The sequence below is a fragment of the Geotrypetes seraphini genome, chromosome 2 (assembly GCF_902459505.1).
Source record: "Geotrypetes seraphini chromosome 2, aGeoSer1.1, whole genome shotgun sequence".
NCBI classification, from domain to species: domain Eukaryota; kingdom Metazoa; phylum Chordata; class Amphibia; order Gymnophiona; family Dermophiidae; genus Geotrypetes; species Geotrypetes seraphini.
The window spans coordinates 914,467-1,164,503 of record NC_047085.1 but is presented as its reverse complement, the minus strand read 5'-3'; the positions used below and the strand labels follow the sequence as shown (position 1 = coordinate 1,164,503).

At 43.7% G+C, this 250,037-nt stretch overlaps 1 protein-coding gene across 3 annotated transcripts; it reads right to left on the bottom strand.

The window, feature by feature from the left end:
• Positions 1–88,128: 88,128 nt before the first annotated feature.
• On the bottom strand, positions 88,129–248,944 carry GRINA (glutamate ionotropic receptor NMDA type subunit associated protein 1). 3 transcript variants are annotated; one of them, XM_033933235.1, is made up of 7 exons: positions 248,845–248,944; positions 195,448–195,805; positions 170,558–170,664; positions 138,847–139,047; positions 138,622–138,750; positions 135,328–135,471; positions 88,129–93,000 (listed from the first exon to the last, which is right to left on the bottom strand). In XM_033933235.1, exons 2-7 carry the CDS (start codon positions 195,773–195,775, stop codon positions 92,851–92,853), a joined length of 1,059 nt encoding a protein of 352 aa, XP_033789126.1. In that variant the 5' UTR covers positions 195,776–195,805; positions 248,845–248,944; the 3' UTR covers positions 88,129–92,850. The 3 variants fall into 3 exon arrangements, with proteins under 3 accessions (XP_033789126.1, XP_033789124.1, XP_033789127.1); XM_033933233.1 differs by lacking the exon at positions 248,845–248,944 and adding an exon at positions 226,745–226,862; XM_033933236.1 differs by lacking the exon at positions 248,845–248,944 and adding an exon at positions 223,646–223,666.
• Between the last annotated feature and the right edge of the window lie 1,093 nt (positions 248,945–250,037).

Below are 250,037 nucleotides of genomic sequence, written 5' to 3'. Positions count from 1 at the left end.
TCACACATAAGCCTCATCTATCTCCCACCCTCACCCCCACACACATACTTCAAACACCCCTTATTCATACCTCATACATACACAAACACAATAAACATACACAGTCTCATTTGTCTCCTGTGAATCTCCCACATACCTTATACACACACATACATGCCCACATAAACAGACAAACTTATTTATTTAAAAAATGTTTATACCACTTACACTTTACAGTCAACATCTAATATAATAAAACCCTAAGCCATGCATGCGCACTCTTACCTGAGTGCTCCCGTTTTCCATGCGCTGTAGGTCCCCGCAGGTAGGAGTGCGCATGCGCGGCTTAGGGTTTTGTCGGCTTCAGGCGGCGCGGAGGCTGTTGGCCGTGGCAGCTCTTGGCACCTGCAGGCCGCCACGGCTGTCGGTAAGGGATGCTGCTGGACAGGGGAAGAGACAGGGGGGAGAAAAAGGAAGGGAGGCCTACTGCTGGACGGGGGGAGCAGTAAAGAGGTGCTAGGGGGGAAGAAAAAGGAAGGGAGGCCTACTGCTGGACGGGGGAGCAGGAAAGAGGTGCTAGGGGGGAAGAAAAAGGAAGGGAGGCCTACTGCTGGACAGGGGACCAGGAAAGAGGTGCTAGGGGGGGAAGAAAAAGGAAGGGAGGCCTACTGCTGGACGGGGGACCAGGAAATAGGTGCTAGGGGGGAAGAAAAAGGAAGGGAGGCCTACTGCTGGACGGGGGACCAGGAAAGAGGTACTAGGGTGGAAGAAAAAGGAAAGGAGCCTACTGCTGGACGGGGGACCAGGAAAGAGGTGCTAGAGGGGAAGAAAAAGGAAGGGAGGCCTACTGCTAGACGGGGGAGCAGGAAAGAGGTGCTGATGGACAGGGGAAGAGACAGGGGGAGAAAAAGGAAGGGAGGCCTACTGCTGGACAGGGGGACAGGAAAGAGGTGCTGCTGGACAGGGGGGAGATTAAAAAAAGGGAGAAGGCTGCTGCTGGATAAGGGGAGCAGTGAAGGGGTGATGGTGGACACAGGGAAGGTAAAAGGAAGGGGGAATGAGTGGACAGCCGAGGAAAAAGAAAGATAGAAAGACAGAAATACAGAAAGCGGCTAAGGAGAGAGAGAGAGAAAGAAATAAAGACAGACACACACACATATTCTAGCTCCCGTTAATGTAACGTGCTATAAGACTAGTGCATACTCTACACACCATACACACACACATATAAAAACAGACATAACACACACACGCATATGCATGCACACACACACATTTTGATGTGGAGGCCTGTTATTGAGGGAAAGAGAAAGAAAATACTTACCTAAGCTTCGCTGAAAGTGTCAGTCTCCAGCAACACCTTCATCTTCTTCCAGAAACTGCTTTTGGCAGCATGACATTGGATTTTCTGTATAACATCTCAAGGATCATTTTCCCATTCACACAGAATGAGATAAGTGCGTTGATAATCTTGTCTATGTCTCCTGAAGGCTTCTTGTCTTGAAGAGCTTTACTGTTCCATTTTGATGACTTCAAGAGTCACCAGCACCAAGGACACCAGACACTTTACCATCTGCTTTTCCAGAAACTGTTCCGTCATCTCCCGAAAAGTGCCTGTTGCTATGAGCTTTACTGTTCCATTTTGACAGTGCCACCCATCGTGGCCATAAAGAGTCGCCACTGCTTAGTTGTCATGCCCTTTTGTGAGAACTTTCTGAGACTGCACATAATTTTGTTTTTTATATCATTTTTATTTTGTTTGAGTAGTTTTCTTGATTTCATTGATACATTTTTATCTATTGGATTTCATGATTTTATATTGAGACTTGATTGAAGCAGCCAGTTCTCAGGATGAATATTCTATCTTGATGGTTGATTTTAAGACATATAAATCCAGGTTTAGGGGTGTTAGGTGCAACTAGGTTGTGAGACCACTGGGACAGGTAAGGAAAATGCTTGAGTACCTCATTGTAAAACTGCTTGATAGGCGGTATATAAAAATCTAATAAACTTGAAACTTTCAAATTTTTCTCATAAGCAAAAACATTGTCCTCCCCTTTTACAAAACCACACAAGATGTTTTTAGCACCGTCTGGCACACTGAATGCTCTGCGCTGCTCCGATGCGCATAGAACTCTATGACCGTCAGAGCAGCACAGAGAATTGGCACTAAAAACATCTTGTGCGGTTTTTATATTATTTTTTTATGAGATTTATTACTTACAAATTATACTGTACATTGGTTATTTGATGTCCGTGGGAAGGTGGTTGGGAGGGAGGATTGAATTTTTTTCTAATTATACATTCCTGTTATTTGAACTGCATACTGTAAATTTAGGTCCAGATCTAGTTATGGGATGTTCCTAGATAGTTTTAATAGATTCAAACTAGCATCGCTAAAGAAATCTATGATAAAATAAGGAAAAAGAAGCGAAAAGGATAAATGGCAATGGTTATTACTATAAACTAGGTGTGGACATAATTTAAAAATACCATCATTGAAGCCCAGACAAGATGTATTCCACATATTAACAAAGGTGGAAAGAAAAAAAAAAAAAAATGAGAGCCGACGTGGTTAAAAGGTTAAGTGAAAAAGGCTAATAAAGCAAAAAAAAAAAAAAAAAACACAAAAAATCCTTTAAAGAATGAGAAATGGAGCCAAATGAAGAAAATAAGAAGAGACTTAAGCACTGACAATTTAGATGCAAAGCATTTGTAAAGAATGCTAAGAAAAAATATGAAGAGAAACTTGCAAAAGAGGCAAAAATTCATAACAATCTCTTTAGGTACATCAGAAGCGGAAAACTTGTGAGGAAATCTGTGGGATTGTTGGATGGTCAAGGAGCAAAAGGGGTGCTCAGGGGAGGATAAGGCTTTAGCAGAGAGACTGGATGAATCTGAACTGAAAATGGTTTTCAAGGGTGATGATGCAGAGGAACGAAAAGAAATCTCGGTAATTCTGGAAGATGTACTAAGCCAAATCAACAAGTTAAAAAGTGATAAATCACCTGGATCGGATGGTATACATCCCAGGGTTCTGAAAGAACTCAAACATGAAATTGCTGACCTGCTGTTAGTGTTCGCTAAAATTGTCTATAGTACCTGAAGATTGGTGGGTGGCCAATATTACGCCAATTTTTTTCAAAAGGGTTCCAGGGGAGATCTGGGAAATTCCCTGACTTTGGTGCCGGGCAAAATGGTGGAAACAATTATAAAAAATAAAATTGTGGAACATGTCGACAAACATGATTTAATGAGACAGAGTCAGCATGAGTTCAGCCGAGGGAGAGCTTGCTTCACCAATTTGCTTGACTTCTTTGAAGGTGTGAATAAACATGTGGATAGAGGTGAGCCAGTTGATGTAATGTATCTTAATTTTCAAAAAACTTTTAACAAAGTTCCTCATGAGAGGCTCCTGAGAAAGTTAGAGTCACGGGATAGGTGGCAAAGTTCAGTTGTGGATTGGTTATCAGATAGAAAACAGAGGGTAGGGTTAAATGGTCATTTTTCTCAATGGAGAAGAGTAAACAGTGGAGTGCTGTAGGGATGTGTAGTACCTAGGATCTTCTAGTACATAGGGAGGGGCCTTAGGTCCCTTCCTGGTGCATCTAGGGAGGGGACTAAGGCTCTAGTTGGCCCAGGTTATTTAAAGCCCCTCCAATATGAGCCTCGGGCCCCTTCCCAGTGTATCCCAGGATGCACCAGGGAGGGGAAGGCTCATTTTGAAGAGGCGGTCCAGCTGGCCGGAGGGAGTAGGCATCCCTCCGGTCAGCCATCTAATTCAAAGTACAGAGGAGAGGGTTTGGAGGCAGAAGCATGGTGTTGTGTGGGTATCTCTCCAGTGCTGTCACCGTACCGGCACCCCTGAACCAGTCGCTGATTTTTTTTGCCAAAAGTTGATGCCGCTCTTAGAAAATGGCTCGGCGATTTTTAAAGAATCCACCGGAGTGCTCATTTTAATGTTAAAGAGCCCATTTGCATGGCAGTGTCAGAGACTGCTAGAAACCTCACTAAAGACAAGAGATAAGCTGTTTTGATAATCCACCTCTAAAATGTGTGCAGGCTCAACCATCGAAAGCCAGTTTATTGACCGCGTCAAAGTTTTGAGAATCTGGGCCTAAGCCCCTTCCTTGTCATTACCTGATTATACTCTTCAGGTTTCATTTGTATTAACTGTTTGCTCTGATCAGAGCTTGTGAATTGGGATCATTTAAAGCTATAAATATTTATACTGACTGTGCTTATGCTTTGGGCCTTTCGCCAAATGGGCACAAAGAGGATTTTTGACTTCCTTTAAGTCCATCAAGCATGCTGAATATGTTCACAGTCTATTGGAGTCTATTAAGCGCCCAGCTCATACTAGAGGGCTGGGTCCAACCAGTTTGCAAATGAAAGTGCTGACGCAGCAGCCCTTGAGGTACTAACTCCATTTTATTTGTTGCTTTTGCACCCCAAGCTGCCTTCCTTCCCCTACCCCGAAGATGGCTGCACTGGAACAATTAAAAGGACAATTCACCTTGGCTGACCCCCGCCAACTGATCCTACAGCGGAGGGATTATGGAAAAAGGATGAGTTGGTTATTGGTTCGGATAAATTTCTTTAGCCACCTTCTGTTTATTTGCATTTCATGGGGGCCTTTTCTGTATATACAGGTCAATTACACCGAGTTGCTATTGCCAGAGGAAAATTCAAGTATTTGCTTGTTGCTGTTTGCAGGTTTCTGGGTGGATTAAGGCCTATCTCACTACCAGTCGCACTGCCCTCACAACTATTAAGTTTCCAGCTAACGGCAGGTGAGCCTTCCAACTCTACCCGCCTGCAACCTTGGGATTGCGTGTATGTGAAGGTACCCAGACCACACCCAGCACTTTCGGATACCTACCATGGACCACATCTGATGCTCTTCGAGGGACATTCAGCAGTAAAAGTGCAAAAACTTTTCACCTGGATTCATCTCTTCCAATGCAAGAAGACGGATCCACCACCATTCCTTTCAGCATCTGGAGCTCCTGCAGAGTCAGCTGCCATACCTGAAGAATCTGCAGCTGATGGCAGAAATTGAATCCTAGAGAGTCAGGTATTGTTTCAGACACTGTTGTTTTTCTGCTCATTATCTGGCCTGAGGACTTTCAATTAGGCTGGTGTTTTGTCTGATTTTGTTTTGTTTTGTTTTGCTTATTTTCAAACTTAGTGGAAACATAAAAACATGACGGCAGATAAAGGCCAAATGGCCCATCTAGTGCTTGATATTTTTACAGGTGTGATTCCCTGTGGGTGGGGTATCAGAGGACAGAGGCTGATGGCCCCAATAAAGAGCCCCACACCCCCACCCTCAGGAAATATACAGTATGAAAGATTTGTGAGAGCAGAGTTTTCCTTCACTGTGAAATGTTAGAATAAAAATTTACTGTAGAATCATATCCTTGGGGATGTTATGTTTAGCTTCGACTGTCCCTGAGAATGTTTTCAGTGCTCTGATAAGAAAATTAGAACTGCTTGTCTATGAAACACTGCTTAGACATTTGCAGAAATCATGGGGCTAAAGGTTATTAGGCTGAGGGGAGATAGGATTGAAGTCTACAAAATCCTGAGTGAAGTAGAACGGGTACAAGTAGATCGATTTTTCACTCCGTCAAAAATGACAAAGATTAGGGGACATTCGATGAAGTTACAGGGAAATACTCTTAAAACCAATAGGAGGAAATATTTTTTCACTCAGAGAATAGTTAAGCCCTGGAACGCGTTGCCAGAGGATGTGGTAAGAGTGGATTGCATAGCTGGTTTTAAGAAAGGTTTGGACAAATTCCTGGAGGAAAAGTCCAGTCTGTTAATGAGAAAAAGATGGGGGGAAGTCACTGCTTGCATGGAATGTTGCTACTTCTTGGGTTTTGGCCAGGTACTAGGGACCTGGATTAGCCCCCGTGAGAATGGGCTACTGAGCTTGATGGACCATTGGTCTGACCCAGTAAGGCTAGTATTAGGTTCTTATTTAAACAGAGAAAAGATTTGCTTTTAGGAACCGAGGCCTTTAGAAACTTTTAAATACTTTAGATGCAGGATCAAATATGCTCTAATATGTACTAATGACGGCCTTTACACAACTTCACCGCATCTGATCAGCTAGTTCTAGTGTCTATGTTTTGGTTTTGTCCTGTAAGGTAATGAGTTTTTGTTGACATGAAAATGGCCTGATAGATGGTTGTATCAGATGATATGTTAGAAACATAGAAACATAGAAATTGACGGCAGATAAGGGCCACGGCCCATCCAGTCTGCCCACCCTAATGACCCTCCCCTACCTTTACCTTGTGAATAGATCCCACGTGTCGATCCCATTTGGCCTTATGTTGATAACTGCTTGTGCCATTTTGATCTGAATCCTAATGAAAAAGAGAATTTTTGAGACAGACCTGAGAATTCAATTGCTTTTGAATTCTGCCTTTTGTTTGCGAGTGTGAAGATTTTTATCTCCCTTAGCACTCGAGACGGGAAACAAGGACCCTGGGTTGCTTTGGAGATCATGGAGCATTAAGGAAAGATATTCCACTAATCACCTTTTTATAATAAATCTCCATAATGGACCTGAATGTTCCAAGAGGAGGGGGGAACACAAACAGCCTGGCCTCACATCATTGGTCCAATCTGGTCTCCCTATCACACAACCCCCCGTTCTAGGTGCTCCATTTGTCCTGCTCATCTGGGTCACAGTGAGCTGTTTATCCTTAGGTACCTGTAAGCGCATTAGTGAGGCTAACAGGGAAAACCAGGACACTGGAATACAGACTTTATGTTATGAAAGCACTTTGGTTTATGAAATTTCTCTGTATTCCCCAGGCTCCAAATCCAAATAGACCAGGCTTGGTGTTAGTAGAATGGAATACAGTATATATAGTGAAAGTGGCAAATAATAATAATAGAATATCTAAGAAACATTCAGTCATCCACTATATAACAAGAGAATGATACCATAAAGCCAAAATATAGTATCAAAAACAAAGGGTGGAGAAAAGCTTCATACGTGGAGTATAGCACCATCTGGTGTCAGTAGATGGTATTCTTACTACTCCCAAAAACCACCAGCCACCTTTTAATCTGGTTTTATTTCTTTTTATAATCTTTTTTTCTATAGTCATTCAGTGCAAAAATTTATTTACATATAATATTCACTCAATAATATAGAAATATCAAAAATACCACCGTTTCAATGGTAGATTGGTAACATTCAAATCAATGAGAAACACTGTCCATTGTAGAGCAACAGATAAGTTATTCCAAAAAATTTCTTAGTTACTTAACACAGCCAGCGTTTCATGGTATTGTATTACAGAACACCGCTGCTAACTAACAAACTTTGGCATATGGAGAAGCTGTGACCTAGACTTAGTCATCCTGAGACTGAGGAAGAAATGACGGACGAGATTAAACACGAATACAAAGGGCGACTTCAATTATGTGGGATAGATTGGAACCTAGGCAACTCCAGCTGCAGTAGAGAGACCGAGTTCCTGAATGCTGTAGGCGATTGAAAGGAAATGCAATTCTAGACTTAGGGCTCCTTTTACTAAGAGCGTTTCTAGCGCATGCTAAACCCATGCTACACAGCTAGAAGTAACGCCAGCTCAATACTGGCATTAGCGTCTAGCACACACGGCAATTTAGCGCTCGCTATTCCGCGCGTTAATGCCCTAACGTGGCTTAGTAAAAGGAGCCCTTCATTCTAAATGGACTACGAGGACCGGCACAAGGTATAGAAGTAGAAGGGATGCTGGGAAACAGTGATCACAACACGGTCCACTTCAACCTAGACACAGGAACAAAAAATCAATCCAGAATGACAGCTATGGCACTGAACTTCCTAAAAGGGAACTACGAAGGGATGAGAGTCATGGTGAGGAAGAAGATTAGGAAGAGGATAAGCACTGTAAATACGCTAGAGCAAGCATGATCCCTTTTTAAGGACATAGTCACAGAGGCACAAAATTTATATATACCATATATCAACAAGGGTTCCAAGAGGAACATAAGAATTTCCGCTGCTGGGTCACACCAGTGGTCCATCCTGCCCAGCAGTCCGCTCACACGGCGGCCCTCAGGTCAAAGACCAGTGCTCTAAATGAGTCCAGCCTCATCTGCTTAGCAGGAACCTGTCCAACTTTGTCTTGAAACCATGGAGGGTGTTTTCCCCTATAACAGATTCCGGAAGAGTGTTCCAGTTTTCTACCACTCTCTGGGTGAAGAAGAACTTCCTTATATTTGTACGGAATCTATCCTTTTTCAACTTTAGAGAGTGCCCTCTCATCCTCCCTTAGAAAGGGTGAACAGTCTGTCTTTATCTACTAAGTCTATTCCCTTCAGTATTTTGAATGTTTCGATCAAGTCCCCTCTCAGTCTCCTCTTTTCAAGGGAGAAGAGGCCCAGTTTCTCCAATCTCTCATTGTACGTCAACTTCTCCAGCCTCAACCATTTTAGTCGCTCTTCTCTGGACCCTTTCGAGTAGTACCCTGTCCTTCTTCATGTACGGCGACCAGTGCTGGATCTAGGTGAGGGCGCACCATGGCCCGGTACAGCGGCATGATAACCCTCTCCGATCTGTTTGTGATCTCCTTTTTTATCATTCCTAGCATTCTGTTTGCCCTTTTCGCCGCCACCGCACATTGCACAGACGGCTTCATCGACTTGTCGATCAGAACTCCCAAGTCTCTTTCCTGGGAGGTCTCTCCAAGTACCGCCCCGGACATCCTGTATTCGTGCATGAGATTTTTGTTACCAACATGCATCACTTTACACTTATCTATGTTGAACCATCCTGCCAACTTTCCAGTGACTCACTCAAAGGCACCATGACCTGCCTTCTCTGCTAAATAACGCCAGGAAAATGGAACGCCACAAAACATGAACTTGAAGACTTCATCTTCCAGAACTCTTTAACCTCAACACATAACCTGTTCCTTGACATAAACCTCCACCTAGAAGACCACACCTCCAAACAAGTCGATGGTATACTCTCATACCTCAAAGCACTATCCTACCAAATTCTTAACCCTCAACCCACGCACGAAAAAGGCCACCAACTTGAAATTGCTGCATACATGATCCAACATCCCCATACACCAGATATTCATATCTCTAATGGGGCCTGGCATCCCCTCCCTCTGGTCAGACCACTACAAATTTACCTTCAACATCAATTACATTACATTACATTACATTACATTACGGATTTCTATTCCGCCTATACCTTGCAGTTCAAGGCGGATTACAAAAGATTTGACTGGACATTTTCCAGTGAAGATACAATTTTTTATTTTTTATTTATTTTTTTTTTTGACAGAAGAGAGATAGCTGGATACATTCCTAAGGGGAATTAGGGGTTGGATAGTAAAATGACAGTGCCGAACTGTGTGATATGGACAAAGAGAATATAGTTAGAGTAGGTAAGATTACCATCTAATTTTTGGGGTCTGTTTGCTTGGAAGGTGTTTAGGTGGGTTATTTGGGGAAGTAATATCTTGAGGTAGGTGAAGAATGGTTAAGATATTTGGATGAATTTTTTGAAAAGCTGGGTTTTGATTTCTTTTCGGAATGTTTTGAAGTCGTCCGATGTTATCAGCAGATTGGAGATGGTATGGTTGAGTTTTGCTGCTTGTGTTGCCAGAAGGTTGTCAAACAATTTCTTGCGTAGTGTGCCTTTGAGTGGGGGAAAAGTAAAAGGGTTTGGGGTTCTTCTGTGTCTTGAGGTGGAGATCTGGTTTAAGCGGTTGTTTAGGTAGGAAGGGGAAGAGCCATGTAACGCTTTGAATAATAGGCAGTGGAATTTGAATTGAATTCGTGCTTGTATGGGTAACCAGTGGGAGTCTAAGAAGGCAGTAGTTATGTGATCATATTTTCTGAGTGAGTAGATCAGTCTGAGGGCGGTGTTTTGTATGGTCTGGAGTCTTTTTATCATAGTGGCTGGACAAGGAAGATAGAGGGAGTTACAGTAGTCCAGCAGACCTAAGACTAGGGATTGGACAATTAGTCTGAATTGTGCTGGGTTGAAGAATTTTCTGATTTTACGTAGATTTCTCATGGTTAGAAAAGCTTTCTGGGTCGTCTTGTTGATTTGGGACTGCATTGTGCAGCATCTGTCTATTATAACTCCTAGGAGTTTTAGTTCGGGTTGTATTGGGTATTTGGTGTTTTTGATTTTCAGTTCTGTGATGGTAGGCGTTTTGGCCTGTTCGAGCAAGAGGAATTTTGTTTTTTCTGAGTTTAGTTTTAGTTTGTGATCCATCATCCATTTTTCTACTGTATCTAAGGTTGATTCCAGCTTTGTTGTGGTGGTGGTATTGGGCACAAAGCAATAATAAACATGAACCCCACAAAACTTCCTTCAAAACCCGTCAAAAAATTGAACCCACCACATTCTGGGACAAAGCAAACCCCGCAATCGTCTCCATAGACCCTAAAGAATTCATATGCCATTGGCGCACCTTAAGCGAAACAATCCTGAATGAGCTAGCCCCAGTAAAATCAAAACACAAAATTTGCAGGCCGTCTGACAAATGGTTCGATACCGAACTTCTCCAACTAAAAAGGCACTGCAGACATCTCGAAAGAATCTAGAAAAAAAAGAACCAAGAACACACCAAAGTAGCATGGAGAAGCCTAATAAAACAATACAAGATCAAACTTAAGAAAAACGAAAAGCTTACTACTCCAAACTAGTTGGCACAGAAGCCCCAGACACAAAGAAACTTTTCAAACTAGTAAAAAACCTCACCGATACCAAGCCACTCCTAGCCGCACAAGGAAACCATCCACCAACAGCCACCCAACTAGCAGACCACTATAAAAGCAAGATCACTACAATCAGAACCTCCTTCAACAATACACTAATCCACCTCGACGAGATAATAATAAACCCTACAATAGGAGAAGCCATAGCAGCAGACAGGACCTGGACCAACTTCCCAGCAGTACAATGGACTGACATGAACCAACTCTACAAAAAATACAGCCAAGCATCATGCGACTTGAACAACTGTCCCTCATATCTGCTAACAAATGCCTCCCCCAAATTTAGAGCTAGCCTCATGCAATGGATACAAACCACACTCACGGAAGGTCAATTCCCACAAGACCAAGGAGAAATCTTAATCACCCCAATATTGAAAGATCATAAAGGCCCAATAGATACCCCCTCCAACTATAGACCCATCGCTTACATTAAACTAATAGAAGGTCTAGTTGCACAATACCTCACCAACTACCTGGAAAACCACAACCTACTTCACCCCACACAATCAGGGTTCAGAACCAACCACAGCACAGAGACACTACTAGTAACTCTATTAGATACAGCCCGACAGCACCTTAGCAAAGGAAGAAGGATGCTGATAATTCAACTCGACCTCTCTGCTGCATTTAACCTGGTAGACCACACCATACTTCTTCAGATACTAGAAGCCATAGGGATCTCAGGCGGGGTATACAATTGGTTCCAAGGATTCCTCAAAACAAGAACATACAGAGTAAAAACAAATGATCTTACATCAGACCCCTGGTCTAACCCCTGTGGAGTACCTCAAGGGTCACCACTGTCGCCCATGCTCTTCAACCTCTTCATATCCTCCCTTGGTACCATTCTAGACAACCTAGAAGTAACTTCATTCAGCTACGCAGACGACATAACCATACTTCTCCCCTTTGACTCACCAGATCCCACTTCAACAGATAATCTGAAAAAAAAACACTAGAAGCAGTGGAAAAATGGATGATAGACCACAAATTGAAGCTGAACTCTGACAAAACAAAATTTCTATTGCTTGAAAAGGACAAAACCCCATCCATAACTGAATTAGAAATAAATGCCACCAAATACCTCATACAGTCCGCTCTCAAACTCCTAGGAGTGACGATAGATAGATGCTGCATACTGCAGGTCCATATCAACAAGACTACTCAAAAAGCATTTTTAACCATGCGCAATCTACGAAAAATAAGAAAATTCTTCGACAAACAGCAATATAGGCTCATAGTCCAATCCCTAGTCCTAAGTCTAGTGGACTACTGCAATATCTTCTACCTACCATTCCCCAAAAACTTAATAAAACAATTACAGACTGTACAAAACACAGCCCTCAGACTGATCTATTCACTTGGAAAATTTGACCACATCACCAATGCCTACCTAGATTCACACTGGCTACCTATACAAGCTCAAATTCAATTCAAATTATACTGTCTATTATTCAAAGTAATAAACGGTATGGCACCCACCCACCTAAACAATCGCCTAAATCGGAACCTTACAACCAGACAAAGGAGAACTCAGACCCCATTTTCCTACCCCCCATTCAAAGGAACTCAGTGCAAGAAAATGTATGACAACTTACTAGCAACGCAGGCAGTGAAACTAGACCCCTCCATCTCCAACCTGCTGACAGCAACAAGCGACTTCAAATCATTTCGAAAAGAAATCAAGACCCTGCTGTTCAAAAAATTTATCCAGATATCTTAGCTCCCCCCTTGCCCTTCCCCCTCCCCTGTAAAATTCCCCCTCAAATCTCTACTCCTCCTGTAATTTCTCCTCTAAGACTCAACTATGTAACCAGCCCCCTAAACTGTAATTTCCCTGTAAATGTTCAGTTTTCTTCTGATGTAATCCTCAATTTTCTACCTATCTTGTAATTTCTCCCCAAGACTCAATTATGTAATCAGCTCCCTAAATTGTAATTTTTCCTGGAAATGTCCAGTTATCTTCTGATGTAATCTGCCTAGAACTGCAAGGTACAGGCGGAATAGAATCAGTAATGTAATGTAATGTAATTTGCCATATCGATGCCCATTTCTCAAGCTTGATTATGTCACGTTGCAGATCTTCATAATCCCCCTGCGTCTTCACTACTCTGAATAACATCGTATCGTCCTCAAATTTAAACATCTCACTCGTCGTACCAATGTCCAGATCATTTATAAAGATGTTGAAGAGCACGGGTCCAAGCACCAAGCCATGCGGCACTCCACTGGTGATGCTCTTCCAGTCCAAGTATTGTCCATTTATCCCCACTCTCTGTTTCTTATGCTCCAGCCAGTTTTTAATCCACGCAAGTATTTCACCCTCGATTCCATGACTCGCAATCTTCCAAACTAAACTAAACTAAACCTTGGGTTTATATACCGCACCATCTCCACGGATGCAGAGCTCGGCATGGTTTACAGGAAGTAGGATGAGAGAGGAACTACAGTGGAGAGATTAAGAGTTAGGTGTAAAAGGGTGGGGGAAGGGGAGAGGCCTAAGAGGGGGGAAGTGTTACAGTTTTGAGAATAGCCAGGTTTTTAGGTGTTTACGGAAAAGTTGGAGGGAGCTTGAGATTCGGAGCGGGGAGGTGAGGTTATTCCAGGTCTCAGTGATTCTAAAGGGGAGGGATGAACCAAGTTTGCCTGCATGGGAGATACCTTTTGTGGAAGGGAAGGATAGTTTAAAAATTTGGGACGATCTGGAGGAGGTAGGGGTTGGGGAGTTCCAGGATAGAGGGATTACGGCAGGAAGGATGCCATGTAGGAACTTGCAGGCTAGGCACGCACATTTGAAGTGGATCCTGGGGATTACTGGGAGCCAATGGAGCTTAGACAGGAGTGGCGAGACGTGATCGAATTTGCCTTTCGCGAAGATAAGCTTAGCTGCGGCGTTCTGAATCCGCTGAAGTCTGTGGAGGCTTTTCTTGGTTAGGCTGAGGTAGATAGAATTGCAATAGTCCAATCTGGAGAGGATGATGGATTGTACTAGGACTGCGAAGTGTTTTTGGTGAAAATAGGGTCTTCCGAATTAGTTATTCATATGGAACCTTGTCGAACGCCTTCTGAAAATCCAGATAAACAATGTCGACTGGGTCTCCCTTGTCTATCCCTTGTCGACTGGGTCTCCCTTGTCTTTACTCCCCCGAAGAAGTGCAGCAAGTTCATCAGGCAAGATCTACCTTTGCTGAAACTGTGCTGGCTGGTCATTAGACCGTGTCCGTCAAGGTGATCAATGATGCAGCGTGGCTCACTGTAGCAGTGAAGGAAGCAATCAGAGACAAGAAGACTTCGTTTAAGGAATGGAAAAGGACAAAAATGAAAGAAAATTGGAAAAAGCACAAACAATATCAAAGCAAGTGCCATAAGGCAGTAAGAGGGGCCAAAAGAGACTACGAAGAAAAATAGCCAAGGAGGCGAAAAACTTTTAAGCCTTTCTTTCGTCCCCTTAATATATCGTTCTTTCGATATATTAAGGGGACACGACCTGCGAAGGAAGCGGTGGGGCCATTAGATGACCAGGGAATAAAGGGAGTACTAAAGGAGGACAAAGCCATTGATGACAAACTGACAGGGTGCGATGTTCAGTCTAGAAGAGGTATGCAGACAGATTGATAGGCTTAAAAATGATAAATCCCCGAGACCGGACAGCATCCACCCGTGGGTAATCAAGTAACTGAAAGGGGTTATAGCTGAACTGCTCCAACTAATAGCCAATATGTCGATCAAATTGGGAAAGATTCCGGAAGACTGGAAAGTGATGAATGTTACGCTGATCTTCAAGAAAGGTTCAAAGGGAAATCCGGGAAACTACAGACCAGTCTGACTTCAGTACCGGGAAAGATGGTAGAGGTGCTGATAAAGGACCGCATCATCGATCACCTTGACAGACAAAAATTGATTAAGATATGTTAAGGGGAAAAAACCTGCAAAGGAGACAGAAGGCCCTCTCGACGACCAAGGAAGAAAAGGATACATCAAAGAAAACAAACAGATTACAGACAGATTAAATTCCTTCTTTGCTTCTGTCTTTACCAAGGAAGATGCCACTTCAATACCCGAAACAGTGAAAGTTTTCAAGGGAGAAATAGAGGAGAGCCTCACCACAGTGAAGGTGGATCTGGACCAGATATACTATCAGATTGACAAACTAAAAAGTGACAAATCCCCTGGCCCAGATGGAATTCACCTGAGAGTATTAAAGGAACTAAAGGTGGAAATCGAAGAACAACTGCAATCCCTCACTAACATGTCAATTAGAACCGGATGGATACCAGAAGACTGGAAGATAGCGAACGTAATACCAATCTTCAAAAAAGGATCAAGGGGAGAACCGGGAAACTATAGACCTGTGAGTCTCACATCGGTCCCTGGGAAAATGGTTGAAGCTTTGATTAAAGACAGCATAGTACAGCATCTAGATAACCATGACCTGCTGAAAGGTAGTCAGCATGGCTTCAGGAAAGGAAAGTCGTGCTTGACCAACTTACTTCAATTTTTTGAGGGAGTGAACAAACAAGTCAATAGCGGAGAACCGGTAGACGTAATATACTTGGACTTCCAGAAAGCGTTCGACAAAGTACCTCATGCGAGACTTCTCAAAAAACTACAAAGTCATGGAATAGAAGGGGATATACTAAGATGGATAGGAAAATGGCTGGAAAACAGAAGACAGAGAGTGGGCATAAATGGGAAGTACTCAGACTGGAAAAAAGTAACTAGCGGTGTGCCTCAGGGCTCGGTTCTTGGGCCTATCTTATTCAATATCTTCGTAAATGACCTGGAAGAAGAAACGACCAGTGTTATTGTCAAGTTTGCAGATGACACAAAGCTATGCCAGACAATCAGGTCACAAAAAGACATCGAGGAACTTCAGAGAGATTTGAAGCAACTTGAGAGATGGGCAGAAAATTGGCAGATGAGTTTTAATGCAAAGTGATGCACCTGGGCAGAAAAAACAAGGAGCATGAGTATAAACTGTTAGGTATAACATTGGGGAAGAGCGAACAAGAAAAAGACTTGGGGGTACTGATAGACAGGACCCTAAAGCCGTCGGCTCAATGCGCAGCGGCGGCAAAGAAAGCTAACAGGATGTTAGGCATGATAAAGAAGGGAATCACGAATAGATCAAGGGAGGTCATAATGCCGCTTTATAGAGCAATGGTCAGACCACACTTGGAATACTGTGTCCAACACTGGTCTCCATACCTGAAAAAGGATATAACACTGCTGGAGAAGGTGCAGAGGCGAGCGACGAAGCTAGTAGAAGGTATGGAGAACTTGAGCTACAAGGATCGCCTCAGAAAACTGGGATTATTCACCCTTGAGAAGAGAAGACTGAGAGGGGATATGATAGAGACTTTTAAATTGCTAAAAGGAATCGACAAAATGGAGCAAGCTCACTCACCAGCAGGGGGAAAGGATGGAGAGCAAGAAATAGCTTTATTCACATTGGCGAATGTGACCCAGACTCGGACCAGAGGTCATGGCCTGAAGCTGAGAGGGGACACGGCCAGGACAAATGTCAGAAAGTTCTGCTTCACACAGCGAGTGGTGAACGCCTGGAACTCTCTCCCGAAAGAGATGGTGGAAGAAACTACCATTCTAGGATTTAAGGGAAAATTGGAAGCACATCTTCTTGCAGGACACATTGAGGGATACGAGTGACTAATGTATGCACCAGGGTACGCCTGTCTGAGCCTCCGCGTGTGCGGATCACCGGACTGGATAGACCCCAGGTCTGATCCGGTGCAGGCACTTCTTATGTTCTTATGTAAGATCAGCCAGCATGGCTTCAGCAAAGGAAGATCTTGCTTGACAAACTTACTGCACTTCTTCGAAGGAGTAAATGGGCAGATAGACAAGGGTGACCCGTCGACATCGTATCTCTAGATTTTCAGAAGGCGTTTGACAAGGTTCAGCATGAACGCCTACTCTGAAAAATTGTGAGCCATGGAATCGAGGGTGATATACTCACATGGATTAAAATCTGGTTGGCAGATAGGAAACAGAGAGTGGGGGTGAATGGACAATACTCGGACTGGAAAAGCGTCACGAGTAGAGTGTCACATGGTTCGGTGCTCGGGCCTGTGCTCTTCAACATATTTATAAATGACCTAGAAATTGGCATGACGAGTGAGGTGATTAAATTTGTGGATGATACAAAGTTATTCAGAGTAGTGAGGACACAGAAGGATTTCGAAGACCTACAAAGAGAAATAAATACTGTGACAAACCTACTGCAGTCCTTAGGTTTTTCACAGGGAAATAGAAGAAAGTATACAAACCCCGGTGCAGAAGGGCTGACCAGGTCAGTGCCCAGGACAATAACATAGCTGACTACCCTGTGACCTGTGAAGAAGAAATGGAAATAGAACAGGAAAGCTTTGACTTACCTAAAGCAGTCCCAAAACCAAGCAAGATGAGTCTGCCTTTCTATTATCCAGTGCCTGTAAGACAGAAAGCTGACAAGCAGTTTCCCCTCAGATAAACGGCACAAGCTGAGGAGGGAATGCCTTCCCCCCCCCCCCAACAGAAGCCAAGGGGACGTGGTTCTTTCCCTCAGCTTAAAACCAGGCTCTCAGACCCTGCAGGGCAGTTCAAGAGCACTGACTGGGAAATGAGTGAAGAGCAGGCTGGTAACTTATCTCCAGAATTCTTACCCCCAGAGCCGATGGTGGTGGAAGATAGTAGTGCTGTGGTTGAGAACTAGCAAGAGGAAATGGAAATAACTGAGTCAACTGTGAGTCTGTGAAAAAGTGTGTGGGGGGTCCCCTTTCTTTGGGAAACTGACTATGTGTGCTATCAGAGAAATGTAATCTTGAACTGCAGTGTTTCCACATAATTGTTTGCTAAGCTCTAAGAAAAGGGACAGTATTTTCCTCTGCATGAAACTGGGAGTAACTGAGCCAAAGCGCTAGTCTGTAGTTTCAGCCTGGTAAATCCTAAGGCTCCCTGGTTTCAGGACTCGTGAAAGAGCCCAGCTGGGAACTAATTGTCAGAGAAACTGTTTAAAGCAATTAGTGTGCATGCCTCTGAGAAATGGAGATAAACCTGCTCCGTTGCTTTTGTGGTTAAAGTCCAGCCCAGCTGGAGAGTGATTTCACTGCTGGAAAAGAATAGTCTGTCTCTTAAGCACTGCTATGAATGTCTCTCCTGTAGCTCTGCCTTGAAGAGCTGTTTATTTAAACTGGTTCACCACCAAGCATTATTAAAAGCTAAAGAACTGTATTTTGTTCTGGCATCAGAAGGTATGCCTGACTGTATATGATTTAGCTAACAAACCCAGAGCTGGTAATTGAGTTCAGGTGAATGGAATGAACCTTTTTCTTTTTTGTATTGTTTTCAGGGAAACCTGAGTTGCACTATGATCCTGCGGCCAGGGGCCGAATAAAGCTTATGTTTTGTACCAAGGCCATTCTGAAAAGTGTGTTCTTTAAACTCCTTGGAAATAAGCTAGGTTAGGCATTTGCCTAGTGGCGGCCAACTTGAAAGGATACCCTAATTCTAAAGGGACCACGCCAGAAGCAAGCAACGTGTCACTACCTGGCTGCTCAGGGTGTTCATATAGAGCACAGGTGTGACACTATGCTCGAGGAATGGGCTGCGAAATGGCAAATGAGGTTCAACGTGGATAAGTGCAAGGTGATGCATATTGGTAACAAAAATCATTTGCACGAATACAGAATGTCTGGAGCTATACTCGGAGAGAGCCCCCAGGAAACAGACCTGGGAGTACTTGTGGACAAGTCAATAAAACAGTCCGCATAATGTGTGGTGGCGGCAGCGAAAAGGGCAAACAGAATGCTAGGAATGATTAAGAAGGGGCTCACAAACAGATCTGATAAGGTTATCATGCCTTTATACTGGGCCATGGTACGCCCTCACCTGGAATACTGCGTCCAACACAGGTCGCCATACATGAAAAAGGACATAGTACTATTCGAAAGGGTCCAGAAAAGAGCAACAAAAATGGTTAAGGAACTAGGGGAGTTGCTGTACAAAGAGAGGCTAGAGAAACTGGGCTTCTTCTCCCTTGTGGAATCCTTGAGAAGAGAAGCCCTGAGGCTGCCCGGGCTAGCAGATGCTGGACAGGGGGAGCAGGGAAGGGAGAAGGGGTACTACTGGACAGGGGGAAGGTAAAAGTTAGGAAGAAGGGCTCCTGCTGGACATGGGGGAGCAGGGAAGGGATGCTGCTGGACAAGGGGGAGGTAAAAGGAAGGGAGAAGGGCTACTGCTGGATGGGGGGAACAGGGAAGGGGTGCTGCTAGACGGGGGAGCAGGAAGGGGTACTGCTGGACAGGAGGGAGGTAAAAGGAAGGGAGAAGGGCTACTGTTGGACAGGGGGAGCAGGAAGCAAAGAAAGAAAGAGAAAGGCCTCAGCACCCCATTGTGCTAAAAGTTTACACATCTATTCTAGCACCCATTAATGTAATGGTCTTAAACACTAGTGATGAGATAATCTATTACTGTGGGGAAAAATTGAAATATTGAAAACCCAATCCAGGACTTGCATCAAAACCAATCCAGGACATGATCGAAACATTTAAGATATTGAAGGGAAATTAACTTTTTAGAGAGAGACTGTTCACCCTCTCTAAGGTGAAGAGAATGAGAGGGCACTCGCTAAAGTTAGATGGGAAAAGATTCTGTACAAACGTAAGGAAGTTTTTCTTCACCCAGAGAGAGGTAGAAATCTGGAACGCTCTTCCGGAGGCTGTTATAGGGGAAAGCACCCTTCAGGGATTCAAGACAAGGTTGGATATGTTTCTACTGGAACAGAACATACACAAGTAAGGCTAGATTCAAATAGGGCACTGGTCTTTGACCTAAGGGCCACTGCATGAGTGGATTGCTGGGAATGATGAACCACTGGTCTGACCCAGCAGTGGCAATTCTTATGTTCTTATGCAACAATAAATCAAAGGTTTGACAAGACTTCCTGGATGGAACTTATACGTTGTGACTTAGGCGATCTAAAAATGGGTATAAGTGCCCAAAAGGTATCGAAAGTAACCATACAACCACTGCAGAGACCAGGTAAAGACCCCTACACACTCCCCCCATATTCACTGACCCCATTTCACCCCACAAAAATTGGAATAAAAACGTACATACCTGCCTCTGGAACATCAGCACCTGGCATAGGAAAGCCTAATAGAGCTGCACAGAGGTGGCTTAAGAAGTCTAGGGGATGAACCATAGAGAGGAGGACCCAGGCCCATAAGCCACTCTAACCACAATATTCATGGTAGAAAATGTGATCTCACAAAAAAAAAAACAACAACCCTACTGTATTGCCATATAGGTGGCCATATAAGGATTATTGGGATTGTAGACAGATGAGTAGAGTGGGTTTTGGGGGGCTCACCATAACATATAAGGGAGTTATAAAGAGATGTTTTATGTGGCACTATTTTTGTGAAGATCACAGCAGAGCCCCACTACTCTGTTGCCATGTCTAGGTGGCCAGTCCATCACTTTGCTTGTCCCACCCACGTCAAAAAGGTCTTGTTCTGAGCATTTGGGACTTGGACAAATTTTTGGTCGAGAATGTGTTATAAAGATAGATGACTTGGCGGTTTAGATGGTCAAATAGATGTTCAGATAGACGATTCTTGAAACAAAAAATATCTTGGACATATATATATATATTTTTTTTAGTTCAAACAGTTTTATTGATTTTATAAAAGATGAAATACAAAGCCAACAATATGCGTGCTCCAACGAGGAGCACATTATAACAATGTCATTAACAAATGTGAAGTGCATCCATAGTGAAATAATAGTCAGAAATGATTGAATGCATCAGAAATTAAATAGAAGTTGAAAAGACATTAGTTCAGGAAAAGGAAATAAGACATATGCTGTGTGACTATGACTGCTTCTACACATTCATACATGGACTTACCTGCCTCTCCGGATCGCCCCTCGTGGATTCCCCTGACTCCATCTTGGACATATTTTTTGATAATGGTCTTTGGACGCTGCCAATTTTGGGTGACTAGCATCCTAGGCCCAAAACGGACTTAGGCGTTTCTTTTGATTATGCCCCTCTACGTATGCATCTTCCTTGAATACAGACAATTGCCCCCCCCCCCCCATGTGGTGGAAAAGGAAAGAACAAACTCCTATTCACTTGACCAATATTGGAAAACCAAGTAATTATCTAAGCTTCCTTTAGTCAATAATATCTTCCATAATTCTTGTTAATATTAGCATCATTTTATTTACTCAGTTCCAACCAATTCTGTTTATAATCAATATTCAGCAATCATTTGAATTTATCATGGTCCTAAAAAAATAAAAATAAATGTAACAAGCCAATAGGCTGGGAGAAGCCCTAACACCCCCTTCTAAATAGGGTTTCAAGTGCATTTATTGTACAGCTTTTCTGTATAAATCGATTCAGACTTTTTATTTAAACCTAGAATTTATTTTTGTCTAGACTCAAAAAACAGTTCTCTCCTGAACATTTAAACTTGTTTTTCAATTCATAGGCTCTTACAATTGAGGGTAACTAGAAGCAATGCTCACAAGGTCTTGAAACTAGGAACATAGTAGATGATGGCAGATAAAGACCCGAATGGTCCATCCAGTCTGCCCAACCTGATTCAATTGAAAATTTTTTAATTTTTTCTTCTTAGCTATTTCTAGGCAAGAATCCAAAGCTCTACCCAGTACCGTGCTTGGGTTCCAACTACCGAAATCTCCGTTAAAATTGACCCCAGCCCATCTACTCCCTCCCCGCCATTTAAGCCCTCCCCAGCCTATCCTCTCCCAAACGGCCATATACAGACAGACACAGACCATGCAAGTCTGCACAGTATTGGCCTTAGTTCAATATTTAATATTATTTTCTGATTCTAGATACTGTGTTCATCCCACGCTTCTCTGAACTCCGTCACCGTTTTCTTCTCCACCACCTCTCTCGGGAGCGCATTCCAGGCATCCACCATCCTCTCCGTAAAGAAGAATTTCTTTACATTGTTCTTGAGTCTCTATCTCCACCACCTCTTTGGGAGACTGTTTCACACATCTGCCACCCTTTCTGTAAAAAAGTATTTCCTTAGATTACTCCTGACTCACAGGCATTTACATCACGTAGGTTTTAAACATCTCTATCAGTTAAAGATTGTGTTTATAAGCACTTTTTCCCAAATAATTTTAGCCTACCAGGTTGCATTATGGGAAAGGAATTTTGGTAAACTAATACAGTATTCTAGATCTTATCAGGTTGTTATAAAGGCATTGAAGACTTATTTGTTTGATAAATTTTATAAATGATTTTATAATCTGTTATGCTTGTATCATATTTCCCCTCTCCCGCCTTTCCTCCAAAGTAAGAACATAAGAATAGCCTTACTGGATGAGACCAATGGTCCATCAAGCCCAGTAGCCCGTTCTCACGGTGGCCAATCTAGGTCCCTAGTACCTGGCCAAAACCCAAGGAGTAGCAATATTCCATGCTACCGATCCAGTGCAAGCAGTGGCTTCCCTCATGTCTTTCTCAATAACAGAATATGGACTTTTCCTCCAGAAACCTGTCCAAACCTTTCTTAAAACCAGCTACACTATCCGCTCTTAGCACAGTATACAGATTGTGGTCTTTAAGTCTGTCCCCATACGTGGCTGCACAGTGATTGCACTTTGTAGATGCAGGCTCTGGGCTTGCACACTATCTGATTGAATGGATCCCACATGAAAATTCTCCCCTTCTTCACAAGAGAGCTGGATATTGTGAATTGCGTTAGCAGACACTCCTTTTAACATCTTGCGTAGTGCCTGGCATAGGGTTACCATATGGCTCCAGAAAAAGGAGGATGGATTGAGCCATCCGGGTTTTACTTCCATTGCTTTCAATAGAAGTAAAACCTGGATATCTCAATCCGTCCTCTTTTTTTCTGGAGCCATATGGTAACCCTATGCCAGGCATTTCAAAGATCACTGTATATCCTCAGTTCTGATTTCTCTAGATCTTGCATCCACTTTTGATACCATTGATCATCCCCTTCTTCTCAATTGACTAGAAACCCTCGGGATATCAGGCACTGCTCTACAATGGTTCCGCTCTTATCTGAATGATCGACACTACAGTGTTAGTTTCAACAACTCCATTTCCTCCTCAATCGCCCAAACCTATGGGGTTCCCCAGGGCTTGATTCTTTTGCCCCTACTCTTTAATATTTTCTTGACCCCTCTACTTACTCTTGCTCAAACTATAAGCTTTACCGTCTTCACTTATGCTGATGACATCCAACTACTTCATCCACTAAACTCCACATCCCCCGAAGAAATTTGTGATATTAACTTTAAGCTTGATCAAATTAACTCTTGGCTCCAACAAAATAGACATGCACCTATCATTTCCCAAACTACAAGCATCCTCTTTCCAACCTTCACAGATGAACATCTTTGTACCCCCATTAGCATTGCTTCTTCTCCCATCCAAATGGAAAGTAAAGTTAAACTTCTTGGCATTATCTTGGATAAAGATCTTACATGCCACCGACAAATCAGTGTTATAACACAAAAATGCTTTCATTAGTTATGACTAATCCGTTCTATCTCCTCTCTTCTTGACCTCCCCTTCAATCAACATACTAATTCACTCACTCGTCATCTCGATTCTAGACTATTGTAATGCCCTCTACCGAGGAATAATCCAAAAGGAAACCCGTTGCCTCCAAATAATACAAAACACTGCTGTTAAACTTCTCTACCACGCCAAAAAATATGATCATGTTACTCCCCTTCTCCGCAAAGCTCATTGGCTGCCCATCACTCACCGTTCTACCTATAAAATATTACTTATTGCTTTCAAAACAAAAAACACACATCAACCAGCCTTCATTGATAAACTTTTAATTCCATATGCATCTTGCAGAACCCTTTGATCTAGTAATCAAAACTTGCTCACTATTCCTGCAATAAGAGAACTCTTTTACGACACTACACGCAAATCCATCTTCTCTGTCACAGCTCCCACAATGTGGAATGCTCTTCCCACTGATCTTCGTCTAGAAAACTCTTTAGATAAATTCAAATCCAAACTTAAAACGTTTCTCTTTAAAGACGCCTTTACCTTGTAAATACTATTTCCTTTGAAATTCGATTATCCTTTACAGAAATCTTAAGTCAACCAAAACGCTTTTTTAGAAGCGACCTCCCCAGCCTAATTGTACCACCCTCTCCCATTTCCCTCTTATTTTTATTTTCATCTCAATGTATTAATTACTTTTCTATTCATGCGTAAATGTTTCCCCATTTTTTTAGCTTAGGCAAGTTTTTATTCTTTTTTAACTTTTACTACATATTATTGTAAACCGTTTAGATACCTGTATGATAAATGGTATATCAAAAATAAAGAAACTTGAAACTTAACCCTAGCCTGGCATGAATGCATACTGTTAAATACCTAAATCAGCCAGTTTTGTAAGTAAATACTGGGGTGTTCAAGTGTCATTAAAGTTTCATACAACGCCATAATGTCCCTAATTGGTCTCTGACACTTTCTGAGCACTTGCAGAGTTAATTCATTTAATATTTCACATAGCTCATTTGTGTTTTGGAAGCTAGGTGGCACTGTTGCACATAAAGAGACTAATCTAGGCAAATTATTAGCTTTGGTTCTATAGGAAGCCATTTTTTAAAATGAGGTGATTGTTACACAGCTGGGAATTAGGCTGAACAGACTTATAAAATTCCAGTGGTTTGTTTATTGCCTGTCTTTTTTTCTTATTTCTTGTCTAGCCAATCTTCACACTTCAGAGCGACTTGTCTTATCTCATATTTATTAAATGAACATCTCCCCATACTTCTGAAGCAGAGATCCCCAATTGTGTTGCTAAAGACGCACTGTACCAGTTCTTGAAAGATGGTAGATAAAGCATGGATTTGTTCTATCAGAACTGCCACTTGTGAATCTATGTACCTTGCCAAGGCTAGTCAGAATCTCCTGATGGCTGTTGATCATCCCCTTTATTGTCTCTAGAGTTAATTGGACCTCAGCCCAATTGCTTACCTATATGCATGTGTTCTCCACTAGAAATGCATGTTCAGTTAAATATGCACAGTGCATCCCCACTTCCCTGTGCAGCAGCTGTAGCATTCCCTCCTCCACCATTTTCGTGTTCAGCAGCATTTTTCCCCTCCCCCCACCCCACTGTGCAGCAGCCACAGCATTCCCTCCCCCTCCATTTCCCTGTTCAGCAGCATTTTTCCCCTCCCTCCCATAGAAACATAGAAACATAGAAATTGACGGCAGAAAAGGGCCGCGGCCCATCAAGTCTGCCAATACCAATGACCCACTCCCTCACTTTTACTCCCCTAGAGATCCCACGTGGATATCCCATTTTCTCTTAAAATCTGACACGTTGTTGGCCTCAATTACTTGCTGAGGTAGCTCGTTCCAATGATCGACCACCCTTTCAGTGAAGAAGTATTTCCTGGCATCACCATGAAATTTCCCTCCCTTCCCCCCACTTCCCTGTGCAGTAGCCACAGCATTCCCCCCTCTCCATTTCCCTGTTCAGCAGCATTTTTTCCCCTCCCCCCACTTCCCTGTGCAGTAGCCACAGCATTCCCTCCCTCTCCATTTCCCTGTGCAGCAGCAGGATTTCTCCATCCCCCTAATCTTCCCGCGGTCTGGCCGACTCCCTTGCTAGAGTTATTTTTCAGTTTAAAGGTGCCACCACGGCTCCTCTAACGATCCCCGCTTGCATTGGAAGTCTTCTCTGAAGCAGGTGCGGCTCGTGACAGGAGCTGTGGTAGCACCTGTAAACTGAAAAATAACTCCGGCAAGGGAGCCGGCCAACTGGCAGTTCAATTCGGAGCTTCGGTCTGCCCTGCTCCCTGCGTGCCTTGCTGTATTGTATTTTTTAGTTGAAAGATGCAGCGGCAGCTCCTTTCATGATCCCCACCTGCGTCGGAAGTCCAACGCAGGCGGGGATCGTGAGAGGAGCCACCGCCGCGTCTTTCAACTTAAAAATACAATACGGCAAGGCGAGCAGGGAGCAGGCCAGACCGAACAACAGGACAAAAAACAACCCTAAATAGAACCCATTCCATGCCATTCCATGCAATACCTTGAGATTCAGCATCACTCTAGCCCCTACCAGCAGCCAATATCTAATATAATAAAATGGTAGCCGCGCATGCGCACTCCTACCTGCGGGGCCTACAGCGCACGGAAAACAGAACACGCAGGAGGGAGTGCGCATGCGTGGCTAGTGTTTTATTATATTAGATAATACAGTGCAATGGTCAAGCATGTCCAATTATGTTACATAAAAAGGGAAGGTAAAAGTGGTAAGAAGAGAAGACAAGGGGGGTGAGGGAAAGAAAAGTAAAAGAAGGGAGAGAAAAAGAGTAAAAAAGGGAGGGGAGGAGAGGCTAAACGAAGGAAAGAAAGAGGAAGGAAAGGGAAGAAAAGAAGAAAGAAAATTCCTCAGAGGTGAAGAAGAGAAAGCTAGAAGAGAGAATCAAAGAAGGTTAAGATAGTCTATGAAGGCAGACCATTTTAGACAAGCCTTGGAAGACATGGGTGTATAAGTGGAAATCAACATTTCACGTTTATGTTGAAGAAGCACTGACTGAAACCAAAAATGGATTGAAATAGATTCAAATGACTTCCAATTAGAGAGCACAAGTCTTAATGCTATAATAATAAGTGTATCAAATAAAGTGTGTTGAGTTTGAGGTAAGTTAAGCATAGGAGCCTCGGGTTTTTTGGTAAAATAATTGAAGGAGAAAGAGCAGCTTGGATGTTAAAAATCCAACTAAGATGAGATCATATGTCCAACCAGAAGGATTGAAGCAGAGGACATTCATATAACATATGAAGCAATGTGCCAGGGAGAGATTTACAATTCCAACATCTATTTGATGGATGGAGACCAACAATATGTAGCTTTTGGGGCATCCAGTTCGTTCTATGATGTAAGAAAAACATTGATTGGGTCGAGTTTTCAGAGGAAACTGTTCTGATGACTGTAGACCAAAGAGTTCGTCCATTGCCTGTCTGATATTGGGTGTCCTACATCGAGTTCCCAGGTTTTACGTAGTGAGGTGTCAGTTTTCGTATAAGGGATGATAAGTAATTTATACATTCGGGACGCAACATGACCTGTTGTAATAAGCACGGAACAGTGTGAGAGCAAAGAAGGAGTTCCAACAACTACTGATTGTAAAATTTTTGATTTAGTGATTACACTAGATAGTTGTAACCACTGGGAAAAAGCCGAAGCCGGTAGAGCAAATTTGCTACTTAGTTCTGCAAATGTCAGCAATTGTAAGGCTGGCGTACAAATGTCATTGAGGGACCATATCCCCAATTTAGCCCAAGAAGACCAAAAAATTAGTGCTTTGTCAATAAAGAAATGCGGATTGAACCATAGTGAAGTTAAAGAAGAGATACAAATAGAAATTTCAAGTACTTTATCTAGCTCAAGTAGACAAGAAACAGATTGGGAGATGATATGGTTGTACTCGTGAAGTTTTGAGTGGGATGTCAGCAGTGCAATTAGCGACGGAGAGAAAGTACAGAGGGACAATAGTCAGAGGACAATGAAAACCATTGGCCTGATTGTTGTAGAATAAAAGCCTTGTGGTATGTCAGAAAATCAGGTAGTAATACACCTGCCGCAGTTTTGGGAGCCTTAAATTTTTTAAGGGCAATTTTTGGTGGTTTTGACTCCATAGAAAGGATGAAATATGATTTTCAATCGTTTTGTAAAACAAAGCTGGAAATAAACATGGGATCATACTAAGGATAAAATTTATCTTAGGAGCTATGACCATTTTAATTGTTTCAATTCTGCCCCACCAGGAGATATGAAGAGGGTGCCAGGAATGTAATAGAGTCTTGATATAAGCAATAGGTTTTTCACTATTGTGGTGTATTGTAGTAAGCAGAGTAGCATATAAATCAATTCCTAGGTATCTCATACTTGTGGGAGACCAAAGAAGATGAAAAAGTTGAACCAAAGCCAGTTGAGAATAAGTGTTAAATGGTAAAACTTCTGTTTTATGTTGACTGATTTTGTAACCAGAAAAGAGAGAAAAAGAACCTATTAAATCAAAAAGGGCAGGTAGAGATTGATCAGGATTAGTAAGATAAAGTAGTACATCGTCTGCATAAGCCGTAAGTTTATATTTAATGTTGTTATGGAGGATTCCAGAAATCCTATCGCAGGAGTTAATTGCTAGAAGAAGAGGTTCAAGAGCGATATTGAATAAATAAGGAGAGAGGGAACAACCTTGTCGGGTACCTCTATGCAGTTTAAAAGAGGATGATAGTATGTTATTGGTGATTATAGATGCTTTTGGGGAAGAGTAAAGGATTTTAACATAATTAATAAATTGCGGGGGAAATCCAAACCAGTGCATCGTAAGAAAGAGATGGGACCATTCCACCCTGTCAAATGCTTTTTCAGCATCAAGGGAGAGGGCTATACAAGGTTCTTTGAAGTTACGTGCAATGGAAGTAAGTTGGAAAAAGAGACGGGAGTTGTCTGTTATAAGTCGTCCTGGCATAAAGCCCACTTGATGGGGAGAGATGAGCGAGCCTATTGAACGTTGAAGTCTATTAGATAGTATAGTAGCGTAGATTTTATAGTCAGTATTAAGTAGAGAAATGGATCTATAATTTGAAATGAGGTGAGGATCTTTGCCAGGTTTTGGGATAACAGTGATAATAGCATCTAAAAAATGACTGTTAGATACTTTTTGTGGATCCAAGGAATTGAATAAAGCTGCGAGAGTGTGGGAGAGTTTGTCGTGAAAGAGTTTGTAAAATTCAACTGTAATGCCATCAGCACCAGGAGATTTACCAGAAGATAAATGTTTTATAGCTAACAGAATTTCAGAAGAGTCAAAAGGGCTTTGAAGTTTTTCAATGTCTGATGAACCTAATTTAGAAGATTGCAGCGTGGCCAGGAATTCTTCGGCACAGGGCGAGTGTTGTGTGATCTCAGAAGAATAAAGTTGAGAGTAAAAATCTTGGAAGGCTTGTGAGATGTCAGAATGTGACGAAAGGAGTTTCCCATCTGAATCTTTAATAGAGGAGATCTGTACTTTAGTTAGTTTTCGCTTAAGATAATTAGCAAGCATTTTACTACTTTTGTTCATCTCCATATAATATTTAGTGGAAGTGGTGAAAATGTCTTGTGCTGCCAAAGTTGCTAATTTATTATAAGTGTATTTTAGTCTATATATTTGGGGAAGAAGAGATTTATCATTAGAAAGAAAAAAGTCATGCTCAAGACTCTTAATTTGAAGTTCAAGATGATGTTCTTTTCTATCTTGTTTTAATTTAAATGCTTGACAAGAAATCAATTCTCCTCTTAATGAGACCTTGAAGGCCTCCCATATAAGTAGAGGATCCATAGAATCGGAGTAATTGAACTAAAAGAATTTGTCTATAAATTTAGCAATCCTCTGTCTAACAGATTCATCAGTTAGGAGGTGATTAGGCAATCGCCAAATGGGAGATTTGGTTGGGGTCACAGCATTCCACTTTAATGCAAGTGTTATAGGGGCATGATTGGAGATGACAATAGGATTGATTGAAGTGGAAAGTAGATTAGGCACTAGTGAGGAGGAAATAAGAAAATAGTTGATTCTTGAGTAGCTTTTATGGGGGGAGGAAAAATAGGTGTAATTTCTATCATCTGGATGTTGTAGCCTCCAGGGTTCAGTAAGGTCATAATGCTTAAGCAGGGAGTTTAAGACAAAATTAGCTTTAGAAGGTACAACACTGGAATAGTGTCTATCCAGCCAGATGTCAAATGGAAGATTAAAGTCACCGGCCATAATAAGAAGGAGGGTGACAAACTCAGCAATGGTGTGGAAAAGTTGAGTAAAAAATTCAGGGGAATCTACATTTGGGGCATATACATTAACAAGAAGAACTTCCTGTGAGAGAATATTTGCCTTAACTATCAACCTTCAGTATCATGTTTGACTTCCAGAAGCTGAACTGGAGTACTTTTGTTAAATAATATCGCTACACCATGTTTTCTACTGACCGCTGGAACCTCTGCCAGATAAGTCAGCCAATTAGTATTACCAAAAAAAGGGAGAGATTGGAGATATGTGTTTCCTGTAAAAAAAACAATGGAAGGCTTGAATTTTTTTAAGATGAGTAATGATTTTTTTCCTCTTTATGGAATGTCTCAGGCCATTAACATTCCAAGAAATAAAAGAGAGGTTGGAGAATGTTTTATCGTCTGCCATGGAATTGTAAAAAGCCGTTCATATGTACTTGGCACTGCAACTCAAGAAAGAATGAGAGAGAAAGAAAAAGAGTGAGAGACCTCTGAGGGAAAGAAAGAATAAGAGGCATAAAGAGCTGAAGAAAGCTCAGCCGGTCTACAGGAATTGTGAGAGAAAGGGGGAAAAAAGCAGATAGACAATGAAAGCCTGAAAAGAGGGAATCTTCCTATAGATGAAACATAATGTAAAGAGGCCGGAAATCAAAGAATCAAGAAGTAGTAAAAGAAAAAATAGAGTTGGGAATTAATCTTAAAGTCAAGTACATAGTTCAGGAGGAAAATAAAACAATCTTGTATGTAATAAAGAAATCAGTTATTGAGGACAAACAACGAAATCAATAGAAAGACACGAGTTGGCAATTGAATATGAAAAGCAATGCAACTAGCTGTCAGTGATATATCGATTATCAAATATTATAGAAAGGGAAAATGGTAAGTAAAAGTAAGAGATAAATAAATAGGGAATCTAAAACAGCAGAAATCAGATACAGCAATACACAATTTATATAGTAAAAGTGTAAATCTTGTGCTAATATAGAAATGTAGTTCAATAAAACTGATCATTAGAAACATATTGGTTCAGATATTCAAATTGATCTCGATTAATGTAACAGAAAAAAGTAAACAAAGGAATAATGTGGAATCAATTGTGATGCTTATAGAGGCAATTCATGAAAATTCATAATATATACAGTATAAAGTATTGTTAATTAGAGTAATAAAAGTAAATATGACATTGCAGTTGTAGAAGTAACAATTGATAAGTACCAAGAAAGAAATGACAGGGGCACTTCATCTATTAATTATGAATTAGAAACGACTGAGAAATCAATAAATTAAAGGCAGACGAAGAAAATTCATTGTACATATAGAATCAGTTGGAGATGGAACAATAATTGATTATCTGGAGTTGTAGATAAGAAACGAATGAGTATTTAAAGGGAAATGACAGAAGTAATTCATCTGTTAAGCAATAATTATAAACTATTGAGGAAACTAATTATAAAAGACAAAGAAAATTCATCATATATTAGAGTTGTGATATAAGTGAATTGTCATGAGATTAAATATTAAGTGAATTGAAGGACAATTGAGAGTTAATAAATTCACTGAGTTGAGCAATAATTAAAAAGGCATATAATACTAATAGAAACAAATTATAAAAGCAGATCAGAGTAAAAATAGACTAATGTATATCAATATAGTATAGTATTGAGCTAAAGAGGCAGCAAAACACCTAAGCCGCAACGAGACCAGCCACAACCACCGAGAGAACACAGACCCGATCCTACCAAGAGTGTGAACTCTTCCCCCCCCTGCAATCCGCTATGAAGATCGACTGTCGGCTCCGGGCGGCTTTCCCGCAGAGGAGAGAATCCTGCATTCATCGTGGGCCTCATCTGGGGCAGCCTCCTTGGAGCGGCTGGGGCACGGGCAGTGTGTCTGGGAGGGAATGCATGGATGGGAGAACATCGCAGGGGAGGAGACATAGGCATCCTGGGACTGTCGGCCAAGTCTCTTCCCTGAAGAAGCCCTTTTTCTGGAAACTAAAATCTTGTTAAAATGTTTATTTTATTTTTATTTTTCCTCTAACTCTACTTTTCACTTCTCTATTACCCTCCAGGTACTTTAGTTAGATTGTGAGCCTTCGGGACAGTAAGGGAATTTTTCAAGTACCTTTCCTATTTCTAATCTTAATGTATATTTTCTGTAAACCGCTTAGAACCTAACGGATGTAGCGGTATATAAGAAATAAATTACATTACATTACATTACAGAGTCTGTATCTAAAGCAATTGATTTTAAAACAGGAACTGGTTGTAAATGGTGATACAAGGTACAAGTTACTGAAGGTTTTGTTGTGATCAGCAGAATTAAAGACAGAAATATAAATAGTAAATAGTAAAATAATTAAATAGTAGGGGAGATATATATGACATCAGTGCAGGCAGCATGTGAGCATAATACATACAGATAACAAAAGGATAAAATTCATAAACATTCATCATTGCTGGGAAACCAAGAGAACATGAGGTGAACGTCATACACCGGGACTTCAGAATGGTAAAATCAGAAGTAAGGAGAAATAAACAAGTGGACAAGTCTGACGGAAATACAAACAATTGGTGGTACTAGCGAGTGAATATATATCTAAAGGAATATACCATAATATAAAGTAATAGTGGGACACCAAGAAGACAGTAAAAAGGAAAGGCAATAAACGAGCACACTACAAGGAAATGAACAGATGCAAACCTCGGGCTCTAAGGACCCAGGAAATCGAAACAGAAAGTCAGAGCAAACAAACATTAATGCAAAATTAGATCGATATCCAGAATCCATAGACAGACAATAAAAGAGAAAGAAAGGAACAAACAGAAGAGGAGAAAAGACAAATGTACACGTAATGCGCCAGTGCAAACAGCAAAAAGAGAAGCAAGCAGACGAATTAGAAAACAAATATTGAAATCATAATCAACTTATGAGGCAGGAAAGAGTCTGAGAAACATGCCATATGAAATATGCTATATTGCATATCAAAAAAGAAGAATCTCTGAGGTAGAGTGCAGGCATAGGCAAAACAGCTTAGGAAGAAAAAAACCCCAAAACAAACCCCAGTAAGGCTCAAAGGAAAGCAGGCACTGAGTGCAGAGAGGGGGAGAACAAATAATAAAGGGAAAGAAACATCAAGAATCAGGGTGCAATGATGACATAGTCTGCCACAAAATACAGGAGACACAGCAACACAAACACCAAGAAGTACATTGAAGCAATAAAAGAAGATAAAGAAATATGCACAGGGAGGGGAGTATGAAGGGAGATGCCACAAAAATCCAGGAAGAGGAAAAGCAATAAAAGGTTCAAATATTCATTTGTTAGGGTTCATCAAATAAAGTAAAAAGAAAAAATAATGGTAAAAACCTCGTTGTAGGAGAAAATCAGGTGAAAGAAAATGAAGTCGTATCGAGAGAGGAAGAGAGACAGAAAGCAGGAGGGAGAAGAAGGCAATTCAAAATGGTGGCAAAAGCACATGTAATAGATAAACAATCAGAAACTGTAAAATGCTGTAAAACCAAACAAGTGAACGAGAATTCAGCATTTGCAAAATTGTACACAGATATCCCAATAAGGGGAAAAGTCAAAACCAGTGAAGAAAGTTGAATTTTGAACTGTAGCCGAGTCTAACAGTGATACAGGACAGGCATCAGTGAACAGTCAGGTTCCTATTCCTTTGGACTGAATTTGATCCAGATGCTCTTGGAGTAAATCAGGTGAGTCAAAGACTTCGGTAGCATTGTGTATAGTAACAATCATTCTTGCTGGGTATTGCAGACCATATTGGGCATTCATTGATTTTAATCTGGGTCTCGTAGCCAGAAAGGACTTTCTTTTCCTGGCAGTAGTTTGAGCTAGATCAGGAACTTCCGTCGATGATCAATCCAGTGTGTGCTCTAGCTGGAGTATACGCAGAGCTTGTTGAAAGCGGAGAAATCTAACCACAATCGGGCGTGGGGAAGATTGATTTTGTGTCATTCTGGAGGGAACTCTGTGAGAGCGTTCAATATCAATGTCATTTTCAGGCTTAAGCGTGAGCGGACTGCTGGGCATGATGGACCTCTGGTCTGACCCAGCAGAGGCACTGCTTATGTTCTTATGTTCTTACTTTAGGTAACCATTTCTATAGAAAAGCAGTCATGTCAGACCCTTCAATTCCTTCCTTTAAGCCAATAATTCTCAAATTATTTCTACCACTGCGATTAGCCAGATCTTCCAGGTCTTGTTCCAGCTTTTTGAAATGTTTGTCCATAAAGCTTTGAGATTGTGCTGATTCCAGTGCAGCAGTGTCAGCACGTACTTCAAGCTTTTCAATGCGCAGCTGAAAGTTGGATAGTGAAGTATTAATCTCAGCCAAATCAGCTTTTAATTCTCTGGTAGCTTCAAAGTGTTTAGTTGTCAATTCTCTAAGGGTACGAAGTTCATCCAGTACAATATCACTTGCAGTTTCAGGTGAAAGTTTTTCAGGAGTTGGTGAATCCGGTTTGGTTCTTTTCATACCAGCAGGAGAGCCAGTAGCTACATCCATTTTACATGGTTTTGATGGTGACATTTTCCTTTATCTGGATTGCAGAAAAAAATATGGTTTTTGATGGATATGTTTAGTCCGGCTTTGATAGAAATTGAAGTAAAGGAGGAGAGCAGAGTTCAGGCTTCCATCTTGTCTAGAGCTCAGACACGCCCCCCTTTGCTGAGGGTTTCAACTTATCCTCAACATTGACACTTAGACCCAGCATCACATAGCTATAAGTTCCTCTTTCCCACATGCATCACTTTGCACTTGCTCACATTAAATGTCATCTGCCATTTTGAGGCCCACTCTTCCAGTCTCACAAGGTCCTCTTGCAATTTATCACAATCCTCTTTAACAACTTTATGTTATCAGCAGATTTAATCATCTCATTAGTTATTCCCATCTCTGATCTAAAGATGGAAATAACTAGTAAGATAATGAAATTTGCTGATGACACAAAGTTGTTCAAAATTGTTCAATCAATGATTTATAAATGATCCATTGATAAATATGTTAAAAAGCAGCAATCCCAGCACAGACCCCTGGGTAGGGTTACCAGATTTTCCGTCTGGAAAATCCGGCCCCCCTAGACCCACCACCAGGCCCATCCAGTCCCACCCATCCCCGCCCCATCACGCCCCAGTTTCATCCCATCACACCCCCGATCCCACCCCAGCCCTGCCTCCAATCCCACCCCTGCTCCACCCCCGCTGTCTGTTCTCGTTAGGCAGCACATCCGCATATGCGCAGATGCCCTCCTGCACGAAGGAAAGCTTTTCAATACCCGGACAAAGTGCCAGGTTTTGAAAAGCCGTCCGTATCCCCAGAGATGTCCCTATCCCTGGGAACCCTACTATTTACCCTTCTCCATTCAGAATATTGACCATTTAAACTTACGCTCTCTTTTCTGTCTTTCAACTAGTTCTTAATCCATAATAGAGCATTACCTGACTTCCATTTTATGTGAACACTATATCCTTACCCTCCTGTTATCCCACAAAGTTCTCCTAAAATGTTAATTCCAACATTATAAATATGTTAAATGGAACTGGTCCCAGTACAGATCCCTGGGGCACTCCACTGTTCACTATTTTTTCTTACAGGATGTACAGGCCTCTGTTATACCAGTTTTTTTCTATGTAAACCATCTTGGTTGTAGTCTGCTGGCCTGGATTGCAACTATCTGGCATGAAAACATCTACTGTGTTTCCCCAAAAATAAGTGTCTTATATTCATTGAGGCCCAAAAAGGCACTAGCTCTTATTTTCGCGTAGGGCTTATTTTTTAAAATGTACATGATCATCTCTCCCTTTCCTTCACCCCAATTCTTCCTCTTTGCTTTCCCCCACATGTGTAACATTTTTCCTCCCCTCTCACCCATCCCCTTGTGCCTACCCTCTGCAGCATCTTTCTATCCCTCCATCCCTCGTGCAGCAGAACCCTTGCCCGGCTTCCCTCCTTTCCATCCCCCTGTGCAGCAGAACCCTTTGCCCAGCTTCTATCTTTCCCTCCCTCCCATTCCTTGTGCAGCAGAACCCTTGAGCACCCACTGCCGCCCCTACCACTAAGCCAAACTGCTGATGACCCTCCATCCTTCCCTCCCAACTGATCTCTGCTGACCGCAACCATAAATACCTTGCTGCAGAGGAGCATCGGGCAAGCAGCACTCACAGGCTGGTTTGCGGCCTTCTTGATGGGGCCATCTATGTATTTATGGTCACAGTCGTCGGGGATCGGTTGGGAGGGAAGGATGGTCAGCAAGGGTTCAACGGTTCAGCTGCGCGACAGGGGGAAGTGTGGCTACCATGACTAGGGCTTATTTTCGGGGGTAGGGCTTATATTAAGACCTACCCTGAAAATCATGCTAGAGCTTATTTTCAGGGAAACACGGTATGTTCTTTTTGTTTTGTGTCTAACCTGAAGTGATTTTATGAGGCCAGAGGTTATCCCACCCCTCTGCCTATTTTATATGGCCTGGAGAAGTAACTTGGCTCTCAGTTTCATGGGCCTAAGGAAAGCGAAGCCCACTCAAGAGCTGGAGTAAAATGGGACTAGGGGGCATGCGATGAAGCTACTAGGTAGTAGATTTAAAACAAACCAGAGAAAATATTTCTTCACACAACATGTAATTAAACTCTGGAATTCGTTGACAGAGAATGTGGTGAAATCAGTTAGCTTAGCGTGGTTTTAAAAAAAGTTTTGGATCATTTCATAAAAGAGAAGTCCATAGGCCTTTATTTAGATGGCTTGGTGAAATCCATTGCTTATTCCTAGGACAAGCAGCATAAAATCTGTTTTACTACTTGAGATCTAGCTGGGCACTTGGGACCTGGGTTGGCCACTGTTGGAAACAGGATGCTGGGCTTGAACTTCAATCTGTCTCAGTATGGCAGTTCTTATGATTGATCCGTGTAGGAAGTCTTGGTATAGACCTGGATCCCAGGGAGAAAAGATGGTGTGTGGTGGATTGGAAGGGGCTAAGTTGCCCAGAATTCAGGATGTCTGTTGCCCAAATCAGTGACTGTACACAGAAGATCACAAAACACACATGGAAAGAATTTGGAGCTTTACAAAGATTGTTCAATGCTTTCCAACTGTAATTTATAACAGAACTATACCATTTTGCAGTTAAAAGAGCATCACGTATCTGTTTTGATTGCCTTTGAGGAAATTTCTATACCAGGATCATAAAGGGAAATTTCTTTTCCCCTGGAGAAAAATTATTCTCTAGAAGGAAATGTGTACTGAGAGTGAAGTTGGGAAAGGACTTGGAAGCCACATATATTCTGCCAGCCATGAACCATCCTAAGATTTGAACACCCTCTTTACACAGGTGTTTGGTTACTAAGAACCTTCCCCCATCCAGCTTCATATCGTAACCTCTCATGTTTGAACAAGGGAAAATGTAATCTTTATAACTAATATAATATCTCTACCATACACTCTCTCATTTGACTTTCTTGTACTGTACTGAAACCTTTTAAATATTAAAATTTTCTTGTCATCAGCAGCAGATGAATCCAGAGATTAGTGGGTTATACCCATCCACCAGCAGGTGGAGATAAAGAACACCAAACTGAGCTCTGTCATATATATATATAGGATGGTAAACCCCTTGGCAAGCCAGCATTCTCTATCTCCAGCAGGTGGATAGATGGTCATTGCCCATGCTTCTGGCTTTGTCTGTGGACTGGCTCATGTTTTAAATTTTTTTAAAATCAGTGAGCCAAGGGTTTAGTTTTCAGGGTACCTAACTTGGGGTATATCTGGTGATGCCAGGTTAATACCCGCCCCTCCCCCCAAATGCTCCTTGGTAGCTGGATCCCTATTTCCCTTCCTCCCTCCTCAAAAAATAACAGTTAAGGGAAAGAGTAAATAAAGGGGTTTTCCTAAAGGAAACCCAGTTAAACCCCAGGGGAATCAGCAGTTTTGCCCGGTAGTTAGTCTTCTTTCAGGGGGACTGAGGAATCGGTTCTGGCAGCAGGGGTAAGTATTTCTTTCCCTGTTTGTTCTCCCTAACTAGAATTCCCATGGCTATCAGCACCCCACATACCTAATTTATTTTTCCACGCAGTTAGGTTCTCAGCAGCTGATCAAAACAGCAGTGGTCAGGCATTCAGGGATGCAAATTGTGCAGCTGTGGTTTTGGTGGGAAGGCTTGAATAATGGTGACAGCTCTTGATTGGTGTGGCCCCACTGTGGGGATCAGTGCTAAGCACTGGGTATGTATTCCCACTGTTTCCCCACTGAGGAGAGCAGCGTTGAGCTTCGGGCATGTGCTCCCAATGTTTTTCCGCTGCAGAGTTAATAGAACCTCTTCGGACCATGGCAATGTTGACCTTGGAGAACCTTGACGGCTTCCTGCTTTTGAGATACCTGCTCAGCTACTGTTCGGTGCACCAGTGGTGTGCCTCAAGGCTCTGTTCTTGGGCCTGTTCTTTTTAACATTTTTATAAATGATATTGCTGAAGGGCTGTCGGTTAAGATTTGCCTCTTTGCGGATGATACCAAAATCTGCAAGAGCAGACAATCTGGATGGTGTGAATAACATGAAGAAAGACCCGGTGAAGCTTGAAGAATGGTCTAAAATTTGGCAGCTAAAATTTAATGCTAAGAAATGCAAAGTCATGCATTTGGGCTTCAAAAACCCAGAGGAACAGTACAGTTTAGGGGGAGTGGAACTTGGGTGTGATGGTATGTGATTATCTTAATGTGGCCAAACAGGTTGAAAAGGTGCTGACGAAAGCTAAAGGATGCTAGGTTGCATAGGGAGAGGTATGGCCAGTAGGAAAAAGAAAGTACTGATGCCCCTGTATAAGACTTTGGTGAGACCTCATTTAGAAAATTGTGTACAATTCTGGAGGCTGCACCTTCAAAAAGATATAAAAAGGATGGAGTCGGTCCAAAGGAAGGCTACTAAAATGGTGTGTGGTCTTCGTCATAAGGCATATGAGGACAGACTTAAAAAGATCTCAACCTGTATACTTTGGAGAAAAGGTGGGAGAGGGGAGATATGATAGAGATGTTTAAATACCTACCTGGTGTAAATGCGCATGAGTCAAGTCTCTTTCATTTGAAAGGAAGTTCTGCAATGAAAGGGCATAGGATGAAGTTAAGAGGTGATAGGCTCTGGAGTAATCTAAGAAAATACTTTTTTACAGAAAGCTTGGTAGATGCGTAGAACAGTCTCCCGGTAGAGGTGGTAGAGACAGAGACTGTGTCTGAATTCAAGAAAGCCTGGGATAGTCACTTGGGATCTTAGAGGATGAGATAATGGTTACTGCAGATGGGCAGACTAGATGGGCCATTTGGCCTTTATCTGCCATCATGTTTCTATGTTTCATTCCTTCAGCAGTGAGTCCTCATTCTCATAGGTAGGTTATAGGAATAGTCAGAAACCACTTCACAGATCATGGGCCTGATGGGCCGTCGTGGGAGCGGACCGCTGGGCACGATGGACCTCTGGTCTGACCCAGTGGAGGCAACTTCTTATGTTCTTATATCCCAGTCTGATGAATGGGGGAGCAAGGCAAGGCAGTAGTGTTCCTGCCTTTTGGTGTAGTACGTCATGGGGAACTGTCGCCCTTATTATAGGTTCCAGTCTGCCAGAGGTGTTCTCTTTGATCTAGCCCTGGCTCACATGTGCTCCCAGGTGCATTCTTGATTTGGATGCCGCAGCTTCTGCAGATGATATGTTTGTATTCAAGCCAGCTTGTTTCCCCAAAAAATACATTGCTGTGCTGGATTTCTGCTTCCTCTTTTTGTGGGGGTTGATCATCTTTTTGTAGGCAGAGCTGATTATCTGGTTTCTGGGTTGGTGCATGCAGGGAGTTTGCCCCCTGCTGGTTCTGTGGCTGCATCTGCAGTCACAACTGTCCCTATTTCTTCCTCCTCCTTAGAGAGCAGCTACCAGAGGATTTTTAACCAATCTGCTCGCTCTCTCTCTGGGCACCTCTCCCCTAGCCTTCTTGAATCTATGGTGCTAGAACAGTCTATCCTGTGTGACGGAGGATGCAGTGTTTTGGTTTTCCCTTGCTGTGTGACATTCTCCTGGACATGGGTTTAATATGGAGCCTGAGGTCTTGGGGCTCAATAAGCTGTTCTTGTTTCTAGCCTTGCTAAGCATAAGAGTGCTTTGCTGTGGATCTTTAGGGTGAGGCTATTAGGTCATCTAGTCTCAGTATCCAGCCACTTACTGTGCTTTTCCTCTCCTAAGTTCCTGTCAGAATACAAAGAGTGGCAGACTGCTGTGTTCCCAATCCCAGGTTAGGTCCCCCCCTTCCCATGGCTGTCCTGGTGGTCTTGGCAGGTTGCAATAGCAGCAACTATTTCCTTGGGGAATTAGGACATACAGAAGCTCCAGTTCTTGGGGTGATATCACACTGATGTTGATACCCTGGCCCATTTTCCCTTCGAGACTCTATTATCTGGGCTCCTCTCCACTGGGCTTCACTGTCTCTCTGGTTGGAAGCCATCTTTTCTCAGCTGTGGATGGCTCAGCCTGTGGCTTTCCCTATGTATTCTGGCTCTCCATAGTTCCCCTCTTGTTTCAGATGCTGTGGATGGGCTATTTGGCATTTCTTAGCAGTCATGTTTCTGGTTTTCTATGGTCTCATCTCTCTCTATCATCCTTGTCTGCTTTTGGCCCCTGCTACTCATTGTCTATGTTGGCTGTGCTCACCCAATTGAGATTAGTCTGCCAACACTGTCTTCTCGGGTCATGCACTTCTCTGTGCGAGGGTCCCTCTCTCATGGTTCATGGGACATATTTGGTGGTATGGACTGTATGGTACAGCCTGGTTCCAACTATGTCTCCTGTGATGCCAGCCATTTGGGGGGGGGGGCTTGGTCCCTCAGCATCAGCTTAATCCCACTAAAGAGCATGTCAGTGTTTAGCTGGGGCACTCCTATTTGTGCCAATTGAACGGCCTTTAGTTTTCAGATGCGAGGTTGGAGGCATTCTACCACTGACTAGCCTCAGGGGTGGCAGCATCTTCAGTTTCTTGTATGACTTCAGTCATTTAGTTCCTGTTCATTCTGTCTATCTTTTCCTGGGTCCTTGGCCTCCTCATCTAGGGTAGTGGTGAGGGCGTTGTAAGGTTTGTAGTGTGGCCCCCACAATGTATGGTTGGTGGGGTTATGTTAGGCGCCCTTACAAATGCCAGGTCCCAGGTTCAATTCCCTCACTGAAGATTCACCAGGAGTAGAATCAAATAAGAAGCACAGCCAGAGGTGATGGCATAAAGAATATATTATAGAAATAGTCTTACAGAAAAGCAATATTCATAAGCATTACAATTAAGCATTACAATTAGAGAGAGAGCAAAGAAGTTTCCCTGCCTTACAGAGTTCAGAGGAAAAGAGAGACAGAAGCGTAAAGTTCCAGGGAGATCCAGAGAGAGATTGAGAAAAGGGGATGGGGTGATGGTCTAAGCTTCAGGTTCCATAGATAAAGAGAAGGATAGACAGAGAAAGAGATAGAAGTGTGTTGCAGAGAGGAGGCTTTTATAGCTTGGAATCTTATTCTGAATATAGAAACTATTGTATTTCCCAGTATCTTTCTGTTTATAATTTGTAAACTGTTTGAAACAATGGTTAGTTTAATTGATAAGGAGGGTGTGACACTTGCAGGCATGGTAGATTGGATTAGTCTCTGGCTTTTTTGTCCCATTCAAGCAGCCTATCTTCTTGATAAACAATCCAGTCTGGCTGGATGATTAATGTGCAGGAGCCCAGAATTCTGCATCAACATTCCAGAGTCAGATTGATATAATTTCCCATAGGCCTTTGCTGACATTAGTTATGCCAACTGAAAATGCTGATTGCTAGCATGAGGTCAGGATTTCATTGTATTCTGATTCCTGTGTCATTAGCTGGGGTGTCCAGCCAGGACCTGTGTTCCTCAAGTCTTCTGCTCCAGGGGTAAAGTGCAGCTTAGTCATTTGCCATGGTTCCCTCTCTTCCTAGTTGTTCTTGGCTGTTTGTCTCTGGATGTAGAACTGGCCTGTGCTGGGCTACTCAGCAGAGCTCCATCTCTGGATGTAGGATACATTGTCTTTTCTGAATGCTGCCCATGACTCCAACTGCCTGATTGCCATGCCGCCACTTCTGGCTAAACAGTTCAGCTCTATTTTCCTGTTTGACTTAACTCCACTTTTAGCTCGGTTCCATCTCTGAATATAGGCAAGGCTCCTGCTGCCTGATCAGCTCTGCTCCATCTCCAGATGTAGAGCATGGCTCTGGCTGTCTGATCAGCCTGGCTCCATCTCTGGAAGTAGGACATGGCTCCAACTGGATGATTGAATCAGCCTCATCTCTAGGTCTAGAGTGCTGCTCCTGTGGACTGATTGATGTGGCTCACTGGTAGAGCACCCAGAGGTTGTGTGAGATCAAATCCTGGTACTGCTCCTTGTGACCCTGAGCAAGTCACTTAATCCTCCAGTACCCACCGCTTGAATGTTAGCTTTGAATGCCAAAGCCACTAAAAGGCAGTATACAAGTCCACATTCCCCTCATCTCTGGGTCCACAACACGGCTTCTCCAGCCTGATCGGGTTGGCTCCATCCATCTCTGGGTGTAAAACACAAACACATCTCTTGCGGTCTGCTCAGCTCGGCTCCATATCTGGACATAGAAAATAGCTCCTGCTGCCTGACTGGCTTGGATCTGTCTTTGGACATAGAACACAGCTCTTGCTGCCAGTTCAGCATGGCCATGCTCTGTTTGACTCAGTTCTGCCTCTGTATGTAAAGCGCCTAATTGGTAGGCCTAGTTCTATTGCAAGATGTGACCACACTTCTATCACTAGGGACCATGTGCATCTTCATAATATGAACTGAGCTCAGTCATTGGTGTTTGTGTGCAGCCCTGCTTCAGGCTGTCACACACAGCTAAGTTTCAGGCGTTGACAGCTGACCTCTGGTCTAGTAATTGGGCACAGCTGCATCAATGGCTGTTGCATAAGACACCTTCACTGATGTTTGAATGCATCTACTTGAGTATTGCTTCATCCTGGAGTCTGCCTAGGCCTGTGACATGGTGCGTCCTTGTTTCCTCCAGGTATTTTGTCAAGGCAGGTGTGATTGTTCGGCTCTACACTTGTCAGGTTTCCACTGGCAGGATTACTTTTTGTGCTGAGTGGGCCAAGCCTCGCTCTTGTGTAGCTTGGCGCATGGTGCTGGTCATTACCTCCATAGGTTGAGTCCTTCCAGTTTAGAGCTCCCTCAAGTGGGTAGTCTTTCTGTTGTGTCTTGGAGGCAGCAGTTCTACCTTAGCCTGTCCTTCGGTTCCCCTTGGTGTCTTATTCTTTCTAAGTTCAGTTTTCTGCCCCATCCTACTGAGGACTGCTTTGCTATATCCCACTCATCTCTGGATTCATCTGCTGCTGATAATAAGAAAGGAGAAATCATGCCTTACCTGATAAATTTTCTTTCCTTTAGTCACAGCAGATGAATCCAGAGTTCTACCCTTCATGTTTCATGTTTGTTTTACTCATTAGGGATTGGACTTTTGGGCTACATTGCTTTGGACTGGATGCTGGTTCTGTTTAGCAGGTGTGAGGAGGGAGTTCATGTCTGACTTGTTCTTCTTGTTGGTCTGGCAGCTTTGTTATAAGGAATACTGAATTGCTAAGGGACTTACCATCCTACATATATGACAGAGCTCAGTTTGGTATTCTCTATCTCTACCTGCTGGTAGATGGGCATAACCCACCCACTCGTCTCTAGATTTGTTTGCTGTGACTGAAGGAAAGAAAATTATCAGGTAAGAAATAATTTCTCCATTTCTGTCATATCTCTTCTTTACCTTCTTTCCTCTAGCACATTTGAGTTTCTTAACCCTTTCTAACAATGTGTTACCAATGAAAACCAGGTAGAGGAGTAGCCTAGAGAACCAGGGATCCCATTCCAGTGATGCTTCTTGTGAGCTTGGGCAAGTCAGTTATCCCCTCTGTGCCTCAGGGGATGTGAGTAGACTACAGGGAAATAATGCAGGCATTGGGTTTGGATTGAGAGAGGCAAATAATGAAATAAGTATTGGGCCTCATTGTTGGGTTTGTGCTTTTTCTGAACCACTTCCACCCTCCCAATGTCATTTGCAATGCAACAAAGGAGACAGTATCACCTGATTTTGTTGTCCCCGTGAATCCTCAATTTACCCCCGCAGCTCCCCCTGCTGCTTAATGACATTGACTGGTTACCTTCAGGTCACCGGAGATAGTCAGTCCCAGATCTCTTGTGGAAGAAAAAGAACGTAACACTAAGCACCAGCAGAAATGAGAAGATCATTTTCCTGAGCCCCCACCTGCCCACATCTTTGGAAGTGTGATGGTCTTTACTTTTTATTGCTTAGACTGTGTACAGCATTATGTGTACAGATCTTCCAGGCTGCACTCATCTCTGTGTTTGCTAATGGCTTCACCAGACAAATAAAGGCTTTCCATCTTCTTTGGCCAAAAACTGCAGACATCGTAGGAGAATGTGGACTTCCTTCAGGTCACTGGCAGGCACAGCAGAGCTCACATTTCTCTTCAGGACCTCAGGATCCAAAAAGGCATTCAGTTCGTTGCTACCTGGCTGCGGGAGCTCCTTCAAGATGCCATATGTGTTCACGAGGTCCTCTGCAAACTGCGGGTGTATCTTTGGGTCATAACCGTACTCTTGCAGTTTATTCATAATTTCTGTGTATCGTTTCATCATCTCAGAACGCTTTCCATTATCTACTTTATTCATCTGACGATTTGTGGAGAGCTTGAAAATAAAAACACAAAGCGTCATAGTGAAGAAGAGCACAAGCCCCTTTCTAACCCAGACTGCAACCTTGCGCCCCTGGCATCAACCCGTTTATAACAATGGAGCCTCTGGCCAGGTACTTGGGACCTTGGTTGGTCACTGTTGGAAACAGGATACTGGGCTTGATGGACCTTCGGTCTATCCCAGGATGGCAATTCCTATGCTTATATCACTTTGTAACCTCCCTTGACACCTCACCATCTATTTTGTGCAACTTCCCCACCACTTACAAGCTTCCCACCCTCTGATTCATCACATCCCTCTACTTACCACAACCAGCTGTGTCTCTCCCATTTGTAACCCTGCTTTTCCAAATTTAGGCTCCCTTTTTGTCTTTTCTGTTTGCATATCCTGTGTTACCTTGCAAATATAAGGACCCCCCCTTCTCACCTCATTGATTTTATCGGTAATGTTGGACACAGAAATACCATACAGTCTGATTCGGTCCTGGAAGACAAATGCTAAGATGCGCCGGTCTAGTTGAAAGGCGATTTCCCCCACTGTTCTTTCCATGCTGCGTAAATGTTGAGGCTCATTGCAAGCTGGAAACAACAGAGCATGCTTACAGTCTCATCTCAGGTTTTCTGGCTGTTACATCATCAACTCCCTAATGTTATAATTGGACACCAATAAAAATCTTCAAAAGCACATCTACTCTATAAAGTCAACAGAGGTGGCTTTGTGCTGCTACAGTAATCCCTGAGAGCACACAAAGCCTCTCACACAGACTTAGAGCTGCTGCAAAGCAGATGTAATCATTCGCAGGTCCACTACAAGGAGTTCTATAACAGAAATGCATTTTGGTACCAGGTAAGCAAGTAGATGTACCAGTTTAAGTGTAAGTGAAAGCCCCCATGGGGGTGGGTTTATGAAATATTGAACAGTAGTTTTAAAACCAGAAAATTATCTGTCTATGTTAAAAACTAAAAAGGGGTTTCTGCCTGCCACTTACCAGACTGCAGGAGATTTGTGTCCACTTTGAGAAAGTCATATAGAGAGAGGTTTGGTTAACACACTGTAGGATGAACATTCAGACACTTGGGTGAATATAAGAATAGCCTTACTGTAGGAGTGTCAAACTCTGGCCCGCGGGGTAATTAAATTTGGCCCGAGATTTGGCCTGCCGTTCCCTCCCTCCATCCTGGCTTCCCAGTCTCATCTTCTAAGCAACCTGCAGAGGATCGCCGGTTGGCTGTAACGATCCTAGCAGGCTGCCATAGCCTCAGCAGCAAGTTCCCTCTGCCATGGTCGCGTACGTCAGAGGGGCAGGACTGAAACAGAGGGAATGGGCCACAGAGGCCGAGGCAGCCTGTTAGGTTCATTACAGCTGACCTGTGATCCTCAGCAGGCTGCTTAGAAGATGAGACTGGGAAGCCGGGATGGAGGGAGGGAAAGAACGGCAGGCCAAATCTCGAAGGTGAGACCGGGAAGAAGAAGGGGGAAAACATGTAGGCCTTTGGGTGGGAGGGGCTGCCAGCGGCGGGCCCTGGTGTAGAAGTACACAGAGGGAGGGAAAGAGGGGTCCAAACAGAAGTGCATATGCCACACTGAGGATGGGGGGAGGGGAAGAAATAATGCCATAACACCTCCGCGACGAACAACAATTAGTCAAATTCAAGACTAGCCTAAAGACTTTCTTATTTCGGGACGCATTCGACTGTACTTAGATCTTCATTTTTCTTCCTTCTTTTTTTTTTTTTTTCTTCTTTCTCTCTTTTTCTTTTATTTCCTCCTTTTTTTTTCTTTAAGCAAGTATTTGCTTCAACAAAGCTCCCTTACCCCTTACGTTCTATCCCCACCCCACTTTCTCCTTTTCATCTAAATTATGTAACTTTTCCCCTTCCTTCCCTTTCACCCTCACCTTCTAGTTTGTCTAGTCTTTGTCATCTATGTTCACCTTATTTATTTTTTATACACCTGCTACTATTTTTAAATCTACCTTTTTAAATTTTATTGTTAACCTGCCAGACATTTGTTTGATGGTCGGTATATTAAAAACTAATAAACTTGGAAACTTGGAATGGGTCTAAAACAGAGGAGAGGGAGAGAGATGGTGGACAATGGTATGGAGGGAGGGAAGGAACAGAAAAGGAGAGAAGTTGGACACAAGGGATGGTGTGGAGGAGGGGAGATAGAGATACTGGATATGAGGGTAGTTGGGAAGAGAAAGGGAGAGATGGTGGACCCTGAGATAGTGGGGAAGGAGGGAGAGATGCTGGATGAAATGGTAGTTGAGAAAAGGAGAGATGGTGGATTTGGGGATGGTGGGGTCCATCACTTCAGCTGCGGGGATGGAGACGAAAATGAGAAAGATGCCAGACCTCCGGGGGCGGGAAGGGAAACTGAAGAGGAGGACAGAGATGGAAGATGGATGGTTAGCACAGAGAAAGAAGAAAACTACAAATGGGCAGGAGAACCCTGGCAAGCGAGTTATCAGAAGACAAACAGAAACCAGACCCTGGGACCAACATGATTTGAATAATGACCAGACAACAAAAGGTAGAAAAAATAATTTTATTTTCTGTTTTGTGATTACAATATGTCAGATTTGAAATGTGTATCCTGCCAGAGTTGGTGTTAGACAGCAAGCTTGAACTAGGACCTAAAAGAGAGGAAAAGTCTTTATTAAGGAGCGCATTTAGTGCGCGCTAAATCAGTTAGCGTGCCTTAATAAAAGGGCCCCTAAGTATCTTATAAAAAATTTGGCCCACGACTTAGCCTGTGTTTTAGATTTCGGTCCCTTATGTGATTGAGTTTGACACCCCTCCTTACTGGGTCAGACCAATGGCCCATCCAGCCCAGTATCCTATCTTCACAGAGGCCAATCCAAGTCACAAGTACTTGGCAAAAGCCCAAAGAGTAGCAGCAGTCTATGCCACCGATCCAGGGCAAGCAATGAAATGTTATGCATTGTAAGAGATTATTTCTTGAGTGGAAATCAAGCTTGTGGGCTCAAATGAATGTGGGGATATGAATTGAGCAGAGATGAATTAGAATAGGGGATGTGGAAATCCACTCCCCATGAATTCAAAGGAGGGAGAAAATAGTGGGGAGGCAAACCAAGGGCGTTGGGCATTGGTTCTGAAGAGTCTGGAATCCATGAGCTTGCACTGCATAGAGTTATATCTGTGCATTTACGAGGTAGCTCCCTTAATGGTAAACTCTGTTACTGGCTGACACCGAGTTCTTTTTAGAGCTGGCATGCTGTGCACCAGAGGCACTCTTGAAGAAATGGATTGGCAGCCCTTGGGAACAGAGAGCTCAGGGCAGAAGACCAGCAGCCCTTGGAAGCTGGGATCAAGGCAGGCAGCCTTTGGAAGCAGGTCAGGGCAGAAGAAAAGGGCCTATGGAGGCACTATTGGAGTCTGAGGGCCAAGAAGAGCAGAGGGAGCCCAGCAGGGAGCTACCCCAGAGGTTCCTCTCGAAGAAAGGGAAGACTACTGGAGTGCGGATTGGCACTAGTAACCCAGGGTGCAATCGGCAGCAGTTTCCCAGGGACAGCACCCCTAAGAGCTTCCATGAATTGGGTGAGAACTTGGGGACTGAGCGAGGGTGGATTGGAAAGGAGGGATGGAGGTACACAACCATTCCCATCTAGTGACTAAGCCAAGAAACTTGGGAGGACTGACAGTCAGACCACAGCAAGTGCAGAGGGCACACAACCAGGCAGACAGCAGGCACAGAGGACACACAACCACGCAGACAGCAGGCACAGAGGACACACAACCACACACCGCTAAAGGAGAGCAGGAGACCACAGCAGGTGCAGAGGACACACAACCACACAGTGCTAAAGGAGAGCAGGAGACGACAGCAGGTGCAGAGGACACACAACCACACAGCGCTAAAGGAGAGCAGGAGACGACAGCAGGCGCAGAGGACACACAACCAGGCAGACACAGCAGGTACAGAGGACACACAACTACACACCGTTATAGGAGAGCAGAAGGAGACCACAGCAGGCGCAGAGGGCACACAACCAGGCAGACAGCAGGCACAGAGGACACACAACCAGGCAGACACAGCAGGTACAGAGGACACATAACCACACACCGCTAAAGGAGAGCAGAAGGAGGACACAGCAGGCGCAGAGGACACACAACCACACAGTGCTAAAGGAGAGCAGGAGACCACAGCAGGTGCAGAGGACACACAACCACACAGTGCTAAAGGAGAGCAGGAGACGACAGCAGGTGCAGAGGACACACAACCACACAGTGCTAAAGGAGAGCAGGAGACGACAGCAGGTGCAGAGGACACACAACCACACAGCGCTAAAGGAGAGCAGGAGACGACAGCAGGCGCAGAGGACACACAACCAGGCAGACACAGCAGGTACAGAGGACACACAACTACACACCGTTATAGGAGAGCAGAAGGAGACCACAGCAGGCGCAGAGGGCACACAACCAGGCAGACAGCAGGCACAGAGGACACACAACCAGGCAGACACAGCAGGTACAGAGGACACATAACCACACACCGCTAAAGGAGAGCAGAAGGAGGACACAGCAGGCGCAGAGGACACACAACCAGGCAGACACAGCAGGCACAGAAGATACACAACCAGGCAGACACAGCAGGTACAGAGAACACACAACCACACACCGCTGAAGGAGGACACAGCAGGTGCTGAGGACATGCAGTCAGGCAGAAACAGAGGGATACAGCAGGTGCAGAGGACAACCACAGCAGACACACAAGACATCCACAGCAGATTGGCAAGTGGGCAGCAATGGAAGCAGCAGACAGAAGCAAGATATTGAGCTACCCAGTTTTCTGCACTGTCTGCCATATGTATGACTACCTCCCCTCCGGGATGTGGTCTTACGTATGCGCTCGATGCAGAGAACTGGAGAGCCAAAGAAACAAGTCAGACTCCTAGAGGGTAGAATACTGGAACTGGAGGCACTTCAAGCAGCGCAGGAGGGAGACAGAGATACAGAGAACATCAAGACAGAGGAAGCAGAGAACAAGACGGAGGATACCATCGAGGAAGAAGTCCGAGAGCTGGAGAAGTCCATAGAGGAGGCATACAGGGAGGCCGTGGAAAATCAACAGCAACAGTGGAACTGCTGAAATACACCTACAGAGAGTGTGGACCACCCAACGGACAACCACCAGGAAGAAATGGGTGACACAGCAGTGAAAACGAAGGATGCGGACCTGCGGCTGGAGACATGGACATACACCAGGGACACGGACCTGCAACTGGAGAATCAAGAGAAGAAAGAGAGGACAGCAATCGTTGCGGGAGGAAGACTGGATCAGCTGGTGACCCACCTACTGGGAGCCAAGGTAGAAGACATAGTGAGCCGCATCGACAGGATCATCGACAGTGTGGAAGAAGAAGATACGACAGTGGTAATCCATGTGGGGACGAGCAACAGGAGCTACAACAGGGAAGTACTGAAAGACCAGTTCCGGATGCTAGGAAGGAAGCTGAAGACCAGAACGCAGAGGATAGCATTCTCAGAAATCCTGCCAGTACCCAGGGCTGATGAGAAGAGGCAGATGGAGCTGCAAGCAGTTAACGCGTGGATGTGGCGCTGGTGTGAGGAAGAAGGATTCCACTTCATGCGCAACTGGACGACGTTCTGGGGGAAGAGCAAGCTATACAGGAAGGACAGACTCCACCTCAGCAGAGACGGAATGAGGCTACTTGCAAGCAACATCAAGAGAGAAGTTGAGAAGTTTTTAAACTAGGAAGAAGGGGAAAGCTGACAGTCGACCGAGAGAGTCAATGGTTCGGGAACAGGTATACCCAGAGGATACCGGGCAAGAAGATAGAGGGAAAGACTCACCAGATCCCAGGCAAGACAGAGGGACACAAGAGGAAATGAAATGCAAGAAAGGAACAGGCCGTAAACTCAAGTGTATGTACACGAATGCAAGGAGCCTTAGGAATAAGATGGGTGAATTAGAAGCTATGGCACAAAAAAATAATGTTGACATCATAGGCATCACGGAAACATGGTGGACTGAGGAAAACATCTGGGACACTGTACTACCGGGATACAAACTATAATGCAGAGACAGAGTGGCTCAAAAAGGTGGGGGCATTGCCATATATGTCAAAGAGGGAATTGAATCTACTGGAGAGAACACGCCACATCTGACGGACAAGTTAGAGTCTCTATGGGTCAGTGGCGTACCTAGTATATGTGACACCCGGGGCCTATCATTTTTTGACACTCCCCATCTGTACGAAAAACATGATTTTTAGTAACAAGCCACATGTCACACATGAGTACCTAGGAAAAGGCAGCATCTTACATACTGCAGTGAGCAGTACAACATCAATACACCCATTGTAAAACTAAACAAGCCAGACTAGTACAGATCAATCCTGTAGTCAATCCTAACAAAAAACCATGTCTTTTGAACACACAGAACACAGAAAACACCTTCGCCTAGTATGGAATATGTAATCGCAAACTAACCTGTTAGGATGGGAGGACATAAGAGAAGTGGAAAGACAGTGGTCTAAGCTAAAAGGAGCGATAAAAATGGCTACGGACCTTTATGTGAAGAAAATCAATAAAAACAAGAGAAAAAGGAAGCCGATATGGTTCTCCAACCTAGTGGCTGAGAAAATAAAGGCAAAAGAGTTGGCGTTCATGAAATATAAAAAAACCCAAGAAGAGGAGAGCAGAAAGGACTACAGGGTGAAACTGAAAGAAGCCAAGAGAGAGATACGTTTGGCGAAGGCACAGGCGGAAGAACAAATGGCTAAAAATGTAAAAAAGGGAGATAAAAATTTTTTCAGATATATTAGTGAAAGGAGGAAGATAAAAAATGGAATTGCTAGGCTAAAAGATGCTGGGAACAAATATGTGGAGAGTGATGAGGAGAAAGCAAATGTGCTAAACAAATACTTCTGTTCTGTGTTCACAGAAGAAAATCCTGGAGAAGGACCGAGATTGTCTGGCAAAGTTACACGAGAAAATGGAGTAGATTATGCGCCGTTCACGGAGGAGGGTGTTTATGAGCAACTTGATAAACTGAAGGTGGACAAAGCGATGGGACCAGACGGGATCCATCCCAGGATACTAAGGGAGCTCAGAGAGGTTCTGGCGAGACCTATTAAAGACTTGTTCAACAAATCTCTGGAGACGGGAGTGATTCCTGGGGATTGGAGGAGAGCGGATGTGGTCCCTATTCATAAAAGTGGTCACAGGGATGAAGCAGGAAACTACAGGCCGGTGAGCCTCACTTCAGTTATTGGAAAAATAATGGAAGTGTTGCTGAAAGAAAGGATAGTGTACTTCCTTGAATCTAATGGGTTACAGGATCCGAGGCAACATGGCTTTACAAAAGGTAAATCGTGCCAAACAAACCTGATTGAATTTTTTGATTGGTTGACCAGAGAGCTGGATCGAGGACATATGCTAGATGTAATTTACTTGGATTTCAGCAAAGCCTTTGATACAGTTCCTCATAGGAGGCTGTTGAACAAACTTGAAGGGCTGAAGTTAGGACCCAAAGTGGTGAACTGGGTCAGAAACTGGCTGTCGGACAGACGCCAGAGGGTGGTGGTTAATGGAAGTCGCTCGAAGGAAGGAAAGGTGACTAGTGGAGTCCCTCAGGGTTCGGTGCTGGGGCCAATCCTGTTCAATATGTATGTGAGTGACATTGCTGAAGGGTTAGAAGGAAAAGTGTGCCTTTTTGCAGATGATACCAAGATTTGTAACAGAGTACACACCGAAGAGGGAGTGGAAAATATGAAAAAGGATCTGCAAAAGTTAGAGGAATGGTCTAATGCCTGGCAACTAAAATTCAATGCAAAGAAATGCAGAGTAATGCATTTGGGGATTAATAATAGAAAGGAACTGTATATGCTGGGAAGAAAGAAGCTGATATGCACGGACGGGGAGAGGGACCTTGGGGTGATAGTGTCCGAAGATCTAAAGGCGAAAAAACAGTGTAACAAGGCAGTGGCTGCTGCCAGAAGGATGCTGAAGGAGTAGAAGGAGTAGAGAGTAGAAGGAAGAAGGTGTTGATGCCCCTGTACAGGTCATTGGTGAGGCCCCACTTGGAGTACTGTGTTCAGTTTTGGAGACCGTATCTGGCGAAAGACGTAAGAAGACTTGAGGCGGTCCAGAGGAGGGTGACGAAAATGATAGGAGGCTTGCGCCAGAAGACGTATGAGGAGAGACTGGAAGCCCTGAATATGTATACCCTAGAGGAAAGGAGAGACAGGGGAGATATGATTCAGACGTTCAAATACTTGAAGGGTATTAACGTAGAACAAAATCTTTTCCAGAGAAAGGAAAATGGTAAAACCAGAGGACATAATTTGAGGTTGAGGGGTGGTAGATTCAGGGGCAATGTTAGGAAATTCTACTTTACGGAGAGGGTAGTGGATGTCTGGAATGCGCTCCCGAGAGAGGTGGTGGAGAGTAAAACTGTGACTGAGTTCAAAGAAGCGTGGGATGAACACAGAAGATTTAGAATCAGGAAATAATATTAAATATTGAACTAGGCCAGTTACTGGGCAAACTTGCACGGTCTGTGTCTGTGTATGGCCGTTTGGTGGAGGATGGGCAGAGGAGGGCTTCAATGGCTGGGAGGGTGTAGATGGGCTGGAGTAAGTCATAACAGAGATTTTGGCAGTTGGAACCCAAGCACAGTACCGGGTAAAGCTTTGGATTCTTGCCCAGAAATAGCTAAGAAGAAAAATTTAAAAAAAATTAAATAAAAATTGAAATTGAATCAGGTTGGGCAGACTGGATGGACCATTCGGGTCTTTATCTGCCGTCATCTACTATGTTACTATGTTACTATGTAACCTCTCCCTCTTTTACAAAACTGTAGTGTGGATTTTAGCCACAGTGGTAACAGCTCTGACGCTCATAGAATTCTGAGCATCAGAGCTGCTACTACCACGGCTGGCACTAAAAAACGCTCCACAGTTTTGTAAAAGGGGGGATAAAATAGAAATACATAGACAAAGGTTAAATTGAACCAATAAGAAGCTGGACTCTGCATACAGTGCACCACAGAAACAGTGATACATGTCTCCTAAAGCAATAAATAAATAGAAAATTTTTTTCTACCTTTGTCTTCTGTGGTTTCCTCTTTCCTCATCTTCTTGTAACTCTCTTCCTTCCATCCACTGTCTGCCGTCTCTCTTCCCCTATATGGCATCTTCTCTCCTTCTATGCCCCTTCCAGAAACTATGCCTCTCCCTTCCATCTCCTTTCATCCCCATTGGTCTGGCATCTCTCTCCTCTCCTTCCCTCTCCCACACCTCTTCTCTGCAATCCCTTTCCCTTTTTTTCCCTCATTTTCCTTTTCAATTTATTTTCTGTATCTGTCTAGATTACGTTCTTACTACCCTCTCATCAGTGTCCTTTTTTACTGTCTACCTAAATTTGCCACCTCTTTCCCTCACCCCTCCAGTGTTTCCCTAACTCAATCCTTTTCTCCCCATCATGTGCCCTCCTTTTATTTATCCCCTCCTTCCATCATGTACCCTCTTTCTCCAACCCTTCCATCTAGTACCTTCTCCTCTCTCTGTCCACTTTCATCCAGCTTCTGCTCCCCTCTTTCTCTCTTCCCATTTCCTTCCTGCATTTGCTCCCTTATCTCTCCCATTTGCACTTCCATCCAGCATAGGCTCCCCACTACCATCCAATGTCTGTCCTTTCTCTCGCCATCCACCCCTCATCAATCAGCATCTGTCCCCTTTCTTTCCTTCCAATATCCTTGCCCTTTATGTCTCTCCCCTTTCTCTGTACATCGATTCCATCAGCACCACCCTTCCATACCACCCTGCCCCCTTTCTTTCCCTCCACCACTCTTCCATTCCAGCAATCCTGCTCCTTTCTCTCCCTTCATGCAGCAAGGTCCCACGATGACTGTAGCTGCCGGCTGCCAGTCCACTCCACTCCGACGTACTTGCTCTGGAGCGTACTCAGCAGCCGCATTCTGGAAGGTCCCGCGATGAATCGTCTGCTGCCTCTGCTCCGGAAGAAGTAAGTTACGTCGGAGGGGTGGACCCGACAGACGCAGGGAGTTGTGGCAAAATCCCGCAATGACTGCGACTGTCTGGTCCACCCCCTCCTACGTAACTTACTTCTTCCAGAGCAGAGCCGGCAGACGAGTCATCGTGGGACCTTCCGGCACTTCAGCACGGCTGCCGACTCTGCTGCAGAGAAAGTAAGTCAGAGGTAATATGACCATTTATTTATTCATCAAAAGGGGACATCTATTAATTGACTGTGTATCCTTTCTTTCTGCACTCAGGCCCAACAATTGTCCCTTTCTATTCCCTCCCTCCTTCCTTCCCATGTCCTTAGTGCCCCCAATGCCTCCTTCCCGTGTCCTTAGTGCCCCCAGTGCCTCCTTCCTGTGTCCATAATGCCCCCAGTGCCTCCTTCCCATGTCCATAGATATCTGAGTCCTGGCTCACGGATTCCCACGGGTGGGACATGGTCATACCGGGTTACAACTTGCTTCACTGGGACAGGGAGGGCAAAATGGGAGGAGGTGTAGCATTATATACTAAAGATGACATTAAGGTCACTAGAATCACAGATGTCTACTACACTGGGGAATCCCTTTGGGTAAATTTGGCCAGAGGGAAGGACAAATGCCTGTATCTTGGCGTAATATACAGATCCCCAAGACAACAGGATGACCTAGATATGGAATTAATCGGAGATATAGAGAATATCACCTTGCGTGGGGACACACTATTGTTAGGTGACTTCAACATGCCTGATGTGGATTGGGACACGCTTTCCTCTGCTTCCGGCAGCAGCAGGAGGCTATTAAACTCTATGAAGGGAGCAAGACTCAGGCAACTGGTGTTGGAACCAACAAGGGATCAGGCAATACTGGACCTGATACTTACCAATGGAGAAAGTGTCACAGAGGTCTCGGCAGGCGACACATTGGCCTCCAGTGACCACAACATGGTATGGTTCAATCTCAGGAAAGGTTTCACTAAATCTACCACACTGACCAAGGTCCTCAAATTCAAGGACACAAACTTCAAAGAAATGGGAGACTTCGTTCACCAGGCGCTACAAAGCCAAGCAGAAACCGATAACGTGGAAGAAATGTGGTCGACTTTGAAAGCCACCATACAAGAAGCAACAAACTGCTATGTTAAATCAGTAAGTAAACGGCGAAGGAACAATAAGTCACAGTGGTTCTCTGCGGAGATTTCGGACCTCATCAAGGAGAAAAAAAAAGCATTCATCTCTTACAAACAATCAGGGAAACAGGACTCTAGGGAAGTCTATCTGGCCAAGTCAAAAGCCGTCAAAACAGCAGTTAGGGAGGCCAAATTCCGCATGGAGGAGTCTCTAGCGAAGAACATCCAGAAAGGAGATAAATCCTTCTTCAGGTAAATCAGTGACAGAAATAAGAACTCAGGCGGGATAGTACATCTTAGGAAACCAGACGGAGACTATGTAGAAGCGGACTCAGAAAAAGCCCAACTGTTAAATGAATACTTCTGCTCAGTCTTCACCCGCGAGGCGCCAGGACTCTGCCCTCAGCTACAGACAAGGGTTGACGCAGATGACCCGTTTAGTAATTTCGAGTTTACACCCAGCGGTGTCTACTGCGAGCTGTCAAAGCTTAAGGTTAACAAGGCAATGGGGCCTGACAACCTACATTCCAGGGTGCTCAGGGAATTGTGTGATGTCTTGGCGGAACCGCTATCCGCGCTCTTCAATCTCTCCCTTAGTACGGGTAACGTACAGCAAACTACAGAGCGGTGAGTCTCACATCAATAGTGTGCAAACTAATGGAAACTCTAATCAAACGCCAATTGGATACGATCCTGAACGAGGAGAATCTACGGGATCCCCGTCAACATGGATTTACTAAGGGGAGATCCTGCCAATCCAACCTGATCAGCTTCTTTGACTGGATGACGAGGAAGCAGGATGTTGGGGAGTCCCTGGATATCGTATACCTGGACTTCAGTAAAGCATTCGATAGCGTACCACACCGCAGGTTGCTGAGCTAGATGAGTTTTATAGGATTGGGCAACACATTGACGAAATGGGTTGGGAACTGGCTTGGAGGTAGGCTTCAGAGGGTAGTGGTGAACGGCACCCCCTCCGAAATGACAGGTAATCAGTGGAGTGCCGCAGGGCTCGGTCCTGGGCCCGATCCTATTCAACATCTTTATAAGAGACTTGGCAGAAGGGCTGCGAGGTAAAATAACATTATTCGCCGATGACGCCAAACTAAGCAATGTAGTGGGCAAAAGCACAACAGACATAAATTCAATGTCCGACAACATGATGCACGACCTACTCCTACTGGAGCGCTGGTCTAGGTCCTGGCAACTCAGCTTCAATGCCAAAAAATGCAAAGTCATGCACCTGAGCAGCCAAAATCCATGCAAGACTTACACCCTTAATGGCGAGATCCTAACAAGAACTGAAGCAGAACGAGACTTAGGGGTGATCGTCAGTGAGAACATGAAGACTGCCAATCAAGTGGAGCAAGCTTCATCCAAGGCAAGGCAAATCATAGGTTGCATACGCAGGAGTTTCGTCAGCCGTAAGCCTGAAGTCATTATGCCATTGTATAGATCCATGGTGAGGCCCTACCTGGAATACTATGTGCAATTCTGGAGGTCGCATTACCGTAAGGATGTGCTGAGACTGGAGTCAGTCCAGAGAATGGCTACCTGGATGGTCTCGGGACTCAAGGATCTCCCGTACGAGGAACGGCTGGATAAGTTGCAACTGTACTCACTCGAGGAACGCAGAGAGAGGGGTGACATGATCGAGACATTCAAGTATCTCACGGGCCGCATCGAGGTGGAAGAAGATATCTTCTTTTTCAAGGGTCCCGCGGCAACAAGGGGGCATCCGTGGAAAATCAGGGGCGGGAAACTGCACGGGTACACCAGGAAATTATTTTTCACTGAAAGGGTGGTTGATCGCTGGAATAGTCTTCCACTTCAGGTTATTGAGGCCAGCAGCGTGCCTGATTTTAAGGCCAAATGGGATAGACACGGATCTATTCACAGAGAAAGGTAGGGGAGGGTCATTGGGGTGGGCAGACTAGATGGGCCGTGGCCCTTATCTGCCGTCTATTTCTATGTTTCTAAAGTGCGGAGGTGGCAAAAGGGGCTAACAGAATGCTAGCAATGATTAAGAAGGGGATCACAAACAGATCGGAGAAGGTTATCATGCCGTTGTACTGGGCCATGGTACGCCCTCACCTGGAGTATTGCGTCCAGCACTGGTCACCGTACATGAAGAAGGACATGATACTACTCGAAAGGGTCCAGAGAAGAGTGACTAAAATGGTTAAGGGACTGGAGGAGTTGAAGTATAGTGAGAGATTAGGGAAACTGGGCCTCTTCTCCCTTGAACAGAGGAGATTAAGAGGGGACATGATCGAAACATTCAAGGTACTGAAGGGAATAGACTTAGTAGATAAGGACAGATTGTTCACCCTCTTCAAGGTAGGGAGAATGAGAGGGCACTCTCTAAAGTTGAAAGGGGATAGATTCCGTACAAACATAAGGAAGTTCTTCTTCACCCAGAGAGTGGTAGAATACTGGAACGCTCTTCCGGAGGCTGTCATAGGGGAAAACACCCTCCAGGGATTCAAGACAAAGTTAGACAAGTTCCTGCTGAACCGGAATGTAGGCAGGTAGAGCTAGTTTCAGTTAGGGCGCTGGTCTTTGACCAGAGGGTCGCTGCATGAGCAGACTGCTGGGCACGATGGACCACTGATCTGACCCAGCAGTGGCAATTCTTATGTTCTTATGTTCTAACTGAGAGAGGCACAAAGGGTTTTGGAAATGTTGAAATTGAACTAAAGGTTAAAGGTTCAAGAGACTATAAACCAAGGGTTTGAATATCTGACTAGTATATATATACCGTTGAATTAACCGTGCAAGTATTGAAATTGTTGAAAGCTATTGACAGTTTGTTTAATGATTAATTCAAACAAATCTGTTTCATTCATTAGCAAACCTTGTTCACAACTTTTTAGGATTTTCCTATGGGGAGAAGAGAGTGAACCCTTCTGCTAACACTTCTTTTCCCCAGGTGGAGGCACCAAGCACTAATCGAGTGAGGGACCAACGGAGATTGTCTTTGGGGAACTCCAGCCAGGTCAGGCCAGAGATACCCTCAAGGGGGCATTACATGAAAAAAAGGAGAGAGATGAGTCATGAGACAGTGAAGAGGAGAGCGTTATACAGAAATAGAGAACGGAGGAAGAGAAGAGGCAGATTTAGTCTAATTTAGTAAACACTAGACTCTGAGGAAGAAGGGGTTACCTTCAAAAGCTAATTATAAACTATATTAAGTTAGTCCAATATAAAAGGTATCATTTATTTTCCTTTAGTTCTACATATTACTATAACTAATCAAAAATCACAAGCAGGGATCATCAGCTTCAACCACCTCAATACTGTATATGCAGCTGAGAAAAAGATGACCACATATCCTGGTCTACTTGATTACTTGCATAATTAATCTAGCATCCAACACAACACCCAAACACCTAAGTGGAGGAAAAAACCTGAACAATACATGGGGTGACACCGCTTGATCCCAACACCCAACCACTATCATTTGTCTTATCTAAATTTAATACCATTCACTCACCCACTCTCTCCAAACAAACCCCCAGTCTCTCTGCAAAACCACCCCCTAATCCAGAGATCTCAAAGTCCCTCCTTGAGGGCCGCAATCCAGTCGGGTTTTCAGGATTTCTCCATTAAATATGCATTGAAAGCCGTGTATGCACATAGATCTCATGTATATTCATTAGGGGAATCCTGAAAACCCGACTGGATTAAGGCCCTCAAGGAGGGACTTTGAGACCCCTGCTCTAATCCTACCACTAGGGAAAAAATCTGAAGATCATCAGTGTAAAACCTACAGCTAACTCCCACTTCTCAGAATACCTGAGCATAGCTGGTTTTAAGGAAAGTTTGGACAAGTTCCTGGAGGAAAGGTTCATAGTCTGTTATTGAGAAAGACATGGGGGAAGCCACTGCTTGCCCTGGATCGGTAGCATGGAATGTTGCTACTATGGGGATTCCGGAATCTACTGTAAGGGATTCTAGAATCTTGCTACTCCTTGAGTTTTGGCCAGGTACTAGGGACCTGGATTGGCCACCGTGAGAACAGGCTACTGGGCTTGATGGACCATTGGCTATTCTTATGCTCCTTTCCCATAAGTGTTACATAAATGTTGAAAACTCCTGCCTTAACTCAGTTCACAGAGGAGTCCCCCCCCCTCCTTAACCTGTTGTGATCACTCCCTAAAACAGGAGATAAGCCAAGCATATGCCTGATCAAGCATCCCCATCATATGCAATCACTCCAACGAAATCTCAGGATCAACGGTATCAAAGGCTGAGGAAATATTTAACATACTGAAACAATAAGATCTGTTCTTATCCAGACCATACCTCAGCTCATCCACACCATGTGCCTTCCTAAAACCAAACTGATAAGGATTCAGCCTCTATTGCACAGCTACAAAATCCACAAGTTGCACCAAAACTGCTTTTTCAACAACCTTGGCCACAAATGGCAATACTGCAATGGCAATTTTCAGCCATGATGGATCTAAACCCAGATTCTTCAGTAAAGGTTTAACAGTAGCTAATTTCACAGAAGCTGAATTTATCCTCTCACCAAGGGACATTGATTGATTTATTTCAATTTCTAGCCCATCGGACATTCACAATGTACACATTTCACAAAAGCTAAGGACATGACAGGTCATAAGGAAGTGGATACAAAGGGGGAGAGAACAGAGACTAAGGTCAAGATTGGTCATTAAATAAAGGGGCACATAGGAGGGTTACAGAAAAGGAGTCTGCTTAGCTGAAAAGGAGGGTCTTCACTAGACCCTGCAAAGCAGGATCAACATCCTCCATTAGCTGCCTAAAATGTTTCATGAGGGATTCAAGCAGCAAACATCCCTTGCCGTGTACAAGACGTAACATAACATTTTATTTTTATTCCGCAAAATAAGAAAACTGCACAAACACAACCCCTCCTTTACAAAGCCACGCTAGCATTTATAGCACCGGCCAGGGCGGTAACAGCACTGGCACAAATAGAATTCCTATGAGTGTCGGAGCTGTTACTTCCACAGCCCTATAAGCATTGGCATGGCTGGTTCTAAAAACTGCTATTATTTTGTAAAAGGGGGGGGGGGGGAGACAGTGAGCTACAAAATTGTAATCAATATAGCAAAATTTATTAATCAACCATCATTGCTTCCAAAGAAATTTATGAAATAAGTAAGTCTTCAGTAGCTGTCTAAAAAATGAGTCTTAATGGGCGAAAGATTCCCAGCTAGTGGCATGACAAGAAAGTAGTCGCCCCTGATATGTCTTGTAAACACAGCCTTTGGGCGAGGGAAATGTAAAAAGACCAAATTACACTGCGAATGAACAGGAATTTTAAAAAATGATCCATTAGAAAATTGGGTAGCAAACCATGCAACATTTTGTAGCAAAAAAAACCCGAATTTAGAAATAACCCGCGTTTCCACTGGAAGCCAGTGTAATTCGCGAAGGTTAGGTGTCACATGTTCAATTCTGCCCAAATTAAAAATTAAGCAATCAGCTGTGTTCTGAATCAAAGTGAGTCTATAAAATGCTTCCTACAACCCACTAGATAGACTATATTACACCAAAGTCTGCCTCAAAAGCTGATCTTTCAAAACAACTCCGAATGAAACGCAAGTTCCATAGCATATAAAACAATTTGCCTTCACTTGATTTTTGCATTGTTAGATTTCGATCTAAAAATACTCCCAAGTTTCAACACAGGTTCTAAAGTATATATCGTACCATTCAAATGGAGAGAATCTTGGATAAGTTTAGATGGAGTTGCAAAGAAAAATTTAGTTTTTTGAGAGCTGAGTTTTAACTTAAAAGATAGCATCCAATTCTTGATCGTCGATATCAATGAAGCAATCTGATTGATATTGTTTGATGATATCAAATCCAATGACAAGACATCCGTAATGTCATCTGTGTAACTGTATAATTTAATGCCCATAGTAGACAATTTTGTTCCAAAGGAGGACAGATAAATATTAAAGAGAATGGGGAGAACGGGGAACACTACAGGGATTACTCCAAGAATGAGAAAGAACACCACCTGATAAAACTTGGTATGCAAAAAATCTTAGAAATAATGAGGGCAGATAAAGGCCAAATAGCCCATCCAGTCTTCCCATCCACAGTAACCATTATCTCTTCTTCTCTTTAAGAGATCCCACGTGACTATCCCAGGCTTTCTTGAATTCAGACACAGTCTCTGTCTCCACCACCTCTTCCAGAAGACTGTTCCAAGCATCTACCACCCTTTCTATCCAACTGAGGGCTCTTATTGAGTGGCAAGCCCAGCAATGTATGTCCTGGGTTGCTATTACATAGTAACATAGTAGATGACAGCAGATAAAGACCCGAATGGTCCATACAGTCTGCCCAACCTGATTCAATTTAAATTTTTAAATTTTTTTTCTTAGCTATTTCTGGGCAAGAATCCAAAGCTCTACCCGGTACTGTGCTTGGGTTCCAACTGCCAAAATCTCTGTTAAGACTTACTCCAGCCCATCTACACCCTCCCAGCCATTGAAGCCCTCCCCAGCCCAACCCCACCAAACAGCCATACATAGGCACAGACCATGCAAGTCTGCCCAGTACTGGCCTTAGTTCAATATTTAATATTATTTTCTGATTCTAGATCCTCTGTGTTCATCCCACGCTTCTTTGAACTCAGTCACAGTTTTACTCTCTACCACCTCTCTCAGGAGCGCATTCCAGGCATCCACCACCCTCTCCGTAAAGTAGAATTTCCTAACATTGCCTTTGAATCTACCACCCCTCAACCTCAAATTATGTCCTCTGGTTTTACCATTTTCCTTTCTCTGGAAAAGATTTTGTTCTACGCTAATACCCTTCAAGTATTTGAACGTCTGAATCATATCTCCCCTGTCCCTCCTTTCCTCTAGGGCAGGGGTGTCCAACCTTTTCGCTTCGCTGGGCCACATTGGCCAAAAAAAATGTTTCTGGGGCCGCACAAACACGCAAACACTGCAGCAAGACAGAAGAAAGAGCCGGCAAAACGGTAAACACCCGGGGGCAGCAGAGGAAAACACTGCATCGTCCTCGAACGGGGCCACACAAAATACTTCACTGGGCTGCATGTGGCCCTCGGGCCGCAGGTACATAATCAGGGCTTCTAGTCTCTCCTCATACGTCTTCTAGCACAAGCCTCCTATCATTTTCGTCGCCCTCCTCTGGAACGCTTCAAGTCTTCTTATGTCCTTCGCCAGATACGGTCTCCAAAACTGAACACAATACTCCAAGTGGGGCCTTACCAATGACCGGTACAGGGGCATCAACACCTTCTTCCTTCTACTGGCTACACCTCTCTTTATACAGCCAAGCATCCTTCTGGCAGCAGCCACTGCCTTGTCACACTGTTTTTTCGCCTTTAGATCTTCGGACACTATCACCCCAAGGTCCCTCTCCCCATCTGTGCATATCAGCTTCTCACCTCCCAGCATATACGGTTCCTTCCGATTATTAATCCCCAAATGCATTTCTCTGCATTTCTTTGCATTGAATTTTAGTTGCCAGGCATTAGACCATTCCTCTAACTTTTGCAGATCCTTTTTCATATTTTCCACTCCCTCTTCGGTGTCTACTCTGTTACAAATCTTGGTATCATCTGCAAAAAGGCACACTTTTCCTTCTAACCCTTCAGTAATGTCACTCACAAACATATTGAACAGGATCGGCCCCAGCACCGAACCCTGAGGGACTCCACTACTCACCTTTCCTTCCTCTGAACGACTTCCATTAACCTCCACCCTCTGGCGTATGTCCGACAGCCAGTTTCTAACCCAATTCACCACTTTGGGTCCTAACTTCAGCCCTTCAAGTTTGTTCAACAGTCTTCTAGGAGGAACTGTATCAAAGGCTTTGCTGAAATCCAAGTAAATTACATCTAGCATATGTCCTCGAACCAGCTCTCTGGTCACCCAATCAAAAAATTCAATCAGGTTCGTTTGGCACTATTTACCTTTTGTAAAGCCATGTTGCCTCGGATCCTGTAACCCATTAGATTCAAGGAAGTACACTATCCTTTCTTTCAGCAACATCTTTTCTTTTGCCGGGGATGGTCTCTATAATTGTCCTTCATACATACATCACCCCCACCTTCTAGTTTAAATGCCTTGAAACATATTGTCTAAATTTCTCTGCAAGGTTTCTTTTTCCTGTTGTAGTAATATGTAGCCCATCAGTGCAATATAGCTTCTTGTCCTTCCATATATTTCCCCATCCTCCTATGTACCTGAAGCCTTCTTGATGACACCAGGCTTTGAGCCATCTATTAAAGTCCTCTGTATTTTTCACTCTTTGCTCTCCCTTTCCATATGCAGACAGTATTTCAGAAAAAGCTAAAGTCTTTACAAAAGGTTTCACGCCCTCACCAAGCTCCCGAAAAGCTTTCTGTAATGCAAGTGTGGAGTTGTTGGCCAGGTCATTTGTTCCCAGATGGATGACAACATCAGTGTTAAAATCCTTAGTTTCTTCCTTAATTATAGTCAGTATTTGCCTAGAACTCCTGGTAGCTGAGGATCCTGGAAGACATTTCACTATTTTGGTCTCCTCGCCCTGTGTTCCAAGGTTAATGCCTCTGATGATGGAATCCCCCAACAGTAATAGTTTTCTGTTTTGGGCTTTTTTATTTGTACTTAGGGTGCGCTTGTTCTCTTGAGTTACCTTCATTGGTTCCAGTCCCACCTCCCTTCTGTTTTCCTGAGTATCGCAGTGCACTAGTGGAGCGAAGGAATTCTGTAGAGGTAATATTAGTGAAGGTGGATGTTTCTGTGTTACATGTCGCAGTCTTCCTGAGCCTACTGTGACCCATTTATTCCTGGGCTGTTTTATTCTTTGAGGAAGAGGTGGTAAGTTGGTATGATTTTGTGGAGTGATGAAAGCTGCTTTAATTGTATTCAATTCCTGTTTAAGTTTGCAGAGCTCCTCCTTAATACTAGCAAGTTGAAGACAGATGGGGCAAGCCTTAAGCCTCCAAATAGTGTGTCTTGGAATTAAAACACCACAATGATTGCATAGAGTAAAGGTCATCTTGATTGGCTGTGAAGTGACTTGGTTTGAGTAGTCCTGATTATTTGGGTCTCTATATATGAAAAGTGGAACCTGGGTGGGTGGGACTATAAGTCTTACCCTTATTCCTATGAAGGGAAAGAGGAAATAAGATTTTAACAATAGAAAGAGAAGGGTTTATTTTTTTGTGGGGGGGGGGGGGTTTAAATAAGAAACAGGGAGGAGAAGAGAAATTAAGCAGATATAATGCTGAAAAACAGTGAAAAGAGCAGAATATGAAATGCTGAGCAACTTAGCTTTTAGAAGTTCACAGGGCAGCCTTGTTTACAGCACTGTCCCAAAGATAATGCAGTTAACCTTAGTAATAAATCAGAGCCCCTCCCTTCTACACCTAATCAGCAGAAAACAATGGCTGAAAACTAATAAGTCAGAAATGCAGGCCCTATACCAAATCAGTGGCTACCCTAAAACACAGGATTTTAAATGGAAATGCAGGCTCTATACCAAATCAGTGGCTACCCTAAACACTGGCTGTTAGATTTTCCCTACTTTAGTCACCCTGTGCCATAGGCACCAGGATTTAATTAGAGTTAATATAAGTCTTACCCTTATTCCTATGAAAAGGAAGAGGAGGGGCCTGATTGGATACCTTTGTTGCACCTTCTGTGGCTCCCAGGTGAATGACGGATGGAAGAAGGTTTGACTTCTGTCCGGACAACCATGGAGAATGGTTCAGGGCTTGCTGTTAGAGGGTAGAAGGGACTCTTGGTTTACTCCACTGCGCTATAACCAGGCAGGGATAGGGGGGTTTTTGCGGCATGGGATGATAAGGGCTTGGTGTGTGTGGGGCAGTTCTAGGATAATGTTAGGGGGATGATTAGGACATTTCTGGAACTCCAAGATAAATATCAATTGCTTTCTTGGGGTTTATTTCCGTACCTACAGGTTAAGCATTATAGTCAATCATCTGGTCTTTTATGGGAATCGGGAGGGGACAAGACACAGTTTGAGCAGTTTTTGGGCTCTGCACTTCAGAAGGGAGCTATTTTGTCCCTATATCGATGCCTTAATGCTAGGCGTGGGGCCCTCTAGCATATGTAAAAAGCCTGGGAGCAGGATTTGGGACGAGGGCTCACTGATCTTGATTGGGAAGGGATATGGTCTCAGGTGGTGTCTATGGGTATGGCAGCTCCCTTTATTGAAAATGGCTATAAGGTACTTTTGCGTTGGTATTATACGCCTGTGTTATTTGCTAAGATGGGAAGGGGCGGGGCAGGGATATGCTGGAGGGGGTGGGGCTTGTTGGGAACCTAGCTTCATATGTAGTGGGACTGTCCCTGGGTTCAAGTAGACTTTATGTTGTGCGTTGTTGTCTAGAATTTTGGGGAGAGAAATTCTAGCGGGGAAGGAGATGGCCCTGCTATGTAGATTGGATCCCACTCTGACTGAAGAGGAAGTGAGCTTTTGCAGACTGTTTTTTTACAGCTGCAAGAACTGTCCTGGCAACTGGTTGGAAGCGGCCAGACATGCCTAATTGGCGTGTAGTTGTGGATAAACTGCATCATTGGCATAATATGTATAAAATCACGGCCCTTAAGTGAGGTACTATGTGTGAATTTGACCACCTTTGGCGGCAGTTTGAATTGTGGGATTGGTCTTGATGGGGAGGGGGGAATGTATTTGTGCTATTTTGTTTTTGGTATGATTATGATTTGTGTTGGTTCCAGACAAGAAAAAAAAATAGATTTCAGATGTATTTTTTGAGAATGGACATTTTCCCTTTGCTGACTTTGGGTGTCTAGTGCCATACATCTGAATCGGGCTTAGACGTATCTTTTGATTATGCCCCTTCACTTCATTTGCAAAACTTTCAAAAACATGGACCAATGATTATTTTGAATCTGCGTACCACATTTCGGTGCAGATATGAGGATCCTTTAACCTTATGTAGCATTGAGGTATTGTCACCATATAAATCTTGCTTAGGATAAGATTGTTCTCAATGTGGTGTCCCAAGGCTGAAGAGGATTACAATTTCCTGCTCTGACAAGAACAGTATCAGTTCTAGCATAAGTAGAATCATGATGGCAGATAAAGGCCAAATGGCCCATCCAGTCTGCCCATCCACAGTAACCATTATCTCTTCCTCTCTCTAAGAGATCCTTCTTGAATTCAGACAGTCTCTGTCTCCACCACCTCTACCGGGAGACTGTTCCACGCATCTACTACCCTTACATTACTCCTAAGCCTGTCACCTCTTAACTTCATCCTACGCCCTCTCATTCCAGAGCTTCCTTTCAAATGAAAGAGACTCACTTCATGCACATTTATGCAGGTAAAGCCTGGCTCTTCTTCCAAGCCATGTCTGCACACCTTGTTACTAAGGCCAGTTCGTTAAATTTGCCTGTTAAGTTGTTTCATAGTATTAGGATCACATCTACATTTGAGAGTTTTGATGCAATCACCTAGTCCCTTTGGATTTCCAGGATATCCATACTGAATATTCATGAGTTAGATTTGTATGCAATGGAGGATATCCTGAAAACCCGAAAGGACTAGGTGTGCCCTGAGGACTGGGTTGGCAATGGCTGCCTATGAATATTAATAACAGTTTATATACCGCAGGACCATGAAGTTCTATGCAGTTTACAAAGATTAAAAGATGGTACAAGTTGAATGAACTTAACAATGCTTGAGTACCTGATTTGTAAAACCGCTTAGAAAACCTTGATAGGCGGTATATAAAATCCTAATAAACTTAACTTAAACTTAAACAGAGGTGAAAGATAGAGGTTAACAATTCAAGGGAACTATTATTGAAAAGAAAGAGTTATATGGGTCAGTTGTCTAGATACTTCAGGAACAAATATGTTTTTAGGAGTTTCCTAAATTCCCCATAAGTGGAAGGCGTGAGCAATTGTTCTAGATCTTTACCCCATTATGCTGCTTGGTGTGAGAGAAGATATTGGTGGTGTCTTTTGAGTTTACATCCTCTATCTGGGGGGGAAACGAAGCTCAGGTGTGTGCTTCTCTTATGTCTGTTGGCTGAGAAGGAAAAAAGGTCAGTTATGTATTGAGGGACTAGGCCATATAATGCTTTAAAGCAGAAACAGGCGAACTTAAACTTTACGCATGCCTCCATCGGTAGCTATCGGTAGTGAGGTGTCACGTGGTCGAACTTCCTCAGCCTGAAAATCAGTTTAACCGCTGCATTTTGTATTAGTTGTAATCGTCGCATATTCTTTTGAGAAATTGCTAAATAGGTGATGTTACAGTAATCAAGTTGACTCAGAACAAGGGATTGTACCAGAATTCTAAATGCTGACATATCAAAATATGCTCTAATGGATCAAAATTTCCATAAAGTGAAGAAACCCTTACTGATCAAGGAGCCCACTTGGTCTTTCATGGTTAGACACTGATCTAGTGTTACACCCAATACCTTCATAGTAGTCTGAATAGGATAACTAATTTTATTGATGCATAGTGGTGTTTTGGTGTCAGGCAGATGTAGTGAGGCTACAAAAAATTTTGTTTTTTTCTGAATTAAGTTTCAGTTTGAATTAAGTCATCCATTGCTCCATCAAATTTAGTGCTTCTGATGCTTTGGGGGTAACTTCCGAGAGAGAATTAGCAAATGGGATGATGATCGTAAAGTCATCTGCGTAACTGAATAATTTTATCCCCAGTTGGGTCAATTGCGCACCTAGTGAGGACATGTAGATATTGAAAAGCAATGGGGATAGTGGTGACCTTTGCGGTACGCCAGATGGATTGCTCCTGGTGTCTGAGAGATCATAATTGAAATGTACTTGGTAAGTATGGGACATAAGGAAGCCTCGAAACCAGTTCAGTACTCTTCCCTAATACCAATAGCATCCAGGCATTGTAGCATTTTTTCATGGTCCACTAGGTCAAAGGCAGAGCTCATATCAAACTGCATGATCAGGGCATTAAGGCCCTTGCTGAAGATGAAGGTGTTTCATCTGTGTTGACATCGTTTCATGTCGGCTCATTCCATGGGGCTCATTTGTCCTCTGCTGACATTTTTCTTCCGCTTGGTATTCAAAGCGTTTTAACCAGACAGAAACAGCTGTTGACACTTCGTCTGGGCTATATGCTCATTTTCCGTGGCGCTTAACCGTGACGCTTTAACTGAAAATTAGTGGTTAGCACCTAAGTCAGGGGTAGGGAACTCCGGTCCTCGAGAGCCGTATTCAGTCGGGTTTTCAGGATTTCCCCAATGAATATGCATTGAAAGCAGTGCATGCAAATAGATCTCATGCATATTCATTGAGGAAATCCTGAAAACCCGACTGGAATACGGCTCTCGAGGACCAGAGTTCCCTACCCCTGGCCTAAGTGAAAACAGACTCTTTTGAGGGTGTTCCAAGGTTACTAGATGTCCAGATTTCCCTGGACCTGTCCTGTTTTTGAGGATATGTCAGGGGGGTCAAGATGGCTTTTCAAACCTGGCACTTTGTCCGGGTTTTGAAAAGCCTCCTCAAATCGCGTCGGGCTGGAAGTCCATGAATGCACAGACTTCCTCCCTGCCTGACATGAGCAGGCAGCAGGGGGCATGGCTAGGGCGGGACTGGGGGTCGGATTAGGGCATTATAGGGTGGGGATGAGCGGAACTGGGCGAGTCTAGGGGTCCGGTTTTATGATTGGAAAATTTGGCCACTCTATCCAGGGATAGAGTCAACGCTTAACCGCTCGAGGTAACCTCGTAAATAAGACCACAGATAACATGCACTGCCCCATAGCCACTTAGGAGCTGAATGTTGACCTTAACAGACCACGTGTTAACGATGCAGATTCACTAAAGTCCACAAATCGATCCTATTCGTGTCCTATCCGTTTCTGAGCCATTCTGGCCGATCAATTCAGTAAAGCTTGTCCATGCAAATGATCGTTGATTCTGATGATGCTGGTTACTCTTTTGCCTCCAGTTTGGAAACGGGTTCCTGATGAAGGGACTTTTTGTCTCCGAAACCTTGCTTGGTTGAACCTGGAACCTGATTTCCAGGATGCACAGTGAATATGTCCTCCTGTTTTGACCACGGACACTTGGATCAATTATTAAGCTAAGTCTGAGTTTATTATTTGTTGGAGTTGGCTGGGGGGGGTTCTCTCAGCAGGACTCCCTCTTGTTACAGCACCTGTGCAATTTATAAAGTACAGTATTTATATCACCGTTTAAATTACTCACTATATTAGTTATTTTGAGCACATGTGAGGTGTCCAGGGATGATGTGCTGGCATGGGTTCGTTAATCTGTGCCTTCTATGTTAAGCGCTGGAGGTCGTCTCCCTTCGCTGACCCTACACACTGAGGACATCCCGTTTCACACATTTAAATGATAAGAACAGTTAGGCTGCCTTTTCCTAACCGAAACCTGGCTATCCTCCGACTCGGACCCTAGCATTACAGAATTCTGCCCTAAGGGATACAAACTCGAATTAGTCTGCCGAGAAAAAAAGCGAGGGGGCGGTCTGGCTATCCTAGTGAAAAACAACCTTACCATTACAGTCCTAGACAAACACTCCACCCCCCAATCAGACCTGCTTGCCTGTCAACTCTCCAGTAACTCACTCAAAGATACCCTAACTTGCATCCTCTGCTACATCGTTCCAGGAAAATGGAATACCACAAAACATGATCTTGAAGATTTCATCTTCCGGAACTCATTAACCTCAACACACAACCTGCTTCTTGGCGACATAAATCTCCACCTAGAAGACAGCTCCTCCAAACAAGCTGAAGGCATAATCTCATACCTCAATGCACTCTCCTACCAAATTCTGTATCCGCAACCCACACACGAAAAAGGCCACCAACTCGATATTGCAGCTTACATGGCCCAACACCCCCATACACCTAACATTCATATCACCAATGGGGCTTGGCACCCCTCTCTATGGTCAGACCACTTCAAATTCACCTTCAACATCAACTGGACACAAAGCACAAGCAAACACGAAACCCACAAAACCACCTTCAAAACCCGTCCAAAAATCGACCCCTCTACCTTCTGGACCACAGTAGACCCCGCAATCGCCTCCATAGACCACAAAGTATTCATTCGCCAGTGGCGCTCCCTGAGCGAAACAACCCTGAATGGACTAGCCCCAGAAAAGACAAAACACAAACTTTGCAGATCCTCTGACAAATGGTTCGACACAGAACTTCTTCAACTAAAAAGACACTGTAGACAACTCGAAAGAGTATGGCAAAAAAAGAACCAAGAACTAACCAAAGTAGCTTGGAGAAACCTAATAAAACAATACAAAGCCAAACTTAAAGAAAAACGAAGAGCTTACTACTCCAAACTAATAGGCACAGAATCCATAGACACAAAGAAACTCTTCCAACTTGTGAAAAGTCTCACAGACACACAGCCATTCCTAGCCACTCAAGGAATCCAACCTCCAACGGCCACCCAACTAGCAGACCACTTCAAGAACAAGATCGCTACCATCAGAGCCTCCTTCTCCAATTCACCGACCCTCCTAGAAGAGATCATAATAAACCCAACAACTGATGAAGCCACTGCAGCCGACAGACACTGGTCCAACTTTAAAAAGGTGCAATGGTGGGACTTTAACCAACTCTACAATAAATATAGTCGAGCCTCATGCGACCTGAATAATTGCCCCTCATATTTACTAACAAATGCCTCCCCCAAATTTAGAGCTTGCCTATTGCAATGGATCCAAACAACGCTCACGGAAGGCCAATTCCCACAAGACCTAGGAGAAATCATAGTCACTCCAATACTGAAAGACCACAAAGGACCAATAGACACCCCTTCCAACTACCGACCCATAGCCTCTATTCCATTTTATGTTAAACTAATAGAAGGTCTGGTTGCCCAATACCTCACCAACTACCTTGAAGACCACAACCTACTCCACCCAACTCAATCAGGGTTCAGATCCAACCACAGCACTGAGACACTGCTAGCCTCCCTTCTAGATACAGCCCGACAACACCTTAGCAAAGGAAGAAGGATGCTGATAATTCAACTAGACCTCTCAGCCGCATTTGACCTGGTTGACCACAGTATACTTCTTCAGATATTAGAAGCAATAGGGATCTCAGGCGGAGTATACAATTGGTTCCAAGGATTCCTCAAAACAAGAACATACAGAGTAAAAACAAAAGATCTAATATCGGAAACCTGGACCAATCCCTGCGGAGTACCTCAAGGCTCACCACTCTCACCCATGCTCTTCAATGTCTTCATCGCCTCCCTTGGTACCCTATTAGACAAACTCGAAGTAACCTCATTCAGCTATGCAGACGATATAACCATACTCCTTCCCTTTGACTCACAAGACCCCACTACAACAGATAACTTGGTAAAAACCCTAGAAATAGTGGAAAACTGGATGACAGAACACAAACTGAAGCTCAATCCAGACAAAACCAAATTTCTACTGCTTGAAAAAGACAAAACCCCCTCGATAACAGAACTAGAAATAAAAACCACCAAATATCCTATACAGACCACTCTCAAACTCCTTGGAGTAACAGTAGATAGATGTTGCACTCTTCAGGTGCAAATCAACAAAATCACACAAAAAGCATTCTTTACCATGCGCAACCTTCGCAAAATTAGAAAATTCTTCGGCAAAGAACAATACAGACTCATAGTTCAATCCCTAGTCCTAAGTCTACTGGACTATTGCAATATCCTCTACCTTCCTTGTCCCACCTACCTAATAAAACAACTACAGACTGTCCAGAACACTGCCCTCAGACTGATCTATTCCCTTCGAAAATTTGACCACATCACCAACGCCTTCCTAGATTCACACTGGCTTCCAATACAAGCCCGCATCCAATCTAAGCTATATTGCATAATATTCAAAACATTAAACGGAACGGCACCCTCCCACTTAAACAACCGCCTAAATAGGAACCTCTATTCCAGACAAAGGAGAACCCAGTCCCCTTTCTCCTACCCCCCTTATAAAGGAACTAAGCGCAAAAAGATGTACGACAACCTACTAGCAACACATGCAGCTAAATTGGACCCCTCCATCACCAACCTACTGACAGCTTCAACTGACCTCAAAGCTTTTCGAAAAGAAATCAAAACCATACTATTCAAGAAATACATTCTAATTTCCTAACCCCACTCCTCTCCCCTCTCTCCCCTTCTTAGGATCCTCCCTTCAACATGTGATTTAGACCTAACGCCTTTAACTGTATTCCTCTTCCTGAAAACGTCCAGCTATCGTTTAGATGTATTAGGCCCTACGTCGTTAATTGTATTCCTATTCCTGGAAATGTCCAGTTATCTTTTTGTTGTAATCCGCTTAGAACTGCAAGGTACAGGCGGAATAGAAGTCATTAATGTAATGTAATGTAATGTAATGTAATGATTTATTCTTATTGGTGCTCAGGTGCTGTACCAAGAGGGTTCACTCCCCCTTTGAGAACCAACACGGGGTGACGCCACTCTTGACCTAATCTTCAACGGACTAGAGGGGCCAGCAAAGGAGGTGACAGTATTAGCCCCGCTAGGTAACAGTGATCACAACACGATCCAGTGCAGGCTAGAAATTGGATCATCAAAGGGGAAAAGAACCACAACGACGGCACTCAATTTCAAAAAAGGAAATTATGATGCCATGAGGGAAATGGTGGGAAAAAAACTCAAAGGTAACATAGGGAAGATGGATTCCGTAGAAAAAGCCTGGACCTTACTCAAGGGAACTGTGCACGAAGCGCAAAACCTGTGCATCCCCAAGTTCAGAAAAGGGTGCAAAAAAAATAGAACAAAAAACCCAGTGTGGATAACAAATGCAGTGAAGAAGGCGATAAGCGACAAGAAAGCATCGTTCAGAAAATGGAAAAAAGACAAAACAGAGGAGAACCAAAAAGTGCACAAAGAACACCAGAAGGAGTGTCACCGAGCGGTTAGAAAAGCAAAAAGAGAATATGAAGAGAGATTGGCAGAGGAAGCAACAAACTTCAAGTCGTTCTTCAGATACGTCAAGGGGAAGCAACCGGCAAGAGAAGAAGTGGGACCATTGGATGATGGAGACAGGAAGGGAGTGGTAAAGGAAGAGAAAGAAATAGCTGACAGGTTAAATGAGTTCTTCACGTCAGTTTTCACGAGGGAAGATATAACCAACATCCCAGAACCTGAAGAGAGCGTAAAAGGAGACCAAGATGTAAAACTGGTCAATTTAGAGGTAAGCCAAGAAGATGTACTCAAGCAGATAGACAGACTAAAGAGCGACAAATCTCCAGGTCCGGACGGCATTCACCCAAGGGTACTCAAGGAACTAAAAAACGAAATAGCGGAGCCACTTCGACAAATATACAGCCTATCCTTAAAAACCGGAGAGATCCCGAAGGACTGGAAAATAGCAAATGTCACGCCCATCTTCAAGAAGGGCTCAAGGGGAGACCCAGGAAACTACAGGCCAGTGAGCCTGACCTCAGTCCCAGGAAAGATGATGGAGGCACTGATTAAGGACAGCATCTGTGAACACATCGAAAACAATGAGCAGCTAAAACCGAGTCAGCATGGCTTCTGCAAGGGTAGGTCATGCCTCACAAACTTATTGCACTTCTTCGAGGGGGTAAACAGCCAGGTGGATAAAGGGGAATCTATAGACATCATTTACCTTGACTTCCAAAAAGCCTTCGACAAGGTACCACACGAAAGGCTGCTTAAGAAGATATGGAACCACGGGGTACAAGGGGTGATCCACCGATGGATCAAAAACTGGCTGGCGAACAGAGAACAGAGGGTTGGCGTAAAGGGCCATTACTCAGACTGGAAAGGGGTCACGAGCGGAGTTCCGCAGGGGTCGGTGCTGGGACCGCTCCTGTTCAATATCTACATAAACGACCTAGAGGCGGGAACCAAGTGTGAGGTTATTAAATTTGCAGATGACACCAAACTATACAGCAGGGCTCAAACCAGGGGAGACTGCGAAAATCTCCAAAAGGATCTAACGCAGCTGGAAAAGTGGGCCGAAAAATGGCAAATGAGCTTCAACATAGGGAAATGCAAGGTCATGCACGTGGGGAAAAAGAACCCGATGTTCACATACAGAATGGGGGGAACACCGCTAGGGGTCAGTAACCTGGAGAGAGACCTGGGAGTGATGGTAGACGCAACACTGAAGGCATCGGCGCAGTGCGCTACAGCCTCAAAGAAAGCTAACAGAATGTTGGGTATCATTAAGAAGGGTATTATCACCAGGACGAAGGAAGTCATCATGCCGCTGTATCGTGCAATGGTGCGGCCGCATCTGGAGTACTGTGTCCAGTACTGGTCGCCGTACCTCAAGAAGGACATGGCAGTACTTGAGTACTTATAAAGCATTTGCCATTAAAAAAATCATTAACACGCATTGGCATATTTTACAGGTCCATAACAGCCTTGAACAACCTCCATTGTTCGCGTATTCCAGAGGTAGAAATCTGCGTGATCGTATGACCTCCTCCCAGTTTGTTAGCGTCTCAGCCAGAGAGCTTATGCACCCTATTGGACATTTCAAGTGTGGGCATTGTAGCACATGCCCTTATGTTTTGGAAACTACAAGTATCAAACATCCCACTTTATCTAAAACACACATGTTCCAGCAGTACTCAGATTGTGACACTCAAGGGGTAGTCTATATGATCATGTGTCCCTGCAATATGGTTTATATTGGCCACACCACAAGAAAAATAAAAACGCGCATCACTGAACATTTGAGCAAAATTAGGAGGGGTGATTTGGGGGCCCCCCTGGTACAACATTGGCAAGACACCTCACATCAATTGCAAGATCTCCGGTTTGTGGTTTTGGAAGTGTCTTTATTCTATGTCCCTTTGTATTGTGTGTGCGTCTGAGCTACATCCAAATACAAGCCACCTGCACCTAAATGTCACTTTCATTTGGTATGTACATTGGCTCATTTGTTTTTTGTGTGTTTGTGTATGCTTGTCTGTGTTGTGGTGGTTATATGTATTGGCTTGGTGTGCATCTGTGACTAGGAGCAGAGAAGAGGGCAGAAGCAATGCGAAAGGAGCAGTTTCTATGTTTTAGTGTATCAAAGTTTCCATTTTGCAGAAGCTAGAATGGTTTCTCTCACAGAAATATATTTGTTAATTTGGGGGGAACATTATCTCTCTGGACCCCCACCCCACTCTAGACCAATTTTTAACTCTATCTTTTTCACCAGCTCTTCTGCACCACACCACCCCTGCTGCCAAATGTGGTCCCATTCTGATAAATATTTTGCCCCCTGACACACATTTTCAGCTCATATATAATTTCTTTACAATAACTATCAGGAATAGAAGACTTGAAAATTAGCCCTCCCAGGATCCAAACGTATTTATGCTATTGAAAATGTGGTCCTACACGAGGCCCATAGCATGGTAGGAGAACTTTTGGGTCATTCATGCAAGAATCAGGGGATGGTGACTACATGTATCTCAAATTCAGCCCTGAAGAGTTCCAAAATTTCATAGAAGCAACTCTGGTTCCTGAAAAAATGGACTTTGAGCTGTGCATGTGACTTCAGAGACAGTGCATTTCACCCTGTGATAAGTCTTTCCATAAAGTTTGCTGCTAGTGACTTCTGCTTGCATTCTTGTTCTGATGTATGAAAACAGATTCTACTGGAGTATAGACTAGGCTGGAGAGTTTGAGGATCACTTTCCCTTCCCTCTCCACATTCCTGGTACTTCTGTAGAGATTCTCTTTGGAATGGCAGGCAAACTGGAGCGTTTTGCCCCTTGTATCTCTATGTGCGCTCCTACCTTTGAAGATTTTCTCCTCAACAGGCCGAGACTGGGAATGGTGGGTGTCTTTCTTGTCCAGGCTACCGGAGAGAATGTACCTTAGCTCCATGTTCTCCTGCATTAGTCCCACAAGCTTACGCAGCTCACTGTTTTCTTTCAACAGCTTCTCATTCAGAACTTTGATACTCTCCATGCTGTGGTTGGTTACAACTTCCATCATAACGAGCGACGAGTTACAAGGAAGGCTTGACTGCACGTGACAGTAAGGCTCCAACAGTATCCGAGAGATAAGGAGGCCTCCTGCAACCAACCAAGATCTTCCTGGTTCAGATTGTGAGGTCATCCATTTATTACAAAGCAACAGTGACATGGGAGGGAGGCCCTAAGCTGTCAGAGCCTAGAGGCAGGAGATAATCCTTCAGCAGCAGAGGGAGAATCCTTCAGGGACTATCACTCTGTCCCATCTACAACCAAACTCATGCCATCCCATCCAGACTCACCCTTTGCACATACACATAGCCAGCTAGAGCACCTAACTATACCTCCAAACCTATCACATCTACATACTCCATCTGCAGACCCTTCCCCTGACTACATCATCCTATCACACACTCCAACCCGTCCTATTCACACCGACACTCAACATACACCTCAGCCTATGCAATCAATACAAATTCACTCATACTATTCACAGAGCCCAATGTAATCTATCCACATACCCGATTCACAGAAGCCAACTAAAACCTCATTCAGCACACACCCCCTTGCTGTACACTGCCTGACAACCCAACATGCAAACCACATATACACACAACCTGACATCCTGAGGACCTGTTCTGACCAGTTACAGTTCAGGAACTGTATGTAGAGGCTTTTTTCTAAAATCTTGTTGTAAAGATGGTTAATGTAACTTGAACTATGATCATTGCACTAGAATTCAGTGAAGATTGACAACATATAATTTCCTCCAGTTTTTGACGTTACCTATAGGGGGTTACGATCGTATGTGATTGTACTGTAATTGAAAGTGTTTTCCATTTATGTTGTCTTGAACTATTGTAAATGTTTTATTTTGTTAACCACTTAATTATAGGCACAGGGCCGGATTTAAGCATAGGCCCAGTAGGCACGTGCCTAGAGCCCGAAATTGTGAAGGGGCCCACTCACCGTCACCTTTCCAATTTTTTTTTATGGTCATGACAGCAAGATCGGGCCCCCCTCCGATGACAGCAAGATTGGGCCTCCTCCCCCCCCCTGATGACAGCAAGATCAGGCCCCATCCCAGCAAGATCAGCCACAGCACCTGCAAGTGGTGTTCAGTCCAAAGCTTCCCTCTTGACGCGAACTGCCCAGGCAGAAACAGGAAGCTGCGTTAGAGGGAAAGCTTTGGGCTGAGCTTGCAGGTGCTGTGGCTGATCTTGCTGCCCGCTGGCTGTATGAGCGTTCTTTTCCGTGCCACATCTATGGGATGGAAGCAGAAGCCTCCGCAATAGGTGAGCTGAGTACTGTGGGAAGGGTGGCTCCAGGCGCTGGGATGCGTGAAGAGGGAGTTCCGGGGGGGGGGGGGAGGGTGTTTGCTGCAGGGTTTTTATGGTAGTGGGAAAGGAGGAAGAGGAGTAGCTGGTGGCGCGAAGGGTACCACAAACTGCAGCCCCTCCAAGGAGTCCATAGAGGGGGGTGCAGGGCCTGGATGCAGTGGAGATGAAGGAGCTAGAGAGGAGTGCAGGATGGAAGGAGGGGATAAAGAAAAAGGGCATATGCTGGATGGGGGGAAGAAGAAAGTTAGTGAGATAGTGGAGGGGTGAAGAAAAGGGGTGGCAATTTGTGGGTAGGCACAGTGAAAAGAGGGAAACTGAGGACTGAATAGTAAGATAATTTAATTTACAGAGAAGCAGAAAATAGAGGAGAGATGCCAGAGCATGGGGGGGAAGGGGGAAGGAGACAGAAATATCAGATCTGAGTGGAGGAAATGAGAAGAGAGAGGGAGATGGAAGGAGAGAGATGCCAGACCAAGGGGGCATGAGGAGAAATGGAAAGATGGAAGGGGGTTGGCGGACAGTTTCTGGAAGGGGCAGACAGTGGATGGAAGGAAGAAAATGACAAGATGAGGAAAGCAGAAACTGGGAGACAAAGGTTGTTAGGTGCCATCAACTCGTGCTCGAGTCCTAGTCCAATATTAGATGAATATTGGAGAAGAGCAAAGAATACTAAAACCCCCTATACCTTTGCTTCATCGACTACATCAAAGCTTTTGACTGTGTGGATTACAATAAACTATGGAGAACACTAGTGCAAATGGGAATACCCAGCTGATGGAGAGCCTATATGAAAATCAAGACAAAGGTAGAAAAAAAAATCTATTTTCTAATTTTTTTTGCTAAAGGATAAAGTAGTATTGGAGCTGTGTTGATAAATGTTTATAAATGGAAATATGGTGATCGTTTTATTGGACTAATTTTAATACATTTTTTTCTAACTTTTAGAGGCCAAATTCTCCTTCCTCAGGTCAGGAAAGAGGATTTGACCTCTGAAACCTAATTTAAAAATGTATTGTTCAATAAAATATTATTTTATTTTCCTTTTTTTTGTTTTATTTGCTAATTCGTACAGTGATTTGTTATTTCTCTTTTTTTCAAATTTATACCTGCTATTTTTATATTTTGTTCAGTATTGGGGGATATGCACCACTGTTTCTTCACCCCCGTTCCTTCGGTTTGTAACATAAGCCAGCATGCTGAATGCTCTGCACTGCTCCGATTGTCATAGAATTCCTACGATTGTCAGAACAGCGCAGAACATTCAGCCCGCCAGCACTAAAAACCTCTTCCATGCTTTTGTAAAAAAAAAAAAAAAAGGGGGGGGTGTTAGTTTGTGATTATTTATTCCTTGCTGGGTGAGGGTGGTTCTGTGTCCTGTGTGTATGAAAGATATGGTTTTCTGATAGCGTTGACCAGCCTTGTTTGGTGAAATGCAACAGGTATGGTTCCTGGGAGCACCTTGAAAAATAAACCTGATTTGAATCTCCTTATTGTGTGCCGATCTTCTTTTCTTCCACGTTGGATTCTTTGGTGGACTGCTTGCCTTGTTGTTTTGTTACAAATTAACATATATGGAGTGGTACGTACCAGAGTTACAGATGTGGTTGTTATACATATGGGTTAAAGTTGGACAACATAGAGTGAGGCAGTTGAGAAGAGTTGCAAACTTGGTTATTAATATAGACTTATGTTTTGGATAGTATTACTGCTGTACAATGCATTTGAACACTTTTATATACGTTTGGAAAGGGTTCTGAGTTAAAGTCCTGGGCAAGTAGGTGGGAAGGGAAGGAAGGGGGGATTTGTTCACTGGTATGGTAATCTTTGTTTTGAATTTTATAATAAAAGAAAAAAAGAAATACAAGTGGAAATAAAGAAGTAAATAAAACAGGTAAAAATAAATGGGGGCGGGGTGAGGGCAGGGCTAAGGGGCCCAGTGTATTTGTGTGCCTAGGGGCCCTCGAAGAATTAATCCTGCCCTGTATAGGCAGTGTAGAAATTTTAGAAATAAATAAATATTCACAAATTGCATGTGAATCCACACAAATCAACACACAAACATTCCACCCAGACTTTATGCATATCACTGCATTCGACCATTCAAACTCACACAGTTCCAGAGATGATCCAGGGAAATTATAGACTGGCGAGTCTGACGTTGGTGCTGGGCATAATGGTAGAAACTATCAAAACACAATTGTTTGTTAATGCTTTTATATAGGGGCTGATTTGTCCTGATCGAGAATTAACTGTGAACTTAAATTCTGATGATTTGTCCCTTTTTTTATACTGCTTTTAAGTATTATCTATGTGAATATTTTGTAAATCGCCTAGGAATTAGACGGTATAGAAATGTAATAAATAAATAAGAACATATACGTAAGCATGGATTAATGAGCGAAAGTCAAAATGGTTTTACTCAAGGGAAATCTTGACTCACCAATCTACGGCATTTATTATTCTATTGTCCCTTTATCATGGCCTTTTGGAAATCAATTTGTTCCCAAATTAATTGTTTATTATAGAATCATAAGAACATAAGAAGTTGCCTCCGCTGGGTCAGACCAGATCATCGTGCCCAGCAGTCCGCACCCATGGCGGCCCATCAGGTCCATGACCTTTTAGGTGGTCCCTGACTTTTCCTATAACCCATCTCTACTTCTGTCTGTACCCCTCAATCCCCTTATCCTTCAGGAATTTATCAAAACCTTCCTTGAACCCCCGTAGCGTGCTCTGCCCTATCACAACCTCCAGGAGCGCGTTCCATGTGTCCACCACCCTCTGAGTAAAGAAGAACTTCCTAGCATTTGTTCTAAACCTGTCCCCTTTCAATTTCTCCGAGTGCCCCCTTGTACTTGTGGTTCCCCAAAGTCTGAAGAATCTGTCCCTGTCTACCTTCTCTATGCCTTTCAGGATTTTAAAGGTTTCTATCATGTCTCCTCTTTTCCAGGGAGAATAGCCCCAGCTTTAACAACCTGTCAGCGTATGAAAAGTTTTCCATACCTCTTACCAATTTAGTCGCTCTTCTCTGGACTCCCTCAAGTATTGCCATGCCTTTTTTGAGGTACGGCGACCAGTACTGGACGCAGTACTCCAATGCGGGCACACCTTTGCACGATACAGCGGCATGATGACTTCCTTCGTCCTGGTCGTGATACCCTTTTTGATGATACCCAACATTCTGTTTGCTTTCTTTGAGGCTGTCACACATTGTGCCGATGCTTTCATTGTTGTATCCACCAACACACCCAGGTCTCTTTCAAGGTTACTTACCCCTAGCAATGATCCCCCCATTTTGTAGCTGAACATCGGGTTCTTTTTCCCTACATGCATGACCTTGCATTTCTCTATATTAAAGCTCATTTGCCACTTTTTTGCCCACTCTTCCAGTCTCATTAGGTCCCTTTGCAGGTCTTCTCAGTCTTCCGTGGTTCTAACCCTGCTGCAGTTTGGTGTCATCTGCAAATTTAATAACCTCACATTTCGTCCCCGTCTCCAGGTCTCCTATAAATATATTGAACAGGAGCAGTCCCTAGCATTATCATATGATACGATTCTATTCGGTACATCAATGAGAACAAGGAGTCAGATTTCATCAAACATCAATAAACTTTTATTGATTATGACAGGGGTCGCCATTCAAAATATCACAAATTGGAAAAACTGCAGTAGATTAAATTATACCTTTTGGTGGAATTTGTTATGTCATATTTAAACAATGGAAAGCATAATTGCTATTCAAAAAGAGTATTATAATAAATTTAAAAAGATCTGGGGGCCATTGACAACTTACTATAATGAGTAGATACCATTTTCTATTGAAAATATATTTGCAAATGGGGGAGGAGGGTGAATTAAAGTTTTACTATAGGTTTAATCAATAGAAAAATATTTATATTTGTATATTTTACGATTAAATGCTAAAGGAAAGGGTGGGTGGGAAGGGAATAAATTTACTTATTTGATGTTATATTAGAAAGAAATTCAAGTGATGTATTTAATTTTAAATGTTTTATTATTTGTACCCTTGTAAGATTAAAAAATGAATAAAGAATTTAAAAAAAAAAAAAAAAGAAAGTGAAGATTAGACCTGCGGGAGCGATTTTCCAGGTCTTCAATCCGTTCTGCTTGCGCACGGGTAAGTGCCCGCAGGTCTTGCAAGACTTTATCCTGCTCTCCAGAAGTGTCCTCCAATTTAGACACGTGGGCCTCTACTTCCATAGTGGGGCGGGTGGTATCTGCTAACGTTTTCTAGCCACTGTAGTTGGTCGGAAAGTCGCTCAATCCCTGGTTGCACCGCCTTGGTAACTGCCTGCGTTATGTCCCACAGTGCTTCAGGTGCGAGCTGAGTGACTACGGCTGAAGTTTCCAGCGCCATTTTGTCGGTCCCCGGCAGCTGCAGTTCGCGATCTTTTTTAGTATTGCGTGTGGCCATCTGCGGCAACGGGGACGCTAGAAATCTGTCCATGTGGCACAAGGTAGGGAAAATTACCTCTCGGCTGGCTTGAAATCAAGTCTGGGCAGCTGTGTAAAGTGTAAGGCAACTCGGGGCCCGGGAGCTCAGGCAGCACACGTCTGCCTCAGCCTACTGCATCACGTGATCTTTAACTTATTTATAAATGATCTGGAAATTGGAATGACGAGTGAGGTGATTAAATTTGCAGATGACAATAAACTGTTCAAAGTTAAAACGCATGCGGATTGTGAAAAATTGCAGGCGGACCATAGGAAATTGGAAGACTGGGCATCCAAATGGCAGATGAATTTTTTTTTTTAAAGTTCAAGTTTTTATTGGTATATAGTTATATAGAACAAAATAAACATAAAATACCTCAACAGCAGGAATACAAGTTAGTATCCAATGACTAAGCAAGAGTAAACATGCAGTTACATTAAGTAGAATCAGTGAAGCTTGGAATAGTAGCAATAATCAAGAAATTATCAAGTTCGCGGACGATACAAAACTCTCCAGCAGGGTCAGAACTGTTGAGTAATGCAAAGAACTACAGAGCGACATGAACAAACTGTGTGAGTGGGCAAAAAGATGGCAGATGAGCTTCAATGTGGAGAAATGTAAGGGAACCCCATGTACAGCTATATGATGGGAGGGAGGGTGCTGGGGAAAGGCAGCCTAGAAAAAGACCTGGGGGTATTGGTGGATACAACAATGAAGCTAGCGGCGCAATGTGCAGCGGCCTCAAAGAAAGTGAACAGAATGTTGGGCATTATCAAAAAAGGTATCACTACCAGAACGAAGGAAGTTATCCTGCCATTGTATCGAGCAATGGTGCGCCCACATCTGGAATACTGCGTCCAATACTGGTCACCGTACCTTAAGAAAGACATGGCGATACTTGTGAGGGTCCAGAGGAGAGCAACTAGGATGATAAAAGGAATGGAGAACCTTTCATATGCCGAAAGGTTAGACAAACTGGGGCTCTTTTCCCTGGAAAAGCGGAGACTGAGAGAAGACATGATACAGACTTATAAAATCATGAAAGGCATAGAGAAGGTGGAGAGGGGCAGATTCTTCAGACTAGCGGGGACAACAAAAACAAGAGGTTGTTCAGAAAAACTGAGAGGGGACAGATTCAAAACGAATGCAAGGAAGTTCTTCTTCACTCAGAGGGTGGTGGACACCTGGAACGCGCTTCCAAAGGAGGTAATAGGACAGAGTACAATACTGGGGTTCAAAAAGGGACTGGATGACTTCCTGGAAGCGAAGGGGATTGCAGGGTACAGATAGAGGGTTACTCTACAGGACATTAAGCGAAAAGCATATGAGAGTTTTAGGGTATGAGCACTATCAGGTCATGGACCTGAGGGGCCGCCGCATGAGCGGAATGCCGGGCACAATGGACCTCTGGTCTGACCCGACAGGAGCAATACTTATGTTCTTATGTTAAGAATAGTAAAACAGACCTACAGCAATAATACAATATGCAAACCCCTCCCATAGAAAGAGATTCTCAGTAGGGAGATAAAGACAAAACAAAAGAGCCTTCTGGACGCCCAATCGACTTGCTAAGCTTGGCCTTAATACCAGGACACATGCAGGGAGGTACGCTTAGACACGTTTTTGGATTGCCCTATGCTACAGAATTTTTGGAGTCAAATATAGAAGACGGTGCACGCAGTCCTAGATATTAAACAACCATTGTCTTTTCCTATTATTGTTTTGGGGGCTGCTGTGCATTCCATGTGCTGTTTCCATACCTCATGCTCTGTTATGGTAAGGACCTAGAACAATTGCTTTCGCCCACCACTTATGAGGTTTTCAGGAAACGTACAAAAACACACCTGTTCCTAAAATATCTAGACAACTGACCCTCTTCTCCTTCCCCCTCGATATTGATCACCATATCCTATTAATCTCTCTATCCTCAAAAATGGATTTCCTGTCCCACCAACTCTCTTTCTTCCTCCCCTTTTAAGTTCAATCAATTTGTACCTCGCTTAATCTTTTGTAAACCGCATAGAACTTCACGGTATTGGGGTATATAAACTGTTATTATTATTATTATGTGGATTGCTTATTTTGGCTCTGAAGGTAATTCTCTCTAATTGGAAAACTCTATATCTGTTACATACTCTGCTTCGTGTGCCAATGTTACTGTTATTATCAAATATGAAAGCATCCATGCTGAAAAATTTGGCTCTTTATCTAAATTTCGTGAGATCTGGGATCCCACAATAGACTATAGAATAAAACAAATAAAACAATAGAATAAAACCACGGGCTCCCTGCCAAATAAAGGAATAAAAAAAGTCACGGCTCAGCCACATGCCCCCCCCCATGCTCTGATGCCCCACAAAAGGCAGGAGGGGTGCCAACTCCCTCCTGCCATGTTAAATCCCTCCTGGCGTGGCCTGGCCCACCTCCCTCCGTGGCAAAATCTAGTCCGGCTGACTGGCCGGGCCAGGCCCACCCACCAAAAAACAAACTGCAGGAGGGATGCCAACTCCCTCCTGCCACAACTCCCCATCCACATTGCAGGCCCTCTTTCCACCCCCCTCCCTGTAGCTTGAATTATGCAGAGAAGAACTCTGCCCACTAATGGCCACAGAGGGAACACATACAACAGCCCCTCCGTTGGCCATGGTTGAACCAGAGCATCCAGGCCCTTGGCCTGACCGTCTCTGTGACAACTGAAGAAGCGGGGTGTTTTGGTGTTGACCCTTGTGGCCATCAGGTCCATGAGGGCTGATCCCAACTGCACTATCAACTGAAAGGCCATGGGGTTTAGACACCCTCTCCAGGATTGTTAGGGTGCTGGTCTTTGACCAGAGGGCCGCCACGTAAGCAGACTGCTGGGCATGATGGACCACTGATCTGACCCAGCAGCAGCAATTCTTATGTTCTTATGACTTAGGAAGTCCGCCTGAACATTCTCCACTCCAGCTATGTGGGATGCTGAGATCACTTGAAGGTGCGACTCTGCCCAGACCATGAGCAGAGTCACCTCCTGTGCCACCAAAGTGCTCCTGGTGCCCCCCTGATGATTGATATAGGCCACTGCCGTGGGATTGTCCAACAGAACCCTAACTTGCCCATCAGAAAGGACTGGAAGGCTAGCAACGCCAGACGGATAGCTCTGGTCTCCAAAACATTGATCGACCAAGAAGCCTCCTCTGTGGAGCAGGTGCCCTGAGCTGAGTGACCTAGACACTGAGCCCCCCTAACTGAGAAGACTGCAGCTGATCCTTGTACAAGTGGGGGGGGGTCTGAAACCACCAGCGAAGACTGCCCCATGCTAAGCCTAGAAGCGGAACAGGGTGATCCAGACTGTGCCTGAGACGACCACCTCCGAAAAAGAGCATACTGAAGAGGATGCATATGGGTCTGTGACTACCTCACTACATTGAGGGAGGCCGACATTGACCCCAAGACTTGGAGGAAATCCTGCGCCTGAGGACACCGGGATGCCATAAGCAGGCAAATTTGAGATTGCAATTTGCTCACCTGGGCTTCCAGAAGGAAGAACTTCCTCAAGGAGGTGTCAAACAAGACCATTCGTAAGGACTATACCAGTCTACCAAGCGATACAGAACTTTCATTTCCTTCAGTGAAGTACAAACTTTTATTTCCTTCAGTGAAAGGGAAAAAGCTTGTTAGTAGTATCTTCCGCTCCTTTTCATACAGGTTTATGATTTGGAATAAAATTCCTAGTTATATTAGAACTTTTTTCTCTCTCCAGATTTTTTGTAAATCGATGAAAACAATGCTATTTCATTAGTTTTTGGGAAATGGTATTAAGGAGTGTTAATTGTCTTTTAATAGTTCACGTTAAACTGATTTCCCTGTTTATTGAAGTCTTATGCAAACCGAGTCAAGCCCCTAACTTCATGAGATGATACGGTATATAAATCTAAGGCTTAGATTAGAACTGATAGTTCTTTAAGGTAGCATGGAATGTTGGTACTCTGGATTTTGGCCAGGTACTATGACTTGGATTGGCCACCATGAGGACGGACTACTGGGTAGTCTGACCAAGTAAAGCTATCCTTATGTTCCTAAGGAGCAATCCTTCTGGAAAAACCCTTTCCATGAGCAACAATGGAGTTCAGTAGCAGTAGGGAAGTTTACTGACTCCCAGAACTTAAGTAGTAGAAAAAATTCCCTAGATATGTCTGTCCATAGGTCTCCCAGTTACAGTTGTACTGACATTCACTGTGGCCTTGTTGTCTCTGCACTAACCCACCTCTGAGATATATACAAGAAAAAACAGTACCTTATATCCAACAATTGAACAGAGGTTCTGGCTCCTGGGCTCGCAAGAGGCAAATTTTTTATTGAGCTGAGAGCAGAGCCTCCAGCTAACACTAGATGTGGGCTAAGGTGGAACACAACAGGCAATCAGCCTTCCTCGGTTTACCGGACCTTCAAACAGCTCCCTGCTTCCCTCTTTATGTTCTTATGGAGGACTCACAATCCAAGTTGTACCTGAGGCAATGAAAGGTTTAGGACTAAATTCTGTAAATGGCGCCAATAAAATTAGCACTAACCCCCTCTTTTATTAAACTGTGCTAGCAGTTTGTAGCGCAGAGGGCTGCGCACGTAGAGGGAGAACGAGAGGGTACTCTCTAAGGTTGAAGGGGGATAGATTCCATACAAACATAAGGAAGTTCTTCTTCACCCAGAGTGGTGGAAAACTGGAACGCTCTTCCGGAGTCTGTCATAGGGGAAAACCCCCTCCAGGGATTCAAGACAAAGTTAGACAAGTTCCTGTTGAACCAGAAGGTACACAGGTGAGGCTGGACTCATTTAGAGCACTGGTCTTTGACCTTGGGGCTGCTGTGGGAGCGGAGTGCTGGGCACGATGGACCACTGGTCTGACCCAGCAGTGGCAATTCTTATGTTCTGTTTTGTAATACTGCCTGCAAAGTCCAGGAATGCACTCGATCTGCCCAGGCCCCCCCCCCCATGGCTGCACCCCATTTTCAGATCCACACAAAAATGTTACAAGCAAATGTTGGTGTCTAAATGTGTAGAAATTTAAATTAATGCCAATTGCCTCATTTATCACACTATGCACACAAATTAGCTGCATGTTCAAATTTCACCTGCAATTTTAAGCACCATATATAAAATTAGAGGGTGAGTTGCCCAAGATCTAGAGTTGCAGAGGGATTTCAACTTGGCTTCCCTGCTTCTCAGGCCATGGCTCTAACTAGTAGGCTACAGAGATAAGTAAACATCCAGATATGAAAAATATTGAAAGCACAATCTTGTTTACAAGTACGAAGTAATGTGATGATTGGCTCTAAAGAAAGACAAAAATAAGGCAATCCCGTATGACAGCATCAGGTGGAAAGTGACATCTCTACACGATAAACCTCTCACAAGTTTCTTGAAATATCTAAGCTGGAGAAGCCTTCTTGCATCAGGCTGCATGGGTGACGCCACCCAAGAAATAAGGGCTTGTTACTCCACTGGTCCTTGAAGAGATCCTTTTCTTTGTCTCTTAATGTCAATTTTTTTTCAATATTTCATTAAAAGTAAAAAAAAATGTCATCAGATATTCTCTTTCAGTTAAGTTCATATGGTAACGTTGTCTGAGCTCAGGCATTAGGATTTACCTACTGTATTTCTCTCCCCCCCTCCCCTTTTATAAAAAAAAAAATTAATTGGAATTCTATAAGCGGCGGAGCTGTTACCGCCGTGGCCAGCACTAAAAACCGCAGTATGGTTTTGTAAAAAAAAGGGGGGGGGGTATTAATTTAGACTTTTGGATGCTGTTTTTCAAAACATCAGTCACTTGATACCTCAAAACGTGTACATGTGCTTTATTCATCCAAACCCGTTAAACCAACATGCAAAGACGACTCTCATTGTCAACTGTTTATTCCACAATAAATATAAGCAATTTACTTACAGTACGTAGAATGGAATCAAAAGTCTTATTTGCCCCAGGGTAAGAACCTTTGACTTGAATATTCACTATTATTGATGGGTGAGTATGGAAATTCTGAAAAAGGAGTTGACTTTATTGCAAAGGTGTTAAGAGCCTCAAATGTTTACATGCGTATTATTCAAATAGTGTACTTCATAACAGTACTTCATAACATACTTATATGAAATAGCTAATTCAATTTGATTGGATTTATACTGTGCATAAAGGACAGCAAAATGTTTTTCTCTGCTTATAATGTAAACATTTCCCAGAACCTGCAACTAGTCTATGAAGTATGCTCATAAATTAATTTAAGCCTCACTGCATTGTGAATCATGTATGCTGAGTGTGATTCAAAGAGAGATCAGAGGTTGACTCTGCTCTTGATATGGCTGTCAGCACAGATGTGGATAACCGAAAGTCAGTGCTTGGCATTCACAGCAAGTGACAACAGGCAGTCTGCTCAATACAATCATAAGCATAATGATACATGCCAACCTGAGGCATTCATACGCTGTCTGTGATCAAGTTATCTTCATTGAAAAAGAGAAGACTATGGTAGATATTTTAGAAGTCAGAACATTCTTAAGGCTATGCAAAGGAACTGTGATCATAGCTTGGTAATGGCCATTGGAAGACCGGTACAATGTGGCTCCAGCAGTGGATGCTATACAATAATCCAAAGCATGGAATACATCCACCACAACTGATGCCCAGTGTTGTAGAGTAACTAGGTAAATGTAGTTAGTTACTGTACAGGAAACATTTGTTACTTTAACCAAAGTAATAATTTCATCCATTTGTACTGTTACATCTGATTCTTGCAGTTTAAGGTAAAAAATAAAAGCAAATGCAAATACAGCAGAGTGGTAGAAAACTGGAACGCTCTTCTGGAGTCTGTTATAGGGGTAAACACCCTCCAGGGTTTCAAGAGAAAGTTGGACAAGTCCATGCTACACTGGTGAGACTGGACTCATTTGGAGCACTGGTCTTGACCTAGGGGCCGCCGTATGAGCGGACTGCTGGGCAGGATGGACCACTGGTTTGACCCAGCAGCGGCAATTCTTATGTTCACTTATAGCCTAAGTGGTTCACATTCAGGTCCTCAAGTCCTATTTGTCCTGTTGGGCTCACAATCTGACTAATGTACCTGGGGCAATGGATTACAAGGAGCAGTGTTGGGCTTGAACCTGCAACCCTAACCATTAGCCCTCTCCTCCACTCCCATAGTACTAGAGTTTTTGTACACCGCTGTGAACAGTTGTATGCTACAGCCGTCTATCAAATTTTAATAAACATAAATGACAATTCCTCAGCAAAATCTAGAATAGGGTTTTCTTACTGCAAACCTCGCCACACAAACAGTGGATCCTCTTAAATTTGACTGTTTAATCAATATAGCCTCTGAGAGCAGTGGGATTTTCAGTGTTTGCTGAACCAGTTTCTGGTCTCCAAGCTAAACAGAACAGTGATGTTGGGTCACTGAAGCAGAGATGACGCTGAAGCTGGTTGCAATTCTTGATGAACAGACTGTTGGTCATCCCATGGCTGTCCAGTGGATTAAGAGTCTCTAAGAGAGAATGTCTTCTGGTCTGGCTTTAACTACTGAAGGGTTCTCAGACATTAAAAGAAGAGTTTGCCGTCAGATGAGACATTGTTAGAACAACAAACAATGATTCCAACTTTGTGACAACACGATGACGATAACAAAGACGAAGATAGAAGTGATGAATTAAACTGTACTATTTCTAACACAGAAAAAATGACAATGATGATGATGATGATAAAGTGATCAATATCTGCAGACCAAATCAGAAGACATCAATAATATTGCAGCCTGGCCTGGTTTGCAGGAACTTTTCATCAGACTGAACAATCCATTTCCTCCTAGTCCAGTTGAATACCTTGTTAGCTGTGCTGGTTTAATAATGACGGCCATCTTCAAACTTTAGTTTTACTAAAAGCAAAGCGGATTGAATTGTAGAGCAATAAAGTTGCTGGGATAAAAAGGTTAATGATACTTGAATTCATTGTTATTATGATACTTTTACTTTTTACTCAAAAAGCATTATGTTAGACAGAAGCTTTTTTTTAAAATTTCACTTAAGTAAATTTGTTTTTAATATGTTCTTCACTCTATTTTTACTTAAAGTAAAAATAAAGGTGTATTTTAATACTTGAATACTCTGAACAACTCTGCTGACGACCCTGTTTCAACTCATGAATCAAAGGACTGGGCCAGGTCTTTCAATGAGGTTTATCCTCGCAAAGACTGCTTTTATGAAAGCTAGCTGCCAGCACAATTTCAATCAGTACTTTGGGCTTTAAATCAGGCTTACTTCTCCTGACAGATCAGCTGGTACTTGTGCTGGCAGTTATAACTTGACAGAGAAGCAGGACAAAGATGGCATGACTGTTCAGACATTTGTCACACTCAACGTAACGATCAGTCAGGGGGATATTCTGTGTGCACCTCATGAACTCACTTGCTTTCTTTTGATTTTTTTCCCTCTTCCCTCACCTTTCTTTATTGTATTGTAAATTACTTACGAGCACATTCATGCAACAGATGGGATGTTAAATTGAAGTAAATAAATATCTTTGGGTAGGAAACTAGATGACAAAAGTTTTCTTTGAGGACAAGGTGTGTCAGAGATAAAACTTTACACCTAAGTTGCTGAAATAATTGAAACTAATGCACTTGACATTAGTAGAGGTGATTAAAATTCAAACTAAGGGAAATTTAAAAAAAAATGTGGTCAAGGAGAAGTACGTAAACTGAAATCGAGCTGATGCAGCTTTCTGTCCTCATCTAATGAAGAAGAAATGTGGGTCAAGCAGTATGAAGGAACCTTCCACAAATTCCTTACCAGCACAAGACCGACCCATGTCATCTGGGGTTCCATTGCACCTTATTTTTCAGAGTTCATTAGTCAGTAATGCTTGGTTTTGATCCTAGACTTGAGCTTAAGTGATTACAAGCCATTCTGCCTTTGTGTTTAGATGGTGATCTCCTTGTCACATGGGAAGTGATGACACACTGCTGGTGTTAATAATGCACGCATGCTGGTGTTAATGAGGTGTTCCTTGCTACAGTACACTGTCTGTGTGTCTACATACAGCTCACTTGTGACAACATGCTACCTGTTTATGGTACGCTATGCTCTTTCCCATCACACTCTTGCTAGGGAGTACAAATAGCAGAAGAGATGGGAGAGGAAGGAAAGCTAATGGAATAAGGGAAGGACAGAAAAGAAAGAGATTGCAGAAGGGAGACAGGGAAGGGGTGGAACCCCTGCAGAAAAAAAAAAGTGATGAATTTTGGAGGAAGGAAAGGTGTAAAAGAAAGAGGGCTGGAAAAAAATATATAGGGAAAGAAGAAATGGGGCAGAGAAGATGGGAAGTTGTTGTGGGTTACAAGAGGCTGTGATGGGGACTGAAGAGATGGGGGCAAACAATGAAGAGTAGGTGAGGCATGCTAAAGGGAATCAAGGGATAAAATGAGACGAGGGATGTGGAAAGAGAGGGTAAAAGGCAGGAGGAGAAGGTACAGAAAAGAACTGAAGGGGGAGGTGGGTGAACAGGGTTTGGAGAGGAGTCACTGAAAAATATTACTGGTGCTATCAGATGTTCGCAGCATTGTACACATTATACGCAGGTGCTTTCTCTGACCCTAGAGGGCGCACAATCTAAATTTCTGTACCAGAGGGTGAAGTGACTTGCCCAGGGTCCCAAGGAGCTGCAGTGGGAATTGAACCCAGTTCCCTAGGATCAAAGTTCTTCACTAGATGGGTGGTGAAGAGCAGACAAGGTGTATTCAAGAAGAAGAGACAACTGAGAGTTGCTGGGAGAAGGAACGGGTTAGAGTTTTAGAAGAGCAGCAAATGTTGTACTGGAGAAAAAACAGGTAAGGAAAATATCTAAGCAGTAGGTGAGGAGCAAATGAGAGGCACAGGAAGGGAGAGGCAAACGCATGCTGTAGGGAGGGAGCAGGTGCGATATCCTGACAAGGAGGAAAAAAGGAGATGGATATCGGCTATGAAACAGGAGGAAGCTGAGCAGTGGGTGAGGGAGAAGCAGCTGATGGAGGTTCGATTTTATTACTCGCTTTTTCCAAAGCAGAGTTCAAAGTACATTACAAGTTTGGGTGCATGAGTTATTTCCCTACCCAAGGGGGCTTAAAAGCTAAGCTGTATCTGAGGGAGTGGAATTATCACAAATTGCACAAGTTCACAAATACTGTATATAGATGGGAAGAGGGCTTGAACCCTGACTTCTCTGGATCCTGGTCAACTGCTCTAACCTTTAAACTACTTTTCCACCTGGAAGAGCTAGCACTTGGAGGGGAGAAGAATATCACAGAATACAATAGAGCATAATCAGGTACAGAAAGCATGCACTCAATTCTTGCCGTGCTAAGTTGACATGTGGAACATGATTTCACTAACACAATCGTTTTATTGTATTTAATGACTGATTCTCTGTAGAGTGGAAAGATTAGCTATATAACGTTAGAAGACAAATAGTCTAACCCAGCAAATGCTGTGCTCCCGCTCCAAGAGTGTCCATGCTAGGGCATGGGATGGGAAGATGAGGTGAGACATAGGGCATTCTACAGTGGTACACTTTCCAGGAGGCAGCTTTCAACAACTCTGCTACTCTTTGGCCCTGCCAACGATGGCCAAGATGTACAAGAAGATGTTGATAATGTCTGTGTACAAGTTAAGAGCAGCAAAAACATATTCCTCCGGACTCAGGGACAGCTGCTTGTTCCCCAGAATCATCTGTGTGTCAACGGCCAAAAACTAGAGAGACAGAGAGGAGAAAGGATGTCAGAAGTTCACATTCCCAAACCAGGTAATCAAAGGCTTTCGACAAACCTGCTGGGGGAAAGAAGAGCAATCAGCAGCTACCAGCTAGATCTTCTTCATCACAGCAGTAAAAACATTCTGTTTTGTGTTTGATTTTCAAACCTCGCTCACCCAAGGCTCAATCCTGGATTTGTAGGCTACTAACCAAGTCAGAAGGGAAACGTTTCACTTGAAGACTTTCTGGGACATCTTCAACAAGTCTTAAGAATAGATTTCTTCTAGATCCTTGCAGGCCATCTTGAAGCCAGCGAAACAGCTCACAATATATCTAATAAGCTTAAGGGGCTTTAAATTCCCTTAGCAACTCACTAACACTAAGTCTGCAGAGAAACGGGGACTATCTGTTCTTTTGCAACAAACACCACACATGGAACCTCAAAAGCAGCTTCTGCAACTTCCTACTACTTATCATTTCTATAGCACTACTAGACACTTGTTTCATTGGCTTCAGATAGTTCTCATATTTCCTTGCTGTTATTTTTTTTTCCTTGTCTTCTTATATCTGTGGACAAATGAATAATTATTGTAGTTTTGGATTTAATTCTATATTGCTTTGTTTGAGTAATACACTTCCCCCTCCATATTCATGGTGGTTTGGTCCCCTTGCAAATACGTTATGTCTCCTCCCTCTCACCTTCCAGACCCCTCCACATCTTACCTTAAAGCCCTGATGGTCTAGCGGTGAAGCGGGGCAGGAGTGATCTTTCTATACTCCACCCCTTTTAAAAGCTGTGATCAGAAATGGTTGTTGCGAGTTCTCACGAGTTCAAACAGTCTCACAAGTCTGCTGAAGGAACTTGGGGCAGCCATTTTGGATCATGGCTTTCACGGGGCAGAGTAGGATGATTGCTCCTGCTCTGCTTCACTGCTATACCACCAGGGCTTTAAGATAAGGTGTGAGGGTTCCGGAAGGTGGGAGGCTCACAAATAACTGAATTTGCAAATGCCAATCCTGAAAATATAGAGGGAAACCTGTATATGTCTTGATGATAACTGCATAAATGAATAGATAGATAGATAAGTGATTGAGAAAAGCCAGCTCAACCTGAGAAAATGTTTTATTTATTTAAGTATTTATATACCGCTTTTAACCTAAGCGGTTTACATTCAAGTACTCAAGTATTTCTCCCTATCTGTCCCACTGGGCTCACAATCTAACGTAGCTGGGGCGAAGGAGTGTTAAGTGACTTGCCCAGAGTCACAAGGAGCATTGTTGGGCTTGAACCTACAACCTCAGTGTGCTGAGGCTGCAGCCTTAACCACTAGACCACTCCTAGTAAACTGGTAGGTTTTCACAAGACTTTTTCTTTACAGTTCTGTAATAATTTATGAGACATGGAGATTTGTCAATTTTATTTGTAAGCAGTGCTACTCGTATTGTGGATTTTCCCCTCTTTTTCTCCTTTTGGATTATTTTATTTCAGTTACCCCAGTAGTGTCTGGATAAGTGTCACATCAAGACTCTTATCTCTATACTGCTGTTTTCTTGGCCTTCTTTTTCTATTCTTGTATTTTTATTCTACATCACATAGATCTCTGCTATGCAATACAGAGTTCCCCCGGTCATTCGCGATATTTTCCAACCGCGAGCCACCAACCAGGAGAGGACAGCTGGAGAAGCAGGAGAGAGTAGCCGTTGCACCGGTGAGTGAAGGAAATCACTCGCTGTATGCTCCGACCGCCTCTTCCTGCACTAAAGTTGGGCCTTACCAATCAGGAGCTGCTTTGACTTGCAGCTCCTGATTGGTAAGGCCCGACTTTAGTGCAGGAAGAGGCGGTCGGAGCATACAGCGAGTGATTTCCTTCACTCGCCAACGCTCCGGCTGCTCTCTCCTGCTTCTCCCGCTGCCCTCTCCAGTCTCCCCCACAAAAAACTGTATTTGCAGTCTTTCAAGATTCACGGGGGTCCTGGAACGGAACCCCCGTGAATATCGGGGGAGTACTGTATATCAAATTTAATAAATTTGGAAATGCTAGGGAAGTCATGGTACATGGGCTTTTCGTGCTATTGGGGCCTGCGCACATCTGAGAAGCTGAAAACTATGCCCTCACTACCAGCAGGGCCTCCCAAGGTGGACAGGTTTTGACGGAGATGTCAGACTAACAATGTACCATCCATCTGGGCAGCAGCAGATAGGCAGTGTTGGAGGTAGAGGATCGCGTTTGATGCAACAATGGCAATAACATCAAATTCATACTGCGCAGAAGGCCCGGCAATCTACTTCTGTATTCTGCCAGGAAAACTTATGATGATGATGAGACATAAAGAATTCATGTATAGTGTTGGAAGAAGGTTCCCAAGGTCAGAAGGCACTCACCATACTACTAGAGAAGAGCTGACCATCTCCCAGAGTATGCTCAGTGTTTGTGAAGCTGACGGACCAAAGTCATCAGGATGTCCTGATGCTGATGTTGCTGGACAGAAAAGGGAGATCAGAAGCTGTAAAGATATTCTCAATATAGGAACATGGAACGTACGAAGAATGAATCAAGGAAAATTGGAAATCGTTAAAAATCAAATGGAAAAAAAATCAAAATTGATTTGTTAGGGATCTGTGAACTCAAATGGACAAGACAGGGCCATTTTCAATCAAACGAGCATTGGATCTGCTACTCTTTTCCACAGAGTTCTTCCCTTCTTGTGTTTCCTGCTGTTTTTATCTTTTAGCTATTTCTCTATTCTTCCTCTCTTATTTCTATTTATCTCTCTTTACTTTTGCTTCTTCTCTACTTACCCATCCTGATGTTTTTCCCTTTACTGTCTTTCTTTCCTATCCATTATTGTATTTTCTACCCTCCTCTCCCATTGAGCGTAGTAAGTCTTGTATGTCTTTTATAAGTCTGCCAGTTAGTTCCCCTTGAATATTGCAAATAGTTTTTTTAATCATGTTAATCGCTTAGAATTTTGATTAAGCGAAGGATATAAGACTTGAAGCAGTCCAGAGGAGGGCGACGAAAATGATAGGAGGTTTGCACCAAAAGACGTACGAGGAGAGACTGGAAGCCCTGAATATGTATACCCTAGAGGAAAGGAGGGAGAGGGGAAATAAGATTCAGACGTTCAAGTACTTGAAAGGTATTAATGTAGAACAAAATCTTTTCCAGAGAAAGGAAAATGGTAAAACCAGAGGGCATAATTTGAGGCTGAGGGGTGGGAGACTCAAGAGCAATGTAAGGAAATTTTTCTTTATGCAGAGATTACACCTTACAAAATAATGGTGTAAATTTTTCTTTATGCCTGGAATGTGCTCCTGAGAGAGATGGTGGAGAGGAACATAAGAACATAAGAAGTGCCTCTGCTGGGTCAGACCAGAGGTCCATCATGCCCAGCAGTCCGCTCACGCGGGGGCCCACCAGGTCCAGGACCTGTATATTAACCCTCTATCTATACCCTTCTATTCCCTTTTCCTTCAGAAATTTGTCCAATCCCTTCTTGAACTCCAATACCGTACCTTATCCTATCACGCCCTCAGGAAGCGCAATCCAGGTGTCTACCACCCATTGGGTGAAGAAGAACTTTCTAGCATTGGTTCTGAATCTGTCCCCTCTTAATTTTTCCGAATGGCCTCTCGTTCTTGTAGTTTTTGAAAGTTTGAAGAATCTGTCCCTCTCCACTTTCTCTATGGCCTTCATGATCTTGTAAGTCTCTATCATGTCCCCTCTAAGTCTCCGCTTCTCCAGGGAAAAGAGCCCTGGTTTCTCCAATCTTTCAGCGTATAAAAGGTTTTCCATACCTTTAATCAAACGTGTTGCTCTCTTCTAAACCCTCTTGAGTATCACCATATCCTTCTTCAGGTACGGCGACCAATATTGGACATAGTACTCCAGATGTGGGCGCACCATCGCCCGATACAACGGCAGCATAACTTCTTTCGTTCTGCTTGTAATACACTTCTTGATTATTCCTAGCATTCTATTCATTTTCTTAGCGGCCGCTGCGCACTGCGCCAATGGTTTCATTGTCTTGTCTACCAGTATCCCCAAGTCCCTTTCTTGGGTACTCTCACTCAATAAAAGCCCTCCCATCGTGTGGCTGTATCTCGGGTTTCTGTTTCCACGTGCAAAACTTTACATTTCTCTACATTGAACTTCATCTGCCATTTCATCGCCTACTCTCCTAGATATAACTATCCTCCTCCCCTTTGACATTCAAGACCCCTTATCCACAGAACGCCTGAAAATAACAATGGAAACGATAGAATAATGGATGTCAAATCATAAGTTGAAACTGAACTCGGATAAAACTAAATTCCTACTACTAGAGAAGGAAAAAAAACCATCCTTAACAGAACTGGAATTAAACACAATCAAGTACCCAATGCAGAGCACACTTAAGATTCTGGGAATACAACTAGACAGAAACTGCACAATGCAGACTCAAATCCACAAAATCATCCAAAAAGCATTCTTCACAATGCGAAACCTAAGAAAAATAAGAAAATTCTTCAACAAAGATCAATACAAGATTTTAGTACAATCCCTTGTACTAAGTATTGTAGACTACTGCAACAGCCTCTACCTATCATGCCCAAACTACATGATAAAACAACTACAGACCGTTCAGAACACAGCCCTCAGACTCATCTACTCCCTCGGCAAATATGACCACATCACCAATGCATACCTAGACTCACACTGGCTACCGATAAAAGCAAGATCCCAATTCAAATTCTACTGTCTTCTATATAAAGTAACCCATGGAACAGCACCCAGCTACCTAAACAACCGACTATACCATAACCTCTCACCCAGAATAAGGAGAACTCAGAGCCTATTCATCTACCCCCCTCTCAATGGTACCCAACGCAAGAAACTATATGACTGCCTTTTGGCGACACAGGCAGCGAAGATTGACACTACCATCTCCAATCTACTGATCAAATCAACAGACATTAAAGAATTCCGAAAAGAAATCAAAACTCATCTTTTCAAAAAACACTTCCCATCATTCTAACCTCACTATAGCACTAGAAAATACTCTCATGAACACCACCACAGCAACACCTTCAACAATGTACAACTCACTACTGTATCCCGAATGTATTATTATTCATCACAGTAACCTATTACATACTTACTCTTTGCTTTGTAATTCTCCTGGAAATGTCCAGACTATCAATTGTAACTTGCTATATACATGATTCTTTGTACTGTAACGCTCCTGGAAATGTCCAGACTACTAATTTGTAATCCACTTAGAACCGCAAGGCTCAAGCGGAATAGAAATCACTAATGTAATGTAATGTTTGTTCAAGTCCCTTTGTAAACCTTCGCATTCCTCTATAGTCCTAGCCCCACTAGTTTGGTGTCGTCTGCGAATTTTATTACTTTGCACTTCGTCCCTGTTTCTAGATCATTTATGAATACATTGAATAGCAGCGGTCCGAGCACCGACCCCTGTGGAACACCACTCGTGACCCTCCTCCAGTCTGAGTAGTGGTTCACTTCTACCCTCTGTTTACTACCTGCCAACCAATTCCTGGTCCATCTGTGTACGTCTCCTTCCACCCCCATGGTTCTTCAGTTTCCGAAGTAGGTATTCATGGGGTACCTTGTCAAAGGCTTTTTGGAAGTCTAAGTATACGATGTCAATGGGGTCCCCTTTGTCCATCTGTTTGTTAATTCCTTCGAAGAAGTGCAATAAGTTTGTTAGGCACGATCTTCCCTTGCAGAAGCCATGTTGGCTTGTTTTCATAAGTTTATTCCTTTCTAGATGCTCCTCGATGGTATCTTTTATCAGTGCTTCCGCCATTTTCCCCGGAACTGAGGTCAGACTTACCGATCTGTAGTTCCCCGGGTCACCTCTTGATCCCTTTTTAAAGATAGGCGTAACGTTGGCTATCTTCCAATCCTCCGGGATCACGCCTGTTTTCAGGGATAGATTACAAACTTGCTGTAGTAATTCCGCTATTTCCTTCTTAAGCTCTTTCAGCACCCTAGAGTGGATTCCGTCCGGGCCTGGTGATTTGTCAGTTTTTAATTTTTCTAACTGCCTGTGTACGTCTTCAAGGTTTACTTCCATGAATGTTAATTTTTCTTCTTGTTTACCTTTGAAGATTTGCTCAGGTTCCGGTATGTTGGATGTGTCCTCATTTGTAAATACTGATGAAAAGAACGTGTTTAGTCTTTCTGCCACTTCTTTCTCCTCCTTCACCACACCCTTCCTATCTCCATCATCCTGCAGCCCCACATTATCCCTAGCTGGATGCATCCCTTTAACGTACCTAAAGAACGGTTTGAAATTTCATGCTTCCCTGGCTAGCCTCTCTTCATATTCTCTTTTTGCTTTTCTAACTACGAGGTGGCATTCTTTTTGATACTTCCTGTGTTCTTTCCAGTTCTCGGTTTTACTCTTTTTCCATTTCTTGAATGAATTCTTCTTATCACCATCGCTTTCTTCACTTCTTTAGTTATCCACGCCGGGTCTTTTGTTCGGCTCTTTTTGCACCCTTTTCTGAATCTAGGGATATACAGATTTTGCGCCTCGCTCACCATATCCTTGAATAAAGACCAGGCTTGCTCCGAAATGACGGAGGTGATTAGTGGAGTACCACAGGGCTCAGTCTTGGGCCCAATCCTATTCAACATCTTTATAAGAGACTTGGCAGAAGGGCTTCGAGGTAAAATAACATTATTCGCCGATGACGCCAAACAGCACAGTTACTTACCGTAACAGTTGTTATCCAGGGACAGCAGGCAGATATTCCCACATATGGGTGACGTCACCGACGGAGCCCCGCAGCGGACAGCCTCGAAAGCAAACTTGCTTGAAGATCTCGAACTTTCGAGTGCCGCACCGCGCCTGCGCGCGTGCCTTCCCGCCCGAACTAGGGGGCGCATCTCCTGAGAGGATCCTCAGTTCAGATACCTAGCCAAGAAGCCAACCAGGGGAGGTGGGAGGGTTGTGGGAATATCTGCTTGCTGTCCCTGGATAACAACTGTTACGGTAAGTAACTGTGCTTTATCCCAGGACAAGCAGGCAGCATATTCCCACATATGGGTGACCTCCAAGCTAAGTAAAAAGGGATGGAGGGAAGTTGGCAATTTACGAAAAAAGATTTTGCAAAACAGATTGGCCAAAATGGCCATCCCTCCTGGATAAAGTATCCAGACAATAATGAGAGGTGAAAGTATGAACCGAGGACCAAGTGGCAGCCTTGCAGATTTCCTCAATAGGAGTTGAACGGAGGAAAGCTACAGATGCCGCCATAGCTCTAACTTTATGGCCCGTCACTCGACCTTGTAGAGGAAGACCAGCCTGAGCATAGCAAAAAGAAATGCAAGCAGCCATCCAGTTGGAGATAGTACGCTTCGATATAGGATGACCCAACCTGTTTGGATCAAAGGATATGAAAAGTTGAGGAGACGTTCTGTGAAGCTGAGTGCGTTGCAGGTAGAAAGCCAAAGCACGTTTACAATCCAAAGTATGAAGAGCCGCCTCTCCTGGGTGAGAATGAGGCTTTGGAAAAAATACAGGTAGAACAATAGACTGATTGATGTGAAATTCTGAAACAATTTTAGGCAAGAATTTAGGATGAGTACGGAGAACAACCTTGTCATGGTGAAAAACAGTGAAAGGTGGATCAGCCACTAGCGCTTGTAACTCACTGACACGACGAGCAGAAGTGAGGGCGATCAGGAACACAGCTTTCCAAGTAAGATACTTGAGATGAGCTTTGTCAAGTGGTTCAAAAGGAGATTTCATAAGTTGAGCTAAAACAACATTGAGATCCCAAACCACAGGAGGTGGTTTAAGAGGAGGATGAAGATTGAGAAGTCCTTTCATAAAACGAGAAATCATAGGATGTGCAGAAAGGGATTTTCCATCCAAAGGCTGATGAAAAGCAGCTATAGCACTAAGATGGACTCGGATAGATGTAGTCTGAAGTCCAGATTGTGATAAATGAAGTAAATAGTCCAGAACTGATGTCAATGAAGCAGATCTGGGTGGTAAATTATGTGTAGAACACCAAGCAGAGAATCTTGTCCACTTTTGACCATAACATTGCCTAGTGGATGGTTTTCTGGAAGCAAGTAAAATATCCTGTACAGACGGAGAGAATTGATAAAAGTCTGTTAAAGAGAAAGGTACCAAGCTGTCAAATGTAGAGACTGTAGATTGGGATGAAGCAAAGATCCTTGATTCTGCGTGAGTAGAGAAGGAAATATTGGTAGAAGTAGAGGCTCCCTGGTGCTGAGTTGAAGTAGAAGGGAGAACCAAGGTTGCCTGGGCCACCGAGGAGCTATCAGAATCATGGTGGCATGGTCTGATTTCAACTTGACCAGAGTCTTGAGAATCAGAGGAAACGGAGGAAAAGCATAAAGGAACTGATTCCTCCAGTCCAGTAGAAACGCATCCTCTTCGAGACGTTGAGGAGTATAGATGCGGGAGCAAAATTGAGGCAGTTTGAAGTTGAGAGGGGACGCAAACAGATCTATCTGCGGAGTCCCCCAACGAGCAAAAATTTGGCGAAGAGTGGGAGAATTGAGTGTCCATTCGTGAGGTTGTAGAAGACGACTCAATTTGTCTGCCAAATAGTTGTGTTGACCCTGAATGTAAACTGCTCTGAGGAAGATGTTGTGGAGAATCGCCCACTGCCACAATTTCAGAGCTTCTTGACAGAGGGAGTGAGATCCCGTCCCTCCCTGTTTGTTTACATAATACATGGCTACTTGGTTGTCGGTACGTACTAGAATCACCATGTCGTGAAGAAGATGCTGAAAAGCTTTGAGAGCATAGAATATCGCTCTGAGTTCCAACAGATTTATAGGACACCTCCGGTCTGCTTGGGTCCAGAGCCCTTGAGTGCAAAGACCGTCCACATGGGCTCCCCATGCATACATTGACGAGTCGGTTGTGAGGACCTTCTGATGAGGAAGAGGGTAAAACAGTAAACCTCTTGAAAGATTCAAAGAGAGCATCCACCAACGGAGAGACTTCTTTAATGAAGGAGTGATGGAAATTAGTCGAGTTGGTGGATCCACTGATTGTTGCCATTGAGATGCCAGTGTCCATTGAGGAATGCGAAGATGAAGCCTGGCAAAAGGAACCACATGAACTGTAGAAGCCATGTGGCCGAGCAGAACCATCATTTTCCTTGCTGGAACAGTGGAAAGTTGGAAGAATTGTTGAGAAATTTGAAGGAGTGCATCCTGACGTGGTTGTGGAAGGTATGCTCTCAAATTGATAGTGTCCAGAGTTGCTCCTATGAACTGGAGAGACTGAGAAGGAGTCAGTTGAGATTTGGGAAAATTGATGTGAAATCCCAGACTTTGAAGAAAAAGAATAGTCTGTTGGGTCGCTACAATAACCTCTGAAAAAGAGGGAGCCTTGATGAGCCAGTCGTCTAGGTATGGAAATACTTGAAGACCCTGGTTGCGAAGAGCTGCAGCTACAACCACTAGGCATTTGGTGAAAACTCTGGGGGAAGAAGCCAGTCCGAAGGGGAGAACTCTGTACTGAAGATGAAGATTTCCTACTTGGAATCTGAGGTACTTGCGAAATGCTGAATGAATGGGGATATGAGTATAGGCCTCTTTGAGATCGAGGGAACACATCCAATCCCCTTGATCCATCAAGGAATATAGAGTTGGCAGAGTGAGCATTCGAAATTTCTCTTTGACTAGATATTTGTTGAGAGCTCTGAGATCCAAAATCGGTCGCAAATCCCCCGTCTTTTTGGGAACTAGAAAATAACGGGAGTAAAATCCCGAGTTCCTTTGGGAGAGAGGAACTTCCTCCACTGCTCGCAGGAGAAGAAGAGCCCGAGCTTCTTGAAGAAGAAGAGGCAGATGCGACTGATTTGAAAGACACTCTCTTGGATGGCGATCTGGAGGCACCTGAAGGAGTCGAAGAGAGTATCCCTCTCGTATGATGGTAAGTACCCAGATATCTGATGTTATGAGCTCCCATTGGTGATAAAATGTGGACAGGCGACCCCCTATGGGGAGGGGAGAATTTGGAAACAGAGAAATTTGAATGCTCAGGTCGAGATTGTCAAAAAGACTGAGCAGGCTTGGTGGCAGCAGGGGTCTGAGACTTTTGTTGTCGTTGTTGCGGAGGAGGCCGACGAGTAGGAGGTCTAGAAAAAGCAGGAGTTGATTTCTGCGGATAGCGACGTGGAGTTTGTTTGAAACCTCTAGTTGGTACAGGTTTAGGTTTTGGACGAATGAGGGAAGCAAAAGAGCGTTCATGTTCTGAAAGACGCTTTGTAGCTGCCTCAATAGAGTCATCGAATAATTCATTTCCTTGACAAGGAAGATTAGCCAATCTATCCTGAAGGTTAGGATCCATGTCCACTATCCTTAACCATGCTAATCTACGCATGGCTACTGCAAATGCCGAGACTCTAGAAGAGAGTTCAAAGGCATCATAGGAAGCTTGGAGCATGAAAAGTCTCAACTGAGAAAGAGTCTTAAGGATATTTTTAAATTCTGATAGACGATTGGTAGAGATGTCCGGGTAAAAGGAAGACAAAATCTTTAAAAAATGATTGAAATAGGACGTAAAAATGTAATTATAATTCAGAACTCTATTTGCCATCATAGAATTCTGGTATAAACGTCGACCAAATTTATCCATGGTACGGCCTTCCCTACCAGGGGGAACTGAAGCATAAATTTTGGAGGGATGTGCTTTCTTTAAGGATGACTCTACCACTAGAGATTGATGAGAAAGTTGAGACTTTTCATATCCTTTAGATGGAACCGTTCTGTAACGGGATTCCAATTTAGATGGGATAGCAGTGATCGAATAAGGAGTTTCCATATTGCGAGTGAAGGTCTGTTGGAGAACAGGAGTCATCGGCAATCTGAGTGACTCTTTAGGAGGATGGGGAAGCTCCATATCCGCCAAGTATTCAGGAGTATATTTAGAGTCTGAATGAAGGTCTAGCTTGAGAGCTTGGCCCATATCAAAAATAAATTTGGCAAAAGAAACTGATTTTGGGTCAGATGATTCTTCAGGAGAGTCACTGCGAGATTTAGGTTGAACTGAGTAGGATGGAGAATTTTCTCTAGAGTATGTGGAAAGGTCCGATTCCATACGCATAGTGACAGAAGAAGCTGTACTGTGAAGTGGAGTAAGAGAATGTTTCCTCTTCAGACTCCTGGATGGAGAAGTACCCGGTGTACGTGGCACAGAATGAGTCGAGGTGTGTGGAGAACTGTCTCGACGGACTGGCTTCGATGGGGTTCTGGATCGAGAAGGGCTTCGAGTAGAGGCTCGATGTCGAGATCCCTGCTTCGTCTTCGAAGAACGAGACAAAGAAGCCTCGGTATCCAAGGTCGAAGACTCCCTTCGAAGCTTGGAGGCAACATGCTTCGACCGATGCTTCGGAGGAGGTGAGCCCGTAGACAACTCCGATGAAGAAATGTTCTTCGGTGTTCGGGATCGGCTTCGGGAGACTGGAAGCTCCGGTTGAGTAACAGGCTGGTCAGCCCGAGGCAAGGTCGAGGACGGGACCAGTTGAGCCACTAAAGAAGTAATCTGAGTGGTGAGGATAGATTTTAACATTTCCTCCAGCATTGGCACCGAGACAGAAGATTCTGACCTCGTATGTGCAGCAGTACGCTCCGAAGAGGGCGACCTCGAAGGTGAGTATTCCCTTATCTTGGAGGTACGCTTTGAAAGTGAGCGCGCCGAGGACTCTGGTGGCTTTTTGGATACGGCACCTGAAAGGGAACTCGGAGACTTACCCCCCGTAGAAGGCTTCGTGGAAGACGTCGTCTTCGAGGTAACCAAAGTAGAAGAGGTCGAGGCCTTCGAGACCGAAACTCCAGCCGGAGTCTGGGTCGAGGCCTTCGAGACCACAGGTGTCGAGGTCGTCGGGGTCGAGGCCTTCGAGACCGGTGCAGCAGCTACGGTCGAGGCCGGCTCCGAAGATTGCTCCATACCGAAAAGTTGAAAAAATTGAGCACAACGCCGCCGAAAAGCTCGTGGAGTGAGGGTAAAGCAGCGATGACAATCTTCTGGGGAATGAGAAGAACCCAGGCACTGTAAACAACGGCAGTGGGGATCGGTGACCGAAATCACACGATTACACTGTCGACAACGTTTAAACCCGGTAAGAGGCCGGGACATGGAAAAAATAAAGTCCGTGTCGAACGAAGGAGCCTAGGCCTAGGCCCAAAGCTCGATGGCCGAACTGAAAAGGGAAAAAAGTATATACTTTTTTTTTGAAACGAAAAAGAAAAGAATAAAGAATAAAGATAAATTGAACACAGCGACCGACTTTAAAATAAAAGAAAACAGCCGCAGTGATGAGAAGGCAATGCTGCAGAGAAAGAAAACGTGTCTTCTTGTCTCCGCGGAAATAAACGAACTGAGGATCCTCTCAGGAGATGCGCCCCCTAGTTCGGGCGGGAAGGCACGCGCGCAGGCGCGGTGCGGCACTCGAAAGTTCGAGATCTTCAAGCAAGTTTGCTTTCGAGGCTGTCCGCTGCGGGGCTCCGTCGGTGACGTCACCCATATGTGGGAATATGCTGCCTGCTTGTCCTGGGATAATGAGTAATGTAGTGGGCAAATGCACAACAGACGAAGATTCAGTGCTCGACAACATGATGCACGACCTACTCCTACTGGAGCGATGGTCTAGGACATGGCAACTCAACTTCAATGCCAAAAAATGCAAAGTTATGCACCTGGACAGCCAGAATCCATGCAAGTCTTATACCCTTAATGGCGAGATCCTAGCAAAAACGGTAGCAGAACGAGACTTGGGGGTAATCGTCAGTGAGGACATGAAGTCTGCCAATCAAGTGGAGCAGGCTTCGTCCAAGGCAAGACAAATCATGGGCTGCATACGAAGGGGTTTCGTCAGTCGTAAGGCAGAAGTCATTATGCCATTGTATAGATCCATGGTGAGGCCCCACCTGGAATACTGTGTGCAATTCTGGAGGCCGCATTATCGCAAGGATGTGCTGAGACTGGAGTCGGTGCAAAGAATGGCCACCCGTATGGTCTCAGGACTCAAGGATCTACCATACGAAAAACGGCTTGACAAATTACAGCTATACTCGCTCGAGGAGCGCAGAGAGAGGGGGGACATGATCGAGACGTTCAAGTATCTTACGGGCCGCATTGAGGCGGAGGAAGATATCTTCTTTTTCAAGGGTCCCACGACAACAAGAGGGCATCCGTTGAAAATCAGGGACGGGAAACTACGAGGTGACACCAGGAAATTCTTTTTCACTGAAAGAGTGGTTGATCGCTGGAATAGTCTTCCACTACAGGTGATTGAGACCAGCAGCGTGCCTGATTTTAAGGCCAAATGGGATCGGCACATGGGATCTATTCACAGGGCAAAGGTAGGGGAGGGACATTAAGGTGGGCAGACTAGATGGGCCGTGGGCCCTTATCTGCCGTCTATTTCTATGTTTCTATGTTTCTATGTTACAGTATGCCATTTCTTTAAGCTATACTCAAGTTTCTTCTTTACCATTACCCTCATCGCTTCATAGTTACCCTTCTTGAAGTTGACAGTTTTTGCTGTGGTTCTCTTTCCCTTCGATATTCCTATTTCAACTTTGAACTTGATTATATTGTGATCACTGTTTCCCAATGGTCCCACTACTTCCACTTTCTTTGTAGGTTCTCTTAGCCCATTAAGGATTAGATCCAGAGTGGCATTCCCTCTCGTCGGTTCTCCAACAAGCTGATCCATGAAGCAGTCCTGTATAGCTACCAGGAATCTGGTCTCCCTAGCGCATTATGAGTTTCCAAGACTCCAGTCTATCCCGGGATAGTTGAAGTCTCCCATAATAATCGTATTACCACTTTTGCATTCTCATTTGATCTCAGCTTCCATTTCTTCATCGGCAGCTTCAGTTTGCCCAGGTGGACAATAGTACAGGCCCATCTTTATCTCGGGCTCTTTCCTTCCCGGTATTTTAACCCATAGTGATTCCAATTTGTTGGTCATTGCTGCTGTGTCCACTCTGATCGAGTGTATGCTTTCTTTTACGTATAGGGCTATTACTCCTCCTTTCTAACCTGACCTGTCTTCGCGAAAGAGTTTGTACCCCGGCAGTGCTATGTCCCATTTGTTTTCTTCATTCCACCATGTTTTGGATACTCCAATGATGTCTAGGTTCTCAGTTTTGGTCATGACTTCTAATTCCCCCATTTTGTTCCTTAGGCTCCTTGCATTAGTATATAAGCAATTTAAGTCCTGGTATTTTTTCGTCTTCATTTCCTTTTTCTGTGCTTCGATCTTTGTTTTCTTCTCCTGTGCTACGATCCTCTTTCCTTCCTCTTCCGGATCAGTCAACTCCTGTGTATTGCCCGTTGTTTCCTCCCAGCATTTTACCCACTTAGAATCTTCACGGGGTACCTTCTTCCGAATTGTTGACACTTGGTAGACTGTCGGCTTTCCCCTTCTTCTTAGTTTAAAGCCTGCTCTATTCCTCTCCTAACGTTGTTTGCTAGAAGTCTAGTTCCCGCGGTGCTCAGGTGCAGTCCGTCTCTCCTGAAGAGCTTGCTCTTGCCCCAGAATGTTGTCCAGTTCCTCACGAAGTGGAACCCCTCTTCCTTGTACCATCTCCTCATCCATGCATTTATTGACTGTAGTTCCGTCTGCCTCTTCACATCTGCCCTTGGTACTGGTAGGATCTCTGAAAATGAAATCTTCTGAGTCCTCATCTTCAGCTTCCTTCCCAGAATCTTGAACTGTTCTATCAGTGTACTTCTACTGTAGTCCCTCCTGCTGACATCATTAGTCCCGATGTGAATCATTACTGTTGTGTCTTCCGTCTGTGCTCCATCTAGGATCTTTCTGATTTTGTCAACAATGTCCTTTGTTCTCGCTCCTGGGAGGCAAGTCACCAGTCGATCCTCTCTCCCACCTGCTAAGTGACTGTCTATTTGCCTTAGGATTGAGTCTCCCACTAGGATCTCAGACTTTCCCTTCTTCAGCTTTTGCTCCGGTCACAGGTCTATGTCCTCTGAGTGCTTTGCTGCTTCTTCTGGGCATCGACTAGACCTTTCTTCCCCTTCCTGCGGGATTCCTCTGTGGGCTTCTTCCTTGGAGTCATCATCCCCTTGTTCCCCCTTCCATGTTGGTATGTCTTCATCTTTCCTCTGATGTTCATGTTCTTCCACCCTCCTCCTGTAGGCCTCCTCAATGAATTCCTCAAGTTCTCTGACTTCATCCTCAAAGTGTCTCCCTCTCGTGAAGTGCTCCGCTGGATCTTCTGTGATGTAGAGTTCTTCCAATTCCTGTATCCTGTCCTTCAGCTGCCTGACTTCCCTCTTCAAGCTTTTCAGCTCCTGACACCGACGGCATACATATGACTGCCTCCCCGAGGGGAGGTAGTCATACATGTGACAGACTATGCAGAACACTGGAAAGCTCATCTTCTGTATTCCCTCTATTTCCATTGCTGTCCGCTTCTTTGGATTACTCCCTTTTATTTCACTGGTTCCTTTATGCTTGTGTGGGTGGGTCTTCTCCTCTGTGTGTGTGTTTTCTTCTGTGCCTGTTTCTTGCTACTTCCCTATTTCCTAGTTATATGTATACGTACATTTGCACCCTCTGTGTCTGCTTTGTTTTTGCTCTTATGTACTTATTTGGGTATTTAGATGTGTTGTTTGTTGGTTTCCTTACCTTGTTGCCCTTACTTGGTGTCCTTGGGTGTGGTGAATCTGCCCTTCTTGAGGCCCTTCGCAAAGGCGCTCTTGCCAAGGCGAGCGCCTTTGCCGCTCGCCGAACAGCTGCGCGCCGTTGGCTCCTCCCCTTTTATGGAGGAGTTCGGCTCCGGTGTGCTGCTGATGTCGAAGGGGTGGGCGGAGCTATCTCTCACCTCTGCCCCTCTCTGTGTCCTGCCTGCCTCTCTCTTCTCTCTTCCTCGTGCTGATTTTCTGCTCCTGCCTGCCTGCCTCTTGCTCCGCTCTCCTCAGCCACCTCCCGACTCTCTCTGGCTGCCTTCTTCGCTGCTCACAGCGGTCATCGCACCGTTGGCTCCTCCCCTTTTATGGAGGAGTTCAGCTCCGGTGTGCTGCTGATGTCGAAGGGGTGGGCGGAGCTATCTCTCACCTCTGCCCCTCTCTGTGTCCTGCCTGCCTCTCTCTTCTCTCTTCCTCGTGCTGATTTTCTGCTTCTGCCCGCCTGCCTCTCGCTCCGCTCTCCTCAGCCACCTCCCGACTCTCTCTGGCTGCCTTCTTCGCTGCTCACAGGAAAATGGTGATGGAGTTCAAAAAAGCGTGGGATGAACACACAGGATCTAGAATCCGAAAATAATAGTAAATATTGAAGAACTAAGGCCAGTATTGGGCATACTTGCACGGTCTGTGTCTGTATGTGGTCATTTGGTTGAGGATGGGCTGGGGAGGGCTTCAATGGCTGGGATGGTGTAGATGGGCTAGAGTGAGCTTTGACGGAGACTTCAGTAGTTGGAACCTAAGCACAGTACCAGGCAGAGCTTTGGATTATTGCCCAGAAATAGCTAAGAAGAAAAAGAAAAAAAAATTTAAATTGAATCAGGGCAGCCTGGATGGACCATTCAGGTCTTTATCTGCCGTCATCTACTATGTAACAATCAAATTTTAAATAAAACTTGAAACACAGGAAAAATGATGTGGCATTCATCTTCAAGAATAGCTCAACAACTATAACCCTAAAAAATAATCTGCCAATAAAATCAAAACTGAGTTTTCAAGAAAAAACTGGACAGAACTCCAGTTCTCATGGAAAAAATGTTTAGAGAATAGAAAAACAGTAAAACTATTTTTAAATAATGGACATCAGTATGAGCCTTGGTGATGCCACACGAGAGATTATTTGGTTCAGGCAGATACTCATTAGTGACTAGCACTAGACCTTAAGTCTAAATAAGGACTGCCTCATACATCACATTGTCCATATATATATAAATTAAACAAACATTTTCTCCCGTGGAAATGACCATTAAATATCTCCCAAGACTAAAAAATATATAAAGTGCTGGGGTGCTAAAAGTAAAGTGCTAAAAAAAAGTGCAAAAAAATCTTAGAAAAAGTTGTAAAGTGCAGGTGCAAACACTTAAAAAACTATCAGGTTGAACCCAGTCCATAAATTATGTCTTATTCCCATGAAAATCTATAAGCATGAAAAGTCCATGTGAAATTTGATCATGCAGTAAAACATCAACGATAGAAAAGGTTAATAAATATAGTTCATAGCAAAAGCAATAGTTCCATTAATTAAAGATTATGTCTTCTTTGGCAATTCATATGAAAATTCAATAAAAATTTGTCCAAGGGCTATTTGCACATACAAAGTCCTTAAACTCAAAATACTTAGCTTCGTTTAGAACTGTATAGTCTGTAAAAGTCTCCACTCGACAGAGCTCCGTTTCTACACCTTCCTCAGGAGCGAGATTGATACAGATGAATAGTAAAGACGGCAAGCCACTATTGAAGCCGTCGGGCAACAGGCCACTATTGCAGGCCGTCAGCACTATCCACCAGGGCATGTGTAAATGAAGCTTTCAAAGACGGTACTAATGTACAATATTATCAGTGATAGGTTCATATCAATCCTTCTACAGGGAAAGCCAATCAATTTCACCTTGATCCAACGAGAAATGAGGAAGATGATGATGTAACTTCAAAATGTAATAGATCAAATGCTGAAACAAAATCTACAGATCATTATGGTGGACTTCAATGCAAATGCAGGAAGTACACCTGAAGATGAAGTGGATGGAAAGCACAGCATAGGAGAAAGAAATGAAACTGGTGATAACTTAGTACTATTTTGCAAAATGAACAAACTGTCAATCATGAATACACATTTCCAGCACCACAAATGTCGCCAGTACACATGGACCACTCCATATGGCATGTATCGAAATCAAATTGACTACATCTGCATAGGACAAGAGATGGAAATCTGCAGTTTTGACTGCAAGGACTAAACCAGGAGCCGATTGTGGAATGATGTGGAGCTGTTAGAAGACCAACGCAGAGCAAATAGCAGTGTGTAACAGAGACCTTTCCAAGTTCTGGACAGTGTGTGTTTGTGTGTGTATGTATATATATATATATATATATATATATATATATATATACAGTGGAACCTTGGTTTACGAGCATAATTCGTTCCAGAAGCATGCTCGTAAATCAAGTTACTCGTATATCAAAGCGAGTTTCCCCATAGGAATGAATGGAAACTCGCTTTGATTTGTTCCACTAAACCCCCCCAACCCGAGGATACTGGCGCCGCTCCATCACCCCCTCCCCCCCCCGCTCTAACCGGCATCGCAACCCCCCCGCGATTGCCCCTCCCCGCAAGAACCGCCCATCGCACCTCCGTGCTGAAAGCGGCATCCGCACGCCCTTCCTCTCAAACATGCTCCTTACCCCTTCTGCTGGTTGTGAGAGTGAAAGCAAGCTCCAGCCTCTTGCCTGGGCCAGACTTTGAGGGGGGGGTGCGATGCCGGTTAGAGCGGGGGGGGAGGTGCTCACATATCGGAACATGCTCAGTTTGCGAGGCAAAAGTTTGCTGAGTGTTTTGCTCGTCTTGCAAAACACTTGCAAACCGGGTTACTCGCAAACCGAGGTTCCACTGTATATTTATACACAAAGCTCAAACATGATAGAGTGGATAAGTCCAAACAAAGACTGGTGAACTCTTTCCACAAAATTCTTTATTCTATAATTAGAAGATGATGGCAGAAAAGGGCTACAGCCCATCAAGTCTGCCCACTCTGCTTACCCACCCCCTGTCTATGCCCTAATGACCCAATTTCCTTATCTTGACCCTCGTAGGGATCCCACATGGGTATCCCATTTATTCTTAAAGTCTGGCACGCTGTCTGCCTCGATCACCTGCACTGGAAGCTTGTTCCAATGATCAACCACTCTCTCTGTGAAGAAATACTTTCTGGTGTCGCCATGAAATTTTCCGCCCCTGAGTTTGAGCGGGTGCCCTCTTGTGGCCGAGGGTCCCTTGAGAAAGAAAATATCATCTTCCACTTCGACACATCCCATGAGGTACTTAAATGTTTCGATCATGTCTCCCTTCTTCCTACGTTCCTCAAGAGTGTAGAGCTGCAATTTGTTCAGTCTCTCTTCGTACGAGAGACCCTTGAGCCCCGAGATCATCCTGGTGGCCGTCCGTTGAACCGATTCAATTCTCCGCACATCTTTACTGTAATGTGGCCTCCAGAATTGCACACAGTACTCCAGATAGCACAGTTACTTACCGTAACAGGTGTTATCCAGGGACAGCAGGCAGATATTCTTGACTGATGGGTGACGGCACCGACGGAGCCCCGGTACGGACAATTTTAGAGTGATTGCACTCTAAGAACTTTAGAAAGTTCTAGCTCGGCCGCACCGCGCACGCGCGAGTGCCTTCCCGCCCGACAGAGGCGCGCGGTCCCTCAGTTAGTATAAGCCAGCTAAGAAGCCAACCCGGGGAGGTGGGTGGGACGCAAGAATATCTGCCTGCTGTCCCTGGATAACACCTGTTACGGTAAGTAACTGTGCTTTATCCCAGGACAAGCAGGCAGCATATTCTTGACTGATGGGTGACCTCCAAGCTAACAAAAAGAGGGATGGAGGGAAGGTTGGCCATTAGGAAAACAAATTTTGCAAAACAGATTGGCCGAAGTGTCCATCCCGTCTGGAAAAAGCATCCAGACAATAATGAGATGTAAAAGTGTGAACTGAGGACCAAGTAGCAGCCTTGCAGATTTCCTCAATAGAAGTGGAGCGGAGGAAAGCTACAGATGCTGCCATTGCTCTGACTCTATGGGCCGTGACAGAACCTTCCAGTGTCAGTCCGGTCTGAGCATAACAGAATGAAATGCACGCTGCCAGCCAATTAGACAACGTACGTTTAGAAACGGGACGTCCCAATTTATTTGGATCAAAGGACAGAAAAAGTTGAGGAACTGATCTGTGGGGTTTCGTACGCTCTAGATAGTAAGCCAGAGCCCTTTTACAATCCAAAGTGTGTAAAGCTTGTTCTCCAGAATGAGAATGAGGTTTTGGAAAGAAAACAGGGAGAACAATGGATTGGTTGAGATGGAATTCAGATACAACCTTAGGGAGAAACTTTGGATGTGTACGCAGAACCACCTTGTCATGGTGAAAAACCGTAAAGGGAGGATCTGCGACCAGTGCATGAAGCTCACTGACCCTCCTGGCAGAGGTAAGGGCAATAAGGAAAAGCACCTTCCAAGTAAGAAACTTGAAAGGAGAGGTAGCCAAGGGTTCAAATGGAGGCTTCATTAAAGCAGAAAGAACCACATTGAGATCCCAGATAACAGGAGGGGCTTTAAGAGGTGGTTTCACGTTGAAAAGCCCACGCATGAACCTGGACACCAGGGGATGAGCTGAGAGAAGTTTTCCATGGACTGGCTCATGAAAAGCTGAAATGGCACTGAGGTGGACTCTGATGGACGAAGACTTAAGGCCAGAGTCAGACAAAGAGAGCAAATAGTCCAACAACGTCTCCACTGCCAGGGAAGTGGGATCAAGATGATGAAGAAGACACCAGGAGGAAAATCTCGTCCACTTCTGATGGTAACATTGCAGAGTGGTTGGTTTCCTGGAGGCATCCAGAATGGAACGAACAGGCTGAGATAAGAGAGTATCATGAGATGTCAGCCCGAGAGATACCAAGCTGTCAGGTGTAGAGACTGGAGGTTGGGATGAAGGAGGGTTTCCTGCTGTTGCGTAAGCAGAGAAGGAAACAGAGGAAGAAGAAAAGGTTCCCTGGAACTGAGTTGAAGTAGAAGGGAGAACCAATGTTGCCTGGGCCACCTCGGAGCAATCAGAATCATGGTGGCTCGTTCCCTCTTGAGCTTGAATAAGGTTCTCAACATTAGAGGCAGAGGAGGGAAGGCGTACAGGAACAGATTCGACCAGTCGAGGAGAAAAGCATCCGCTGTCAGACGGTGAGGAGAGTAAAGTCTGGAGCAGAAGAGGGGCAGCTGGTGATTGTGAGGAGCTGCAAAGAGGTCTATCTGAGGAGTGCCCCATTGAGTGAAGATAGACTGCAGAGTTATAGGATCGAGTGTCCACTCGTGAGGCTGGAGAATTCTGCTGAGTTTGTCCGCTAAAGAATTCTGTGTTCCCTGAATGTAGATAGCTTTCAGGAAGAGATGGTGATCTATGGCCCAATTCCAGATCTTTTGGGCTTCTTGGCATAGAAGGCGAGAGCCTGTCCCACCCTGTTTGTTGATGTAGTACATCGCAACTTGATTGTCTGTGCACAACAAGAGGACCTGAGGAAAGAGAAGATGTTGGAAAGCCTTGAGGGCATAAAACATCGCTCTGAGTTCCAGGAAATTGATTTGATGCTTCTTTTCCTGGGCTGTCCAAAGACCTTGAGTCTGGAACTCGTTCAAGTGAGCTCCCCATGCATAAAGAGAGGCGTCGGTGGTGATAACCAGGTGATGAGGGGGCTGATGGAACAGAAGACCTCTGGATAGATTTGAGGATACCAACCACCATTGAAGAGACTGACGAAGAGATGATGTCACAGATATGTGTCGTGAGCAAGGATCCGTCGCTTGGGACCACTGAGTAGCAAGGGTCCATTGAGGAGTGCGTAGGTGAAGACGTGCGAGGGGCGTGACATGAACTGTAGACGCCATGTGCCCCAAGAGTACCATCATTTGCCTGGCTGAGATGGAAGGCAGTGAAAGTACCTGTTGACATAGAGACTGAAGGGTCTGAAGACGATTGGATGGCAGGAAAGCTCTCATGAGGAGTGTGTCCAGGATCGCTCCAATGAATTGAAGTCTCTGAGTAGGGATGAGATGAGATTTGGGTAGATTGATCTCGAACCCCAGAATTTGTAGAAACAAGATGGTTTGGTTGGTGGCCAGAAGAACTGCTTGAGCGGATGTGGCCTTGATTAACCAGTCGTCCAGGTAAGGGAAGACCTGGAAGTGATGAGAGCGTAGAAATGCCGCTACCACAATGAGACACTTGGTGAAGACCCTTGGAGAGGAGGCAAGGCCGAAGGGCAGCACCTTGTATTGGTAATGAGAATGATTGATCATGAAGCGTAGGTACTGTCTGGAAGCCAGATTTACTGGTATGTGAGTGTACGCTTCTTTGAGATCGAGGGAACATAGCCAGTCGCCTTGATTGAGAAGAGGATAAAGAGTGGCCAGAGAAAGCATCTTGAACTTTTCTTTGACCAAATATTTGTTGAGATCGCGGAGATCTAGAATGGGTCTGAGATCTCCTGTTTTTTTGGGGACTAAAAAATATCGGGAGTAGAACCCCTGCCCCTGCTGGTCTAGGGGAACTTCTTCTATGGCATTTAGAAGAAGGAGGGATTGAACCTCTTGGAGAAGAAGGGTTAATTGAGGACTGGAAGCAGACTCTTTTGGTTGACTTGGAGGAGGTAGTGACTGAAAGTTGAGAGAGTAGCCGTGGCGGATGATGTTGAGGACCCACTGGTCTGACGTGATAAGTTCCCAACGGCTTATGAAATAAGTAAGGCGTCCTCCTATAGGCTGTGGAAGTTGGGTAGAAGGAACAAAACTGGCTATGTTCTGGAGAATTAAGTCAAAAGGGTTGTGTAGACTTTTGCACTGGTGCAGGTTTTACCTGTTGTTGTTGCTGAGGCTGTCTAGCAGCCGGCCTTTGTTGTCTCTGGCGTCGTTGCTGGGGAGCAGCTTGAGGCAGAGGACGAGCCACAAATCTACGCTGGTAGGAGGATTGTGGACGAAAAGGTCTGGTTGTTGGCGGCTTCTTAGACTTAAGAAGTGTATCCCATCTAGTCTCATGAGCCGATAACTTTTGAGTGGTGGAGTCCATGGAATCTCCAAACAACTCATCCCCTAGGCAAGGTGCATTGGCTAGCCGATCCTGATGGTTAACATCGAGTTCAGAAACCCTAAGCCAGGCCAGCCGTCTCATTGCCACTGAGATGGCTGTAGCCCTAGAGGTCAGCTCGAAGGTGTCATAAATGGATCTAACCATGAATTTCCGGAGCTGGAAAAGCGAAGAACAAGTTTGGTGAAAAACCGACTTTTTCCGATCAGGGAGATATTTCTCAAAAGCAGAGATATTCTGAATAAGCTGCTTTAAGTAGAAGGAGAAATGGAATGCATAATTCCCTGATCGATTCGCCAACATTGCATTTTGGTATAGTCGTTTCCCAAACTTGTCCATAGACTTTCCCTCTCTGCCAGGAGGGACAGAAGCATACACACTAGCCCCCTTGGACTTTTTGAGGGTGGATTCGACCAAAAGGGACTCATGATGTAACTGGGGTTTATCAAACCCAGGGATAGGAAGGACTCTGTATAGAGAGTCTAATTTTCGGGGAGCCCCAGGAATGGTGAGGGGAGATTCCAAATTTTTATAGAACGTCTCTCTCAAGATATCATGGAGAGGTAACTTAAGGTATTCCTTTGGAGGCTGATCAAAATCCAGAGCATCAAGAAAAGCTTTGGATTTCTGTGACTCAGCCTCCAAAGGAATAGAGAGAGAGTCACACATTTCCTTTAAAAAGGAAGAAAAAGAAGATACTTCTGGTTTAGAGGAGGGCCCCAAGGCAGAGGTGTCCTCTTCACCAGAAGAACATTCTCCCTCAGAAAGGAGAGGGTCTTCTGAGTCGCCCCACAAGTCAGGGTCTTGAACTTGGAAGCTCCGGTCCCGAGAATCCGGCGTGGAAGACTGTAAGTGATGGGATTTTCTATGAGATTTCCCTGACCTGCCTGACTCGGTACCGGGGGATGTGACTGTATGCACCGGTGCCGAAGTCTGAACAGCTTGATGGTGGGATCTCGGCTCCGGTGCAAGAATCGGCATGGAGACAGAGGAAACAGACTGTACCGGTACCGACGAAGTGGAAGTTGACAAAGTAGGACGATCCACTGTCGGTACCGGCGGCTCAGACCGGACTGGTACCGGAAGACTCGGTACCAGGAGTGAAGGCAGAATGTGCTCTAACTGTTCTTTAAGTTGTAATTTTAGAACAGCAGCAATACGGTCTTCGAGAGAAGGCACCGGTACCGCCTTTTTCTTTTGCGGTACCTGCGGTGCCGCTCTACGCTCCGAGGATGAGGAACCCGATGTAGAGGGGCTCACCTCTATTGGAGCGGAGCGCTTCCGTGAGCGCCTCGAGGTCTGCAGGATTGGGCTCGCTGCTATTGAGACCGGAGGACGCTCCAACGGGGAAGGCTTCTTAGCCGGCTTACCTGGAGGAGCCGACACCGACGCGGTATCGCGTGGTGTCGACGATGTGGGTGCCGACTGAGCCGGAGTCGAAGTCGGTGCCGGAGTGGTATCGGACATCTCGGTGCCGAAAAGAAGTTTTTGTTGAATCTCTCTATTTTTAAGAGTTCTTTTCTTTAGAGTCGCACAGCGGGTGCAGGTAGACGATTGATGGTCCGGGCCAAGGCACTGTAGACACCAATTATGTGGGTCAGACAGTGAAATTGGCCGTGCACACCGCTGGCACTTTTTAAACCCGGGTTGAGGGGGCATGAATGTGAAGACGGCTTCAGCCAAATCGAAGGCCGAGGCTTCGATAGTGGCAGTAGGCCCCGCCGGGGCGAAACCGAAAAAAGAAAGAAAACTAAATCAGTTTTTTTTTTTTTTTTTTTTTTTTTAAGAAAGAAAGTAAAATAAAATGAAGGAAAAAAAACCTTCTAAAGACGTTTACGCGAGCGGGAAGGCGAAAAATGGAAAAAGTTTTCAACAGCCGTTGAAACGTGCGACTTCTTAGCTCCGCGGAAACTAAGAAACTGAGGGACCGCGCGCCTCTGTCGGGCGGGAAGGCACTCGCGCGTGCGCGGTGCGGCCGAGCTAGAACTTTCTAAAGTTCTTAGAGTGCAATCACTCTAAAATTGTCCGTACCGGGGCTCCGTCGGTGCCGTCACCCATCAGTCAAGAATATGCTGCCTGCTTGTCCTGGGATAAGAGGTCTCACCATGGCCCTGTACAATGGCATTATGACTTCAGGCTTTCGGCTGACGAAACTTCTATTGATACAACCCAATATCTGCCTTGCCTTAGATGAAGCCTTCTCCACTTGATTGGCAGTTTTCATGTCTGCACTGATGATTACTCCTAAATCTCGTTCTGCTGAAGTCCTAGTTAAAGTTTCTCCGTTCAAGAAGTACGTCCTGCATGGATTTCCGCTTCCGAGGTGCATGACCTTACATTTCTTAGCATTGAAGCCTAGCTGCCAGGTTGAGGACCAACTTTCCAATGTAAGCAGGTCCTGCGCCATATAATTCTGTAAACTGCATTCACTTACTATATTACATAGTTTGGCGTCATCGGCGAATAGTGTTATTTTACCTTGAAGCCCTTGAGTCAGATCCCCTATGAATATGTTGAAAAGGACTGGACCCAGGACCGAGCCCTGCGGCACTCCACTGGTCACCTCCGATGTTTTAGAGAGGGTACCATTAACCACCACCCTCTGAAGTCTGCCACTCAGCCAATCATTGACCCATGCATAATTCATGACCCATGCATAATTCAACATACATGGACTCGACATGCGCATGTTTCAGCCCAAATGGCCTGCTTCAGGAGTCTCACAAGTTTGTGTATGAAGCAAAAAAAACATCCAAAAGACAATTGGGCATCACATGATATGCGGTACAAAAACTGCCACCTCTTGCAAACTGCATACGGTGAAAAAGACTCTCCTGTGTATATATGCAAACATAATTTAAAAATCCTTATAAGAACAATTAACAAAAGATCAGGAAATTATATAGAGAGAGGAAAAAATGGAATTAATGGTAAGAAAATCATAGGAAGAATAATAATATATATAATTGTGTAACCTGCTAGTTAAGCAGAACTTAGGGAAAAATTGAGTACATAAAGACTTAAAATTATAAGAGTTCTTTTTCTTTCCTTTTGTTTAGCTTAAAGCAAACTTTAGTTTCCCACGCTTGTCCTTTGTTTAAACTGGTATTCACAGAAGGGGCCTCTAGACTTCTGAAGATATATGATTTCACATTCCTGAGCAAGGGCCGTCTGTATGCCAAAATCTTCTATATGTGCTTTAATAATTATTGAATATGGGAAACATGAATGTATGGATAATTTGGGATCCCAAAGAATGAAAGATGACCAGAGTAAAATTATATGTGTGATATTCAACTAAAAACTTTAGATATTTTATGGGATTTAAACTGGAAAATCCAGATGAGCTGGATTTTCCAAATATGTGGAGGTTGACCTAACTGACCTTTAGCAAGTCCAGGGAGTGTTGCTATGTGGAGGGGTTGGACTGTAGGAATGTGGAGGGGTTGGACTGTAGGAATTTCTCTTCCTATCCTAAAAAGTTTGAGCACTGCAACTTTCTTTGATCTTAATTTTATATTGTCACAAGCCCGATCCCAGTTCCGGTCTTGTGCCAGTGAAGAGCCCCAGAAATCGCCCAGTGAAATTAGTCAGGGCTGATCACTATGTGCCTGCAAGACGGGAACTAGATCAGGAAGCGCAGGCTGTGTTTGAGCAGGGTTTAGCTCATAGACTTGTGAAAATAGGTCTTACCCCTTTAAATCCACCATCTTGGAAAGGGCTGGTCAAACAGGGTAGAAGGCAGCCTCAGCAGAAGAAAGCCCTTCCCCCGAGTAGGGCTGGGCGTGGCACAGCAGCTCTTGAACACTTAAGAGAGCTGGCTGTCTAGGAGGAAAGGGGAGTCCAAGGAATCTCTCAGGTGGAAAGAGCCTCCATTTCATCCAGAGCTCACGGATGTGGAAATGCTGAACACAGAGCCAGAAGAAACAGCCTTGGTAAACCAGGAACATGAGGAAATGGACTGGAGTGCTTTACCAGAATTGGGACTTAATGAAGAAATAGATGTAAGCTGATGAATTGTGGGCTTGTGTTTTGCATAGCTTTCTTTTTGAGTGAACTTTCCTTTTTGGGTTTTTTGAATGTTTGACTTCTGGGACAATAAGTGAATTCTTTGAGCATACTAGCAGAGGGACGTATGATAGTACATTGTTTTGTTTGGAAAGTTTTTTTTTTTAAGTCAAGATGGCTGCTGCAAGCTGTGGCTTGACTGCAGTGAAGCAACACCAGCAGTATCCCTCATAGAGTTGGAAAACCCTGAAGGCTGGGGCAGGATTTGCCCAACATCTTAGTGGAGGGATCTGAGGGTTATTTTGCTCTTTGTCCTAACAAGGAGCTGATTTGGAAAATCTGCCAACCTTCTGCTATTGAACTCAGAGGAGAATGGAAGAGCTATAATATTGCAATGTGTTGTGTTGCTTTTGTTTGTTTGCACTGAAGATTATGGGAGACTGGACTGAGTTTGCTTCATGGCTCCCACAATGAAGCAGGACTTTGATGGGACATAAGATATATGCTTTTGAATCTTTAACCAGACCAGGCTGGTGAGTGCAGCATTATTTTGTTTCCGTTATTATTGCCATTACTTTTGGACTTTTGCTTTTCATGCATTTTTGGTTTTGCCCTAACTGAATGATAAATAAATTTGATTTTTTTATGATACTTACCTGAGTTGTGCCATCCTAACTATTACACACAGGGTAAGCTCTCCACAACAGGGACTTCTTCCCTTTTGGGGAAGCACGCCGGGGCTATATTGGGGTTGTGGGCCGGTCCCTGCTACAATATACTATAATACTGTATTAGATTTTAGGAAGAATGACCCTTATTTCCTTTTCATAATAATTAAGCATAAGTAGAATAAGTTTAAGATGAACAGTGAACCTTTTTGAACCTGGATCTTTCCGTTGTATGCAAGAAGTCTCTTTAGATTAGATTGTTTTGTTAAAACTTAAAGAAATGTAAATTGTAGGGAAAACTGGTGTAGCCTGAAGAAATAACCTTTAATCTAAGGCTACACTCTAGCAGGGAGTGCGGGTGGCTTTCTGTCTTTGAAGACTGTCAGTTTTTCTATGAGGTTGAGGATGGAGGTGAAGAAGAGAGGCCTGCACAGGTGTGTACAGGTAAAGATTTTAAGTCTTCCATGATACTGGAGGTGAACATAGGCCCTCTGAAATCCCCAGGATGATAGAAATAGGCCAACACTGTTTAAAGATCTAAGAATACACCCTGAATTAAAATGTCAGCTTTTACACAAATTGTTCTTGCTGAGATAAGTAAGTCAAGCAAGTGAAATGCTGAGAAAGCAAGTCAAGTGGAACTTATCCTTCCACCTAGAAGCTAACATGACCATCTGCTGGAGAGTATCATAAAAATAAGGAAGCGAATATAAGAGATTAACACATACCATTAACCAAGAATATAAAATTAACTATTACACAAGGAAAGTCCCAGAATAGGTGGACCCTTTGCTCAAAAATTGATGACCTTGATATTAAAATGGCATTTGATGGGAAATAGGTAGCATTTTTAGTAAACAGGGCGTTGCACACAGTATGACTCAAAACAAGTAAAATTGTAAACCAATTAAGAAACTGGTAACTTAGTAACATAGTAGATGACGGCAGATAAAGACCTGAATGGTCCATCCAGTCTGCCCAACCTGATTCAATTTAAATTTTTTAATTTTTTCTTCTTAGCTATTTCTGGGCAAGAATCCAAAGCTTTACCCTGTACTGTGCTTGGGTTCCAACTGCTGAAATCTCTGTTAAGACTTACTCCAGCCCATCTACACCCTCCCAGCCATTGAAGCCCTCCCCAGCTGGTAAGTGAAATGACGATTGTAAGTAACCAATAGAAACTAGAAATGTTACCTAATTAACCGTTTTCATCACTACCACCCACCAAGAAAAAGGAGAACACAGAACCTTTTCACCTATCCACCGCTCAACAGTACATGTCGTAAGAAACTCTACGACAACCTCCTGGGGACACAGGCAGCTAAAATAGACTCTGACATCTCAAAATTACTGACCAAAACAACAGACATAAAAGAGTTCCGCAAAGAAATAAAAACACTACTGTTCAAAAAATACCTCCCATCATTCTAACCACCACCCAATGAGTTCCCAACCAACGACTTCGGAAACACCCATCTAAACTTCTCTTTGTCTATGACCAAGAATGTACTGTAACTCTTCTACATTACACCCGATTTAAACGATCAAGTTGACATGTATTACCTCTACAAAATGCATTATCTTCTGTTATATGTAATAACTTCTGTGATAAGTATTATCTTCTGTGAACTTGAGGTATCATAACTCCTTACTACTACTGTAATATACTCCTATCCGAAATGTAACTCTACTGGAACTACCCAGATATCTTCTAAAATGTAATCCGCCTAGAACCGCAAGGCACAGGCGGAATAGAAGTCCCTAATGTAATGTAATATCTACCAACATGGCCTTAGGCTGCCAAAAAATGTATATAAAGATAGCCTTTTGCTGATGTAGCCAGAATAGATCTGAGGTTTCTTCAAGCTGGCTTGATGTACCTATCTATGCTCTGTTACTCCATATGCTGGAAGGTTTATTCTTGTAAGCTGTTATTGATTTATTAATAAAATATATATTACTTATACCAAGCATATCGAGTGTCGTGAGGTCAGTTATTGAGGGCCCAAAGAGGGGGCTTCTCAAGGCAGAGAATTGTGATTTTATCTAGTTTGCACTTAAAGGTTTTTTCTTCTTTCTTTAATAGCATTTCTGCTTAGAGTATGTTTTATACTTTTTTAGTAAACAATGGGCAGAATAGTAAAGACAAAATAGTTTGCATATATTTGTCTAAGGGTAAAATTATTGTTTATCTACAATAATACATATTTCTTGGCCTTTAGTAAATTGTCAGCTTTATTATACTAAACTAAGAAGTTCTTTTAAGAATATATATATTATCATATGCAGTGTTCTCCCCAGAAATTTTTCCAGCTGGATGGCATGAAAAAGTAGCTGGATGGGGCTATTTGGTGGTGGGGAAAATTAAATGTGTACTGTTTTTATTAGTTAATTATTATTAATTATTTTCCAACCTTTTTAAGGTTCAACACTTGTGCCAGAATATTTTTATTAAATTTAAGAAGTATCCAATTCAGGATCCTGGAACTCTAACAAAAATTTTAAACAATTGTTATGACATAAACCAAGTGGCACAAGTATTGTTGCTGTCAGAAAGAAAAGTGAAAATGAAAAAAAATATGGGAAACCTAATGAAGAAAAAGAAAAAAATATTCTTGTCATCAACAGATGAATCCAGAAACTAGTAGGATTACATCCATCAACCAGCAGGTGGAGATAGAGAGCACTTGATTTATCCTTGAGTATCTTAGATGCACAGCCTCCTGGCCAACCAGTATACTCTATCTCCTGCAGGCAACATAGATGTATTCCTCACATCTCCTAGCTTCTGCTTGTGGATTTCAGTTCCAGGTCTGGATGTTTGGAAGGAGGGGTGTTCTGGTTGAACGGTGCCAGCTTTGGAGGTACACCTGGGCCCTCCCAGCATCCCTACCTCACCCTCTTCAATGTAACATCTGGGCCCCTCACCTACTGGACATGGTACCTTCTGGACTACAGGGGTTCTTCACAGCTCCTGGATTCTATGGTGGATTTCGAGCCAGGCTTGGCAGCTACCAGGTTCAGTTTCCTAGATCAGAAAAGAAAGATATTTCTGTGGTTTAGTTAGGCCTCAGAGGAGAAATGTTCCTGTGGCTTTAGGCCTCAGTGGAGGAGAAATGTTCCTGTGGCTTAGTTAGGCCTCAGTGGAGGAGAAATGTTCCTGTGGCTTAGTTAGTCCTCAGTGGAGGAGAAATGTTCCTGTGGCTGTAGGCCTCAGTGGAGGAGAAATGTTCCTGTGGCTTTAGGCCTCAGTAGAGAAGAACTGTTCCTGTGGCTTTAGGCCTCAGTGGAGGAGAAATGTTCCTGTGGCTTTAGGCCTCAGTGGAGAAGAACTGTTCCTGTGGCTTTAGGCCTCAGTGGAAGAGAAATATTCCTGTGGCTTTAGGCCTCAGGGAAGAAAGGTTCCTGCGGCTCAGGCCTCAGTTGAGCTGCAGGATGGGGGCTGTACAGTGCCATTTTGGGGGGTAACCCTCCCCCCTTGGAGAACCTGGCTACCTAAGTTCCATAAGCTCACTCATTCTGTGGGCGCAGGGCTACAGAAGTCGCCATTCTCTTTGGAGAGGTGCCGGTGGGAGGAGTTTGTTACTACTTTGTCGCTTAGGACAGCCGAGGCTGCTTCAGCCGTAGTCGCTTGCGGGCAGCCGCAGGCTCTGAGGGTGGTCAGCCAAGGCCCTTTCCTCCCGCCACGAAAGGGGGGGGCGTCACTGGAGTTGCTGGTGCCACCGCTGTCAATCTTTCTCCTCTTGGAGGAGGGACACCGCCTCCGGCAGTGATTCCTTTGTTCTCACTATTCGGCAAGCCCCAGCTGAGATTGGCCTTGGCTGGGGTGCCTTTTCACTGGCAACCTAGTGTACCTTGTTTAATCCCAGCCGGCTGAGAGCTGGAGCTAGGCTGACAGTTGGGGCTAGGCTAGTTGTGGGCTATTTTTCTTTCCACTCCTGGGTCATTCATGTGGAGGACTGGGCTAAAAGTTGGATCAGATATCTCAGTGTCTGATGATGTTGCTGTATCTATTTAGGGGCTCTGGGAAAGGCACTTGTCACTTCGAGGCCCAGGTAAAGTTTTGGTATCTTGCCTCTCCTCTGGCATTCTTGACTATGGTCAACAGTTTGCCTCCTGAGGGAGCCCTATGGATTTGTGCATCAGAGGCCTTCAGTTGGAGGAGTCTTCCCTTGTCCCATTTCCAGGCTTGATGCCCTAGACCCTTGCGAGGAAAAGAAGGGCTGATCTGCTCATGGGTTTTGACATCAGCTAAGGACCATTGCCAGGCAAGATGGTTCCATTCCACAGGAGGTTATTTGGGGTCTGGTGGTTATGATAGGAGGCTGCTTTGCACTCATTCTATTCGTGGGATGTAGCTGTGGTTTCTGCAGCTTGGTGCTCTCAGGCAAGGATGGCTCCTGTTCACATAGGCTAGGGAGGGTAGCCTCTGTATGATCGTGGGTAACATACTCTCTGGAATGTAGTATCTCTTTGGACGCATGCTACAGGGCAGGATTTGGGGGCGAGGGATTTCCCGTTCACTTCTTTATTTCCCCCCCTACATTTGGACTGCTTTGATACATCCCACTAGTCTCTGGATTCATCTGCTGTTGATGACAAGGAAGGTAAAATTATGTCCTTACCTGATAATTTTCTTTACTTTAGTCACAGCAGATAAATCCAGAGCCCCACCCTGTTGCAGGGTTTTATCACTTTCAGGTGCGGTTTAAGCATTCTTTCAGCTGAAATTGCATTCTCGATTTTGAAGCATCAATGGTGCGGATAGCACATGTGAGGGAATGAAGTTGCATATGTGTCTTATGTTTCATATATCTCATGCCTTTTATGTGCTTTACTTTGTGCTTTAATTCAACTGCTTTGAGAAGACCTATACTGGTTGGCCAGGAGGCTGTGCATCCAAGATATACCCGAGGATAAATCAAGTGCTCGCTATATTCACCTGCTGGTTGATAGATGTAATCCCACTAGTCTCTGGATTCATCTGCTGTGACTAAAGGAAAGAAAATTATCAGGTAAGGACATAATTTTACCTTCAAAGCCAACTTGTCTTCGGTTAAATATTTATTCTTCTTTTTTTCCTAGAGGCCCAGTTGTCTGCAGCTTTCCCATAATCAAAGTCTTCAGGATCTGGGCCCTCCAAGGAGATCAGCATGAGATTATTTAGCGTGCTTTGATTCATGTGATTTCTCAAACATGACTTGATCCTTTTAAGGGCAGAAAACCCCCTTTCACATTCAGCTGTGCTCACTGGGATCACTAGCTAGTTTGGATAAATTTGGAAATGGCTGTTTGAGCTCTGATGTCATTGCCATTTTTAGTAAAATTTGTTTTGGACTGAAGTCTTTGTATGATTGACTTCTGAACATTTTTGATGCAACTGTCCATTCTTGCCTGCTACTTTCATATTTTAAAATTGGAGGGCTACCATTTTTGGAGTAATGAGTGAAAAGAATTTCAGCAGACTCACTTGAATCGTGAGTTTCTGCACTGAAAACTTTTGAAAAGCTGGAAATAATTGGCATGTTCAAGTTCAAGTTCAAGTTAGATAGATTGTGAGCCCACCGGGACAGATAGGGAAAATGCTTGAGTACCTGATTGTAAAAACCCCTTAGATAACCTTGATAAGCGGTATATCAAATCCTAATAAACTTGAAACTTGAAATTTGATAAATCGCCTATATAAAACATTCTAAGCGATGAACAATTTAAAAACAGCATATGGGGAAACAGACAATCTTAAAACAATTTTAAAACAGCAATTTAGAAAACAAAAATTATTGAAACACATATAAAAAAATCTGGAAATTTATAGGTTTCTTTATACATGTGGTTTAGTGACAAACAAGATATAAGAGGGGAAAGGGAAAGAAAGTTACAATTATCTCAGTCTAGAAAACATAAAAAGGGTAAAAACACAAGGAAGGGGGGAGGAAGAAAAAAAAAATTAATTTATAAAAGTGAACATTGGCTTGAATGATTAGTTAGTAAAAGCATCATTAAATAAAAATGTTTTTAAAAGTTTTTTAAAAGAGATGAGATCTTTTTCTTTTCTGATAAAAAGTGGCAGAGCGTTCCAAGTTTGAGGAGCTAAAACAGAAAAGATTTCATTTCTCCTTGTTCCCACTATTTTTAAAGACGGAACCGATAGTAGATCTTGAGATGACGATCGGAGAGATCGAGGTGAATGATGTGGAATAATCATTCTAGATATGAACTGTTGCTCATTGAATGATAGTACTTTGAAAACTAAAAATGCTATTTTAAAAGTAACTTGATGGTTAATAGGCAACCAATGGGACTTGATCAATAGTGGTGTTATGTGGTCATATTTTTTTGCTTTATGAATGAGTTTTATTGCAGTGTTTTGAATTATTTGAAGTCTCTTCTTTTCTTTTTGCGGTACATTGAATAACAGAGAATTGCAGTAATCTAATTTAGAAATGATCATAGAATGGATAAGTATATTGATAGATTTAGGTTCTAAAAATGATGAGATGGATCGTATCAAATGGAATTTGTAGAAACAAGATTTAACAATTTGGCTAATGTGATTGTGAAAAGATAAGTTAGTGTCAATGATTACGCCTAAGATTTTTAAGGTAGATACTAATTCAATTGGAGTGTTATCGAGTACAAATGAAGAAATTGGTGTAATGTATTTTCTCCAAGTAAAAAACATAGTTTGAGTTTTCTGTATATTTAATGACAGTTTATTAAGGCAAAGCCAGTTTTTTACTGTGTCCAGTTTGGTATTAATTGTTTTAATTTCTTCATCTTTTTCGGGGTCAAACGGGTGAAGAAGTTGGATGTCATCAGCATAAGAAAATGAAGTAAAGCCCAACGATTGACAAATAGTAAGTAGAGGAGAAAGGAAGATGTTAAATAGAAGAGGCGACAGAATAGAGCCCTGGGATTCCGAAAGATGAGGAGTAAGAAGTAGAGTGATCGTCTTTAACTGTAACAGTGGAGGATCGATTAGAGAGAAAAGGTGTAAACCAATTTAGAACCTGTCCACTAATGCCAAAGGATTCCAAACGATTAAGTAAGAGAGCGTGATCGATAGTGTCAAAAGCCGCAGAAAGATCTAAGGAAAAGAGGGCAACCGATTTATGATGATCTAGGTAATAATGGATGTTGGTTATGAGGCCTAACATTGAATATTCTGTATTGTGATGTTTACGAAAGCCCGTTTGATTAGGATGCAGTGCGTTTGATGATTCGATAAAATCTGAAAGCTGTTCGAAGACCAGTTTTTCAGTTAATTTTGCTAAAAAAGGTAAATTTGAGATTGGACGATAGTTGGATACGTCATTGCGATTAACATTATGTTTTTTCAGTATCGGGGTAACTGTAGCTTTTTTCCAATTGGTAGGAACAGTGGCTGTAAGAAAACTATTTTTGATGAGCGAGTGAATAAAAGGGCCGAAACAAGAGAAAAATTTTTTCAGATAAAAAGGAGGAATTAGTTCAGATCGAGAATTTTTTAATTTAATTCTTTGAAAGACTCCTTCTATTTCTTTTAGGGATAGAATTTTGAAATTTGTACATTTGGACGTTGGTATAGTGGAGTTAATGTTATTGTGAGAGGGCTCATCTATTTTATTTGTAACAAAGGTTTTTCGTATAAGAGCAATTTTTTCACAGAAATAGTCGGCCAAGTCTTGTGCTTTGGGAGTAGGTTCTGAATTGTTGTTATTATTTTTAGACTCTGGAGTAATGGATTTAAGAATAGAAAATAATTCGGAACTGTTTTTAGCCTTGTTGATTTTATTAGAGTCAGGGAATCTTGCATCTAGGTGCTTGACAACTGTCTCTAGGTATTTATCATATATTGCAATTTTGAATGCTATTACATCACTCTGTGTAGAGACAATGTGGAGATCTGACCATTCTTCAGCCAGACAATGATGTAGGCTTTGAAAATATCTCCCAGGAGTGTCTTTCAACTGCATGATGGACAATTTTGTGATGAGCAAAATTGGCTCAATTTCGGTAAGATTGACATCTTGCCTTTGCCAAGCCTTAGATAAGTTGGACAATGCTAAAAAATGCAAGATAATGCACCTGGGTAAGAGAAACCCGCATAGAACTTATGTACTAAATGGTGAGACCTTGGTTAGGACCACGGCGGAACGCAACCTAGGGATGATCATTAGTGAGGACATGAAGGTTGCCAATCAAGTGGAGAAGGCTTCCTCCAGGGCAAGACAAATGATGGGGTGTATCCGCAGAGGTTTCGTCAGCAGGAGACCTGAAGTTATGATGCCGCTGTACAGAGCCATGGTGAGGCCTCACTTGGAGTACTGTGTTCAGTTTTGGAGACCACACTACCGAAAGGACGTGCTGAGGATCGAGTCGGTTCAGCGAACGGCCACCAGGATGGTCTTGGGGCTCAAGGATCTCACGTATGAAGAAAGACTAAAAAAATTGCGGCTGTACTCACTTGAGGAAAGAAGAGAACGGGGAGATATGATTGAAACATATAAGTACATCACGGGACGCATCGAGTCAGAAGATGATATCTTCTGGCTCATGGGACCCTCGACCACCAGAGGGCATCCGCTGAAGATCAGGGGAGGGAAGTTTCATGGCGACTCCAGGAAGTACTTCTTCACCGAAAGAGTAGTGGATCATTGGAACAGACTCCCACTCCAGGTGATAAAGGCCAGCAGCGTGACGGATTTTAAGAGAAAATGGGATACTCACGTGGGATCTTTAAGGGAGTAAATTCAGGGGAGGGGATACTTGGAATGGGCAGACTTGGTGGGCTATAGCCCTTTTCTGCTGCTTTTTTCTATGTTTCTAACAAAGGTAATACATCTGAAAGCATCATCAGAGAGGAAACAAAATTGTACGTTTTAATACATCTGCTTAATCCTTCAGATGTGATGTCATTTCGCTCAGTGGCCTCTCTTTCCAGCGCAGCTATGACACTCATCATGCACTGTCGTAGTGACTGTGCTGCAGAGTCATGAGACAGCTATCTAGTGTCACTGGCCATTTTCAGCTTAATCTGGGGAATGTTCAGAATATTTTGTATTTCTTTTAAACCACCCATCCTAACTGAAGAATTAGAACAGCTGCCTTAAGATGTCATTAAGTTTTGCTTGAGCACTTGCAAGGGCCAATCGATGGTTTACACAGTGGAAGTTGACCAAGAGTCCAGATGTTTTATCTTTAAGCAGTTTTGCCACACCTTTCTGTTTCCCAATCATAATAGCTGCTCCATCTGACCCTAGTCCAACCAGATTAGCAGTTTTCAAGCCTAGTATGTCCATAGTCTCACTCAGTGTGTTGGTTATAGTCTCTGCTTTGCCATCACTCATATTGCGGGTTGATACAAAACTAATTTTGACCTGTTTAGTGACCTAGCAAACATATTTAATGTAAATAATTGCTTTACAACTGAGATGTCTGTGGTTTCATCACACAGAATACTGAAAAAATTTTCAGCGTGCATATTTTTCAGTATGTTAGAGTTGTATGTGGCAACTCATTTTTTGCCAACCAATACATAGATCTTAAAAGCTCCCACAAAGGCATCTCTGTAAGTTATTTAACATAGATACAGATCTTTCAATTTGACCGATTCCAGTTTGCTCTAGTACACACTTTCCTAAAAGGTCAGCAGAAGACTCAATGTGTGTTTTACTTTTTCATGGTCCAGCAAGCTTTCTTTTCAAATTCTTGTGCATGGCACATTTACAGTATTCTCCCTAGCACATTTTAGCCAAGCGCTCTGCCCGGCTAATTTAGGCGAGCGCCCGGCTGTCATCTCGGCATTGTATCTCTGCCCGGACTGATGTGGCAACATGATCAGTCATCAGCTATTTTTTTGCAGTTGGGTGTGGCTGGCGACTGCTACAAGTAGGATCTGGCTTCAGGTGGAGGTTGCCACAGGCATGCGCCAGTCATTCAACTGACCCTTAGTGCTGCTCATCCACGACACGCCCCACCGCTTTTCTTGTCCGGTGACCCGCCCTTCTTTGGCGCCAGTCCCTATTTCCAGCAAGGTGGGACGCCTCAGCGGGAGAGAAATTGTGGTATGGGTGAAGGGCTGCTGGAGAAGGAAAGTAGTTTAACTGAGCGGTTTTGACCTTCCGAAGGAAGGAATTGTCGGAACAGCTTTGTTGGGCGCTTTTTGTCTTGCGCTCAATTGACATGCTACCTTGCGGGATAGGTCTAGAGTAGCTAGATGAGGAGAGAAGAGATGGCACTATTCGCCGATGACGCCAAACTATGTAATATAGTAAGTGAATGCAGTTTACAGAATTATATGGCGCAGGACCTGCTTACATTGGAAAGTTGGTCCTCAACCTGGCAGCTAGGCTTCAATGCTAAGAAATGTAAGGTCATGCACCTCGGAAGCGGAAATCCATGCAGGACGTACTTCTTGAACGGAGAAACTTTAACTAGGACTTCAGCAGAACGAGATTTAGGAGTAATCATCAGTGCAGACATGAAAACTGCCAATCAAGTGGAGAAGGCTTCATCTAAGGCAAGGCAGATATTGGGTTGTATCAATAGAAGTTTCGTCAGCCGAAAGCCTGAAGTCATAATGCCGTTGTACAGGGCCATTGTGAGACCTCATCTGGAGTACTGTGTGCAATTCTGGAGGCCACATTACAGTAAAGATGTGCGCAGAATTGAATCGGTTCAACCGACGGCCACCAGGATGATCTCGGGGCTCAAGGGTCTCTCATACGAAGAGAGACTGAACAAATTGCAGCTCTACACTCTTGAGGAACGTAGGAAGAGGGGAGACATGATCGAAACATTTAAGTACCTCACGGGACGTGTCGAAGTGGAAGATGATATTTTCTTTCTCAAGGGACCCTCGGCCACAAGAGGGCACCCGCTCAAACTCAGGGGCGGAAAATTTCATGGCGACACCAGAAAGTATTTCTTCACAGAGAGAGTGGTTGATCATTGGAACAAGCTTCCAGTGCAGGTGATCGAGGCAGACAGCGTGCCAGACTTTAAGAATAAATGGGATACCCTTGTGGGATCCCTACGAGGGTCAAGATAAGGAAATTGGGTCATTAGGGCATAGACAGGGGGTGGGTAAGCAGAGTGGGCAGACTTGATGGGCTATAGCCCTTTTCTGCCGTCATCTTCTATGTTCTATGCAGCTTGAGTTCTCAAGCAAGGTCCTTGGCATCATTATCGATTCTTCTTTCTCCCTCAATGACCACCTCAACTCCTTGGCTAAATCATGCTTTTTCAGCCTCCACATGCTGAGGAAAGTAAGATCCTATTTTCGCCAACAACATTTCGCCATCCTTGTCCAATCCATCATCCTCTCCAAACTAGACTACTGCAATGCCATCTACTTAAGCCTATCAAAAAAAGTCTTCAAAGACTCCAGCTAATCCAGAATACTGCAGCCAAGTTGATCTTTGCAAAACGCAAATCTGACCATGTTTCACCACTCCTAGCCAAACTTCACTGGCTCCCAGTGATTTCCAGAATCCATTTCAAATGCTCCTGCCTAGCTTTTAAGATCATCCATGGCATCCTTCCTCCCTTAATCCCACTATCTTATAACTCCTCGAGTCCTGACTCTACCAGACCCGCCCAAAGGTATAAATTATCCTTCCCCTCTCTACACGGTGTTCGCTATGCAGGCAAACTGGGAAAATCCCTTCTCTTCAGAATCACAGGTCTTTGGAATGACCTTACTACCCCACTGCGAAACCTGGGCTCCCTCCAATTATTCTGCAAGCAACTGAAAACCTGGCTTTTCACTAAAATGTAATTCTATCCCCCCTTACTCTTCTCTTCTGTATATAGTTCATGTAAACTTTTTTTTTCCTTCTCTTCCTATATTTTAAGTTCTTGTAAACAGTGCCGAGCTCCACATCCATGGAGATGATGCGGGATCTCACGCATGAAGAAAGGCTAAAAAAACTGCGGATGTACTCACTGGAGGAGCGAAGAGAGAAGGGGAACATGATTGAGACCTTTAAGTATATCACTAGGCGTATAGAGGTGAAAGATGATATCTTCAGTCTTACAGGGCCCTTGGTAACCAGAGGACACTCGCTGAAAATCAGAGGAGGGAAATTTCAAGGTGATGCTAGGAAGTACTTCTTCACCGAAAGGGTGGTCGATCATTGGAACGAGCTGCCTCAGCAGGTGATTGAGGCCAACAGCGTGTCAGATTTTAAGAGAAAATGGGATATTCACGTGAGATCTATAGGGGAGTAAAAGTCAGGGAGTGGGTCATTGGTATGGGCAGACTCGATGGGCTATGGTCCTTTTCTGCCGTCAATTTCTATGTTTCTATGTTTCTATATAAACATAAGGTTTAGTTTAGTTTAGTTTATCTCAAAAAGCTGCTTGATAGGATAGAAGACGACGATACTTTTAAAATTTGCAACTTTTAACTGATGGGAAAATGAAAAAAGCATGTGAATTTTGGGAATGCACTGAATTTGCAAAAATGAACGTCAAGTTCAGCAAGGCAAAAAATGATATCGCAAGGATATTTGTCAGAAAATTGAATTGGAACATGTAAACAGATAAACCAGAATAGCATATCAGGATAGAAGAGATTGTGGCAGTAATTCCAGCCTCGATTGGGGATGCTTAAAGCCATCACAAGAACATACGAATTGCCATACTGGGACTGACCGAAGGTCCATCAAACCCAGTATCCTGTTTCTGATGGGCCCAATAGAGACTTAGGGCTCTTTTTATGAAGGTGTGCTAGCGTTTTTAGCGCACATACCGGATTAGCACGCGCTACCTGAAAATCTACCGCCTGCTCAAAAGGAGGCGGTGGCGGCTAGCGTGCGCTATTCCACGCGTTAAGGCCCTAGCGCACCTTCGTAAAAGGAGCCCTAAGTGAGGAGAGGGACCCCCTATCAGAGAAAATATATGAAAATTTAAGAGAGTAGAGTTTTGCATGCATTAGGCTTACAGCCTTGACTGTCTGAGAATGAAATGTTATGTTTACAGTTTAATTGCTCTGTGCCCTGATAAGAAAAGTAAAGCTGCTTGCTTATGAAGTGAACATTTTGGACATCTCCAGAAACCTTGAGGCTAAAGAGAGCAAAGGTTAAGAGGCAATGTAGAAGGGAACAAAGGCCTTTTAGAAACAGAATGGTGCTGCCCTGTCCATTGATATAAGCCACTGCCGTCGCATTGTCCGAGAATACCCGGACAGCTCGACGATGGAGACACTTCTGAAAGTGCAGCAGGGCAAGGCGGATCATCCTCAGTTCCAGTCAACTGATCGACCACCTGCTCTCCGAGGTGGAACATCGGCCCTGCACCGGGGCAGATCTGCAGACTGTCCCCCACCGGAGAGACTTGAGTCTTTGGTAAGAGTCACCCAATCCAAGAACCTCAGAGGGAGACCTCTTTCTAGAGTCAGCGGATTCAACCACCACCGCATGCTGCTGCAGGCTACCGCCATCCAGGGCAGTGGCAAGTTCAGAGGATCCCATTGTGGACTTCACCGAGACAAAAGGGGCTGCTGAAGGGGATTTAGCCGTGCTGTGACCCACAGAACCACATCTAGCGTCACCACCATGAGACCCAAGACCTGCAGATATTGCCAGACCGTAGGAGCCAGAACTGCTAACATGGCCTGAATGGATTGCCGGATCTTGATCTTCCTGGGGTCTGGGAGGAACACCCGATTCCTGGCAACGTGAAACTCCAATTCCCAGATACTCCAAGTCTTGCGTCGGCTCGAGATGGCTCTTCTTCAGACGCTCCAGCAGCTGAACCACTTGTTGTACTGCCCCACGCCCCTCTGTCAGTGAGGGGGCTCTGATCAGCCAGTCGTCCAAGTATGGATGGATCAGGATACCCTGAGAGCAAAGGTGAGCAGCCACCACCATCACCACCATGATGGGCGCAGAGGCCACACCAAACGGTAGGGCCACAAACTGGAAGTGCTGGCCCAGCAGGTGGAACCTCAGAAACCTCTAGTGCTCCTGAAAAATTGGGATGTGGAGGTATGCTTCCGTGAGATCCAAGGAAGCCAAGAATTCTCCTGGTGCAACTGCCACTACAACTGATCGCATAATTTCCATCCTGAAGCATGGAACTCGCAGGAAAGATTCACTGCTTTTAGGTCTAGGATCGGTCTCCAATCTTCTGAGCCTTTCTTTGGAATGATGAAGTATATTGAGTATTTTTCCGAGCCTAAGTCATCCTCTGGGATGGGTTCTACCGACACCAGATCCAGCAACCTGTAAACAGTGGCCTGTACGCGCAGGGCTCTTTCTGGATGCCCTGTGGGCGAAGCCAGGAAGAAGTCTGGCAGAGGTTGGTAAAACTCCAATCTGAGGCCGTCTTGCAGAACCTCTAGGACCCACTGGTTAGAAGTCACCTTCTGCCACTCTGTCATGAAGGTCATGAGATGCCCCCCTCCCCTCCCCTCCCCACCGACCCAAGGGAGCGGTACAAACGGTCTGGCTTCAGAGCTGCTTTTTAGTGGGGGCAGGAAGACGCCTGTTTGAGGTATTTTGGAAAAGAAAACACGAGCAGAAGAGATGAGCTCCTACAGTAGGAAACAAAACCGATCTTCAGGGAGCATGTCACAGAAGATGGACCCAGGAGGAGGAGTTGGAGTTTGCTTTGAATTCCCTAGTTTATGGCTATATAAGATACACAGCACCCTACCGTTCAGACTACAGAGGGATTGTACAAGAATGAAGTTCATTCACCAGATACTGTGCAAAAAGTTAATCCACCCGGACATACCAAGCTGAGGTGCAGAAGATCTGTAGGATATGGATAGTAAAAGAAACCATAAACAGACAATAGTATAAAATTACTTACGCAGGTGAAGAGCAGAGCTCCCAGTGATGCATACACTATATGCAAGATTCTGTCCTGGATAAAGATACAGAGGATGGCAAAAACTAAGAGTACAACCATGCAGACCAACAGCACACCCATGCAGGAAGTGAAGTCATACTTGGTCTGAGAATACAAACAGAAGACATATAAATAAGTCATCTTGAGCACAATTATTATGACTATTGTCATGGTATCTCTTTCTTTTGTTTAGGGCTGCATTTCAATTAAAAGTTTAATCACAATCATACAATTAAAGGTATGTTATTTTTTATTATTTTCCCCATTGTATCTCCTTGTGACTCTGATCAAGTCACTTAACCCTCTACAGTGTTCTCCCTAGCTGTTTTAGCCGGGTGAGCGCCCGGCTGTCATCTTGCATCCGCAGATTTACAAGCAGCCCCGCTCATCCCACCACCAGCATCGAAGCCGCGCACCAATCCTCTTCCCTGCCCCTACTCCTTCACCGTGAGCAGAGAGGAGTAATTAGCATAGCGTCCCATGCTGCGTGCCAACCCTCTTCCCCGCTCCTCACCGTAAGCAAGGAGGAGTAATTTGCATAGCATTTGCGGTGCGCAGTCTCGAACGCTATGCAAATTACCCCTCCCTGCTCACGGTGATGGAGCAGTGGCGGGGAAGCAACGGAGGTAATCTTCCCTGCTGATGGTGAAGGAGTAGAGGCAGGGAAGCAGCAGAGGTAAGACCCCGCCCATCGCAAGGGCCCCGGTGGGATGATGCTCTAGTCTTAGTGCAAGTGGGAATTTTTGGCAGGCTGCAACATCAAGGCTACATCAGGAAGAAAGAATAGGTCCTGGATCAAAGGCAGGTTTACCATAAACAGAAGAAGCCCAGCAAAACAGATTTTCAAGTTTTCAGCAATATGATTAGGATTCAGCATTTTGAAGGGTACAATTAGCCTCTGTGTTAACAGTTGTGAATCCCAGAGCCTATAAAAGTAGAGAATGGGAAATGCACCAGGAAGATGGATATGTAGGGAATGTTCATCTTCAAACCATTAAAAAAAACACAATTTTACCCGATACATTGTGAAACGGGATTGGGACAAGTAATTAACCCTTTTGCATTTATTGGTCTATATGAGAGACTACTGTGATTGTGAGTATATCACCCCCAATATGCTGAACAAATCAGTCAAAAGCCACCAAATGGAAAACTCATAGAGACCCTGGATCTGGACACGGGGGCGGGGACAGAAAAGGACCTTAAGGAGTGGCGGGAAAGCAGACTTGAATTAAAAGGGAGGGGGAAGACAGGGCAGATGCTAGACTAGAGAGGGTAGAGAGGAGAAACACCATGAACCGAGGGGGGAAGACAAAGAGAGTGTGAGAGACAGAAAGACCTGGATCAAAGGTGGGAGGACTCAAAATGTTAGCAGAAGGAAGATAGAGAGAGAGGGAGAAACCAGAAACAAAGGGGAGGCAGAAGAGAGGGGGGTAGATGTTGGACTTGGGGGTGTATAGAGGGAAGAGAGAGAGAGACTGCAGAGAGATGGAATGGAGGGTGTTGTAAATAGAAGAAAGACAGAGAGAGAGAGAGAGAGAGGCCTGGACCAAAGGGGAAAGACAGGAGGCAGATGCTGAACTATGGGAGGTGCAGACTGAAGAGCCGGGGGGGGGAAGACACCCTGAGGAAGAACAGAGAGATGCAAGATCATAACAGAGAAGGGAGAGAGAGGGAGACTTTGCCAATAGGGGTGGAGGAGAGAGGAAGAAAAGTTGGACTCGTGGAGGGACAGAGAAAGATGTTGGTTGGAGAAGGAAATGGAGGAGAGGAAGCATGCAGGAGGCAGAGAGAAAAAAAATGTTGGATGCACAGTCAGAAGAAAGTCCAACCAGAAACTAGTTAAATCACCAGATAACAAAGGTAGGAAAAATGATTTTATTTTCAATTTAGTGATTGAAATGTGTCAGTTTTGAGAATTTATAATCTGCTATCTATATTTTGCACTATATTTGTCTATTTTTCTATAGTTGTTACTGAGGTGACATTGCATATTTTAAAGTCATCTGTCTTGACCTCTTTGAAAAATAAAACAAATATAAATAATTAACATTTTCTTTGTTTACAGTGTGTTTTGTGGTTTGTTTTTTTTAATTTTGTGGCTACCATTATGAATAAGATTATATTGTGTGTACATGAAAAATGAATGGAAGAAACTGCATTACAATTAGTACTATTTTATAAGGGGGTGGGGTGGGGCAGGGACAGAGCTTGGGCTGGGGTACTCAGTTGGTATTTGTTAGACTTAGGGGGTACTTGGCTTGAAGAAGTTGAGAAACATTGGTCTCTAGGTGACCATATGGAGTTCACTCAGTAAGGGTCCTTTTTACAAAGCCACAGTAGTGATTCTCCCATGGCAAATGCACCAAAGTTCATTCAATTCCTATGGGCTTCAGTGTATTTGCTGTGGCAGAATTGCTATCGCAGCTTTGTATAAGGAGCACTATGGCAGGAACTAGGTCTAAAAAAAACAGATTGCCGGGGGTGCAAAGCATTAACTGATTCAACTTGAGTTTGAAGTACGATAGTTTTGAAAGAAATGGAAGGTTTGATACTGGCCAATAGTTATTTGGAATAAGAGGATCTGCATTGCTTTTTTCAAGGGTGGCTTAAACGCTACTGGAACACTGCCTAAGTGTCAAACCTTAAAAAAGAAAGTCATATTGAGCATTGGAAAATAATTAATATCATAAAAATAGTGCACATTTAGGGATCTTTTTACTAAGGTGCGCTAGCCGTTTTAGCGTCCATAGACTATAATGGACACATTAGTGTTTAGCGTGCGCTAAAATGGACCTCTGAATTTTCCCCACCACCAAATTTCTCCGTCCCGCCCGGCTAATTTTTCGTGCAACCCGGCTGAAAAAAATTTCTGGGGAGAACACTGCTCTATTTCTCAGTCAGAAGGAGCTGCAATGGGGACAAATAAACACTTAATCACATGATTAATCCAAATGCAGCCCTAAAACAATTAAAGAATAAAAAGTAATGAAAAGATAAGAAATACAAATAAAAAAGTGTGCAGAATCGCTATATCAACAGTCTTACAGTACTTCACAAATGCACTTAATGGACTCATCCCCCCAGTTGCAGGATATAAGATTTTTTTTTATAAAGTTAATCAAATCTCTAATTTATAGAGTATGTGCATTATGCACTATTCAATGATGTGCACTGAAGATGCAACACAGGATCTGACATAGGAGTAAAGTACATTAGAACGTGCTGTACTTGAGATAAAATACAAGATCTTACCTGGAGGGAAAAAAGAACTACAGTAAAGCAGACGACTACTGTAATGCCAACAGCCATGATAACGGTCTCCGTGTTATAGAAACTGGCAATCATTCCAACCATGTAGGACAGGCTGAGAGTCAAAATGGACTGAAAAGAGGAGGGAGAGAGAGAGACACAAAGTCAGAATGCAATTCAGATGAAGCATTTCAATCATAGAGGGCAGGGTGGAGCACCAAGTCTCACCAGAGCCAGCAGATTCCAGGGGTGTTTGCGTCTGAACTCTCCACAGCAGCTTAGCACGATCAGTGAGACGAAGAAGACAGCATAAGAGACGTAATAAGTCCAGGTATTTTTTTTGACATACAATTTCACACTGTCCACAAAGGTGAAAATTGCAACAAAACCAAACGTCACAAGAAGTTGGACAGACAGGACCAGGAATACCTAAAAGAGAACACAGATAGGCATTATACAGGAATATAAGACTGGGAAATGAGAAAAAATACACCAATGCCTGCAGCCAGACTCAAAGAAGACATTGGCTCCCAGGGCTTTTGGTTTCAGGAAAATCTCTGGAAATAGGCATTTCATGAGCTATTGGCTGGAACACTTATACTATAAGTCTCCTTACCTATTCTATTCCAAAACATAGGTCCAAGTGTGGTTTTCAGCTTTGGCAAAACACTAGCATAAGATAATATGACTTAAGACTACGGTGAAAGAAATCATCAGAATCATTACATTAATTGAGAGAACCCTCCAAATGGCAGCAGCCACTAAGAAAAGGAGAAATTAGGTTCTTACCTGCTAATTTTCTTTCTTTTAGACTCTCTAGACTGGTATAGATCTCTTACAGATGGGTTATATCTCACCATTACCAGCAGGTGGAGACTGAGACAAAACTTTGGAGTCTAATGTAATAAAATGCTAGGCCGCGCATGTGCATTTCCTATGTGTGCGCCGGTTTTCCGTGAGCTGTAGCAACACATAGGAAGTGCGCATGCACATGAAACTATCTCTCTCCCTCCCCCGAGGCGGATGACACCGAACCAGTTCTGACACCGCGCTGGAGGGGGGAAGCTAAATATTTATTCCGCCGGCCCTCTCAGCTCTTACCGCGTCTGCCAGACAGTTGGGTTAGAGGACTTCAGCACGGGACCGCAGCCACCCGCTGATCGCCTCCAGAAGCCCGCTCTGCTCCTGCAACAGCGGAAGGCCCCGATTCCGAGTCAGCTCGCGCCGCCTTCAAAATTAAAAATAAATGGCCCCACACCGCCTCCCTGCTCGCGCAGACCTCCATCAAGCAAAAACAGCAGGCAGTGATAGTGCAAGGAGCTGCCGCAGCGGCTTTAAACTTTAAAATAAACTTTGGCCGGTAGTGCTGTTTTTGCTTGATGGAGGTCTGCGCGCTCCTACGGCAGTACGTCTAGCGTGAGGGCGCCTCTGGCCGAGAGCTACGTGGCACACCGTGTGGGCGACGGCGATACGCTGCAGGGCATCGCGCTCAAGTACGGAGTGACGGTAAGGCGCGTTAGACCAAATAACGCGCCCGGAGGCACTTCCCCCACGGTGAGGGAGCCCTGTGGAGGTCCTAGACAGCCCACCTTCAAATTATTGACAGAGGCTTCCTAGCACTCTACAAACACACCGAAGTGGCCTGTTAACAGAGAGAGATCCTGGCTTTGCCTGTGGGTTTTATTTTATTTAAGATGCTTATAAACAGTCTTCCAGGGTAACCACAAAGGTAGAAGTAGACTTGGTTATCCAAGTCATCACCCCCCCAACTCCTCCCCCTCACAAAAAGGCTGATGTTAACTTTTGTAAGATCAATCTGTTTCTTGAAACATTGCCTTTCAATGGCAGGAGTTATATGCCTCAGATGCAGGAATGTCAGAGCTAATTTGCTTTAGTTAGGTTGGGGGAAGAAAAACAGACCAGTGACTGGATAACTGGGGGCAAAACTATAAAATATAATGGAAAGGTATCAAATTTGATGTGGTTAAAGCTGCTGCCTCAGCACTGTGAGGTTCTAGAGAATGACACAGTGACAGAATTTGTCCCCATCCCTGCGGATAACCGCTATAAACCATCTGCACTCTTTCAGGAGAGAGGGAAGAATCAAGAGTATGAATGGACACAACCACTCATTGAAGAATGCTGGTGTAAAAGGACTGAAGTTGACATAAACACTAAAGAATGTCATGGGATGGTTTCCCACGGTTATGTGTGGGGACGGTGGCAGTGACGGATTCTGTCACCGTGTCATTCTCTAGAACCTCACAGTGCTGAGGCAGAGAGAAACAATGACAGATGGGGCCAGAGAGACGGACAGAAAGAAAGACAGACATCTATTCTAGCACCCGTTAATGTAACGGGCTTTGAAGGAGGTGGTGATGGACAGGAGGGAGGTAAAACAAAGAGAGAAGAGCTGCTGCTGGATAAGGTGAGCAGTGATGGGATGGTGGAGGACACAGGGGAGGTAAAAGGAAGGGATAATGGACGGGGAGTAGAATACAGAAAGCGCTAAGGAGAGAGAAAAAGAAATAAAGACAGACACACACATATATTCTAGCACCCGTTAATGTAACGGGCTATAAGACTAGTAGTACATAATAGGTGATTCTTCCTATATCCTTCATAACAACATAGAACATAAGAATTGCCGCTGCTGGGTCAGACCAGTGGGGTCCATCGTGCCCATCAGTTCGCTCATGCGGTGGAACTTAGGTCAAAGACCAGTGCTCTAAATAAGTCCAACCTCACCTGCGTACGCTCCAGTTTAGCAGGAATTTGTTCAACTTTGTCTTGAATCCCTGGAGGATTCCCTATAACAGACTCCGGAAGAGTGTTCCAGTTTTCTACCGATCTCTGGGTGAAGAAGAACTTCCTTACATTTGTACGGACTCTATCCCCTTTTAACTTTAGAGAGTGCCCTCTCGTTCTCCCTACCTTGGAGAGGATGAACAACCTTTCTTTATCTACTAAGTCTATTCCCTTCAGTATCTTGAATGTTTCGATCATGTCCCCTCTCAGTCTCCTCTTTTCAAGGGAGAAGAGGCCCAGTTTCCCTAATCTCTCGCTGTACTTCAACTCCTCCAGTCCCTTAACCATTTTAGTCACTCTTCTATGGACCCTTTCAAGTACTACCGTGTCCTTCTTCATGTACGGTGACCAGTGCTGGATGCAGTACTCCAGGTGAGGGTGCACCATGGACCGATACAGCGGCATGATAACCTTCTCCGATCTGTTTGTGATCCCTTTCTTTATCATTCCTAGCATTCTGTTTGTCCTTTTTGCCGCCGCCACACATTCCACGGACGACTTCATCGACTTGTCGATCAGAACTCCCAAGTCTCTTTCCTGGGAGGTCTCTCCAAGTACCACCCCGGACATCCTGTATTCATGCATGAAATTTTTGTTATCGACATGCATCACTTTATACTTATCCACGTTGAACCTCATTTGCCATGTTGATGCCCATTTCTCAAGCATGATTATGTCACATTGCAGATCTTCGCAATCCCTGTCTTCACTACTCTGAATAACTTCGTATCGTCCACAAATTTAATCACCTCACTCGTCGTACCAATGTCCAGATCGTTTATAAAGATATTGAAGTGCATGGGTCCAAGCACCGAGCCCTGCAACACCCCACTGGTGACGCTCTTCCAGTCCGAATATTGTCCATTTACCCTCACTCTCTATTTCCTATGCTCCAGCCAGTTTTTAATTCACGCGAGTATTTCACCCTCGATTCCATGGCTTGCAATTTTCCGAAGTAGTGGAACCTTGTTGAACGCCTTCTGAAAATCCAGATATACAATGTCGACCGGGTCGCCCTTGTCTATCTGCCTGTTTACTCCCTTGAAGAAGTGCAGCAAGTTCGTCAAACAAGATCTGCCTTTGCTGAAACCGTGCTGACTGGTACTCCTCAGACCATGACCGTCAAGGTGATCAATTATGCGGTCCTTTATTAGCACCTCTACCATCTTTCCCGGTACTAAGGTCAGTCTCACCAGTATGTAGTTTCCCGAATCTCCCCTCGAACCTTTTTTGAAGATCGACGTAATGTTCGCCACCTTCCAGTCTTCTGGAATCTTTCCCGATTTGATCGACAGATTGGCTATTAGTTGAAGCAGTTCAGCTATAGTCCCTTTCAATTCCTTGATGACCCTCGGATGGATGCCATCCAGTCCCGGGGATTTATCGCTCTTAAGCCTATCAATCTGCTTGCATACCTCTTTTAGACTGACCGTCAAACCTGTCAGTTTCCCATCTTTGTTTCCAGCACACAGCCTGATGGGTTCCGGTATGCTGTGTATATCCTCTTTGGTAAATACAGATGCAAAAAATGTGTTCAGTTTGTCGGCAATTGCTTTGTCCTCCTTTAGCACTCCCTTTATTCCATGGTCATAAGAACATAAGAACATAAGCAGTGCCTCTGCCGGGTCAGACCACAGGTCCATCCTGCCCAGCAGTCCGCTCCCGCGGTGGCCAAAAACAGGTCAAGGCCTGTCTGAATCATCAGAAGGGGCTCCCCTGCCACCTTGGTTTCCCATTTAAGTTCTGCCCTCCTATCGAAGTCCTAGCCCTCCGGTCTTGCACATGCACGACCAGGTTGGTTTACTCAGTACCCCACGATCCCTCTATCCCTCAGGAATCCATCCAATCCCTGCTTGAATCCCTGTACCGTACTCATCCAACGGTCCCACTGCTTCCTTCACGGGTCGTTTCCCCTTAATATAAGGGGAAACAATGGCTTGAAGTTTTTTGCCTCCTTGGCTATTTTTTCCTCGTAGTTTCTTTTTGCCCCTTTTATTGCCTTATTGCACCTGCATTGATGTTGTTTGTGCTTATTCCAGTTTTCGTCAGTTTTTGACCTTTTCCATTCCTTAAACAAAGTTTTCTTGTCTATGATTGCTTCCTTCACCTCTACAGTGAGCTACGCCGGTTCTTTTTCCTCCTGGATCCCTTATTGATACGTGGTATATAGAGATTTTGTACCTCGGTAACTGTTTCTTTAAAAACGGACCAAGCTTGCTCTAGCATTTTTACAGTGCTTATCCTCTTCTTAATCTTCCCCACCATGAGTCTCATCCCTTCGTAATTCCCTTTTTGGAAGTTCAGTGCCGTGGCCATCCTTCTGGACCAATGTTTCGCCCCTGCGTCCAGGTTGAAGCGGATCATATTGTGATCGCTGTTTCCCAGCGTCCCTTCTATTTCTACACCTTGTACCAGGGTCCTCGCAGTCCATTTAGAATTAAGTCAAGAATTGCATTTCCTCTTGTATTTTCCTTGACAAGTTGTTCCAGGAAGCAATCACCTACAGCATCCAGGAACTTGGTCTCCCTAGCACAGCCGGAGGTGCCTAGGTTCCAGTCTATCCCCGGATAGTTGAAGTCACCCAAGATAACTGCATTGCCTCCCTTGCAGTTGTGTTTAATCTCGTCAGTCATTTCTTCATCAATTTCTTCGGACTGCCCTGGGGGTCGGTAGTAGATGCCGATCTTCGTTTCCAGTCCATTTGTTCCCAGAATTTTGATCCATAGAGACTCTAACTTATCCGTCAGTTGTGGCGTGTTCTTTCCAGTAGATTCAATTCCCTCTTTGACGTATATGGCAATGCCCCCACCTTCTTGAGCCACTCTGTCTCTGTGGTATAGTTTGTATCCCGGTAGCACAGTGTCCCAGACGTTTTACTCAGTTCTCCATGTTTCCATAATGCCGATGATGTCTACGTTATCTTTTTCTGCCATAGCTTCTAATTCACCCATCTTATTCCTAAGGCTCCTTGTGTTCATGTACATACACTTGAATTTGCGGCTTGTTCCTTTCTTGCATTTCCTTCCCTCTTGTGTCCCTTTCAAGTTTCAAGTTTAATAAAATTTTGATTAATCACTTAATCTTGATTCTAAGTGATGTACATAATAAAAATACAGTGTTGGAGAAACAAAACAATACATCTGTCTTGCCTGTGATCCGGTGAGTCTTCCCCTCTTATCTTCCTGCACGGTAGCCTCTGGGTATACCGGTTCCCGAACCATCGACTCTCTCTCTCGGTCAACTGTCGGCTTTCCCCTTCTTTCTAGTTTAAAAACTTCTCAACTTCCCTCTTGATGTTGCTTGCCAGAAGTTTCGTTCCGTCTCTGCTGCGATGGAGTCCGTCCTTCCTGAATAGCTTGCTCTTCCCCCAGAACGTCGTCCAGTTGCGCATGAAGTGGAATCCTTCTTCCTCACACCTGCCGAATAGCCAAGCAGAACCATGAAAACAACTTTAAACAGAAAACAAGACTCCGACCAGGAGTAATAACTAATATACATGAATGCTGTTGGAAAATGCAAAAGAGAGATCCCTGCAGCAAAACATATCATAGAAAATGGTGGCAGAAAAGGGCTATAGCCCACCAAGTCTGCCCATTCCAAGTATCCGCCCCCCTGAATTCACTCCCTTAAAGATCCCACGTGAGCATCCCATTTTCTCTTAAAATCCGTCACGCTGCTGGCCCTTATCACCTGGAGTGGGAGTCTGTTCCAATGATCCACCACTCTTTCGGTGAAGAAGTACTTTCTGGAGTCACCATGAAACTTCCCTCCCCTGATTTTCAGGGGATGCCCTCTGGTGATCGAGGGTTCCATGAGACAGAATATATCATCTTCCGACTCGATGCGACCCGTGATGTACTTAAACATTTCAATCATGTCTCTCCTCTCTCTTCGTTCCTCAAGTGAGTACAGCCGCAACTTTTTTAGTCTTTCTTCATACGTGAGATCCTTGAGCCCCAAGACCATCCTGGTGGTTATTCGCTGAACCGACTCGATCCTCAGCATGTCCTTACGGTAGTGTGGTCTCCAGAATTGAACACAGTACTCCAAGTGAGGCCTCACCATGGATCTGTATAACGGCATAATGACTTCAGGTCTCCTGCTGACAAAACCTCTACGAATACAACCCATCATTTGTCTTGCCCTGGAGGAAGCCTTCTCCACTTGATTGGCAGCCTTCATGTCCTCACTAATGATCACCCCTAGATCACGTTCTGACGTGGTCCTAACCAAGGTCTCACCATTTAGTGCATAAGTTCTGCGCGGGTTTCTCTTACCCAGGTGCATTACCTTGCATTTTTTAGCATTGAAGCCTAGCTGCCAAGTCATTGACCATCGTTCCAGCAGCAGTAGGTCCTGTGTCATATTATCAGGTAACAAGCTTTTGCCTACTATGTTGCAAATTTTGGTGGCGGCGGCGAACAGTGATACCTTTCCTCTAAGTCCTTGCGTCGTATCTCTTATGAATAAGTTGAATAGAATTGGGCCCAAGACCGAGCCCTGCGGCACTCCACTGAGCACATCCGACGCTTCTGATGGGGTACCGTTCACCACCACCCTTTGTAGTCTACCGCTCAGCCAGTCCCCAACCCATGTAGTTAGAGTGTCTCCTAATCCTATCAATTTCAGCTTGTTTAATAACCTTCGGTGTGGGACGCTATCAAATGCTTTACTGAAGTCCAAATATACCACGTCCAGTGACTCTCCGGCATCCAGTTGTCTAGTAACCCAGTCAAAAAAGCCAATAAGATTGGATTGGCAGGATCTAAGAACATAAGAAATGCCTCTGCTGGGTCAGACCCGAGGTCCATCGTGCCCAGCAGTCCGCTCACGCGGCGGCCCAACAGGTCCAGGACATGTGCAATAATCTTCTATCTATACCCCTCTATCCCCATTTCAAGTAGGAATTTGTCCAATCCTTTCTTGAACCCCAGTACCGTACTCTACCTTATAACGTCCTCTGGAAGCGCATTCCAGGTGTCCACCACATGTTGGGTAAAGAAGAACTTCCTAGCATTTGTTTTGAATCTGTCCCCTTTCAACTTTTCCGAATGCCCTCTTGTTCTCTTATTTTTCAAAAGTTCGAAGAATCTGTCCCTCTCTACTCTCTCTATGCCCTTCATGATCTTGTAAGTCTCTATCATATCACCTCTAAGTCTCCTCTTCTCCAGGGAAAAGAGACCCAGCTTCTCCAATCTCTCAGAATATGACAGGTTTTCCATACCTATTATCAGACGTGTTGCTCTCCTTTGAACCCTCTCGACTAATGCCATATCCTTCTTAAGATACGGCGACCAATATTGGACGCAGTACTCCAAATGCGGGCACACCATCGCCCGATACAATGGCAGGATAACTTCTTTCATTCTGGCTGTAATACCCTTTTTGATTATACCAAGCATTCTATTCGCTCTCTTAGCGGCCGCTGCACACTGTGCCGACGGCTTCATTGTCATGTCCACCATTACCCCCAAGTCCCTTTCCTGGGTACTTTTATTCAATAACATCCCTCCCATTGTATAGTTGTACCTCGAGTTTCTGCTCCCCACATGTAATACTTTACATTTTTCAATGTTGAACTTCATCTGCCATTTCGCCGCCCATTCTTCTAATTTGTTCAAGTCCCTTTGCAACTTTTCGCAGTCCTCTGTAGTCCGAGCTCCATTAAATAGTTTGGTGTCGTCCGCAAATTTTATTATCTCGCACTTCGTTCCTGTTTCTAGATCATTTATGAAGATATTAAATAGCAGCGGCCCGAGCACCGAGCCCTACGGGACACCACTCGTGACCCTCTTCCAGTCGGAGTAGTGACCCTTCACTCCTACCCTTTGTTTTCTACCCTCCAACCAGTTTCTGATCCATCTATGTACGTCTCCTTCCACCCCATGGTTCTTCAGTTTCCGGAGTAGACGTTCATGGGGCAACTTGTCAAAGGCCTTTTGGAAATCTAGATATATGATGTCTATGGGGTCTCCTTTGTCCATCCGTTTGTTGATCCCTTCGAAGAAGTGCAATAAGTTCGTTAGGCATGATCTTCCCTTGCAGAAACCATGCTGGCTGGTTATCAGAAGTTCATTTTTTTCAAAATGTTGATCGATGTTTTCTTTTATCAGTGCTTCTGCCATTTCCCCGGAACCGAAGTCAGGCTCACCGGCCTGTAGTTTCCCGGGTCACCTCTTGATCCCTTTTTAAAGATGGGCGTAACGTTGGCTATCTTCCAATCTTCCGGGATCTCGCCTGTTTTCAGGGATAAGTTGCAAATTTGCTGCAGTAGTTCCGCTATCTCCTCCTTTAATTCCTTCAGAACCCTTGGATGTATGCCATCCGGACCCGGGGATTTGTCAGTTTTTAGTTTTTCTATCTGCCTATGAACGTCCTCAAGGCTCACTTCTATGGATGTTAATTTTTCTGCCTGACTTCCGTTGAAGAATTGCTCAGGTTCCGGTATGTTGGACGTGTTTTCGTTTGTAAATACAGACGAGAAGAACATGTTAAGCCTTTCTGCCACTACCTTCTCCTCCTTCACCACTCCCTTCCTGTCTCCGTCGTCCAGCGGTCCCACTTCCTCTCTAGCCGGCTGCTTCCCTTTAACATATCTGAAGAATGGTTTGAAATTTCTTGCTTCCCTGGCTAGCCTCTCTTCATACTCTCTTTTGGCTTTCCGAACCTCACGGTGACATTCTTTTTGATGCTTCTTGTGCTCTTTCCAGTTCCCCTCAGTTTTGTCCTTTTTCCATTTCTTGAATGATTTTTTCTTATTGCCTATCGCTTCCTTCACTGTTTTGGTTATCCATGCCGGGTCTTTTGTTCGATTCTTTTTACACCCCTTCCTGAATCTGGGGATATACAGATTTTGCGCCTCGCTCACCATGTCCCTGAAGAAGGACCAGGCATGATTTATCGTTAGCCATGTTTTGGAAGTGTTCCTAAGTTTCTTCCTTACTAATTCCCTCATTGCTTCGTAGTTTCCTTTCCTGAAGTTAAAAGTTGTCGCAATGGATCTCTTGCCTTTTGACAGTCCTACCTCAACCTTGAACTTGATCATATTATGATCGCTATTTCCCAACGGTCCCACTACTTCTACTTCCTTTGCAGGTCCCCTTAACCCATTTAGGATTAGATCCAGAGTGGCATTTCCTCTCGTCGGTTCTCTAACAAACTGTTCCATGAAACAATCCTGTGTAGCTTCCAGGAATTTTGTCTCCCTAGTGCATTTCGAGCTTCCAAGCCTCCAGTCTATCCCAGGGTAGTTGAAGTCTCCCATAATAACCGTGTTGCCGCTTTTGCATTCACGCTTCATCTCGGCTTCCATTTCCTCATCGATATCTCTGGTTTGCCCCGGTGGGCGATAAAATAGGCCCATCTTTATTTCAGGCCCTGTCCTTCCCGGTATTTTAACCCATAGAGATTCCGGCTTGCTGGCCATCTCTGCTGTGTCCATTTGTGTGGATTGTATGCCTTCTTTTATGTATAGGGCTATTCCACCTCCTTTTTGTCTGTTCTGTCCTGGCGATAGAGCTTGTATCCCGGTAGTGCTGTATCCCATTTGCTTTCCTCATTCCACCATGTTTCAGAGATTCCAATGATGTCGATGTCTTCTGCGTTGGCCAAGGCTTCTAGTTCCCCCATTTTGTTTCTTAGGCTCCTTGCATTAGCATATATGCACTTTAGATCCTGGTATTTTGCTGTCCTCCTTTCTTTTCCCTGTGCTTCGGTCCATATTTTCTTCTCTTTTGCTGCAGACATTGTAACCATTTCTTCTGGGTTAGTCGACTCCTGCAGTTTGTCCCTTGTTCCTTCCCAGCCATTTTTCCCCTCGGTATCTTCACAGGATACCGTCTTCCGAATCGTTGACCCTTTGTCAACTGTCGGCTTTCCCCTTCTTCTTAGTTTAAAGCCTGTTCTATTCCTCTCTTGACGTTGTTTGCTAGGAGTCTAGTTCCTGCTGCGCTCAGGTGCAGTCCATCTTTCCTGTAGAGCTTGCTCTTGCCCCAGAACGCCGTCCAGTTCCTCACGAAGTGGAATCCTTCTTCCTCACACCATCTCCTCATCCACGTATTTATTGATTGTAGTTCCTCCTGCCTTTTCACATCTGCCCTCGGTACTGGTAGGATCTCTGAGAACACTATCTTCTGGGCCCTCATCTTCAGCTTCCTTCCCAGAATCTTGAATTGTTCTAACAGCGTGCTTCTTTTGTAGTCTCTCCTGCTGACATCGTTCGTCCCGATGTGGATCACTACAGCGGTCTCTTCTGTCTCCGCCCCTTCCAGGATCATTCCAATTTTGTCCACGATGTCCTTGGTTCTTGCTCCCGGAAGGCAGGTCACCAGTCGGTCCTCTCTCCCTCCTGCTATGTGGCTGTCCACATGCCTAAGGATCGAGTCTCCCACTAGGATCGCTGACTTTCCTCTCTTCAATTTTCGCTTCGGTCTCAGGTCAATGTCCTCAATGTACTTCACTCTTTCTTCTTTTGGGCCTCGACTAGCCAAAATCTCCCCCTCTTGCGATAGTCCTCTGTGGGTGTCATCCTTGAGGTAATCTTCTTCTTGCTCTCCCTTGCATGTTGGTATCCGTGTAGCTTCTTCTTTCATCTGAAGTTCGTTCTCTTCCACCTTCGTCCTGTATGCCTCTTCAATGAATCTCTCGAGTTCCCTGACTTCCTCCTCAATGTGTCTCTCCGTGGCGTGAAATCCTTCTAGCTCCTGAATCTTGTCCTCTAGTCGCTTGACCTCCTTCTTCAAGCTTTTCAGTTCCTGACACCGACTGCATACATATGACTGTCTCCCCGAGGGGAGATAGTTGTACATATGACAGTCTGTGCAGAACACTGGAAAGCTCATCTTCTGGCTTCCTTCTGCTTCCATTGTTGTTCCTTCTTTAAGATATCAGTTGAGATTACTTGTGACTTGTGCCCGCTTTGTGTCCTTTCTCTCTCCCTATCTGCTGTTGGTGTCCTCCCTGACTCTCTCTTTGTGCTGGTGCCCTCTCTTTCTTTCACTAACTGTCTCTGGTGTCCTCTTGCTCACTGCCTGTTGGTGGTGTCCTCTCTGTCTCTTCTCTCTCTGTGTTGGTGCTCTGTGCTGGTGTCTCTCTCTCTCTCTCTACCTGCTGCTGGGGTCCTCTCTCTCTCTACCAGCCGCTGGTGTCCTCTCTCTCACTCTCTCCCTCTGCCTGCTTGTTATACTTGTGTGAACGGCTTGGCCCTTTGTGTCTGTCTCTTTCTTACCTTCTGTGCTTTTCCTTCTGTACTTGTCGCTTCTTTACCCTTCTGTCTTACTCCGTTGCCTTGTCCCTTCTCAAAGGCCCTTCGCAAAGGCGCTCTCGCTAAGGCGAGCGCCTTTGCCGCTTGCCTTCGCCGCGCGCCAAACGGCTGCGCGCCGTTGGCTCCGCCCCCTATCAAGGGGGAGTCCGACGCTGCCTCTGACGCGGTGGGGGTGGGCGGCGCGTACTCTCGCCGCTTCCCCGAGTCCTGTGCTTCTTCCTGCCTCCTTCCCCTGCGCAGAACTCTGTGTCTCCGACTCTCCCTCTCTCAGTCAGGCTACCAGAGCACGCTGCCTTCTTCTCCTTTGCTCTGGCAACCCGATTCAGCGCTCGCCGTGTTGGCTCCGCCCCCTATCAAGGGGGAGTCCGACGCTGCCTCTGACGCGGTGGGGATGGGCGGAGCGTACTCTCGCCACTTCCCCGAGTCCTGTGCTTCTTCCTGCCTCCTTCCCCTGCGCAGAACTCTGTGTCTCCGACTCTCCCTCTCTCAGTCAGGCTACCAGAGCACGCTGCCTTCTTCTCCTTTGCTCTGGCAACCCGATTCAGCGCTCGCCGCGTTGGCTCCGCCCCCTATCAAGGGGGAGTCCGACGCTGCCTCTGACGCGGTGGGGGTGGGCGGAGCGTACTCTCGCCGCTTCCCCGAGTCCTGTGCTTCTTCCTGCCTCCTTCCCCTGCGCAGAACTCTGTGTCTCCGACTCTCCCTCTCTCAGTCAGGCTACCAGAGCACGCTCCCTTCTTCTCTTTTGCTCTGGCAACCCGATTCAGCGCTCGCCGCGTTGGCTCCGCCCCCTATCAAGGGGGAGTCCGACGCTGCCTCTGACGCGGTGGGGGTCTGACCCTGGGTGGGGGTCTGACCCTGGGTGAACCCGTGTTGGTGGGGATCACATAGGTTTTCCTCATCTAGGATTGTGTCAAGATTCCGTTTGATCAGTGTTTCCATGAGCTTACACACTATAGACGTGAGACTCACTGGTCTGTAGTTTGCTGTCTCTGTCCTGCAGCTCTTTTTGTGCAGTGGGATTACGTTGGCGGTTTTCCAGTCCAAGGGGACTCTTCCTGTGCGTAGGGAAAGACTGAAAAGCACAGATAATGGTTCCTCCAGGACTTCACTTAACTCCCTGAGCACCCTGGGGTGTAGGTTGTCCGGTCCCATGGCTTTGTTTACTTTGAGTCTTGATAGTTCATTGTAGACGAATGGTACAGAACACGGCAGTTCGCTTGATATTTGGATTGAAGAAAAGTGACCATATTAGCCCCTACTACAGACTGTTGCACTGGTTGCCAACGGAAGCACGAATAATGTTTAAGTTTGCTTGTATTTGTTTCAAGCAGGCCTGGGGATTAGTCCCCTCCTATCTTCTACCTCATTTCGTGCTATACAGCCCCACACTGACAACCAGAAATTGTAACTTATTTGCTTACCCAAGGATCACTGGTTGTAAATATAAGTCCTTTTTGGATAGGTCTTTCATGTTTCAAGCAAGCAAACAGCAGTCGTGGTTAGGTAACTACATCAATGGAGCCTGGCTGACCTACGACGCCTTCCGGAAAGAAATTAAAACTGTACTATTTGACAGATTTATCTCATAAACTGAAGTCACACTAAACTTAAATTTTCCTTCCGTCTTTTCTTGTGTAATATGTTGTACTTTCAGTATATGCATTTTGTAATTCGCCGATTGTCCAGCTCTCTTCACTGTGAACCTAGAAGTCATCTGACTATGGCAGTATAGAAAAATAAAGTTATTATTATTTTTTTTACCCTTACTGTCGGTGGCTGAGGAAATCCCTCTGTGGTGGTGGGGGAAGTCCGGGCTTCCCCGCTCTCTGAAGCCGACTCATGAGGCACTTGCAGCCGGGTTCCCTGGCCGACAGGGATGCCGACAGGGAACTTCCACCGCATTGGCCTGTACAATGCTTGCACAGGCCAGTCATGAGTGCTTCGCGTCTGGAGCACAATGAGCACTTTTTCCCCTGTTAAGTGCTCATTGCTCCATATGTTAACTAGCTAAAAGAAAAGTGCCGGTTACACAAAAAATACAGTAAATTACAGCAAATTTAAAGGGAAAGCAACCCTTCAGACCAGCATTACCTCAGGATTTTTTTTTTTCACAGAACTGACTCCACTTGGCTCTCAAAGCAGTATGCCTGACCTGAAAGGGGGGGCAAAGCTTACTGCTGAGGCACCTCTCCAAAAATGTTGGGGAGGTGGAGGAAAAGAGGGGAGGGACCAAGCACGAGACCCACCAGGTTTGACACCCCCAAGGTTGGACAGACCCCCAAACAGGGCCCACCCAAGCTCAGTCCGGCACAAAAAACAGAGACCAGGAGCCCTAAACAAATTCCAACAGCTCTAACCAAGGGAGAAGGATACAAGTCATTCACACCTGCTGGAGTCTGAGAGAAAGACTGAAGGATATAGGGAGAGTCACCTATTATGTACTATTCCAAAGTTTTGTCTCAGTCTCCACCTGCTGGTTATGGTAAGCTATAACCCATTTGTGAGAGATCTATACTGGTCTGGAGAGTTTGCTAAAGAAAGACTGGTATTCTGAAATACTGCAGTTACTGGGTTTGGAACCCTAATAATTCAACTCACAATCAACTCACAAATAAACTTGTTCAAATAATTGTGTCAGAGCACAGTGCAGCCCTGCTAAATTCCTAGCCTGTAGAGTGTGGTGCAGTGGTTAGGGTTACAGCCTCAGCACCCGAGGTTGTTCATTCAAATCCCATGTTGCTCCCTGAAACCCTGGACAAGTCACTTAACCCTCCATTACCCCAGGTATATTAGAGAGACTGTGAGCCCACCAGGACAGATAGGGAAAATTCTTGAAATACCTGTATATAAACCGCTTTGAGTGTGGTTGTAAAACTACAAAAAGAAGGTATACAAGTCCAATCCCTTTCCCTATGTACTCTTAGTATTAATATTCATGATGTCCTGATTGATTAGAAGGAACTTATATTGTGTACTGGTCACAGGAAGGGGAGATGGTACTTTCACTCAGGTCTAACACAAAGCTACTGAGCTTCACTGTGGTTTTCAAGGAAGTAGAGATTTTAAATGTATTATTCAATTTCATAAAATAAAATGTGGCAATCTGTGTGATATACTGTGCAGCAGATTTGTCTGAGGACACTTTGTTGGAATTTGAAGACCTTGAGCCCTGGCAACTTGAGAACACCCTGGGTCAGCATATAGAAACAAACGGACAACTGAAAGAGAGCCAACATGGCTTCTGCAAGGGAAAGTCGTGCCAAACAAACTTACTGCACTTCTTTGAAGGAATAAACAGCCAGATGAACAAAGGGGAATCCATAGACATCATTTACCTCGACTTCCAAAAAGCCTTTGACAAGGTACCCCATGAGCGACTACTTAGGAAACTGCAAAACCACGGGGTGGAAGGGGATATATACAGATGGATTAAACACTGGTTGGCAACTGGAGAAAACAAAGGGTTGGGGTGAAGGGACAATACTCGGACTGGCGGAGGGTCTCGAGCGGTGTCGGTGACCGACAGGGGTCGGTGCTCGGACCGCTGCTGTTCAATGTATTTATAAACGACCTGGAAACGGGGACGAAGTGTGAAGTTATAAAATTTGCAGATGACACCAAACTCTGCAGCAGGGTTAGAACCGCGGAGGAATGCGAAGACCTACAAAGGGCCCTAAACAAACTGGAAGAGTGGGCAAACAAATGGCAAATGCGATTTAATATAGAGAAATGCAAGGTCATGCATATAGGGAAAAAGAACCCAATGTTCAGCTACAAAATGGGGGGATCGGTGCTAGGGGAAAGCAACCTTGAAAAGGACTTGGGTGTGCTAGTGGATACAACAATGAAATCAACGGCACAATGTGCAGCAGCCTCAAAGAAAGCAAATAGAATGTTGGGTATTATTAAGAAGGGTATCACAACCAGGACGAAGGAAGTCATCATGCCGCTGTATCGAGCGATGATGCGCCCGCACCTGGAGTACTGTGTCCAGTATTGGTCGCCGTACCTCAAGAAGGACATGGCGATGCTTGAGAGGGTCCAGAGAAGAGTGACGAAAATGATAAAAGGCATGGAAAACCTTTCATAGTAACATAGTAACATAGTAGATGACGGCAGATAAAGACCCGAATGGTCCATCCAGTCTGCCCAACCTGATTCAATTTAAATTTTTTTTTTTTTTTCTTCTTAGCTATTTCTGGGCGAGAATCCAAAGCTTTACCCGGTACTGTGCTTGGGTTCCAACTGCCGAAATCTCTGTTATGACTTACTCCAGCCCATCTACACCCTCCCAGCCATTGAAGCCCTCCCCTGCCCATCCTCCTCCAAACGGCCATGCACAGACACAGACCGTACAAGTCTGCCCAGTAACTGGCCTAGTTCAATCTTTAATATCATTTTCTGATTCTAAATCTTCTGTGTTCATCCCACGCTTCTTTGAACTCAGTCACAGTTTTACTCTCCACCACCTCTCTCGGGAGCGCATTCCAGGCATCCACCACCCTCTCCGTAAAGTAGAATTTCCTACGCAGACAGGTTAGAAAGGCTGGGGCTCTTCTCCCTGGAAAAGCGGAGACTCAGAGGAGACATGATATTGACTTTCAAGATCATGAGAGGTATCGAGAAGGTAGACAGAGATAGATTCTTCAGACTAATGGGGACCACAAGTAAAAGGGGGCACTCGGAGAAGCTGAAATGGGACAGGTTTAGAACCAATGCTAGGAAATTCTTTTTCACTCAGAGGGTGACACCTGGAACGCACTGCCGGAGGTTGTGATAGGACAGAGTACACTACATGGTTTTAAAGAAGGATTGGATAAATTCCTGAAAGATAAGGGGATTGAGGGATACAGATAGAGGTAGAGATGGGATATAGAGAGAGTATAGATAGAGACCAAGGGGGATTTAAGGGTTCAGACAATGATCACCGTATAGGTCATGGGCCTGATGGGACGCCGCGGGTGCGGACTGCTGGGCGCAATGGACCTCTGGTCTGACCCAGCAGAGGCAACTTCTTATGTTCTTATGTCAGACCAAAGCTCCAGCATCTTGTCTCTGTCAGTGGCCCAATCCCCGTCAGATCCTGGTGGAACCCCAAAGATTAGACAGATTTTATGCCTACAAGAGAGGGTGCTATTTTAGATTTGGTCCTTAGTGGAATGCAAGACATAGTACAGGAGTTAACTGCATTGGGTTCGCTGGGAAACAGTGATCTTAACGTGATCAATTAACATCGCAAAAGAAATCTACTGTAGGGGCATTTAATTTTCAAAAAGGCGACTATGATAAAATGAGGAAAATGGTTAAAAAGAATCTAAAAGGATTAGTCGCAAAGATTAAGACAGTAAACCAGGCATGAATGTTATTTAAAAATACCATCGTGGAAGCCCAGACCAGGTGGAAAGAAGAGAAAACGAGAGCCGGTGTGGTTAAAAGGTGAAATGAAAGAGGCTATTAGAGCCAAAAAAACATCCTTTAAAGAACGGAAAAAGGATCCGAATAAAGAAAATAAGAAGAAACACAAGCACTGGCAAGTTAGATGCAAAGCATTGCTAAAGACAGCTAAGAAAGAATATGAAGAGAAACTTGCAAAAGAGGCAAAAACTCATAATAATTTTTTTGGGTACATCAGAAGCAGAAAACCTTTGAGGGAATCTGTGGGACCGTTGGATGATCAAGGAGCAAAAGGGGCACTCAGGGAGGATAAGGCCATAGTGGAAAGACTGAATGAATTCTTTGCTTCAGTCTTTACGGAAGAAGAAGTAAGAGATCTACCTGAACCGGAAATTGTTTTCAAGGGTGATGATGCGAAGGAACTGAAAGAAATCACCTCACAAATTTGCTTGACTTCTTTGAAGGTGTAAATAAACATATGGATAAAGGCGAGTCAGTTGATATCTAGATTTTCAGAAAGCTTTTGATAAAGTTCCTCATGAGAGGCTCCTGAGAAAATTGAAATGTCATGGGATAGGCGGCAAAGTTCAGTTGTGGATTAGGAATTGATTATCGGATAGAAAACAGAGGGTAGGGTTAAATGTATCTAATCTAATCTTCTATTTGTGTGTTGCACATACCTATTCAGGCAAATATGGAAGAGAAAGCACAGTTACTTACCGTAACAGATTTTATCCAGTGACAGCAGGCAGATATTCTCAACATGTGGGTGACGTCACCGACGGAGCCCTCTAGTGGATGTTTTCGCAAGCAGACTTGCTTGAAGACATTCAAGCTTGCGATTGGCCAGCACATGCGCGCGTGCCCCTCCCGCCCGACCTAGGGCATGCGTCTCCTCAGCATGGCCTCAGTTCAGATAGCTAGCAAAGAAGTCAACCATGGGGAGGTGGGTGGGTTGCAAGAATATCTGCCTGCTGTCCCTGGATAACACCTGTTACTGTAAGTATCTGTGCTTTATCCCAGGACAAGCAGGCAGCATATTCTCAACATGTGGGAGACCTCCAAGCTAACCAGAAAGGGATGGAGAGAGAGTTGGCAATTTAGGAGAACAGATTTTGCAAAATGGACTGGCCGAAATGGCCATCACGCCTGGAGAAAGTATCCAGACAATAGTGTGAGGTAAACATATGAACAGAGGACCAAGTGGCAGCCTTACAGATTTCCTCAAGCGGAGTAGAGCGGAGGAAAGCAACAGACGCTGCCATCGCTCTGACCTTGTGGCCTGCGACTCGAACCGGCGGGGAGAGACCAGCCTGAGCATAACAGAAAGAGATACAAGCGGCCAACCAGATAGAAATGGTCCGCTTAGAAACAGAATGACCCAGGCAATTAGGATCGAAAGAGAGGAACAGCTGGGGAGCAGAACGATGAGGAGCGGTGCGCTTCAAGTAGAAGGCCAGCGCACGCTTACAATCAAGAGAATGCAGAGCCACTTCTCCAGGGTGAGAATGGGGCTTCGGAAAAACACAGGAAGAACAATGGATTGGTTGATGTGAAACTCAGAAACAACCATAGACAAGAACCTAGGATGGGTACGGAGAACCACCTTATCATGATGGAAGACAGTGAAAGGTAGGTCCGCAACCAATTCATATTCATAGGGGATCTGACTCAAGGGCTTCAAGGTAAAATAACACTATTCGCCGATGATGCCAAACTATGTAATATAGTAAGTTAATGCAGTTTACAGAATTATATGGCGCAGGACCTGCTTACATTAGAAAGTTGGTCCTCAACCTGGCAGCTAGGCTTCAATGCTAAGAAATGTAAGGTCATGCACCTCGGAAGCGGAAATCCATGCAGGACGTACTTCTTGAACGGAGAAACTTTAACTAGGACTTCAGCAGAACGAGATTTAGGAGTAATCATCAGTGCAGACATGAAAACTGCCAATCAAGTGGAGAAGGCTTCATCTAAGGCAAGGCAGATATTGGGTTGTATCAAGAGAAGTTTCGTCAGCAGGAAGCCTGAAGTCATAATGCCGCTGTACAGAGCCATGGTGAGACCTCATCTGGAATACTGTGTGCAATTCTGGAGGCCACATTACCGTAAAGATGTGCTCAGAATTGAATCGGTTCAGCGGATGGCCACCAGGATGGTCTCGGGGCTTAGGGGTATCTCATAAAAAGAAAGATTGAACAAATTGCAGCTCTACATTCTCGAAGAACGTAGGGAGAAGGGAAACATGATTAAGACATTTAAGTACATCATGGGACGTGTCGAGGTGGAAGATGATATTTCTTTCTCAAAGGACCCTCAGCCACAAGAGGGCATCCGCTCAAACTCAGGGGAGGGAAATTTCATGGTGATGCCAGGAAGTACTTCTGCACGGAAAGAGTGATAGATCATTGGAACAAGCTTCCAGTGCAGGTGATCGAGGCCAGCAGCGTCCCAGACTTTAAGAATAAATGGGATACCTACGTGGGATCCCTACGAGGATGAAGATAAGGAATAGGGTCACTAGGGTATAGACTTAAGGGAGTGGGTCAGTGGAGTGGGCAGACTTGATGGGCTGTAGCCCTTTTCTGCCGTCATCTTTCTATGTTTCTATGTTTGTGTATATATTTAGTACAATAGAGGCGAACTAATTGTGGTTTCATATATTTTAGTGGTAAAATAGGCTGGAGGAAAGTGGTAGGAAATAATAGAAGTATATATAATACTAGTGTTTAAGCCCGTTAGATTAACGGGTGCTAGAATAGATGTGCAATCTTTTTTGGCTTATCTGAGAAGTATCCCTTTTTCTGAAGCAGCTCTGACAGGGTCCAATTCAGGCTCTTTGTAGTGATAGGGAAAACGCCACACGCACACCGCTGTAGGCTTCTTAGTGAGATGGAGGAAACAGCCACACACAAATAGCAGCAGGTGCTAGAAGAGCTGTGTAGACTTAGACATTTATAAATTTATTTATTTGTGTAAGTCTGTCTTTCTTTCCCTGCCTCCTTTCTTTGTGTATGTCTGCCTCCCTGTTTGTCTGGGGGTTTTTTTCCTGCGTGTCTCCTTGGCCACTGTCTGTCAGTCTCCTTGGCTGCTGTCTGTCTGTATTTATTTATTTTGGTCTCTCTCATTATCCGCTGTCTTTGTCTGTCTGTTTTTGGCTTCTGTATGTTTGTCTGTGTTTTTTTGCTCTGTCCCCTTGGTCGCTGTTTGTCTGTCTCATTGTCTGCTGTATGTCTGTGTCTTTTTTTGTTGTATTTCTCATTGGCCACTGTCTGTCTCCTTAGCTGTTGTTTGATTGTCTGTATTTTTTAGCTGTTTGTCTCCTTGCCCACTGTCCATCTGTCTATCTCCTTGGTCGCTGTCTGTGCGCCTTTGTTTATTTTGCTGTCTCTCCTTTTTTTGCTGTCTGTATTTTTTTTGCTGTGTGTCTCATTGGTCGCTGTATGTCTGTCTTTTTTTTCAGTATTTCTCCTTCTCCACTGTATGTCTGTTGGTTGTTTTTTTTTTCCCGTCTGTCTCCTTGGCTGTCTGTATAGTTTTGCTCTATGTCTCCTTGCACACTGTCTGTCTGTCTATCTCCTTGGTTGCTGTCTGTGTGTGTTTTTGTAATTTGGCAGCCGCTGTATGTCTCTCTTTTTTTGCTTTCTGTCTCTTTAGCCGTTGTCTGTCTATCTGTCTCCTTGGCTGCTCTATGTTTCTATTTTTTAACTTTCTGTCTCCTTAGCCGTTGTCTGCCGCTGTATGTTTGCCACTGTTTGATTGTCTGGGGGTTTTTTTGTTCTCTGTCTCCTTGCCCACTGTCTGTCTCTTTTTTTTCTGTCTATCTTCTTGGTCGCTGTGTTTGTTTGTGATTTTTTGCTGTTTGTCTACTTGGTCACTGTCTGTCTGTCTGTCTCATTGGCTGCTGTATGTCTGTATGTCTTTTTTTGCAGTCTAACTCCTTGGCCACTGTATGTCTGTATGTTTTTTTTTTCCTGTATTTATCCTTGGCCACTGTATGTTTGTCTTTTTTTTTTCTGTGTGTCTCCTTGGCTGTTTGTATTTTTTTTGCTCTCTGTCTCCTTGCCCACTATCTCTCTGTTTGTCTACTTGTAAGTATGTCTGTATTTTTTTTGGTGTCTGTCTTCTTGGCTTCTGTATGTCTGTTTGTCTTTTTTTCCTGTGGTGTCTCTCTCTCCTTGTCCACTGTATTTTATTTTTCAATCTGTCTCTAGCCTCCTGTCCTTCTGTGAGTGTCTTTCACTGCTACCTAACTCTGTTTCAGTATGTGTGACATATTTCTATCAGTCTGTCAATGTCTCCTCTTTTTTTTTTTCCTTGCACTGTCTCTCCCTAGCCCCCTGTCCTTATGTGTGTGTGTGTAGATCTCAGGGGGATGTTAGGGGGATGTAAATTAGTCAGGGGGCTGTTGGGGGAATATGCCCCTTCTCCCACCTACCTTTTTTTTCTTTATCACGAAACTTAGAGAAAGTAACTCCAAACTAGCACAGAGAAAGTAGTAAGAAGTAAATTTGCACAGAGTAAATTGTTTAAAGTCGTAAATTGGCACAGAGTGACTTGTGTAAGTTAAACCGGCACTCGACACTCGTTGGTATGCGAATGTGCGCACGCAGAAATTTGCTTTGACAACCTTCGAACGCGCATACTATTACCTCGCGGAAAATTGTTTTGACAACCAAACGCGCATGCTATTACCCCGACGGGAGGAGTGTCTCAAAACTTGCCGGCGCTTTGTTCAAGTCAAAAGAATAATGTACATACCTCTTTACTTTGATTCACATGGAAAAATTATGTTCTTACCTGTTAATTTTCTTTCCCTTAGACGCAGCAGATGAATCCAGAGACCAATGAGATAGCTCACATCTACCAGCAGGCGGAGATAGAGAAACTGATTAACAGATGGTCCTATTGGCTGGCACTCCTCCTGTTTATCCAGTATAGCTCCTTGCCCAAGCATCCGTAACCATCAATAGGCATAGCATGTAAAAAACTTCTTTCCCATAACAAATCTCAAAATGCAATAATACAGAAAACAACCTGCCATAATAACAAACTGCGAAAGTTGCAAAAGAAAAACCCGAGAGACAATATCCAGAAAGGGTGGGGCTCTGGATTCATCTGCTGCGTCTAAGGGAAAGAAAATTAACAGGTAAGAACATAATTTTTCCTTCCCTAGCAACAGCAGCAGATGAATCCAGAGACCAATGGGATGTAGCAAAGCAATCCTCAATCTGGGTGGGAAGCAAACGCCGCCTCCGCAACAACCGAAGCACAAAACGCCCCTACTTCATGCGCCCCCACATCCAAGCAGAAATGCGGAGAGAAAGCACTCTCGGAAGACCAATTAGCCGCGAGACAAATCTTCTCCAAGGAAAAAACCTCTGGGCCGAGCCCAAGAACTAGCCATCGCTCCGGCGGAATGGTCATGAAGTTCTTTCGCCACCCGCTTCCCTGCCAGCAAGCAAGCATAAAGAAAGTCCTCCTGGACCCATTGAGCGATGGAGGCTTCGGACGCCGCCATACGTTTGAGGCGTCCCTTGAAGAATACAAAAAGGAGCTATAAACAACTAAAAGTCGTTAGAAACCGAGCTCGCGGAGAACGCTACATACGTATCAAAAAATGCAGTGAATAAAAGCACTGCTCCCAATTTCTCCTCCCAGGAAGAAGGAAGGAAAAGCGAGCATGACATAAAAGAAAGGATGACACACCCCCCTAGAAAGAAATAGTGATACCATCCGAACTGATATCCCTTATTTTGGAAATCAGAAATAGGAATCCCCGTTGAACAAGGCCTGCAACATAGAAAACTGCAGAGCTGAAGCCATGGCCACAAGAAACCCCATGTTCAACGGCACAGCCCTTTAGAGTCCCAAAAGACAAGGATGAAATGAAGCCTTCGGTAAACTTAGAAGAAGTACGTGAAGATTGTACTCCAAACCAGGCTTTCTAAGAGGCGCATGAATATACCGCACTCTGTTTAGGAACTGAACTACATGAAGCTGAGAAGTAAGCGAAGAACAATATACCTAGCCCTTGTAACAAGCCAAGAATGGCACTAGAAGCTGAAGGGAATTGAACGCTAAACCCTCGGCAATACACTTGTGCCAAAAAGGAACTCTGGAGTGGTTCAAACGTTAAGAAGCACCCAAGAAAGGAAAAACCTCCAAAAGGAAGCAGAAACCACAGGAGAAGACGTCCGTAGCACCTGGATAAGAGAAGAAACAACCTGCTTTGCATAACCCTTACACGTCAGCCAAGATTTTTCAAAAAACTAGGTCGTAATACTAAAGTAGTACAAATATCCATGTTGATCGGACCCTAGGCAAGCAAAGCCGGAAATACAAGGAAACTTCTTAGTCCGGCTGTCGAAAGACTCATCAAATCCGCATAGTAAGGATGGCGCCGCCAATCCAGAGATTCTACAAATACTGTGCCCGGAAAGCGAGCTCAAGATGGCAAATCCAAGCCATCATCAGCCAGCGGAAAACACTGAAAAAGAGAAGTCAGAGGCGAGAAAGGAGCCATGCAGCTACCCCCTCTAACTCCCACTCCCTGGGCCCGCCGAAGAAGCTAGGAAGCTTAGAATTGAGAGACGAGACCATGAGGTCTAGGTCAAGGAGATCTCACGTCCATAAAAGGAGTTACAATGCCTGAGCCACAAATCTCAATATCCAGGATGCAGAAGATTACACTATTACTAACATGTACACTTTCCAGAGCGTACACAGTGCTGTACACTGTAACATACAAGAAATGGGCCATGCTCAGATTCCGCGGAGAGAAAGTCTATCCAAACTCTTATCCTGATTCATAAAAGGATCTGCCAACAGAAGACGAAGATGAGAGTCCACCCATTGAAGCAGACCAACTTCACCTGCCAACTGAGTACAACCCCTACTGCCCAAGCTGTAGAGAAATACCCCCATCCTAATACTGACCAAAAGGACCCTCAGCGGCAATCCGGAAGAATGATCTGAAGCTCCAGAAAGGTAGCCTGACCCTGCTCAAGAGTAGAAGAATGAACAAGTACTGAGTCGCCTCTGAAGACCAGAATCCTGGAGCTGAGGATGGAAGCCACCGAGCCCCCCAACCCGACAGCCCGGGATATTCGGTGGTCATGAGCTAGTCCAGCAAAGACCGAGGCATGCCTTGAAAAGAGAAATCGCGCTGAGCCACCAAATCATACAGAGCGATGCATGAGGAGCATACCAAATAATTGGAGCCCTGAGATATCGGGAACCACCGGAACAAAAGCGACTGCTGTAGCGTAAGAAGGGGAAAGCAAGCCGAAGTTCCCAGTGGAGTCAGCAATATGGATCCCAGAAACTGTACAGAATCCCATACTCTTGGTCATGGTAAGCAAAGAAGAATACCAATCTGAGACCGAGATCCCACGCCCAAGTCTCCGGAAAGAAACACATGTCTCTCCTATATGAATAAAAACATTACCCTGATATACCTATAAATAGTACAGGAGAAAAAAGCGCTGTGCAAATTCGAAGATGCACGTGTAAAGAACTGAGGAAAAGATACCACCCTTTTCGTGTCAGTCAAATGGCCCGACTGGAAGTCGTCCGAATCAAGCAGGCAGTCAAGAAGAAATTAGATGAATTGCCTGGTAGCGCCAAAACGGTACCACCGCCCACATCACCTAAAACGTTCGTGAAGCCTTGGGTAGGCGAAATGGCATGTGCCAAAACCGAAAGCGCTGCTCCAAGAGAGGCAGGCAAACCAAGTGCCGATTCGGAGTCCATAGAGAAAATGTAAATATACTCCCAGGTTGTCTGCAGAAATGTGTAACCCCGAGAAACTAATTCAGCAGAATGAGATCCAGCCTGCCCAATGCCCCCGTCTCGGGCACCATGCAGTAAGTGGAACAACGTCCCTTAGTTCCCGAAGAACTACAAGAACTGTCCTGAGGACCAGTAACACTGAAAAGGGAAACACAAAACATAGAGACTCCAAGAACGAACTGGAAAACCTGAGGAGAATGCAAAGATGCAAGCATCCTGAAAAATCTTCACAGCCCCCTGACCTGACATTATAGCGTCTTCTCCCTCATGAGAAAGCCTGAAGAGTCATTGGAAGAAGTCAAGATCCCCTCAGAATGAAGTGCAGAAGGTCAGGGAATGGCAGGATGAGAATGTAGGATCTGCAAGAAGATTCTCCTAGGAAAAAAATCATGTTTCACAATGTAAAGAGGAATATACTGGAACCATGAACATGAGTGAAATACGTATGTCCTTTAAAGTGAATACGTACTAGACTCAATCAAGATGCTGCATCTACCGCCCCGTGGAAAACAACAGCATCCTTACAGGTATCAGACAAAGCTCACATCGCTAATGAGAGCTTCAGGGATGAGGCTAACAGCCACATAGCGCGTGATCCTCCGCGGGTTTGATAGAATAGGTAACTGGCTCCTGGTTAAAAGGAGCTGTATAGCCCTTTCTGTCTGGTCGGGGGGCCCGTCTAGCATGTGCCATGAGAAAATGGTGACAGGAGAAACCAGCGTGATAAGCATGGAAATCTGAAGTCCAGGCCCCCTCATAAATAGAGAAAGAGAGTCTTGGCCGCAGGAATATGCGCAGTGTTATTATGCCCATAGAGACAGCCCGAACTTGGAAACTGTTTGTACTACCTTTAGGCATAAATATCCTGTGCCACTACTAGACACATGCAGCTCAGCACAGAGGCCCAAATAAGGACAGTTACCAACAGACAAAGGCTCAATCTGCAGGGACCCCAAGAGAGACAATGAGATACCTGTGTGAAATACAGGGCACTATCTTACTGCTGATCTCACTGTGCCGTGAGTTGCCGTATGTCGCCCCAGTCCGGAGACAAACCGAGATTGGGTGACCTAGCACAGGTCAGAGTCTCTCTGGTAAACCCCTTGAGTGCTAACCCCAGAGTCCGATTAAACAAGCAGCTTCCTTCAAGGGAGTACAGCAGGAACACAGACAGACATATAAATCTGCCCAAGCTTGTCCCAAAGCTGGTGAAACACATACAACTTGTCTGAACCGGAAAGGAGAGAAGCCCCGGGATACCCTGACCAAAGTCAGCTGGAAACAAACTACCGGAACGCTGCAGCTCTCCTGCCATCGCCGGAGACCCATGCGCACGCCTGATTCTCGCTGACACGTGGCCACTGCATCAACGCTCCTAGAAACATAGTCGGATTCGAACCTCGCAAAATTTACCCTGCCACGGCTTGCACAGAAAGAAAATCAGATTCGGGGAAAACCAGAAGAACGGCCCACAGCGCCAAAAAACATGTCCCATCTCATTCGTGCTGCTATAAACCGGCACCTGCACAATCAGCTGCACATGGCTGTGACAAACACTGATGAAAGAGAGCCTCAGAATAAACAGGACTACTGCTGCACTGAAACCCAACAATGAGAACAAGTGCGAGCAAGAAATTGCACCGCTACTGCCGCGCTGTAACCAACAAGGAAACCAAGCGCGTGCATGCAAAGGACGGGAAGTCCAGGCTCCCTCCACGGATTTCTATTCATAAAACTTAGCCTCAATAAAATATCCATACCTTAAATGTACGATGACCGAACCCACAGTACTAAGACTCCCAAACAGAACCTGAAGTTCAAACAACCGTAAAAGCCAGACATACTCACAAGCTTGTTGTTAGGGCCGGTTGAAGCCAGTTTGCAGCAAAAGCATGGCAGAATGTAGCAACTGTGGTCTTTTTATTTTTTTTTTTTTTACAGAGAAGGAAAAGAAGAAAAAAATTGAGACCCAGTCAGACCCTCTAGCAATGGAGGGAGGGTGAGGCAGGGACCTGGGGGGGCCCAGGTGTAACCCCTAAAGCCGGCACCGTTCAGCCGGACACCCCTGTCTCACTGAAGAGAAAATCTCAACAGGAGAAATAGCATTGCCAGCTCACTGAAGAGAAACCTCAACAGGAGAAACAGAATGGCAGTCTCACTGAAGAGAAACCTCAACAGGAGAAAATAAAGTTCCAGTCACAGCCAGAATTCAGGAGCTAGTTGAATAGCAACCTTTTCCTGCTGGGAGATAGAGAATACTGGATAAACAGGAGGAGTGCCAGCCAATAGGACCACCTGTTAATCAGTTTCTCTATCTCCGCCTGCTGGTAGATGTGAGCTATCCCATTGGTCTCTGGATTCATCTGCTGCTGTTGCTAGGGAAGTTGAGTTCAGCTGCCACATTTGTTCTGGGAACATCACAAAGCTGTCTGCCTGTCTCTTATCTCTGCAATGTGTGCCGATATGTGCAGGAGAAGCGTTATTTCCCTCCCCCTCCAGTCCCTGTGCAGCACTTGGGACGGTGCCTCCTCCCACGATCCCCGTCTGCATGCGGCTCTTGAGAGGAACTAACAAATTCAACTGATGTGTCTGTGAGTCGGCTACAGCGCTCGAGTGGTGGTGAGCTCTTTAGAGGAGGTGCCGGCGCTCTTAATAAATTCAATGGGCATGCATTGTAAAAGAGTCGGCCACAGCGCAATGTGATAGCACCACAGCTCGTGTATCCCGTTGAAGAGGAACTTCCGTCTTGCAACGATTCACTTTGGGGTCAAGTGCGGTTCGTGATAGGAGCTGCTGCCGCGGCTTGAAGGTTAGCCGGCAAGGCCATGAGTGTGGGTCCCAATTTATCTTGAGAGCGGCAGCGGTGTATATGTGGCAAGAGCAGGGAGTGCAGCGTTTTAAAATTTTTTTCCCGCTCGTGGGGCCGTAGGAAGCGTGCATGCACACTCTTGTGGCCACAGACATATGGAACACAACGATAAAAGTGTGCATGCGCCGCTTAGGGTTTTATTATAAGAGACTAGTCTTTAAACCTGTTACATTAACGGGTGCTAGAATAGATGTGTGTGTCTGTCTTTATTTCTTTCTCTAACTCTCCTTGGCCGCTTTCTGTCTGTCTTTCTTTCTTTCTGTCTCTATCTTTCCTCGGCTGTCCACCACCACCCCTTGCCTGCTCTCCCTGTCCAGCAGCAACCCATCTCCCTTCCTTTTACCTCCCCCGTCCAACAGCACCCCTTCCCTGTTTTCCCTGTCCAGCAGTAGGCCTTCTCCCTTCCTTTTACCTCCCCCCTATCCAGCAGCACTTCTTCCCTGCTCCGCCTGTCCAGCAGTAGGCCTTCTCCCTTTCTTTTACCTCCCCCGCTGTCCAGCAGCACCCCTTACCTGATCCGCCTGTCCAGTAGTACCCCTTCTCCTTTCCCTGTCCCCCTGTCCAGCATCCGCTAGCCCGGGCAGCCTTGGGGCTTTTGCTAGGCCGTCCCACTTTGCATTATCGAAGTGGGCCTGCCTAGCAAATACCCCGCGGTTGCTGCGTTTGCTGGTCAGGGGCTTAGAAGAGGTGTCCCGGCAGCACAGGAGTCAAATCACCGCTGAAATCGCCGTCGCAAGCCGCCCTGCGCGCCTCCAATCAAATTCGGCATGGAGGCACACATGTGATGACCCTGTTAGGCTAGCAATTAGTCATTCAAGTCCTGAAGGGATCCCTTGGTTAGAAGGGACACAGCGGGCCAGAAATTTGTCATTATCCAGTAGGCTCGCTGTGCTCATCAGGGGCATGGGTTTGACAGCTTCCTCTTGAAGAAGCCCTGGTGGTCTAGTGGCCTTTTCAGAGGAAGGAACAAACATCGCTCACTGCTGCCTGGTTGTGCTGCTCTGTAGAAATGGCTGCTGAGACTTTCCCGGCAGCCATTTTCAGACTGGAACCAGCATAGGCAGGAGTGGATGGGAAGTATTTCACTGATAAACCTTCTGGAGGAGGCCCAGATTAGCATCAGTGAATGTACACAGATTATAATCATTTTCTCGAGTCTTTCTTTCACTCCTTTTCTGCCTATTCGCTTTAATGGCTCCTTTCCTCCTGGGATAGATGGGGCTAGTTTTGCTCGCTGGGAAGCAAGGGGCATTCATTATGGCAGATGAAGTTCAATGTGGAGAAATGCAAGGTAATGCATTTAGGCAGTAAAAATAAGGAATACGAGTACAGAATGTCAGGTGCAACTCTGGGAAAAAGTGAACAAGAAAGGGATCTGGGTGTACTGATAGATAGGACCCTGAAGCCATCGGCACAATGTGCGGCAGCGGCAAATAAGGCAAATAGAATGTTGGGCATGATAAAGAAAGGAATCTCGAGTAGATCGGAGAAAGTTATAATGCCGCTTTATAGGGCAATGGTCAGACCCCACTTGGAATACTGCGTCCAACATTGGTCTCCCTACCTAAAGAAGGATATAAAACTGCTGGAGAGGGTGCAGAGGCGAGCAACTAAACTAGTGAAGGGTATGGAGAAACTGGAATATGAGGATCGACTTAAAACACTGGGATTGTTCTCCCTTGAGAAAAGGAGACTGCGTGGGGATATGATTGAGACCTTCAAAATAATGAAAGGAATCGACAAAATAGAGCAGAGAAGATTATTTACATTGTCCAATTTGACACGGACAAGAGGACATAAAATGAAGCTAAGGGGGGGCAAGTTCAGGACTAATATCAGGAAGTTCTGCTTCACACAGAGAGTGGTTGACATCTGGAATACTCTCCCAGGGGAGATTATTGCAGAATCGACAGTCCTAGGCTTCAAGGGCAAACTAGATGCATATCTCCTTGAGAGAGGCATATAGAGATATGGTTGGCTATAGGGTAAGCCAGGTGTATACCTGGCAGGGCCTCCGCGTGTGCGGATCACCGGACTAGATGGACCGAAGGTCTGATCCGGAGATGGCGCTTCTTATGTTCTTATGTTTCAATTAGTGGATGATAATGGGAAGATTTGGTCCTTTGCTCAGGTGCGGGAAGAATTTGATCTTCCGCCCACTGATTATTTTGCCTATATAGAAATTCAACACTATCTTAACTCCCTACCTCATTGCTCTTTAACGACTTCTTGTCAGGAGTATCATCCACGGCCTTTACTATTGGTTCACAGCTTCCTGTTCCCCTTAAATTCCATCATCGTCATTTGAGAGTCCCTCTTGTTTGATCATTCTAGATTACGGGATGCCTGGGTTCGGGACCTTGCTGTGGAATTGCCTGAAGATGTGATCTTGCAAGCAATTCGTAGACTGCCCACTTTCGTAAATATACTACTTTTTAGGAACAACACTATAAATTAGTCTGTCGTTTATATGTCTCCCCTAAGCGGGCTTACCTCTCTGGGTTCCGTGAGTCAGCTGCCTGTCTTAGTTGTCAGGCCTCTGAAGCGGGCTTGGGCCATATGTTCTGGACATGTCCCAACATTCGCTCCTTTTGGGATGCCATATTTCTTTTTGTGGAGCGTATTTGGACCATTATCATTCAACGTTCTCTTTGGAGCTGTCCCTCATTATTCCCCCCCCCTGGAAACGGGGGGTAGCCAGTTTTCTTAAGTGGACAGTTCTTATTGCCTTGAAATGTATCCTGCTTAAATTGCTCGACGGAGAAGCACCGGATTACTCCCTCTGGCGGTGCCGGATGATTACCTTGCTGATGTGGGAGCGTCGAGATGTATGGGACTTTTCCTCTCCTGCTGGGCACTCTTTCCAATGTGCTTGGGAACTTTTTTGGACCACTATGACCCCTCTGGCTCATAGCCGATTGCTTAATTGCTGATATCTTGTATTGTTACCTTGTTCTGATATTTTTTGTATGTCTGTGTCTTTGTACTGTATTCTTCCCCTTTGGGAAATGTATCTAGAAGGAGGACTGGGGGTTGGGGGATGGTTGTTGGGGGATGGCTGGCTAACTATGGTGTTGTAGGTTTTCTGTTAAAACTTGAGCTTCGCTTTTCTTCATGTTCAATGTTTTGATGACTTTTTGTTGAGCTCAATAAAATATATTTGAACCATAATCATTTTCTTGCAGCTCACCATGGGGATTAGGCTATGACTGAATTTCTCACCTTAACATGGAATCATATGCACCGTCTTATGTATTCAAAACAAAGAAATTGACCCTGAGATATCCGCAGAGAAGAAAATCCCGAAGAAACCAAAAAACAGTGTGGAGTGACGATGTTCCTGAAATGGACTTTATTGAAAGTTTAAAAGTTCCATAAGTCAATGTAAGCAATCCATATAGAAGTAAAACGATCCACATAAAAACCTTGGGACCTAATCCGCCGAGACCATGGGACCCAACCCAGTCAGTGTTTCGACAAGATAATCTTCTTCAGGGGTTCCCGATAGTCCTAAGGTAGTACATACGTGAAATAAACAGTCCAAAAGTGCAAATGCGTGGAACTCCGCAGAGAACGCGCTGCAAAAACCAAAAGCAATATGTTGAAACACGGACTGGTTGGGTCCCATGCTCTCGGCAGATTAGGTCCTCAAGGTTTTTATGTGGATCATTTTACTTCTATGTGGATTGTTTACATTGACTTGTAGAACTTTTAAATTTTCAATAAAATCCATTTCAGGAACATCATCACTCCAGTGTTTTTTGGTTTCTCCTGTCTTATGTATTCCCACATCTAGATTTCACATCTCTCACCTTACGAATGAAAGCCCTTCGGATACTTTTGTCATCCCAGTGGTTGGTGGGAAAATCCTGGTTATCAGAGTAGGAGGGTGGTCCTTCCTCATGGTAAGCACCAAAATCTACAAACAAACCAGAAGTGTATTGTGAAAAATGTAAAAAGTTACCCTGAATATTTTACAGCTATCCAGTCCACAGAAAAGATAAAATAATTCTGCGTGGGGACCTAACTGTCTGATTTGGATGGGCAGAATGGAGAGTCCATATATACTTCATATGCCCTCATTTTCTCTATTTCTACCTAGGAGATAATTAGATTTCACCGAGTAAAGCATACAGGAGGACAAGATACCTTAATATCTTGGAAAACCAAAGAAATGACTTTGATTTATTTATTTTAGGTGTATTTATTACTCCTGGTGGAATTCTGCACTACAGTGCAATGCAGAATTTGTGAGACATATTTATCTGAGGTCTGCCCAGAATTTGTTATTGGGCTGCACGCCCTCTCCAAATCATGACCAGCAACAATTTTGGGCAGACTGCACGGACTCTGCAGCCTTCCCTCTACCACAGTCCCTTGATGATGTCACTTCCTTTTTCTTCGGCAGAACCATGGTAGAGGGAAGTCTCAGAGTGGGGCTGCCATTGACTGGAATCAGCATCACTGAGGTTTCATAGTTTATTAAATTTGAATGAACGCTAATCATAAAATTCAAAGCATTGTACCTGAAAAAATATATATGGGGAAAGAACAACAAATAATGAACATGACCCAAACAAACCAGACAAACTTGACTTCTGAAGGGAGGTGGAACACGAGGAAAAAAGGAAGAACTACAATTTGTGGAGAAAGGGAAACATAAAAGGTAAAAACAAATGGGATATGAAAGGTAGGGATCAGTTGAGGGAGTAAAATATTAAAAAATAGGAAGGATAAATTAATCATAGGCATCTTTAAAAAGAAAGCATTTTAAGCTACTCTTGAATTTATCCAAATTTTGTTCTGCTCTGATACATAATGGGAGGAAATTCCAGATTGAAGGAGTAGTGACAGAAAAGATGGAGGCACGGCGGGTGCCAATAATTTTTAGTGAAGGGACATAGAGAGTATGTTGCAAAGCAGATCTTAGGGTTCTGAGGGGATCGTAAGGTATTAGGAGTCTGTCTATGAATGCAGGTTCGTTAGTCTTTTGAGTTTTAAAAGTTAGAAGAGCAATTTTAAATGTAATCCAATGCTGGAAGGGCAACCAGTGTGCGTTCTTTAGTAAAGGAGTGACATGATCAAATCTTTTTGAGTTCGTGATGATTTTAATAGCCGTATTTTGAATTACTTGGAGGCGTCTGATATCTTTTTGACATTAACCCTTTATATAATGAATTGCAATAATCGATTTTTGAAATGACAAGAGAGTGAATTAGAATACCGAGAGAATGTGAGTCTAAGAGAGGGACCAAGGATCTTATCTTCCTGAGCTTATAGAAGCAGTTTTTAACAAGAGCACAAATTTGGGGTTGGTATGTTAGTTTATTGTCAATGATGACACCTAATATTTTAGTTGTAGAGGTAGATTCAAGTGGGTATTATCAATGGATACTGGTGAAACCAGCTGTATGCCCCCTTTCCAAGGGAAAAGAACATTGCTTGTTTTTGTTATGCTAAGAGGGAGCATATTCGAGTTTAGCCAGTCTCGGATTTTGGCTAATTTGGAATTAATGGAAGCAATATCATTTAAGTTAGAGGGATCAATGGTATGAAGAATTTGGATATCATCGGCATAGGCTGAAAAGCCAATTGACTGGCAAAGGGTTAATAGTGGGGCAAGATAGATATTAAAGAGCAGAGGGGATAATATGGAACCTTGTGGGATGCCGAAATTGTTTTGAAAGGGCGTAGAGAAAGAGTTATTGAAATGTACAGTAGAGGTTCTACCAGAGAAATAGGGACTGAACCATTCGAGAGCTTGATTTGAGATTCCGATAGAGGCAAGCCTTTGAAGTAGAAGCTGGTGGTCTATTATATCAAATGCTGTTGCAAGATCCAAGGAAATAAGAAGCACTGATTTATGTTGGTTGAGATAGTATTGAATAGTTGTAGAAAGTCCTAAAAGAGAATGTTCTGTAGAGTGGTTCTTTCAGAAACCCGTTTGATTAGGGTGAAGAATTTGGATTTTATCTACAAAGTCAGAGAGCTGATTAAAAACGATTTTTTCAGTTAGTTTGGCTAGAAACGGAAGGTTGGCAATGGGTCAGTAATTAGCACAGTCCAAAGAGTCATTTTTTGGATTCTTGATGATTGGATAGAGGATATAGTGTTTTCAATCTGCTGCTAAACAGGCTGAAGTAAGACTCTTATGAATGATTTGAAGGATGTAAGGGCCAAAGATGGATAAGTGGTGTTTTATGATGAATGGCGGAATAGGCTCTGAGCTGGATCCCTTAGCGTTAAGGGATTGGATGGTACATTCGATGTCTTTCAGAGATGGTAAAAAGAAGTTGGAACACGTGGTGGTTAAGGAGTTATTCACTGCTTCAATGGAAATAGGATTGACTACTCCAGCGGCAGAGAAGGTGGAAATTTTGCATTTGATCTTGTCCCTAATTAAATTGATTTTTATCTGAAAAAAGTCGGCTAGGCTTTGAGCTGAGGGAGATTCATCATTGGAAATGACCGGTTTATGTTTTAAATGAGTTAATTTTTTTAAGGATAGAGTTCTTTGCCTTAGAAATGTTCTTTATGTAATATTTTTTTCTTTTCTGCATTTAGTGTTTGACGGTAATGCTGTGAATGCTCCTTGTATTTATTAAAATTGGTTTGAGTGGGATTAGAACACCATCTGCGGCAAAGACAACGAGGAGACAAAGATGGCTAAAAAATAAAATTACAGGCAGGTAAATAATACTAATAAAAACATATAAAACAAATTAAATTGCAGTAGAAGTGCCTAAAAGAAATAGTGCAGTAGTGCTGGAGCTTGAAGCGTGCGCCGCAGAGAGTCTGGGAGGATATAACATAGGCTAACCTGTTGGGGGCGGAGTCCGGTGCGCCGCCGCTTTGCAGCGGCAAAGACAACGAGGAGACAAAGATGGCTGTTGGGGGCAGAGCACAAAAAGCTCACTCCTGCCCGGTACACTGCTGGACCACAAGAACTTGCAGCAGCCATTCAGAGGGGCTCAGAGTGGGATAGGAACCCGGAAAGCTTGCTCCTGCCTGCCTTGAGTGCTGGTCGCGGAGGTGTTCGATGATCTAGTTTGGTTTATTGATGCCTGTTATTGAGGCATCTTATATGAGTTATGGAATTTTATATTTTGATGTGTGTGTGGGTTTGGCCAGTTTTGGCCTTAAACGATATTCGTCATTGATGCAATGTGTATGTTATATGTAATTTGATTTGATATGTAAGTACTGTATGTAATTTGTTATGTCTCTGAAGTGTTTTGTACGATAAATGTAAATCCTTCATTTTGTAGTTAATATGTAACTTGCCCTGGATAAGGGCAGGTGAGAAATAAACAAACAAACACCGCTGAACCACCAGGGATTCAAAAAGATACATGGGGGGGAGGGAGGTAAAAAAATTGTCAAGAGTCAGCTGGGACAGGAGGGATATCTCATGTCCCGACCCACCAGGTCATAAGGCAGGCCGGCAGAGGCCTGCAACAAATCCAGGAAGAGGGGTGGGGGTTGACACTGACCCAAATATAAGACAAGACCCCCATTTTTGGGCCATTTTTTGGGCCCAAAAATCACATCTTATATTCGAGTCGATATGTGTTGTGAATCTTTTCTTTTCAACATACCTTGTAACTTCCAGTATCATCTTAAAAGTCATATGAAGTTTTACTGTTAACTATGATCACGAAACCAGGAGAGATGAAATATGTTCTGATAAGCATGAACAACTAATCCCAGCTCCAGCATTCACAAGAGTTTTCAAAGGCAAACCAGCTTACCTGTAAGATCGCTGACTGAACATCTTCCTCCAAAACTACCTAAGCTTCCAGAACGAATCCAATAAAACAGCTGCCGTTAAATGTAACGTACTTACCTACTCAGTTTACCGAGGATTACTCGTACATACACTCTAAACCAGTGTTTCCCAGGGCTGTTCTAGAATACCCCCTTGCCAGTCAGCTTGTCAAGCTATCCACAATGAGTAGGCATGGAAAAGATCTGAATATCATGGAGGCAGTATATGCAAATAAGCTCATACATATTCACTGTGGAAATCCCCAAAAACCTAACTGTCAAGGCGGTACTCTAGAACTGACTTGGGAAACAGTGCTCTAGGCTATCCCTAGTATTTTCAAAATAATATATCAACAGACTTCTTTGGAGTGGACTAGCAGCCGAATGGTTCAATTCCCACTGCAGCTCCTTGTGACCCTGGGCACTAACCCTCCACTGTCCCAGGTACAGAACTTAAGATTGTGAGCCCTCACTAGGGACAGGAAAAAAAAAGTAGCTACATTCAGTATACAGTATGTAAACCACTTTGATTGCACCCACAGTAAAGGAGGTATATCAAGCCCTTCTTAAATAATTTTTCAATTCTCTCTGAATACAACGTAATCACTAATCATCCTCACATCAGCAGAACTTTGTAGCGTAAAAATGAAGTATGTGCTGGGGGGTTAGAGCCTAATATGCACTTAAGGGTAGAGGGACCTTGGAGATCTGAAGGCAAAGAAACAAGGCAGTAGCTGCAGCCAGAAGGATGCTAGGCTGATAGAGAGAGGCGTAACCAGTAGAAGAAAGGAGGTGTTGATGCTCTTGTACAGATCACTGGTGAGGCCTAACCTGGGAGTATTGTGTTCAATTTTGGAGACTGTAACTAGTGAAGGATATAAGATGACTTGAAGTGGTCCAGTGATCCAAAAGACATAAGAGACTGGAAGGCTTGAATATGTATATGCTAAGAGCAGTGTTCTTCAACCTTTTTACACCCATGGACCGGCGGAAATAAAAGAATTATTTTGTAGACCGGCAAACTACTAAGACAGAAATAAAAAACCCGTTTCCGCCCCACCTCCGCGAGCTCAGTTCCCCCATCTGATCCCATACATACAAGCCTCAGTTATGATTTTATGTTGAACATATTTTATTAAAATATAAAAAGAAACTATATTCTGTACAATTGTCATTTTATACAGAGCAAGGAGCAACAAAACCCCTGTCTCCCCTCCCCTTCACATATATCCCCTCTACTATCAAGAAAACTGAATAAGCCAAATTATTATTGAATGCTACACAGAAATATCATGCTAACAGACTACCGCAGTCACACATGACAGGAATAATGTTAGAGGAGTGCATCTAGGGCAACTGCCCCTGAGGTCAGAGAGAGCCCTAAGCCAACTGGAAGCTAAAAAAGCACTGCCTGCGCTTTGCAGTCTCCAGTTATGTCTAACACCAGCTCTAGCAGGATGCATATTTCAAATCTGATATATTCTAATCACAAAATAGAAATAAAATTATTTTTTTCTATCTTTCGTTGTCTCTGGTTTCTGCTTTCATCTTCTTTTCACTCTCTTCCTTTCAGCATCTGCCCTCTCTGTCTCTTCAATCAAGCATCAGCCCTCTCCCCCTTCCCTATGGTATCTGCCTTCTTTCTATGCCCCTCTCCCCTTTCCAGCCTACATCCCCTCTCTGCTTTCCAGCTTCACTGCTCTCTTCATTATATCTCTCCTACACCAGATCTAGCATCTTTGTCCCTCTCTTCTTATTTCTCTACTGATCCCCTTCCCAGCATCACTCTCAACTTTCTCAATCCTCTGTCTCTCCCCTTTCCCTCATCTGATCTCTCCATTCCACCCTTCCCCTCCTCTAATCTCCCTGCCAGCTGTCTCCTTCATTTCTTCCTCCTCCCCTGTCCAGCAGTAACTCTCTCCCCCTTCCCTCCTCCCCTCCCAGCAGCATCTATCAATACTCCAGAAGCAGCAATCCCTTTATCCAGCAGCTTCCCAGCATCCAACAGTGGCTTCCTTCCCTTCTCTCCGCACCCCTCAGGACTTGCCTGCAACAGCGCCAATAGCATCAACTTTCCTCAGAGGCGGCACAACCCATCAAAAGACCAAAGGCTTTCTAAGCGAATCACTGCACTAACGCCAATTGGATACGATCCTGAACGAGGAGAATCTACGAGATTCCCGTCAACATGGATTTACCAAGGGGAGGTCCTGCCAATCCAACCTAATCAGCTTCTTTGACTGAGTGACGGGGAAGCTGGATGTTGGGGAGTCCCTGGACATCGTATACTTGGACTTCAGCAAAGTATTCGATAGCATACCACACCGCAGGTTGTTGAGCAAGATGAGCTCTATAGGATTGGGAGACACATTGACAGCATGGGTTGGGGACTGGCTTTGAGGTAGGCTTCAGAGGGTAGTGGTGAACAGCACCCCCTCCGAAACGACAGAGGTGATCAGTGGAGTGCCGCAGGGCTCGGTCTTGGGCCCGATCCTATTCAACATCTTCATAAGGGACTTGGCTGAGGGGCTTCGAGGTAAAATAACGCTATTTGCCGATGACGCCAAACTATGCAATGTAGTAGGCAAGAACACAACAGACAAAAGCACAGTGTCTGACGGAAACTCAAGGCCCGACAGTATGGTGCATGACCTACTCCTACTGAAGCGCTGGTCCAGGTCCTGGCAACTAAGTTTCAATACTGAAAAATGTAAAGTCATGCACCTTGGCAGCCAAAATCCATGCAAGACTTACACCCTTAATGGTGAGATCCTAGCAAGGACTGTAGCAGAACGTGACTTAGGGGTGATCATCAGTGAGGACATGAAGACTGCCAAGCAAGTGGAGAAAGCTTCATCTAAGGCTAGGCAAATCATAGGTTGTATACGTAGGAGTTTCGTCAGCCGTAAGCCCAAAGTCATTATGCCATTGTATCGATCCATGGTGAGACCCCATCTGGAATACTGTGTACAATTCTGGAGGCTGCATTATCGCAAAGATGTGCTGAGACTTGAGTCAGTCCAGCGAATGGCCACCCGGATGGTCTCGGGACTCAAGGATCTCCCGTATGAGGAATGGCTGAAAAAATTGCAGCTATACTCACTCGAGAAATGCAGAGAGAGGGGAGACATGATCGAGATGTTCAAATATCTCACGGGCCGTATTGAGGTGGAAGAGGATATCTTCTTTTTCAAAGGCCCCACGGCAACAAGAGGGCATCCGTGGAAAATCAGGGGCGGGAAACTACACGGTGACACCAGGAAATATTTTTTCACCGAAAGGGTGGTTGATCGCTGGAATAATCTTCCGCTACAGGTAATTGAGGCCAGCAGCGTGCCTGATTTTAAGACAAAATGGGATCGTCACATGGGATCTCTTCACAGAGAAAGGTAGGGGAGGGTTATTGGAGTGGGCAGTCTTGATGGCTGTGGCCCTTATCTGGCGTCTGTTTCTATGTTTCTAACACTATTGACGCTGTTGCAGACAAGTATTGAGAGATGGGATGCAAAACGTTGCAGCTCCCCTGATCTCGCTGGCTCTGTGCGGACCGGCAGAAAATTTCTGCGGACCGGCGGTTGAAGAGCACTGCTCTAGAAGACAGGAGGGACAGGGGAGATATGATACAGATGTTTAAATACTTAAAAGGTATTAATATAAAATCAAATCTTTTCTAGAGAAAGGAAAATGGTAAAACTCGAGTTCATAAATTGAGGTTGCGGTGAGGATGAGGGTGAGGGTAAATCTCGGTAAGGGTGAGATCCAGAAGGCCTTGAGCATGCACAAATGCTCAAGGCCCAGCAGCAGCCCAGCAGAAAATCAGCAGCAGGCACTTTCTAATACCGGCAGCGCACGGGTAAGGACAGGGCTGGTCAGTGGGGGGGGGGGGGGAGAGACAATAACAGCGCCTGTGGCCTTGGGGGGAGCATGGGAGTCGGGGTGAGTCTGGCAAGAGTGGGCCAGCACCTGAGAGTCCCGGTGTGTGGGGGTAGTGGCATCCAGAAGGGGCAGCGTCTGGGAGCGGCTACGCACATGAACAGCAGGGCGAAAGGTGCCTATCCGGTCTCAGTGCGGCAGCGGTTTGATTACAGCCAGCACTCTGAAGCCGGGGTGCACCATCACCACCCGCAGTGACATGAGCACCCTGCAGTATAGCCCCCTCTCCAGTTCCCAGAGCTACGTGATAGACAGCAAACAGCAGCAGAGGCTTCCCCAAGAGAACTGGAGGAGCTGCGTGGATAGGTCCATGGCAGAGGCAGCGGTGGAGGCGTTGCTAATGGTAATTAAGTTTTTGGGATGTGGAACAAATTGTCCGAGTTTACATTAATTCTTATGGGGAAAGTTGCTTTGATATACGAGTGTTTTGGATTACGAGCATGCTTCTGGAACAAATTATGCTCGTAAACCAAGGTACCACTGTATACTAACGGCTGTAGTATGGGAAATAAAGTTCTGGATCTAGAGCAGGGGTGTCAAATGTTGGTCCTCGAGGGCCGCAATCCAGTCGGGTTTTCAGGATTTCCCCAATGAATATGCATGAGATCTATTTTCATGCACTGCTTTCATTGGGGAGTGTGTGGCGCAGTGGTTAAAGCTACAGCCTCAGCACCCTGGGGTTGTGGGTTCACACCCAAGCTGCTCCTTGTGACCCTGGGCTAATCACTTAATCCCCCCCCATTGCCCCAGGTACATTAGGTAGATTGTGAGCCCACCGGGACAGACAGTGAAAAATGTTTGAGTACCTGAATAAATTAATGTAAACCGTTCTGAGTTCACTTGGGAGAACGGTATAGAAAACTGAATTTAAAAAATAATAAATAAATAAATAAATGGATTGCAGCCCTCAAGGACCAACATTTGACACCCCTAATCTAGAGGCTGTGATGGAAGATGCTTATTTAGATTTAGTGATGATCACTGAGAGGTGGCTCACGGAGAACCATAATCAAACAAAACTCCAAAAATAATCCTGCCAAAGATACTAAATAGAAACTACAAAACGCAGTAAAAGGTCTAATGAACTCACAGAACGACCTGCACTGTCTAAAGCACCAAATCTAGTTCAAATTAATATAATATCTATCAAATATTATAATAACCAGTGGAGAGGGTCCTCAGTGTGAAGGATAAGTGAAAGGAGAACTTCTCCAGCGCTTTACACACACTGGTGAAGGTATAATAGCCTTCACCTGCACACCATCACTGGACCCTTCCGGTGTGCCCACAATAAACACAAACAGTGAACAACTAAATAAGTGCCAAAAATCACGGCAAAATGGTGCTCAAAAAGACAGAGCAGGATGCTCAGGGAGTTCCCCAGCCGACTCCTAGATAGAAAAAAAGCAACTTAGCTTGCAGGTATGGTCCAAGCAGTTGGAAGGCAAGAAGGACTAACACCAAAATAACTTCTACCAAGCCCGGTTTCGGTGAATCTAGGTCCCTTCCTCACGAATCTATTAAGCAGAACAAATGGCGATGATAGGCCATGCACAGCACCAGCAAGTCAGCCAAGGAGAGAAGGAGGAGCTAAAAGAGCAGATTGCAAAACGTGCTTAAAAACTGAGTAAGAGGATACGTCATCAATGAACAGCCAATCAGATACCCAATCGACAAAAACTAAACAATGGTGTTCCACTCCATTCCCTCATTGAGGCCATGGGGGTAGACAGCATTAAGTTCAAAAATCCAGAATTGCTCACGAAGCTGGATACGAGTGGGTTTGTCCCCTTTAAAATCCATAGGCAATTGTTCAATAATAAACCAGGTAAGATCAAAAAACATATGGCCTCTTTCCAAACAATGGGGGACCATGGGGAAGGACATGTTAGAGGTGTTGTCGACTCTTATGTTCAGCAAGTCTTGTTTTAATTTTACGACAAGTCCGTCCCACGTAGAGCAAGTTACATGGGCATATGATGACATGTGTCATCCCACCACCCAACGTGAGAATCAGCTAAGACAACACACTACTTGTCTATCCTAATTCTCACGTTGGGTGGTGGGATGACACCAAGTCGTAATGGAAAGAGATTTTGAACAAACATTGCAAGAGCCACAAGGTTTATGCCCCTAGACTGGAAAACAGCTAACGTGATTCCACTCCACAAAAAGGGCTGCAGAACAGAGACAGAAAATTACAGACCGGTGAGTCTTACATCCATAGTGTGCAAACTCATGGAAACACTGATCAAACAGAAACTCGACAAAATTCTAGACGAAGAAAATTTACGTGATCCACACCAACACGGATTTACCAGGGGAAGGTCCTGCCAATCTAATCTGATTGATTTCTTTGACTGGGTGACCAGTCATCTGGATGCCGGGGAGTCCCTGGACGTGATATATTTGGACTTCAGCAAAGCTTTTGACAGCGTTCCACACCGCAGGCTGTTGAACAAACTAAAATCTATGGGATTAGGGGATACATTCACTACATGGGTAAGGGATTGGCTAGGTGGTAGGCTTCAAAGGGTGATGGTAAACGGTACCCCCTCCAAAACGTCAGCAGTGACGAGTGGAGTACCTCAGGGCTCCGTCTTAAGGCCGATTCTATTCAATTTATTCATAGGAGATTTGACCCAAGGGCTTAGAGGAAAAGTATCACTGTTTGCCGATGACGCCAAACTATGCAACATAGTAGGCAAAAGCAGTGTGCCTGACTTTATGACGCAGCACCTACGGCAGCTGGAACAGTGGTCATCAACTTGGCAGCTAAGCTTCAATGCTAAAAAATGTAAAGTAATGCATCTAGGCAAAAAAAAAAAAAACCACACAGAATTTACACACTAAATGGTGAAACCTTGTCCAGGACCACGGTGGAACGTGATTTAGGTGTAATCATTAGCAATGATATGAAGGCTGCCAATCATGTGGAGAAGGCTTCGTCCAAGGCAAGACAAAATGATGGGCTGCATCCGTAGGGGTTTTGTCAGCAGAAAACCTTAAGTCATAATGCCACTGTACAGATCCATGGTGAGAACGCATCTCGAGTATTGTGTTCAATTCTGGAGACCACACTACCAGAAAGATGTGTTGAGAATTGAGTCGGTTCAGCGAATGGCTACCAGGATGGTCTTGGGGCTCAGGGATCTCACGTATGAAGAAAGGCTAAAAAAACTGCGGATGTACTCACTGGAGGAGCGAAGAGAGAGGGGGGGACATGATTGAGACCTTTAAGTATATCACGGGGCGTATAGAGGTGAAAAATGATATCTTCAGTCTTACAGGGCCCTCAGTGACCAGAGGACACTCGCTGAAAATCAGGGGAGGGAAATTTCGGGTTGATACTAGGAAGTACTTCTTCACAGAAAGGGTAGTCGATCATTTGAACGAGCTGCCTCAGCAAGTGATTGAGGCCAACAGCGTGTCAGATTTTAAGAGAAAATGGGATATTCACGTGGGATCTATAAGGGAGTAAAAGTCAGGGAGTGGGTCATTGGTATGGCTCGATGGGCTGTGGCCCTTTTCTGCCGTCAATTTCTATGTTTCTATCATCGCCGTTTGTCCTGTTTAATAGATTCCTGAGGAAGGGACCTAGAGTCACCGAAACCGGGCTTGGTAGAAGTTATTTTGGTGTTAGTCCTTCTTGCCTTCCAACTGCTTGGACCATACCTGCAAGCTAAGTTGCTTTTTTTCTATCTAGGAGTCGGCTGGGGAACTCCCTGAGCATCCTGCTCTGTCTTTTTGAGCACCATTTTGCCGTGATTTTTGGCACTTATTTAGTTGTTCACTGTTTGTGTTTATTGTGGGCACACCGGAAGGGTCCAGTGATGGTGTGCAGGTGAAGGCTATTATACCTTCACCAGTGTGTGTAAAGCGCTGGAGAAGTTCTCCTTTCACTTATCCTTCACACTGAAGACCCTCTCCACTGGTTATTATAATATTTGATAGATATTATATTGATTTGAACTAGATTTGGTGCTTTAGACAGTGCAGGTCGTTCTGTGAGTTCATTAGACCTTTTACTGCGTTTTGTAGTTTGTATTCACGGAGAACCATGACATAAAAACATAAGAATTGCCGCTGCTGGGTCAGACCAGTGGTCCATCGTGCCCAGCAGTCCCGCTCCCGCAGATCCCTTAGGTCAAAGACCAGTGCCTTGAGTCTAGCCTTACCTGCGTACGTTCTGGTTCAACAGGAACTTGTCTAACTTTGTCTTGAATCCCTGGAGGGTATTTTCTCCTATAAAATCCTCTGGAAGAGAGTTCCAGATTTTTACCACTCTCTGGGTGAAGAAGAACTTCCTTACGTTTGTACGGAATCTAGCCCCTTTTAACTTTAGAGAGTGCCCTCTCGTTCTCTCTACCTTGGAGAGAGTGAACAACCTGTCTTTATCTATTAAGTCTATTCCCTTCATTATCTTGAACGTTTCGATCATGTCCCCTCTTAGTCTCCTCTTTTCAATGGATATATAGTAGTTATATGATAATCTGTTCATGAAAGACAGGGTAGGAAGAAAAGGAGGAGGGAATGGTGTTACATGTTAAAGAAATGCTGGATTGGTAGAGGGAAAGGAGGGATTAATGTTAAACTAGGAGGGGGGCCAGAAAGGAGGAAGGGAGGGTCATAACATTCTTCATCTTCCCAGAAAGTTCAAACGAGGAGGCGGCCTGGCAATAATTTACAAAAACTCATACACCATCGCCGAGACAGACTCAAACTCCCAACCCGACCTAGAATATATCACCTGCAAACTCAAAAGCGAGCACAACCTCGCACACAAGAACATCGGAATCCTCCTACTCTAGACCCTCTAGCACTAATTCAGACTCCATCACAAAAACGATAGAAATAATAACGAACCTCACATGCCAACATGACAAACTAATCATACTCGGTGACATCAACCTACCCCCTTGAATCTGCAGAAAATAAAGAAGTCACAATCATACCTTCAGGCCCCACCCATGAAAAAGGCCATACCCTAGACCTGTTTGCATCCTCTCCCCCTAACCTAGTCAATAGGGCCAAATGGTCACCTGTCCCATGGACAGATCACTTTCTCCTAGAATTCTGCCTAAACCTAACTGACGTAGACCTGAACTCCAAAGCCACCAAAGACACAAGATTAGTCCGCAGGAAAACAAGACCTGACTTCTAGAACATAGTGGCAAAATCACTCCCTCCCCCCACGAATAACAACACCTTAATGATAACCAACCACAACAAAATCATAGCCAAAACCCCAGATACTGTATCCCCTCTCCACCCACGCATAATAAAATCAAACTGAACTTCGCTCTGGTTTACGGAGTCCTTAAGACTAGACAAACAACTATGCGGACGTCTAGAGAGGAAATGGAGGAAAAACAAGACACCAGAACACAATGGAGAACAGCCATATTAGGACAATATATCTGAAACAAAAAAAAACTATTATGTCAGTAAAATAGGAGGCAACACAACCGACAGCAAAAAACTGTTTCGCCTAGTACAACTGACATCCCCCAAACCAAGAATCTGCAACCCTCTCTAATAAAATCTCAGCCCAAGAACTAGCAGATTTCTTCCTCAACAAAGTCAAGTTGGTCCAATCAGAAGTTGCTAAGACAGCCACGACAAACACTTCCCAACTCAAATATATGGAATACACTGAATCCATAAAAGCAGACCAGATCTGGTCGTCATTCCCTAACCTTTCCATCCCTGATACCAATAAACTAATATCAAAGCTAGCCTTATGAAGCAGCCATCTAGACAATTGTCATTTATACCTTCTTTCTGCAGCTCCGCATCATATCATTGACTGGCTTACCAACCTGCTAAATAGTTCCCTGAACCAAGGGCATCTACCCAAAGAAATGGGTAAAAGAGCCTTAACCCCTATACCAAAAACAGCCCAAGCAGACCTTTCCATAGAATCTAACTACAGACCGATTGCTGGCATTCTGATCCTCACTAAAATCCTTGAGTCCCATGTCCGCAAGCAGCTAACCTCATACATAGAGCAACACTCCTTCCTTCACACATCCCAATACAGCTTCCGAAAAAAGCAGCACTGAGCTCCTCATCTTCACTCTAATCACTAAAATCAAACAGTTGCTAAGCTCTGGTCATCAGGCAATACTTCTCCAATCTGATATCTCCGCAGCCTTCGACTCAGTGGACCACCAATTACTCTTAACCAAACTCTCGGAAATTGGAATAACAGGGACTGTACTGAAATGGTTTGACGACTTCCTTCAAAATTGCGAATACTTGGTCAAAAGGCAAGAATCATACTCCAACCCTTGCAAGGCATTCTGTGGCATCCCACAAGGCTCCCCTTTATCCCCAATCCTATTCAATTTATTCATGAGCTCACTGGGACACATTAAAATGGAAGACTAAACTGTACTATCTTATGCCGACAATATCCTCCTCCTCATCCCCATAACCAATAATCATCCTAATATTGCTGAAAAAATCTCAAACAATATAGATGAAATTCAAACCTGAGAAATGAACAATAAGCTGAAACTGAACGCCACTAAGACCAAAGCCATTTGTTTCCGCACTGCACAACAGAATGTCATATCTAACCTCACTCTTTCCTCAGGCATCACTCTCATAATGGAAAAATCCACCAAGGTACTAGGCTGCATCTTAGACAACACTCTCACAATGGAACCACAAATATCTAACCTTTGGAAAAAGACCATCTACACTATGCGTCAACTGCGACTCACAAGATCATACTTCCACCCACACCACTTTGCTCTGATCATTCAGATGATGGTCCTACCTCAACTGGACTATTGCAACTCCGCCCACCTTGGCATCAATACTACTCTTATCCAAAAACTGCAACTCATCCAGAACACAGCCGTTAGACTAATCTACAAATTAAAGAAATTTGATTCAATCACGACCTTCATCAAGCAACTACATTGGCTCCCAATATCATCCTGAATAATTTTCAAATCATCATGTATCCTACACCAGATTCTATATGGAAAATCAGCAGCCCCTCTCATCCAACTATTCTCTACTGTTTGGTCGACACTGTTTAAAGGAGTAACACTGTAATGCCGCACAACAAAGAACGCTGACCTCCGCTCCAACTTATTTAAAAGGTCAGCGTTCTTTGTTGCGCGGCATTTCAGTGTTACTCCTTTAAACAGTATGTACCTTTTTTAAGAGTCTCTTCCTCAGCATGGTAGCTACAAGGTGTTGTTATATGTCGCACGGATAAGGAACTAGTAAAAGTGCAGTTACGTATCATGTGTGTTCTAACGCTGTATTCTGTATTATAGATTTATGCTCACGGATATTTAAAGCTATAATAGATTCTAACTGCTGAACAAGCATTGCATACATCCCGGTGGGGTCTCCTGAAGCAGACACTGAAACGGGGCCGCATTGAGAGGAAGTGGCATAGACCTTGGAAGGATGGGATCTCTTCAAGAACGACTCAACAAGCAGGGATTGATGAGAAAGCTGCGAGGTGTCAAAGCCCTTGTGATGCACAGTCTTATACCTCGAGTCCAACTTTCCAGGAACTGCTGGTATGGAAAAGGGAGTCTCCATGCATCAAGCAAAAGTCTGATTTAAAAGCTTATGAAGAGGAAGCTTGAGACTCTCAGCCGGAGGCTGTGGGAGACGCATGACCTCTAGATATTCCTTAGAATATTTGGAGCCAGTAGCCAATTTCACATCCAAATCTAAAGCCATCTGTCGCAAAAAAAGACGAGAAAGATAGCTGATCTGGTAGGGCTTGACTTCGAGAAGGACTTGAGGACGTCGAGGCATCCTGTGTCGAAGAAGAAGCTTCAGCATGGAAAAAAGCGTTGAAGGAACCTGGAGACTGGACGAAGCAACGGAGACCAAAACATCCTCGAGATCTGGCATCGGAGACCTGGACCGAGGAGTCGGCGGTCTGGTCGAGGCTGGGGTAAAACGATGCTTCGAGAAAGAGGGGCATCCTGGATGAAGGCCTCGAATGATGATGAGGGCTGTGTCGAGAACCAAACCTCGAGGATCGAGATTTTGCCTCGTAGACGGAAGCAGCCGATGCCAATGTATGGATAGGACTAGAGGCTTGTGACAATCCTGCATCCCAAAGTCTTGTCACAGAGAAATATGGGAGGAATTACAAGCCCTGATGCAGAAGGGCTGACCAAGTCAGAGCCTGGCGGTGTAGATCAGCTGACTATCCTATGGACAGTGAAGAAATGGAAGTAGAACAGGAAAGCTGTGACTTCCCTGATACTGTCTAGAAACCAGGCAGTAAAGTTTTACCTCACTGTTGTCCAGGTGCTGGGAAGCAGAAAGCAGCACAGCAGGGTGCCTTGAGAGCAATGCAAGCCGAGGGAAGGAAACTCACTCCTCTGCAGCTAAAGGGGAGTGGTTTTTTCCCCCAGCTTAAACAGAGGCTCTGTAATGAGCTTAGGAAGGCAGCAGGAACGTGGCAGAAAGGAACCAGCAGATCCCTCGGGACAGGAGCAGAGCAGGAACCAGAATCCCAGCATGAAGCTGAACTAGCTTGGAAACAGCCAGTGCCCCTTTCTCTGACTGATTGGGACATGAAAGAGGAACAGGTTAGAAACTCTCCTTTGGAATCATGTATGCCTGAACCCATGGTGATAGGAGAAAGTTATACCTCAGGTGAAACTCAGCAGGAGCCAATGGAGATTTCTTAAAGAAATGTGAGTGCAGAGACAAAGTTTCTTCTGCCTACTGTTTCTCTGCTGTCATGCTGGAACCTGAGAAAATGTTATGGCAGAAGTTAGAGTGCTGCAAACTGCCAAGTGTTGTTCTGAGCGTTTGTCTGTGTAAAGCACAAGAGCTGAGATGTTTTTGTACTTACTGTAGGTAAGCTGTTTCAAACGCTGTGCTGGAAAGTAGGCTGTATTACTTTGGTATCATATTTCCAAACCTCTGTGCATGTTCCTAGCTGATAGCTAATTATCATAGCCAACTGTGAAAATACAATTAATCCCGTGTGCCTTAGAAGCTGGAGAAAGCTAACTTAAAGACTGCTCCGTTTAGCCTGCTGGTTACCTGCAGTGCAAACTTAAGGAAACAGATTTCCATATAACTATTTTCAGCAGGACATTACAAGCTGAAAGAACTTTGGACTTTAATGGTAGTAAGCCTACTTGGTGAACAGACTCTGGTGAAGGGAAGTACTAGAACTGTGTTACATTTGAAAGCCCAGAGCAGGGTGAATTATGTTTTGATTTTGAAGAATCTTTTCCTTTGTGCAAAATTCATGCCACCGGTGAAACCGGGATTATTTTGGTGTTGCTGAGGCCAGTGATCTAATAAAATCTATAACCTTCATTGAAGGCATTCTGACTACTGGGCTGTTTGTCATAAACTACATTTTAACTGGTCCAGGGATATCCAGCTTGTAAGGTAACCCTACTTTAAAGGGGCTCACGCTAGGTGTTAGAAATGTGTCACTGCCTAGCGTTGGAAAACCGCTCGGCCAGAGACTAGGTGGTGACAGGCTGTAGATTGAAGCTCCAGAGGCTTGGAAGAGGAACCTCGATGCACTCGCAAAGAATCCATTCCTTGACTGTTGTGCTTAGGAGGCAGACCAAGCACTCGCAGACTCTACTCCCTGCAAAGAGTGGGGTTCCAACCGAGGCATAGGAGGCAGCTCGACATCACAGGGAGCTGAAGCAGTTTAGGAACCATAATGGTAAGGTACTGAAAGAACTGCTTCTCTAATTGACAAATTTAAGACAGGACTTAAAACCTTCCTCTTCCGCGATGCATTTGATATCATATAGAGTCTCACTTATTCCCTCTTTTGCAAACAATAAATAGCTCTGATATTATGACCCCCCCTCCATGTTCTATCCTAACCCCACTGTCACCCTTTTCTATCTCCAATATGTAACTTTTAACCTTCCCTCCCTTCCACCCTCACTTTCCAGTTTGTCTTGTAATGTCATTTATGTTCACACAATACTATTAAATGAATTATATATATACTTTCATTATTATTTTTTTTTCTATACTGTAATCTTATTGTAAACCAGCTAGATATTAATTTGATAGTTGGTATATCAAAATCAATAAAACTTGAAAACTTGAAACTTAATATGGTCTGGAAAGAAGCCGGCAAGGTGGGTTCCGCGTCTGAAACCGGCCCACCTGCCTTGGCTGGAGGTTCCTTCGAGGTGGTGTGAGTGTTTCAACTTAGTAGTCTTGGACACTTTAATCACCACCATTGGAACCGACTGCTGAGCTACCTGACCTGAGGAAACAGGGGAAGATACAGCAGACAATGTCATAAGAACATAAGAAATGCCTCTGCTGGGTCAGACCCGAGGTCCATTGTGCCCAGCAGTCCACTCACGCGGTGGCCCAACAGGTCCAGGACCTGCGCAGTAATCTTCTATCTATACCCCTCTATCCCCTTTTCCAGTAGGAATTTGTCTAATCCTTTCTTGAATCCCAGTACTGTACTCTGCCCTGCCCAATTACGTCCTCTGGAAGCGCATTCCAGGTGTCCACCACACGTTGGGTAAAAAAGAACTTCCTAGTATTTGTTTTGAATCTGTCTCCTATCAACTTTTCTGAGTGCCCTCTCGTTCTTTTATTTTTCAAAAGTTTGAAGAATCTGTCCCTCTCTACTCTCTCTATGCCCTTCATGATCTTATAAGTCTCTATCATATCCCCTCTAAGTCTTCTCTTCTCCAGGGAAAATAGACCCAGCTTCTCCAATCTCTCAGCATATGACAGGTTTTCCATACCTTTTATCAGACGTGTCGCTCTCCTCTGAACCCTCTCGACTATCGCCATATCCTTCTTAAGGTATGGCGACCAATATTGGATGCAGTACTCCAAATGCGGGCGCACCATTGCCCGATACAACGGCAGGATAACCTCTTTCGTTCTGGCTGTAATACCCTTTTTGATTATACCAAGCATTCTATTTGCTCTCTTAGCGGCCGCTGCACACTGTGCCGTCGGCTTCATTGTCATGTCCACCAATACCCCCAAGTCCCTTTCCTGGGTACTCTTATTCAATAATATCCCTCCCATTGTATAGTTGTACCTCGAGTTTCTGCTCCCCACATGTAATACCTTACATTTCTCAATGTTAAACTTCATCTGTCATCTCGTCGCCCATTCTTCTAGTTTGTTCAAGTCCCTTTGCAATTCTTCGCATTCCTCTGTAGTCCGAGCTCCATTAAATAGTTTAGTGTCGTCTGCAAATTTTATTATCTCGTACTTCGTCCCTGTTTCTAGATCATTTATGAAGATATTAAATAGCAGCGGCCCAAGCACCTAGCCCTGCGGGACACCCCTCGTGACTCTCCTCCAGTCGGAGTAGTGGCCCTTCACCCCTATCCTTTGTTTTCTACCTTCCAACCAGTTTCTGATCCATCTATGTACGTCTCCTTCCACCCCATGGTTCTACAGTTTCCGGAGTAGACGTTCATGGGGCACCTTGTCAAAGGCTTTTTGGAAATCTAGATATATGATGTCAATGGGGTCTCCTTTGTCCATTGTTTGTTAATCCCTTCGAAGAAGTGCAATAAGTTTGTTTGGCACGATCTTCCCTTGCAGAAACCATGCTGGCTGGCTATCAGAAGTTCGTGTTTTTCAAAATGTTGATCAATGTTTTCTTTTATCAGTGCTTCTGCCATTTTCCCCGGAACCGAAGTTAGGCTCACCGGCCTGTAGTTTCCTGGATCACCTCTTGATCCCTTTTTAAAGATGGGCGTAACGTTGGCTATCTTCCAATCCTCCGGGATCTCGCCTGTTTTCAGGGATAAGTTGCAAATTTGCTGCAGTAGTTCCGCTATCTCCTCTTTTAATTCCTTCAGAATCCTTGGATGTATGCCATCCAGACCCGGGGATTTGTCAGTTTTTAGTTTTTCTATCTGCCTGCGAACATCCTCAATGCTCACTTCTATGAATGTTAATTTTTCTGCTTGACTTCCGTTGAAGAATTGCTCAGGTTCCGGCATGTTGGACGTGTTTTCGTTAGTAAATACAGACGAGAAGAACATGTTAAGCCTTTCTGCCACTACCTTCTCCTCCTTCGCCACTCCCTTCCTGTCTCCGTCATCCAGCGGTCCCACTTCCTCTCTAGCCGGCTGCTTCCCTTTAACATATCTGAAGAATGGTTTGAAATTTCTTGCTTCCCTGGCTAGCCTCTCTTCATACTCTCTTTTGGCTTTCCGAACCTTACGGTGACATTCTTTTTGATATTTCTTGTGCTCTTTCCAATTCCCCTCAGATTTGTCCTTTTTCCATTTCTTGAATGAATTTTTCTTATTGCCTATCGCTTCCTTCACTATTTTGGTTATCCACGCTGGGTCTTTTGTTCGATTCTTTTTGCACCCCTTCCTGAATCTGGGGATATACAGATTTTGCACCTCGCTCACCATGTCCCTGAAGAAGGACCAGGCATGATTTACCGTTAGCCATGTTTTGGAAGTGTTCTTAAGTTTCTTCCTTACCAATTCCCTCATTGCTTCGTAGTTTCCTTTCCTGAAGTTAAAGGTTGTCGCTATGCCTTTTGATACTCCTACCTCAACCTTGAACTTGATCATATTATGATCGCTGTTTCCCAATGTCCCCACTACTTCTACGTCCTTTGCAGGTCCTCTTAACCCATTTAGGATTAGATCCAGAGTGGCATTTCCTCTCGTCGATTCTCTAACAAGCTGCTCCATGAAGCAATCTTGCGTGGCTTCCAGGAATTTTGTCTCCTTAGCGCATTTCGAGCTTCCAAGACTCCAGTCTATCCCGGGGTAGTTGAAGTCTCCCATAATAACCGTGTTGCCACTTTTGCATTCTCGCTTGATCTCGGCTTCCATTTCCTCATCGATATCTCCGGTTTGCCCGGGTGGGCGATAATATAGGCCCATCTTTATTTCAGGCCCTTTCCTTCCCAATATTTTAACCCATAGAGATTCCAGCTTGTTGGTCGTCTCTGCTGTGTCCATTCTTGTAGATTGTATGCTTTCTTTTATGTACAGGGCTATTCCACCTCCTTTTTGTCCTGACCTGTCCTGGCGATAGAGCTTGTATCCCGGCAGTGCTGTATCCCATTTGCTTTCCTCATTCCACCAGGTTTCAGAGATTCCAATGATGTCGATGTCTTCTGCATCGGCCACGGCTTCTAGTTCCCCCATTTTGTTTCTTAGGCTCCTTGCATTAGCATATATGCATTTTAGATCTTGGTATTTTGTTGTCCTCCTTTCCTTTCCCTGTGCTTCAGTCCTTATTTTCTTCTCTTTTGCTGTAAACATTGTAACTTCTTCTGGGTTAGTCGACTCCTGCATTTTATCCATTGTATCTTCCCAGCCATTTTTCCCCTCAGTATCTTCACAGGATACCGTCTTCCCAATCGTCGACCCTAGGTCAACTGTCGGCTTTCCCCTTCTTCTTAGTTTAAAGCCAGTTCTATTCCTCTCTTGATGTTGTTTGCTAGGAGTCTAGTTCCCGCTGCGCTCAGGTGAAGTTCATCTTTCCTGTAGAGCTTGCACTTGCCCCAAAACGCCGTCCAGTTCCTCACGAAGTGGAATCCTTCTTCCTCGCACCATCTTCTCATCCACGCATTTATTGATTGTAGTTCCTCCTGCCTTTTCACATCTGCCCTCGGTACTGGTAGGATCTCTGAGAACATTATCTTCTGGGCCCTCATCCTCAGCTTCCTTCCCAGAATCTTGAACTGTTCTAATAGCGTGCTTCTTTTGTAGTCTCTCCTGCTGACATCATTCGTCCCGATGTGGATCACTACAGCGGTCTCTTCTGTCTCCGCCCCTTCCTGTATCATTCCAATTTTGTCCACGATGTCCTTGGTTCTTGCTCCTGGAAGGCAGGTCACCAGTCGGTCCTCTCTCCCTCCTGCTATGAGGCTGTCTACATGCCTAAGGATTGAGTCTCCCACTAGGATCGCTGACTTCCCCTTCTTCAGGTTTCGCTTCGGTCTCAGGTCAAGCAATGTCGAAGAATGTCGCTGCAAACGCTGAAGGTTTGATGAGGCTCGACGTGGAAGCAGGAGGCGTTGAAGGAGCATCGATGGAAGTCGAGGTCAAAGGTGTCTTCGAAGTCGAGGGGTCAGATGGAGACTCCATGTCGAAGAGCTTATCCACCAAAAGACAATGACGCTTAAAAGCTCGAGGTTGAAGTGTTAAGCAAGGCATGCACGAGGTTGGACGATGTTTCGGCCCAAGGCACTTTAGGCAGTGTCTGTGAGGATCCGTAAGGGAAATCGTGCACTTGCAACACTTCTTAAAGCTGGTAGCAGGCCGGGACTTAGGCCGAAAAATAGCCGCCGCAAAATCGAAGCACGCGGGCTGCGGCCGAACGGCCCGACCCAGAGAACCAACTGAAGAAAATAAAAATTTTTTTTTTTAAACAAATGAAAATAAAGAAAAACAGTGATTCGTGAAGAAAAACTACAAACCGTGGTCGAAGAGAAGGCAAGAAACGAAGTTGAACGCAGAGAGTCAAAGACGGACTTCTCGGAAAACAAAGAACTTCTCTGTGGAAAACAAAGAACTGAGGAGACGCGCCCAGTGCACTGGGCAGGAAGGCACTCACGCATGCGCGGTGCGGGCGACTCAAAACTTCTAGTTTCTTCAAGCAAGACTGCTTGTGAGGCGTCCGCATCGGGGCTCCGTCGGATGACATCACCCACATGTGAGAATACCTGCCTGCTTGTCCTGGATAAAATAAGATTGCATAACAGGAGTGAGTGTATTCTCGTGCATAGGCCCCGCAGAATGGAACAAGTTACCGACCTATATAAGGCAGGAAGGAGATGTGAAGGCTTTTAAAAGATTATTAAAATTATATTTATTCTGTAAAATGAAATATGGCTGTTGAAAACTCATTTTTTGTTCTAGTGGAAAAGCAGATATTGTATTTCAAGTTTATTTAAAAATGTGATTTGATCACAAAATCATAATCCAATGCGATTTACAAATAACAATAAAATCAGGGTAACAGAAAAAAACCTTACATTGATTGAACCAGACAGGTGATAAAACTTTGACAAAACAAGACACAATAGGAACAAGGATTAAATACAATTCATAAACAAATAAAAAGGGCAAAGGTAATGAAACAATAGGATAGGAGAAAGTTACCTGCTTAATTTTCACATTAAAAACATTATTAGTCCGCTGTAAAGTATCCTGATTGTATAGAATACAGACAACTCAGTTAAAAGCGTGCTTAAAAATATGTAGTGGAGGAGGATGTATGTTTTGTTGTCTGATTTGGTATGGATGTTTGTTAAGTATATTACATATGTGATTTTGTGATCCGCTTTGTAAAAAGCGGACTATAAATTAATAAACTATAATCAAAATTTATCTGCGTACAGTGTGTTTTGTGTAGTTTATTTTTGTGGTTACCATTATGTATTGGTATTAGAATTATATTGTGTGTATATGAAAAATGAATGGAAGATATTGCATTAGAATTAGTACTATTATTATGGGGGCGGGATCAGGGGCAGAGCTTGGATGAGTCTAGGGTGGAGCTTGGGAAGTCAGTGGTACTTGGTTCATATTTGTTAGACTTAGTTGGTACTTGGCTTGAAGAAGTTGAGAAACACTGGTGTGAACCACAAAGAAAAAGTGGTATTTCAAATTCCACCCCTTTACTTGAACAAAGAACAAAAATATTTAATTATATCATGATCAATTTACCAGCTGGAGTCAGTATAATTTTACCAGCTCCAACTCCATCCAAAATTGCTTCCAATTTCAACTCCACAGCCCTGGAAGTGATGCTCAGTAAATTGTAAATAAGAAAGGCAAGTGGAGGTGGGGGGAGGGATGTGGGGAGCTCACACACCTCTGAATTATATCCCAGTTTTAGACATAATGCAGTCATTAAAATACATGAGACTTGTGGAACCCAAGTTTAGAAGAGACCCTCAGCAATCAACTGAATCAGGATCAATTCCAAATGGACAGGATCTGCATAATTAGCCTGTTGTCCATCCACTGGAGAAAGAAAAATACTGAGTGTTCTAAGGCTGCACGATGCCCTTAAGGGGCAAATCACAAATAACGACTTTTTTTTTCTCTATCTCCATCTGCTGGTCAATGGACATAACCCACAGGTTCTGAACTGGTCTATTCTAGTCAGGATGCTAAGGAAGATGGGTTTTTTTTGCTAATGGCTCTTTTCCCTGCAGGTTTCTCACGTTTTATATTTTTCTTTATATTAATCGTGTTTATGACTCCCACTGTTTTGCTCTTGTCCTTAACAAATTCTGGACTTAGTTTTATCTTTTCAAGATTTGGATGCCTTTTGTCTCCTTTACCGTATGAGGTTTCTCCTCTTGAGCAGAAACAGAGCGGAAGACAAAATCCACCACAGATCAAAAGAAAGCAAACCCACAACAGAAGAGACAAACGGCGTTCAAACAGAATAAATTAGACCTGTTTGAACGCTATTTGAGTTTGTGTTTTTATCTTCTCCTCTTGAGTCGTCACAATTTTTTAAAAATATATTTGGAGAAAGTATGGAGATTCCTACACCTATGTAACCTCTAGTTTCTCTATATCCTATACTCATTATAGGTTGGAAGGACTGTTCTTTGGTTGTTAAACACCCAAACTGTTTAACAACCAAAGAAGAACTGAAATGATATGACTGGTACTTGTACAATGCAATGGATTCATTTTTCATTTCACAAACTGAAATGGGTGGGGGTTTTTTTAAATGATGATGCAGGCATTTACTGCTGAAACGTGGCTATGTGTCATTGCTTGTTTCCATGTTATATGTAATTAACATATTTGATTTTTGTGATTTTTTAATTTAAATATGATGATTCATTGCAGCTTTAAATATATTATCCCTTCACTTTCATGCAAATAGTTGTTTCTGATTTTTCTACTCAAAGTCAAATTAACAGTAGCACACCTACCTCTCTTATGTAAAAATGCACCTCCACAATATACAATATATCTCAATTCAATCAACACAAAGTATACAGAGAAAAACAGAGCACGTCACTTACTAGCATGATCTGGAAACCCTGGCTGTGGCTGAGTGTAGGGGGGCTGCATGTATGGTGGTTGGGGATAAGGTCCCTGGAAGTATGGTTGCTGGCTGCCAGGCGAGGTTCCTGGGTATGGCGGCTGTCCATAGGGTGCAGCTGCTGGGTACGGCGGCTGTCCATAAGGTGCAGCTGCTGGGTACGGTGGCTGTCCATAGGGTGCAACTGCTGGGTACGGTGGCTGTCCATAGGCTGGAGAAATGGCTGGCTTACCTTGCACTGTTGGGTATGGAGCATCTGGGGTGAGATAAGGTTCCCCAGACACCAGGAAACTTTTCTCATGCGACATGGTTGAGAGCGATCAACGTATTCTCACTTCCTGTGGAAATAGTACAGGCAAACTGAAGTTATAATTAAACACAAGAAAACCCAGGCCAGAGATAAATGCCTTCATATAAAATCAAGACAGTTCCTGAACATACCATTCTCCACCCCTCCCAAACCTTTAAAGATCTCCTTTGAAAAAGATATGCATGTGGTCATTAGGGATGTACAATTATTAGCATGCATTTGGGTTATTATTTTGCCTTAAAATATTTAATGCATGCAAAATTGATTAACATACATTAACATTTGAACTACATAAGTATAAAATCAGTTTGTATGAATTAAAATAATAATTTCTTTTTTATACCGCCTAACCAGCAGTTCATAGCGGTTTACACAATAGGTACTCAGCATATAATATAATAATATCATACATAATAAAATTCTATGTAACTAATTGAAGCATTGAAACTAATGAATTAAAAAAACACAATATAAACTAAAATAAGTACATTATAACTTCATGATAATATGAAAATCAATAATAATAATAACTTTATTTTTCTAAACCGCCATAGTCAGACGACTTCTAGGCGGTTCACATCGAAAGAAGGCTGGACATTCAGCGAATTACAAATGTGTGAGGGGAATATTTCAGAAGAAAGGGCTGAAAGGGAGGGAAAGTAAGAGGGGTTATGAGGGGAGGGGATTGGGATTGCCTGAGAGATTGCTTCGGGTTTGTAGGGGGAGATCAAAGGTCGGTCTGTTTAGGTGATGAATTTGTCGCTCAGAGTGGTATTGAGTGATTTTCGGAATGCGTTGTAGGTCTGTCTGGTTTTATTTATGTAGTTTCCCTTGTTGTCTGTTAGCATGGAACATGAAGGTTCTGTCAATGTCTTAGCATGCATTACAATCATAATAAAATCTTCTTCAAACTTAAAAACATTTCTGTTCAAGAATGCTTTTAACTGCTAATATCATTTTATGCCTTTACTATCTGACAGGGTTTTAATACCCTCCCTTTGTGTTTCCCTTTTGATGTCTCTCTTTCCTATTGAATATTGTACTTCTCTCCCCTTTTTTCCTATATACGCGTCAGCCTGTCTCAGTTATTGTGATCACCTTTTAATTTTCTAATTTTAGTTTTATAATCATGCACACTGCTTAGATAATTTATACACAGTATATTAAATTTTAATAAACTTAAAACTTCAGGTACACTAAAACCAACAAGAAAAATTACTGAACGCATGGTTACCAGGACAGAGTTAACATGTATTTGGCTAAGGAGTCTTGCTTTTACCAATCTGCTACATCATTTAAAGGAGTGAATAAACATGAATAAAGTGTATCCGGACTTTCAGAAAGCTTTTGACAAGTGTCACGGAGAGACACCCGAGGAACTTTAATTTTTCCATATCTGTTGCAGTGGGAGCACCAGCCTCAGAGTACATACCAGCTCCCAACCCAGCAAACTAGAGCCAGTAAGCCGGTTGCAAGTTACAGATTGCCAGCCCAAGGAATTAAGAAGCCACAGTCTACTTCTTGGCTACCAGACCAGAGCGAAACAGGGAGCCCTGTTGGATTAGCTTGGATGACTTTCAGCTTTTTCTCCACAGAGCAGTTTTTCCTGCTTTCTAAACCCCAGGACTACACTTGAACAACATTCAGATAAGTGACTTCTATTGAAAATTTTTGAAAATATTACAAATTATACTGATAAGTGAAAGAGACTGTTTTTGAAAATAAGAAGAAAAAAGGTTTTTGAAAATTATAAGAAAAAAGAAGATAATAAAGATAAAATAGAATTTCACAGTTTGGGAGTTTTTGACCGAGGATGTGTCTGCTAGTATCAAATTCTGTTTGAAACTAGCTTGTCTATGTGGGTAGCCTATAGAGCCCCTATTGGACACTGAGGTCTTTTCTCCTTTTTGGATGAGAGGTGATTTATAGTCCTGTGCTTTTGGAGGGTGTTGTAATTTTGTGATTTATTTGGACATCCTTTTCTTGAATTTTTGGATTTTTAAGCTGATAATATTTCAGTTGACAAATGGTAACAAAGACATGAAGGGGTTAAAAGCCTTGGGACAGTAATGTATCTAGATTTTCAGAAAGCTTTTGATAAAGATCCTCACAAGAGGCTCCTGAGAAAATTAGAGTCATGGGATAGGTGGGAAAGCTCAGTTGTAGATTAGGAATTGGTTATCGGACTGAAAACAGAAGATAGGAGGATTAAATGGTCATTTTTCTCAATGGAAGAGAGTAAACAGTGGAGTTCCTCAGGGGTCTGTACTAGGACCGGTGCTATTTAACTTATTTATAAATGATCTGGAAATTGGAATGACGAGTGAGGTGATTAAATTTGCAGATGACACTAAACTGTTCAAAGTTGTTAAAACGCATGCGGATTGTGAAAAATTGCAGGTGGACCTTAGGATATTGGAAAACTGGGCATCCAAGTAGCAGATGAAATTTAATGTGGATAAATGCAAAGTGAGGCACATTGGGAAGAATAATCCGAATCACAGTTGCCGGATGCTAGGGTTCACCTTGGGAATTAGTGCCCAAGAAAAGGATCTCGGTGTCATTGTAGCTAATACAATGAAACCTTCCGCCCAATGTGTGGCGGTGGCCAAAAACGCAAACATGGTGCTGCGAATTATTAAAAAGGGATGGTTAACAAGACTAAGAATGTTATAATGCCTCTGTATCGCTCTATGGTGTTACATCACCTGGAGTATTGTGTTTAATTCTAGTCTCCTTACCTCAAGAAAGATATAGTGCAACTATAAAAGGTTCAAAGAAGAGCGACCAAGATGATAAAGGGGATGGAACTCCTCTCATAGGAGGAAAGACAAAAAAGGTTAGGGTTCTTCAGCTTGCAAAAGAGAAGGCTGAGGGGAGATATGATTGAAGTCTACAAAATCTTGAGTGGAGTAAAATGGAGAAAGTCCATAGTCAGTTATTGCTTGCCCTGGATCAGTAGCATGGAATGCTGCTACTCTGAGTTTTTGCGAGATACTAGTGACTTGCATTGGCCATTGTGAGAATGGGCTACTGGACTTGATGGACCATTGGTCTGACCCAGTAAGGCTCTTCTTATGTTCTTATGTTGTTATCTTAGGAATTAGCAGTGGCATGCGATGACGCTATCAAGTAGTAGGGAGACAAGAATGAAGGACATCACTGACAGAATCGAGAGGATCCTGGACGGCGCAGAAACAGAAGAGACAGCAGTGATAATCCACGTTGGAACAAATGATGTCAACAGGAGAAATTACAGTAGGACCATGCTAAATAAACAGTTCAAGATCCTAGGAAGGAAACTGAAGCTGAGGACACAGAAGATAGCATTCTCAGAGATTCTGCCAGTATCGAGGGCAGACGTGAAGAGGCAGACAGAGCTACAAGCAATAAATGCATGGTTGAAGAGATGGTGCGAAGAAGAGGGATTTCACTTTGTGAGGAACTGGACAACTTTCTGGAGGAAGAACAGGAGGGATGGACTACACCTGAGCACGGCAGGAACGAGGCTGTTAGCAAACAATGTCAAGAGAGAAATAGAACAGGCTTTAAACTAAGAAGAAGGGGAAAGCTGAAAGTCGACCTGCGCCTGCTTAACTTTGCCATCAAAGACCAGATTATGAAATCCTACCGCAAGAAGAAAGATCTTACATTCCAGAATCAGAGGATCCTTGTTTTCCAAGATTACTCCGTCAAGGTGGCGTCCCTCAGAAGAGGGTTCTCTCCTGTTTGCAAGAAGCTGATGGACAGAGATGTTCGTTTTACTCTACAGTTCCCGGCCAGGCTTCGTGTGCTTTACCAGGGACAGCCGCATGTGTTCGACACGTGTGAAGCGGCTCAGGCACAATTGCTGCAGTGGTTCCCATCCCCGGATGGCGTGGCCTGAATTGCCCGGCGGACTGTGCCTGTGTGTTCTTCATTTTCCCGGATCTTGCCCTCCTACTGCCTGGGAGTTTCTGTTCCACGGGTGGCATAGGGGGGGACTGGAGACTTGTAGGGGACACGAGGCTGGCACCTTCCTAGCCTGGGTATTCCTGGACATGGAACATAGGTCTGCCCACTGTTATCCTGTATATTTGCTGTTCTGTTTCTGGTTTTTTCACTGTTCTGTTTTATTTGGTTCCTGGTATGCCGGGTTTGCACATGTGGGTGGGAGGGGGTGCTATTGGCATGGGGGCACCCTCGATCTGTTTGGTATAGTGGATGATGATTTGACTCGGGGGGGGATGGGTGGGGGGAGGTTGGGAAGGTTGGGGGTGGGGGTCTGTGGGGGGGGGATGTGGATGTGTTTGATTCTTGGGTTCAGTGAGTGTTTGTGGTGTGTCTGCTGGGGTGAGGGCTGGGCGCCCTGGCAGCAGTTTTTGTTTATTCTGCTTGCTAATCCTTTCCGTAGGGGCCCATGAGAGCTAAGAGGGGACTTCGCTGTGTCTCATCGAATGTTTCCGGGATAAATTCCCCGGTTAAACGAGCAAAGATCCTTCAGTGTCTGGCCCGTCATCAGGCAGACATTGCTGGTTTACAGGAGACGAAACTCTCTGCACTTGAGCATGCTAAACTGAAGCGTTCATGGGTTGGTCAGTGTTATCATGCCTCCTCATCCAAAGCTAAGGCAGGGGTGGCTCTTCTTATTCATAAGTCTGTACCTTTTACTATGACTAAGGTCATTTCTGACCCAGAGGGACGCTATGTGCTGGTTCAGGGTATGCTCCATCAACAGCGGGTACTCCTAGCCTCTGTTTATGCTCCTAATGTGGCACAGCGTTCCTATTTCAAAAGGCCTTTGGGTACTCTTCTCCCTTTACAATCTCATTTCTCTGCTCCCCTGGTTCTTTTGGGGGACTTTAACTCTGTACTTGACTCCAGTCTGGATTGTTCTGGGGGGTCTACACGCACTTCCCCTAGATCTGATAATGGACTGCAGTCTTTTATACAGACCCTGGATCTAGTGGATGTGTGGCGTACTCTGCATCCTGGGGACCATGATTACACTCATATTTCTAAGGTACATCACACATCTGCTAGGATTGACTATACTCTCCTTTCCCGTTCTTCTTTTCACTGTGTCTCTGGGGCGTCTATTGGGGCCTTGGCTATTTCGGACCATGCTCCGATATGGCTTGACCTGCTGCTGGGGGGGGGGGGAATCGGGGTGGTAGATATAGATGGAGATTTCCTGCAGCTCTTTATCATGACCCCGATTTTTCCTCCTTTCTGATCAAGTCCTGGAGAGATTTTGTTTCATTCAATGGGGAGCATGTGGAGGATGGGGACCTTTTTAGGAGTACAGCTAAGGCGGTGTTGTGGGGGGCCATTATAGAATATAGCTCCCATAAGCGTAAGATTTTAGCTTCTAAGATTTTGGATTTGGAAAAGAGGGTTAAACTCAGCCATCAGTTGTTTATTCGTTCTCCCACCACACAACATCGGCATGACTTCTATACTGCCCAGACGGCTTTCAATACCTTATTGCATGAGTGGGCGCGTAATTCTCTGGTAAACCCCTTGAGTGCTAACCCCAGAGTCCGATTAAACAAGCAGCTTCCTTCAAGGGAGTACAGCAGGAACACAGACATAGACATATAAATCTGGCCAAGCTTGTCCCAAAGCTGGTGAAACACATACAACTTGTCTGAACCGGAAAGGAGAGAAGCCCCGGCATACCCTGACCAAAGTCAGCTGGAAACAAACTACTGGAACACTGCAGCTCTCCCGCCATCGCCGGAGACCCAAGCGCACGCCTGATTCTCGCTGACACGAGGTCGCTGCATCAACGCTCCTAGAAACATAGCCGGATTCGAGCCCCGCAAAATTTACCCTGCCGCGGCTTGCATAGAAAGAAAATCAGACTCGGGGAATAACCAGAAGAACGTCCCACAGCGCCGGAAAAAACATGTCCCATCTCATGCGCGCTGCTATAAACCGGCACCTGCACAATCAGCTGCACATGGCCGTGACAAACACCGATGAAAGAGAGCCTCAGAATAAACAGGACTACTGCTGCACTGAAACCCAACAATGAGAACAAGTACGAGCATGAAATCGCATCGCTACTGCCGCGCTGTAACCAACAAGGAAACCAAGTGCGTACATGCAAAGGGCGGGAAGTCCCGGCTCCCTCCACGGATTTCTAGTCATAAAACTTAGCCTCAATAAAATATCCATACCTTAAATGTACGATGACCGAACCCACAGTACTAAGACTCCCAAACAGAACCTGAAGTTCAAATAACCGTGAAAGCCAGACATACTCACAAACTTGTTGTTAGGGCCGGTTGAAGCCAGTTTGCAGCAAAAGCATGGCAGAATGTAGCAACTGTGGTCTCTTTTTTTTTTTTTTTTTTTTACAGAGAAGGGAAAGAAGAAAAAAATTGAGACCAGTCAGACCCTCTAGCAATGGAGGGAGGGTGAGGCAGGGACCTGGGGGGGCCCAGGTATAACCCCTAAAGCCGGCACCGTTCAGCCGGACACCCCTGTCTCACTGAAGAGAAAATCTCAACAGGAGAAATAGCATTGCCAGCTCACTGAAGAGAAACCTCAACAGGAGAAACAGAATGGCAGTCTCACTGAAGAGAAACCTCAACAGGAGAAAATAAAGTTCCAGTCACAACCAAAATTCAGGAGCTAGTTGAATAGCAACCTTTTCCTGCTGGGAGATAGAGAATACTGGATAAACAGGAGGAGTGCCAGCCAATAGGACCCCTGTTAATCAGTTTCTCTATCTCCGCTTGCTGGTAGATGTGAGCTATCCCATTGGTCTCTGGATTCATCTGCTACTGTTGCTAGGGAATGTGCAACTTTTAAACTAAAGAAGCCATTTAAAAAAAGGGGTTTGAAACAGCCGGATAGAACTCAGAAACACATGTTACATTAACAAAATAGGTGCAATATCATAACGAAAGCTAAATTCAAAGGACAGCCATCAGAAAATGAAATGAAATGAAAACTAATTAAAAATGCAGCTTACCAACGTATCTATATATGAAATGCATCGAGATTAGCCTGCAACTTTAAAACTAAAAAGGGGGATGATACGACAGCAAAAAAGAGATACATTATCATAACAAAAGGTGATATCAAAAGGACACCATCGGATGGACAGTTAAAACAAATCAATAAAAAACTGCAGCTCACCAAAATATCTAGTTCGCCGAGAATCGCCAACTGCTGTAAAGCGTCTCAAAAGTAAAAAATACTGTAAAAATGCTGTGAATTTGAACAAACTAGAAACGTAAAGAGACGATGCAATGATCATAAAGAGATACTTGCAGCATGTGGAAAAATGTACTCGTGGGAAGCTGTAATGATTGAAGGGCGAGTAAGCCAATCAGCCTACATGTGGGCGTGTCCCCAAAGCGACACGATATAAAACTGTAAAAACTGGAGAAAACTGTAACCGGATGTGAAATAAAATCAAAGAAAGATAAAAAATAAATAATTGGCTGTATGAAGGAATAGTAAACTTGGAACAAATATTAAGTAAAATTTTAGGTGTGGATAAATGATGCCGGTCCTCTACTTGTTATGGGATGACTACAAGACAAGTGAGTCTGTATATATGTATGCCATAGTGCTGTTAAGCTCACATAAAACTGTAAAAGACTTATGATGTGGCCTATAATCATTGCATACAAAACAACGCACAATGAAAACTATAAAAGGAACATAATAATGCAATAGCTAATGGATAAAAAATTACAATAATTATGAGGCTATATGAAAAATAGACATTTGATACTAAACATAAGGTCTAATATATGAACTAAAATATGGAATATGTATAGAAAAGGTACATATAATATCTTATGAAACGGCTAAAATGTCATACAAAATATGATAAAACCAATGACTGACAAATGATGGTGATAATACAGCGAATAAAGTAACATCAAAATCATAAAAAAGGACAATAATCTATATCTAAATTTAGGCCTGCGGGTGTAATAGTATCCAGTTCAAAAATGGTCCTCTGTTCTGCATGTAGCAAGACATTATCGATATCACCGCTTCTCCAGCTGTTTTTGAAGGTTTTAAAAGACAATAAAGCGTAGATCATCAATATTCTTTCCAATGTTGGGCCAAGGGTGCTGTTAGAATCTCTCTTAAAATGCAGCTCCTATGTTCAATAATTCTCGTTTTGATCTTCCTCTTGGTTTTGCCAACATAAAGGAGTTATAACTTCAGCAGGGACTAGATTGCTAAGAGTCAGAAAAAGCACTGAACTATAAGAAAAAAACAGACTGACTCAATAATATACACAGCCTAAGAGGAGGGCTCGCTATACAAAAACTTAGCTCAGAGAAATAAAACTCTGAAGAGGGAGAGGTTACCCCCTCTTGGGAAAAGAGTTTGTCTTCCAATCATTGCTTAATCAATGTTAAAAGCGAGACCAGCTCAAAGGTGTAAAAGTGTATCAACTAAGTTTGTAACACTTGATTACTTAATTGAAACTACTGTATGCAAATAGGTCAAAAGAAACTTTCTTGCAATTCAGGTTGCCACTAATACTTTCAACTTAGCTTAAGAGCTTGACTTGATTCAAATAGCAAAAGCTTTGTGGGGTCCCGACGCGGCCCCGTTTCGGTGTCTGCTTCAGGAGACCCCGCCAGAAAAAGGAACTTGATTCTGAAGACAGGTAATAACCATAGCACTGCTCAAAAAATCGTGCATGAAATACTTTTCTACATTATATAATTATATAACATAAAGGAGTTTGCACAGACAAATAATAATGTAAATGACATGCTGGGTGTTGCAATTGCTATGATACATCTTTCCAGTGCGTGGATGTTTAAAGGATGTGGCTTGCAAAGAATGCTTGCATACTGAACATGATGTACATGGTTGGTGTCCTGTGTGATGATTCTGAACTGTCATCGCTGTAGGAAGTGCGGAGGGTACTAGTTTGTCTTTAGGTTGGAACTAGGTGATAAAGCAATTATAGGTGTCTTGCCTCTGAAGCACTGGTGTAATTCTAGGATCTGCCAGTGGGCTTTGATGATGTGTATCACTTCTCCAGAGAGATGTGAGTGCTTCAAAACGCAGGTAAAATCAGGTGCCTTACGTATTTTATTTCCTGTCTGAAGTAAATCTTCTCGATGTTGTAACTGGGATCATTGATAGCACTGGGAGACTTCAGTTAGAGGATAGTCTCTTTGAACAAATCTATAAGCCATATACGGAGCTTGTCTCTCAAATTCATTCTGTGTTGTACATAACCTTTTGAGTCTAAGAAATTGACTATATGGAAGATTTTTTTTCAAAGTACGTTGGTGAAAACTTGAATAATGTAAATAGTTGTTTCTGTTTGTGGGTTTTTTGTATATGGAGGTTTGAAAACCATAACGTGTTTTTGAAATCATGATGTCCAAAAATGCTATATGGTGTTCATGGAATTCCATTTTAAACTTCAAGTTGCGATCACATGTATTTAACCATTCTAGAAATAAATGAAGTTTGGGGATATTCCCTTTCCATAGGATGAAAATATCATCTATGTATCTTTTATAAAGTCTAACCTCATTTTGATATTCATGTGCAGTAAGGAATTTTTCTTCAAAATCTGCCACATATAGATTAGCAATATCGGGAGCCATAGAGGCTCCCATGGCTGTCCCCTTGATTTGTAAATAGAATTGGCCTAAAAAACAGAAATAATTTTGTGAGTGCCATAGTTGCAGCGGTTATAATAAATCTATTTGGTATGCATTCGGTAGTGTTTCTGTTAGCCAATGTTTTTTCAATAATGCTTATTGCCTCCATTTGAGGAATGTTAGTATATAATGATTCAATATCAAGTGTTGCAAGAATGACTTCTTCAAGGTCTCCATCAAAGTTGTCCAAAATGTTAATCATGCGAGCTGAATCACGAATGTATGAGGGTATGAAAGGTACATGGGGTCGAAGAAAAAAGTCTGTGAAATCTGATAGGGGGTTCTAAAACGGATCCATTGGCTGAAATGATCGGCCTTCCTGGAGGGTCTACCAATGTTTTGTGGATTTTTGGCAATATGTATATAGTCGGTGTAACAGGATGTTCATTGATCAAAAACTGCTTCTCTTTTAAGGTAATATAACCTGCACTATATGCCGTTTCAACTAATTCTTTAATTTCTTCCATTAGGATCACGTGATGCACTGAGCCACGGCAGATGCACGCTGCCTCAGCTCCCGGGCCCCGAGTCCCAATTCGCCCTGCGGCCAGCGGTTCGTGGACGCCGGAGACCTGCGACTTGCAGCGTTGAAAGCCCCCGCTGCATGGAGAAATTTTTATCCTCTCCCGCGCCGCTGATGTCAACCCGCCTGCACAAGAAGGACCGCGAACGCCAGCAGTGCAGCGGGGACAAAATGGCGCCGGGCACCCACGCGCCGGCGATCCAACAGCTAGCGCCGGAGGCGCTGACAGCACTCACACAGGCAGTCACAGCCTTGATAAACTTTCTGCACAACTTCTCAATATGGAACACCTACTCACAGAGACGACTGCCAGAACTACAGTACTAGAGACCAGAGTATCCGGTATAGAAGATACACAGACCACCCAGGCAGCTACTCTACTGGAACTACAAACCCTGACCCAGAAGCAATCAGAGCGCTTGGAGGACCTGGAAAATCATTCACGTAGGTCCAATTTGCGCTTTCTGGGTATCCTGGAAACGGTAGCGGGCCCAAAGCTACTCCGAACCTTGGAAGTATGGCTCACAAACACCTTTTCTCTACCTGAGGGCCTGGGACCTATCCGGCTTGAAAGGGCACACCGACTGGGCAGGGAACAGGCCCGAGAGGCCCGGCCTAGAATGATCATAGCCAAACTATTGAATTTCAACCATAAAGTGGAAATCCTGCGCAAATATAAACAACTCCGGGAGACCTTACAATTTGAAGAATCGGAGGTCCGCATCTTCCAGGATTACTCAGCGGCCTTAACAGAGCGCAGGAAGCAATTTTATCCGATATGTAACTCTTTGGCTGAGAAAAAAGTACGCTTCCTGTTCTTGTACCCGGCCGTCCTGCGAATTCACCATCTGGGACAATGGCATGTTTTTGACGTAGCTGTGGAAGCTGCGCTCTATGTGAATACCCACGTGCTTACCCAGTCTGATTTGACCTGATGGAGAGGGCTAAATTCTATGGACACTTTAGCTAGTCAACATGATTCGAGTTGCTGTTTATACATCTGTTCTGTTCTGACTGTTCATGGGATAGTATGTTGTGGATAAGTTATCTTCTCTCAGTTTTCCTAGAACTGGGCTAACACTGTATACTGGTTATTTTTGCGCTAATGGACTCGGGACCTGGAGTGGCATTGATTTGTGATCTTTCACATCTCTGGGACCACCCAAGGGTGGTCCCCTAGTTGTGATTTCCAAACCATGCGACAGGGGGATAGGCAGGGAAGGGAGGGGGGAGGGGATCGAAAGGGGGGGGAGTCCTTTGCTATTCTATTGCTATAGATGTAATATAGAGATGACAGAGAGAGCAGATTATTCTTGCCAGATATCACACTTACTCTATTGAGGGCACTCGGGCGGGTCCTGAGTGCTTTCTGGCTGCCCTGGGTATGGCTGGGAACCTGGGGCGGTTTCTCTACTCAAACTTTACAGTATTTGTTGTTATTAGCCCCCCTTACACTGCATAGCTAATACTCTGAGAATTGCCTCATGGAATGTGTCTGGCATTACCTCACCTGTTAAACGTACCAAAATTTTAACACAGTTAAAACGTAATAAAGTAGATATAGCCTGTCTACAAGAAACCTGCTTGACAGACCTAGAGCATCGGAAGTTGAGGAGGTCCTGGGTGGACGCAGTATATGCAGCCTCCTCTCCACAAAAGCGAGCGGGGGTGGCGATATTGATTCGTAAGTCTTTACCATATATAGCGAGAGTGATTGACGCTGACACACAGGGTAGATATGTATTGTTACAGATGACGGTAGAAACATACTCTTTCTACCTTTTGAATATCTATGCTCCTAATACTTACGACCACGCCTTCTTTGAGGGTATCACGGCATTGCTTTTAGAACGCATTACCGATCCGGTCTATTTAGCCGGAGATTTTAATCAAGTTCTAGACCCGACATATGACCGCTCTGGGCCGGGACAAAGCGTGAGCTCCTCCCAAACTAGAGGCATACCCTACCTCTGTGCCACTTTGGATCTGGTTGACCCCTGGAGGCTCTTACCCCAATTTATATCTAGACTCTTGATACCCTATAATACTCAACGTTCACTTCGTTCCTCTAACCAAAATCTTCTCTCAGTTCCTTCCTTGAAGATTATTGGTACTAGAAGGGCAGATATTTTTTCAGTGACAGGTCCCCTATGGTGGAATGCCCTTCCCCAATATATTCGTGATGAAAAAGATGTTTTAATATTTAAAAAATCTTTAAAATCTTATCTATTTAGAGATGCCTTCAATGTTTAAAGCAGATTATGTTTTTTTTAATAGCTGAGATTTTTATGTACCCTTACCTATTGTTTTTTCCCACTTTTCTATTTTAAACGAAAAATGTAACTTTTAATTTTTTAATTTTTCCATCCCAACTACTTGTTTGTTTTAGTCAAATGTTTATTGTTAATTTGTGAACCTCTTTTACCTTACTATATATTGTAATGTACATCGCTTAGTGATTTCAATAGGCGATAAATCAAATTCTGTTAATAAACTTGATAAACTTGATTACACTCATCGCTCCAGGGCGCATAACACTCAATCTTGAATAGATTACATTCTTACTACACGTAGGGCATTTCACAATGTGGATGCGGCGATTATAGGTCCTGCAGTCATTTCTGATCACGCAATGATCTGGATTGACGTGAACCTGGGCTTTGGCATTCGGGGACCCGTACGCTGGCGCTTCCCTAGTTATTTGTATTCAGATGACCATTTTAAATCTTTTTTAACAACTAAATGGGAAGATTTTTTGACCTTTAATGGTCAACACTGTAATGATCCAACGTTGTTTTGGAGCACAGCTAAGGTAGTGCTCAGGGGTGATTGTATAGCATATGTGATAGCGCGGAATCGCCGGTTATCTCGGGGCATCCTTAGGCTAGAAAAAGAATTGGCCGCCGCTAAACACCAATATACACAATATCCTTCCCGAGCTTCTAGGGAACGCCTGATTTCTGTGGAGGCGACCCTTAATTCCTATATCCATGAATGTACGGTTAAAATGCTTCTGTATCAAAAATACCGCTACCATCGTTATGGTAATCGCGCGGGGAAATTATTAGCTCGGTTAACAACACAGGCTCGAGGTCATCGTTATGTAATGGGACTGAAGGATGATAGGGGACATCTACAGCACTCCACAGCACACATTGCGCAGATTTTTCAGGCTCATTTCCAGAAGATCTATGGGCGCCAGGACTCGGGAGCTGCTCCGCTCATTCAGGATTATTTGGCGGATTCTGGCCTAATGCCGCTCTCTGACCCTGATGTGGAATTTCTTAATGCAGCCATCACTCCTAAAGAATTGTCACATGCTATTAAACAGCAAAGAAATTTCTCGGCTCTGGGGCCGGATGGCTTTACAGCAGAATTTTATAAACTTTTAGTGGAGCAGCTGAGTCCCTTCCTTAGGGACTACTATTCGCAGGTTACGCTGGATGAACATTTTCCCACAGAGGCGAATGAGGCTTTGATTACTTTGATTTTGAAGCCAGGTAAGGACAGCACTGCTCCTGAGTCCTATCGACCCATATCTTTATTAAATGTGGACATAAAAATTTTATCCAAAATATTGGCTGATAGATTAGCCACCCTTCTCCCGACCATTATCGCGTCTTCACAGGTGGGCTTTGTAAAGGGCAGGCAGGCGGTCCACAACGTTCGAAAGGCACTCTTGTCATTGGCCCATACACAGTCTCATGACACCTCGATGCTCTTACTCAGCCTGGATGCAGCGCAAGCCTTTGACCAAGTTAACTAGACATTTCTATTTGAACTACTGCACTTTATGGGAATTTCGGGCTGGTTCGCTACAGCGTTACACACGTTATACTCGACACCGCGGGCGAGACTGCTTGTTAATGACACTATCACTGACCCAATATTAATTGAAAGAGGCACACGGCAGGGCTGTCCTTTGTCCCCCCTATTGTTTTTATTGTACTTGGAACCCTTTCTGCGCACGGTATCTCTGGATCCTGATATAGTAGGGGTGGACTTCGGGGATCATTCATTAAAGGTGTTAGCCTTTGCAGATGACATCTTGTTTATGCTAACTAATCCTTCTCACTCTATCCGACATCTTTTACAATCCCTTAACGAATTTAGATTTTATTCGGGCTTCACCTTAAATTATCAGAAATCTGTTGCTTTAGCTAGTCCGGTAACACTGCAGCAGACATGGAGGGGCCATTTCCCTTTCACATGGGCTGAGCACTCGATTCGATACTTGGGGGTTTGGATCCCCCGAGACCTCCAGACTCTTTATGACTGTAATATCTCTCCACTACTCCAGGATACTTTACGTGACTTACATAACTGGTCCACTTTCCCGCTCACAGTAGCGGGACGGGTGGCTCTTTATAATATGGTGCTCTTTCCCAAATGGTTGAATCGTTTTCAGGTCCTGCCCTTGCTTTTATCCTATTCTCATAAAGCCTGTCTAATTAAAGGACTACAACATTTTCTTTGGGGAGGTAAGCGACCCCGCATGCAATTCCTTAGAATGTGCTTACCTAGGGATAGAGGGGGTTATGGCTTATTAAATGTACATTGGTATGCTATTGCTTGTCAGATGAGACACATTAACGATTGGTTTAGGGGGGACGTCTGACTTTACTGCGACGCCATTGGAGTTGTCTTTGCTGGCTCCGTTTCATGTGAGCTATTTCTTGCATGTGGCGGACCCACGGCTTCGTCCTTTGGTGGCCCAGTACCCGATATTTGCACCGGCTCGACGAGCCTGGAAGTGGGTTTGCAAAATTGCTAGATTGTCTTCTGAGGTTTCATTATACTTACCCATCCAGGGCAATGGAGCCTTTCAGCCTGGACTGCAAAATACCGCCTTCCAGAGGTGGGGTGTGCAGGGACTTCAATACCTATTACATTTATTCTCTGAGGAGGGGAGACTGGCAACTTTTGCTGACTTACGTCGGACATTTACTTTACCACCCCATGATTTATTTGCATATTACCAAATTAGACATTATGTTCAATCTCTTCCGGCACACCATCTTGAGGAAGATAACAGGGAGGCTCTTTCAGAACTCTTTAGCCTTTCTGCACAACAGCGGATTCCGCTTCAATTTCACATAGTGGGGATCCGGGATGGACACTCTGGCCCCAATTGTGCCATCTTGGCGGCAACATGGGCTGAGGACTTGCACTGCACGCTAACGGCCCAACAGCTACAGAGGACGTTGAAAAATATTCAGAAGGTGTCTCCTAATATTGTCCACTGGGAAATGCAGTTGAAAATTGTTTTGAGACTTTATATCCCGCCGGAATGAGCAGCCCGGATGGGGATTACAACCACTCACTCTTGCCCGAAATGTGCTCAAGCTCACGCTTCATTGGGACATATGCTGTGGACTTGCCCCAAAATTCAACAGTTCTGGCGACATTTAGGGCACTATATTACGCAGCTTTGGTGGAGGCGTTGGCTCCCACAACCGACAGCTTTATTTGGACATTATAATATAGCCGCGCCCAAACCCAAAGGAATGTCAGCTTTTGTCACGAGAGTGCTTTTGATGGGGAAGAAAGCAATTCTTACTAACTGGCTGTCCCGAGATCCTCCTTCCTACGCTCAATGGAGAGCGTTGATGATTGTTCATGCGACACTGGAGCGGAGACTAGTGGGAGATTTAGATCGTGGACCGGGCCACAGATTCTGTCAGACCTGGGAATGCTTCTGGCAGGACCTCACACCGTATGCTCGCAGTAGACTCTTGAATTGTTAGGACTACCTTTCACTCTCAGTCATGGTAGTGGCATTGGACTTTTGGGGTGGGGTGGGAAGGGAGGGAGGGGAGGGGCGGGGAGGGGGTAAGCTTGCACTGTTATTCTGTGGATTTGTATGCAACTTATATTTGTATGTTCTGGTTGAAATAATAAAAATCATTTGAATATAATTTCTTCCATTAGTTGAGGCGTAGGATTGTAGTCCAGGGGTATATAGAAAGTGATGTCTGTGATCTGTCTATGGATCTCGTTAACATACTTCTCTCTATCCATATGTACTATGCCCCCTCCCTTATCTGCAGGTTTGATAACTAAATCGGTGTTTTTCTTGAGTTCATTGATAGCTCTGAATTCAAAAGAGTCCATATTCTGTTTATATTTTACATATTTGTGGTTCTTTTCCATCTTAGCTACGTCTCTGAGAACACATTTAGAATTATATGACACACTAAATGAGGCTCTGTATGCCGCCTTCCCTGGCCCATACCTTCTGGCATCCCTAAAATGTGGCCTAGCCGAGGATGACTTATTTGCTCCTCTAGGTCTGTCCTCGGGCAACCTCTGGGATTTGGCATCACCAAAATCCTTCACTAGTTTATCCAGGTCTGCACCAAACAACAACTGGCCTTTAAAAGGAAGCCTTACTAAACGAGATTTAGAGGCGATATCTGCTGCCCAATCTCACAGCCACAAATGCCGCCTGGAGACTACAGACAGAGCCAATTGTTTTGCTGAGGCCCTGACCATATCATATAAGGCCAGATATGCCAGCCCTGACTCTACTTCCAGAAACTCCCGGGGCAAAGAGTCCCCTGACACCATCAGACCATCCATGATCTGTTGGACCCACCGAAGGCAAGCCCGTGCCGCATAAGAACTGCACACAGCTGCCTGTAGAGTCAGGGCTGCCACCCCAAAAGATGCTTTCAAGGAAGCTTCTATTCTTTTATCCTGAGGATCTCTAAGTGCCACTCCACCTTCTACAGGCAGCATGGTCTTCCTAGCTATTGCTGCTAATAGCGCATCCACCCTGGGCAGCCTGAAGTGCACCAAATCCTCCTGGTACCGGATACAATTGTCTCATAGCCTTGGCTACCCTGAGCCCATTCTCCGGTGTGACCCATTCCACAGAAATCAATTCCTGCATGGCCTCATGCACTGGAAACAACTTAGGAGGCTTCCTAGTGCCTGCCATTAAGGGGTTGGGCGTTGTCGCAACCCCTGGGTCTTACTGAAAAATATGAAGGCACTCCAAGGCCTTAGAAATAAATGCCGGCAGCTCCTCTCTATGGAACAACCTCAGAAACTCCGGATCATCACCCTCAGCCACCACCAATTCATCCAACTCTGCCTCGGGCCCGCTGGAATCTCCAGTGGCCCCAAACAAAGTGAGAGCTAGATTAGGGTAAGAATCCTGCTCTTCCTCTGCGTCTAGCATTATCTTGCGCCGCTTGGCCCTATCTTCCCCTTCATCAACCTGAGACTGGACCTGCAGAGCCGGAACCGAGGCATCCCCTGCCCCTTCTCCCTCTTTACCGGAGTTTGCCTTCTGTAACAAAAAAGCTTTGTGCATCAAAAAGACAAACTCCGGGGAGAAAGGCAAAGAACTAAATTGCCAACCTTCCAACCTCAGTTCCCCCTGCACTTTCCCTCCCCCCCCCCACCATCGGACTCGCTCAGGTGAACAGCCGTTCCTGCAACGGAGCTTTCAAATCAGCAGCCACGGATGCGGGGGAAAAAGATGCGCCCTCCAGTGCCGCAACTCACTCCTGTGTCCCCCGCACAACTTGCCACACAAATTCCCGCTGGCGTCCTCCACTTCCCACAGCAAGAACACCTTTTAACCGCCTCTGTTGCCATACGTGCCCCCTTCGGTCAACAACCCGGCAAAAACCAGAAATAAATACCAAATTACTCACTTGCTCCTTGTCTCACCGGAAGGCAAAGGGAGAAGCTTGTGCTGTAGCGTACAGTCGCCGGCACCCAGGATCAGGGTTTTTTTTTTTAATGGGAAAGGAACTTCCAACCCACTCAGCCTTCTCTATAATGGTAGGGAGGGTGGGGAAGGGACCTGGGTGGGCCCAGGTGTTGCCCCAGTCCGGCCAACACTCCAAGGCTCAACTGAAGCCGCAGCAACAGAAGCAACTAGCCTTCCGTCCTCAGGAGCAGCAACCAGGAACCAGAATGATAGCCACCATCCAATCTGCTGGAGATAGAGCATACTGACCCTGGAAACAGTGGAAAAATGGATGACAAATCACAAACTGAAGCTGAACTCGGATAAAACCAAATTTTTACTGCTAGAAAAGGACAAAAAAAACATCCTTAACTGAACTGGAAGTAAAAGCAACCAAATACCCAATACAGACCACGCTCAAAATTCTGGGAGTACTGATAGACAGATGCTGCACAATGCAGACACAAATCAACAAAACTACCCAAAAAGCATTCTTCACCATGCGCAACCTACGAAAAATAAGAAAATTCTTTGACAAAGAATACAGGATCATAGTCCAATCCCTTGTGCTAGGACTGGTAGACTACTGCAACATCCTCTATCTACCATGCCCCACCAACATGATTAAACAACTACAGACCATTCAGAACACAGCTCTCAGACTTATCTATTCACTTGGAAAATTTGATCACATCACCAATGCCTATCTAGACTCACAATGGCTACCGATACGAGCAAGAACCCAATTCAAATTATACTGTCTACTATTTAAAGTAACGCACGGAACTGCACTCATCTATCTAAACAATCGAATAATCCAAAACCTTTCACCCAGAATAACGAGAACCCAGCTCCCATTCACATACCCACCACTATATGACAACCTCCTAGCGACGCAGGCAGCGAAACTTGACCCCTCCATCTCCAAGCTGCTGACCACAACAACTGAATATAAAGCGTTCCGAAAAGAAATCAAAACACTACTATTCAAAAAAACACATCCCATCAACCTAATTCCCTCCCTTTTTTCCTATCCCTTCTGTATGTTCCTCGTGAACTTACTACCCTTCTGGTAACAATCCAATTCAAATTCTACTGCATACTATTTAAAACCCTACACGGAGACAGCCCATCATATTTGAACAATCGCCTCATCCAAGCACCCACTACCAGACACAGAAAAACGCACTCCCCATTCATACCCCCCCCAATCAAGGAAGTAAAAAGAACAAAACTACACGACGGCCTCCTAGCCACTCAAGCCGCAAGGCTGGACAACCAGATCTCCAACCTTCTGATGACCACCCCAGACTATAGGACGTTCAGAAAAGAAATAAAAACCACACTTTTCAAGAAATTCCTGAAGCAGCAATAACACCACGACCTCTTAGTAACTCTAAAACTGACATTTGATCTACCCATTACTACACTAATAACAACAAAAGAATCTCCACTATGACCACCTATTAACTCTCTTACAAACCACCTAACCCTCAACAACCCGCAAAATGTTTATAAGACCTACAATCTACCTCTCTAGCTAATCATTGTAACTCTGTTCTTTTTAAATTAACCTTTTGTAATCCGCCTTGAACCGCAAGGTAATGGCGGAATAGAAATCCCTAATGTAATGTAATGTAATGTAATGTCTCTATACTGAATCCTCAATATATAACCGGATTCCAGATTCTTTCAAAGTATTGTAACCTACTAGTTAGGTCTCCTCAATGTTTCAAAACGTCCGAAATCTCAATATGTAACCTAAAACCATCTTTGTTCAATGTAATGTAATCTCCTGGAAATGTCCAGCTATCTTCAAATGTAATCCGCTTAGAATCGCAAGGTATAGGCAGAATAGAAATCACTTATGTGATGTAATGTAATGATTGGCAAGAGGGAGTTCCATCCAGATATACTCCTGAAAATCAAGCTCTATCACCACCTGCTGGTAGGTATGTGCTATCCCACTGGTCTCTGGATTCATCTGCTGCCAGCGCTAAGGAAAGACAAAACTAAGGGGAACTGGAAAGAGCACAGGAAGTATCAAAAAGAATGTTACCGAGTGGTTCGAAAAGCCAAAAGAGAGTATGAAGAGAGGCTAGCCAGGGAAGCACAAAATTTCAAACCATTCTTTAGATATGTTAAAGGGAAGCAGCCAGCTAGGGAGGAGGTGGGACTGCTGGACGACGGAGACAGGAAGGGAGTGGTGAAGGAGGAGAAAGAAGTAGCAGAAAGACTTAACGTGTTCTTTTCGTCTTTATTTACAAATGAAGACACATCCAACATACCGGAACCCGAGCAAATCTTCAATGGAGATCAAGCAGAAAAATTAACATCCATGGAAGTTAGCCTTGAAGACGTACGCAGGCAGCTAGAAAAATTATAAACTGACAAATCCCCAGGTCCAGACGGAATCCATCCAAGGGTTCTGAAAGAACTAAAGGAGGAGATAGCGGAACTACTGCAGCAAATTTGCAATCTATCCCTGAAAACAGGCGTGATCCCTGAGGATTGGAAGATAGCCAACATTACGCCCATCTTTAAAAAGGGATCAAGAGGTGACCCAGGAAACTATAGACCTCTATTCCAGGGAAAATGGCGGAAGCACTGATAAAAGACAACATTGATGAACATTTTGAAAGAAACAAACTTCTGATAACCTGCCAACATGGTTTCTGCAAGGGGAGATCGTGCCTAATGAACTTATTGCACTTCTTCGAAGGAATTAACAAACGCATGCACAGAGGAGACCTCATAGACATCATATATCTAGATTTCCAAAAAGCCTTTGACAAGGAACCCCATGAACGCCTACTTCGGAAACTGAAGAACCATGGGGTGGAAGGAGACGTACATAGATGGATCAGAAACTGGTTGGCGAGTAGGAAACAGAGGGTAGGAGTGAAGGGCCACTGCTCGGACTGGAGGAGGGTCATGAGTGATGTCCCGCAGGGCTCGGTGCTTGGGCCGCTGCTATTTAATATATTTATAAATGATTTAGAAACAGGGACAAAGTGTGAGATAATAAAATTTGTGGACGGCACCAAACTATTTAGTGGAGCTCGGACTAAAGAGGACTGCGAAGAATTGCAAAGGGACTTGAACAAACTAGGGGAATGGGCGATGAGATGGCAGATGAAGTTCAACGTTGAGAAATGTAAAGTACTACATGTGGGAAGCAGAAACCCGAGGTACAGCTATACAATGGGAGGGATGTTATTGAAGGAGAGTACCCAAGAAAGGGACTTGGGGATAATGGTGAATATGACAATGAAGCAGACTGCACAGTGCGCAACGGCAGCTAAGAGAGCGAATAGAATGCTAGGTATCGGGCAAGTGCGTCCGCATTTGGAGTACTGTGTCCAATATTGGTTGCTGTACCTTAAGAAGGATATGGCATTACTCGAGAGGATTCTGAGGAGAGCAACACGTCTAATAAAAGGTATGGAAACCTTTCATATGCTGAGAGATTGGAGAAACTGGGACTCTTTTCCCTGAAGAAGAGGAAACTTAGAGGGGATATGACAGAGACTTACAAGATCATGAAGGGCATAGAGAGAGTAGAGAGGGACAGATTTTTCAAACTTTCGAAAAATAAGAGAACAAAAGGGCATTTGGAAAAGTTGAAAGGGGAGAGATTCAAAATGAATGCTAGGAAGTTCTTCTTTACCTAACGTGTGGTGGACACCTGGAATGCGCTTCCAGAGGGCGTAATAGGGCAGAGTACGGTACTGGGGTTCAAGAAAGGATTGGACAATTTCCTGCTGGAAAAAGGGATAGAGAGGTATAGATAGAGGATTACTGAACAGGTCCTGGACCTGTTGGGCCACCGTGTGAGCGGACTGCTGGGCATGATGGACCTCAGGTCTACCCAGCGGAGGCATTGCTTATGTTTCAAGTTTCAAGTTTCAAGTTTCAAGTTTGCCTTTATTTGATGAATCGCTTATCCAGATATCTAAGCGATGTACAGTTAAAATACCATCAGAGTGTGGTAATACATTTTAGGTTACAAGGTCACTTAAAAGACAGACATACATTTAATTTAATAAATTCACTTTTAGGACAAACAGGAGATTGACAAACAAGAAAGGGTGGGAAGGGAGGGAAGAAATTACAATCTTATTATTTGTTAGAGTTTAACATCGAAGGGTAAAAACAAATTAGGTAGTAATGGGGTTAAGTGAAAAAAGAAAGAAAAATACAGGAATCTAGAAGGACAATGTTTTATAGGTCAAAAGCGTCCTGGAATAAATATGTTTTCAAGTTTTTCTTAAATACTACATGGTCGGTTTCATTTTTAATAAAATTTGGGAGGGCATTCCATAGTGTGGGAGCTTTTACTGAAAATATGTCATTGCGTCTAGTACCTATGATTCTTAGTGATGGGACAGAAAGCAAATTAGATGAAGAAGATCTTAAGGAACGAGCAGGATTATGTGGGACAATCATTTTTGAGATAAATTGAGGTTCATTGGTGCTTAACGTTTTATAAACTAAAAATAATATTTTAAAGGTGATTCGATGGGTTATGGGCAGCCAGTGTAATTTAATTAGTAAAGGTGAAACGTGGTCAAATTTCTTTGCATTAAATATTAATTTAACTGCTGTATTCTGTATAATTTGGAGACGTCTATTTTCTTTTTGGGTTATGTTAATAAGAAGCGCGTTACAATAGTCCAGTTTGGAAATGATGAGAGAGTGAATTAAGATGTTGAGAGATTTAGTTTCCAAGAAAGTAGAAATCGAGCGTAGAAGCCGTAATCTGTAAAAACAGGTTTTAACTATTGCACTGATATGGTCATGAAAGGATAAATCAACATCGATTATAACACCGAGGATTTTCAATTTGGATACTGATTCTAATGGATTATTGTCAAGTTTGAATGGTATTTTTTGGAGTATGTCTCCCTTCCAAGTAAAAAGCATGGTTTTTGTTTTTTGAGTGTTTAAAGCTAATTTGTTATTGTTTAACCATGTTTTCATTTTTTCTAATTTGCTAGTAATCGTATTTATTTCTTCAATGTTTTCTGGGTTAAGAGGATGCAGTAATTGAATATCGTCTGCATATGAGAAAGTTGTAAATCCTAATGACTGAGACATGGTGATAAATGGGGATAAAAAGATATTAAATAGCAGAGGGGATAATATAGATCCTTGTGGAACACCAGAAGATAGGGAAAAATTATCGGAGTAAGACTCATTAAATTTAACTCTCATGGATCGGTTTGAAAGGAAGGATGTTAGCCATTGTAAGATTTGGCCGTCAATCCCTAATGATTGCAGACGGTAGAGAAGAATTTCGTGGTCTATGGTGTCGAATGCTGCAGATAAGTCCAAGGAAAAGAGTGCTACGGATTTGTGATGGTCCAGAAAATAGTGAATATTTGTAACAAGGCCAATCATGGAATACTCGGTGTTATGATATTTTCGAAAACCTGTTTGGTTGGGGTGTAATGCGTTAGTGGATTCAATGAATTCTGAAAGCTGTTCGAAAACTAGTTTTTCCGTCAATTTCATTAGAAATGGTAGATTTGATATGGGACGGTAGTTGGATGGGTCATCTAGACTAGATTTAAAGTCTTTAACAATTGGTGAAACAAAAGAGGATTTCCAAGCCCTAGGAACAGTTGCAGTAGAAAAACTTTTTAGTATAAGTGATAGAATAAATGGACCAAAATTAGAAAAGAATTTTTTTAAGTAAAATGGAGGGATTAATTCCATAGGAGAACCTTTTAGGTTAATTGACTTAAGATGTCTTTCAATGTCGGTTATGGTTGGAGTTCTGAAATTTAAGCATTTGGATGTTGGAATGAGATTTTCTGATGATAAGTTTTCACAATTAGCAAAGGCTGATATGTTATTTGAGAAAGTTTGTCTTATTTTCAATATCTTTTGACAAAAATGATCCGCAAGTTCTTGTGATGTTAGTATTGATTTTTGCATTGATGTTTTTTTATTTCTTTGTTCCGGATTAACAGATTTTAGAATGTTAAAAAGGACAGAAGAATTTTTGGCCTTTTGAATTTTATTATTATAGTAAGACTTTTTTTCTTGATTGATTTCGCTTTTATAATACAGAGAGGTATCCCTAAATTTTTGAAGATTGAAAGAAGTTTTGGCAGAACGCCATTTCCTTTCTGCAGCCCGAAGTTGTTTTTTTATTAAGGATAGCTTTTTAGAGTACCATGGATTTTTTATTTTTCTATTGATTATTGTTTTCGTTATTATTGGTGTTTTAATATTTAATATAGATTCTAGGTTAGAGTTCCAATAATGGAGTTGATCTTCAATAGTTTCAAATGATGGAATAGTGATAGAGGGACTGAATATAGAAGATATGTCAGAGCTTTCTAAATGGGAGAAATCCCTATATGTGACTGTTTTAGTTTGAAAAGAGTGGTTTAATGATTTTTGATTGGGGAAAAAAAGATTTACAGAGATTAAGTGATGATCAGACCAAGGGATAGCAAGAATATTCGGTATCGAGTGGGATAAGGATTGCGAAGCAGGAATAAGAATCATATCTAATGTGTGTTTGGCTTGATGGGTGGGTTCATGTATCAGTATTCGTAGATCAAGGTCATTGAACAAATTGATGGTTTCCACGGTTTGAGGGTTATTATAATTGTCAAAATGGATATTAAAGTCGCCCAGAATGATTGGACAGTTAGCTGTTGAACAAAAATCAAAGAGTAGATTATGAAGTAGGGATAGTTTTGCATAGTCAATTGGAGGGGGGATATATAGTAACAGAAAGTCAGTGTTGTTTAGAGAGTTTGCTTTGAAGTGAAGATATTCAATAGTGGAATTGATAACTGATTGGTCATGAAGTTTAATTAAATTTTTAAGAAAGATTATGGCTAGCCCCCCGCCTTTGCGTTTATGGCGATGGTTCCAAACAAAATCGTAATTGGGGGGACAGCAGAAGGAAAGGTATGCTTCTTCCCCTTCAGATAACCATGTTTCCGTTATGCAGAGGATGTGAAAGTTTTGTTGAAGAATAGTATCTTTAATGAGGTGATGTTTCGTTTTAAGTGATCTTGTATTGATTAAACCTAATTTTAATTTTAGAGAGTTGATATGGATTATGTCGGTTGAGTGAGGTAAGTGGGTGGGAATGGCTAGGAGAGAACAAGGGATTGATCTGAAGGGTTTATGAGAGACAGGTCTATGATTTAGTTGCGTTTGAATTTTTTGAAGATCCATATTTATGCCTGTGTTTGTGTGACTGGGAGGCTTTAGAATGTATGAAGAGAGGAGATAACAGAGGAAAAATATCGAAGCTGTGTAAGTGATACGAGTGAAAGTAGTATGTAGCCTACTTGAAGAAAAGCTCAGGAGGTTGTTATCGGCGTTCTTATGTGTCAGACAAATAGTCCATCTAGCCCAGGGATCTCAAAGTCCCTCCTTGAGGGCCGCAATCCAGTTGGGTTTTCAAGATTTCTCCAATAAATATGCATTGAAAGCAGTGCATGCAAATAGATCTCATGCATACTCATTGGGGAAATCTTGAAAACCCGACTGGATTGCAGCCCTCAAGGAGGGACTTTGAGACCCCTGATCTAGCCCAATATCCTGTCTTCACGGTAGTCAATCTAGGTCACAAATACTTGTCAAAAAACCAAAAAGAGTGGCAACATTCCATGCTACCTATTCAGGGCAAGCAGTGCCTTCCCCCATGTCTTCCTCAATGGATTTTTCTAGCAACTCAGGCAGCGAAAATTGACCCCACCATCACCAAACTGATGATCAAAACAACAGACATCAAAGTGTTTTGGAAAGAAATCAAAACATTTCTTTTCAAAAAACACGTCCTTACTTAATATTCCCCTCCCCAATCACACATGCACTCTCCCCAGCAAATAACACACTAGTCATCCCCTTGAACCGCATTTACCAAAAATATCCAAACTCCTAAATAAGCATCTCCCTTAGGTATCCATTTAACCTTCTCCTAAATAAGCATCTCCCTTAGGTATCCACTCAACTGATTCCTTCAAAGTTAGGTATCTTTCTTCAGTTGCCTATATTGTTTTCCCCACTGAACCTTGTAACTACTTGAACCCTGTCAAGCTATTCTATCGATAAATCCAGATATCTTATACTTGTATTTCTATACCACAACATGTAATTTACTTAAATCGTTGTAATGTAATTCTCTCGGTAATGTCCTGATCTCTTTTAACTGTAATCCGCTTAGAACCGCAAGGCACAGGCGGAATAGAAATCACAAATGTAATGTAATGTAATGTAATTTTTTCTCCAGGAAATTGTCCAAACCTTTCTTAAAACCAACTACACTATTGTCTCTTACCACAATTTCTGGCAATTTTGTTCCATAGCTTAACTGTTCTCTGAGTGAAAAAATATTTCCTCCTATTGGTTTTAAAAGTATTTCCTTGTAACTTCAGCGAGTGACCCCCAGGTCCCTGACAAATCGATTAACTTGTATTAGAATCAGATGTAACCTCAGAAAATACTTTTGTCACAGAAAGGGTGGTGAATGCATGGAATGGCCTCCTGGTGAAAGTGGTGGTGAAAAGAAGTGTATCTCAATTCAAGAAAGCTTGGGACAAGTAAGTTGGATCTCTAAGAGACTAGATGGCATGGTTATGCAGACTAGATAGGTCATATGGTCTTTATCTGCCTTCATTTACCTGCCTTCAGCTAGAAAACAAATCTGCTCACCTGAACAGGTGTTTTCTGTACCCAGCATCTAGCAAAACTGAAGCTGACATTACTGCGCTGTATTGGGATGAAACAGCTCTCACACAGCTTACAACTGTCTCAGCATGTGTAGGCCTTCTCACACGCAACAGTTTCCTCAGTTAGTTGCACAGCTCACAAAATAATGAAACTATCTATGGAAAACACCTGTTACAAACAGGTCAGCAATGGTGTTTTTTCCATCAGCAAGCAGGTGGCTCCCAAGCTCAAGGCCCTTCTACATCACTAAAGATGAGATGATGATGTAAGAGTTGCTTAGATCACAAAAGGCAGGTTGGTTAGTCACTGTTGCTGTGAGCAGTACAGCAAAGCTACTCAGCATATAGAAACATGATGGCAGATAAAGGCCAAATGGTCCATCTAGTCTGCCCATCCGCAGTAACCATTATCTCTTTTTTTCTCTCCGAGAGATCCCACATGCCTATCCCAGACCTTCTTGAATTCAGACATAGTCTCTGTCGCCACCACCTCTTCAGGGAGACTTCCAAACATCTACCACCCTTTCTGTAAAAAAGTATTCCCTTAGATTACTCCAGAGCCTATCACCTCTTAACTTCATCCTATGCCCTCTCATTGCTGAGTTTCCTTTCAAATGAAAGAGACTTGACTCATGCGCATTTACATTGCGTAGGAATTTAAACATCTCATCACATCTTCCCTTTCCCGCCTTTCCTCCAAAGTATACAGATTGAGATCTTTAAGTCTGGCCCATATGCCTTATGATGAAGACCACATACCATTTTAGTAGCCTTCCTCTGGACAGACTCCATCCTTTTTATATCTTTTTGAAGGTGTGGCCTACAGAATTGTATGGCATACAAACACTGAAGTAAGAGATATACTGATATCACTAATGAGAGATACTGTGAACTTCAAACACCCAAGACCAATCGAAAGCTTTAATTAGTGAAACAGCTGAGCTCCCACTGGGATAAACTTTTGCCTTCTAGCTTTCGCCGTCACCTTTTCAACCTGGCCAAACAGGTTGAAAAGGTGACAGAGAAAGCTAGAAGGATGCTAGGTTGCATAGGGAGAGTTATGGCCAGTAGGAAAATGGAGGACTCCTGTTTAAACGCCCAGATAAAGAAAGCTAAATTATTAATTTAATATATAAAGATATACTGATTTTAAGAATATTTAATCTAAGAGAATATTTAATCCAAGTGAAATAGCGAAGGGAAGACCAATGAGGAGGCTAGCTACATTGGAATTCTGTATGACAACAGATTTTGCTCTGTACAGATGTAGCCATTGAGGTCTTACCTTAAACCAGTGGTTCCCAACCCTGTCCTGGATGACCACCAGGCCAGTTGAGTTTTTGGGATAGCCCTAATGAAAATGCATGAGAGATATGCATATAATGGAGGTGCATTATGGACAAGCATGCAAGTGAATTAAAATTTTACTGTAGGTTTAATCAATAGAAAAGAATATTTATTTTTGTATATTTTTGATTAATTGCTAAAGAAAAGGGTGGGTGGGGAGGGAATAAATTTATTTATTTGATGTTATACTAGAAAGAAATTCAAGTGATGTATTTAATTTCAAATGTTTTATTATTTGTACACTTGATGTAAGATTAAAAATGAATAAAGAATTTAAAAAAAAAAAAAGATTGCCTGAAATACTTATATGATGGACAACATCATAGACCCCCAATATAAAATATCAAAAATTAAGGCAAAACCACATACACATCAAATGATCAATTCTTTTTTTTTTTTATTCTTTATTCATTTTTAATCTTACATCAAGTGTACAAATAATAAAACATTTGAAATTAAATACATCACTTGAATTTCTTTCTAATATAACATCAAATATATAAATTTATTTCCTCCCCCCCCTTTTCTTTAACATTTAATCAAAAGCTCTAGAATGGTTTGGTATAGGTTCTGGATTTATACAAATGATTCAATCATTGTATAACTCCCCAACTGCAAGAATGTATATTAATAATAATTTATCAGAGTGTTTTAACTTGCGGAGGGGGGGTTAGACAAGGCTGTCCATTATCTCCTTTGCTTTTTGATATTGTATTAGAACCCTTGTTATTAGCTATTCAACAAGCAAAGGGGAAACAAGGTATTCTTCGTACAGACTGGGAATACAAAGTCTCTGCCTATGCAGATGATATACTGCTTTATTTAAGGAATCCAGAAACTTCCATGCCATGATTGCTTGAATTAATAGAGAAATTTGGAAAATTTTCAGGATATAAGATCAATTGGAGTAAATCAGAAATTCTGCCACTTAGGCCCTGATTCTACATAGTGCGTCCCGATTTTAGGCAGCTGTAGGCGTCCTACAGCTGTCTAATCAGCCAATTGGGATGCACGTTTTTTAAAAAAAAAATGCTCCCCAGACAGGCTTTGCCTGTGGTTTGTTATCAAATGATATGATGCCAGTTTTTTTCATGGGTCCTTTTATAAAAAGTTAAATGGTATTCTTACAAAATTTATTTGGCTGGGTAAAAAGCCTAGAATTGCTTTAGTATCTCTACAAAAATCAATTAGAGAGGGTGGGGTAAATTTCCCAAATTTTTATAGGTATCATCAAGCCTATATTCTACGCCAGGGTATGTATTGGGTCCTCCCAGAGCTCATGAAAAATGTCCTAGATTGGTTATATTTGGAATGGCGACTCATGTTCCCTTTACATTTATGTCATGTTCTCAGTATTAAGATGTCTAGATTATATAAAGATAATAGAATATTAATAGACATGTGGAAAACATTACGATATGTAAGTAATTTAACACTTAACCCAATACTAAAATCAACAAATCAATCTATATGGCTTAACTCCAAGATTCAAATTGGCGGATTTAAAGTCGTCTGGAAGCATTGGATTATTGCAGGCATACGGGTTTTAAACAATGTTATTTTAAATGGTAAACTGCTTGATTTTTCACAGTTGCAGCAAAAATATGGTCTTAATAAAACACAAAGTTTTAAATGGTTACAACTGAAGCAGGCTATTCAGGAGGGGTTCCCTGAATGGAAGAATCTTAATAATCAATATAGTCTGGAATTCTTGTGCTTTCAGGCGGATTTCTTGGGACACCAGGCCGCACAGTGGTATAAATTGATAACAGGATTTAAAAATAAAAAACCAAAGACCGGCCTCAAAGATATTTGGAGCATTGAGATTAAGCATCAAATTTCGGCGTCTCAATGGTCACGAATTTGGTCTTGGATGATGAGGTGTACAGTGTCTGCATCTATGAGACAAACTTGGCTCTTTCTGTTGCATAGAGCATTTTGGACCCCAGTTTGATTACAAAAGTTAGACAGCTCTAAGTCTAATAGATGCTGGCATTGTAAACTTGAAGCAGGGACTCTAGATCATTTATTATTCTAGTGTCCCTTTATCATGGCCTTTTGGAAATCAATTTGGTCCCAAATTAATTGTTTATTAGAGAATCATGTAGTATTATCATATGATAAGATTCTATTCGGTACATCAATGAGAACAAAAAGTCAGATTTCATCAAACTATAAACTTTTATTGATTATGACAGGGGTTGCCATTCAAAATATCACAAGTAATTGGGAAAACTGCAGTAGATTAAATTATACCTTCTGGTGGAATTCGTTATGTCACATTTATAAAATGGAAAGCATAATTGCTATTCAAAAAGGGTATTATAATAAATTTAAAAAGATCTGGGGGCCATTGATGACTTACTGTAATGAGTAGACACCATTTTCTATTGAAAGTATATTTGCAAATGGGGGGAGGAGGGTGAATTAAAGTTTTACTATAGTTATATTTGTATATTTTTGATTGAATGATAAAGGAAAGGGTGGGTGGGAAGGGAATAAATGTATTTATTTGATGTTATTCTAGAAAGAAATTCAAGTGATGTATTTAATTTTAAATGTTATTTGTACACTTGTTGTAAGATTAAAAAATGAATAAAGAATTTAAAAATCAATCATACATCACTGACAGGGAAATCTAAAGAGGAATAAGCATTAGACTGCAATAGACTGGATAGTGCCCCTCTTGCTGCTGGACTTATTCTTATTGAGATGATTAATTCATTCAACCTTAGTAAGCCCTACTAGGAATATATTAGACTAGTCTAGAGAACTTTAGGATTATATTATATGCCCATAGTAGGGAGAAGCTGGAGCAAAGTCTGTTGTTTGGCCAGTTGCACCGTCCTCCCCACTCGGTGCAAGTCAAGCATTTTGCCAAAAGGCCACTTATTATGCAACTGTCATTTTAGGGAAACGAACAATTTTCGAGGCGTTGACGGTGAACGCAACCCCTTCCCACTTTAAACAGAATCCTCTCCCCCTCCCTTGTAAATCCGCTTCCGCGTCCCAACAAGCCAAGATGTAGAAAATTTACCGCTATTTCAAGTGACGCAGATGTAACACCTCCGAACGCCTATCAGCGCGGTGACGCTCTAACCAAGGTCTCGCCGCCTCCTCCCCCCTCTCTAGCCACCTCTCTAAAAGCATCTCTTTCATCCGGCCTGCTGACTGCCAACATCCGGGTGACTCACTAGCCTTCTGCCGCTCTAGGCGCTCCTCCAGCTCATGTCTATGGTGTGTGTTGTCCTGGAATTACCTTTTTCTTTTGTCACTTGCCCGTCTCGAGGTCTGCTAGAAGCTCGAATTCCTGCCCGAACAGAGAAATGATTGCAGGAGCCTGATCTCTCCTTGGGTACTTTTTTTTTTTTTTTTAATTCTTTATTCATTTTTAATCTTACATCAAGTGTACAAATAATAAAACATTTAAAATTAAATACATCACTTTTTAAATTCAATTAAATTGATTAAACCTATAGTAAAACTTTAATTCACCCTCCTCCCCCCATTTGCAAATATACTTTCAATAGAAAATGGTATCTACTCATTACAGTAAGTCGTCAATGGCCCCCAGATCTTTTTAAATTTATTATAATACCCTTTTTGAATAGCAATTAAGCTTTCCATTTTATAAATGTGACATAACGAATTCCACCAGAAGGTATAATTTAATCTACTGCAGTTTTCCCAATTACTTGTGATATTTTGAATGGCAACCCCTGTCATAATCAATAAAAGTGACAGCTAATTGAATTAACAAATAAAATAGTTTAATAGATAAGTATCCTAACCTATTACATACCTTATATCTAAACAGATCAGGGTAGAAAATAAAACCATCATACAAATTGTAATCTTTAAATATTATTTCATTAATTAAATCAAAGACCTTTCAATTAATTATAACATATAATTATAAATCAAATTAAAAGTATTCAATAAGTTAATAACCAATTATCATGTCCTTCTAAAAGCAAGTTCCTATCATTCCCAACTTTAATATAATATTTGAGAATTCCACAGAATAATTATATATAAAAAGATCAAACATCACTCTTATAACAACCATCAAATTAAATTACAGTATTTACTTTTACCAAAAAACTTCTATTATGTATTTCATCTAATGTCATTTACCAACCCTAAATGATATAGAAATTATTTTCATAAAATCTAAATTAATTAAGAAGAAACAATTAATTCAGATATATCTATGTTAGAAATTAAAGAAACTTCAAACATAGTAACATAGTAACATAGTAGATGACGGCAGATAAAGACCCGAATGGTCCATCCAGTCTGCCCAAACTGATTCAATTTAAATTTTTTTTTTTTTTCTTCTTAGCTATTTCTGGGCGAGAATCCAAAGCTTTACCCGGTACTGTGCTTGGGTTCCAACTGCCGAAATCTCTGTTAAGACTTATTCCAGCCCATCTACACCCTCCCAGCCATTGAAGCCCTCCCCTGCCCATCCTCCACCAAACGGCCATGCACAGACACAGACCGTACAAGTCTGCCCAGTAACTGGCCTAGTTCAATCTTTAATATTATTTTCTGATTCTAAATCTTCTGTGTTCATCCCACGCTTCTTTGAACTCAGTCACAGTTTAACTCTCCACCACCTCTCTCGGGAGCGCATTCTAGGCATCCACCACCCTCTCCGTAAAGTAGAATTTCCTAACATTGCCCCTAACAATGCACTTTACTTTCTTCAGCTACTTATTGTAAATGTAACATCCTTTCTTTATATGTGAACTCAAGAAATGGATTGTAAATAATATAAAAATGTAACTTTAATTTATTTTAGTACTATATATTACCTTAATGTAATTAAAATAAAGTATTTGTGTAACCTTTTGTTGAAATTTGAGTCCTTTAAATCAACTAAAAGACGACTAAAAAGACAAAATTCAAGAATAAAATATCAGGACAAGTTATGTTATATCTCAGTTAACATCATGTCTCCAAACCCATTCAGCTAATGTTCAGAAAAGGCTCAAAGAATTCTCAAAGTTGAAACCAAAGTAATAAATTAATAAAAAATAAAGATTCACAAAACTCTCAGTTATGTAGAAAAAGGAAACACCTCTTAAAATCAAGGCATACAGCACAAAAGCAACTTTTACGTCCCTTCCTCATACTGCATCATTATGGCGACGTAACTCAGGTTGGCACGCACTTCCACTGAATCGTTCCATCTTATTCCTTTATCCATGCACCATGTTTCATCTTTCTCAGCGCCCAGATCTGAAACATCCGATCACTCGCAGGACCAACTCCACCAACTCTTCCAGACATAGTCTCCCAACACCCACAAAGCAGTACAAAACTAGTTCATGCACATCTGGATTAAACTCTTCGAAGCCACCATTGCTCATCCGATTAAAATAATATATTCAGTTGTATCGTGCTAAGTGACGTCCTCACCGGAAATATACATTAAGGCGGGATCAAAGGAAACTGACCAATCAGATAGCCACATATGAAGACTCCATACTCCATTCTAAAGTTTAGCAGTTAAACTGTAAAAAATTTAACCCTTTCTTCTTCAGCGAACATTTTTTTAAAGTCAAATCATCTCCATTTATTAAGACCCAGCCATTTCAAAGTCCGATATGTTCAAAACAACAAAGTCAATATTAATAAAGCCTTATCATTGAAAACGCATCAACAGGTTCATCATGTTGTACTTTTAGATTAAATAAGAATTCTCATTCCATTGGCGTAGCTTGCTGCAATATGAATTCTTTTAACTTTATTGGATCTTGAAAATGTAAAGATTTATTTTGATAGGTTACCCGTATAACTACTGGGTAAAAAAGACCATATTGAGCCCTAATTGTTTAAGCTGAGGTCTTAATTGAAGAAATTACTTCCTGGTATCCGCAGTTTTCTTTGCAAAGTCCGGTACCAACAGGATTTTTGCATCCTTATAGATCAAATTTTTATTTTGTTTAGCGGCTTGAAAAATTTCAAATGCTTATTGATAGCGTAGTACACAGAAAATTAAAGGTCTTGGACCATTAAATCCAGTATTTCTTTTTATAGGAATTCTTTGTGTCCTTTCCACTTCGAATGGAAATTTGGATGTCAGTGGTGTTAATTTTGGAATAAGCATTTCTATAAATGCCACTGGATTCTTTCCCTCCACATTTTCAGGTAAACCTAAAAGTCTTATATTTCGCCTTCTTGCTTGATTCTCAAGATTTTCAAGTTATGCGGAGAACTCCTGTTGTATTTTCTGACTTTTTAGGCATGTTTTCTGACAAGTTATACCAGCTGTCTCCGTTTTTTCCAGCCTATTCTCCACATTATCCATCCTTAAAGTAATGGCGTCCATTTTTTGAGATAAGCTTGTTACCTCTTCAATTACCTTGAAAAGGTAATAATGCCTGGATATTCTTTAAATCCTCTCTTATACTTGTTTTATCCCGTGAATCTGGACGGAGTTGAAAGATCTTGCTTGCTTCTCTTTGATTTTCCACCCGAAAATGCTGCTTCTATATTAGTTTGTTTAGAAGCAGCCATAGTTACTACAGAAGGTTAGTTTTTTTGTTTTGAAACTTGATATCCATGACCAAAAATCTATAAAAAGTTTCCTGGGTAGACGGAGCTATTTAGTTACACGTCCATTAGCCAGTGCTCGCAAGCCACGCCCCCCGAAGATGGTGATTAAATTTGGCACTTGTCCAGCAGGATTCTGCTCAAGCTTTAAACCTTAAACTATCAAAATCATTGTTTATTTTGCCTTTATTCCTAATACAGTGGTGCCTCACACAACGAACTTAATTCGTTCCAGGAGCAAGTTTGTTATGCGAAAAGTTCGTTATGTGAAACGCGTTAAGCGCAGTGACTAACGACTGCCTGCAGTGCCTACGCGGAAGGATGCAATACATCGGCAGCGATCGTGGAAGCTCGGGCGACTTCGTTGTGTGAAACGAAGTTCGTTGTATGAATCATGAAATGAAGTTCGTTGTATGAATCATGAAATGAAGTTCGTTGTGTGCAGCGTTCGCTGTGCGAGGCGTTCTTTATGCGAGGCACCACTGTACTGCCATTCTGATTCTTCCTGCCTTGATAAAACCATCTCCTTTCAAGCCTCAAACCTAATCGGGAACAAGTAAATAGGAAACAGGAACTGTAAAAAATATTGACAGTGATTTGTTTTTTTAAACACCGTGGCACCCGCTATAAATGTCAGTTAGTTCCTTGATTCCAGCATGTATTTACCTTGACAGTTAACTTCGTTCCACAACCAATCAGGCTCGACTAGTAGATTTCTACCAAACAGTATCTATTTGGTTTAACCTCTTCAAAAACTGACTTTTTTTTTTTTTTTTTTTTAATTATTCTTTCTTCTTCCCCCTCAGGAGATGCGTTTTTCTGTCCGTTATAGCCTCTGCTGCAGCTTCCATTTAGTCAGTTATAACTTTACTGGCTAGATTTCTCCTACTTCCTTAGCAGTAGCTTTTGTTTGTGTGTTTTTTCCCCCTATCTCCTTCTGGAGAAGCGCTGTTCTGTTAGCTGTTTCATCTACCACGGCTCTTCACCAACGAATGCCTCAGGGAATGACATTAATCATTAATTGTTTTGACGATGCCATCTCTTATTTTTAAGGATCACCAGAGAAAATGTAAAAAAAACAGCCGTCTGGAAGTCAATATTACCAAATGTGTATGCCTGGGTTAGAGAGCTTCTTGATCACCCGTCCATCTTGTTGCGCTTCAAGCCACGCCCCCCATTCCATGCAAAATTCAATTTTAAATATGCATTTTTTAAATTAACTTTTAATAGCGCTCATTAAAAAATTAAGTTCCATTTCATGAAAATATTATTGAAATTATATACTTCATAAAGTAGAAAACATAAAGTAAGAAGATATTATATCTTAATAAACAAATAACAATACAGGGAGAGTTACAATAAAATATGTGTAACAATATGAGAGCCACCATCAAATGTTCAAGATATAAATAAATATTGATTATCAAAAAGATGCATGAGAAGCAAATTGTAAAATTAAAAATATTTTTCAGCAATATAGAACTAATTACTAGAAGGTCAGTTGGACTGTAGGCAATTGGAGATTGGAGCCCAGATTTTATTTCCACCTGAATGTCTCACCACCGCCTAAAAATGAATATGACCAAGACCGAGCTCCTTATCTTTCTGCCTAAACCCTCCTCCCCCCCATTCTCTATTTCAGTGGACAACACTCTCCTTCTCGCTTTCTTGTCAGCTCGCAACCTTGCAGTCATCTTCGACTCCTCTCTCTCCTTCTCCACTCAGATCCAATAAACTGTTAAAGCCTGTCACTTCTTCCTCTATAATATTAGCAAAATCTTATCCATATTGCAATTTGCTTCTTTCAGGTCTTCCACTCAACCATTTCTCTCCCCTTCAATCCATTCTACTGCACGACTTATATTTTGCCAGAGCCTCTATACTCGCATTATCCCTCTCTTCAAGTCACTTAATTGGCTCCCCACCCATTTCTGTATACAGTTCAAACTCCTCTTACTAACTTACAAATGCATTCACTGGCCCCCTAATATCTCTCCTCACTTATTTTCCCCTGTGCTCTCCCTGCCCCCCTATGAATTCCATTCATCAGGTAAGTCACAGAAACATAGAAACATAGAAGATGACGGCAGAAAAGGGCTACAGCCCATCAAGTCTGCCCACTCTGCTTACCCACCCCCTGTCTATGCCCTAATGACCCAATTTCCTTATCTTGACCCTCGTAGGGATCCCACATGGGTATCCCATTTATTCTTAAAGTCTGGCACGCTGTCTGCCTCGATCACCTGCACTGGAAGCTTGTTCCAATGATCAACCACTCTCTCTGTGAAGAAATACTTTCTGGTGTCGCCATGAAATTTTCCGCCCCTGAGTTTGAGCGGGTGCCCTCTTGTGGCCGAGGGTCCCTTGAGAACTCTCCCTACGTTCCTCAAGAGTGTAGAGCTGCAATTTGTTCAGTCTCTCTTCGTACGAGAGACCCTTGAGCTCCGAGATCATCCTGGTGGCCGTCCGCTGAACCGATTCAATTCTGCGCACATCTTTACTGTAATGTGGCCTCCAGAATTGCACACAGTACTCCAGATGAGGTCTCACCATGGCCCTGTACAACGGCATTATGACTTCAGGCTTTCGGCTGACGAAACTTCTATTGATACAACCCAATATCTGCCTTGCCTTAGATGAAGCCTACTCCACTTGATTGGCAGTTTTCATGTCTGCACTGATGATTACTCCTATCAATTCCCTTCTCCTCCTAAGCCAACTCCAGACTCTGTCCCTTCTATCTTGCTGCACAATATGCCTGGCACAGACTACCTGAGTCAATACATCAAGCTCTATCTCTAACAGTATTCAAATCCAAACTAAAAGCCCATTTTTTCAAGGCTGCTTTCAACTCACCATAAGCTAACTATGTCCATCCTATCATTCTCTCTGTCTGTCCAAATTAGATTGTAAGCTTTTCTGAGCAGGGACTGTCTATTACTTATTAAATGCATAGCCCTGCATAGGCCTTTCAGCACTATAGAAATGATGATAATAATAATAATAGCTTTATTTTTCTATACCGCCAATGGATAAGTAGTAGGAATACGATTATCTCAGCTTACTAAGCAAGACCTAGAGGCTCTGAATATTCCATTGCATGTGGGAAAGCTAGACTATGTCATCAGAACATTAGCTTCTACTAAAATCTTGGGTTCATGTGTTACCCCTATTTTACTGGCAGTTTATAATAAAGCACAGCAGAATGGGAACTTTACTGACACCATGCAAAGGGCTGTGATTATGCTTATTGCTAAATCAGACCATAATGTTAGTTTAACTAGAACTTATAGACCTATATGACTTCTAAAGATTTATATATTTATTTATTTTGTTTTCTAACCCATTGTCCCCAAAGAGCTCGGAACAGGTTACAGGTTGATGCAAAATTACTAGCCACTCAGCTTTTGGACATGGTTGTTGATTGGTAGGCCCATAGCAGATGGGTTTTGTCATCCATAAGCTTCTCAGTGCCCTAAATGTTAGAAACATAGAAAGATGACGGCAGAAAAGGGCCAAGGCCCATCAAGTCTGCCCACTCTATAGACCCTCCCCTTAATACTATACAATGTTTTACCCTGACCCACTTAGGGATCCCACATGGGTGTCCCATTTATTCTTAAAATCTGGCATGCTGCTGGCCTCGATTACCTGTACTGGAAGCTTGTTCCATTGATCAATCACTCGCTCCGTGAAGAAATACTTCCTGGTGTCGCCGTGAAATTTTCCGCCCTTGAGTTTGAGCGGGTGCCCCCTTGTGGTTGAGGGGCCTCTGAGAAGGAAAATGTTATCTTCCACTTCTATACGTCCGGTGACGTATTTAAACGTCTCAATCATGTCTCCCCTCTCCCTGCGTTCCTCGAGAGTGTAGAGCTGCAAATTGTTTAGTCTTGCTTCGTACGAGAGACCTTTAAGCCCTGAGACCATTCTGGTGGCCATCCTTTGGACCGACTCGACCCTCTGCATGTCTTTGCGATAATGTGGCCTCCAAAATTGCACGCAGTATTCCAGATGAGTCTCACCATGGTCCTGTATAATGGCATTATGACTGCAGGCTTTCTGCTGACGAAACTTCTACGGATGCAACCCAGCATCTGTCTTGCCCTTGAGGAAACCTTCTCCACCTGATTGGCAGATTTCATGTCTGCACTAATGATTACTCCTAAATCTCGTTCTGCTGAAGTGCTGGTCAAGGTCTCCCCGTTCAAAGTATAAGTTCTGCATGGGTTTCTGCTACCCAGGTGCATGACCTTACACTTTCCAGCATTGAAGCCCAGCTGCCAGGTTGAGGACCAGCATTCCAATGTACGCAGGTCCTGCGCCATAATATCTTGTAGATTGTCCTCGCTTACCATATTACATAGTTTGGCGTCGTCGGCGAATAATGTTACTTTACCTTGAAGCCCTTGAGTCAGATCTCCTATGAATATGTTGAAGAGGAGTGGACCCAAGACCGAGCCCTGCGGCACCCCGCTGGTCACCTCCGATGTCTCAGAGAAAGTACCGTTAACCATCACCCTCTGAAGTCTGCCACTCAGCCAATCATTGACCCATGCCGTCAGAGTCTCTCCTAACCCCATCGATTTCATCTTGTTTAACAGAATGGATGTTGTGCAACAAGCTTGGATGGAGTCTCTTTTTGTAAGTTTTGATATATAAAAGGCCTTTGATACGGTCTCTTGGCCTTATCTATGGGAGGTACTGCACAGATATGGGATGCAAAGGCCAATATTGAACATGATACAACTCCTTTACTGTAATCCATGGGGAAAAAGTCTTGATTAATAATCCTCAACAGATGGCCCCTTTGAGATACAGCAAGGCACGAGACACCAACATTATTTGTGTTATGTAGGGAACCTCTGCACCCCAAACTGTTACAGGATGCAATCATTCTGGGTGTTCCAGTGGGCCAGACTGTGTTCTCGGTAGCATTGATTGCTGATGATCTTTTCACTGCTTTCTCAGACCCCAGGACATCTCTGCCTAGAGCCCTTTTCTTGTTAAAAGATTTGGGACATATTTCAGGAGTTTGAGCTCCTTGGAAAGTCTGAGGGTCTCATGGCTGGGAGCATCACTGAAATACTTCTTATCACAGGTATTACTACTATTTATTATTTCTATAGCGCTGAAAGGCGTATGCAGCACTGTACATTTTAAGATACAATAGACAGGCCCTGCTCAAAAAAGCTTACAATCTAATTTAGACAGGATATTTCAGGGTTGGGGAGATTATAGTGGGTATAGGTATCTGACAGCATCAGGATTGGGGAGATTATAGTGGATATAGGTATCTGACAGCAGTGAGGAGGAGTTAAGAGTTGAAAGCAGTTTCAAAAAAGTGGGCCTTTAGCTTGGATTTGAACACTGCCAGAGACGGAGCACGACATATTGATTCAGGCAACCTGTTCCAGGCATATGGCATCACAAGAAAGAATGGACGGAGTCTCAAGTTGGCAGTGGATGAGAAGGGTACAGATAAGAGGGGCTTGCCCGATGAGCAGAGATCACAGGGGGAATGGGGAGAGCATAGGGGGAGATGAGTGAGGAGAGATATCGGGGGGCTTCAGAGCGAATGCACTTGTAGGTCAGCAAGAGGAGTTTAAACTATATTTGGAAATGGATGGGGAGCCGATGAAGCGACTTGAGGAGAGAGGTAATGTGAGAATAGCGGCTCTCACAGAATATGAGTTGTGCAGCAGCATTTTGAATGGATTGAAGAGGCGAAAGACAGATGCGCGGGAGGCCCAAGAGAAGTACGTTGCAGTAGTCTAAGCGTGAGGTGACAAGTTTATTCAAGTTCAAGTTTATTAGGATTTTATATACCGCCTATCAACGTTATCTAAGTGGTTTTTACAATCAGGTACTCAAGCATTTTCCCTATCTGTCCCGGTGGGCTCACAATCTATCTAACGTACCTGACGAGAGTGTGGACAAGGGTTTTGGTCATGTGGTCAGAGAGGAGGACGGATTTTGGTAATGTTATAGAGGAGGAAGTGACAGGATTTGGCAGTCTATTGGATCTGAGCAAAGAAGGAGAGAGAGGAGTCACTGAGCATAGAAGGAGAGAGAGGAGTCAAAGATCACCCCACAGTTGCAAGCCAATAAAACAGGGAGGAGGATATCGTTATACACAGAGATAGAGAACGGCGAGAGGGGGGAGGCGGGTTTGGGGGGAAAAAAGAGTTCAGTTTTAGCCATATTCAGTTTGAGATGGCGGCGTGACATCCAAGTGGCAATGTCAGACAGGCAGGCTGAAACTTGGACTTGAATTCCCGCAGAGATATCCGGCGTGGAGAGGTAGATCTGGGAGTCATCAGCATAGAGGTGTTATTGAAAACCATGAGAGGAGATCAGTGTAGAGAGAGGATTCTACCCTAGATAACCTAAATGTAACTTCATTTAGCTACGCTGACGACATCACCATACTCCTACCCTTCGATTCTTCTGACCCCACTTCTACAGAAAAATTGGAAAAAACTCTACAAGCAGTGGAAAAATGAATGGCAGACCACAAATTGAAGCTGAACACAGACAAAACAAAATTTCTACTGCTCGAAAAGGACAAAAAACCCTCCATCACAGAACTAGAAATAAACACCTCCAAATACCCTATACAACCCACCCTTACACTCCTAGGAGTAACAATAGATAGATGCTGCACAATGCAGGCCCAAATCAACAAAACCACCCAGAAAGCATTTCTAACCATGCGCAATCTACGAAAAATCAGAAAATTCTTCAACAAAGAGCAATATAGGCTCATAGTCCAATCCCTAGTCCTAGGTCTATTGGACTACTGCAACATCCTCTATCTACCATGCCCTGCTTCCATGATAAAAGAACTACAGGCAATCCAAAACACTGCACTCAGATTGATCTACTCGCTAAAAAAATTTGACGTCACCACTGCCTACCTAGACTCTCACTGGTTACCAATACAGGCGTGAATTCAATTCAAATTATATTGTCTATTATTCAAAGCAAAAAATGGCACAGCCCCCAATTACCTAAACAACCGCCTGAACCAAAACCTCACCACTAGACAAAGAAGAACTAAGACTCCATTTACCTACCCCCCACTCAAAGGTACCCAGCGCAAGAAGATGTTTGACAGTCTACTAGTGACGCAAGCAGCAAAACTGGACCATACCATCTCCAACCTGCTGATAATAACAAGCGACTTCAGATCTTTTCGTAAAGAAATCAAAATCCAACTATTCAAAAAATTTATCCAGATGTCTTAACTCTAACCCTGGACTCCCCTCAGTGTAATTCCCTCAGCCTCTCCCTCTCTCCAGTTATCCTTACTCTTCAAAGCCTCAAGCATGTCAACTGCTTCCCAAACTGTATATATACAGGAACTGCACTATCTCTAATTTGTACATCTCCCCAAATTGTAAATCTACTGGAATAGCCCAATCTTCCTTGCTATATCCCATTCCCAAAACTGTAATTCACCTATCTTCTTGTAATATCTCCTGGAAATGTCCAGATGTCTCTTTTGTAATCTGCCCAGAACTGCAAGGTATGGGCGGAATAGAAGTCAGTAATGTAATGTAATGTAATGAAAAGAAGAGAGGGCCCAGAACAGAGCCTTGGGGTATGCCAATAGACAGCGGGATGGTGGCGGAGGAGAATCCACCGTAACATACGCTGAAGGTATGACGAGAGAGAAAGAAAGAAAACCAGGAGAGGGCAGAACCGCGGAATCCCGGCGAGGACAACGTGTCGAGAAGGAGGCAGTGATCAACCGTGTCAAAGGCAGCAGACAGATCGAGAAGAATGAGAATGTTTTGGATGTATACTGCATCATCTAAAACAGAGGTTCCCAACCCTGTCCTGGAGGACCACTAGGCCAATCGGGTTTTCAGGCTAGCCCTAATGAATATGCATGCCCTAATGGAAGTGACAGGCCTGCAAATCTGCTCCATGCATATTCATTAGGGCTATCCTGAAAACCTGATTGGCCTGGTGGTCCTCCAGGACAGGGTTGGGAACCACTGATCTAAAACATTGTGTGATCATTATCAACTTCTACTGCTTTCAGATAGCCCTTTTGCCAAAATGGATGTACCTGTTAGTGAGTTTTACTTTCTGTCCTCCCCTTTTTGTTTTATTATTTTTGATATGACTGACAGATGGTACATGACTTACTGTAAAAGCCTATTTCGGCACAAATTAGCTCTCATTGCCAAATGCTGTATTTTGAAACAGTGGATCCATCCTACACCACACCAATAGCCCAATGGATGAATTTGACGCATGAATTACTACGCATGGAGAAACTTTCAGTCATTGTTAGGGGACAACGTATGCAGCACATATTTCTTTGACTATACAGTGGACTCCTTTTTTTTGTTCTCGCTTCCCTTAGTACGCTCGACAGTCTTGAATGATTTGCAACAGTGGTTCTCAACCCTGTCCTGGAGGACCCCCAGCCAGCTGGGTTTTCAGAATATCCCTAATGAATATGCATGAGACATATTTGCATGCCTGTTGCCTTCATTATAAACAAATCTCTCTCATGCATACTGTTTGATATTTAAAGGAGTTGTCTTCCTGTCCCTTGCTTAAGAACATAAGAAGTTGCCTCCGCTGAGGCAGACCAGAGGTCCATCTCGCCCAGCGGTCCATTCCCGCGACGGCCCATCAGGCCTATTGCCTGAGCAGTGGTCCCTGACTATCCCTATGACCTACCTCTACTCCTATCTGTACCTCTCAATTCCTTGCTTGTGGAATAAAATTTGTTATTTAAGGTACAGAGCACAAATAGCAACCGCATAGGTTGTCAGAGGGGCTGGGCCAGATTAATGGGTAGGCCAAGAAGGCATGTGCCTAGGGCCTGAAGTTGTCAGGGGGGCCCGCTGAAGAAACAAAAGGACTCAGGTGGTTTATTTTCTTTCGGCAATGCAGGCATGCCCACCCGGGAAAGATCGACAGTGCTGGCCCCCACCCCCCACATCGATGGCAACACATCTGGAATGTGACATCATAGGGGGGGGTAGACCGGCAGACACAGTCATTGTGGGACCTTGCAGCAACTCCCCGTGTCTGCCTGTCCACCCTCTCCGACGTCACTTACTTCCTGAGCAGAGCCGGCAGCTGTCATCATCACAGGACCTTGCACAAACGCATTGGTTAGTTTGGAGGGAGAGAGATAGGAGCATAGAAGGGTGGTGGAGGGAGAGAAAGGAGGCAGATGATGATGCAATTGGTGTGCAGGTAAAGGAGAGAGAGACATAAGGGGGAAGGATACTGGATGCAATTGGGTTGGAGGGAAAGAAAGGGGGCAGATATTGATGGAAGTGGAGGGAAGGGAAGGGGCAAGAGATATAAGGTGGAAGAATACTGGATACAATTGGGTTGAAGGGAAAGAAAGGGGGCAGATGCTGATGGAATTAGTGTGCAGGGAAAGGGGCGAGAGACATAATGGGAAAGGATACTGAATGCAATTGGGTTTGAGGAAAAGAAACGGGGCTGATGCTGATGGAAGTGGGGAGAAGGGAAGGGGCAAGAGACATAAGGGGGAAGGATACTGGATGCAATTGGGTTGGAGGGAATGAAAGGGGCAGATGCTGATGGAAGTGGGGGAAGGGAAAGGGGAGAGAGACACAAGGGAGAAGTATTCTGGATACAATTGGGTTGGAGGGAAAGAAAGGGGGCAGATGCTGATGGAATTGGTGTGCAGAGAAAGGGGAGAGAGACATAAGGGGGGAAGGATACTGGATGCAATTGAGTTGGAGGGAATGAAAGGGGGCAGATGCTGATGGAATTAGTGTGCAGGGAAAGGGGAGAGAGACATAAGGGGGGAAGGATACTGGATGCAATTGGGTTGGAGGGAATGAAAGGGGCAGATGCTGATGGAAGTGGGGGAAGGGAAAGGGGAGAGAGACACAAGGGAGAAGTATTCTGGATACAATTGGGTTGGAGGGAAAGAAAGGGGGCAGATGCTGATGGAATTGGTGTACAGGGAAAGGGGAGAGAGACATAAGGGGGGAAGGATACTGGATGCAATTGAGTTGGAGGGAATGAAAGGGGGCAGATGCTGATGGAATTGGTGTGCAGGGAAAGGGGAGAGAGACATAAGGGGGGAAGGATACTGGATGCAATTGAGTTGGAGGGAATGAAAGGGGGCAGATGCTGATGGAATTGGTGTGCAGGGAAAGGGGAGAGAGACATAAGGGGGAAGGATACTGGATGGAATTGGGTTGGAGGGAAAGAAAGGGGGCAGAAAAGAAACAAAAACAATAACCCTACTCTTCAAAAAATACATAAAACCTATATAACACAACCAGATTATCTCAGAAAAAAAATGTTCAATCTACTCCTTATGTATTTTCAAATATCATGACAACTCATATGCTATCTGCCTTATTTATTTAGCAATATGATAACTCTTATGTAATCCGCCTTATGTATTAATGTAAGGGGCTTAAAGACTAGTATAATAATAACATTATACATAATAAAATTCTAAGTAACTAATACAAGCATAAAAACTAATGAATAAAAAAACAAACAAACCACAATATAAACTAAAGTAAGTATAGATAAAAAGATTAAAAATACATTATAATTACATGATAATATGAAAATCAATAATGTATATTATATTGTTTAAATAAGTGGGTTTTAAGATCTTTTTGAAATTGATAGTAAGAAATGGAGAAACAAGAAGATTCAAACATTAATTCATTAATCCTGCTTGGAATGCTAAGGCCCTATCCAAAAATTTTTGTAACGACATGCATTTGCTGAAGGAAAATAAAACCAACCAGATCTACGAATATTTTTCTTAGAAATAAAAAAAAACTAAAATGAGAAACAAGGTAAGCCGGTGCTAAGCCAAATAAAACTTTAAAACAAATGCATCCAAATTTAAATAACACTCTAGCCTCAAACGGTAACCAATGAAGCTTTTGATAATATACACTGATATGGTTGTGTTTTTTCAGATTAAAAATCAAACTAATAGCTGTATTTTGTATGATTTTTAGTCCGCTAGTAGTTATTTTATACGATCCCAGATAAGTAACATTACAATAATCCAATATTGAAAGAATTGAAGATTGAACCAGGATTTTAAATTATAGAAAATCAAAATATTTCCTAATAGTACGCAGTTTCCAGAGGACAATAAAACATCTCTTAACCACAGAATCTGTATGGGCCTTAAAAGATAAGGACTGATCTAAAATAACCCCTAAAATTTTCAGCGTAGGAGATATCGAATAAGATTGACCGTTTAAAAGTAAAGTTGTTTCAGTAATTTTTTCATTAGGACTAGCTAGAAAGAATTTTGATTTGCCCAGATTTAATTTCAATCTAAATGTAGATGTCCAGGATTCCACTTGTGTATGAATAAAAGCTATATAATTTAACACTTCTGAAGTGAGTTTGGTTAAAGGAATGAGTATTGAAATGTCATCTGCGTAAACATAAAATTTTACCTGTAAACTATGTAATAAATAACATAAAGGTGCTACCATGAAGATACTGGGTGTAACTCTGGATCAATGCCTAACCATGAAAGACCAGGTGGACTCCTTAATCAGAAAGGGTTTTTTCACTCTCTGGAAACTTAGATCCATCAAATCATACTTTGATGCGTCAGCATTCAGAATCCTAGTACAATCCCTCGTACTAAGTCAACTTGATTACTGTAACATCGCCTATTTAGCAATCTCCCAAAAGAATATGCGACGTTTACAATTAATGCAAAATGCAGCGGTCAGACTAATCTTCGGGCTAAAGAAATTTGATCAGGTGACACCTTGCTACCGGCAGTTGCACTGGCTACCGATGGAAGCACGTGTAAAGTTTAAGTTCACTTGCCCCTAAATACATAACTGACCTTTTCTCCTTTTCAGCCAACAGACACAAGAGAAGCTCACACTCGAACTTCGTTTCCCCCCCAGTGAGAGGATGTAAACTGAAAAAACATCATGAACACCTTCTCTCACATCAGGCAGCATTATGGGGTAAAGATCTAAAACAATTGCTTTCGCCCACTACCTATGAGGAATTCAGGAAGCACCTAAAAACATATCTGTTCCTTAAACATCTAGACAGCTGACCGGTACATCTCTTTCCCCTCAATACGGTTTTCTTGACCTTTTAACCACTTTCTTTCACCTCTTTAAGTTCTAACAATTTGTACCTTCTTTTAATCTTTTGTAAACCGCATAGAACTTCACGGCCGGTGAGTCTCACATCAATAGTGTGTAAACTCATGGAAACTTTAATTAAACGCAAATTAGACACGATCCTGTCTGAGGGAAATCTACGGGATCCTAATCAACATGGATTCACCGGGGGTAGGTCCTGCCAATCTAATCTCATCAGCTTCTTTGACTGGGTGACAAGGAAGCTAGACTTGGGAGAGTCTATGGACATCGTGTACCTGGATTTCAGTAAAGCATTTGATAGCGTCCCACACCGCAGGCTGTTGAGCAAAATGAAATCGATGGGGTTAGGAGAAACACTAACTACTTGGGTCAATGATTGGCTAAGTGGAAGATTACAAAGGGTAATGGTAAACGGTACCCTCTCTAAAACATCGGAGGTGACCAGCGGAGTACCGCAGGGTTCAGTCCTGGGCCCACTCCTTTTCAACATATTCATAGGGGATCTGACTCAGGGGCTTCATGGTAAAATAACATTATTCGCCGACGACGCTAAACTATGCAATATAGTAAGGGAATGTACTTTACAGGATAGTATGGCACAGGACCTGCTTACATTGGAAAGATGGTCCTCGACCTGGCAGTTGGGCTTTAACGCTGGGAAATGTAAGGTTATGCACCTCGGTAGCGGTAATCCATGCAGAAATTACACCTTGAATGGAGAAACTTTAACTTGTACTTCGGCGGAACGAGACCTAGGAGTAATCATCAGTGCAGACATGAAAACTGCCAATCAAGTGGAGAAGGCTTCATCTAAAGCAAGGCAGATGATGGGATGTATCAGTAGAAGCTTTGTCAGCAGGAAGCCTGAAGTCATAATGCCATTGTACAGAACCATGGTGAGACCTCATCTGGAATACTGTGTACAATTCTGGAGGCCACATTACCGTAAAGATGTGCTTAGAATCGAATCGGTTCAACGGATGGCCACCAGGAGGATCTCGGGGCTAAAGGGTCTCTCGTACGAGGAGAGACTAAACAAACTACAGCTCTACACTCTAGAAGAACGTAAGGAGAGAGGAGACATGATTGAAACATTTAAATACATCACGGGACGTATCGAGGTGGAAGATGATATCTTCTTTCTCAGGGGACCCTCTGCCACTAGAGGGCATGCGCTCAAACTCAGAGGCGGGAAATTTCATGGCGACATCAGGAAGTATTTCTTCACAGAAAGAGTGGTTGACCGTTGGAATGAGCTTCCAGCGCAGGTGATCGAGGCCAGCAGCGTGCTGGACTTTAAGAATAAATGGGATACCTATGTGGGATCCCTACGAGGGTCGAACTGGAATATCGGTCGCTAGGTATAGACTTAAGAGGATGGGTCAGTAGGGTGGGCAGACTTGATGGGCTATAGCCCTTTTCTGCCGTCATCTTCTATGTTTCTATGTTTCTATATATACTGTTGTTATTATTATTATTATTAATAAATGAAGTTGGAGAAGCAGTGAACCCTGAGGGACTCCACTTTCATTTACCCATCTGGTAGAGTATTGACCAGCACTGACTACCTGGTAAGACCTATTTTTCAAAAACCCTTGAAACCAATTCCATACCCTACCTGAAATTCCGATGGAATCCAAGCATGCTAGTAATTATCATGGTCAACTAAGTCAAAAGCATGACTCAAATCCAGTTGTAGAATAATTGCCCGATTTGAATAGGCTCTGGATATGATCTACTATTGAAGTTATAACTATTTCAGTGCTATATCCTGAGCGGAAGCCAGATTGAAAATTGTATAAAATTTCAAATTTATCTAAATAATTTACTAATTGCACATTTACTAAACCTTCAATCACTTATGTACATAAGAACATAAGCAATGCCTCTGCTGGGTCAGACCAGAGGTCCATCGTGCCCAGCAGTCCGCACACGCGGTGGCCCAACAGGTCCAGGACCTGTGCAGTAATCCTCTATCTATACCCTTATATCCCCTTTTCCAGCAGGAAATTGTCCAATAAGGGAATAAGTAAATAAGGGAATAGAAGCAACTGGTCTGAAATTGGATGTATTAGTTATAGAGTCTTTAGTATCCTATATAATAAAAGCCTACCTCGTGCATGCGCACTCCTATCTGCATGCTTCCATGATCCGTAGGTCTGTGGCCGCAGGAGTGCGCATGTGCGAGTCCCCAGCCTTACTTCCAAGCACCTACCACTCGCCGGCAGGACTGCACGCCAGCGCTGGACTCCCTGCTCTCCTTGTCGGCTCCTCTCACCAGCCGCACTAGCGTCGGAGAAGGCTTCCGACGCTGGCAGGATCGAGAGGAGCCGCAGCAACACCTCATGGGGCAGGAAGGGAAGCCCAAAACATTCCAGCCGCGAAGGGATGCCCCGGTCCCGACTCCAAACCAGCTGATTCCAGCAGCGTGTGCAGCACTCTACACAAGCTGCTTCGGGGCCTTTTACTGCCCTGATTTGCTCTGCTGCGTCTCTGATGATGTCATCAGGGACGTGACAGAGTAAATCAGGGCAGTAAAAGGCCCCGAAGCAGCGTGTGTAGAGTGCTGCACACGCTGCTGGAATCGGCAGGTTGGTCAGACCACGGGAAGGGAAGGGTGGGGGCGGCAAGGGACTACGGGAGCAGGCAAGACCGAGGGAAAGGAAAGGGGGGCTAAGGGAAACGCTGCCGCTGCACAGGGAAGTGGGGTGGGGTGGGAGGGAATGCTGCTCTGCTGTGGCTGCTGCACAGGGAAGGGGGGATCTAAATGCTGCTGTACAGGGAAGTAGTGGAGGGGGAGGGAATGCTGCTGCACAGGGACATTGAGGGGGAGGGAATGCTGATGTGGCTGCTGCACAGGGAAGTGGGGGGGGGGGGAGAAACAGATAGATAGAAAGAAAGCCAGACAGCGAGAGGAAGGGAGACAGAAAGAAAAGAAGAAAGGCACAGGGGCAGAGAGAAACACAGAAAGACAGACAGACAAAGGGGGCCAGGGAGAGAGACAGACAGATAGAAAGACAGCGGGAGGGAGAGAGACACAGAAAGAAAGACAGACAGACATATATTCAAACACCCATTAATGTAACGGGCTAAAATACTAGTCCTTTATAATAGGGATGATTAAAATCTGACCAATCTCACTTGGAAACGACCCAGCCACTAATAATTTTACAATCCAATCAAAAAATTTTGATTTTAAAGTGAGCGGAGCATTTCTCATTACAACTGGAGGACAATCATCAAATTGGCAATTCTTTTTTGCATACTTAGAAAATAAATTACAAAACATTGCCCAATCAGGAAAGTTGAATTGGGACCAGGACATATCTGCCCTGATTCCCTCATTTGATTGGGATGAAAAGAATTCAGAATTTGCTTACAAAGTTGAATCTATGTGAGTTCTTAAATTATGGATCTTAGCTTCAAAGTATTGAGCTAGAGCCTCCACTGATCGAGGTCTTTCTAACCTTGATCTTGTTGCTGGAGGAAAAGTCCATAGTCTGCTATTGAGAAAGACATGGGGGAAGCCACTGCTTGCCCTGGATCGGTAGCATGGATTGTTGCTACTCGTTGGGTTTTGAACAGGTACTAGTGACCTGGATTGGCCACCATGAGGATGGGTTTTTTGGCTAGTCTGACTCAGTAAAACTCTTCTTATCTTCCCCTCCAGTCTCAACAAGAAAAAACTCTAGATTTGCAGGTAGGACACACCTTGTGGCATTTACAATATTCAGCACCACCTACTTAATGGGTAGCAGCTACTAAGCTAAGCCATTGCTAGATTTGCAGTGGCAATACTCAGGTCTGACACCCGGGATGAACCTTCAGCCTTGCCCCATCTTCACCAGCACCACAAGGACTTACACCCCACCCCACTTTCCCACTTTCAGTCTAGTATCTCCCAACAGCCCAGCATCTACCTTTCCTCTTCATCCCCTCCCCCAATATCCAGCATTCCTCCTTTTTCTCTTCCTCCCTCTGTGCTACTGATGTCATCACCCTCCTCCTTCTGGTATCTTCAAACAGTTTCACACTCAGTACTGTGAGCATCCTGATTCATCCCCTGAGCTTCAAGGCCCCGCATGATTGCTGAATCCTCTTGCCTTAGGCACCTGAAGAGGCAGTGGCAAGAAGGGAAAGGGGAAGGGATGAGATGAGTTGTCACCACAGGTCCTGGAATAATATCACTGAAACTGAGTGCAGATCCCCCACAGGAAAGTGTGTGTAGTCTTGCCAGTTATCTGTTCATACCATTATTCAGTTCACTAATTTGATAGTTATCTGGATAAGGTCTTTCCTGTCCCACCTTTATCCAGTTAGCAATCTGAATATCAAGCTTGAATAACACTGTTATCCACTGCTGGCCATCACCTATACTGGTAGTAAATATCCAATTTCAAATCTCGCTCTCTCCATACCAAAGAATCTGAAATTTTCAGAGAATCTTGTTCAAACTCCATTTCCCCAAATTACAGAGCATTCCATTAAAAAATCCACTAATAAGAACATAAGCCCTTGTGTATGTCTATTCTTATGTCAGCAAAACATGGCCAGTATCAGGATTGCCTTATGCTTTCTGTGGTTTGGTGAATAAAATTTTGATGAGATTTGTGTGATCTTCTGTAATTCCCACCATATTGGCCTCCGTTGGAAACAGGATACTAGGATAGATGGACCATTGGTCTGATCCAGTTTGGCTATTCTTCGTTGTATGATTTTCTGTAATTCCCACCATATTGGCCTCCATTGGAATCAGGATACTAGACTAGATAGACCATTGGTCTGATCCAGTTCGGCTATTCTTACGTTGTGTGATCTGTAATTCCCGCCATATTGGCCTCCGTTGGAAACAGAATACTAGGCTTGATGAACCATTGGTCTGATCCAGTTTGGCTATTCTTACGTTACATAGAAACATAGAATATGATGGCAGAAAAGGGCCACGGACAATCAAGTCTGCCCAGTCTAATGACCCTCTCCCCTAAGTTCTTCCTTGAAGTGATCCCATATGCTTATCCCATTTTTTTCATAAAATCTAGCACGCTGCTGGCCTCAATTACCTGCAGTGGAAGATCATTCCAATGATCAACCACCCTTTTGGTGAAAAAATACTTCCTGGTGTTGCTATGAAATCTCTCACCCCTGACTTTCAACGAGTGCCCTCTTGTTGCCGTAGGTCCTTTAATACGGCCCGTGACATATTTGAACGTCTCAGTCATGTCTCCCTCTCTCTGCGTTCCTCAAGTGAGTATAGCTGTAACTCACCTAGCCGTCCTCATACGGGAGATCCTTGAGTCCTGAGATCATCCTGGTGGCCATTCGCTGAAACAACTCAACTCTCAGCACATCGTTTTGATAATGTGGCCTCCAGAATTGTACACAATATTCAAAATGAGGTCTCACCATGGATCTGTACGTTGTGTGTTCTTCTGTAATTCCCATCATATTGGCCTTCATTGGAAACAGGATACTACACTAGATGGACCATTGGGCTGATACAGTTTGGCTTTTTTCTTACATTGTATGATCTTCTGTAATTCCCACCATATTGGTCTCCGTTGGAAACTAGGATACTAGGCTTGATGGACCTTTGGTCTGATCCAGTTTGGCTGTTCTTAAGTTGTGTGATCTTCTGTAATTCCCACCATACTGGCCTCCATTGGAAACAGGATATTAGGCTTATTCTTACATTGTGTGATCTGCTATAATTCCTGCCATATTTAGATCTGTGGATTGGTTGCCATGTTGTTTCCTTGGTCATACAGTAGCCACTTCACGCCACAAATACCTGGCAGAAACCCAGTGACAATGATTTCCCCTGTGTCTACCCCAATAGCAGACTCTGTTCTTGCATCCCAGAAAATATTATTTCAAATCTCCTTTACAGATTCGAGGGCATCCCATTAACCTTCCCCCTCCCCTTATAGAAGACAATCTCAGTCAGAATGGCCCTACCCCTGATCACCTCTTTCATTCCAAAAGACCCCTTGCCACATACCAGAGAGCCTCATTTAAAAAAAACCGTTCCACACATCCCAGGGCATGCCAGCGGCCCATTCTTTAGTAGCCAGACTTTCACATCAGACTGCAGTCAGTCCCTGTCAGCTCCCTGCATGCTCTTCACCCACCCAGGTTCTCTCGCTCCCTCTGCAAAATTGACCCCCCCCCTTTACCCATCTTGGTCCTGCATTTTTCCCAGTAAAAAGCAGACCCCGAACCCCCCCTCCTAAAATAGATGATGCATATGCATTAACTATCTAGCAATAGGGCTTAGAATGGAGTTGTAGGAATCCAGTGTGATGCAGTGGCCATTGCCTGTTTACAGCACTCAAAATCTACAATAAAAGCAAGCGTCAACATCCCTCCTCCAAATTTCTGTATGCGAGGACAAGTAAAGAGGCTTTACATGTGCCCTAAAATAGATCTGAATGTAATCTCTTACCTCTACTGAAGAACTGTTTCCTACAGCCACCTTGCCGCCACCACCTCCTCCTCTCCTGCTTCTGCAAAGGGAATGATCAGCTGATGCTGCGCCCTCCTCCTCAGTTGCGGTGAATGCTCTTTATAACATCATTATGTTACAGCCCCTGGAGCTCTCTGAAGAGGGAGTGATCAGCACATACAGCTCTCTTTCTCCCCCTCCTTCATTTCCTGATATCATGATAAGCTGAGTGTGCACCTGCTTCTTTCTCCCTCTCTCTCTAACATCATTATGACACTCCTGGTGCTGAATTCTGCACTGTTATGTTACAGCCTCTGATGCTAATGAGCTGCATTTTACAGCCTCCCTCTCACAGAGGGAATGATCAACAGACCCTGGTGCTATGTACTCTCTTTTACAGCCTTTTCCTGCAGGCGTCTCTTTCTTTGTCTCCCCCCTCCCTGCTCCGTGATGTGATCACATCTTGAATACTAAAAAGGTACAAAGGCCCAGATGCACTAAAAATGGTCATTAAGGCTGTGTGGGTCGCTATGGGCCAAATTTTTGTCTGTTTTTAAAATGGCAATCAATGTTCTATCATGTTTGCATGCAAGAGTTTTGTGGAGGCTTGCCATAATCCCATCTGATCGGTCATCGAGAAAATGACTCACACATGCACAGAGCCAGCAAGGAAAGTCTCAACTGATGAGCGGCAAGGGAGGCCCCAAGGTAGCCTCCTGCCACTTAGCTGTTCAGGATGAGCGGCAGGGGAGGCCTCAAGGTAGCCTCCTGCCACTTAGCTGTTCGGGGTAGGAAGACTTTTTCTTTGTAATAGCATAGATGGTATACATGTGTTACACAAGCACAATACCTGTCCCTATTAAAAGAAAATGTTGTGCCACCCCTCCCCCCTAATGATACCCCCCCCCCAAAAAAAAAAGAGAGGCAGGAGGGATGCCCACTCCCTCTTGCCTCAGAAACACATACCCCCCATGCTCCTGAACCTCCACCAGAATTTGTAATTGTCTGCCAACCTGCTGAAAGAAAGATCAGGTAAAACAGCACTGGCGCCTCTCCACCCCACCCACGTGTACCTCCTTAAATGATCGCTGGCACGAGCAGCATTTTCCACCTGCTGCTTGTGCCAGCCTCAGCTTCCTTCTGACACCACTTCCTGGTTGCAGGACTAGGACGTGGCATGAAAAGGGAGCTAA

Bases quoted from the DNA above. Each gene is read 5' to 3' on its own strand.
- GRINA (XM_033933235.1), bottom strand. From the start codon at position 195,775: ATGTCGCATGAGAAAAGTTTCCTGGTGTCTGGGGAACCTTATCTCACC. The intron at 139,048-170,557 runs GTGAGAGATGTG...GTTCTCTTTTAG, and splicing joins GAAGGGCTTTCATTCGTAAG to GTATTCCTGGTCCTGTCTGT. The intron at 135,472-138,621 runs GTAAGATCTTGT...TTGTATTCTCAG, and splicing joins TAGTTCTTTTTTCCCTCCAG to ACCAAGTATGACTTCACTTC.